The sequence below is a fragment of the Phyllostomus discolor genome, chromosome 11, assembly GCF_004126475.2.
Source record: "Phyllostomus discolor isolate MPI-MPIP mPhyDis1 chromosome 11, mPhyDis1.pri.v3, whole genome shotgun sequence".
In the NCBI taxonomy this organism is placed as follows: domain Eukaryota; kingdom Metazoa; phylum Chordata; class Mammalia; order Chiroptera; family Phyllostomidae; genus Phyllostomus; species Phyllostomus discolor.
In genome coordinates, this window is record NC_040913.2 from 34,173,755 (window position 1) to 34,462,112 (window position 288,358).

General features: G+C 37.2%; 1 protein-coding gene, 1 long non-coding RNA gene and 1 pseudogene across 2 annotated transcripts; 1 reads left to right on the forward strand and 2 right to left on the reverse strand.

Annotated features, from left to right (window-relative positions):
• Positions 1–66,010: 66,010 nt before the first annotated feature.
• Positions 66,011–229,500, reverse strand: TDRD3 (tudor domain containing 3). The gene is given in 16 exon segments (XM_028526378.2): positions 66,011–66,254; positions 70,373–70,498; positions 100,571–100,696; positions 106,923–107,773; positions 125,468–125,593; positions 128,533–128,559; positions 128,562–128,688; positions 132,780–132,920; positions 138,814–138,947; positions 138,950–138,962; positions 141,155–141,226; positions 147,873–148,014; positions 153,015–153,175; positions 169,231–169,296; positions 174,510–174,594; positions 229,331–229,500. Coding segments are annotated over 15 exon segments (2,229 nt in total). The 5' UTR covers positions 229,372–229,500; the 3' UTR covers positions 66,011–66,254; positions 70,373–70,381.
• LOC114509052 lies at positions 94,919–94,997 on the reverse strand (annotated as a pseudogene).
• Positions 229,501–229,809: 309 nt separating the features above from the next.
• LOC118497341 lies at positions 229,810–231,988 on the forward strand. Its single transcript, XR_004899867.1, has 2 exons — positions 229,810–229,940; positions 230,081–231,988. It is a non-coding gene; the product is annotated as an uncharacterized LOC118497341 (long non-coding RNA).
• Positions 231,989–288,358: the final 56,370 nt, after the last annotated feature.

The window sequence follows — 288,358 nt, forward strand, 5'->3', positions numbered from 1 at the left end:
GTCTGCTAAAAGCCATCAACCCAAATGCTCACAGGTTCCCTTACCACCTCAGGTGCCATCTTGAGTCAATGTCCCACATGCCTCAATATCAGCAGGACCCTGATTGCTGGTTTGTTGAGTTAAAAAGTGTGTAGAGGCTGATTCCAGTTGGCATGCAAGGCCATCACCTAGCTCCTCCTTACCTTCATCTCTCATCTGCAGCCCCCAGGAACCTTAGGGCTTCCCTGGTCCATTAGCTTCCTTACCCTTGTTTTCCCACCCATGGGTACAGAGTTAGGCACAAATCACTGCAGTATATACAGAGGTGCACAAATAAGACACACACACACACACACACAAAATATTTGTTTTGTAAGTAATACTTATATGGCATAAGAGATACCTATAAACATCTAAATATGTGTTCATCTAAAAGTACGTTTTAGTACTTTATTTATATGTGCATAATTATTTATAATAGCTTGAGTTTTTAAAAGCAGCTAATACTAGTCCTGTCCTTTTTCAGATGTCAGGCGTTAACGAAGTCAAGCAGTTTTGCAAACATGCTGTTTCTGCTCTTAGTCTCTTGGCTACTTTAACCTGTAAAATAGTTCCTGGTGTATAGGGACAGTTCAACAAACCCAGAATAAAAAAAAATGGCATAGCACCTGAAAGTAATATAATATCATAAGTGAGCCATAATTAAAATATAAATTTTTAAAAAATTAAAAATAAATTTAATTTTTTTAAAGAAATGGAATAGAGAAAACACTGAACTTGAAAATAGAATGTCCAGATTCAAGTTTGGGATAATTTACTTTAAGTTTTCCTTAGCTACAAGAAAGGGAATAATATCTTTTGTTTGCCCTGTCTTCCTCAGAGAGAGATTGATCACAGAAATAATAGCCGTTTTAGTGGCAGTAATACTGTCAGTAGAATTGGCTTCAGTAGCAGGAACGGTGGTAATAATAAGATAGAAATTACATTTACAAAATGGTATATTAAAATGAATTAATTGATTCATTCATTCAATTGTACCAAGAACCATCTATTGGCTAGATACACAGAGGAAACAGAAAGTTCTTATCCCAGGGGTTTGCCATCTAGCTGGGGGACCAAATAGGACATGACAGGGGAACAAATGCTTATACACATAGATTCACATGGATGTTTCTCTGCTTGCTTGTCAGAGTGAAATGCTCTGGCATAATTCTTAGGGAAAGATAACTAGCCACTTCAATGTATTTCTTTTTTCTGTTATTTAAATTTGAAGAAGTTCTTTATCTTAGATAACTTTTGGCTCCTCTCTTATTCACCTAGCTTCTGTTTTAACAAACCATTGATTGATTCATCTGCTAAGTACTAGGCATTTTGCTATATCCTGTATTTCAAAAAAAACAAAAACAACAACAAAACAGAATCTCTCCTGTCAAGTATTTTCTTCATGGCCCAGAAGACAATCATGGCAACTGTAGTAGCATAATGAATAAAATAAAGTTAGAAACAAAATAAAAAGTATAAAAGCAGTCTGGCAGTATGAATATGAGAAGTTATTAAGCTTTCCAGGCCTCAGTTTTCTCATCTCTAAGTGAAGGTAGCCATTGTATATCTAGGATGGGTTGTTATAAGCATTACATTAGATAGCACATGTAAAGCACTTAGCAAAGCCCTGATAAGTATTAGCCACTATAATTTTATTTTAAAATAATATTTCTGTGAAATAGTGTAGTAGTTAAAACACAGAGGCCAGGAACTTGCCATGACAAACTAGATGTCCAGAGAGTCATTCTAGTACAACTACCTAAATATATTTCTTAAAATCTTTATCCAGTATGTTAACCACATGGCTGAGCTAATAGGGAAATGTAAAGAAAATATAATTAAGGGAAATCTTCAGATGTCAGAAAAAGAAATAGAAAATGTGTCTTCAGAGAGGTGAACAAGCTGTGAGTGCATATGCCAATCTCTTGTGGTTTTGATCCTGAGTTTTAATGAGTTCCTGAATATGGGGGGCAGAAGGCAAAGCCTGGAGCTTGAAAAGGACACAAGTTTATATCAGAGATAATCAAATGAAGCTAGGGCTCTCGTAAGACAACAACATCAGAAAGTGATCTAGAGAAAAGTCCTTTTGAGTGAAGTAAGATGGGAAAGATACTTGTTTAACTCCAAACAGAGCCCACATTCACATGCATTTAGAACTAGAACCAAGCTAAAGCTTACTTGAAAATGGACTCAGGCTGGTAGTATCTCCTGGTGCTGGGCAGAAGCAAACATTATCCTAAATAAGAGAAGGTATTTTAAGCCACACTTCAGAGAATACCTACAAGTAAGAATTGATGGAACATGAATTCACAGTCAAAATTCATGAAACACATGGGGACCACGGCATCATGAACAAAAGCCAACCGAAACAACAAACTACAGAATCAGATTCACAAAGTTATGTGTTTTAAAATAAATGTAATTAAGTTAAAAGACAGAAGTTATTAAAATGTGTGAGAAAGGAACAAGATGCTTCAGAAGTGCCAAGGCACCAATTCTGACCTCTAGAAGTAAAGACCTAAAATGAATTTAAAGATTTAATTATTGATGAAATAGCAGAGAGGATAGAGCAGGAAAATGATTTAATGAACTGAAACATGGAGCTTAAGAAATAACCCAGAATTTAATAAAGATAGTCAAAAAGGTAGAGAGTATGTGAAGAATACAAAGAATAGAAGAAAATTCAAAGAGAAAATGACCAAAAATTGTCCAGAATTGGTAAAACTAGTCCTTAGATTCATAAACAACATAACTTAGAAAAAGGAAGTAAAGTTTTATTATATTATAACTGCAGAAGAGCAGATACAAAGAGACTATCCAAAGAAAAGTGAAATTATATATTAAAAACGCTAAATAAAATAAATAATAAAAAATGGTAAATACAAGAAATATTTTTGTATTTCAAAAATATCACAAGAGGAAAAAAGTGAGTGTTGAGTGATAGCAAAAACAAAGGAGAAACACTAGAAAGAAAAAAATTATCTCACAGGGAAAGTCTAAGGTGCAAGAAAAAATTGTGAGCCTAGAAAATGATAAACTTTGGGTACATATAAACAATAATTAAGAATATAACATGATAATCAGATAATTAACGTGTAACTTTTCTAAAAAACAAAGTAAAGCTAAAATGCAGAAATAGCATACCAGTTGCAGGTTATTAACATGAATGCTTTTTAGGGGATAAGTAATGGTATTAACTTTAGACTTGGTTAAGTTAAAGACAAAAACTAAAATTTTTAGTACAACTACTAAAGTAAGAGAGATGCAATATATGACTTCCTTACTTCATGGAGTTTTTAAATTTCTTGGAAAAAAACTCTACCATTAAAAGACAAATACTTTTAAACTGGATTAAATAAAAACCAAACACAGCACATGCATTTTAACATCATACTGGAGGGTCTAATAATATTTAACTTTTTTTATTGTTCTTCAAGTACAGTTGTCTCCATTTTCTCCCCACTGCTCCCTTCCCACCCCAGCCATCCCCACTCCCCACTCTCGATCCTACTCCACCTTGGCTTTGTCCATGTGTCCCTTATAGATGTTCCTGAAATCCCTCTCCCTTTTACCCCCCATTATACCCTCCCACCTCCCCTTTGGTTACTGTCAGTTTGTTCTCAATATCAGTGTCTCTGGTTATATTTTGCTTGCTTGTTTTGTTGATTAGGTTCCACTTATACATGAGATCATACGGTATTCGTCTATCACCACATGGGTTATTTCACTCAGTATAATGCCCTCCAGACCCATCCATCTTGTCATGAAGGGTAGAAACTCCTTCTTTCTTTCTGCTGTGTAGTATTCATTCCACTGTGTAAATGTACCAGTTTTTGATCCATTCATTTATCGATGGACACTTAGGTTGCTTCCATCACTTGACTATTGTAAATTGTGCTGCTATGAACATTGGGGTGCATTAATATTTATTGGACATTACCATGTACCAGCATTGTTTTAAGCACTTTAAATGAGTTAACTTTTTTAATTCGCACAACATCCTGTGATGTGGGTATACTGTTATCTATTTTTTTGCAAATGCCAAAACTTAGGTTATATGGCAGGTGAGGAGCAGTGGTGGGTTGACCTAGTCTGACTTCAAAACCTGTGCCTTTAACCACCACACTATATTCTGCTAGCAAACTAAATATAAACAAAGACGTTTAAAACCAAGGATTGTAAAGGAAGAAACAAAACTTTTGGTCTCGGATAAAGTTTATGTAGTAAACCCCCATGAATCTACAGATAATGAACTGGAAGTATTAAGAGAGTTTTGCAAGGTGGATAGATATAAAATTAATATATAAAATGCTATTGTATTTCAGTAAATCAGTAAAAGTTAGAAAAATATAAGTTTAAAGCAATGCAATTTAAAATAACAGAAAGTAAGATGCTTCATGGTAAATCTAAAAGTTGTTCAAGACTTTTATTTAGAAAATTGTAAACACACTTGAAAAATATTAAAGACCTAAAGAGAGAGATAAACCACAATCACAGACAGAAATAAATAATATTGCAAATATATCAATCTTTCCAAAATGTTCCATAGATTCAATAGAATTGCAATAAAAATACTAACAGTATATTTTGTGAGAATTGCCAACCTACTTTTGAAATTTATATTGAACAATGACCCAAGAAAAAATAAAATGCCCCCTGAAGAATTTTAAAAAATAATATTAGTGGTACTTGTCCTCCTGGACATTCACTTACTGTGAAGCTAGAGTAACTTAAGCAACATGCTGGCACAGGGACAGACAACTAAACCAATGAACTGGGGGAAAGCCCAGAAATAGACTGTACATATCTGTGAACATAACGTAAGGCAGAGCTACATCTACAGCTGATCAGGCAAAAAGGGACTGAAAAGTAAGGCTGTAACAATTGCTACTCATCTGGGGGAAAATGGATTCACATGCCCAGGTCACCACTCACAAAAATCAGCTCCAGGTGGCTCCTGGTCTTATGTAAGAAAGATACAACTTTTATGGGAATGTCAGGGAATAACTTTATGGCTTCAGTGTAGGGAAGAATTTCTTTTATACAACTACAAAATCAAACTATAAATAAAAAGTAAATGATTTCAACCACACTTAAAATAAGAGTTGTTATTTAGGAAAACTCTCTCACACACACACATGCACATATGCATGCACACATGCACATACATGCACATGCACACACACACGCACACACATGTGCACACACACACGAATGAAAGAGGAGCGACATTCTGCAAGAACATATTGGCAACATCCACACCTGTTGAAAAGTTAGTATCCAAATTATGTAAGGAAATCCTGCAAGACAATAAGAAAAAGACAATCTTTTATTAAAATGATCACAATACATTAACAGACATTTCACAGAAAAGGAAACACAAGTGGCCATTACACATATGGAAAGCTATTCAGATTTATTATTAAACAAAAGAAAGCAAAATAAAACCACAGCAATATACCACTTTATTCTCCTGAGATTGATAAAAATCTAAAAATACAAAGGATGTAAAACAAAAGAAATTCTGAGACATTATTAGTGAGTTTAAACTGATGCAATTTGAAAAATAATTACACATTATCTTGTAAAGTTGAATATATGCAACTCTATAACTCTCAATTTTTATTTGAGTATAAATCTTAGAAAAATTCATACATATGTCTACAAAAAATATGTCTAAAAATGTTCATAATAGTATTATTTGTAATATCAAAAAACTGAAAGTGATCTAATTGTCCCTGTTGAGGAAAATGGAAAAAGAAACCATGTATTACAGTCATGCAGCAGAATACTGTACAGGGGTAAAAATAAATACACCATATTTACATTCATCAATATAGAAGAATCTCAAGACTTGCATTAAGTTATAAAGAATCCTTACAATTTAAAAATAGAACTAGCATGTGATCCAGGAATTCTCCTTCTAGCAGTAAATATACACAAATGGAATGAAAACACTGGCAGGAAAAGGTACCTGCATTCCAATGTTCATAGCAGCATTAGGTACAATAGCCAAGACCTGGAAACAATTTCAGTGTCCATTGATAAATGGAGCTGGAATTAACCAGAAAAAAGAGGGGAAGACTCGAGGCCAAGGGAAGCGCACCTACCAAGGCCTGGAGAAGAGTTCATGGCCTCTAAGAACTGAGGAGCTGAATGATACAATGTTGAAAACGTCAAAAGTGGAATCGAGCCCTGGTCAGTGTGGCTCAGTTGGTCAGAGTGTCATCCCACAGACCAAAAGGTCACAGGGCATATCCCTGTTCAGGGATATACCCAGGTTACAGGTTCAATCCCTGGTCAGGGTGCATACGAGAAGGTAACCAATCAATGAATTGATTTATTCTCTCTCTCTCTCTCCCCCTCTCTCCCACTCTTTCTTTAAAAGTAATGAAAATATATCCCTGGGTGAAAATTTTAAAAAAGTGGGATTGGAAAAGTAGTCTGGAACCAGATCATGCAAGGCCGTGAAGACCATGCCAAGGTCTGATTCTTTCCTTGAAGGTTAATAGGGAAAAGTGCAAAGTGCTTAAGTGTAGAAGCCACATGATTCAATTTGTGCTTAAAAAAGTTACTTCGGCCCTGGCTGGCGTAGCTCAGTGGATTGAGCACGGGCTGGGAACCAAAGTGTCCCAGGTGTGATTCCCAGCCAGGGTACATTCCTGGGTTGCAGGCCATAACCCCCAGCAACCGCACATTGACGCCTCTCTCTCTCTCTCTCTCTCTCTCTCTCTCTCTCTCTCTCTCTCTCTCTCTCTCTCCCTTCCCTCCCTAGAAATAAATAAATAAAATCTTAAAAAAAAAAGTTACTTCGACTGCTATTTGCTGAATAGTAGAAACAGAGGGACAATTACTGTAGTAATTGTAAAAGAAGTGGAGGGTAGACCTAGGGTTGTAGCTGTGTGAGCAGAAATAAAGGGAATAGATCCAAGGTATGTGCATATTTCAAAGACAGAATTAATAAGATGTGTTGATGAGTTAGATGTAGAGAAAATTATATAAAATAATATGTCAAAAATGTATATAGTTCTCATTATGTAAGGTTGCTTTACTTATTTCAACTGATTTCTCTCCTGCTTTATAAACTTCCGCAAAATTAACAAAATTAAAATAAAAACCTCACTACCCATGCTGCTCTCTAAAATACACACCTTCTTCCCGGGAGGGGGTTGCGGGTGGGCAGGGGAGAATAGGGGCCCACCAGTAACATTGCAGAGCATTGCAACACTTTCAGTCATCCATAGAAGCTGTGAAACATGTCATTATTTTACTTATTCTCCCAACCTGAAATTTTCATAAGGATAGAAAGTTAAAGTTCCTCACTACCACAGCCAACTAATTCATGCCCTATTTCCAAACACACTTGCTATATTCTGACCCTGCTTCCTAGAATAGTTTTAAGTTGATTCTTACTGAGTGCCTACCAGCACTGTTCATAACACTTGTAAATATTAACAGGTTTAACCTTCACTTTATCCATGGAAGATAGTAAGCTCCTGTTGTTATTTTTATTTACTACATGTTAACGCAAACATATGTCTCGTTTTTCACATTTTACAAGGATGTTGAAGACACACACTGGCACCAAACACTGTGTCGATCTCCCCAGGTTACACCTGATGAATCACAAGTCTCCTTGCTGATTGTGTTGAAAATAGATAATCAAAATTGACAACCATTTAGGAAATATACAAATATGAAGAAAATGAGTCCACCTTTCCCCCAGCACAGATTGAGAAGTGTTTTCTCTTTCGCCAGGAGATAAAGAGGAACTAGAAATGTAAGCAAATCTCTAAGGAAATGAGCTCATTATTACTAAGTATTCCAAATGTTACAGAGTATTTAAAATGAAACCAGCTAAAATCCAAAAATCTCACATAAAACTGGAAAGGAAAAAAAAGAATATAACATCTGGATACATAAAACTTAGCTTGTATTTCGGTTTTATTTTGTTTTTTTCTCACCTGCCACATTCTTAAACAGGTGAAACCTAAAACTTTCTCAGGAGCCACAAACCCATGTGCATGAGTGTGCTGGCAGCCAGAGGAGCCCCAGCCTTTGGGGCAGAAGTCTCTCACTTGCACTTAAGTACCAAGCCTGTGATGAATGGTTTCTGGTGGTATTAAGTCTGTAATACAGAGATTATGGTAGTTCTCAGGCTTGGCTCCACCTGAGAATCTCCTGGGATGCTCTCTGAAAATCCCTTTCCACCTCAGACATTCTTTTGAACTGTTCTCAGGTGGGCCATGGGAACCAGTAGTTTTTACAAATCCCTAGGAGATTCCAGTGTGGAGCCAAAGTTTGACCTAAGTCTGTGGGGGTTCTCACAGCCATGTTCTTGAGTTTATCAGTGCCTTTAAAAGTCAGAAAATCAGCAAGAAGCTGACGCCATCTTTAGAATTCTTACAGACACTATGAGTACTGTGGCTGAATCTCTCGCTGCCCATCCTGAGCTCCCAGTTAGAGAAACTGCTTACAAGTAAACACCCTCTGGGAAACTTAGTTGTCTGCCAGTCTAGCCACTGCTGACAACTTCTTTTAGATTTATTTGCTTCAGTATAATACGTTAACACTCTCTAGGAGTCAACGAACAGTGGAGCTTTCTTCATTGTAACTATGAATTAGGTAGTAAGTATGAATTCGGCAAGGAGAATACACCAAGTGGAGATATTGAGTGCCTAATATTACACATTTTATTTATTTACCTTTAATCCTTACAACAACACTAGAGGAAGGTATTATTTATTTTAGTCCTCTCATGAGAAGCAGGCTCGGGGGGTTATAAGTGATTTCTCAAAGTCCTGGGCTACAGAGACGCACGCTAAGGAGACCCAGTCTGATTTTTACTGTACCACACTGCCCCCTCCGGCCGCAGGAGTGGATGGCAAGTCCTGGAAGTTGCCTTGAAATACCAGAAGGCAGTGATTTTGAAACCTTCCCTGGTGGGCCTAATCGGCCCTGATAGCCCTTTTCCTCTGAACACTTCAAGCCCTTTCCGTTGGTTACCCCTGGCTTGGCACTTAACTCTCACCACCTTAGGTTAATTGCCAGTTCACGTGCTTTCCGCTCATTGTCATTACTAGCAAGCTCAGGCAGAGCAGAGACAATTCTTACGATTTTTAATCCACCTGAGAACCTAAAATTGCCTTAGAGCAGTGCTTCTCAAAATGTAATGTACTTATGAATTGCTTATGAAGCTTGTTATAACACAGACTCTACCCCAGAAGTTCTGAGTGGCCCTGAGACCAGGGTTTCTAACAGGCTGCCAGGGATGCCAACGCAGCTCGGGCAAGAACCATGCACTGAGTAGCCAGAAATTCATTATTCCAAGAGAGTGGGGTTTTTAAACTGTACTTTGGGGTGAAGCACCTGTGGGTATGGTTTGGTAAATTATATTTCATCATTTATTTTATTTCCAAAATTAAAAATAAAGGTGTCTCATTGTCCTAACAACTGTCTATAGTCATTCCATTCCTAACGAACCTTTGTAGATTGATCTGTTGATAGGTAAGTAAGACATCTCAACACAAAAAGAAAGCACCTAGAAAACACAGCTGAATTTCTTATGACTAACACAATGAAACATTAACTAGTTAATCAGTGGTTTAAAAACATGTGAGAAAGGCAGTGCACCCCTCTTTACCATTGTTCCTGTTAGAATTGGAACCCGCAGTGCAGGGCTGTGATGTCGTTGGGGGTGCCAGTGTGACTGGGGCACTTCTGAGGCAGCCCATGGGGAGCCCTGGACTCATGTTCTGGGCAAAGCACAGTCACTAAGAGCATCAGCCTCAGGGACGGCAGATCTGAGTTGCAGTCCTTGAGAACATTTTACCTCTCAAAGCTTCATTTCTTGTGTGGTACCACCCTGAAGCAAGACTGATAACTTGGGCCAATCTCCAATTGTCCAAACTCCAAACCATCAACAAGAAATACATACATAGAGACCATCGAATATCTGTTTTCATTCAAACTGAGATGTTGCACTATTGATTTTGTGATCAAACACAAAAGAGAGTTTCTGTTGTAGTTGATACAATAAAATGTTATAAATTCTCCTTAAATGTATCTTACTGTGGTTTGGAGGAGGAAACCTCTTTCAAATGTTCACCTTTGTGCCCCTCTCACAAACACACTCATACACGTCCTGCTAGGATGGCAGAGTGCTTGACCCAGATATGACTGTATCCCCCGAACAGCCTCAGATACCTCAGCTAGAAGAGGGGCTAATGGCACCTACCATAGGGGTTTCCATGAATACGAAACACATGTCCCCTCCAAAGTCCCCAGCAACCTCAACCAGCACATCTCCTCCCTAGACCATCTCCCCCCTATGCATCCCTCCAACCTCTGTCTTACTGGCCTCATCCATACCTCCATCTTTCTATTTTCTTTTCAGGATGAAATGCCTGTCTCTTGGCTTTTCCAGTTGGGGTCCAACCTCTTTAGATGACAGCAAAGAGAAATAGCAAACAACCACAGACACACACACACACACAGTCATTTCTCTTTAAATATTTACTAAATGAATAGATAGTCAATTCTCCTGTAATGCAACTCCAGTGAACCCTCCATATAGTGTTCAGAGATCTCTACTATTTAAAAACTTATGTTTGGAAAAGTTAAGAAGTAGCAGCTATCCATAAAACATCACTCTTGACTGGGATTCCTCTAGCCCCTTTTCACAAAGAGAACAAGTCAAAGATACCAACAATATTTAGATGAAATTTCAGAAATAGTATAGCAGCATGGACATCAGAAAGTTAAAAGTGCTATTTGATACTGCTTAAAGCTCTCACGTCCCTATGACGGTCTTAAAAATCTATATAAAAACATGCAGGAAATGCCAACCCCATGAAAATTGTGTGGTTCACTTGATCCACATTTCAGCTGTCTTGTGAGTGAATTGAGGATATTACAACTTCAAATATGTATTTGTTATAAAGAGTAAAAAAATGGCAATGTGTTTTTTCTCTTGGCAGTTAATGTTTAGTGAATATTCAGCGAATGTTCCATTCAAGCGTATCTGGGTAGCCATTTCCATCCCAGAGGTGTGGGGAAGAGGACAGCCAGTGCTCGGTCAGTGTCTTCGCTTATTGAACTTATAAAAAAGAAAGCTCTGATCATGGCAAACATTTTATATGTTAGGCAATCTTAGCTCTGGTAGCCTTCCAAAATCTTACGAAAGGAGGTGTCAAGTTCTAAAAAGTATAGTTGTCCATGAACGATCAAATTGCCCTCTGTGGCAGCGAAAGAGGGAATGATAAAAACAAAGTGATGGAACAAAGTCTTATCGCTGCAAAAAATTTCATAAAAGATCAATTGTAGCACCAGGTAACAGGCAGTCTAGCAGATAGATAGTGACATTAAATAAAACTGTAACAGGAAATGGAAGGAAAACCTTACCCAAGGAAAAAGTGAGAAACAGAAACAATGATTAGTAATTAAATAAATTATAGCCTATAAAATTTAAGATAGGCAAACAACATACCTTTATCAGAAAGAAATTTTTATTAAAATTAGTCATGTGTAGATTGTCCAGTTGAGTAAGAGGGATTACTTGCCAACAAAATCTATAGCAAGGTGTCAGAGCTAAATGATTCTATAGCAAACCAAAACAAATAAAACAAGAAAAATCCAAAACAAAAGAATGCAAGATATTTTATATATTTACTTAGCAATGAAATCACCTTTTCTGTTTTTCAGCTAACAGTTGCCCTTAATGGACTAGCTGCAAACTATTCAATATTCTGTTAATCACGGCACACACAATAAAATCTAGGGGCTACAGCAAATACATGAGAAGTGGATGTGCTCAGTACAAAATCCTGCTACATGCAACTACATTTCTAAGGCCAGAAAGCAAGCCCACAGGAGTCGAGGAGTCCAGGCTTACACACCTGTGGAAGATGTCACACGAGCTCCTCCCCTGAAGGTTTCTAACAATTGTATTTTATCCCACTTGAAGCCTACAGCATGCCAGAACTTCTCAGACAATGCGGACTCTGACTTTTCCTCTCTACATTGGACATGCTGCCCTACAAACATACAGAAATGATTATGCTTAGGTGTGTCCTGTCTTTTTTTTTTATTTACATGCCCATCTTCCTATTACCTTACTAATAATGTAACTTTGATGGGCCACCAACATCTAGTCTAGGGACTGTGAGGTCCATTAGAAAACATTCTCAATCTTGAGCAGAGAAAGAGAAGCACTAGCTAAACATCATTAAGGACTGTTGTTTCAAAAAGGTAATCAGGTACCCATTGTAGCTTATTTAGCACATTAATTCATGTTTTCTACTAAAAAATGAAACTTTTCAAAAGCAAATGTTAGTACTAGTAATGCAAGTACTCTGTCTAAGTGAAACCAGTGCAACAACTACAGATATTTGTTAAACCCAGTTTCTGAAGAAGCATGGGGAATCCTGCCCTTGACTTCAGCACAGATCTCACGCACCCCAGAAGTTATTCACCTACATGGTAAATTCAAAGATTCCAGAAAATCATCCCTGCCCCAACTACATGACATGCTCACATCTACCGAAAATATATTTTCACTACCGTCTGAATGGTGGTTGGAATTATTTTTATTATCGTTCGAGCTTCTTCCCTTGGCTCCCAGTTGTACTACACTTGGATTCAGTTAGTCTTAGAAAGGTCCTGCTTTGGGGGTCAGGCACTCAAGTGCTCAAAGTTACCTGTCCCTTTACCAAGAACTGCACTGATGGGAAGATTGAATGAAAAGCGTGCAAGGTCACAGATGTCTGGGAGGAGAGCCAAAGCAGGAAGTGAGTACTGAGGACTCTGGAGTCAGTTCCACAATTGTACCTAAGGCTTCAGTGAGGCAAACAGTTGTGTAAATGACATCATAATTAGAGAAAAATCATTTAAAGGAGATAAAGCCAGAGCTGCTCGGGATGATATTACCATCGGAGCCCAAAACTCTGCCCACTGTTATCCTTCCATTGCTGAGGCAGCTTGGAAGGACCTAGGGCTACAGGAAAGACATTTTGAAAGCCACTAGCCTACTAGAAGTTGACATAGTTAATGAGGCCTTTGCTGCTATAAAAGCCATTTCTTCTCTTAAACCTATGATTTAAGAATCTAGAAATCAAGAATCTATAATCAAGAATCTATGATTTCAGGATTTAATTTCTAATAAATAGTTGGGAGAAAGAATGCAGGAAAGAAAGGCATGATAGATTGTTTCTCAGCCAGGTCCTTTGTGCTATGAACATCTCTGTTTTCCAATCATGTGGGGCTACCTGCTTAGGCAAAAGTAAAACAGGGTGAAAAAGTCTCACGGATCCACAGACAAAGATACCCCTCATGCTTAGATGCTAAAGAGCTATACAAATCCATTCCATACCCTGTTGCTGCTTTCCTCTGGCTGCACATGAGTTTATCTATTCTAAGTCCTTGTGAAGGAAAGACCCACTGAAGCTAACTCCTGATTGACATCTCTGTTCATGAAACTAGCCAGCCAAAATTCAAATCCAAGCATTCTAGAAAATTCTTTGCTCTAGAAAGTACCAGCTTGAGTCGAGTGCTCCACGTCCCATCAGAATAATCCACCTGACAGCTCTGCAGTGAGTAGGACAGGTTTTGGAGAGCCAGGTGCTGGCCAAACTAAGGAGAGCTGTCCAGCAGGTGCTTTCTGGAAGCCTAGACCCCTTGACAGCAAGCACGGACCAGCTTGCACCAGTCTGCAAGAGCCGGTTCCATCCAACACTACCAACTTCAAGTTCAATGATGTCATATTGGTAGCTTGAAATCAACCATGGTAAAAGTATTTATATTGTAAAAATTGACAATGCTGTAAATCAGAGATTCTTTTCTCAGAGAGTCAGTATACCAGGACACCATTGTCACATAAGTCTCTGCGATTTGTGATGTTGGACACGGCCATATTAATGTCTACTCACACATTGTGAAGTTCTGCAAAGTAACCTTAGTATCCTTTTCCTCACAAGTATAGTCCTCTAGAGCAGGCAGCTCGTTAGGAGCCATGCTACACAGCAGATGGAAGTTTCCCTTGCATTACCACCTGAGCTCTGCCTCCTGTGTCCTGCCTACCACTCACTCCCCTGCCATCCATGGAAAAAAAAAATTGTCTTCCACAAAACCAGTGCCTGGTGCCAGAAAGGTTGGGGACCATGGCTCTAGAGAGACCAGTAGGCCTATTCACCCAGGTATGTTCATATATTTAAGAAAAAAGTAAAGCAAGACATGTCTATCACCACCAGTGAACTGCATCACATCTCTGATTTCTACCCAGGGCCTTTGTCTACTATGCTTTTTACAGGGTTACATATAGGTTAGAAAAATCTTGAAATATAACCATATTCTTGATAAAAACAGAAAAAAATAACAACTGGAAAAATCTAGTGCAGTTCATGTGAAGAAATGATAGAAAGACAGCACTTACTGGCATATAGTAAGAGCTCAATAAATGTTTGAAAAAAGATGAAGAGAAGAAAGGGAGTGGAAAGCAGGGGAGAAGGTACTGGGAAGGAGGGATGGAGGAGGCCAGACAACCTAAAGGGAAATAATGAGACATCAATCAAAGGAGACACCACAAAAAATATAGTAAAAAACAAATATGAAAGTTTTCATTTATTCAACAAATTGCATCAAGTCCTGAACACACAATGGCAGGGGCTAGGTATACAACAGTAAGTAAGACATGGCCCCTGCCTCAGGCACTGCACAGTTCAGTGGAGGAGACACCTGAGTAAACTGTCATTGCAATATTAGTAAGTGCTGTGATTAACACAACCTCAGGGTGCCATGGGAAGCCATCGAAAGGCTTCTGCTCCAAATGTGGAAGTCAGAAAAGACCAGAACAGAGAACATCTAAACCTAGCCCTGAAGGACACAAAAACTCCACAGGTGACTAGGATAAGGCGAAGAGTGGTTCAGACGAAGGGGAAGCGTATAAAAAGGTGTGATAGTGAATAGAAATAGGCAATCGTGGGTCTGCAGGATGCTTGGACCAGCTGAGTATTGTGCAAGAGGAGAAACTGCAGATATACACACTTAGAATTGGGACTTTAAGGACAAAGGGAAACTACAGCGGGGCTTAAAGAAAATAACACTTTAGAAAAATCACCAAATCCTGTTTCCCTTTGAATAGCTCTCAAGTTAGGCCACTCCTCTTCCTCACCACACATCTCCTTTCTCTCAACGGGACTGACAGTACATCCTCTCGCTGGTCTCCCTGCCTGTCCCACCTCTAAACTTTTCTGCAGGGGAAGTAGGGAGACCAGCTGCTGGTGACAGCATCAATCCTGCTGAGAGAATAGGACTATAGTGGAGAAGAGGGAGATGGAGCAGTCGGGGAGATGAAGCAAGCAGGGTTTGATGATTTACAGGCATCAGGTGATAAAGGAGGCAGGAGACTCCCAGGTCCTGACATGGGCAACTGGCTACATGGCAACACTATTGAATATAAGAAAGAGATGAAAGAAAGACAGGAATAGTGGGGCTTATGAGGAGTTTAAATTTGACCTTGAGGTGCTGTGGAGCATCCTGACAGAGATGTATAGTAGGAGGTTGATTAGAAAAACATAAGAGAGATTATCATGACTTATAATTTTTTATATGTTGGGTTTTGAGGGGTTGATAGGATTGTTCTTCCCCATCTAAGCTGGTCATAGAGTGAAACATGGGCATGAATCACCTTGGATTGTACAACAGATACATGCTGTGTTTGTGTGAAAGAATTTCAATCAAAAATGGAACGAGAGGATGTGAAACAGAATTTCACATGATGCCCACAGAACAGAACCTAGGAACCAAGAAACTGATTTCCATCAAAGGTGTGATTCACAGAAGACAGACTAATCTCCTAATCAATGAACATCTGCCAAGAATCTCTCCCATCCTCAAGCCAATGAACTTCCTGCTTGGATTCTGGCTGGACTTACACCTCTTTGTACTCCTTGCCCATGAATATAGGCAGCCCCAAATCCTGAATGAACTCATTTGTACCTTGCATGTGTTGTCTGAATTCCGATTCTTCTCTTACTCCCAAAATAGACTCAATTTCTGGTCATTTGAGCTTGCCTCAGTTTACTTCTTTATTTACACTGACCTTCAGGAGACTTGCATTGCTAGTGTTTCATTCCTGATTTACAGAGAATTTCATACTTAGCCTCCAAGATGGCCCCTGTTGGCCCCTGCCACCACTTATCCATGTCCTTGGGTAGCCCTCTCCCACACTGAACAGGGCTAACTCGCACGACCCATAGGATACTGTGAAAATGACAAATGTGATTCATGAGGCTAGGTTAAAAAAGACATTACAATTTCTATCTTGTTCTTTTTGGAATCTCTCACTCTAGAAGAAGCCAGCTGCCATATCCTGCAGCCTTACAGAGAGACTCACAGAATGAGGAACTGAGGTCCCCTGCTGACAGCCATGGGAGTGAGCCATCTGGGGAGCAGACCCTCCTCGTTGGGCCCCCAGATGACTAGAGCCCCAACCAAAACCTTGACTGTGACTGCATGAGGAATCCTGAGCCAGAACCACCCCGATAAGCTGCTTCTGAATTCTTGGCCCACAGAACTATGAGATAATAAATATGCATCATTTTAAGCCACTAAATTTTGGGGGTAATTTGTTATGGAGCAACAGATAAATAATACAGAAACTTACCAGGTCTTAGAACATATGCTGGAGAACTGTAGGCCTCACCAAGGGGACCATTTCCTGTAAAACTTAAGACAGTGGTTCCCAAACTTTAGCTTGAAACACGATCACCCAAAGGGTTTATTAAAATACAGATTACTGGGCCATACCCAAGAGTTTTTGATTCAGGAGCTGTGAAACAGGGCCTGAAAATTTGCCATTCTGCAGTGAGTTCCAGGATATTGGGAGCTTACCAAAGAAAACGATATGACTAGGAGATGGCAGTAACACATAGCAAGCTTTGTTGGGGTGACACTTAGGCATGTTTGCATGGGGGTAGAAGTCTCTCACAGCATGAGACTGTCCAGAGGCCACCTCACAGAAAAGAAGAAGGCAAGGGATCTCCCAAGGTGGGTGGAGAGGGAAGGGGTACTGTGCCTAAGAGAAGTCACTCCGGCCTGTAGGGCAGTCTCAGGGTCGGAGAGCGTGGAAGCAGCATGGTGTCTTACTTACAGCCCCAGGGTGGTCTTGTTTCATCTCCTCTGTGGTCAACAGGTGGTGGGTACAATTTCATGGGATATGCAAAGCAGGCAGGATCTCTATGGCTAAAAACCTGCTTACTAGGACTGTGTTTTTTAAAAATAGATGTGTACAAATTGTTAGGTGTGTCGGGCATTGAACTAACGATGCCTGACTGCTGTGGAGATGGAAACAACACAGGGTCGTCACAAAAAGGCACCAGGATACCCTGACGCCGCTGGCTGAAGAATATACTTTAAGAACCACTGACCCAGAGGAACAAATAATGTAGGCTTCTTGTGGACAGGATGGCTCTGGAAAAGATGGTGAGGTTGTTTTCTTGTCCCAAACTGATATACCAAATAGTCTATTATCCTGGAGAGAAAAGAAAGGGAAGGGGAGGGAGATTACTCTAACAGAAGTTCAATGCACATGAAATGAAACGTTAGGACTGAAGAATCACTGTTTTTCCCCATAAACATACCCTCCAAGATAATGATTCTATATCCTAAAAAAAAACCCACAACGTATTTTTTGCTGAGACTTTTTTTCATTGCTGAGAAGGAGCTCCAATGAGAACTGCCTTATTTTCTATAAACAGACTCAGTTTCATTACCCTGACAAATAACAGTACTTTGCCAGAGGGTGGTAAAAGCTGTTTACATATCTTTACCTTAATTAAGTAATCTCTTACTAAAAATGGTTGTCTCCTAAGTGTTCTCAACAGACTTTCTTTAAAATATTCCAAGAAGTACCTCTACTTCCAGTGGTATAAAAGGTATGTAAATTGAGATCCACTGTTGAAGCTGTTTCCTTTCATTGTTTTTAGCTTCCTCATTTCTCTTTTACATTCATGTCCCTATATTTGTTCAATCATTAATTTAGGTAGTTTTTTAAAAAATGTTTTTATTTATTTTTTTAGACAGAGAGGAAGGTAGACAGACAAACACTAATTTGTTTTGCCACTTGTTTATGCATTCATTGGTTGCCTCTTGTATGTGTTCTGACTGGAAATTAAACTCACAACCTTGGTATATGAGGACAACACTCTAACCAACTAAGCTATCTGGCCAGGGCTGTATTTATCTAGTTTTAGTATGTTCTGTGCATGAAGAAATGCCCTGTGTGCTTTGAGATGATAAATGTTGAATTAGAGCTAGGAATAAAGATTAAAACCCACAATTTTTTTTAATTTTGTTATTAGTGAGAAACTATATATATGTCTCTGTGTGTATTTATGTAAGCTGGTCTCAATTATTTTTTTTCCTTCTTCCTCCTCTCTCTCCATTCACATTTAGGGTAATTCACAGTAAACTAGAATGAAAAATTCAAGGGGTAAAACAATAGAATCACCATCTTAACAAAATAACAACAAAAAACCCTCTACCTTGACATTTAATGAACAGAAATACATGGTAGTTTTCACGTCAGATGCTGGCCCTTTGGTAGGTCTTGTGCTTCTTCCTCCTGGCAGAAATTTCCTGCTGTCCCAAAGAAGCTCCAGCATCTTGGCTCTGTCTGTGTTGATACCATTTGAATAAGTGCCTGTCATTATCCCTTATCAAATGCCTCCTTTCCAACCTTGAACATTTCTTTTTGATTCATTGTAATTAAAGAGCTAATGTAGCCATTCAAATTCACATTGTCAATGACCATGTAATCATCTTCCCTAGTGGCCGAAATTCCTTTCTTTTTATGAGGTTACAATTAAATTCCTTCCAGCCATAAGGTCAAAAAAATCTGGAACACTTAGCCTTCCCAGTGACTAATGTCACACCTGTGACTCTGATACATATAAAATAAGACCTCTTAAATGCAAGGTGTTGAATTAAGAAATAATATACATTTGACTACACCTCAACTGAAGTCAATTAGATGTAAAAATTAAAGACTGGATTCTTTTCCTGTTACTGGAAGTGATGCTTGATGCTGCACTTACCAATTTAAGACACATCTGTGTCTCTTAAAAATGTTGAAGTAATTTGTAAGTTGGAAGGTAATTAAAATGGCCCAAAACCTTGGAAAAATACCAGCCAAGAGATTAAGATAATGTGCTCATATCTGTTCCATATAATAACTTGTCTGTCACTTAATATTTTTCTCTTCTCAAGATTAGCTTAAGGACTTCTAAAATGGATTCTGTTGCTTTTCTTGCTACTGAGGCTTGCTATGTTTTTTAAAGGATTCTGATTATTAAATTACTATGCATGGTTAAATGCCATGAGCAGGTTTAGATTCTAGCTTCCCAAATGTAATGCTGACCAGCAAAGTCTTTTCTTTTCCCTGTAATCTTAAAAACTATTGTGGACCCTTCTCTTCACCTACAGCATTTGGCGAATCTCAGTTTTCCTTCTCTACACACTGGCATCCCCAAATTCTCTATGCCTTTATCCCTATTTCTTTTTTATGACAGAAGCTGTTTAGCAGTGAGGCCATTTACTGGAAGACTTGAAGGTCTAATTTCAATCAAGAGTTACTGTCAAGTCTCCATCGGTTTATCTCAGAGTGACTCCCAAAATGAAGCTGCCCACAGTACCCAAGGTGCGCCTAACTCCACCTTGGGAGGTCCCAGCTTGGGAGTTCAAAGGGGCTCTTGGAAAGTGAGGAATGCAACCCACAACCAGTAACCTCCAAATTCTATGAGTTCAACTAATGTGATTCCAGGAAACCAGAGTCAGTATGTCATTAGGAACAAAGGCAGGGGATGACTCCACACCCTGAAGAGCAAAAGAGATGTTGGGAACCCCCCTGACTGGTATCAGAAGCTGAAACCCCCACCTACGCGAAGGCTAAGGGAACGCCCTTGGAACCGTAAGCCAGCAAGGAGACAAAAGCTTATCTCCCTGGCAGGAATGCTGCTTCTGCTGCTTTATTCATAACTGAACCCCAAAAAGCTTGGTCAGTTAGCCAAAGACAGGTAAGATTCCCCACGGGGGGAACGACCTCAGCCAGGCACGATCACTTTGGGGGGCCCCCCAAAAGAAGGATTTCGGGGGCTGCAGCAAAAGGGGGTGATGGTCCCTCGTTCCTCGGCTTTGACATAGCCTGAGTTCTCATCGTCTGGGAGAAAATCTCCTTATTGCCTTAGTTCCCATGCTAAGCCTGAAACAATGACAGGGTGGTGCAGCTCTGTGCTGAAAAGGGCGGATTCCCCGGGTGATCAGGCCTAAGAAAGAACATGTAAATTACTGTGAAACCTTCTTTGTTTAGAATGCTCTCAGTTGAATGAGAGGGGTCCAAGGAGGAAGTTGGTTCCTCAAAGTCTTACAGTTCTTTGATGCCCACTCAATAGACCAGCAGAGTTCCTTGTTTTCTATAGTTCCTTACTTCCCCCTGATAAGTACTGTACTTTACCTGAATTATTATGCAAAATGAGCCCAATAAAAGCATGTATGGACGGTAAATCGGCGCGCTCCCCACTAGGGGGGGTGGCCATTTCGTCCCTACTTCCCCACAGAAACTAGTCTTGTCTCTGTGCATATTTTTTTCTCGCGTGTTTTTCGGCGAGCCATCCACAGCGTTCCATGGTCACTGCTGGCCGGTGACCCACGCGCAACAAAGAGATCCTACTCTGCACCTCCTGAAGTGGCTGTTGGCACCTCTTGGTCTCATGAAAGAAATACAGCAACTACTGTTACCTTTTGTGGAAGATACCTGCTATGACTGTCACCCAGAACCCATTCACTCTTCTTTGACAACTTCACTTTGACTTCTCTCATCTACCCCACTTTCAGCCCATGTGCTTTTGTTACAGAACAAACGAGGGGGGGCCTGGGACGATATACTATTATTGAAAGAAGGCCCCGGGTCCGTTATGTCCGCCGCCAGAGGAAAGACGTCTCTCAATGCCAGAGATTCGTGAAAAGGAAAGGAAATGTTTATTTAATGCTATACAGACTTAAAGTAGCGACCTAATGTCTTTACCAAAATCCCAAAGTCCCTTAAAACACCCACAAACAGACAGTCCTTCCTTCCTTCCCCCTTTGCCCAGTCCAGAGTACCGTATCTCAGGAAAGGAAATAGAAGTCCATGGCTTAGGTAGTCCTCTGGTTCTTCCCAGTTAGTACTCAATCTTGACTGGGAGACCTCCCTAGGTTCTGGCACCCTCGGCTGAGTCACTGGTATCTCTGCTAAAACCAGGTGGTGGTTCCCCTTTCTAAAGCTGTGGGGGTCCCCACTCTGCCAGGCCGCGTGGTTCTCTCCTCCAGGGCTGCCGCGTGGTTCTCCCTCTCTCAGGGCTGCAGGAGTCTCCACTCCATCAAGGCCGCATAGTTTCTCCTCCTCAGGGCTGTGTGTGGTTCTCCTTCCTAAAGCAGCATGGTTCTCCTCTCAATGGCCGCCAAATCTGGGTTTTCAATCCCCGCGGCCAATCTCCCTCTGCAGCCTCATTTCCGACTCCTCCCACACTCGGCTTCACATGCCAGAACTCCTATCCTTCCAGCTTTAGTAGGCTGCCATCATGAGTCTGGGCAGGCGTGGCCCCATGTCCTGGAGCCAATCCTCTCTGAGCTCCCACACAGGTGCTGTAACGCAGGGGCCCTGCCCCCACAGTTACATCTAGGTGGGGAAGTTACTTCTGGGTGGGAAAGCTACTTCCATTCCCCTGGCTTAGAGCTGATCACAGCTACTTAACCTATCTATGCAACCAGCCAAAGGCTATAGATATGTTAAATGACCAACCCAGAGGTTAGCTGCGAGGCTGTTGCTATGCAAAACATCTCTCAATGGCCCTGCTTCATTTGTCCCTTCCCCCAACCCACACCCTGGGGTTGGGGATGGAGACATCTTAAAATCTCCTGGACACCTTAAGTTCTGGACCCCATTTCAAATGCCTATTTGGGGCCCCCCTCTTGGCTGCACCCTGTAACACTTTAGATCATATTTTGCATGTTGTGTAGTGCATGTGGAGACAATGGACTGAGCAACACAAGGTCTCATTCTATTTCTCTAGCACAACAAGAGAGAGGTCTAAGAATAAAGCCAAAACAAAGGAAAGAGAGTCTAAAAACATGGAGATAAAAAAGCACAGGTTCTGGTGACACTGAGTTCCTTTGTCAATACAAACCTGAAACTAAGCCTTCTTGCAATGGCTTGCAGTAATGAATGAATAGACTTCATTCATTCATTGAAAAACATTTTTGAGCCCTTCTATGTGCTTGCCTTCTGCTAGGGCTGGGGATGTATTGCTGTCCTTGCTCTCAAAAGCTTCACTGACAAGTCAAACGGCAATGACCATTCAGGTGATCAATGTTGAGGCGTGACAGAGCTACACAGGATGCTCCTAGAACAGCAACCTGACACAAATGAAATCAACTGTGTCCTAGAGGGAGAAGAGTTTGAGATGCTTGGTTGAATTTTTCATGTAGACTCTCCAATTATTCTAAATAACACCAATGGCCTTTGGGTGAGCCATTCAGCCTCTACCTGACCTGTCAGTTCTTTGAGTTATTCCTGAATAGTGTCTTCCTCCTACAGTCCGTCCTCTCCCATAGCATACCATTAGCTTAGATTTTGTCTGGAGCTCTGTAGCTTTGATATTAAAAGTCATATATACACTTTCTGAGCATAAAATCAGTTTTCTTAATTCTTTCACTCAAAACCCCTCCAGATTATAGATCCCTCTAGTTTTTATCACCATGCTCTATCATCATGCCTTTCTAGCAACAATTGTTAGATCCTGACTTTAACCCTTACCTCATTTTCCTTCAGCTTCACCAGGCTAACATATCACTTACAACCCATTATTCTAATTGTCTTCTTGTCTCCCCTGGGAAAGTATAGTCTAAGAGAAACAGAGATGCCTTGATAACCATTATCATCACAGTGCTGGACAAATAACAGTTAGTTAATAAATTCATTCACCCAAAACATAATTCTTATAAACCTAATAGGGACAGAGACTGTTGTTCTAAGAGCTTAGAATCTGATGATCAGAAAATAAAAACTCAGCCCCACACTCTACTGGGTGTAAGAACAAGGTGACGGCGGAAGTGCACCAAGCAGGCTGTAATTGCACAAATCCAGGTAGTGACCCAATGTCCAACAGTGGTGCTCACTGTAGAGGACTGACACAGGAACTTGCAATTCAGACAATTAGCTACCAAGGAAACAACTCACAAGTACATGATACATACTCAATATCTTTTCCAAGTGTATTGAGGAAGCTGTTACTTGAAACTGGAGGCTTTGATACTTGTTACGCATGTACTGAGTTGGACAAATCACAAGAAGAAATAAGGCTTGACATGTTTCCTTGACAAGAGGTCTAAGGAAACAACAGAAAGGAAGGAAGTGGTGACTCTTGTTAAAACTGTTTTACTAATCGGGGATCATTTTCGACAGTCCTATTGAACACATGCTTTATGTCTTCCCTTGGGATTTTTCTGGCCGTGAGCCTCTCAAAGATCCATAAGCACTGAACATGAATAATGAAAAATGAGCATATAATACAAGTGATGAAACTTTTAGATGATAATAAACTGGGAAAATATGCAAAGATCTCAGATAGACAGAAGGAAAATGGCAAGCATATGGATCTAAATAATAAAATAACATCCAAATCACATGCATATGAATGAATATATTCTCCCAGAAAAAAAAAAAAATAGTAAAATGAGAACAGCACCATAACAAAGAACAAATTTGATACAAATTTTAAATATAAAAGGGTATAATATAAATTTAAAGTAGCCTAATGGTTATTAGGCTACTTTAAATCTCAGGGATGCTCCCCCCCCCCCCCAAGAAATATTGAAAAGGGCCCTGTGAACCAAACAATATATTGGCAGGGTCTCTTGAATGTGAGTCTCAGTAGAATATGCAGTGCAGTGATCAAACAAAATTAAAATACAGTTGTTATGTATACCAATAAAAAAATCAAGAGAGATCCAAAATGGCAGTGGAATAGGTAGAAGCTACATTAAACTGCTCCAGAACCAAACTGGAATTACAACTAAATTACAGAAGAAGCATCCTGAATAACCAACTAAACACTAGCTGGAGAGAAGCCTTATAACCAAGGACTAATGAAAGAAACCACACCACAGCAACAAGTATGGCAGGAAGTACAGAGGTTCAAGAGGGCTGACTGGGCTCCCATGGACAGCACCTGAAGTTCCAGAGGGATATTTCACAGGCTGGGGGTGGGGAGGAGTCCCCTTAGCACTGTGGGGTCTAAGCCCAAGCTGGGCTTCCTGGCCTAGAGCACCAGAACTGGGAAAGGAACCCAAATAACATCTGGCTGTGAAAAGCAGAGGGGTTTCTGTATGCCAACGAGAGACTGCTAGAGAGGCAGAGAACCTCTTAAAGGGCCAATGCACAAAATTTTATTTGCAATGTTTACCCTGAGCTCTAGCAGAGGGAGGGCAGAGCAGACTGGGGTTGGTGGCTCTGTGGAGGGAGCTAAAGGTTAAGCCACCAAGATCCCTATGCTGAGTCATTCTCCATACTGCAGAAGACATCTCTCATGCGCAGAGCACTCCCCTCCAAGTGACATCAGCCTGAGGAGAAGCAATAGCCATACCCAGAAGATCCTTCTCAGCCTACCCTATGGAGCTAAAGCCAGGATGCTAAGGATTATCCTGGCTTATTTCAGTCACTGAAGCCTATTTCAGTAATTAAGCCTAAGAGAGAGCCTGCAGGTGAAGGTGGATCTCTGGGATGTGAAATTTTAACTGACTCTTGCCCAAGCCCAGTGCTGGTAAAAGCCAACCTTGGTGCAGTTTGCTTTTTTCTGCACACATCCAGGCACAGCAGAGGGAGTCACAAGCTGTGGGTTGCTGATGGCTCCATATAGGTTGCCAAGAGCCAGTCACAGACAGCATCTAACATAAGACTGCACCAGAGTCTTTACAGATCTACCTAGTACATATAAACAAATAATAAGAGGCAACCAAGATGGGAAGACAAAAAAGCATGCCACAAAGAAAGAATGAGAGAATTCTCCAGGAGAAAAACTAAATGAAATGGAGGCAAGCGATTCATCAAATATAGAGATTAGAGTAATGATTTTAAGGATTCACAACAGTATGAAAAATGACATGAAAACCATAAAAAAGGACCAGTGAGAAATAAAGAATGCAATATTTGAAATAAATAATATACTGGAAGGAATAAACAGTAGGTTAGGTAAAACAAAGGATCAAACCAGTGATTTGGAAGACAAGGTAGAAAAAAACACCCATGCAGGGCATCAAAAAGAAAAAAGAACTTAAAAATGAGAGTTAAAGAAAACTTTGGGACTACATGAAGTATAACAGCATTTGCATCATGGGGGGATACCGGAGGACAAGACAATAAGCAAAGGATGGAGAACCTATTTGAAGAAATAATGACTGAAAACTTCCCTACCCTAATGAAGGAAAAAGACATTTAAGTCCAAGAAGCACAGAGAGTCCCAAACAAGATGGACCTGAAAAAGCCCACACCAAGACACATCGTGATTAAAGTGACAAAGTTTAAAGACAGGAGAGAATCTTAAAAGCCACAAGGATAAAGTAGTTACATACCGACAAGGGAGCTCTCATTACACTGTCATCTGGTTTCTCAACAGAAATACTTTAGGCCAGAAGAGACTGTCATGAAATATTTATTCTAGGTAATGAAATGCAAGAACCTACAAGGAAGGCTACTTTACCCAGCAAGGCTATCATTTAAAATAGAAAAAGAAATACAGACATTCCCAGACAAGAAAAAGCTAAAGGTGTTTGTTAACACCAAGCTAGTATGGTAGCAAATGTTAAAATGCTTGCTATAGGAAGAAGAAAAAGAAGGTGGAGGAGGAGGAGAATAAGGAGAAGTAGAAGGATAAGAAAGGGGGGGAGAGGAGGAGAAGGCAGAGGAAGAGGAGGAGAAGACCAGAGAAAAATAGTTAAAAAATAAAATGGCAATAAATACATATCTATCAATAATCACTTTAAATGTGAATGGCCTAAATGTCCCAATCAAAAGACTGAATGGATAAGAAAAGATCCATATATACACTGTGTCAAAACACCCACCTCAGAACAAATGATACACAGAGACTAAAAGTAAAGGGATGGAAAAAGATATTTCATGCAAATAAACGAAAGAAAGCTGGTGGGGTAATACTTACATCCAACAAAATAGACTTTAAAACCAATGCTATAGTAAAAGACAAGGAAGAATATAAAGGGGATAATCCAACAAGAGGATATAACCCTAGTAAACATTTATACACCCAACATAGGAACACTAAAATATGTGAAGCAAATCTTCATGGACAAAGAGGGAGAAACTGACAGAAGTACAGTCAAAGGAGGGAATTTTAACACCCTATTTACTTCAATGAATAAATCTTCCAGATGGAAATCAACAAAGATACAGTTTTCTTAAATGACACACTAGATCAAGTGAATGTAATTGATATCTTACGAGCATTTCACCCCAAAGCAGCAGAATTATACATTCTTTTCAAGTGTACATGGAGTGTTCTCTTAAGATAGACCAGCTATTAGGACAAAACAAGGCTCAATAAACTTAAGAAGACTGAGATCATACCAAGCAGCTTCTCTGACCATACTGCTATGAAATCAGAAATCAATCACAAAAACAAAATTGAAAAATACACTAAGACTTGGAAGCTAAATAACATGTTATTGAAAATGAATGGGTCAACAATGAGATCAAGGAAGAACCAAAGGATACCTAGAAATAAATGAAAATGAGGACACAACAACACGAAATCTGTGGGACACAGGAAAACAAACCTAAGAGGGAAATTCATAGCATTACAGGCCTATCTCAAGAAACAAGAAAAAGCCCAAATAAACGGTCTAACTTTACACTTAAAGAAAGTTGTAAAAGAACAGCAAACAAAGCCCAAAGTGAGTAGAAGGAAGGAAATAATAAAAATCAGAGCAGGAATAAATGACATATAGTCTAAAAAATGACACAAAAGATCAGCTAACCCAAGAGCTGATTCTTTGAAAAGATAAACAAGATTGACACACATTTAACCAGACTCATCAAGAAAAAACTAGAGAGAACTCAAAAAATACAAAATCAGAATGAAAGAGGAGAAATAACAACTGACACCAAAGAAATACACAGAATATAAATAAATAAATAAATAAATAAATAAATAAATAAAATATATGCTAACAATTGGATAACCTGGATAAAATGGATAAATTTCTACAAACATGCAATCTTCTAAAACTAAATCAGAAAGAATCAAAGAATCTGAATAGACAAATTATACTTAGTGAAAATGAAGCAGTAATCAAAACACTCACAAACTAAAAGCCCTGGATGGGATTGCTTCACAGGTAAATTTTTTTTAATATTTGTAAACATTTATTCTCTTGAACTGAAAAAGGCTTATATCAGCACACATTGTACAGCCTTTCAAATTACACAGAAATTGAACAAAAGGTTCCTCGTTCATAAGTGCAATGAATCTTTGATGTCCAGTGATCTGCTGCAAACAATGAAAACAAACTTTGAACTGCCTAAGAAGTTCCCAGCACTCATCAAATGCATTTACTTAGGTGACAAAACAGCCACAAGGAGGAAAATGCAAACAAGTGGTATTTAGTTATTGGAAGGACATTTAAAAAATGTGGAAGTACTTTCCTGCCTAGAATGATTCCTATTCCCCTTTGAGTCTAAGTGGTTTGATTAAGAGGCCTTAAAGGTAACAATTTAATTTACACTAAATGGTCATACTGCTTAAACAAATGAGGAAAGAACCCAATAAAGGAATTTTGTATTTTCTGGAAGTTGTTTCCGTGTTCAGAGACACAGGGGAAGAGTAACCTATTTGTAGGCTCTCCTTGGTCACCCTTCAGCCCCTTGAAAAGACAGCACATGGTTCTGACTTGGTTATTCTACTCCTGTATTCTTTTTCCCCAAAATTTTATGTTGGATCACGCTGTGCTGGCTGCAAAAAAAAGAAATACAGGTTGCAACTGATTATAATAATTTTAAAGAAGAATTTGCTGTACAATAGAGCTTTGGATCTGATACAAGAATTCAGAAATATAAAACAAAATAACTATAAAAGTTAGGAGGCATTTAAAAAGCATTTCCTCAGAAAAAGCTGCTAACTCTGTATCATTCTGATGTGTATTCCTACAGTCACTTGGGGTGAGTGTGTATTTTCCTCCCTTTGCTGGAACATTGGTCTGTCTTTAAAAGCTGTCAATGCCATGACCACACATCCTAGGAATCTCTATCATATTAACAGAAGCTCCAAGTACCAAGCCAATTAAAGATGGGAGAGGACAGGGGAATCATAAAGGCCAAGGGTCCAAGGTGGCTCTGTTACTGAGAACTTGCCCTTTCCAAAACATGAAAGTCATAGTGCTTCTTGCTTGTTCTCAGTTTAAATTTGTTAACCAAGTTAATTTGTTTCTTCAAAGCATTCTGAGCAGCCGAAATGGAAGGGAATGTGGCTAAGACAGTGTATGTGGAGGCCAAGTCACTGGGTTTAGAAAGTTCAGAATTGACAGTGATGTCAATCTGTCATGGTGATGTCACGGTGATGACATGGCTGGGACTGGGACTGGGGGTCCCACAGCCACCGTAACTTGGCGCCAATTATAAAGAGTTCCCCAAAAAGCTTCTCAGCTTCCATACAAGTTATTCCATCTGGTAGTTCAGTAATTTCCAAGACTTTCTCTACAACTGCTTCTCCTGCACCGAAGTCAGTGGGTGCAGCTTTTTTTAGCTTGTTTCTTTCCTCAGTTTCCATGCCTGTTGCCAGACTGACCATGTTGACTTGGAATGTGTCCATGCAGAACAGCAGGAGTATCAGCCAAGTGGTTGGCCAAGTAATGGATACATCTCCTTGCCCAGGGATAAAAGGTCTAGAAATCTGGGGTATGATGGAAAGTGGTGGTCCAGAACGATGAACAGTTTTCAGGGTGAATAGCTGAGCTGGTGCTGGCAACTGAGCTAGTGAAATAATGGGACTACTGAGTTGAGGGCTATGAGGTCTGGAGGAATGTTTCTTCTTTAACTCCTTGGTTGTTGGACTTCCACACAGTTCAATTTTCTGTCAGTACTGGGGTTTTTTTGTTTTTAAATTGTCCTTATTTTGGTTGTGCAAGGAGGCACAGTGTGTCTACCTATGCCTCCATCTTGGCTGGAAGTCACACAGGTGAATTTTACCAAACATTCCAAGAACTAACACCTCTTCTTCTCAAACTATTCCAAAAATTGAGGAGGGAAACCTCCCAAACTCATTTTATCAAGCCAGCATGATCCTAATTCCAAAACCAGATAAAAACACTACAAAAAAAAAAGAAAAGAAAATTATAGGCCAAAATCCCTGATGGACATAGATGCCAAAATCTTCAACAGATATTAGCAAATCAAATCCAGCAGTATATTAAAAAGATCATACACCATGATCAAGTAGATTTATTCTGGGAATGCAAGGTTGATACAACATTCACAAATCAATATATGTCATATACCACATGAACAAAATAAAAGATAAAACCACGTGGTCATATCAATAGAAGCAGAAAAATATTGGTAAAATACAGCATTCATTTATGATAAAAACTCTCAGCAAAGTGGGAATGGAGGGAATATAACTAAACATAATAAAGGCCATGTGTGACAAACCCACTGCCAGCATCATAATCAAAGGGCAAAAACTACAAGTGTTCCCCTTAAGATCAGGAACAAGACAGGGATTTTTGCTTTCACCTCTCTTATTCATCATAGTATTGGATGTTCTAGCCATGGCAATCAACAAGAAAAAGAAATGAAGGGTGCCCAAATTGAAAAGGAAGAAGTAAAATTATTTATTTGCAGAAGACATGATATTGTTCATAGAGAACCTTAAAGATTCTGAGAAACTAATAGAACTGATAAATGAATTTAGTAAGTAGCAGGATACAAAATTAATATATAGAAATCAGCTGCATTTTTGATGCTCATAACTAACCATCAGAAAGGGAAGTTAAGAAAACAATCCCATTCACAATTGCTTGAAGAAGAATAAAATACCTAGGAAACAATCTAACCAAGGACATAAAACACCTGTACTCAGGAAATTATAACACACTGAAGAAAGAAATTTAAGAAGCTACAAATAAGTAGAAGCATGTAATGCATTCATGGACAGAAAGAATTAACATTATTAAAATATCTATACTATCCAAAGCATCTATAGATTCAATGCAATTTTATCAAGATACCAGTGACATATTTCACAGAACTAGAACAAATATTTCAAAAATTTATATGGAACCACAAAGGGCCCCAAATAGCAACAGAGATCTTGAGAAAAAAGAACAAAGTTGGAGGAATCATGCTACCTAGTTTGAACTATACTATAAGGCTATGGTAAACAAAAGAACATTACACTGGCATTAAAATAGACACAGAGATAAATGAAACAGAATAGAGAGTTCGGAAATAAATCTACACCTTTATAGTCAATGAATATTTGACAGAGGAAGTAAGCACATACAATGGGCTAAAATATGTATAGTTTATTCAATAAATGGTGTTGGATAAATTGGGAAGATATGAGCAGAAAAAAATGAAAGTAGACTACCTTTTGGTACCACACACAAGAACAAATTCAAAATATATTAAAGACTTAAATGTTAGACCTGAAACTATAAATATCCTAGAAAAAAAAATATGCATAGTAAAAATCTCAAACATTGCTCATAGCAGTATTTTAGCCGATATATCTCCTCAGGCAAGGGAAAGAAAAGAAAAATAAAGGGGACTATATTAAACTAAAAAGTTTTTGCACAGCAAAGGAAATCATCAACAAAATAAAAAAAATACCCTGAATGAAAGAACATATTCACCAATACATCTGATATGGGATTAATATCCAAAATTTATAAATACAGTGATCCCTCACCTATTGAGGGAGTTATGCTCCAGAGAACCCCGTGATAGATGAAAATCCGCGAAGCAGTGGTGTTATGTTTACTTTATTATTTATATATCTTTTAAAGTTTTATAAACCCTTCCCACACTCCTATAAACCTTTCCCACACTCTTATAAACACTTCATATGCTCTTAAACACTTTCTACACTCTCAAACCTACGTAATTTTAACAACATATAAAATTTTATATGGGTACTCACCAGTGCCAGTGAGTACCCAGTGAAGTATACAGTCATCCCTCGCCATATCACGGTTCACTTATTGCGGCTTCACTGTATTGCGGGGTTTTTTAAACCCGCAACAAGTGAACCAAGATATAGTGAGGGATGACTGTAACTTATAAATCTCAACACCAAAAAAACAAACAATCCAATTAAAAAATGGACAAAGGACCTGAATAGACACTTCCCCAAGAGGACATACAGATGGCCAATAAACATAAGAAAAGATGCTTAATGTCACTAATCATCAGAGAGATGCAAATTAAAACCACAATGAGATATTGTCACACCTGTCAGAATGGCCATCATCAATAAAGCAACAAACAAGTGCTGATGAGGATGGGTGAAAGTGAACCCTTTTGCATTGTTGATGGGAGTGCACATTGGTGCAGCCACTGTGGAAAGCAGTATGCAGTTATCTCAGAGAATTAAAACTGAAACTGCTTTATGACCTAGTGATTCCACTTCTGGTAATTTACCTAAAGAAACCCAAAATACTAACTTGCAAGAATATATGCACCCCTATATTTGTTGCAGAATTGCTTGGAAGCAGCCCAAGTTTCCATCAGTAGATGAATAGATAAAACTATGGTTCATTTACACAATGGAATACTACTTGACAGTAAAAAGGAAGAAAATTTTACCCATTGCAATAGCATGGATAGACCTGGAGAACATTATTCTAAATGAAATATGCCAGTCAAAGGAAGACAAATACCTATGATTTTATTCATATGTGTAATCTAATGAATGAACTGAACTAACAAGCAAAATAGAGACAGACTCATAGATAGAGAGCAGGATCACAGTCCTGGGGGCATGGTTGGGGGGTAGAGGGACTGAGCAACAAGGAAAAAGGACTCATGGACATTGACAACAGTGTGGTGATTGCAGGTGGGAAGGGTTATAAGGGGAATAAATGGTAACAGGAAAAATACAATAAAAATGTTTTTAAAAATAAAACAATAAATAAATAATTTTTAAAAAATCAATAAGGAAGGGCCCAGAGAGTTTCTCAGAGATTCTAGGGAAAGCCAGAATTCCTTGTACCAACTGGTAGTTCAGCACAGATAAAAGTGGGCAAACCTACATAACACAAGAGAAATGATTAAATAAAGATGAAGGAATTAAAAGAGATAAATATTCATGGTCTAATCAGGATTCACATCAATTTGGAAAGCTTGACTTTGAATAATACAGGAAAAGACTCAGACATTTAAAAAAAGGGAGGGGGAGTGAAAGAGAGAGAGAGAGGGAGGGAGGGAGAGAGAGAGTTAGAGAGAGAGGGAGGGAGACAGAGAGAGAAATGTATTATAGGAATTGGCTGCTATACTTCTGGAAGCTAGGAAGCCTCAGTATCTGTCATCTGCAAGCTGTTGAACCAGGCTGTGTGTAATTTTGTATAAAGCCCCTAGGATCAGTTGGGGCTCAGGGAGGTGGGCAGGGATGGAGGGGGTTGTCTAATAGTCTAAGTCCTGGTCTGAGTCTGAAAGCCCAATAACCGTCAGTGTTTTATCCAAGGGCAGGAGAAAATGAATATTTCACCTCAATCAGAAAGAAGTTTCTCTGCCTTAAATTCTATTCAGTACCTCAGTGGATTAGGGGATGCCCACGGATCCAACTGCTAATTTCTTCTGGAGACACTCTCATTGACAGACTCAGAAATAATGTTATACCAGTTACTTGGGTATTCCTTGATTCAGTCAAGCTGACACATAAAATTAACCAACCCAACTGTTACCTTCCTTCCACTTTCTCCCCTTCTTTTTTAAAAAATATATTTTATTGATTATGCTATTACAGTTGTCCTATTTTTTCTCCCCTTTATTCCTCTCTGCCCTGTACACCCTTCCTACTGTCATACCCAACCCTTAGTTCACGTTCATACATCATACATATAAGTTCTTTGGCTTCTCCATTTCCCATACTATTCTTAACCTCTCCCTGTACATTTTGTACCTACCATTTATGCTTCTTATTCCCTGTACCTTTTCCCCCATTCTCCCGCCTCCCCATCCCCACTAATAACCCTCCACATGATCTCCATTTCTGTGATTCTGTTCCTGTTCTAATTGTTTACTTAGTTCATTTTTTTTTAGATTCAGTTGTTGATAGTTGTGAGTTCGCTGTCATTTCACTGTTAGTATTTTTTATCTTCTTTTTCTCAAGTAAATCCCCTTAACATTTCATATAGTAATAAGGGCTTGGTGATGATGAACTCCTTTAACCTTATCTGAGAAGCACTTTATCTGCCCTTCCATTCTAAATGATACCCTTGATGGATAGAGTAATCTTGGATGTAAGTCCTTGCCTTTAATGACTTTGAATACTTCTTTCCAGCCCCTTCTTGCCTGTGAGGTTTCTTTTGAGAAATCAGCTGCTAGTCTTATGGAAACTCCTTTGTGAGTAACTGTCTCCTTTTCTATTGTTGCTTTTAAGATTCTCTCCTCTTGAATCTTCGGTAATGTGATTATGATGTGCTTTGGTAGGTGCTTTCTGGGGTCCAACTTCTTTGAGACTCTCTGAGCTTCCTGGGCTTCTTAGAAGTCTATTTCCTCTGCTAGATTGGGGAAGTTCTCCTTCATTATTTTTTTCAAATAAACTTTCAATTCCTTGCTCTTCCTCTTCTCCTTTTGGCACCCTTATGATTCAGATGTTGGAACGTTTAAAGTTGTCCCAGAGGTTCCTGAGCCTCTCCTCATTTTTTTGAATTCTTGTTTCTTCATTAAGTTCTGGCAAAATGTTTATTTCTTCCTTCTGCTTGAAACCATTGATTTGAGTCCCAGTTTCCTTCTCTTCATTGTGCGTTCTCTTTATTTCACTTTTCATAGCCTTCACTTTTTCCTCTATTTTTCAACCATATTCAACCATTTCTATAAGCATCCTGATTACCAGTGTTTGGAACTCTGCATCTGATAAGTTGGCTATCTCTTCATCATTTATTGTATTTTTTTTGGAGCTTTGATCTGTTCTTTCATTTGAACCATATTTTTCTGTGTCAGCATGCCTGTTATGTAGTGTGGAACAAAGTCTTAGGTATTTGCCAGGGTGGGGCTACCCAGGTTGCTGCATTTTGGCACTGTATGTGGAGGAGGGGTCCAAAAGGGAACAATGCCACTTGCTCAGCTCTCGTCCACCAGCTTTCAGTCACTTCCTCTGCTACCAAGAAGCAAATTGGGCCCTTCTGATGCTGATTCCCAGGTGGGTGGTTTTGTGCATGTTTTAGGACTCTGTGGGTCTCTCCAGCAGGGAGAAACTCCCAAACTCCTGTGAGGCTGGGAGTTTCTCCTGCCACCTCAACTCCCACAGATTTTTTCAGGCAGAGGCTTTGAGGCTTTATTGCACCCTGGTCTCAAACCCTGGGTTACTTGGTCTCTCTTGCTCCCCAGTTGTTCCTCTCAGTGTATCTGCAAGCAAATGTGGGACCACCTGGTCCTCCAGCCATGGCCTTGCCACAAGTCCTCTGTGCCCCAGCTGCCCATCTCCACCCTTCCTACTGGTCTGGATGAATATTTCTTCTTTAACTCTTTGGTTGTCCAAGTTCCAAACAGTCCTATTTTCTGGCAGTTTTGGGGTTTTTTTGTTTTTAAATTTGTTGTTGTTCTTCTATTGGCTGTGTGAGTAGGCAAAGTGTATGTACCTACACCCCACCTTAGCCGGAAGTCTCAGTTTCCTCCCCCTCTTTTCACATACTTCTGTTTGAGGAGGACCCTTCCATTCTCACATACATTGTGGTAGGGTCATGAAAAAAGATAAAAAGGAAGAGGGCTAGCACCCCTCAGCATGTTCAAGGTGAAAGACCATGACCTGTGTGGTCAGGCCCATGAGAGGTGCAAACACATCTCTCTTCTATTACTAGTGTGTGATCTTAGGTGAATCACTCAGCTGTTCATATAGATGAGGATATGAATTTCAACTTTACTGGACTGTTATATTATTTAAATTATAGTCCTTAGCATGTAACAGTTGCTCAACACATGTTTGTTCTATTTCCTCCTTTAATCCATAGACTAAATCAAATAATAGAAAAATGCATTCATGACAATACTACAAGGGGAGAGTCTAGAATTTATCTCTATATAGCTGATTTACTAAAGTTCTCTTTGTGATTATCACACTCAGCCAAAAAAAGAATGAGACTCACATTTCTTATATTTTTATTATTATGCTTTGGATTATTGTAATGAATTAGAAAGCATTTTAGACTAGTTAACATGACCTGGTCATAACAATGTTTTGATTCCCAGGTAAGAGAGTATAATTGAGCCAATTATAAAGTCTGTGTTTCTGGGTCTTAGGAGAAACTAATTTAATAAGAGCAAAACTATCACATCAGAAGCCATACCCTGCTCTGATGGAGAGAAGCATAGTTTACATTATATGCAGACCTGGCCCCAGGCAGCACTGCTTGCCACGAGCACACTTTGGGTCCCTACTTGATCACTGGGACTTCCACTGCCCCATACAAGCTCTGGAAAATGGGCACCCCAGGTGGTCAATTACATGACATTGGCAGTGAGCCACATCCATCCAGAGGAAAGTGTTTTCTGACAGACTGGCAGAATTTCCTCTCTTGGAACCAGGTGTAGAGGAGAAAATTAGAATTATTGAGGAAGAAGTCAAGAGCAGGAGACCCATGCCATTATTTTCTTTCTGATTTCTTTTTTGCTGACTATACTCATACTCAGTAAGTGCAAGTTTCTCAAAGTATTCAAAGCTACCAAAACACGTAAGTGAGAATTCATGATAGGCTATCTTAAATTCTTTGCTCTTACTCAGAATGCTATGACTCTTTAAAGGAAATGGAACTGCAGCCTGTCCAGCACATCCCATAAACACACAGGGAGCTAAATGGTGGGCAACTGAAGTGAGCAAGAACAGCTGGGGTGCAGAGCTCTCTCAGCATGGGAATTGCTGGAGTTATCCACCTGTTACTGGTGAAAGACAAGTTCCCCTGTCATCATGAAGAAAAGAATTTCCTGATGCACACACAGGAAGATAAGGTTCCATGATAAATTTTATTGATGATGTAAAATTAAGGGAGTTCCTCTCCTGATTTCCCAGTGTCCCATCTCCATCCGTCTCACTATGGAAAAGGTGCAATCATACCTTCAGTAGGGCCAGGATGAAGCCCACTGCCCAGAGTTTCTGTTCCACATTAAAACACAGTGAGTCCAGGATCCACCTACCTTAATGTGTTCCCCGCAGCAGTCCATTGCTGTGCTGTGGTATTCAGGCTCCCTCCTGGAGCCTGAGTGTGGAGTCTAAGGCCACATGGCTATGGGGAGAGGGTATGTGAGTTCATAGGACAAGAGCAGGTCACAAGTGACGAAAAGAGAGAGAGAGAGATCTTTGTTCCTCTGGGATTGCGTTAGCTTGGACTAGGATGAACAAGATTCTTTTTCAAAATCACCAATTTACCAGGCTTTTGAGAGCTTTGGTGGGGTCCACATCCCCTAGTCAGATTGACAGGCCTTTATTTTCCAGCACCTCCCCGCACGTGCCCCCAACAATCTGGTACTGGAAGAGGGAAGAGAAGAGTGTTAATCCCTTCGTGGAGCAATACTATAATCCCCTGGGGTGTGAGGCTGTAACTTCCTGGCTAAGCAAGCAGGTTAATACTCCCCATTTTATTAAACTCAATGTCTAAGTCCCTTTGCTTTCTTTCTCACCAGTAATTAGCTAAATACCGATGGTAACAAAACCATCCAGGGCTGCCCAGTTGCCCAGATTCAACAGAGAGCTGAGCAGTGCCCACCTTGAGCTTGGGTTTCTGATATCAGTCTCTCCAGTTGTTGAAGAGCATTTGTCCATCTAGTATGAACAGCTTATATAAGTCTTCAGCCACGAGGTTTCACATGGACCCCTGGACAGAAACAGCCTGGCTGACTAACCTCCTGCTTTCCTGGGGCCTTTGCTTGACTGAATATCCTGTGTCCTGAGAGGACCCTGGGTCCCGGGCAAACTTGGATGGTTGTTCATACTACACAACATAGTGTGTTCAAGGACCTCTCCTTAGGCAGAATCCTGATAAAGTAGGATCCCTGGGGCCACATGCTTTTGGAAGTGAGAGGAGATCAGATTTTCTCAGCCACTGAATATCATCATTCACATTCTTGCCTCCTTGTTAATGCAGCAAAGCCTGGAATGGAAGAAGCATTGCCTCATAAAAGGCTTGCTGAGCTGGTGAGGACATGCTGTTTCTCCTTCTGGGATCTGGTTTTGAATAGGATTATGGAATAAAAGAAGAAGAGAGGGAAAGAATTGGTTCAGATCCTCACCATTAATTAGACAATCATACCAATTTAATTTTGCAATGAAACAGATATTTTCTGCAACTGAAAGACAAGTGATGAAGCAAAGCATCTGCTTAATGATAAAAAGCTGTAAGTCTGACTTTACTATGTAAGACCAAAGGCAGCCACATAGCCATGGAGTATAATTTATTAGCAATAAACCAGCCAGATTCCATTACCATGAACTTCTACTGACACAGAAGCAAGATGGGCATTAGCTAAGCCTTGTTAATCATTTAGGTGTGTGGAGAATTTCAACATGAATGCATCCATTGCTGTAGGATCCAACTGGTCCTAATTACACCCGACATTCAAGTGACACTGATGCATTGTTGATTTGTTTCTGGATGCCAAAGGTGTAGATGCCAGGATTGAAGATTCTTTACCTGATAGGTATATTTGTATAAGACAATAAAATAAAACCAGTGGAGAAAGTAGACTCATACAAACGAATATTTTAAGAATACTGAAATATCTAGATTCCAATTGTGTTACTTGCTTACAGTTGTGTTTATCAGAATAAAGTTCAATCAAAACAAAAGATTAAGTTAGGCCTGACATCACACGCTGGCAGTATACAAGATAAGGAGCCCAGATTGTATTTGTTCTGGTTTGCTTGTTTCAATTTCAATTAGGGTTAAACATGGCAGACTGAACACATGTGTATGCCCCAACACCCTCATGAAATGTCACTAAAGTGAGTAATAAAAATAGTATCCCTTCCCACAATGAAGAGGAAAAGAAAGGTGGTAAAGTACAGGTGATGCAAATAAAATTTGGGAAGACAGAAAGGGAATTAAGTAGTGGTAACTAATTAGGAAAGAAAAACTGAAATTCAAGAGCCTTCAGAGGGAAACAGTAATGTGGAGGTTCGGAGCTAGTCACCACAGGATGTACTTCTGTGGTATGTGGATTGTTTTGAGGTAAGGGCAATTTAGGTTTAAGAGAAACTTCTGTCTCTCCCTCTTTGAATACCCAGGAGAACTTGAATTAGTGGCCTTGGCCATAATAAGTCTATCAGGTATAATCTCCTTCTGACCCACCTTTAGAAGAGAGCAAACTTTTATTTACTAAACATTTGCTCTCCCAATCACCCTGTGATGACCCCCTGAAGCCCCCAAGGTGCATTTCCTCATGCCTAGTTCAGAATGTCACACAAACGAAAAAGTTTTTGCACAGCAAGGGAAACAATCCACAAAATAAAAAAGACAACCCACAGAAAGGGAGAATGTATTTATCAATGATGCATCTCATAAAGGGTTAATATCCAAAATTTATAAACAACTTACAAAACTAAACACCAAAAAAGAAAGTCCAATTTAAAAAAATGGGCAAAGGACCTGAATACACACTTCTTCAAAGGGATATACAGATGGACAATAGACATATGAAGAGATGCTCAACATCACTGATCATCAGAGAAATGCAGATTAAAACCACAGTGAGATACCATTTCATATCTTCAGAATGGCTGTCATCAACAAATCAGTAAACAAGTGCTGGTGAGGATGTAGAGAAAGGGGAACCCTTTTGCACTGTTGGTGGGAATGCAGATTGGTGCTGCCACTGTGGAAAGCAGTATGTAGTTATCTCAAAAAATTAAAACTGGAAAAGCTTTATGATCCAGTGATTCCACTTCTGGGAATTTATCTGAAGAAACCCCAAACACTAATTCAAAAGAATATATGCACACCTATATTTAGTATAGCATTATTTACAATAGCCAAGATTTGGAAGCATCCAAAGTGTCCATGTGTTGATAAGTGGATAAAACAACTATGGGACATTTATACAATGGAATACTACTCGATGGTAAAAAAAGAAGAAAATTTTACCCATTGCAACAGCATGGATGGACCTGGAGAACATATACTAAGTGAAATAAGCCAATCAGAAGGACAAATACCATATGATTTCACTCATATGTGGAATCTAATGAACAAATTGAACTAACAAGCAAAATACAGACAGACTGATAGAGAACAGACTTACAGCTCTGGCATGGGGGTGTAGGTTGCAGGGTGGAGGGATCAAGCAAAAAAAGAGGTCATGGACATGGACAACAGTATGGTGATTTCAGGGAAGAGGAGGGTGGGAAGAGGTAGAAGAGGGTATAAGGGGGATAAACAATAATGGAAAAATACAATAAAAATAAACTATTAAAAATATCGTATACCTCAACCTCTCATTCTATCTCTGAACCTCTTACGCATGTGTGGTCTCTGACTCTCCCCATATGTATGCGGGGTTCCCACACATACGTATGTATTAAATTTGGTTATTTTCTTTTGCCTTATGTCTATTGGATTATTAGACCAGCCAAAGAAACCTTGAGGATACAGGAAGGTCATTTTGTTCCTCCCCCACAGTAACAAGAAGCTATGCAATCTGCCCTCTGGAACCCTAGAGAGACTCAGAACTACGAAGCGACACAGAATCCAGAGTGCAACTTGAAGGCTAAATACTGGGATGGGTGGAAAGATTCTTTAGATGCACTTGGATTCTGAAGTCCCCCTTACCAGTCTGTGTGGTTAGCTAGTTACCCTTATGCTCACCCCCAAAGAGACCAAACGTTTACTCTTTTGAGGAACTGAATCTGAGCCACCCCAGATTTTTTAGAAGCTAGTGGCAGCTAGGCAGATGATGCACCTAGACAAAGGAAGAAATAGCACCTGGGACAAAGGGGTTCAAACCAGGATGGTGTCAAGGGCAGCCCTAGAACCACAGCATATAACCCATGTGTTGTAAATGATCCATTCCAGGAACTTGAACTCAGGAGTGGGAGGGGTGGGGCAAGACATTTGTCTATTTTATTATAGATTTTGTATGTTATGTGATTTTCTTAATCAGTAGGTGCCACTTGGATTTAAAAAATAAATATTTTTAGAAATTTTTGTATTATGTAAAAATTTAATTTTATACTTAAAAATTAATTAGTTGTAATATGTAAAATTTAGATTTCACACAAAAATCAAGATGCATGGTTTGTATCGCTCAAGATGGACTAGTTTTAGACACAAATTGATAGAGAACTCCACTTTAAAAACAACAAGAAGGACCTTTGTTCCTTACTCAAGCATTAAGTCCTTAGTGGTAAGCTGAAAATACCTCTTCTTATCATCTCTCTCAAGGAAACTGACAGAAGCTCTAGCCCCAAACAAGTTCTCATGGTCTGAACAGAGAGAAGAGAACATACAGAACCATGAACTACTCCTTAGAGTTTCTGCCTGAAGTGGCTCACGTCAGATGCCTGAGTTGATGAGAATAAGGTTGTGTAAGCCATTTACAGGAGGGAATACCACTGGGCCCGTGTTTATTTTTAGCAGGACTCTGCAGGAGCTAAGTAGCAATTATTCCTTTAAATACACATGCACACTCAACTTTGCTAGATTCTTCACACACCCTAATGTCTCCCTGACATGGGGACAAGTATTATTTGCCACTCATTGTTGCACTTGCAATATTTTATAGTATAATATTTTAATGGCAATAGAAATATAATAAAATATTGTCCTGTACCCGTGGAAGGAAGAAAAGTAGATCAAAAGAATTTATTGTTTCAAGATACATGGAATAAATTATATTTCATCATAGAAGTGAAGAACATGTCTCTGAATTTTAGTCTACAAAGCTCTCTCTCTTGTACACTCGTCTGCTTTACCTTTCTGATTTGGTTTGAATTGTACCCCCACCCCGCCCTCTCCTCTCAAAAAAATAGGTATGTGTTGAAGTCTTAACCCTAAGTACCACAGAATGTGACCTTATTTGGAAACAGGGTCTTTGCAGGTGTAATTAATTAAGATGAGATCATCTGGAGTAGGGTAGGCCCTTAATCCAATATGATTGGTCCTTACAGAAGATAAAAAAGAGACACTGGGAGATATTGCCTTTTGATCTTGTAGGCAGAGATTGCATTCATGTCCCTCAAGCCAGTAAATGCCTAGGGCCACCAGAAGCTGGAGGGGTAGAGAGTAATTGCCCCCTAGAGGCCTCAGATAGAGCCAATCCCTGCCCACACCTTGATTTGGACTTTGAGTCCCTAGAACTGAGAGGGAATAAATTCCTGTTGGTAAAAAGCCACTCAGATTGTGGCACTTTGTTTCGGCAACCCTAGGAAACAAATACATGTCCAGACCCCTGTAGGACCAGACCCTCTACCTCCAGTTCAGAGCATTTGTGAACCACAGCACTGGGAGAGGACACCACAAAACTCCTTACTCATGGTCTGCATCATCTCTGGATGAAGATGTTCTTCTTTCATTGCATTTTTCACAGTGACACAGTAGACTGCAGAAATCGTCCCGATCCTGACAATGTCAGTCAGCAAGTCATGAGCAATTCATTAGCAACTGATGCATGTGGGCACAGGACAGCAGACTTTCTAAGTTAAGTGCTATATAAGTCCCAATCCCATTAGAAAATTGGCTTCTCCAAGGAGAGGCATGTGAACACTACAAATTGCTAGGGCAAGCTAAGTTCAGAGTTAAGAGTCCTGAGCAGCTGGGACAGAGCAAATGACAGCTAAGCCAGCTAGGGTTAAAAGCCAAACTTTAGGGGTATGGGCCAAGACATCATTCAGAAAGCAAGGATGGGAGTGTAGTCTCAGGCTCAGAACAAAGTAAATCCACAGAAGGAGCACCATCGGTGATGACAATTTATTCTAGGACGACAGAGATCAGCTGCCCTCTTCAGGGATGGAGCTATTAGGTCTCAGCTGAGAGTAGAGATGGCTTGACAAGACCTCTGGGGAGGCAGGGAGCACAGCCCCAGGGGGTCTTTTGGCACTTGCTGCCATCCTGCAAGCTACCTCAAAAGAAGTTCATACCCATCGAAGTGAAATGAGCACATCTGGGTCTGCACCTAAACCACGGCCAGAGATCCACTACCATCAGTGATGCTGTATTGTCAGCAGCAAGAAATAGCATATTTTGCCTGTAGATGCCATGCTGTTTGGGAAGATGATGTTTTAATTGCCTGCTGGCTGTCTAGCCTTGCTTTTTATCTTATAATTCACACATAATGTCTTCTCATTTATGTTATGTAAAAACTGCCCACATTACATTGTGTTTGTTATGCTTTCTCTATTTTTCACAGATCACATACTTTTTCATTAGGCTATTTACTTGTATCTTGATTTTCCATCATGTGTAAACAGTACAGGTTTTCTAAGTCATTTCTTCTTCTCTATATACAAGGCTTGTCAATACTAAAGAACTAATTAATTTGGACTTTCATCTTGTGTTGCTGCCCTGTCCCTTTTAGTAAAATGGCCAGAGCACATCATTTGTGAGTTACTTTTGTAATAAGCACCAATTTTCACTCATAAATAGTTGACCTAAAGAGCCAACTACAGAAAAATCATTAAGAAAACTAAACAATTGCCACATAATCAAAGATGAGGTGCCACTAATTGGGTTGCTTATAAATAATGTTTTCCTAGTTTGAGGAGTTACTTCCAATCTTAGTGAAAATACAAGCCACCTTCCCGGTAGAACACTGGCTGCCCTGCTGGTCAGTCCATGGTGTCCGTGCCCACGGACATGCAGGCAGTTTGAATGGAACAGTGAGTCTGAATATATTGTACGATGATAGTACTGTTGTAATTATGTAGCATTTTTGGTTCATCCTTTCTGTTCTTTTCAAAATTTCAATAAGAAGCATGAATTATTTTTAGTATCAAAAAGAGATAAACTAAAAAATTTGGAACATGAACAGTATTAACATTATCCAATTTTACAGTACTACCTTAAAAGAATTCATGTTCACATTTGAAATCATTAAATGACTTTTCCCAATTAAAAAGAATAAAAAAGAAATAAATTCTTACACTTGTACTTGGGTCACAACATTCATGTTTGGCATGTGGTCTAACACTGGAACCCAAGAAAGGAGACTTCAAACTAATTTTTAAAGGACCAAACACCAGATGCCTTAGGCTTTGCAGGCCATTCAGTCTTAGTCACGACTACTCAGCTCTGTTGTAGCACCGAGACAGCCATAGGCAGTGTGTTAACAAATGGACAGGGCCAGGTTCCAATAAAACTTTATCTACAAAAACAGATGGCAGTTTGGAAACCTCTGCTCTAGAGCAGTACAGCTCAAACATTACAGCACATGGGAATCACCTGGGGATTTTGCTGAAAGGGAGATCGGTATTCACTAGCTATACTCTGGGGCCTGAGCATCTGCATTTTTACAAGTAATTGGGTGATACCATTGCTGTTGGTCTGTGGATAACACTTTGAATAGCAAGGAAAAACACTTACTTTATTAGCCACATAATATGGAGATGAAAGACTCATGGGAGGCTTCATGAGGCTTCATCGAGAGACAAAAAATACATTATGTTTACTCACAACACATTTAAATTATAGTGATAACATTTTGATAATTTTTCATGATATACCTTGTTTTATTGGAACTAATTAAGGATATTAAGTTGGAGACATATGGCTTTAAATATTTAAAATAGTTTACTTAGGCAAAACAATTATTTGACTTCTATGTTGACAAAAATTCATTTATTTATTCACTCAATAAGCATTTATTGCCTCTCGATACCATGTTGCCAAGTGTTTAGAACACTGGGATAAAGAAAGCACAGTCCCTGCCTTCAGGGAGTTCATAATCAACGGGAGAGGCAAGCACACAGAAATTATTACTTTTATTAAAAGAAGAACATGGATCCAAAAAAGTTTTTCCTGGAAACACTAAATCTTTTTACAAAGTTTTTAGATTGTAGAGAGAGATGCCATTGCCCAGTACTGAAAATCCAGCCACTTAACAAATTCTTATCATGAGTATGCCCAACTTCTAACAAGTCACAATGGCCACTTCTGCAAATACCCCTTCAAAATGTGCTACTTTAGAGGCATGTGGTGAACGTAACCCAGATTTCCTCAGGACTCATCACTCGAGATCTCAGGGTTCCACACCAACTGAAATCATTTAAGTCTTGACATCTCCACTTGAATGACCAACACACATGCCAAACTCAATACGGACAAACCAAAGTCCTGAACCCCCGAGTCTGCATAGCTGCTCTCTTGATGGAGATCAACATATTACCTTACTCCATTCTTCCTGTTACTCAAGTCAGCCATGCTGGGTACCTCCTTCTCACCAACACGGCAAACCTTGTTATCTTGATTTAAAAAATGTATTCAAAGTCCAACCACTTCTTACCCCTTCCACTGCCGCCATCTGGTCCACGCTTTGGTCTACATTACTGCAATATTATCTCAGTTTGCCTTCAAAATTCCACACTATCTGCAACACAACAGCCCGAGAGACCCTTCTAAATTTAGAAGTGGTCATGTCATTTTCTACTTAAGACCTCACTGTTTCTCCTCGTTCACTTGGAGCAGAGTAAGTCATTATGAAGGCCTCTCCAAGGTCCTTGAGATCTTCCCCAGGTCATCTTCTGACCTCATGCTTGTTTCTCCCCCTGGTTTTTTCCCCTGGGCCACACTGGCTTCGTTGGGGTTGCTACAGTATGCCAACCACATTTCCATCATAGGACCATTGCTCTCACTATGATGTCCTTTTTATGAACACATTTCCTTCAGGACCTGCTTGGCTAATTCCCTCACCTCCTTCAATTCTTTGTTTACATATTACCTTCTTAATGAGTCCTAATCTGGCCATCTTCCTTCACCACACTTACACTCCCAATGTCACTTATTCTGCTTTTCTTTAAAAAAAATTATAACATGTATCACTTCCCAACATACTAGGCAATTAATTTTCTTATGCATTATTTATTGCAGGAGTATCAAATTCATTTTCACCCGGGGCCTCATCAGCCTGGTGGTTGCCTTCAAAGGGCTGAATGTAATTTTAGGACTGTATAAATGTAACTACCCTTAACTAGGGGCAAAGAGCTCAGTGCTGCTGCTGGGTAGAAACAAGGTGCTGGGCTGGATAAAACAAGGTGGAGGGCCGGATTCATCCCACAGGCCTTGTGTTTGCCACCTGTGGTTTCGAGTATGAATCAATTCAAACTGCTATAACAAAAGGTACCATAGGCTGGGTGACTTAAACAACAGAAATCTACTTCACAGAGTTCTGGAGGCTGGGAAGTCTAAGATCAAGGTCCCAGCCAATTTAATTCCCTGGTGAGGGTCCTCTTCCTGGTGTGTAGACCGCTGCCTCCCACTGTGTCCTCACATGGTAGAGAGAAAGACAGCAGTCTCTCTAGGGTCTCTCCTTAAAGGCACTAATACAACACTGAGGGCCACGCCCTCATGACCTCATCAAAACCTAATCACCTCTCAAAGGCTCTACCTCCAAATATCATCACAATGGGGGCTGGGGCTTCAATACCTAAGGACACTATTCAGCCCATAGCCTTTATTACCCCCTCTTCTCACTTGGTGTATGTCCACAAGAACAGGAATCTTTGTTATGCCCACTGCTGTATCTCCATCCTCAAGAAGAATACCTGGCACAGGTTTGTTTATGGTCGAGTTCTATGCCACAACACGAATACAGGATCTTCTATACCCCCTCAAAGGTTTGCCCTGTACTTTGGGGAGTCTCCAGGACTACAGTCTCTGATGAGTTCAAGAATAACCCTCTCAGATCTTTGTCCTGCTGATGGCTACAGTTCATGGTGGTTTTTGAGGACATCCCCCACCAGCCTCCGCTGCCAGCCCCACAGCCACTACAACCTCCCCCTGCCTGTGCGGAGGACGAGGCCTCCTGAAGCCCCACAGCAGCGAAGCTATACGGCATCCCTTAGAGCCCCACTGAGTCGGACACTGCGTTCGTGAAACAGTGGGGAGAGGGCTCACCTTTTGCTGTTGAGGCCATGCGGTCACTGGGGTAGCACAACGGGCCTGCATATAACAGCTTGTCAGGTACTGGCCCTACGGTTTCCTCCCAAAGCCCAGAAATGTTTGAATTTCACTAACAGGTACAATTTCAAGTTCACCATTCCTCACTTCCAAGGTGATGCTTCCAAGTTGTGCTGAGGGGTGGGTTGAATGACGTAAACCTACTACTTTGTCATGATGTTGTCTCTCAGGTTATTGAGTGCTATTCCCATGGGCTCAGAACAGCACTCTGGTTTCCCAAATGTTAAGTTTAAGTGGAAAAGCACATTCTCAACAAGGCATACCTGACCCGAATGGTCCAGCATACTGCAGTTCCTTGGAAGAAAGGTACCAAATGGATAAAGGAAACCTCTCTTGTTATATATTATTCAAAGGCAATTTGAATATACATCCTGCCATACATTATTCAAGTAAACTTTTCACAATAACAAATAAATACTCTAAAATGCCTCATTGTCAAAGGATATATCAATATTAGATGAAGTTCATTCAGAATATTTTATTTAGAAACAATTTAAAAGTCAAAGGCTTTTATTACTTTTATAAATGTACATTTGGTAGCTTTCTTTCCTCTGTTGAATTACATTCAAATCCTCCCATCCTCAAACCTGCCTGACTGCAGTGTTTCTGTTCTCATCAAGGACAGTGTAAGTGCATGCGGGCAGGAATCAAGAGTCCCGGCTCTGGTAAGTGTGGGCGATGCAACAGGGGCACAGTGGCTCTGTCTCGATTTCCCTGCCAATGAAATACAGTCGTCCCTCGCTACATCACAATGAGTGGGCCGCAATATAGAGAGGGAAAACTGTATACTTCACTGGAGAGTACCCGTATAGAATTTTATATGCTAAAATTACGTAGGTTTAAGAGTGTAGAAAGTGTTTAAGAGCATACGAAGTGTTCATAAGAGTGTGGAAAAGGTTTATAAAACCTTAAAATATATATAAATAATAAAATAAATATAACGCCACTGCTTCACAGATTTTTACCTATCACGGGCATCTGTGGAACGTAACTCCCACGATAGGTGAGGGATCACTGTAAATGGTTGAATCGGATAATCTCTAATACCTTTTCCAGGAATACATTTTCATGATTCCATGTTTTAAAAAGAAACAACCCAATTTTAAGGGTTAGAAATGGTTCATTATTAGTGGACATTCAAACTCAACATCAACTAATAAATTGCAATTTCAATTCATCTTGAAGAGTTACAACATAATTACATATATATAATTCTAAATTTATACATATATTATTAGAGAATAACTTCTTGAGGTCTACTAAGTTAACATAATTATTCCAACTTTAAAGATTAATTCATTGGGTCATTTTTTGACCACCCACTATGTGCCAGGTATTATGTTAGGTTCTAAGTATACAGTTACTTTGCCACACTGTGTGGTAGAAGGGGACAAGAAAACTAGGCTGGGAATGGCTGTAAGTAGCCAACTACCAGTATTTGTGATGTACTGTTATACTTTCTCGCTAGACTACATGCTCCCTGCAAGCAGGGCTCAGGTTCGTGCCTCTCACCAACATAAGCCATTACTAGACCAATGCCTGAGGTGGGCGTGGAGTCTCCTGAAATCTCTGCTGGCCCATCCTTTGTCTCAGAACCCCAATTTTCCTTTAGAGAATGTCCTGTCTCCGATTGTGGTAAGACTGTCTGTCAGTTGAGGGGTCCTATCCTTCCAGCCAAGGTGTAAGAAGTAAACCAAGTCAGTCACTTTCCCTTCTCTCCTGGTAAGTTAAATCTTCACAGGTGAAAAGGCTGGACACCTGGAACCTGGGAAACCTCTCTTCAGCTCCAGCCATTAGACCCTTGGAGCTTCCACGGTTCAGCTTTGCCTTCTACTCTCTTAGCTACCTTTTACCCTGAACATAAATTCTCTTTATCGTTTCTTTTCTTTTTTTTTTTTTTTTTTTGGCTGCATCAGAGAAGCCTAACTAACAAAAATAGCATTTAATTACTTGTTGAATGACTTTTTTTATTAAGTAGAAACATATATTTATCTCCACCCAAGGGCATTTTTTCATTGCTTCTAGAGAGAGGAAGGAGTGGCAAGAGAGAGAAAAAAAGAGAGCCAGGGAGAGAAACATCAACCGGTCTCCTTCTCGTATGCAATTAGAATGGGGATTGAGCTTGAACCCTGTGTATGTGTCCTGACTGGGAATCAAACTCACGACCTTTAGGACCATGGGACAATGCTCCAACCAAATGAGCCACACCAGCTAGGGCTGAATGACTATTGTCTTAACTAAAGGTAAACCAAAAACCAGAGGATCCTGAAACCAAAATGAAATAAACTAAGATCCCAATTTTTCATTCTAGGCCAGACTTCTTGGTTTGCAGTAAGTTTTACTTTTGAGGCTGTCATGTTCCTCTTTGTCAATCTCTTCACTGTAAACGCCAATGACTGTGGGTTTTTTTCTATCTGACTTACTCTCCCATGGTGTTTCTATCTTAATTTCCACACTCTGCCGAGCACCTGCCCTCTTCATCCTCTCACCACGTTCCCTTAAAAGGTGTCAGTTATCTCCAGACAAGCAGCCGTCAGAGGACTCGCTTCCTCACACATCTGTGAGCTGTCAGAATGACAGTCTCTCAGGACATTAGATCACCAGCTCTAATGCTACACAGTACAGTTTCTTTTCCTTCAGGTTTGGCTCCTGGATTTAGTTTTCGTTTTTTTGTTTTTGTTTTTTCAATTTACTTTTAGAGAGGGGGGAAAGAAGGGGGAAAGAGAGAGAGAAAAACGATATTATGTGAGAGGTACATTGATGGGTTGTCTGTCGCATGCCCCCAAATGGGGACCTGACCCCCAACTCAGGCATGAATCAAACCAGCAACCTTTCAGTCCACGGCCAGCACTCAACCCACTGAGCCACACCAGCCAGGTCTAGATTTACAGTTGTGAGGTCCTCTTTAGACATTTTTGCTCACAGAGAAGTGGTCGCCTGGTGGAAGGACAGAGGAAGAGGAGTGAGGCCTGGCAGGGGAGGGGTGCTCTAACTGTTCCACAGTCGCACATTCAACTCCTAGCACAGCCTGCGTGAGCCCCAGGTCTGCAACTCCCAGACCATCCTTGTCTCCACCTGTCTATTACAGTTTCCTTGGCTTTGTATTTGTTCCTTCTCCTCTAGAGCTCCACTATATTTAAGATATTAACATGCTTCCTCCTAAATTCTCTGCCTTTATTCCCTAATTCTTTTTTGTAATCAGCTCAACAGTGCTACAGATAGGGTTCTCCAAGAGGCAGACTCAGGTGGAATTTAGTGTACAGAGCATTCATTCGGCAGTGAGTAGCGTTGGGGCAAACACTGGTGGAAGAAAAGGTGAGAACAGGAGAGGACAGAGAGAAAAGTTGAGTGGCTCCACAGGCCCCGGAGAGCTTGGCCAAGGCCACGGAGCAGTGCTGGAGCCAGAGCAGCCCTTCAGAGCTGCCCTGGGACACATCATGATGGCCATCCTTGGTCATTGGAGATGGTCCCCTCCCAGAAAGGTCACTGGAGATGGTGCCCTCCCAGAAAGGCATCATGACCTTGGTCAAGGCTGCGGCCATTGCTGATGGGCTGAGAGCTGAAGGCTGTTGACTGACAGCACTTCAGGAAGCAGGGTAGCATGGCCTCTTCTGAAGGGGAGCATGTCTGTCAGACCCTATAACCCTCCCACCTTCCTGTCCTAGACACTTGTCATGACTCCTGCCCCCAAGGAGCTTAGTCTGGTGGGGGAGACAGTTAATAAACCATGATCACATGAGGCATAAATTCACCCACATAAAGATCACCAGACTCACAGGGAGCAGGTGGCTGTCTCAGGAGAGAGAGGACCCAGGGAGACCAAGAGCAGAGGGTTTCCTGAGTAGCCTCTGCTGCCCTTGGCAAGAGGACTCTGCTCCTGCTGACATGGTTGAGTCTTCATTTCTGCCTTCCTTTCAATGACTCTCTTCCCCCCCCCCCCAATATCTTTCCTATGAATATAATCTTAATTTCATTTCATGCATCTTCCTATTTTTCTAATGTCTAGGGAGCCATTTTTCTCTACCTAAAATGCTAGTCCCTCAGCCTGTTTTAAGTTTTAAAAACTGAACATTTTAGTGCATTCAGTGTGATTGCCCACCTGGCAAAGAGCATTTGCAAGGGATCTATAGCCTTAATGGGTTCAGGTATACAATTAAAGTTCTGATCTTAATAAAAGATATTATAGACTGGATGCTAAGTAAAAATAAAGCCTGAACAGGCAAGGGAGTCGGTTAACAAGTATTTGCTTGTCAGAAAATTTCCTAACAGGTTATCCTGACAGATCTGAAAGGTGGCTACGAATTTTACAAAGGCAATCGATCAGAAAATACAAAATTGAAACTTAAAATTCTATGGCCTAAGAAAGAAAAAATGAAAAGAAAAACAACCTGCCACATTCAGATGTGAGAACAGAAAACACGCAACACACTGAAGCGCATTTGAAAATAATTGGCAAGTTAGGAGCCTCCTCAGAGAGAGAGCCTGGCCGCTCTCCATTTGCCGCTAGGGCTGGCTTCAGACACGGCGGAAGATCTTTGATAAGGCTGCCGTGCCAAGCTGCCACCTCATTTCCCAGGGGAACTTCCCACACACGACGAGTGCGAGCGAGGGCAAACCTCAAACCCACAGAACATCTCGCTGGAACGCTTTCAAGCCACGCACTTAGACTGCACATTGGCTGTAATGCAGCTTTTTGGCAAGTGACAAATGGAAAGCGCCCTGGAGCTTTTGCTGTCCGTGCCAAGACAAGCTTGTGCAGCCAGGGACCCACCTGGGCCTTGCACACAGAGGGTTTGGGGGCAGGAGGAGGGTGTCCCAGAGTCAAGTCCCCCCTCTCCTTCGAGGGTGGAGTCAAGCCCGACCTGCACCAGTGGCCTGTAAGAATGTGTAATACTCTTGACCACAATTTGGGAAAATGGAGGTGAAATGGTATTTGGGTTGCTCAGCGCCACCTGCAGGGCTGGCGGATGCCCCGGGACACAATCACTCATCGATGCCAAGGCAGCTTCTGAGTGGTTTGACCTTTTACATTTGGAATCCTTTTGCTCTGAGATGAATTACAGCCTAAAGGTGTGACAGGTAGGTTGAGCTAAAGCCATGAATTCCGTGTGTTCTTGAGAGGAGGAAGCAGACAATTATGCAGGAGTTAAGGCTTTGGCATCTTCCCTATTGCCTCTGAGCTCCGAGAGTCACTCTGCAATCCCGAAGCCCACTGTGTGACGTCCAGAACTGATGCCAAACCCCCGACAGGAGCCCCAGGTGCTGTTAGGGTAACAGAGAACAAGCGTGTGTGTGTGTTTGTGCCCACGTCTGGATTACTGGGAATACGAAAACAAAGCTTTGAAATCACATACCCATCTGGAACCAAAGGCTGAAATGTTTGCACTTAAGTAATTCAACTTAATAAGTCATTAAAGATTTTCTGGGCAAATTATTCCTGAACATGACTTCAGTACAGGTTGTGTTCATTATATGTAATTTTGTTTTTAAATTTAACCATTATTTGGGAACATTTTTCATGTATCATGCACAGTGTTACATGAGTATAAAATATAACCAAACTTAAACTTGAAAGAGATCCTGGGAAACTGTTGTGTTCAGAATGGTCGTAATTAAACTGGAGTGAAAAAAATTATTTCCTTCAAAGAGGCACTTTCACAGAGATTGCTTCTGTGTTTAGGGCATCCCTGAGTATGACCAGTCTCCCATGTCATCATGGGGTCCCTGTCTTTGTGCATGTGAAGTCACTGTGAGAGGCCAGCAGGGCTTTCCTGCCAATACAGCTGACACACCCTCCACAACGACACCGTGTAAGCAAGAGGGTGACCAGGTGACGGAGAGTTCCTGCATCAGAGGATTGAATGGGCCTTTTCATTTCCGCCATTATAATGGGACCCGATTTTTTTAAAAGAAAAACACCTATTCCAATATCTGAAAACCTTCTTAGACAAGTAATAGTAACAGCTAATACTGAATATTTAACATTTGCCAACTACAGAGTTCAGTGATTTACATAAATATTTTTCTCATTTAAGAGTCAATGAGGGAGGTGCAATTGTTATTCTTATAATAAATGTTGAAAGAGGTGAAATCACCTGCCTAAGGGTGACACAGTTAGCAAAGGATGTGACACAGCTGTGGATTCAGGCATTTGGATTGTGCAATTCTACCTCCTCCTGTTGTCAAACATTTGGGTTTCCTTTCCACTTTTCATTAGATTTTTTAAAAAGAATTGCTAGGACTACATGGTTGAAAAAAGTCTCCATTTAGACCCATTTGTGGAGTGCCAGTTGCCAAGGCAACCACAAATCTGTACCATGCCTCCCACTTCTGCATCCCACCTTCTAGGGCAGGAGCAGCGCCGTGTATAATAGAAGAGAACCATTCTGTTCTTCTCTTCTCCTTGACTGTATTGATTTATTTATTGACCTCTCTCTTCTAATAAATGGTTATACCCAGCAGGGATTTTGAATTACTCATTCTTGAATCTCCAGAACCTATCACAGTGCTAGGCTTATTGTATGTATTCAATGAATGTTTAAATGACTGAATAAATGAATTAATCCAGAGACTTGGATATTTAAAAATACATCAGGACTAAAATCAGATAGATGGGGTGAAACTGGAATTTATTGATACCTACTATATGCAAAGTACTATGATTTACTTATTTTAATTCAATTAATACTCAGAACAAAATAAACAAGCAAAAATTCCCATTTTATAGACAAGGTAATTAAAGCTTGGAAGCTTTAAGCAGTTTTTCCTGGGTCACACAGCTTGTAAACAGCAGCACCAGAATTAACATAGGTCTTCTGGTTTCAAAGCCCATACTTAAAAAAAAAATCTGTCTTTCTATCATGATTAAAGATAATCTCTACCTTTCCAAATGCTCCAAGTTAAAAAAAATTGTTGTTCTTCACTTGCATCAGACCTCATCTCTCTTAAACTTCATAAAGACAGTCCATAATGTTAATACTTTTAAAATCTAGCAGAGTCTCAAAAATAGGTGATGTTAAGTTTTGATTTGTGACTGAGTGATTTAAATGATAAATGGATGATAGATTTACTAACAACTCATCCTTACTAAGTGTGAAAACTAAGGATTAAATAGTCAGCTATAGAGAAGAATTTTGGTCTCTATTGTGCACAAGTGTAATACCTGCAAGAGTTTCATTAGGATTTTTGAGTTTCTTTAATTAATTTTACAGTGAACATGGCAGTTAAAATTTACTTTGCCTACTTTTTGAAATGTAATTAAAGAGTTTATATGAAATTTAAGTTGCTCGTTCAACCACTTTAAAATAGCACATTTAATACATGACCATTTTAATTGAAATTGCAACTGAATTTAAATCATAAAAACCAAATTTTTTCATATATTAGAAAGTGCCATGTTAAAGAAATTCTCAAAAGACAGTAAATTGTTATTTAGTACTCAAAAAATCTGGCAACTTCTGCTCTGCCATTCATTAAATTGTACTTTAGGATATACAATATACTTTGGTTTATAAAGCAGTGTTAAGATTTTTCTCCTGAAGTTTGTTTGGTAGATTTTATTAGGTTCCCCCTCCAGCCCTTCCTAGGGAGAAGATAAAGACCACTCAGTGGGTAAAGACACAAAGTGGGAATTGACATTGACAATGGACAACAAGTTGATCATTTAAAGAGAAAAGTGCTGGGAGTAAGTGCAAATGTGATTTCTTGGAGCATCAAGTATTATCAATGGTGGTGTTAAGAGGAAACAGTGAAGCCTGCAGTCCTTGAGCATGGAATAGTTGTCACACAGTGGCAAAGGACCACTGATAATGGACATGTGACAGGATCCACTAGAGTCAGGAATGCCAGGCACCGACCATATGATCTCACTTAAATGTAGAATGTAAAAGAAACAACAACAACCCCCCTCTCCCGCCCAAAACCAAGTTCCTGGATATAGTGAACAGCTTGGTGGCTGCCAGAAGTGGGAGTTGAAGCATGGACAAAATAGGTGAATAGGGACAGAAGGTACAATTTCCAGTTAACAGATAAATAAATTCTGGGGATGTAACGTGCAGCATGGTGACTGTGGTTAATAATACTGTGTTGTATGTTTGAAAGTTGTTAAGAGGGTAAATCTTAAAAGTTCTCATCACAAGAAAAGAATTTTAACTGTGTATGGTGACGGATGTTACTGGAATAATTGTGGCAATCATTTCACAATAAATATAAATATAAATCATTCTGTTCTATTCTTGAAACTACTCTAATGTTAGATGTCAGTTATACCTCAATTAAGGAAAAAAAAAAGAATGCCAGCTACTGAATGGTTAGTCTGGGTTCTTGCATGAGCTGCTGCCATCTGATACGCATCTATCCCCTCTAAGCCTCACGACCCCCTCTAAGATGGGTATGATTATTACTACGCTCTGTGAAGTGAGTCTCACAGAGGTTAAGTATCATGACCGAACTCTCCTGAGGGAGTGGCAGATGTGAAATTCAAACCTCCCAATGTCATCCCCAAAGCTGTGCTTTACCACAAAGATTAATTCTACAAAGTGCCACTATAGCCAGTTCCTCTCTACCATAAAGTGTCTCCTACAAGGATACACTCTACTACTGAGACATACAAGTGCACTGGGCTTTCTTCTAGGTTGTCTAGATAGTTTACAGAGATGGGAATGGAGTTAAAACAAAAGGCTCTGGGGTGAAACCCTATTCAAGAATATACATTGCACATTTGTTCTACCATTTTAGTGCTTGTTCTTTAAAACTTAGGTACAGCAGTTATGGCAGGGGGGTCATGAATCCTGAAACATTTGATGGGCAATGATCTGTATCTCATGTGACAACAGAGCGTGTAATAAAAACTGCTCCTAGTGCTTCCCAAAATTGTAGGAAAAATATTTACACTCATTTACAAAAGGATACACACACAAATGTTACCTTACAAATTAGATTAAATTGTTTTTTCATACAAGAATAACTGTGAAGTAATATATGTCCACAATACTTTATCTAAAACACATGGGTCAGATGTATTTCAAATTTTAAACAATTTGGCTTTTAGTAAAATGATACAGTGCTATACTGCATGACACCCTCAGGTGACATGTGATGGAGCACCTGTAATTAAATATTAGTATTTCTGCCATAAGATCTGAATATTGACACTAAGAGGGATATATAACCTCTATGTAAAGTTTCATGTCATTCCATGGTGAGTTTGTCACAAATTCACCAACGAAGTTTTCAGATATTTTTAAATTTCACAATTGCAGATAAGAGTTTTAGACTGGTATTTTCTTGAAAACCCCTATTTCATATATATCATTAACACTGGACTTTGTCAGCAAATGTCCACATTGGGGAGGAAAAAATTTTTCTTCTATCCTTCCAGGGTCTTTGGATGGTCTGATCAAACAAACATAAGACATTGAACCACAGGGCGAAAAAAATTCTATACGTACAAGGGCTCCCCAAAAATATGAGGCCCAGAGACGATCAGGCAGCTGAGGCTTGTACGCCGCCCAGAGCTAAGGAGAAGCAGGTGGAAGTCTGGGACAGGAAAGGGGAAGAAGGCAATTCACATGGATACAGAAAAGCAGCTGTTTGGTAAACAAGTGTTTGCCTGGCCCTGCAGAGACCATGGACAATGAGAAGACACTCGTCTCTTGGCCCTACTTGCTTCCCCCAGCCTGCCACACCTGGCTCACAGTCTCTATAGTTATCTCCGGTACTCTCCTCCTGGACTTGGTCTTCTAGCAAAATTCTTTTTTAGTGGCTAAGGAGGAGGCAAAAAGAAAAACTTCCTGAGTATTTTGTTTCTTAAAAATAATCAGCTAAAACAATCCTCATGCCAAAAAGACATTATTTTGGGGTAGCGAAATCCTGCTTCCACCACATCCACATCTCAAATTGTAATTTATAGCAAGTAAATATACATTCATTCATCTATTAGTTCTTAATTCAACACACGTGACAACCTACAGAAAGTAAGCTAGTTAGTTCTTCTGAAGCAGCATTTGTGACTTAGGGCTGGTAAAATTACACAGCTAGAGAAGTGCTTCTTCCATAATTCTTTCTCTGTATCTCTTCTCCATTCTCAGGCAAATTTCCACCTGATGCTGTCCCCGGGTTTCCTGGTCCAGTGCCCACTTCCCAAACAGCTCCCTCAGGGTCCTGTTCTTTGCCTATGGAGAAGTAAGTTCATATTGTCTGGTCTGAACCTTTGCAATATGCTAATTATTCACCAAGCACCAATTAAGGCCTTATAAGAAGCAAGATGAGTAACTTTTCTCCACTTTAGAGATGATAAAAATAAAGTCAAACATTTAAGTAAAACACCCTGGCTGGGTGGCTCAGTTGGTTGGAACATCATCCTATACACCAAAAAGGCTGGGGGGTCAATCCCGGTCAGGGCACTTACCTCGGCTGGGGTTCAATTCCTAACCGATGTGCAAACCAGAGACAACTGATTGATGTTTCTGTCTCACACTGATGTCTCTCTCTTTTTCCCACTTCCTCTCTCCCTAAAATCGATAACCACATCCTTGGGTGAGGATTAAAAAATAACTGAAGTAAAACAACTTGCCACAGCTGCCAAATAGCTTAGCTTAGATCAGAACCTGCTTTCTCCCTTTTTTCACACAACCTTTAAATGGCTAGTTTTTCTGACAATCCTCTGTGTGTTCAAAGGCAAATGGCTTAATGTGCTGTTGTTCCAGAACACTGAATTTAGAGCTTTGGTGGTGGGGATTGGGGTAGGGTGGATCTCCTCCAGCACTCCTCAAATCATATTGTATGGATGCCACCACCCACCAACACCCATGCCCCACGCTGTTTACCAGGGAATCACTGAGCCAGGAAGGAAAAGTGGAGCCCACAGCTGAGGAGCAGGCAAACACACGTGAGGAAAAGAGTTTAAAACGTGGTAAGGCTTTTTCTAGCTTTTAATGTACACTGAGAGATTTTAAAACATGTCAGCTAAACAAGGCAAAAACAAGGTGTGAAGAGGGGAAATAACACAAATATCAGAGAAAAGAGTCGTCCTTTCTAAGGAGTGTTTGTGCTAGCAGCATTTTTCTGACAAGTCATTTCTTCACAGCCCAAATTTCAGAGCCGCCAACAAAGCAGGTCCTGAAGCAATGAGGAAGCTGCTCACTGAACAGCAGAACTGGGCTGAGTTCTGGAAGTTCTGGGCCCAGTGAGGCTGAGAAGTGCTAGTCGGAGCAGACTCTGGGAGGCAGCTGCAAGGAAAAGGCATCTGTTGGAGGCCAGTGTTAGCCAGGCGTTTGCTGACTGGTGCCCTGATGCCTGGACAGTGCGGCCAGGGTCAGTATGGGTGGGTCAGAGGATCTGTCATTGTGGACCAAGCAGAACCCTCCCAGGCCGGCCTCATGGGCCTGTAGGTAGTGGAACTAAGCTTTCTCATAGTTGAGTTACACCCTAGGGTTAGGCTCACTACTTACCCTGGGGAACCTGTGATAACAACCATTTGTACCCATTAGGTGAGGGGAAGCAGAGTTTGCCACCCCAAAATATGCTTTTTAGAATATTCATTATTTTAAGCTGGTTACTTTTAAGAAAAGGAAGGCTCAGGAGAATCATCTGACTTTCCCCCTAAACGTCTAAAAGAATTTAAATAGAGGGCCTGCTCCAGGAAGGAAGCTATCATCACAGGTAACTACAGTCAATACGAACCAGTGTGTGGCAGGCAGAGAAGAACTTAGCTAGGCTCCTTTGATCAAAGACTTTTGTAGTAAGCAGTTAGACAGACTTGAGCAGAGTGGTCATGATAAGCCAGGTAGGAAAGAACAGGGCAGAAAGCCCCGGGTGCCTAGCAACAGACAGTTGTAAGGTGGGGCCTCACCCCCAGGGTAACCTTTCTACCTTAGCATATCACTTGCGGGTCCTGAGGTTTAGACCCTCTGACCTTTCATGTTGCTGGTCACACAGTTTGGACCCTCCCCTGATCTTTCTTCCCCTGGTATGTTGTCAGTCATGTGGTAGACACCCTTAGAGAAGGAACAAGGGGGCCAGCGAATAACGTAATATGACTCCCATACAAGCTCTTGTGCAACCACCCCCATAAGCATTAAGCCCTAGAGAAAACATTTAGGCCTCAGCTGTGTTTTAGCTCCAGGTCTGGAAAAAGCATCAAGGCCAGATGGGCATCACCAAGTCTGACAGGAGGACCAGCTGCAGTGACTAATGATCCCTGCCCTGAGGAGACATACCTGGAAAGCTGATTCTATTGCGGTCCTGCCCTGAGACCTCCAGATAAAACCCCAAGACAAAGGACTCAGAGTTCGTTCTCCCTCTCTCTCTTCACACCCCCCCAGCTTCCTCCCCTTCTCCTCAAGCATACCTGTGCCTTTTTCAACCCCCTTCTTTCCCCAGGGCATGCCCTCTCAAACCCCCTCTCCTTTCCCCAGGTGCCTTCATCTTTGCTTTCTTTCTCCTAAGTTCCAAGACCCCTTGCCCCCCCACTCTTTTTTTTGCCTAACTTGTTTCCTGAGCCCACACAGCCCAACTGGCTCATTTTTTCCATCTATGTGATTTTCTAAATAAACTTCTTATAATTTGAGTTCTTGGCTCTGAATTCTTTCCTAGCCAAACTCAACAACCAAGGTTGCTGAACCAAGGTCCAATTCTGCTGGTTAACTTCTGGTGCCATTTCACTGCTAACATTTTCTGTGTCCCATTGTTAAGATGGCCCAACAAACATTAATTTACTAAACATTCACTTTTCCATCTCCATGTGAATTGCCCTCATGTCTTTTGAAGTCCCAAACCACAACCCCCTTCTCCTTAGCTCAAGATGACATATAAGCCCCAACAACCCAATTGGTTTTGGGGCCCTATGTCCTTGTGGAATCCCTGTATGTACATATGTAATAATTTCATCATTTTCTCCTCTTAATCTGTCTCATGTTAATTTGATTATTAGTCCAGCCAATATTTAGGAGAAAAATTAATGTTTTCTCTCCTACATGGGGTGAGAGCATTAAATACAAAATCTCCCTCCAACCAGAAAACTTCTCTGCTAAGCTAGTAGAGATAAGCAAATTTTCTTTGCTAGTGACTACACATTGATCCAGAATGTGGTATGTATCACAGGTCATCTGCTGAAAGATTGCAAAAACAGAAAGAAATCTCACCCTTTATGTGGTCAAGCAGATAGAACCCATTACATGCATTCTCAAGATAAAACAGTAACTAGCCCCTAACTAAGAGAACACTCGACAGCACCATTTGTGATGCACACAGTTCACCGTCGACTCACACTGGAAATAGAGTGACTGTCTCTGTTAGCTTAGTTTCATCTAGCTGAGAAACCAACTCATCTTTATGACAGGAGATAATTTTGCAATTTGCATCCAGGCACCTACCATCCCACAAAAACTAGGTGTTGGGGTGCTATTTTCCTTGATGTTTACATCAAGGTCCTTGAGAAAGGCATTCATGGGTCATCAAACTTACAAAAGACCTACTGAGTTTTCAAAAGGATTTATATACATTTCAAAGAGAGAAGAAACTACTTACATGTTTTCTGATGTAAGAGATCTAAGAAAACAGAGAGGATCTCAATAGGTAGAATGAAGCCTCCTATTTTTCATTTTTCTTTGTCCTTACACACCCTACCCCATGCATTCTGACTCTGTAGGTCTTCTGATTCCGATGCCTTGATCTGCCATTTTCAGGCTCTGCAGGAGATCCTGCTGGTCGGTTCAGAACAGTGTATGAGGGCGACAGACAGCCGTGAGCAACACAATCACCTGAGGAGACTGATGAAAATGCACATTCCCAGAACCTGAACAGAGCAGCACTAAATCAGAAGCTCAGAGGTGGGGCTGGCAGTGGCAGTTAAAGAAGCCCTCGAGAGAGCTCTGATGCTCTCTGCAGACCGGGAATCACTGCCTTAGACTACAGCATCAATTTTCACAAGGGGATACCTGGACCCCTGGGGAGAAGGGCCATTTTCCATAGGCCACACAGACTTAAGTAGTTTGAGGATTTATCTTTTAGATCTTCAAATTTTAGTTTTTACTCTTAAACATAGCATATTTTTGAGAGTATTGCCTGTGGTCACCTCTGCTACCTCTTCCTCCCATCTATTCATAGCCATGTTTCTCCCTCTTTTAACAAAGGAAAGGCATGAGGAGGAGGGCCGTGTGTTCATAATTGTCCCATACCCCCACCCCAACCCAATAAGCTTTCAATGAAAATATGTGCTGCTAAAAACAGAATTCCATCAAATAAACTCAAAGATCCCATGGGCTTATTAAACCATTCATGAATTGGGCAGCAAGGTGCTGTAAGGGGCTGTGGACTATGGAAGGTTTTCATAAGCAGGAGGGTGGGGCAAGAAGTATTAGCCGAAGAAAAGAACGTATTTTTTCAGGCCAGGTTATCGTATTTGTGGGGGATGGGGGAAGACCAGCAGGTTTTTATCATACAGATCACCCAACTAGTGCTAATCAGAAAATTTCAGATTGACTTTTTAAAGGTGACATTTCTGAGAAAGATTAAAACTGCAGTTGACTCTTGGTGTGCTGTTATAGGGATAAATGACTCCATTTGTGGCCTGTTGACAAGGCAAACCTCTTAAAAACCACGCATCTTAAAGTGACATCTTCCTGGTTGTATGGGGAGAAGGGGCTGCGGTAAAGACAATTCAAGAAGATGTAGCTTCTGCAGGAGAGCCCTGGAGCAACTCAGGCATTAGAGCTTGGCCAAGAAGTACTGAAGTCATCTTCTTTCATTGTGAAAAATGCACTGTAGATTCCATCTATTTCAGAATTTAGAAGATGAAGGTTTTTTAAAAAAGGTGCTATTGATAGATAGATCTGGCCAGCCCTGGCCAGACTGAAGAGCAGAAGAGGGCTGAGAAAAGGAACTGCCTTGAGGTGTTGGCAGCACTGTTTTCTAGAGCTTTGTGCCTGTGCTGCCCTAAATGTGGTGCTGGGTGACAGATTACGTGGTGCAGGAGGAAGTCATTGCTGAGTCTATGTCAGGCTAGAGAGCGTAAGTGACAAAGGGAAAACCCCTCCTACTTCCTTCTGGTCCCAGGAGACACAGTCACACATGTACTACATAGATCAACATGGCAGCAGGGGAGGCCTGTCAGTCTAGCCTGGAAAAAGGATGGGATTGGCGGGGGGAGATGAACCCCTCTGGAGTGCACGGAAGTTTGGGCTGGGAGATTTAAACGGGGCAAGGGAGAAACGCTCTCTCTTCCTCTCTGGGACTCACGGCATGGACGTGCAAGCTGGAGATTTGCAAGACTGGTGGGTGATGAGCCCATGGCTGGCAGGACGGAACCCCCACAGAGGCTGGCAGCAGCGGTTGGCAGCGGCCTAGGGTGCTGGGTGGCATGGTGGTGCTACCCACACGCAGACTCCAGAAAGGAGCCTGAGGCCTGACAGTGGGGGAAGAAGCTGAGCTGCTTGGATGATCATGCGGCAGCCACCTGCAGTTCCCAAAGGCTGGTATTTTTAAATGGGAGAAGGAACTGTGGGCCCAGACTTGGACTGGTCTGGTAGAGGGTGGCAGGGTTTTTCCTTCTGGAGGGGATGGGCTCTGAGGCAGAAGCCTGCCATTCTTCCAAGTTGTGCAGTTTTTGAATGAAAGACCTGGGTCCTTTTTCAGAAAACCTCTGCCTCTGGAATTTGCCTCTGGGTGGCAGCAGCAGCAGCCGAACCCCACTTTCTGTTCATTAACATTATCATGTTTGATTCGGGGGAGAAAAATAAAGTTAGATGTTTTCGGACAAAAAAAAAATCCCATGCTTTCCTTTGGCTGGTCTAACATGAGCACTGACTTTGGCTAACCTATGGAAAATGGACAACATTGTCCAAAGACTTAATGAATTAAATATGAATCTCCAAGGTTTTGAAGAAAATACAGTCATGTGTTGCCTAACAATAGGGATACATTCTGAGAAGTGCATCTTGAAGCAATTTCATCACTTTGCGGATATCGTAGGGTGCACTGCACAAACCTAGATGGTATAGCCTACTATACACGTCAAAGCTACATTCAATAGCTGGTTACTCCTAGGCTATGAACCTGTTACAGCATGTTACTGTACTGAATACTGTAGAAAACTGTAAGACAATGGTATTTATGTATTTAAACATCTAAACATAGAAAAGATACAGTATAAATATAGTATAAAAAATTAAAACTGGTGCACCCGTGCAGGGCACTTACCACAAATGGAGTCTGCAGGACTGGGAGCTGCTGTGTGAGTCAGTGAGTGAGTGGTGAGGTAATGTGGAGGTTTGGACATTACTGTCCACTACTTCAGACTGTACATACTGTAAATGTCCACCATGCTAAATTTGTAAAAAATAGTTTTCTTTCTTCAGTAATAAATTAACCTTAGCTTACTGTCATTTTTTAACTTTATAAACTTTTAAGATTTTTTTATTTTTTAAATAATGTATTTTACTGATTATGCTATTACAGTTGTCTCATTTTCCCCCCTTTATTCCCCTCTGCCCTGCACAGCCCTTCCCACCCACATTGCCCCCCCGCCCCCGCTTTAGTTCATGTCCATGGGTCATATATGTAAGTTCTTTGCCTTTACATTTCCTATACTATTCTTAACCTCTCCCTATCTTCTACCTACCATTTATGCTACTTATTCTCTGTACCTGTTCCCCCTCTCTCCCCCTCCCACTCCCCTGCTGATAACCCTCCATGTGATCTCCATTTCTGTGGTTCTGTTTCTGTCCTAGTTGTTTGCTTAGTTTGTTTTAGGTGTGGTTGTTAATAACTGTAAGTTTGCTGACATTTTACTGTTGATATTTTTCTCTTTTTTTCTTAGATAAATCCTTTAACATTTCATATAATAAGGGCTTGGTGATGATGAACTCCTTTAACTTGATCTTATCCGAGAAGCACTTTATCTGCCTTTCCATTCTAAATGAAAGCTTTGCTGGATAGAGTAGTCTTGGATGAAGGTTCTTGCCTTTCATGACTTGAATACTTCTTTCCAGCCCATTCTTGCCTGCAAGGTCTCTTTTGAGAAATCAGCTGACAGTCTTATGGGAACTCCTTTGTAGGTAACTCTCTCCTCTCTTGCTGCTTTTAAGATTCTCTCCTTATCTTTAATCTTGGCTAATGTAATTATGATGTGCCTTGGTGTGTTCCTCCTTGGATCCAATTTCTTTCGGACTCTCTGAAATTCCCAGACTTCCTGGAAGTCTCTTTCCTTTGCAAGATTGGGAAAGTTCTCCTTCATTATTTGTTCAAGTAAGTTTTCAATTTCTTGCTCTTCCTCTTCTTCTGGTACCCCTATTATTCAGATGTTGGAATGTTTAAAGATGTCCTAGAGGTTCCTAAGCCTCTCCTCAATTTTCTGAATTCTTATTTCTTCATTCTTTTCTGGTTGGATGTTCCTTTCTTCCTTCTGGTCCACTCTGTTGATCTGAGTTCCAGTTTCCTTCCCATCACTGTTGGATCCCTGTGCATTTTCCTTCATTTCACTTAGCAGAGCCTTCATTTTTTTCATCTAATTTGTGACCAAATTCAACCAATTCTGTGAGCATCCTGATCACCAGTGCTTTGAACTGTGCATCTGATAGGTTGGCTATCTCTTTGTCGCTTAGTTGTATTTGTTCTAGAGCTTTGATCTGTTCTTCCATTTAGGCCTTTTTTTTTTTTTTTTTTTTTTTTGTCTTGGCACACCTGAGCCATGAAAGGTCAAGTGTCTAAGGCAGGTTCTGCTGAAAGGACTGATGCACCTGAACTCACTTAGAATGTGCAGGTAAAAATGCTGGAGTAACTTGTCCCAGTGTAAAAAGTCTACCTGCATCCACACAACTGCAGTTCCTTAGAAGAAAATACATTCTCCGTGGAAGGGATGGATCATAGCTCTTTTCTTTCCAAGTTTTCTGCCTGCCACATTCCTTCCAACTTTAATATTTTTAAAAAAACTTTCTAATTTGTAATAACATTTAGCTTAAAACATATTGTACAACTGCACAAAAATAGTTTCCTCCTTTATATCTATACTCTGTAAGCATTTTTCTATTTAAAAAATTTTTAATTCTTTTAACTTTTTAAACTTTTGTGTTAAAACTAAGATGCAAACACATACATTAACTGAGGCCTCAGTTTAAGTTTTCCTGTGTCTTCCTTTGCTGTCTTATTAACTGTCAAATTCATCAAAATTACATGGCTCTTCTCCTGGTTCTCAACCCAAGACACACATTAGAATTACATGGAGATCTTTAAAAAGAACTCCTGTGATATACAGCAATGATAAAACACAACAACAACCACAACAACAACAAAATCCAACACTGTAAGCCATGCCTTTTCATTTGTTAAGATATTGTAGAAATAATCAAGTGCGGGCTAATAAAGAAACCTTAAGAGTTCATAGGCCTTGAGAAAAAGCCTTAGGCCCTCTCCTTTAAAGCAAAGTACTAAATCTGGTCACTTACTTTGGCGGTAGGATTCCATTTTCTCCCTCCTCCCTTCCTCCTTTCACACCTCCCTCCCTCCTCATTTCACTTCCCCCCTAACTGTTCATAGGACAGAGACTATGGTATGGGGAAGACTATCTCTGTCCTATTAAATGAAGAGTCTGTAGTTCAGACATACTGGTTCTCTGCAATGGACAGCCTGGGTTGCTTCTCCAACACCTCCACCTTCTCCTTTTGGCAAGTCTCCTGACTTTCAGATGCATATTCTCTGCCTCAAATCAAATATGTTTCCAGGAAGCAGACCACCCCTACTTGTAAGTCTGGGGCACCTGGATCAGGCCCAAACTAATTCACCAATCTTTGGGGAAATTACTGGTTGACAAGCACAAAAGTAGCACAATATAGGTGAATAAGGCCTGAGGAGAGAAGCTTCTTTCCCCTTCTTAGTGCACTTCTAGTTAGAAGTGACCCCAAACTCATCCTTGCACGTAATAGCCCTGGGAACTGTGTCCATCTTGTGACCACATGGGGAAGCTTGCTGTAAATGAAGCTGATGACATAGCAAGCAGAACCAAGTGATGGAAAGAATTAGGGTGTTTCATGATAAGTCTGAGTCACTGAAATAAACCAAATGAAGCCTAATGAGCTTCTGGTAGTGCAGTGAGCCAGTAAATGCTCTTTAGGATTTAAGCTAAACAGGAAAGCGGTCTGAGTTGGGTTTTCTGTTATTTGCAACTTAGGTGCATTCTGAAAGATCCACTGCACACATTACAAGGACAGAATGTCTGTTTTATAATTGAATTGCATTTTTGTCTTGTTTTTTTTTATTGTTGTTCAAGTACAGCTGTATAATTGAATTGCATTTGAAAAAGCTAATAGAGTGCTAAAAACAACATATTTGACTTTTGAATACTTTTTGCTGTTGTACTTAGCAGTTAAGTGCTTTCTGTACTAAGAACTGCTATTTGGCTTCAGATTGTTTTTGCAAGAAATGTGGCAAGCTGTGTAAATCAGTTTATTCTGTAATTATTAGGGGAGTCTCCAATACGCAGCCATTGCTCCTCTATCTATAGAAGACAATTAGTACATTGTTAATACCAGGTGAAGAAGAAAGATAATATTCAGCAAATAAAACATACTGTAAAACAATGTATGTAATAGCACATTGGTTTTATTGATAGCAGAAGAAAAATTCTTTTGCTTGTAAAATGTATTTGTTTTACTGAGCTCAGTGTTTTTCCCCATTCTCTGTGTGGGACAAACTTCCCCCCCTAAAATCTGCCTTTTCTTTCTCCAAATAATAATATCCTCCATGACTACAAAGGAAAGTGGGAAGGTCTACCAACAGGTTTCACCAGGATGTTTCTCCCATGGGCTCCTTTCTTCACCGAGACTCTATTTAAAAGAGAAAGGAAGAAAGTGAAATTGGATCCACAAATTGACTTTTCCATATTAAACATATGCTTCTACTGAAACTTAGCTATAAATGTTAAGTGCTTTTATAAATATCAATAGATCTCAAGTAGAATGAAATGGACACTGCTGTCTAATTTATAAACATAATTTATATAAAGCAATATGTAAACCCAAAAGCAAAATCTTTCAAAATATTTTCTTTACGTGGGGGAGGTGGTGTGGGCAGGGAGGGGATGGAGGTGGGAGAGGGTATGGGGGATAACTGGTAATGAAAAAATATAGTAAAAGGTGAACTATTAAAAATAAATAAATAAAAGGAGTTAGGAGGAAAAAGAGTAATTTTTTCTTTTAAATTCTCATAGTATATCTCTGTCACCCTTAGATCCTTTATTGTTAGCAAGTTGATTTCAGGAATTTCCAGTAACCAAATAGTTTTTTTTAATTATTTTTTTAAAGATTTTATTTATTTATTTTTAGAGAGGGAAGGGAGGGAGAAAGAGAGAGAGAGAGAAAGAAACATCAATGTGCAGTTGCTGGGGGCCATGGCCTGCAACCCAGGCATGTGCCCTGACTGGGAATCAAACCTGTGACACTAACCAAATAGTTTTTAACAGAGAATGACTTAAAAAAGAAACAGCCTGCCAGTGAACCACTTCTACCTCCATCCTTCCACCTCCATTTCCCCTTTGAACACCTCTGAACTACTGTATTTTGCCATGTATGTGCATTTTTTACACAGATTTTTGAGGAAAAACTAAGGATGCACATTATACATGGGTATTATGATTATATACCATAGGTGTAATAATCCTATGAATAATGTGCACAAAAATGTGGGTGTGCCTTATACACTGAAAAATATGGTAGTTTAGTCCAATAAGTCATTTATTTCAGTCTGTCACCTCCCTTGCCCTCTCTTTACCTTTATAGGTACCAGACTAGTTGAAACACTTTGGGTGGTGACAACAGAAAAAGCTGAGAGAAAGTGGAGAGAGAAGCCTTGTTTGCTCTGGTTCTATTTGAGTTTCATGCATAAAAGAATGCTTGGGCAGGGACAGGCAGAGTTCCCATGGCTGCACACAAATAGCTCATAAGGCTCCCGAAGTAAAGAGTCTCCTGCCTAGAAAGTACAGAGCTTTGGGTACTATTATCCTCACACGAAGCCCAGCCTCTGGCATCACAGGGCTCCACAACAGCTATTTCTACAGTGTTCATGTCCCTGACCTTGATTTGAAAAATTTCACCAGACCAGATTGTCAAACAAATTTTTCACATTTAAAAACGTATCTTTAACAAGCCCTGGCCAGGTGGCTCAGTTGGCTGGAGCATCATCCTGTACACCAATAGGCTGTAGGTTTGATTTCCGGTCAGGGCACACACACAGGTTGTGGGTTCGATACCCCGTTGGGGTATGTACAGCAGGCAACTGATCAATGTTTCTCTCTCACATTGATGTCTCTCTCTTGCTCAAATCAATAAACAGGCTTGGGTGAAGATTTAATTAATTAATTAATTAATTAATCAAAAGTAGCTATTTTACCAGTTCAAACCAGTGTTAAAGCCTTAGAAAATGAACAAAGTCATGGTATTTATGTAGCAGTCTATGATTAGCTGTAGTTTTCAACGTTTGCGGTTAATATGGGGAACTGAAAAGATGATTCTTCCATCAAACAAATAAACTAGAAATGAAAGTTCGAAGTCAGTCAACATTTATTAAACTGCTTCCCATGCTGAGCCTTAACCTCCACTGCACCAGGGAACCCCACACTGACGGGTCTGCCAAACCCTTCCCCACAGGTCCGCCATTTCTCCTTTCACAGCAGGACATGAAACTCTAACCCCTCTTGACTGGACTATTACATTAGCCTCTTAGACGCTTTCCCTCCTTTAATCCATCGACATCCAACAGCAATACTTCTTAAGCACAATTTTGATCATATCACTCTTATTCGAAAGTTCATGATAACACCAAACAATTCAAACTCTGAATGTGTCTAAAGCCATAATACCCTTCAGCCACCACCAATAAATACTGTTAACACCCAATGTTTTGGTTTATGTACTCTGCTGGAGCCACTGGAGGTTGCTTCCTGGGGACTACACTTCTTCCCCTCTTTAATCTTTCCTTGGCTTGTAGAATCTCTTTAGAGGACTCTGCTCTATGAAGAAAATGAAGCTTAAAATTAATTTCTAAAGTCTACCTTTACTACTGCAGCCTGGTTCCTATGACTGCAATGTCAGAAACCTTGCCAAATGCACATAATTTTGGTCAGTTTCATCGATTAATTTCTCTATCTATATCTGTTCCTATTTCTAAGATGTCTATAATAGTTACGAAAAGTCCATAAACTGAAAGTTTGATGTTTTGGGTCTTATCTTCCCTCAAAGCTTTGACCTGACTTGCTACCACTTTTTCTCATATGTGGGCCTACTTCCCCACATTGCTCCCTGAGACCCCTCTCTCTCATCTAGCCCTGACCCCTCCATATCAACCGCTTTTGTAGTTGCTGACGTCCTCAGTACTGGGCTCAAGTAGAGCACAGTCCCTCCCCACATTCAGGGAAGCATATGTGTATGTGAGGGTGGCGGTGGTAGGGACCTTTGGCCTTATTTTAAAACCTGTTTTAAACAATTTAAAAGACCTCAGAAAGCTAAGAGGAAACTCTCAGTTTTCATTCACCTTAAGAAAGATTTAACTGTAAGTATACTAAACTTATTTTAAGTGTTTTATCACTTTTTTATTTAGGCGTTTTATATCTGTTTACTAAATGTCCTTGAATTAAACACAAAGAAAAGCCAATGATAAATGGAGAAAGCTGTTACACATGAGCTTGCTCAGGCAAATCAGAAGTCATACTTCCTCTCCAGGCCAACTACCACATGAGGAGGTAAGAGCTAGGACATGAAAGCTGTCTTCACTTAGACATGACAATTCTAATTTGTAACCAATGAAGGAGCCATAGGGAAGCTGAGGAAGATGCAAGACTCTGGACCAGTGCTGTCCAGCAGAAACAGAATGTGAGACATGTATCATTTTTAATTTTCTAGTAGCCACGTTAAAAAAAATAAAATAAAGAGGTAAAATTAATTTTAATAGCACATTTTATTTAACCCAATCTATCTAAAATGTTTCAATATGATAGCAAAAATTATTAAGATATTATTGAGATATTTTACTTTTTAAAACTAACTCTTTAAAATTTGGTTTGCATTTTTTTCACTGTCAGCACATCTCAATTCAGGTTGGCTGCGTTTCCAGTTCTGAACAGGCACAGCTAGTCTGAAAACTGGAGCGTCGCCTTGTAGGGGGAAAATACAATGTGGAAAACAGCCTTAGCAAAATAAATAGCTGAAAGGAAGAATTAAGAACAATTTCTTTAAAATTCTCAGTGGTCTTGTTACTGAGGAGAGACTGAGAAAAACAGATATAATTAAGTCTAAAATTCTCTTTCAGGTGATAGATAACAAAAGCTGGAGTGGGAAAACTCTGATTGTTAAAAAAATATTCCCTTCCAAAAATATATTAATAAATAAGGTCTTTGTTCATCAAAATGAGATGTTTTAAATTAGTCCTACAATTTCCTAACATTTTTTGTCTTATTTCTCTTCCTTTCTATGGGAGGTGATTTTCAAAGTTTCTGGATCAATAGCCTGAGGCCCCCAAATTACATCTCAATAAGCAAGCATGTTGTCTTCACCCAATTCCTAAAGATATACTATAAAACATTTAGTCTTTCTTAAAGAGAATGGAGATTAATTTAGAAAACTAAAAAATATACTCCATTATCCAAGTTAGTCCTTTGCTTTCTTTCATCTTCCTGTCCTCAAACTTATGGCCACTTTGCGGACTGTCTACCTCCATTAGACGAGTATGTAGAGAGAAAAAAGGGGGCTAGGGATAGCATTTGTGGGCAAAGGCTTGGGGCAGAGTAGTTTACAACTATGGCTTACCCATAAGTATTTTATCATTGGGAAGTTTTTAAAAACACCAGTATTTTCTATTACATTATTATGAAATATTTATAATTGGTCTTCCTTATTTCACATAAATGGCATCTTTTTTTAATACGGAAACCACCTTACAATGTCAACTTTACCTTCTCCTGTCAGTTCCGAGCCCGGGGAGGTTGGTAAAACTGCTGGGTTGGCCGAGTGGATCGCCGTGGCTGGCCATCACCTCCTCTGCGGAACTCAAGGGTCTGGTCGTAGGTTCCTTCTTCCTCCTGTTTGCAAAAAGTAGGGATGAAACACGTTCAAAATAACTCCAAGTTTCCTAAGTTAAATACATTTTATGGTCTCATCTCAATACACCCTCTTAAGCTGCCTATGACTCATATCTGTCAACTTTTATAACAGAGGGAGGCAAGGAGAAGGAAAAAACCTCTTTTGGTCCTAGGTAACAGAAGAATAAACATTTATAGTGGTAATATTAGAATCAAACTTAATTCTAGAAAAGGAAACCATTTCCATATAACAGCATGATTCTCTCTTCAAATAACATGACACACTAGTGTGAAAACACAGAAATCCAAGCATTATGATAAAAATTTTCTTAAATATTTGGGCTTCTAAATATTTCTACGTGTTTATCACGGAAAGAGGTTTGGTAAGATATGGAAAAGGATTGGAAGAGCCTCAGAACGTTCACCAGTCTCTGTCCTCATCTGACGAAATCTCCAACATCATTAAGAACCTTACATCTAGAGACAGGAAAAAATAATGGATTGGAATGAGGAGGGAAACATAATTTACATATACAGAAGGCTTCATGCAAGACATAGCAATCACCACAGTAAGAAACAAACTAATTTCTTCTCATTTTCTTTCTTACTGAGGGAGTAGATCAGCCAGCTTAAAGAATAGCATGGGAAAATTAGGACAAGCAGAAAGACTGTAGTTAATCATAACATTTGGAAAGCACTTAGAAGCAACAGAAATGTAGCCAAAAGCCACACTGGTTTCTTACTGAGTGCTGCCACCCTGTTATTTTAGTGTTTTTCAGTTAATGTGGCTATGAAGTATGTTCCCCTTTAGAGACAGAAGAAAACTGGCTCTCAGTTTTGTTTATGGAAAGAAGCAGGGTTATGGCAAAAGTTGTTTCAGTTCCAACTACATTATCAGAGCACAATACTTTGCATGATTTCAGAAATTCATCCTACTCCTTTCTCCTCCTCACTTTATCTCTGAATCTCTTTCCCAAAATATAATTTTCCTTTGACCCTATTAATAACATAGGAAGTTAACATAAAAGACTGAGTTCTACTCTTTACATTTTACCCATCTAACTATTCCAATTTTACCTGATGGGAACAGAAAGAGAAAGATGCTAAGACAATGTGATCAAATCCTAGTATTTAGAAATAATGTTTAATATTTGGCATGAACATAAACCTCATTAGGCATCCTGCATGGTATTCTTAAGAAAGAACTATTATTTCCATTTTATGCTAAGGACACTGAGCCTAGGAAACTTTAGGGCTTTGCCCTAACACTTAAGGCAAATCTGAGTTTATATTCAAAGACTGCTGCTAAGCCTTTAAAATCTTAGTTTGTATGTAAAAGAAGTAAACCAACAGCCAAAAATTAATGATCATTCTGAAAGGGATTTCATCACCTAAGTAAGACAATGGAGGAAGCTGACAATATATTTGATATAAATCAAAAACTACATTTTATTTTATTTTTGAAATTCCAACATGCATCTTGGTTGTTTTATTGTCCTTCTGTTAAAGAAAATTGCCAAAATTCACAGCAGATTTGGCAAACATGATCAGATGTTTTACAAAAGATACAGAAACAGCAAATACACATCTGAGAAAAACTTTCTATAAATCCTTGGGGAAATGCAATCAAACAATAGTGAGGCAGTACAACAAAGTTACTTTTAAAAGTTTGGATAAAAACAATTGACCAAACCAAGTGTTTTAGACACAAATTCCAGATTAGGTCTCCTTTTTCTGTGCCCCTTTCATTAACAATCAATCTCAAAATGGTTGGAAGTGTCAAATGTTTATAATTTAGTAAAGCAATTAAATTGCAGGAAGAAAATTAAGAAGTGTACAGGAAAGAAATGAATTAGTCTTATTATTCTGGTCACTGTTCTGATAGATGATTATCACATATTATAGCTAAATATGAAAAGGAACTATTTAATTGTATAAACTCCAACAGCATTTGAAGCTTTGCATGTTAACTGAGAACAAAAAAAAACAAACATTATTTGGTAATGTAGAAGATGAAGTAATCATTTCAGGAATTAGAACGGAATGTTATTTTTCTCCACACCCAGCTTTAGAACTGGCCAGGAACATATAAAATCTACACTTATACCAATAAAATACATTGTTAAGGACAGGACACCACATCTGCTGAGTGAGTGAGCTGCATTACATAATAAATGTGCCATTGCTATTTGAAAAGCTGTCTCTACTGCGTTTAAAAGATTCAGTCTATACCAGCCAGAGCTAATTAAATGGTTATAAAGATGACAGACCTTGAGATTTCTTTTACATTATTTGATGTTTTTGCTATCTTTTTATACAAAATGCAAGCAAAAAATAAAAATGATACTGACAGCCTGGTTTTCAGTTATTATCAAAGACACAATCTTGCTTTTTAAACTTTTAAAGTATTCTTCCCGCAGAGTAGTTGAGGGCAAACCTGATTAGCCAGGAAAACCACTGGCTAATGTACTTCCCTGTAGTACATAGTAATTTTTAGCACTAAAAACTTTAGAATGAGTACCTCTTCCCATTTGTGTGATGCAGCTCAATTTAACACATCAGTTTATTTGGACTCATCTTTAAGTGATATTTATACCTTGTTCTTCTAGCCTATCTTCTTATTTTAGGTTGCACTACTCCGTAACAGATTTAAAACTCAAAAAAAATTATTTCATAGTTTATGAACATATTTAAAAAATTTAACTCTGTGTTTGAGTTGGCACAGTCCTGGCATGCCATCTAGTCCATCCCCCCCATCTGACAGATGAGGCATCTCTAAACCCAGAGAGGTGAAGTGATTTCCCCAAGTCACAGAGCTCATTCCAGGAAACAGCCAGACCAGGGCCACTTGTTTCTGACTCTCAGGCAGCATTCTTTCAAAGACTTGCAATAGATTTGATAAAATGGAAACAACCGATGTCATCTTCGCCTAAGCTTTTGAGATTTAGAACCATTTTATTGAACTCACATTTTTCTCACTAAATAACTAGTATTCAAAATGTGCCTTCTTTTCATGCCAATATGTACTAATTTATTGTTCCTTTTAGTGAAAAGATACAAAATGCAATAATCATTGTGACATCAAGCATAAATGAATTGGTATTTTGAAAAAAATTCACAGTGCCAATGCAAAAAGGAGAGGTACAATTTCATGTATTATATAAAACATGTTCCGCGGGACACACTATATCTTTCCTGAATATCCTCTCCAGCCTTCCATTACTGCATATCTGTGACTAAGATCATAGGCAAATATATAACCCCTCATCTGTAAATGAGCTGTGTTAGAGAAGTTCATTGTAAATCAGTCACTTGGCCCATTGAACATGCTTCAGTGGGAGGTGTGAAACACATTTAGAGGTCAGGTTCTCTGTCCCACAAACGGTGAGGTGCAGCAGAGTGCAAACCAGTACCCTAAGGAAGATGTTGGATCAATGCTTCCCAACAGGGAGTGATTTTGCACCCCAGAAAGCATTGGCCAATATCCAGATATTTTTGATTGTCGCATCTGAGGGTGCTATTGGCATCTATGAGTGGGTCGGGAGACATTTCTGGTTTTTACAAACTAAAGAGGTAGGGTTGGGGGAGGTTGTTACCCCATCTAATGGTTGGAGTAACATTGGCTGGAGGTCGAGGATGCTGCTAAACATCTATAGTGCACAGGACAGCCCACACGACAAAGAACTACCCAGTCCGAACGCCAGCACTGCTGAGGCTGAGAAACCCCGGGCTAGGCGGATGAAGGAGGAGGAAACTTCCTGCTCTTGTGTGCCCGGAAGTTTGGGTTTGCCACTTTCCCTTTTTCATTTTGGACATTTCTTCTTTTGCCTCTGCCCCTAATGCTGACCCAACCCTCTGTGGAACTTTCGTGGGGAGCTCCACTTGCCAACAATACTGTCTTCCTCTGCTCCAGCTACATGTTCATAGTTACTTAACTTGCTGAGTTGCCTTACCTTAATTTACCATTCTTTCAGCATTTTCCCACAGCCACAACTTTGTGAGAAGAAAGGAGAGATTATTTGGTTGGTGGAACTGGAGATTGGGGATGGTAATTCTCTTCACAAAAACACTTTGTAATTCTCTTTACAAAAACTTATTTTGTGCTGTCACCTATGCTTGAATAGATGAGAGTATTTTGTGTGCAATTTAACAGTTTCTTCTAGTCAGTTTCTTGTCACAGAAACATCATAGTCACAAACACAAGCCAGCATATAAAATGTATGCCATGTACCCTCAGCAATAATCCTTGAACTTCAGGACATTTTGAACAATGAAGTACAACTGAGTACATATTTCCTTAGTGATTCCATATGTAAAAGGCTTAAATGGCTTACTCTATGCATTCCCCCGGCCACCTCCTGCCTGCCTTGTTAGCTTTGTACTCAGTTTATGGAAAATACAAACTAATTTTAATATAAAACCTAAGCAAACAATCATTTGAAAAATGAACCTGCTTTTCCAAAATGTCAAGTAATAAAAGCAAAACTATGGGTACAGTGAAGAGATTAGTGGTTGCCAAGGGATGAGGGAAACAAAAGGATGAATAGGCAGATTTTTTAGGGCTGTGAAACTATTTTGTGTGATACCATTATGTCACTATACTTTTTTCCCGGCCCCACAGAATGCACACCACCGAGACTGAGCCCCAGCGTACGTCACCTGTGGTGTGTGTCAGTGCAGGCTCATCAATGGTAATAATGCACCACTCGGTGGGGACGTGAGATGACGGGGGAGGCTGTGCCTGTGTGAGGGCCGTGAGCACGGGGAAAATCTCTGTGTCTTCCTCTCAGTATTTCGTGAATCTAAAACTGTTTTTAAAAATAAAGTCTTTTTAAAAACAGGCCACATCAGTGGGATACTTTGTGCCTCATATAGTACTGATGATATAGCAGGTCCTTCGTAAGTGATGAAATATTTGCTGACCTGCCCAATCCATTCGGATTCTTCCTGTGTTTATCAGTGATACCATGATATCATAACAGACTATGAGAGCTAAATTTCTCTCCTCCATGGGATGCCATTAATTAATTAATATGTGAAAACCTCTTTGAAGATTATTGAGCTGTCTGAACTGGCTCTAGGTTGTGCTTAATTTTGATTATACCCTGGATGTTAGTAGCATTTCCTCTTGGTTTCCCACTGGAAAACTCTGACCTTTCAGTGTGTCAGTCAGAATTAAGAAATAAAGTATCTCTGTCTCATTCAAAAACAAACAAAAAAAATAATGTAATGGGCTCCAAAAGTAGAATTTAAAATATTTTAAATGATCTATTTTAGCTCAAATATTCTATTATATTAAAGTAACTGAAATTTGAAAGTAAAAGCTGAATCAGTCTTTATTGTTTGTGAATATTATGGATCATACTTGTGCCCACTAGAGTCATGTATCAACACTGAATGTTAGGTTTACACTTATCCTTGTTTAAGAAGTATGTTCTAATTCAATATTTATAGCTCCATCACAAAATAAACTGGGCTGTGGTAGCCTGGAACCACCACTATAAAAGAGGAAGTTTCTGTCAATAACAGTCCAAATGACTACTGAGCTATTATTTGCCCAAATAACAAGCACCATCACTTGAGCTAGAACACAGGTCTTCTGTCTGCCCTTCACTATGCTTCTGAGTAATAAGGGTTAGAAACCATGAATTTCAGAACTGGAAGGGGAATTGGAGATAACCTAACTGAGCACAGATCAACTTTTTAAAAAATCATTATTCACTTTTTGGGGGTAAATGTAGTACTCATCTTTCAAATGAAATTTTGCATGTAGAATTCTAACATAAAATAGATTGGTTCAGGTTAAAGTGCACGTTTACATACATGTATGTTAGTAATATACCCTTGCTTTTCTCTTCCTTAGTCCCTCTAATCTCTGTAACCCCTAAACCACAAAAATTAAAAACCCAACTTAGTTCAACCTCCGCTGAACACTGTGAACAAGCTGGGCTGAGTGACTCATTAAAATATAAGAAAGTGAACTAGTGGAAGGATGGGAACTGGAATACAGGCCTCTAGCTCTGAATTCAGAGACTATTTGCCTTTGCCTTCTATTGTAGAGAAAATCTAAACTCTACTTTTGACTTCTATAAATGAAATGTCTCATTTTATAGTAAAAATTCACCTATACCCAAATGGGAAAAAAATCAGGTTTTAGTAACATAGGAGGTTACTACATGTAACTAAAATAAGTAAATTTTATGATAATAGACTATCCTATTTTTTAAAAGTCTGAACAAAATATCATTTTAAAATAAAATCCAATGGGGAATCATACTCTCCCTTCTCCTCAAAGCAGCTCTAAGAACAACCTTATAATGTGTACCATGTCCAGTAATATTTTATTTAAACTAGCTATGACAGAAGAGAAATGAAAAACAACACTAATTCTAAAAAAAATCTGATAAAAAATCTCATCACTAAACAAGTGTTCCAAAACGCCAGCTGAGAAAACATAATGTGCTCATTCCTGTGTCGGGCTGAATTTCAAGAACTAGGAGACACTTCACTGTGGTTGTGATCTTCTCTTTTTAGAAAACAGTATGTTTTCTAAAGTTATATAAAAATGGAAATTGGTGATGATTCTGTAAGATATTAGGAAATCATCTGAATTCCTAGCTCAAGGGTTTTATTCTACACTTTGCCAACTAAAGCACAACCTAAATAAGACAACTAAACTTTAACATGAAAGAAACTGTATGTTTAGAGGACACTAAAAGCAAATGCAGTACTATCCATCACTGTCCTTCCTCTAACACCATTAAGGTCCACCCTTTAATTCAAAGTAAACAAGCTGGTTTTGGTAGGAAAGTACTCAAGAAAACGCAACTAAATATCAAAGGACTGCATCCATATGTTAACTAAGAGAATACAATATAAAAGAGACTAGCAGACATGTCACCCTTACCAAATTTCAAATGATAAAAATACACTCTTCTACTCAAAATACACCTAAGTTTATTTACCACTTGGTACAGAAAAAAAGAAAATGAATGTTTATTCCACTGTGTGCGCCTGGCATTTTTGTATTTATCTCATTTAATACTTTGACTGACTTAATCTCACCATTCTGCAGATGAAGCAACTAAGGCTCAGAGCAACTCCCCCAAAGCTGTGAGAGTGACCACACTTCAATGAGAACCCTGGGCTGTCTGCTCTGAAGTTCTTTCCAATGCGCTGTGCATGTAGTGTGCACTTATATTTCTTGCTTCAGACGGTTATGATTAATTTCTTCTAATACCTGGCTTAGGATCAATTTTAAATAAATGAATGGCTACTGCCCTGAGCCTAGTATAAGTATCATTTAACAGCTGTCATCTTTGTTGAAATACCATAGTGAAGCCCAAAGAATAAATAATTTGTAAAATGTGTAGCTCTCTCATTGCCTGTTTTAGCTGAAGGTTAAACAGATTTCAAAAGCCTTGTCCAGAAGTCAGATTACGGAACATATTCCTGCTTGAAAAGATCCCAGTCTACTCAAAGAGTCCCTTGAGAGATACTTTATCATGGCATTGCTATTTAAAATCTCAGTCTCTGAAGTCAGATCTGAATCTGAGTTTCAACTCCACCGCTTTCTCTGCATGTTATTCAACTTCTCCATGCCTGTTTTCTCACATAGAAAACAGGCAGGAACTCATAGTTTTACAAGGAAAATTATATAAATTAATGCCTATAAAGAGTTTAGCAAATAAGCCATCTACGTTGTCCATTATTCTGAATTAAGTAACCATTTAAAAATGAAATATACATCCCTACTTCAATTAAACTATCTAAACTCACAGACTTTGCTAAAAATCAGGAAGTTTGTTGTGGGACTCCCTCGAGCTGTTCTGGGCAGGTAAGGAAAGTAGGAAAGCCATCAAAGAAACTGAAAGAGCCAATGCAAGAAGAAAGATTCTTACTACCGGCTCTCCTTTTATTTTCTTTAGAAATTACAAAAAAAATCCACAAAAACTAATCACATTATAAATAATTCTACTGTTACCACTGTTTTTTGTTTCTTTTGAAAGGAGGTCCTTCTTCTTCCTTTTAATTATAGAGAAAATAGGCAAACAGAAAAAGAGGGAAGCAAAGAAGCGCTACTGAAAACAATCGAAAGTTACAAACCCTATCTGCATAATATCTGAATATTTTAAAAGGCAAAAATATATTAACATGATTAACCTGTTTGAAAATCCTGCCTTTAGACCATACCCTTAAAATTTTAGTAAATGCCATGAAGAGAAACCAGTTAGAAACACTATTTGAAAAGTGGGAGTAAAGCAATGACGATTAACAATGGAAAATGCCTGTTGATATGTTTTCAGGTCAATGCCTATAACTTTATCTTTGCAAAAGCCAACACTTTCCCAAGTATGTTAATTGGGAAAATAAGTTTTAGAATGTTTTATGGTTAATACATATGAGCTGTAATCACAAGTTGTTAATCATCTGATTATCATTAAGTTATAACATTCTTACATCTTAAATTGGCAGGCAAATATCATATACCATGGTTTAACCAATTCTGTCTCTGAAAGTAATAATTACTAGACTATAATGCCAGACTGCTTTTCACTCTAAAGCAGTCATCCTAATGTATTTTCTATAGCTGACCACCTGAGACAAACAGTCATGGTATGCTACAGTGACCTGAAATACAGATTCAAGGAACGGAATTAGAAAAAAAACCTTCATATCGAATTAATAAAATACAGAACTGATCTTTGCCATTTTCACATTTAAATCCCACTCATACCAACAACTCATGCTGACAATTATCTGCATAATGAACTAAAATTATTTCTCTGTGGTTAAACATAAAGGTAACAGATGTTTAAAAACCCTTATCAACTACCAGGCTTGTTGATAAAGCCACAGTTTTAGAAACATACAGCACTCTGGGAGCCAGTGATCTGACCTGTGTGGTATGAAATTCACCACCACCTCGCACAGGTGGTGTGGTGGTTCTGCCGCCTTCAAGGGACTCTGGTGTAGGGAGCGCAGGCTTCCTCAGGTGGCCAGCTGCACTGCTCTGTCGCGGTTCCCAGAAAGTACAAATCTGCATTTCTGGAACTTCTACCTACGTTCTCTAGTTGAGCCTGTTTTCTCTGTCATATAAAATATTTTAAATTATTTTAAAACAAGTATTATACCTTTCCTTATTCTTCCATTTTCTAGACTTAAGACTCGGTTCCTGGAATCATTTGTCAAACATCATTATTTCCTGAATTATCCATCATCTTGATTATCTTTTCCTTTATATATTTTAAAGTTTACTATTCTGTATATCCTAGCATTCAGAATATTTCCAGTGTGGTCTGCTTGGAAATGGAATACTATTATTACCCACAATAAACAAACTCTGTATCAGTCTGTTAGTGCAATCTCACCTTGCTTCAACAATATTAGCAGCTGCTCGACCACGGCATGCTCCTATCGTGCTTGTCATCAAACAAATCCCTCCTACTCCCAGGTCTAGTATTTCATCCTATATTTAAGGAGAATTATTTTCTCCTTAAATTAAAGATATCATTTTGCATTACTGAAAGATATTATTTTGGAACAGTATTACATTAGTGTATTCTGAATAACTAGATGACATTAAGTCAGTTTTCTGACAGGTTATTTTGGTGATTTATTAACTTTTTTTTTGCACAGTAGAAATTAGAGGACAACCATCTAAAAGGAAAATATCTAAACAGATGACTAAAATGTAGTTTAATCTTGAAAGTAGGTTCCAGTGAAATTTAGAAGGTGAAAAGAGAGTCTCAGTATAAAATTAAACTCTTTTAGCAACAGAATAGTAGGTTAAAAAAATAGCTTGTTTTTTTTCTACCCAATGTAAAACACCTTCTAGCTCCTCGAAAAATATTAGCTGATACCTCTACTCACATACATCATCAGCTCTCTATATAAAATTCTCTAAATTCCTGGGAACAAAGATTGAATGAATTAGTGGTTGGAAGATACTTTACCGAACCGAAACAGTGTATCACATATTGAATATAAGCTTACTGCTAGGCTGACCATTTTTATATACATCATTTCATTAACCAACCACCCTGCTACCCCCACCCCTCCCCCCGCCACACACACATAAAATCCTCAAGTAGGTTCGTTTTACTTATCTCCATTTACAGGAAAAGTGTCAGATCATGCACTATGGTGCCAGGAAGTTCGAAACCTACATATCAACTCTACAACTTACTGGCTCAATGATTTCAAGCAAGTTATTTAACATCTCTGAACCTGTATTTGTAGTTTTCCTTGTATGTAAAGTGGGAATACTAATAATTATTTCATAGGGTTCTTGTAGATATAAGTTATGCAGGTCAAGAGCTACACATGCTGCCTGGTACATGTGTGCCAGTTATAATCAGCTTTTAAACAGAAGGAACTGCAATCTTCACATTCTCAACCATTTAGTCCACTTTATCTTAGTAAGTCAGTAGACATATAACTTATAATCTTGGATGCTAAATATAAATTACTCTTAGGATGCTTAAATTTATGAAATGTTTCTCTCATGTTGAGGTTTCAAAATGTTCAGTATATGAGGATTTAGCTCTTTTATTTTTAATTACTCTCTTTCCAAGGTTAGGAGAACTTCTTAATGGTTAAAGAAAAAGGTATCACAAAGATTTTCTTGAAGTGTAATAGGGGAGACAAACTTATTTCCATCAACTTAGGTAAAGGAAAATTGCACAATATATACCACTTGATTTAATTAAGGCTATTAACGTGGTACATTTTGTGGTAATATTATTTCTAAGTTTACCAAAATTCAGGAGCAATGCTTTAGTCACTGGTAATTCCACACTTGAAACATTTGAGATGTCGACAGAGACTAGGGGAACTGAAAGTGTACTTTTTTGAAGAGTAATCTGCTCACCATTTTAGACAAAGGAAGAACATAACAAATGTTTATTCCTATTAAATATGTGTTATATTCTTCTTGTTCAAGAATGAAGCTATTTCTCCTCCAGTCTGCTAAGGCTGGAACAACGACAGCAAGCATGAATTAGGAAGGTAGGAAGTCTCTCTACCACAGAGTCAAAAGGTTTTCTCCAGTTTTTCCAAATACTTACTATGTACCTTTCTGAAAGGTATTAAGGTAAAACATTTTTTTTAATTCTAAATTTATCCATAAGATTATTTAAAGTGTATTCCTTTATGCAACTTAAAACTCCTCCTTCCTCCATTTCCACCAACATAAGCTACTTATTAAAATAAAGCGTATGATAAATAGAGCCTCTGAACTAGAAGGAAGGGATAGTAAACAGTGATGGTATCTATACTGTACAGGAATTTATAAATCTCAGGATGACTAATTAACTTAATGAGAATTAATAAGAGCAGAAAAGTTTATGGTTCTCTCCAGAATATAAAATGTATGATACACAGCCAAATTTCACTTTAATCATCTATGAACAAGGGCATGACAGTCTTTTAAAAGCTGAATTGCAATGAGGTGGCAAAGCCTGTCCAGGGTTAAAATACTAATTTATGCAAAATCCTGGGTTTGACAAGAATCTTATCAATGTCAAGCAGCAGGTACACTGACAGCAGGACTGGCTGAAAAGCTCTGTGTCAGAGCTGGGACGGAAGTCACCAATTTGTGAAGGCTGTTACGAACCAAAGGAATTCAAAAGTGTGAAGGAAAATGATTTTTCATGAAGAAAATGATGCATATTTTTATAACTTTGCAGGCAATACCATTAGCTTAAAAGAACATGGTACTTCCATTTTGTGAGAAAAATTAGTTTTAAAAGATTTGTGAATTTTTATGTTAGGGCTACATTTTAGAGTCCTAAAATAGAAGTTCATTATACTAGTAACATTCAAATAGAAAATTCTAACAGGAAATGTGAAAGGGGAAGGAATTAGTTTAAAGAAAAAGATGGTACAAAGAAGCAGTTTGGGTTTCCTTCTAAAAGGGATAATTTGGAATGGGGACCCAACCTCCTGACTGGGCAGTGTAGGCCAGTGGTGACTGCTGCCACCCGGGGGAACAACACGGGAGGCTGCTGGCGCGGAAGTCTTGCAGGAACACCAGAGAGACGGAACCAACAGTAACTGAGAACTGGTGTGCCAGGCGTTTCAATCACCCAATGACTGAACAAAATGTTTACTGAGTACCTACTATGTTCTGTTCAACAACCCTTTGAGTTGCATATTTTTATTGCTATTTCAATGCAATTTTTATTTTATTTTTTAGAGGTAACACAGTAAGTATCATGTTTACTGTAAATTACACTGATAGGCAGTTTAAGAGAAAGAAGTCATTGATAATCGTATTACCTAGAAATAACTATTTATGGCTGTTTTTAAGGAGAACACAACTGAGCTTGGCAAAGACTGTATGTCTTGTGCAGGTTACACTGCACTCTAAAGTCCACGCTCTTGCCACACATCCCAGCAGATGCAGAGGCTAGTGGGCAGAATTCGACCGACCATGTTCAACTCTGATGAGGATTACATAAACAGATCAAAATCAAGGGCTTTCCATGTCATTTACATGATAAATACACCATGAAATTAATAATACAAAGTGGATATATCAGGTAGATGTCATAGTTCTTACTGAAAAACACAAATTATCCACAATGCTGTCTACCCTGAGATCGCACACTCCTTGGTTGAGAGAATGAAGTTCCCTAAAATAGTTACACTATCAATAAGCAGCTACTCTTACTTTAAATGAATTAATGTTAAGTAAAAGCTTAGATTAAAGTTAAGTGTTCAATAAAGTGAGGTATTATTACTACTTCACAAGTACAAAGTTCTATTCTTTGTAATGCCACATACAATATATAATAGTTTTTCTTTTATATTATCCCAGTGAGTTACAGAGGTTGAGAACCTAGCATACGATGCTAAGCAAGCCTTTGTGTGGCACTTTACAAAGTGATTTCACAATTATTGGTGTTAATAACCAATGTAATACAAGAGGGAGGCTGAGAATCTTGTCAATTAGCAACATGTTCATTTTTCTTACACTGAAGAAAGGAACCCAGAGGCAGTCGTCTTTACTGAGACAAATCTTATAAAATTCATTTGAGTTATTGTTCCCTCCCCTTCCTATCTACAGGCATGGAGTGTTAACTCCCCTGAGAACATGACTACTGGGAAGCAAAGTGTAATAAAGTGGTAACATTCACCAATACAAATATTTTCACAGCAGATTTTTCACATTAACTATTACATGTTCTATGACATGTATCCTCAAACTTAGATGAATACAAATAATTGTTTTGTATAGTTAATTGGCAAGGTCCTAAATTTACCTAAGAACTTATATTTTAAATAAGGGATGTTTATTAATTTCATAATTTGATAAACCTCATAGTATTTGTATCTGTTTAATGAGTGTTGTCACATTCAGTGCCAAGAACTTTGAGACTGAAAGTTGTTGAGGCTCTTTTTAGACCCTTATCAATATTTAGACATGGTAACAATTAGAAAGGGAACAAGTGTCAGTGATGGGCCATCCCCTTCAGTGACAGAACAAGAATATTCTATGGTAGCTTCTAAATGAACCCTATGATTGTAAAAGAGCCTATGTTTTTAACAGGATTACTTGGTTTCTTATTTGGATTTTGTTTTTTTAATTCCATTGCTGGTGAGTGGTGGACGACTTTTTATAATTGTCATACAACAATTAGGAGCATTTAAAATTGTTTTCCTCTTTTAAAGCTGTGTCCATGGTAGGATAATCTCTATGAATGGGTTAGTTAATAGATGAAGTCAAGTGACATAGGTTAAATCTTATGAGATTAAACAGTAGTTTTACATTTTTCCTTATTTACTGTATCACTACCAGACATGAAGATTAGCTTAAGAAGGCCGAAATTTTGTCAACTTAACATCCCTAGGATTGTATTAATGTTACTAGCAAAAGCCTAAAACCATCTTCACAGGGCATTTTCCAATATTGAATTTGCTGAGGTTTTAGGGCAATACTGGTAATAAGGTTCATTATGACTATTTGGACTTTCAAATATGCAGTTCCTAATGAGAATCTCTACTGAAAACTGGCTGAGTGGTTACCTGCTAACTTCCGAATAAACATAGAATGTTCTTTTCACCTGTCTATCCACTGACATTTTTCTTGTAGCTACTAAAAGACTAAAAACTGGAGAGAGGAAAAAAAAAAAGACTAGAAACTGAGAATGAACTATATCATTGACTGCTTTGTACATTTTACTAAGGGTTGAAAACTCTGCTGTGAAAATACATTCTTGGTCAGCAACCTCTCCCACTCTGCTGAGCAGTTTCTAAATCTTTACATACCTCTTGAAAAATCCTCTCATACTCCTGACCTTACTACTTTCAACAGATTACCTGCTTTCCGCAGAGAAGAGTTCAGTAAGTACTAAGGAATTACTCAACTTCCTTCCCTGAAACCAACAACTTACCCTTACCTACACCTATATTTACTTATTTCCTCTCCTCTCTCTAGTGTCCTTCAGCATACCCAAAGTCACAGGTGATTTTATTCCACTTTCTGTGGACTGTTTTTTTTAATCCTTACTCGTACTTTTATAAGCTCTACTCTCTTTTGCTTGCCTATGCCTTTGATGTCAACATGAGTGGGCTTGTAACCTGAGCCCCTTTAGTCTTTATTTATATCCTCTGTATCTTCACAACCAAGACCTTAAAAATAGTCTACATTCGTTTTCTTATCTCCCACTAACTCTCAAAAACTACAAGTCATATTGCATGTCCACCATTTCCCTGAAGGCGCCTTTTACTGTTACCCGCTGCCTATTGATTGCCAGACCACTATTCAATTCTTATCTTCTGTAACCTCTCCAACATTTTATTTTTTTATCTTCACCCGACAACCTTTTTTTTTATTGCTTTCAGAGACACACACACAGAGAAAGAAGCATTAATGTGAGAGAGAAACATCAATTGGTTGCCTCCTCATATGCGCCCCGACCAGAGATTGAACCCACAACCCAGGTATATGTGCCCTGACTGGGAATCAAACCCACAATCTTTCAGCCTATGGAACAATGTTCCAACTAATGAGAAAACAGGCCAGGGCTCCAACATTTTATATTACAGATTCAGCACCCTCCCCCACTGCCAAACCCCTCACCTGCCCAGGCAAAACCATAATGACCCTTCCACCCTTCAACCCTGAAATTCCCGATTAAGTCTACTAACCCCAGCCCTATCTTATGTCTCTTTTCAGTTTTTCCTGGCAATCTCACCCATGCTCTTAGCCTAGATTCCGATGGCTCTGCTCTCTACTTTCACTGAAACCCATTTTCTACGCTATAGGCAATAATTTCTTAAAGCACAGGTCACATGATGACACTCCCCTGCCTAAAATCCTTCATTGTTCCTAGTCTGAGGGATAAAATAATCTGCCTGACTTTTCACTCTTTGACCTCACCTTCCTTTTCAGCCTCATCTACAGGAATTCGCTAGACCTAAATTATACTGCTACCAAAATACCTTACCCTACTACCATGCCCTCCTACACTTTTCTTGTCTTTTTCTGTTCTCTCATTTTCCTCCTTTTTTTCCCCAAGTTAAGTCCTAACTGCTCTTCAAGACTTTCAAGACTCATAGTAAGTCTCAGTTGTATTCAACAAATATTTATTGAAAGCACCTTCTATTTCAGATGCTGATCTGAAGGCTGAAGTACTAGCTGAGACAAAGTCCCTGTTCTAACATCAGTTTCGCTGAGGGACTGGAGACAGGAACAGGATATGCAGAAAACAAAGCAGGGCAAGGTGTAGACAGAGTTTGTGTGAGGCGCACTGATGTTCGGTAATGGAATATTCAGGGAGGCCCTTGCTTCTGCTGAGTCTGTTCCTAACTGAGTGAGGTGCTCTCCGAAAGTGGTCTGTTCACGAAGAACAGATGCTACATTACTCGCTGGGCTCCTCTGATAGTCTGTGATTCCTTGAGGGTAGAAACTTTCATCCGGGCATTCCCATTTTCTAGCACATAATCATTCTAAGGAAATGTGCTGTGCCAACACTGTGCAGGGTGGAAAGAAAAAGCCACATAAGTGCTCAAAAAATTTTTTTAAATAAATATGTATTTGAAATTATAAATTAATAGAAAAACTTCAAATGTAAAAATTTAACTTCATAATAGCTTGATACTACATCAAATACTAAAACAGGGATAAAGAATCTGACAAAATATCATAACTACACAGTAACATATTCTTGAATTATGAATGGTAGGTAAGTATAGATTAAATAAATATTTCATATGAGATGTAATTTGCTTTGCATTTGAAAACACTTTTGGGAGAATGAATTAGGAAGGCATGTAAGCGTTGTGGAGACAGTATCAATAAGAGAATTTTGCAAGGAATTGGAAAGTAGCATGGGCAGAGTGCAAACACATGGTACAGCTTTGTAGACGTAAGTCTACTGGTTTATTTGTACAGGTATTTCATTTATTACTTAAAGACAGAAACAAGTTAAAGAATCATGGTATTTTATCATGAAAAACCATAATCATGTTGCTGTTAACCTCAATGGAGGCACAAAGGCAAAATTAGAAATTAAGAAGTAAAGTTTTTATCTTTTTAAATGACCATATTTTCAGGTCCTTTTTGCACAGTTTAGGGATTTAAATAAAAAATACACTACAATTCCCTAACCCTGATCCATTTTCTTCTTGCTATTTTTTCTTGTTTTTACTTTTTCAAATAAATGGTATAAAATTACAGAAAGTTTATAAAATTGAAAAATATATGTACATACACATAGAGATTATACATAACTCTACTACCCTAAAGCTACCACTACCATGAGTATAATCTTGTTCAAATTGCTTTTATTCACTTATTATAAATATTTCTCAAAGATATTACAGCCTTCATAATGATCTTTTGATCATAGCTGTATAATATTTCACCTCACAGATGGATAATAATTTATTTTACCATTCTCTTATTGTTGGGCACTTAGGTAGCTCCTAGTTTTTAACTATTACAAGCTGCATTAATCATCTCCCAGCAATTCACATTTCCTTTGCTCTTTCTGTAGGAGAGATGAACAGCTATGGGATTACTGGCTTAAAAGGTATGTACACTTTTATGGCTGGGAAAAAATTGGAAGCATCATGCTAATTTACAATGCTATTAGCAATGTAGAAGAATACTCACACTACTGCATCTTTGCCAGCATAAGCATTATCATTTAATTTTTCCCATTAACTGACAAATTTAACACTGTGCTTAACTGTTTCAATTTGCATTTGATTGCTACCCGAGTTCAAAATTTCTAATTTTTAATTAGAAAGATGACACTGCTACTTCAGCAAGAAACCATATTGAGCATAAGTCAATGGTTCAAGGCTGTAAAAATAAAATAAAAAATAAAATATTTAAGAAAGTTAATCAATCATCACATGAGTAACCACTATTGTGCTCCATGATAATTAGGCATTAATGGCAAGCAGTTCACGTGAGTGTCCATTATTACTATTATTTACACATAGTCAAATAAAGCATTCTTAGATTATGGGGGAAGCTTGGACCAAGCAGAGCTATAAACTCTTCTTATGTCCTCATAAAGGTCTCTTAATCTGAAACCAGATGTGACCCAGAAGACAGGTTTTGTTTTTGTTTTTTTTTTCCTGTCTTAGCTCCATGCATCCTCTCTAAATTGAGCACCCAGTAAAGATAATAGGTATTGTACATTTAGTTTGGCTGAAGGTGGCCTAACACTTACTGAGAATCAAAGACAAGATCAAGTCAGGTATTGGTCCAAGAAATGGCCACCAAACCCCTGGCCTCTTCTATGACTACTCCTCAAGTGAAGGATGTAGGTTTTCAGTGAGACTGCTGAAGAGCTTTGAACTATTGCCATGTCCTCTTCTGCAGAGGATACGAAAGGGCTTGAGGCACAATCCTTTCCCCATTTTCCCAGTCAACCTTCCTAACTAACAGAGGAGTGATCTGGGTAACTGGATTTAAGACACTGTCCTCTGCCAAACATCTTTTTCCCAACAGTGTCCAAGTTTCCACGAATTAAAGATGCTTTGATGTTTCTAGGTATGTAATTCTAAGATTAAAGAAGAAAGAAAGGTGAGAGTGTGAAAACCCACACTCTACAGTGATGATTAATTTACCAGCCTGGTTTTATATTCTTAGAATATTTAACTCTAGAGCATGCAGAGAATAGAAATAAGAATTCCAATATGGAGAGGGCATAGGGAGAAGCAAAAAGAGTTAAGTCATTTTGGGTTGCTTTAAAAATGCATAGCTGAGGACACTACACTACGGAAGAATAGGCATGAAAAAGGTTAATATTATGACAATAAAAGTTTATGTTTTTATAGACCTTGGGAGTTTACAAAGCACATTTTCACCAATCATATTACTTAATGCTCACAACAACCCTGTACTGAAACTGAGACCCAGAGATATTAAGTAACTTACCCAAAGTCACATAGGTAGTAAGTGGCAGAGCCAGGACTCGACCCAGGTCTTCTGATTCCTCCTGTGCATTTCCAGCTCCCCTGGAGCTGAAGCAGGGGCAAAAAGGGAGGTGGAAGTAATTTGCCCAAGACCAGCCTTGCCCTTTCCCCTTCATTCAAAGGCCAAGCAGAGCAGACATTTAATTCTCAGTGACCCCTTTCATCAAATTCTTTCAGGATAAAGCAATCTGAAAATGTTTCTCGGCCTCAGGCCCAAGAATAGCAATAAATAGCAAACAATGTTGGAACTATTTTTGGCTACACTTTGTTATTTATGTGAAATTTATTGGAACCTCAAGACATAGTAATTCTCATTTCATAAAGTAAAACTTATTTTTATAGTTGATATTATTTAAAGCAGTTTGTTTAAAACTTTTGTTTTGCAGTTTCAGGCAAACCTTTTAAATTACATCATTTAAAAAATCATCTTGAGAAATGCTTAAGAATAAAAATACCAAATCTACTTTTAACATAGTCTATGGTCTTTTCTTTTTTGTCTTAACTATCTTCCGCCTGATTCTTTTCCTTTTTTATCCTCACCTGAGAACACTTTTTCGTTGCTTTTACAGAGAGAGGAAAAGAGAGAGTGAGAGACAGAGAGAACAAGAGAGAGAGAGAGAAACAAAGATGTGAGAGGGAAACATCAATTGGCTGCCTTCTCATACACGCCCCAACCAGAACTGAAGCCACAACCTAGGTGTGTGCCCTGACCAGGAATCAAACCTGTAAACTTATGGTCTATGGGATGACATTCTAACCAACTAAGTCATACTAGCCAGGGCTCAGTGATTATTTTCATTAAAGCAATTATGAATGGACAGAATAATCAGTCTTTTCATAGCCAATTTTAAATATTTTCAGCAAATTAAAAAAAAACGTGTGCTTCCTGAGATGTCTTTTTTGAGATGTAAATCATATACTCCTTTCTAAGATATATCTAAAATGCTTTTAATGTAGCCATTTATAATTAATTTTCTATAACAAAATTTAGAATTTCCAGTCCTAGTTTTTTAAATAGTTCCATAATTTTTCTCAGGAAATTACATATTTTAATTTCTCATCTTAACTAAGTTTTTAACATATTCAATGAGAATTTTTTCTTTTTTCTTTGCCTATTTCATAAGAATTGAAGATATAATTTAAGTGGACTGAGCATAGGACCAATTTTTTATCATTTCTGGATGGTTTTATAATCAGCTCCAATACATCTCAGTCTCCAATAGTCTTTCCATTTATGAGAACTACTACCCATAGGGCCAGGTGCTAAGGAAGCATTAACCCTTATCAGAGCATATGAAGGATACCAGGAATATCATTTAGTTCTTCCAAAATGTTTTAGAGGCTCTGTTTAACCAGAATTCACTTGAGCATCAGTCCTATCTGAGATGAGACATATCCAACTTAAGAGTTAAAAGTCACTTGTTACTTTTAAGATTAAAAAAAAAAGGCAAATTGACATAAAAAAATTAAATGAAAGAAGAAAAGGAGAAAGAGGAGGAGCCTCTTTTGTATAAAGATAAAGAAGAGCAGAAGGGAAGGGGAATACAAAAAAAAGAGAAAAAGGGTTTACCTAGAACAGAAAAAAAATCCAAATAAGTACTAATACTCACCAGCTTTTGATATGTCTCCTTTTTCCCTTTAAGTTATCAATTCTGTATTTTAAAAATCTAATTAAATCTAACATTCTTTGGGTACTGATGTTCAAATTCAGGGGTTCTTAAAAATAAGGTTTATATTATCTGATCACCTTATGAAGAAAAAATATATTAGTGTACTTTTCCCTACATTATTTAAGCCTTATTTACTTGTCTTTTCAAGATAAAATGCTCTTTATATTCTCTCTTTTTTTTTTAAGATTATTTATTTATTTTTAGACAGAGGGGAAGGTAGGGAGAAAGAGAGGGAGAGAAACATCAATGTGTGGTTGCTTCTCACAGGCTCCCTACTGGGGACCTGGCCCACAACCCAGGCGTGTGACCTGACTGGGAATCGAAGTGGTGACCCTTTAGTTCACAGGCTGGCACTCAATCTGCTAAGCCACACCAACCAGGGCTCTTTATATTCTCTTAAATCATTTGTTACATGGTACCAAAAATGGTTACCAACATTAAAAAAAATCAGAAGTCCAAAAATTTTAGAATTTGAACCACACAGAAACAGAATTAAACTGACTTTAAATATCTTACTTTGTATAATAAGCTCTTTGTTAAGCATGCCCAAGAGGGTTGACCCTAATTTCCCAATCAGATGATCTGGAGGAAAAAATAAGCATTCTTTAGGCAAGACAAAAATGCCGATAAAAGGTAGTTAACATTACTACTAGTTCTGAAAAGTCAATGCTGGCTTTTCCACTTACGTTCCTCACTCTATCCCATTCATTTAACATGCATAACAAAATTCTGTCAGGAACCATGCCAACAACAGTTCCCAGAACATAACCACCCCAGTTTGATGGAGGCCTTATTAATATGTATTAGGTGGCTTCTGAAAGGAGGAAAATATATCTTCTACTTCTTCTATATCATTTTACTTCCTTGGGTATATAGGTCAACCTATTTTCCAAAGCAGCTTTGTTACAAAAAACGCTGAAAAAATTTGTTGAAAAACTATCATATTAAACTGTCATACTAGAGTTTGATGTCTGAAGAGCTCATCAGTACTAAAGGTTACCAACTGGACTACGTGAATCATTCAACAAACAATTACTGACCTCCTTCTACTGTTTCTGCTACCAAACCAGTTCATGTGCTCACTTAAAATTCTGATTCTCTCAAGCACTAAAAGAGATGGTACTTATAGCATTTATGTACTGCTTATTTAGACAGTTTCTTTGCACTTATACTAGCTATTATCCAATCATAAACTCTGCCCTTGTTTATAATTATAAGTGCTTGGAGAGGGCATGTTTCTTAAAATGAGTCTTTTCCCCTCCAGAACTCTCAAGTAGACCTTGGAATTAGATGCAAGATTATCAAGTCTGTTATTTTACTAGGAAAATAAGAACAGGAGATCTAGAACAGTTGAGTATAAGAGTTTGTTCTCTAGAAGGCCTTTAATAAATTAAAACAATACCATTGAAAGGCTTCAGAATATACTGGCCTAGCAGAAAAAGAGCTAATGATGACATAAAACAGAGTTTTTGGTCTTTTTGGACTACTCTTCTTTATTTAAGAATGCCCACATACCCAGTGGAATTAACTTGCTTTGACACTTTTTGATTTAGTAGCCAATGCTAGCTTAACAAAAAAAAAGGGTGGGGGGATTTCAGATTTTGCCTTAGACTAGACTATTGGAGAAGAATCAATACGAAACCACAAATGATGAAAATGCATTACTGCTGGAACATGTAAATAATACCGCATGGGCATGAGGTGAGAATTACAGAAAAGGGCAGCAATATTCTAAAAGCTATGATGGGAGTCTTCACAAAAGCCAATTTCTAAAAGTTAATACATAAACTGTTTCCAGAATTAGAGTTAAAATTAAAGGACTAGTGAGTTGTATATATTTACATGTAAAATAAAATTTTCATTTTATTTTTATGTAATAAAACACTGACTAATGGCAAAAGTTCTCAGAAGGGACATAAAATTTCAGGAATATATTTTGTCCTCTATTCACAGAAAGGTAAAGACTCTTGGGACATATCTGAGGAGAAATGAACTTTTATATACTTCTTATAAAATAAAAATATCTGATTATATTATTAATAAAAAGTTTGGAATATCTAAAACTATACATTCTAAAGATAAATCTTCACCCTATTTTAAGATGGGACATTTGAAAACTAGGAAGAAGGAGAGCGCTAAACCAAAAGCATCTTCTAAAGACTTTCTACATAACAAGTTCTACATGGAAAAAGAAAAAAAAAAGAGTTCCCTGAACAAATAGTCTGTGAAACAATACCCACTATATATCTCTCTCAGAGATTTAAAATACATATTAATCTATTTCTGACTTAAAGAAGTCCTGTGATCAAGAAGTGTACTTAATTTTTTTAACCCAGCATTTTTCAAATTTATTTAACCATGAAGCATAACTAATGTTCTCAGAACATTTTAGAAAGCCCTGAGCTGGATGGACTAGGCATGAAAAAGTATGTCCAAAAAAAAAATAATGATTCTTATGATAGTCAAATCTGCTTAACTGGAACCTCTTCATTACGTTAACTCTTAATAAACTGTATTGTTTTAAGGCAAATAAAATGTACTCACTGTTGTAGTACTTCCTTTCCCTTCTGAATGGAGCTCTCAGCCAATGACAGGCAACTAAGTCAGTTATTTCAAGCCAAGGTGTAAAACTCTTCCCAATAATTTCCAAGTTTAATGGAACTGGACGTTTTGTAACATCGGAGTATTTCTCACAAGGAGACAAACCAACTCCATTCTTTTCCTAGAAGTGATAGTGAAGCCTACCGCACATGACTCTGGAACAAATGGCACAGGTCCAATAAAGTTCAGAGAATTAGGATCAGTAGGAAAGGTAGTTCATATAAATCAAAAGATGCCTTCTACACATGTGTGTTTAACCTTTTGGCATTTCTGGGCCATGGTGGAAGAAGAAAAGTTATCTTGGCCACAAAATAAATACAAAAAACACTAAAGAAAACTGATAAGCCAAAAAAAAAAGGTTTTAAGTGAATTTACGATTTTGTATTGTGCCACATTTATAGTCATCCTGGGCCATGTGCAGCCTGTGGTAGGTTGGTCACCCCTAGGCTAGAGATAAAAAGAAAATGAAGCCAAAGAAAAAAATACAATGATGCTCAGGAAGTAAAATGAAAACACAGAGAGATAACTAGTAAGTAAGATAGCAAAAGAATATAGAAAAATAGTATCAAGTAGAAATACACAGGTGACCATGTAAGATTAAAAAAGAAAACGGTCAACTGATGACTCACTGTGGTATGCAATCAAGTATGTACCATCAATTCCCTTTCAGCCCACCACCATCAGGGTTCACAATCACTGACCCTAAAAAAGGGCAGATGCACTGTGGGCATGCCACCTGAAAGGGGATAAAGTCTATGGTGCAATGAGCAACACTGTTTTTCTGCTTTGTCAGGTGCAGATGCAAGACGCTCAGAAATTCACTAGAAACTAAGACAGAAATCCATGTGTATTTTTTTTAATTGAAGAAGTCTGCTTCTTCAGATTTATAAAAACCTTTAAAATATACTGACATGAGTATCTAGTCAAGGCACATACTCAATATATGATTAACTTCTTTGGGAACAAAGAAATAAAATAAAATGAAAATATTCCTCAGATTTGTTTTACTACTTTATTTCCTGTACAATGAGTATATTAGCAAGTCTATTGCATACATACACAAAAGAATGGTAAAATACAGCATAGTTTGAAATTATAGTTTTAAAAGTCCTGGTAAGTAAAGTAAATTTACACTTAGAAAAGAACAAACCTTGTGTGTAATGAATCAAGACGTCAAAGGGAAGTACAAGCTCACCTGACAATCCCAGCCCCCTTTAGCTCTAGATCTCATCCAGACCTCCTTAAAACTACTTTGAAAGAAAAATCAAAAGCATCATGAATTTAGTTCTTAATTAATCAACACCATAATTTAGGAGTCCATACTATAAGCTGCCATTAGTAAAAGGGTGGCTTAGAAGATAAAAGATTAACATGATGTCTACTGGCATTATTCACGTCTACAAAACAAGAATGCTGTGATTTTTTCAGTCACGCTAACTTGGAACTTCATATTTAAATAATTTAAGGCTTAAATTGTTTTTATAAACTATAATTAAAGTTAGAAACAAAACTGAGTCATCATTAAAATAACTTTAAAAGAAAGCACATTTAGGTAATACCCTGCTGTTATTTCACTTTGGGAGTTATTTCACCTTCAAAAAAAGGGAAGATGAAATACTAATCTAATCTGTACTTTCACTGTTCAATAAAGGAAAACTCAGATTACCCAGAAATCTTTCAAAGATATTTCTATCAGGTCAAAGCTAGATCTCAAGATGTTGGTAATTATAACTAAATTATAACATTTAGTAACGAACTATAGAAATGATCCCTGAAAGTATAGTCTTACTAAATTATAACATTTAGTTATAGCAAACTAAATTTGGGCTTCGGGAGGTGGATGTGGACAGAATTTAAGGGGACACCTCTTTGTACATGGTGTGCATTTATGAACTACCATTTCTCCCTGTGTGTCAGCAGCTTTCCTACCACCAGGAAGCCTTATTGTATAATCCACAACCTGCTGTGGGGATTGGGAAAGCCCGGGAATAGATGAAGAAATAAATAAACCACATCGAATACAACCAAACTTTATTTAAACAAAGCTAAAAGATACTGCATAGAAGCCCCCAAATTCCACTGCTCATGATTTGAAAATTATGTTTTAAATGGGGCTTAACTAGCTGCACAGTTTCATTCTGATTTACTCTGTTTAAGCTGCAAAACAAAATCAACAGTGTCCATGTGGCCATCTTGGAAAAGGAAGTTTCCCCAAATATGTATGGTAGAAGAAATGTATTTTAGTGACCTTAATCACATTATATTTTCAATGAAGAAATGTAAGTATGGTAAATTATGCCCACTAATTAATTTGTTAATGAGAATTAATCAGCAAGAATGAAAATCCTTCTGAAGTAGGTACCTGGACTTTTTATAGGGTACTAATTGGCAGAACCTCACTGTTACATAATTCTAATTTTCCTATGAAGTTATGGTTCCTAAAACAATTGTCCTTTTTTTAATATCTATTACTTTCTTTGATATCAAATACAAATAAAGACACTCCAATGTTATCACTATGTGATTAAAATACTAATACAACTAGTATGGTTGTAATACATCTAGGATGCATTTTAACTCATTAATTTCTGTCTCACAACTCTCAGTGTCCTTCCTCAGTAAATAGGCTATGGCTTATTTTGATTACACGTTTCTTTTTAAATATTTTATTAGTGGTAGAATAGTTTATGGATTTTTATTAACCATGATTGAATTTGAAAAGGTAACTTCCAAATGTGCTTACCAGGATATCCTTAAAAAATAAATTTTGTGTAAATTTTTCAAAAGTAAAATTCAAGATTGGTATTTCTTTTCTTAAAGTATGCCAAAATTGAAATATACATATTAGAATTCTTTTTTAAAAAACAGAATCTAAAACATCCTAAAAATAAATTTTATTATTTAAATAAATAGTTAAGAACTTCTTAAGTAGATAAAATTCATTAAATCACACCTTTTTCTTTCATATTAATTTTATCTTTAAACTGTGGTGGAAAGACCTAAATGCTATTTAAATTAAAATTTCAGTAAACAAGATTTTCACCACTTCTATTTTGTTTTAAATCTTCAAAAAGTATGAATAAAGACTCCAGTAAGATATTTAAGTTTGTTTCACATAACTGGAACTGGAACTTTCTTCAAACTTTCTGCAGTGGGAGGAAATTTTGGGTTTTCTCTACAAACATGTATCCCTGACCTAGAATGGGGCTTGACCCCTAACAGATGTGAAATGAGTACTTGTTGAATAAATAAATACTTTACAGAAAAACAGTTAAAACAGGACAATCATCTGGATAATAACAATCATCTGTTACTTTCCAGAATTACTGTTCATAATGTGTATGTTAAGGTCTTAGAACTCTCATTATCTATACAATAATATTTTTTTCTAGTTGAAACAACAGCAAATGATGATCATTTCCTGATACCAAGAAGCAAATACCATGAAATTTTTAAAACGACATTTAGAAACTAGCATGTTCTACAATGTTTCTCAGAGCATAAAAGTCTCAATGGAATTCAACTCATAAATATACTTGGAGAATCAGGACTTGACAGTGTTTTTTTCAGGTTCAGAAAAGCAATTCAGAAGCAACACCATGCTAAAACACAAAAGGTTTGTCTGAACAGCAGCACCAGCGGATTTCACAGTAATTCCAAACTGCCCACGGCATCTTTTTACTGGATTTCTGGTATAGGTTTTAGAGTTAAAAGGAACCAATTTGGAAGGGGACTACAGGGAACACAAATAGCAGGTTTTCTCAGCTCCTAATGTTTTCTCATACAGTAGTCAGAAATACAAAGTAATACACAGTATGGTTTTCTCCCTATATAATTTTACAGAGACCCCTAATGCTTCAGCTACTTTAATAAAATAAGGAAAATTCTACAATGTTTAAAGACCTTTGAAAAACAATTAGAGCATTTATCCAGTTCAGAATGAGCTGTGAAACTCACATGTGATAGAGAGTTCACTATAATAAAGACACTAAATTTAAGACAGAATATTTTATGATAGCTAAAAGAGCCAGGTGAAATCTAGGTAGAAAAAAATAAAAAGTAACTTACCACAAAGTTTAGTAAATCATTTTAGAGGAAATAAAGTATTTAATCAGAATCAGAACATAAATTTTTGCCATCTAAAATATCATCACTGAGTGAGCATGTCTAGAAATAAAAGGGTACATCCAGATGGAAAAGGAAAATAGATATTTGGTATCTATTTTGGTATCTAGGCAGAATTAAGGCAAATAATTCCTAAACTTCATGGAAAATATTAATACTCAGACTTAAACTGTTAACTAAATTTTTATTTTAATTTTCCGTACAAGAGACTATTATCTTAGTCATTGAGTCTCTTAATATTTCATGCTTTTTATTTAATGATTTATCCTTACACCTTTAAGACACAAAACAGGCAACTGATTTCTATAAAGGCTTTTGGCTTATATACAGGATTTTTGGTTTTCCCCACAAACTATTAAAAAAGTCTTCAATACCTGATCATCGCTACATTTAGGAAAACAAGAGGTTTTCCAAAATCTTGTGCCAATAACAAATATAATCCTTAATAAAATATACAATATCATTTCAAAATTAAAAATCATAATGCATATATATAGTGCAGGAGTTAAAATGAAAAAAATTATACAATCTATAGTGTGAATGAATAATTGTCCTAAGGCTTCTAACAAGTTCACTGCACCTTTACAGCCCTTTAATTTTTCTAGTATAACTTACCAATTGGAGTTACCTCCTTATTGGTATAGTAAATGTTTTATTTTTGACTAACTTCAAATTTGTTACAGTTACCCAGTTACACAAAGAAGAATGCTCACACACCCAAACATTAACACTCTCAAAGGCTAAGAGAACTCTACACTAACTCTACATTAAATATACTGACAGCCGCATAGACTTTTCCTTAGGGGCTTTTTAGGTATTTTTTTAATGGAGCTGGGTGAAGCTACGTTAAGTTAAACTGGTGGCTTCTATATATCAAGAAGAAAATGCTTCTACAACTAAGTCAGTTATTCATGCAGATAAAGAATAAAGGACAATCTTTTCCTCAATAATGATGCTCATGATCCAACAAATTTGTTATTTTAATTTACGCAAAATTATAAAACATCAGCAATCACTTGATTATTTGTAAGTAGGAGAAAAGAATACCAGAATCTCCAAAAATTAGTGATTCTATCCTGCATCTATCTTCCTGAAAAATATTTCAAGCATCTAATAAGATTTTTAAAAGATTAAAAAAAATTTAGAAGATTTTTAAGCTGACTGTAGAAAAAGTAAATACGTAAAAAAATAGCACAATGCACATGTGAGTATTCACAAAGGGGTAGGAAGAATATGAATATATTGCGGTGGTTGAGAACAAATTGCTACATGGGCTATGGCATCTGATAAAGTTATTGTCCCGCTGAGTTTATGTACATCTAAAATCAATGGAAAAGCAGTAAGGATTATGAGGATGGGGTGAAGGACAGAGAGGAAAAGTCACTGACTGTGGAAAGAAAATCGCCACTTCAGTACCAAACACTTTTTGAATGGAAGAGTTACAGTGAGGAACTACAAATGTGCTCCTCACTTACGGCCACCCTGGAACAGAAAAAGGAAGTAGAGAAGAAATGAAGTAAGAAAACAAATTTCTCTTTAAGGAGAAAAAATATAATTAATCTCTTATTAAATCTCTAAATAATAAAGAGAAAACTAAACATGAAAATTCTGTTTTAACCTCTGATGGGAATGGCTAAAAACATTTGGAAGCACATGAGAAGGAGGAAACCAGGACTGAACTCCTAGAAATACAGACTCAATAAATAATTACTTTTACTATAAAAACAGATTAAGATGTAAGTATTAATAGAAAAAAAGAATGCAAATAGCCATCATATGGGAATCTAAAGGCAAAAATTTGGGTACAACAAGTTCCTCAAAAGACATAAGTTAGATATTGATGATATTTCTTCAGGCTTTTAGGAAAAAAGTAGCTAACTTTTAAAGAATCATTAGTAATATTAGTGATACAGTGGTCAATTATCCAGGAAATAATAGCTTTTCTAGAATAAAATATATAGAATCAAGATCCATGGTCCAAAATGTTATTACAGCTACAAGGTTTTTTGTTGTTTATCTTTTGGGGGTGGGGGGCATGACAGTGAGGTCATGACAGAAAAATGAAAAAAAATCAAAATTAAAATAAACTAAAAGCAGTTCATGAGAAAACAACGTATGCTTCAGTGATGAAATTACTGTCTAAGTGATACAATTTTCTAGTACATTTTGATATTTTATGGAAATAGCTACAAATTAGGCTCCTAATGACAAGTGTATTAACAGTTACCTACAGATTGGAAAAAGAACATTTTAACAGTTATCAAACTTTTTTTTTCAGAGAAAGGGGAAGGGAAGGACAAAGAAAGGGAGACAAACATTGATGTGAAAGAGAAACATCCATTTGTTGCCTCTCACACACAACCCATCTGGGGACCAAACCTGCAACCTAGGCATGTGCCCTGACTGGAAATGGAACCAGGGACCTTTTGCTTTGGGAAACGATGCTTGACCAACTGATCCACACAGGTCAGGGCTTCATTCTCTTTCTTTTTTTTTTTTTTTTTAAAGAGAGTAGGGGAGGGAGGGAGAAAGGGAGAGAAACATTGATTGATCAAACTAATTTTAATATGCCTTGTCTTCCTATTTTGGATGAAATGTAGTTGAGAATCTATCTATTATCAAGTTACATAAATCCTGAATAAAATGGACTCCATGAAACCAGTACAGTCTAAATTATATCATCAAAATGGTCACATAGCTTCAACATAACATTTGGCATCAAAAATAATCAAATAATTATTAAACAGTTACTTATAGTTAATCAGTACATATACATATATAAATATGTGTGTAGTACATGCAGTGTGAATTCATATACACTTTGAAGTGTTTTTCTTAACTTTACATGTAACTGAAATAAAGAAAATACATGTATCCAACAGAGATTTAAATTTGACAACTGCTGGACAGAATCCAGTCAAATTTAAAGTAACAAAATATGCATAAAAACTAATTTTACACATACAAATTTTTGGCAAACATATAAATAAGGGCACCTATTTCCAAAGCATAATATAACAAAAGCATTATACAGGAAAAGTAATTCCGATGCTTTCATTTTTATTGTAGTCCAATGTAATTATTAAATTAAAATCTTACTTTAAGGATGACCAGTTTTAAGCAAATTTAAAATACTTTTCCACTGGAAAACTTTGTATTACTATGACTAATCTTTCAGAGCTATGTATTTTCTTCAAAATAGCTTATGCCTATGTACAGAATTTGGATCACGTACCCATGCCTCTGTTTGAATGGGCTTGATGTTGCTTAGTAGCACCTCTTCATAATTTCCATAATCGGTGAATTTAACTACTGCTGTCATCCCTGAAGAATGGAGAGCTTCAACTTCTGCTCGGTAAAACTGAGGAGACAAAAAGGAGTTTTAAATAGGACAATCAACATTGCCTACTACAAAGGGGAATATTTGATGGAAATGTAAGTAATTGAAGTGTTAGAATGTGTCATTTTTTAAAAGCTTAGTTCTTTTTTAAAAATTAATTAGCATTTGAGATAAAACTGACAGAACATTATATTAGTTTTAGATGTACAACATAGTGATTTGATATGTAAATGTGTAAAACGATCACAATAACTTTAAAGTTCATCACCATAAAGAATTTTTTTCCTGTGATAAAAATTTTAAGATTTATTCTCTTAACAACAATCACATACGCAATATTTTAAAGAAAAAAAAAATTAAGAGAATAATATATTTAAGAAAGAAAGCTTACCTTTAATAATCATAAATTAGCTTAAAAAAGATAAATTATCTTATCCATGAGTTCTGACACACACTGAGCAGTAGAAGTAATTCAGGACAGAGCCCGATGCTTAGTGAAGAAGAATATTCGCATGCTAGTGGATGTATAAAGGACTAGTGTTGTTTTGTTGTTAGCCACTGAAGTCCTCTGACTAACCCTGATAAGACAATTCTCATGTACTAATCAGAATATATAATTAAGGAGCAATTCATTTAAAAAACAGAAATATATAGCAAAAATAAATACAAAGAAAAAGGCTCTTTGCCACTCTCGCCACAGGCAGTTGAGGTGCAGTAGAGATGTCAGGTACAGAATAAGCACATTATTAATATCTAGGAGTTAGTGGATTTGAGACTCTGTAAGACTGGACATTTTTATTGTATCAGTTTACCCAGTTTTACTTGGCCCTGTTAATGTTCATTAACAAACCCACAAGGAACTGCTTTACATAACAAGTACAATTTTAAAACTTATTTGTTAAAGTAACCAGGAGTAGATCAACTAATTGGAGAACAGCTCCACTATGGGCCAACCCATTCAGGACCTAAACTGTAGGTCAGAATGTTGCTTAGTGAACACAAAATAGAAATAAAAAACTAGATCCTCTTAAGGAATAATTTCTTTAAACTATGTTAGTTGGAGACTCTAACACTATCTACTCTAACAGTATCTCTTAATAGGCTCATTGAATCAGAAAATGCTAAGGCAACAATAAGTCTTACTCACCATATCCCTCTAAAATATGAGTTACCCTGGATGTACCAGGAAAAAAAATCTGTTTTTACTGATTAACTGGTATACTTCTTACTACAAAGGTTATTAAGTTAATCCATGGTGCTTCCTTCCCAGGTATATGAATGCTAGGAAGTCTAGAGACATCATCGCAAAATTTTCCAAATCGTAGAGTTCTTGATATATATTCATTCTCATCTCTCCATCCCTCCTTTATTTCTTTAACCTCACACTTCTGTGTTTTGTGAATCGATGCATTTTTGGACCTATGCTTTAATTGTAAACTTCTCAGATAATTATGTCAGTTTAGATAAGTTCAATACACAATGAGTCATAATATATCCTAGGAAAACAAATAAGCTGACATCTTTTTAGAACTTACTTTTATAAAGACAATTCATGTTAAAAATGACTTCTAGCCCTGGCTGGTGTGCCTCAGTGAATTGAGTGGCGGCCTACAAACCGAAGGGTCACCAGTTCGATTCCCAGTCAGGGCACATGCCTGGGTTGCAGGCCTGGTCCCCAGTAGGGGGCATGTAAGAGGCAACCACACACTGATGTTTCTATCCCTCTCTTTTTTCCTCCCTTCCTCTTTCTCTAAAAAAAAATGGTTTCTATATAATGTGGAAAGCACTGTAATAAGATGCTATATAGTGATAAGGCATATGATAAGGTTGAAGTATTTGGGAAAAGCTTCCTGGGGCAGATGACAATCAGTATATAGTCTTTAAGCGTGAAGAGACTTTAGCCAAGTAAAGAACTGAAAAGGGAGTTTGTTCCAGGGAATGTTATAGAGACGTAAACATGAAGATGAGTGCAGGAAACTATAAAGAATTTAAAATTAATTATGGCATGACGTGAGACTGTCAACCAGCAGAAAATTAGACAGGACAAGAAGGTTACAGCCAACTGACTGAGGCTCTTCATGCATGTTAAAATCTGTATTTACTGTACAGGTACAAGATTTTACCTAGGAAAAATGACATGGTCTAAGTCCAGGAGCACAGTGGTGGCAGTTTTAAGGACAAGTTTAAAAGGAATAAGGTTTAAGGCAAGGAGACCGGTTTGGAGGTTGTTAGAGCATTACAGTTGAGTGGGCAGAAAGAGCTGAACTAATTATGGCAGTCTAGAGGAAGAATTGTTCCAAGTTCTCAAATCCTTCAATGGAAATAAAGCCTGGGAGAAGGCAAGATACTGGGAAGATTCTTTTAAATGACAGATTATACTAATTAATTAATCAGCTCCAAAACATCACTACAATGCAATTAAGATTATGATTTCTTAATGACAGTTATAGCCAATGCTTTTTCTTAAATCTTCAAACCCTGGTCTCTTGACTAGAAAATTAGAAAGTTGCCTATTCTTTTTTTAAAAAGATTTTATTTATTTATTTTTAGACAGAGGAGAAGGAAGAGAGAGAGGGAGAGAAACATCAATGTGTGATTGCCTCTTATGCACCCCTACTGGCGACCTGGCCCACAATCCAGGCATGTGCCCTGACTGAAAATTGAACTGGGGACCCTTTGGTTTGCATGTCAGCACCCAACCCACTGAGCCACACTAGCCAGGCCAAAAAGTTGCCTATTCTTGACAAGACATTTAAAAGCTATTTCTTAAATTAGGTGGTTTCAGAAGATAACTAATCTCATCTCTTTCAGGGGGTGAATACTGTTTATCTTATTTGTTTAACTATATAATCTATATAGTGTCCATAGTCCCTCACTCTAAACTAAAAATATAAATGCAATTAAAATCAAAGTAGTCACTTTAGAAGATCATCCAATCATTCTAATAATACTCTTAAAAGCTCAAAACATTTTAGTAATTATTAGAAACTGTCTTTCAGAAGGTATATGACATTATTTTGAATATATTCAGTAGCAGCAATGGATGAATTCAGTATTATTGAATTTTTTGAGACAATTACAATTAAAAGCAAAGTTTTATTAATAATCTCATTAGGTGTTTGAAGGTATATGGGCAATAACACAGCCCAAACTACCTGATCAATCCCAAACATTTAGTCAGTTAGCAGCTACTCAGTCATGGTTTATTGTATTCTCAATATTTGTTGAAGAACTTGTCTGCTAAGTCTAATATTTCAATATTTGTAGGTCTTTTATTTTTCTGTTGTTTTTTTGTTTCTGTTCAATCATATTCTTTCTCTCTTAAACCATGCCTCATAATTTTTTATAGGATGCCAGACACTGCAGATAAAATATTGGAAAGGTTCTAGAAAATGTATTTTTTTCCCTAAAAGAGGATTACATTTACTTTGGGCAGGCAGAGTACAAACAGATATCCTTGATCTTGTAAAGGTTTGTCTTAGGGTTTGTAATGCCTTGTTTGTAGTTCGCACTTACTACTAGAGCATGATCTTTATGAGATTTTAAAGGAGTCTCAGTGGTTGACCAAGCTTTTCAAACATTGTCTGATCTGAACTCCAATCACTTACCTCCTCTGCTTGTCGAAGTCACCAACAATCCCACACTGTCCAATATGGAAAAAATATCTTTTCGTTTTCATCCTAATCAACTTTTCACAGAAGCATCTGACACAAAGTCCACTCTAAGGTAGACACTTAGATCTACAAACCATGACTGAGAAACAGGAAAACATAAATAATCCCTTACTAACCAAATTGAATAGTTCTTGTTTTTTTGAAAGTGAGTAGTTCGAGTTGAAAGAGTAATAGTCTGACCAGTACTTGCTTTCCAAGCCTTCGTATTAGCCAGGAAGTAGCCATGTAAAATAGTTCCAACTAATGAGATTACCTATTGATATTTCTGGCAAGACTTTGCTTTTCTGGAAAATAAAGGAAAAGTACAACTAGTGCTATCTCTGCCCCTCCTTTTAGCCTTGAATAAAAACTTGGCAGTAGATGCTGCTACTAGACAAGTATTATCCCCCATGTATAGAAATGCCTCAAGACTACGGCACCTAGTTATACCATCTGTATCCTCCTTGCTGATACCATCAGGTAACACACCTAACATTCAGCTGATGCCTCATTATCCACTGAACATTATGGGGCCTGGTTCCTGATCCCAAGGCCTACAGCATCTCTTTAGAAGATCCACCCACATTTCCTAGCCTGAATTTCAGTTCCTTGAAATTTTCAGTTAACTTTGCTTCCACCACTTCTTTTAGTCACACACACACACACTCTTTTGGACACATTCTTACTTTATCAATTGAAACTACTTTACTTATGAAATATTCACCTCAAATATTCTTTCTTTTACCTGATCTTCACATCTATCTAGGTCTCTGTCACTATAACTCCCTTACCTCTGTTTTTATTAACTTGCTGGTATCTCCAGTCCCCTAACCACTCTACTTTTTTCTTATATAAGTGCTCCCTCAAAATTAACTAATTAACAGGGTCCAAAATTATTGTTAAGTCCCTACACTGTGGGAAAAGAAGGGCAGCAGATGAAAACTGAACAGACATAATCCTGTCTTTAATAAACTTAAAAGTATGGTAGGGGAAAGCTATCAATCCAGGAATCAAAATAAAAAATACTTTGCATCTCTCTGATAGCTAGTAATGCCAAGCATCTTTTCATATGTCTCTGGGCTCCCTGTATGTCCTCCTTGGAGAAGTGTCTGTTCAGGTCCTTTTCCCACTTTTTAATTGGTTTTTAGTCTTCCTGGAGTGGAGTCCTGTGAGTTCTTTACATATTTTGGAGGTCAAACCTTTGTCTGAGTTATCATTGGAAAATATATTTTCCCATAGGGTTGGCTCCCTTTTCATTTTAATGCTGATTTCTTCAGCCGTGCAGAAGCTTTTTATTTTGATGATATCCCATTTGTTTATTCTTTCCTTTATGTCCCTTGTTCTAGGGGACATATCGGTGAAAATATTGCTGCATGGACTATCTGAGATTTTCCTGCCTATGCTTTCCTCTAACTGAATGAAGAAGCAGAAAGCCTGAACAGACCAATAACAGCTGACAAAATCGAAGCAGTAATCAAAAAACTCCTGGCACACAAAAGCCCTGGCCCAGACAGTTTCACAGGAGAATTTTACAAAACATTTAAGGAAGAGCTAACCCTTCACAGACTATTCCTTCACAGACTATTCCAAAAAATCCAAGAAGACAGAAGACTCCCAAACTCTTTTTATGAAGCCAGCATCATCCTAATCCCAAAACCAGATAAAGACACAATAAAGAAAGAAAACTATAAGCCAATATAGCTTATTAACACAGACTCTAAAATCCTCAACAGCCCTGGCTGGCGTAGCTCAGTGGATTGAGCACAGGCTGCAAACCGAAGTGTCGCAGGTTCGATTCCCAGTCAGGGCACATGCCTGGGTTGCAGGCCAGGACCCCCAGCAACCGCACATTGATGTGTCTCTGTCTCTCTCTCTGTCTCTCTGTCTCTCTCTCTCTCTCTCTCCCCCCCCCTTTCCCTCTCTAAAAATAAATAAATAAAATCTTAAAAAAAAAAATCCTCAACAAAATATTGGCAAACTGCATCCAACAATACATTAAGAAGATCATACACCATGATCAAGTGGGATTCATCCCAGGGATATAAGGACAGTTTACATGTTAACTGTCCTTACAGTTAATGTTTACAAATTAATAAATGTAAAACATCACATAAACAAAAAGAAAGAAAAAAATCACATGACCATATTGACAGATGGGGAAAAAGCATTTGATAAGGTACGGCACCCATTTATGATAAAAACACTCAGCAAAGTGGGATCAGAGGGAGCATTCCTCAACATAATAAAGGCCATACACAAGAGAAAAGCAAACATTAATAATTCAGTGGATGATAAGTGAAATCACTTACCAACTTCACTTAACCAGTTTTATAATACTATTCTGATGCACAAGCTAAAATCAAACCTAACCTAACCAAATCTTATGGGACTGATTCTCCCTAATCATCCTTAAAAAAACAGGAAGTATTTTGTTTTCCCTTTTATAAATTACATATTTATAAATCTGTTTAAAGACTTTAAACAGGTACAAATGTTGAACAAAATTCACAGTCCCAAAGCAACAGCTTTCTGCAGTCTCACTAGAATGTTACATTTAGTAACATCACTATGTAATACCACTATAGCATGCCTACCTTATTGTCTTCCCAATAAAGTGCAAAACATTCATCTCCAGGTTTCCACAGTTTTGCATACTCCATAGGAATAGATGATTCTAGTACTTTTTCTGGCTTAATTGGGCCAGATCTTCTTTTGGGCCCACTATTGTAAAATATTTTATCATCATAGGGTGCAGCTGTGATGGGTCCTGCTGGCTTAATGGGTCCTACTCGCCTTCCCTTCAGTGGTACTTCTGTCTCTCCATTTGGAATACCAATGAAACTATTAGTTCGGGCAGGATTCTGGTAATCAGTATTTACATTAAAATGTTTTTCAATTTTTATACCACTGAAAGCTTCATTATTTAGTGTTCGTGGTTTCCTGTCATAAAAATAATCAGGATTTGCTGTTTGGTTTTCTCTCTTCCCACGTTTTTGATTATTATAATCTATGGATTCTTGAGGAAGTGGACTTTCTTTTGCCTCTGCATAGGATGGACCTCTTCCTGATCTGCTTTGCATAGAGTTATCCCTTTTTTTAAAAGCACCATCGTTGTGCTGAGAACTTAGAGGGTATGAAATGTCTTTAGTTCTATCATATCTAGAATATGGTCTATCACATCTGATTCTCTCTTCAGCCCATACTTCAGGTCCTGAAGAACTACTTGGTCTTTCAGTACCTCTATTTCTAGGTAATCCACTGCCTTCTAAAACTGACTTTGAATTTTGGGTATCTCTTTGAAAACGAGGAGGTTTTTCATTTCTTGGCTGTCTGATATCACTTCGAGGAAGATATCTTGATTGATTATTATCTTTTATTCCATTCTGCTCAGTATTCAACAATCGGTGTTGTCCCTGATGAAGCTGCTGCGGTTGTGATTTAGGTTCTGAAAAGTAAATCATATGCATATTAAAATGATGACTCTCAATACTTATTTTAAAATGGCTCACAATTAGTATATTAATACAAAATTATCAAACTCCTATTTTAATATCTTTTACTGTCTTCCTTCCTCGTTCTCTTCATTCCTCTCTGCTTCCTCAGCCATAGATTTCTAATGTACAGTTTCCCAAGTCAGCTACATTAGTGAAGTAAAGCAATGATATGTATGAACCATGAAAAACTTGTGGATAATTTAAAAGCAATTTGTCTTTGTCATTGAATGTTTGCATTCTTATAGCTACCTATATATTCAACCTCGGTAATTCATTTTCCAAGACATTACTGAAATAGAACTGCAAACTGCTAACTGTGAAGCTGCGATAAACCTACACAAGTTTATAACCATTGCTCAACTTTTTTCTGAATCCCACTCCAATTTAGGAAAGTATAGCTATTATTGTCAGTCAAATTCTAGCCTTTGCAAAAATGTTATTTCTCAAATCTTTCTAGATCTGGAACTGCTAAGTGTTTGGGTTACAAACAGATATCCCACTATAGAAAAGAGTTAATAAACTGTACTTGAACAATGATTAAAATAAAAAAATTAAAAAAAAAGAGTTAATAGTTTTCTTAACATATCAAAGTAATTAAAGGCAGATACTACTTGGAAATACAGAAAACTGTCAAAAATATGACTAAGCACAATAGTGCAAATAATATCCAGCTAGATACTAAAACCAGTAACATGGTAAATATATACTGACAGATAACCAAATGACTGTATTTCACAGAGTGATTTTTAGTCTATTCAATTTGTACTATGTCATTTATACTTTTCTTCCTCCATTATTTCACACAACAGGACTATTAACATTATTATGAAACATACTGATTGGTCTTTGGTACACGTCTTATTTCTCTTGTCATGCCCCATAATCAATATGCAGGTCAGAATTATTCTTATATTTCCCAAGGATTACAATACTTCTCAACAAAGGCACTACTGACATTTTGGGCGAGACTGTTTCTTGCATTGCAAGAAAATTAACATCTTTGACCTTTAGGCACTAATTGCCAAAGTACACTCTCCCAGAATTCCTACTATCTCCATACATTTCCAAACACCCACTGGAGTCAGAAAGGTATCACCTAAAATATTCAAATTGACAGGGAGAAAGAGAAGACCTTTAAAAGCTCCTGAGTGACAAAACAAAAGCATGGACTAAATACCAAGACCCAAAATGGGAAAACAAATAGACAAATAAAAAACAAAACAAAACAAAACAAAACTTCTCAACAGAACCACTGGAAGTTGGAAGCCAATCTAACTGATTTTAAATCTTTGAAAATAAAGGAAAACTCTTTTCTAAGTATAATTCTATATCCAACCAACCCACCCATTAATTGTGACAAAGAATTAAGACTTTTAAATACACAAGATATCAAATACTAGCCAAGACCATTTACAGAGATATTTTTCTAAAAATTACTTTTTCCCAAGATTTGCTTTATAAATATAACACAAATATCTTATTTTTAACAACTGTACTCAACATTAAGTTTTCCTTAGAAAGAATAAAAATAGTCACTTTTAGTTTCTGCTGGCATTTTTTTTTAACCCACAAATCACCATTCAGGGAAGCAAGAACAGTAGTGAATATAAGCAGTACACAAATGAGCACTTTCAGCAGAAAGCATATATTGGCATTTGTCATTCATTATTAGAAAATAAAAATAGCAGTCACCTCTTTCCATCTGCAGTGTGTTAGATGCCCCACACCTGTACTTCATTATCAAATATTCCCACTACAGTCTTGAGCTACAGATGTTATACCATTTTGTGTAATAAATAAAAAGTAAAGTCCCTTGTGTAACAAATTAAAGAAATTTTTCAGCTTCTAAAGTCAAATATTAAGATATTTTACTTGTCATCAGTCAGTTTGAATAGATATTTGAGATGTAAGCATTTTAGGGTGGTTGTGTTTAGGGACTGATTTGTCTTATTGTTGCAGTTAGGGCCACTGATATCTATGATGGTCAGAAAGTACAAATATATTAGGTCATCACAAGAGTAACTAAGTATCCTGGACTGTAGACTGGGTTCTAGATAACCATGTATACAGCATGAAGGCTTCAACTAGGCTTGGTAGGCATGGGAGAATTTGATTTCAGCTCTTCTAAAACAAAAAAAAAAGTAAAAACTTCCTAATTTATTTAATTGATGATATTAATTAGATTAGAATAAACAAGTGATTTTACTAATTATGAGCATATTTCATTTCCAAGACTGTGCTAACATAATATAGTGAGAGAAGAATCTACAAACAATTAATTTTTAAATAAGAATTTTAAAAAATTTAAATTCAATGACGAAGAGGATAAAATTATGCTTTTAAGAGAACAGTTTTCATATATACCCATTTCATTTCAAAATAAAATAACACTAAACCAAGACAGGAAAGTCCTTAAATGTTTCATCATCCTCAGATTTCCTTAAACCCAGTATATTTTGTCTTAGACAGATAAGTAATGAAGTCAGATGTAAAGTAAATATTTTGAAATTGAGACAATCTATTAAAAATAACAGAAAGAACTCAATTACTAAACTATGAAAAGGTAAATTAAGAAATAAACCCGCAGATCAAATAGAAAGCTCCTCAGTGTTCCAGTCAAAATCTTGCTCTCAGCCACCCTCCTTGAAGAGGTATGATGATTCCAAATCACCCAAAATGCCAATCAGCACCACAGGTCAGGTATACAATGACTCTAATAAAAAAAGTATCGGTTATTTTTCTGTAAACAACAGAATAAAATGCATCAACTTTTTAAAAATGACCTTTGCAGGGATAATTCTAACTAAAAATATAACTGGCAGTAATTATTTATTTCAAAGAGAAAAAGGTCATACATACCAATATCCCAAAATAGATGTTTATTATAATAAGTAAAAATAAAGACACCAAATCCCAGAAAAAATGGACACAAGAATTTACATTAAATTTTTTTCATTAGTTACTCAAAGACATACAAAGATATAAACAGAAATCAGTAACATTTAATAGTATATAGGAGAAAAAAGAGAAGATAAGCAAAAGTGATAAAAAATTCATCACAAAATAACTAAAACTGAAAACATCTAAAAGATCAAAGTGAAAAAAACCCATATCAAAAAAACTGATCAAAGAATGCTGTATGAGTTTAGTTTGACTTGTGATAAAATGTTGCTGTTACACCAGGTCAGGATTTTTACAATGTTTACAAGGTAAGAGATGATAATAGTTTTTACATCACCATGATTTGAAATGTAAGAATGAAGAATAAATTTATTGAGAATATTCATTCTCCAGTCACAGTTCTGCCTGCATTTCATAGTATAAAAAGGTACATTTTGTTCCTTCATTTTTATTTTGGGAGACCTACTTGAACAAGTAACTTAAAATTTACAAAGATTTTACTATGTGCCTGACTCCATTTCACAGGTATTTTGCCTACATTATTTCATGTAATTCTCATAGCCACCCAAAAGGGCCATAATGTTATCCTTATTTTGAAAGTGAAGAAACAATGCAAAACTAGCAGCTAGAAAAAGTTGAAGCCCAAATTTAAACTCAAATCCAACTGAAGCTAAAGGACACAATTTTTCCACAATGCCAAGCTGCCTACCCAGAGAGAATAAAATAAAACGCAACCAACAGCATTTTAGCTACAAGTTTATCACCTACATCTGCTCATTTCTGGGGATATGCAGAAATCACAAAAGCTCTTTAACAATCCCTGATGGACTGAAAAAAATTAAATTGTATACTAGGATTGCCAGAATACTGACATAAAATTAATAATCTTTATATTAAAGCAGAAAAACTAAAACCCCTGTTAACAGTTCAACAGCTATTTACAAGTTCAACAACTGGCACTTAGAGATAGTATAGCATGTAGGGTACAGTCTTTGGAGAGAAACTTCAAGTTACATCACAGCTCTGCCACTTAGTAGTTCTACAATCTTAGACAAGTTACTTAAATTTTGTGAGCCTCATCTTTAAGATAGATATAATATTAGCACCTACCTCATAGGATTAACTAAGTACTGAGAACAATAACTGGCTTTAAAAGGATTCAATAAATGTTAGCTCTCATTGTTACTATATGTATTAGCATTTATAATTATGCAAGTAAAGATAATTAATTGCATCAAGAAAAAACAATACTTGGACTGAAAGAATTCTTTAGTGAAAACTTGTTTGTTGTCCAATTATCAAATTTAAATTATAGAGAAAATTTAGATACATTAGAAAATAAAAATCATATCCTAATTCAATGTATCATTTAAAATATAAATAAAATTTCATCTATATACCCTTTAAATTTTTCTATATTAAAAATGCTAAGAAATGCCCTGGCTGGTGTAGCTCAGTGGATTGAGCGTGGACTGCAAACCAAAGTATCACAGGTTCGATTCCCAGTCAGGGCACATGCCTGAGTTGCAGGCCATGACCCCCAGCAACAGCACATTGATGTTTCTCTCTCTCTCTCTCTTTCTCCCTCCCTTCCCTCTCTAAATATAAATAAATAAAATCTTTAAAAAATGCTAAGAAATGTTTTAAAAAGTAAAAATTACAATCTTATATGGAGTGAAAGTTCTATCCTACGATTGTTTAATCCTACCTACCTCTAGGGAGAGCCACTGTTAATAATTTCAGAGGTTATTTTTTCTTTTTAATTTTTTGAGAGACAGAGGAAGGGGGAGAGAAAGAAAGAGACAGAGACAGCAATTTCTTGTTCCACTTATTATCCTTTCACTGGTTGCTTATGTGTCCTGACCAGGTATCAAACTCACAACCTTGGATATTGGAACCAACTGACCTACCTGGCCAGTCAGAGGTTATTCTTTCTTTTTATGTGATTCATACAGACATCTCTACTTGCCTATTTATTTATTTATTTATTTTTAAAAAATGAACTCATGCACATCACACAAACTGCAGGATATTTTTTAAAATTAACTGTATACTATGGGCATGTTTCCAAGTCAATGCATAGAGGTTATCTCATTCATTTCAATATTGCATGTTTTTTTTAAAAGAGGATACTTTAAATATTACTACATATTAACCAACTTGAGAGTAGGGTTGGTCTAAGTCTTACTCTGCATTGCTTTCTCCAGTGCCTAGTAAAACAGAATCAGGCAAACAGATGGCATTCAGTAAATATTTGCTGAAAGGTACAATTACTAAAAACAATGGAATGAAACAAGCCTCCAAGCTGAAAATTCCCTGTTTAAGTCTGTCACATGACCTCAGCTAAAGGTGCAACCTGAAATAGAAAATCTAGTCTTCTATTTTGCTTTCTGTAAGAAAGGTGGCCAGCAAAGCACATTGGGCTTTGCACATTGAAGCTCAGCAGGCTGAATTCAAATGATCACAGAAAAAGATTACACAACACAAACGCTATGCTGACAACCAAACAGATTCATTCTCCTTCTTCCCAGTGATACAGCTCTGACAAAGTCAGAAAGAGCCCTAGTTCCTTCATCAGTAATGTGTGGATGATGACACTTATCACAGGATTATAGTGAAGATTCAATTAGAAAATATAGGTGAAATTGCTCTTCTCATGGATCCATCTTACATCCTAGCCCTACCACCGAGCAACTGTGACCTTATTCACCTCGTTTCTTCGCTCAGTTGCTCTGTACGACAGTCACTACATACCCGCTACAGACATACCCGCTTCCTGCCGTAGTCACCACACAGGAAGAAAAAGGAAGAACTATAACCTCTCCATCCTGTGGGACCTTAGGTGCAATGGAAAGAGGCAGGAAAAAAAATAAGTAAACAAATGGTATAGCTTAGAACTGTGAAAAAGCCTAAAAAGATAATCTATAGACCATTGTGATAAAACTGGTAGTGGGTGGCAAACTACTTTAGTTCTCTGAAGAAGCAGTGCTTCAGTTGACCCCTAAAAACTAAGAAGTGCAATGACAGCACGGAAGGGCGGTCTGAGACAGAACAGCAGCACAGGAGTCCTGGGCCTGACCCTTCCTTCAGGAGGGAATGTGGTCCCCTCACGAAACCTTTGCAAGGATAAATCTGAATAAAAATATAATCATCAGTAATTTCGTATTTCAAAGAGAAAAAGGTTGCACATACCAATATTCCAAAATTGATGTCCACTATAAACAAAGAAATTAATTAAAGATATAAAACCCCAGAAAAAAAACACACACAAGAATAAACAGTAGTTATAATCAGACATGGCATTTTTTCTTTCATTCATTATTCAAATATATAAAGTTGTTTTCCTGTTCTTATTAAATTCTTTCATAACTATGATACATACTAAATTTAAGGCTAAGCTCACAAAGTATTTATGATATTCAGTGTTTAAAGAATTAACCTTTTAGTGCCCCAAATCCCCTTAATAAAAAAGAGAGAAAAAGTTAGGGGTATAAAGCCCAAGATCATCACTGCTATAAATGTACAAACCATGAAAACTCTGAGAAACAGAAACACACATCAAGAAGTTCCTTTCCAGGCATGTTTAAAAGGCATGAAAAATCTAAGCTGGTCCTTACAATTGCCAAAAAAAAAAGTTTACTTCAGTGAGTACATAAAATTCTTCATATGTTGGAAGACCAAATAAATGAGCTTATCTCAGGGCACAACCATAACATTCCCATTTCACAGATGAGGAAGCTGAACAAGCTCAACCAAGGTCACACAACTAGCTGGGATGAAGCAGGCAGGGTGCAGGCCTCACGATAACTTTCCTACTATCTCTCGTGCATAAAGCTACTGTTATGATGCTAACATTAAATCATTGCTAGCCATTAGTTATTTTCCGTATTTCCTTATGGCAATCCTAGGTTGGGATTAGCACTAAAAATTTTTTTTGCCAGGACTAAAAAAAAAATTACATATACAAATATCAATTTGATATATTAAATGAGAATACATCTATATAACTTATCTGATTTTCCTTTTTTTTCTATATAAACAAATTTTAGGGTTATGATTGTATCACATATCTCATACCTAAAATATGGCATTGGATTAATTTTGCTTCCTCTTCCACCTCTAAAATCTTCTGTAATGACCTCTTCAGATGGCTTTTCTAGCAGTTTCACCTTTTTTTCTATCAGTTACTGACAGTCACTCTAAAACACAGCCTTGTTTTCTGGTGAGAGGTTAAGTCTTGTACTGAGCATTTTTAGTGTCTTATGATCACACATGCATCCATGCCTGCACATGCCTGCACATGCCTGAATGTGTCCCAGGTGTCTTCCTTGTAGCTTCCTTAAGGCCTCAGCGTGGACTGCTCTTCTTCTGGGACGTCACTCCTCCCCACTCCTGCAGGGACTGGGCCAGGCACCCCCATCTGTGCCAGGTAACATGCACAACAGTAGCACAGGCAGAACTGCCTGAATCTCCTTCCCCTGCTAGACTTTCAGGTCCCTGAACTACGTTCTGTTTACCAATACACCCCTTTCTAACACAGTTCCTGGCACACGGTAAGCTCCGTTAATACTTTAGACTGAATAAATGATCACTCAGTATTTTCCAGACTGAATATACATTGCTTTTATGAAGAAAAATCTGTTTTAGAAATAAAGCTTATTTGTAATTACTGTCTACTCATATCATCTTCGTAGCAAAATCTCTTATAATCCTAATCTCTGTGTTTTCCTAACAACTTCAAGAGGAAAAATATTAGGTTTTTTTGGATATGTTTTTTTTCTCCAATTAACGAAAATTAAAACAGGAGATGAGGATACTGGGTATGGTGACATTGCTTTCTAGAGCCTATCATGTTCCCTTTGGCTGCTATGTTTTATCTGGGTCATCTGACTCTTAATCCTAACATTCTAAAACTCTAAACTATGTAGGGCCACTCCTTTCCTTCTTCCCAATCAAACTCATATATCAATAAGCACTGATGGTCATACTTCTGAGGCACACTTCTTATACAACTCCTATAAAATTAGATTATTTTCATCTTCCTAGATATCTGGACATAAAATAACACAAAAATTGTTGAATCAGATGTAACAGTGCGGTCTCACTGTCATTCCCACACTACCCACTGCCACAGATGCCTGAAGTTCAACTGTACATTGGTGACTATAGGTAAGTCAAGTAAAGCTCTCCTGTTGATAAGCTGGGCATTTATACATAAGGCACTAAATTTGTGGGCCAAATCCATTTAGACATAAAGAGTTCATGTTATTTCTGCTTCAACTCAAATATTGTTTATTGAAGAAAATATACTGGAAATATCAACTAAATACACAGTACTGTAATATATTATCAAACCTGTAAAAACTGCAAGGATAATATTCCAGAACTAGTGAAACTGTCAAACAGGAAGCATCAGTCAGGTACAAAAAGCTAAATTTAACTTGTGTGATCTTTTCTTCCAATCTGATTAATATTTTTCAGACTCATAATCATAATCATCTTAAACACATTATCTTTGCAACTATGTTCCTGAACACAAAACTATAGCAAAATAAAAGTGAGAATTCTTATAATTTGAGGCCAAAATATATGGTGAAATTTAAAGCCAATTTATTTTAAGGGGCAGAAAAGTGAAAATAAATAGGATTTTTTAAAAGAAAAGCCAACGAAATGTCCATTTCTGGACTGGAGTACTATTTTTTAAAAGTCACAATGTTACTGGTAGACAGTATATCTGAAGCCCAAGGACTCTCCCATTGACCAAGAGGGTCGTAGGAGGAGCTTCCTTAGAATGGTGTGTGGAAAGCTAGGAATATCAATGGGCATGGCCTGAGCATGTGAAAAGCTAATAAGATAACTGGATAGGAAAAGCCACCTCCTACTTCCAGTACCATATTGGGGGTGCGACCAAGGGAAGGTAGGCACATGCACCATACCAAGTCAAAATGACACAGGGGGAGGTGCTGACTAAAGAGGTCTGTCAGTTAGCCTGGGGAAAAAAGGGACTGGTTGGGAAGAGGAGTCACCTGAAGTACACAAACATGCCTGGTCCATACCACACCTGAACTAACATAATCCCAGAGGAACAAAGGCCCACCCAGTGATTTACTCTCGCTTGTGATCTGGATTCACACAGTGCATGGGTCTGTTTTCTCCATGTGCCACGGGGCCCTTGGCTTCCAGGAGAGAGCCTGATTTGCTCTTTTGCCCACCTGGTGATGCACTAACACCCTGTGTGTTCATATACTCTCCACCCTGGGAGTACACGACCTTGTGGCTCTAACAACCAGGTGACCCATGGTCTTGCTGAGTAGATGGACTTTAAGACAGGTGTTTGCCATTCTACCAGTTCATGAATAAATGCAGCACTTGAATAAAACTTCTTTCCTTTCACACCAGCATCTGCCTCACAAGTCTGGCTTTTGTTGTGAGAAGCAGCTAAATGTTTTTATTTGTGTGTTTGTTTGGTTCGGTTTGGGTTTCTTGTTTTGTTTTGCTCAATGACAATAGTACCACGGTACAACAGGTTACCTATTGCTGCATGAACTGATCCAAGTAGAATAGCTGAGATTGCTGCTGAGTGATGCTTCAACAAATAAAGCCAAACAAAAAACAAATCACTAAAGATATTTGTTACAAAATGGTAGTACTGACTGATTAATATACAAATTCATATAGTAATAGAAGCATAACACTTTGTAATATTCCTATGTTTGTATTTAAGCCAATTTATACATGTTCTTTACCTCAAAACTCTTGACTAATATTTTCAATTGTACAAATCAGGGATTTTTGTGTAAAATACCTTTAGATATTGTGTACATTCTGTAATAATCACCAAGTTCTTTGGCTTTAAAAATTTGCCTATTGGCTCAAAATTTATGTATTTTATGTCTTCTATATAAATTATTTCCCTCTATAAATATATTCTGTAGGAATCCTGACTTATATTACAAAGTGTAAAACTGGAGAGTTATGTCTCATTCCTATCAGGTACATATAAACACACATGGTTAATGTATGATGATAATGTTTTTTATATATTATAAAAATAAAATGCAACCTTTTAAAAATATGAATAGGCAGGAAGAGAAATCACCCGTTACTCCAAGTCTACAGCAAAACTTTTTCAAGCTATATTAATATGTTATTTCTTAGCATTCTCTTCAAAATAATCTTTCTAATGTTTGTCTAACATTTACCAACTAGATATCCTTCAGATTGTCTTCTAACCCCACTACTTCACCAGAACTATTTTTGTCAAGGTCTCCAACCAGTGGTATTCTGGAGCCAGCTTGAACATTGTACAAAAGCTGATTATTCAATTTTCAGAAAATCTACAAGCTGGATGTTAAACAGCTGATAATTGGAAATCAGCCATAGTGAAAACATTTACACCACAGAAACCAACAAAAGCTAAAAATCAGGGCATTCCTCCCTTGCCCCACCCCCTCTTCTCCCAGAACCTGTTGTTACATGTTCACCAGCACACTGCTGATGTTATGTGAACCTAATAAACACTTCTCATCCTTCTCTCTCAGCATTTCTCATACTCTTCCAACTTCTTTGGCAGCTGCATTCTCCATGTCTTTGCCTGGCTTTTCCACCTCTACTTGATCATCAAATACCTGCTTGATATCTCTCCTTCATTTTTAAAACTTAATGTATCTTAATAAACTCTTCACTGTTCTTCCCCATCAGAAAGCTAACAGGTGCTTGGAAATGCATCATGATATATAAAAAAGAAAAAGTTCAGAGTTGGGAAGCGCACAGGCAAGGGTCTAAATCCTAGCTCTTTATTTCTTATGAGTAAGATGTTTTATCTCTTCAAATCTATTTACTTATCTGTCAAATGGAAATAACAACATATGTTTTGCATTTGTAGATGATTATATAATAGTATACAAAGCACCCAGCACCATTCCTAGCAAATAGTAGATACTCAATAAATGCCAATTATGATTTTATTTTAAGGTCAATAAATGTTTAAATGAATGGACCATTAAGGAGAAGGGAAATAACAGAATGGCAAAAATAAAAAAGAGAGTGGTGTTCTAGTTTTCTGAGAAAAGCTATATCTATATTCTATATACCTAAAAAACAAAGAAAAATATTTATATCATAACTGATAGCATGGCTAACAAATCTTAAAAATATGAATGGCAGGTAATTTAACTTCCATACATATCTAAAAAAATCATCTGTAGGTAAATAATTTCTCTAAAAACTATTTTGAAGGTTGTTATAGCAAAATTTGGAAACAACTTTCAAATCACTAAAATAAATGGAATTATAATGGACTATTTAGCCTTAAAAATTATGCTAAGAAAAATATATAATTACATGGAAATATGTTATATTGTTAGGACAAAAAGCAGATCACATAAATATGATCTCATAAATCAGAATGAAAACAGAATATAGTGATGAGATTACAGGCTGTTTCTTTTTCTTTTATTTGTTATCTGTATTTCTAATTTTTCCAAATTTATCAAGTAACATGTATGCAATACACAAAAACTACACTTCTATAGTATTTCATCAAAAAATAAATTAACCCCATTCTGTTTTTATCTTTAAAATGCCTTTTTTGTTGTAAACATGCTTTAAAAATTATTTCAAATTTATAAGCTACTTTTAACCAACTTTCTATTGTGACCTTTAAAATTTTTCATTAAAGTTATTCCTACATCTATATAAAATTTTCTCTATGTAATTAGTAAATCCCAGTAACTACTAAACTTACATCCATAATTAGAACATTACATGTGCAGCATACAGCGTATCTTCCCTCCCCACCTGGTGTTTTGTCTAATGTTTTTAAACGACTCTGCCTCACTGCCCTGGGAAGTAAACTGTCAGGTGCTGTGTTGTCAGAATGCTTGCAAGTCATGAGGCCGCAATGTAACAACATAGACCAGGAATTTCAAATGAACTCTAATAAAGGGCCAGGTTTTTTGTTGTACTTGTTGGTTCTGATTTCAATTTCCAAACAGCTGTGGACTGTTTATAAAAATGCAGCAGCAAATGCTGAGGCACTGTCAAATTGCTAAAAGAGTTTCTGAATATTTACTCTAGATTTCAGTACTAAATTGTACCTATTTGTGACACAGTATCACTTGGCACAGACTACTCACTGTTAAAGTAACAGATGCCAAGAATTGGAAATAATTCAAGTTAAGCTTAAAGCACTAACTAGGAATTTGGGGAAATTTTGCACTTTAAAAAATGGAATGATAAAAAGAAGTCAGTCCTATTTAAAAAAAAAAGGCAAGGACAGGGAAGGCCATAGGAACAGGGAGGTATAGAAAGTGACAAGTAGTGTGTAGATAGCTACATATTCTCTCTGTTGTGCTTACAGGTTATGACTACTCACACAGCTACCATTAATCCCTGGCTTCTGAAAAGGCACTCCAACATCATTCATCATTCAATCAATCAGATGCACAAGGAAATGAGGAGTAATGCTGTTTGATGCAATTAGATGTAAATACACAATAGTCAATAATGGATGATCCTTTTTTAAGGAGACCCTTCACAAGAATAGCTAGCTTAACACATATATATTCTCTCTCCTCCTGATCAGTTTCCTGCCTTTCCAATTAAGCTATTACCATTATATGACATTTCCTTCCTGCAGTCTCTGTTCTTCAGTCTTCAAAATTCCAGCCATAAGTCCATAAGCCAAACTATTTAAACTGGCTTAAAATTTGATTAAAATAAAACAAAAACAAAACAACACCTACCAACTATCAAAAGCCTGCAACTTCATGTGAATTATCCAGCAATCATTACTATTTTAACTCCTAACATCTAAATATATTATTTACATCTGAATATTATGCAGAATTTGGAATTAGGGGTACTGTTAACCAAATGCTACTTTTCACAAAATCCACAGGAAATAGTGTAATGCCACCCCATAAAAACAGTATATATAATATATAGACTGAATTTTATTCTGCCAATGAGAAGAGTCAATGAATTATTCTGAGCAAGGGGATAGTAGGATCAAATTGATATTTTGAAACATCACTGACTGCAATATGGAGGATGAAATGATAAAGTTCTGCAAAGCATCAGTGGAGGGCTGAGGACCTGGAGTGGGGCTAGTGGGGATGAAGATGACAAGTGGAGGATGCTGCTGCCACTGCTGCTGTTCTTGCTAATCATGATGATGATGATGGTGATGGTGGTGGTGGCAGGAACTACCATTTTTATATGGAGGCCTATGTGTCAAGCACTGTGCTTAGCACTTTATATGCATAACCTAATTTGATCTTAACAACAACCCTATAACTTAGGTGTTATTACTATTTTTCCATTTCCCAATGGAGAAATTAAAATTTAAGAGATTATTATCATACCCAAAGACATACAACTAGTAAATACAAGAACTGTGAGTTAAGTTAGTGGTAGAATCCATTGTATTTGTCTGCCCCAGTACCCTGCTCAATTCTCCCCTTCTTTTGATAATAGAGCCCTATTTTCAGGGGACAGGCAGTGGGGGGAATTTTACCTTCCTCTTTGTAAATAACACTGATGGAATCAACGAAGACGTCCTGTGCTTCCTGAATAAGGATGGGATAGATACAGATATAAGGAAATGGAAAGTCTTTTTCCATCTGATCTCCTAGGTATACAGACCATTTAACTGTTCCTGAAAAATATTTTTTATTACTTTTTATCCCATATTATGATGGAGATTTGATACCAAGTGGCAGTGTGCTCTTTCCCCGAGTCTCTTTGGACTTCTATTCCAGCCACTCCAAACACCTCAAAGGAGCAGCCCCAGTGGGACTCAGCTGAGATTGGGGAATCAGTAATTTTATGATGAAAGGTGTTTTACTTTTTCCCAGAAAAAGAATGTGCTTGCAAAATTGAGATACGTCTTTTTACCCACATATCTTTATATGTCATTATGCCATCTTCTATGTTGGCCTCATGCTATGCCTAGAGCTACCTGGGCAATCTTTGCTACCACATGAAGACAGTCTGTCAACAGAAAAAAGCAGAATTCAGAGCTAGAGAAAGACTTTCCAGCTATATGAACCAATAAATTCCCTTCTTGCTTTCTTGAATTTCTGTGGCTTACATCTTAAAGCAACCTAATTTAGAAATTGGTGCCAGGAAGTAGGGTGATAAAGTGACAAAACCTACGATGTAAAACCAGTGTAGTAAAGGAAGGGGGCAGGGTGGTGAAAGTCTGCTCATCTCCTAATAGTATGCTGGCACTTACTGCATAGTTAAACCCGCTGTCATAAAACTGAGACCTCCTAACCAAAGTGGCCAATGCTATAGAGAACTTGGTATGAAAGTGTCAGGATGATGGAAAGTGTTGGTTACTTCTTACTGCCTTTAGGAGTCCTACAAGAGACAAGTTGGCAAGTTTGAAAGTGGAAAGGTCACAGATACAACTGGCAAAGAGGTGCTCTTCTCAACTATTACCAACGAGCCAAACAGACTGAGGATCAGGTAAGTATGCTTCTTGAGGGAGCACAGAATTCCGTGAACTAAGGAATAAAAGAAGGAAAGTGGGAAACAAGGCTGGGTCCTGGAAAGGAGAAACCTGACCATCTGTGATCATGTCCAGCACTTATGAGTGTTAGGTAAGTTCTTATTTCCAATATTTATTTAACTTAAAATACATAAATGGCAAAAAGCACCGAACTTATAAAATAAGCTACACAAACAAGGGGATAGCAGAGGGTTCCTCTGCGCACCTTTCTCACGGTGTCCTTGGTCCTCATTCAGAACCAATTAAGGCTGCTACCCTGGTTTCATTTAGACGTAGAAAGTCAGAGCAGTAAAGTTACTACCTCAAGGCATCCCTTTCTCCCTCTCTGGCCAACCTGGATTTCCTCCATGATAGTGAAAAGAATCAAACCCACTTCTTCCGTCCCAAACTGAAACTTAAGTATGTATTCCCAGTGGGCATTGTTTTAAATGGTAGCTATGTATTACTAAAGTGACATATTGATAAACTTAGGTTATAACATAAAAATTGACCTTTTGGAGTTGGCATGATAATCTAGCCAGCAACCATAATAATCAAAATATAAAACTAAATTTAAAAAGAATCCCTATATAAGAGCCTTTTAGAACACAACCCCATCACAAAATGAGCAACTGAACAGTCCCAAGTTGGCATCAAGTTGTTACGCATCACATGAAACACTTTAATTAGTGGTTATTCTCATAAACCAATGTAATCCAAACTGACTTTTTTCAGAAAATCTATAAAAATGTCAATTACGATTATATTAGGTTCCAATTTAAAAATATAATTTTAAAAATTTAATGCTAGAAAAATCTCTAAGAAAAGTACATGTGATGATCAGTTATCTATAATAAAAGATTTAAAAAATCAAAAAAATAAATGATCGCACCCTTTGTCCTACTACATTTACAGAATAAATGATTCCTCAAAACACGTGTGATTGTAGACTCACTTAAAAAATCCCATTTTCTACATTGCAGACAGAAGAAAAAAATTTGTTTTCTGAAGACACCAAACAAACCTCATTGCTCTCATGCCCAAAACCTTTTAATGGCTTTGCAAAGCCATCTGGATAAAATAAAATCTCCTTAGGACAAAATTTTCTTGATCTGGTTCCAGCCTGCCACTTTTACCCCTGGCCTTCCATCTCTACCTCCACCGTGCCCTCACAGCACAGGTAGTGGTGCTCTGATGCCTCCAGGCCTGGACACCCACAGCTCCCTCTACCTCGATGGCCCTTCGCCCCAAACTCCTCATACCTGTCACCTCCTCTGCAAAGCCTTCTCCTCATCTCCTGTCTTGGTCAGCGGGCCCTCCCACATAGTACTTTTAGAAAGAATAACATTTGCTTCTCTGAGAAAAATGGTCATCAAGTAGGACAGTAAACTGTAACGTAAATTGGAGGGGAAGGTAATTTCTGGGGTTAGGATGATTATAAGAACGTGTGGATTTGTATAAAATTTAAGAGCCTGTACAAATATCAGAAATCTATTTAATTTCTTGAATTTGGGAATTTGGGAAGATCACAGGCTATATTCCCTGGGAAAATCAAGGGTCTAGAATACTATTTCAATACCCCTATCTTGCTCACATTCTTGCTGACTCTGTGTCACGCTGATAACAGTAACATGAATACAACACATTCTACTCAACAATATCCACTATTAACAAAGTATTCATAATTTCTGTCCTCTAAGAAGTAAATTTCTCTAACACAGAGGTTCAGTTTTGAATGTACCGTTCTTACCATGTATCTTAATTAACTTTGATACCTTTTTCAAGCAGAATGCTAATATTAGTTCATTTTATTGGTTTAAGATGCATTCTGTGAGAAATGAAGCATCGTAGGCCCAGAGTTCTCAGTGGAGTCACTTTCCTCAATCCCAACCTCATTATGACTAAGGAGATACCTCAGGAGTCAAAAACAAATGTAGGGAGGCAGACAGGTAAAAGGAAATCAAAGGAGCCCTGATTAGGATAGTATAAAGGAAGGTTGGCACAAAAGTGTCAGCAAGTCAGAGGAACTGAAAGCAGCAGCTGAGATTCTCCTGCTGGCTTTGCAGAAGCAAACAAACAAGTGAACTGCCTGTGGAGTGGGTCCTGCAGCTAGGTCCTGAAGGCCATTAGCGGCTGAAAGCACTCCCCAGTAACAACACGGGTTGTTAGCAGCACAAGGACCTGAGTGCTGCTAACAACCCGTGAACTTGTAAGAGGACTTCAAGCCTCAGACAACATCATAAACCAACTGCAATCTCAATTCTAGTACAAGAGACTTAGCAGAAGCCCCAAATGAGGCCTGGATTCCTGACTCACAAGTAATATTTTTGCAATTTTTTTAGCCACTGATTTTTGTGATCATTGGTTAAATGACAATGGAAAACCAATACATTATGATTTATAATCAAGAAAATATTGCTCTTACATGTTTGCTTATAAATATTCTCCACATCAAATATTTGTTTTCTCAATTACATTACCTTTCCTATATAATCTAGCAACAAATAAGATTCCATTTTCATGAATACTTTAAATTTGGATACAATCTGGATACAATCTAGATTTGGATACAATCTGGATACTTTAAATTTGTTATAAAGTATTGCATCTCTGAGCTTTAATAGACTCAAAATATATATAAAAGTGAGAAATGAATTTAACAGTATTATTTTCCTAAATTTTTGAAATCATATTTTGAAAACTTACTATTTTAGAAAATATTTACCATGCTCCACGCTAAGAGAAAAGATACACATTTAACATACTTATTTCTCTTTTCAGCATTTATGTTAACTGATGGAATATATCATATTGCAAAGTACACAACATTGAGGGAGCATATTTACTCATTGTGTGAATATTTTGATGTGATATATAATATATGGGAAAAAAGAGACAGACCAACTTTACAATAAAAATAAATCATATAAAATTATATAATTATAACTTTCCCAACATAACGATGTGTTTCCATAGCTAAATCTGCCACCCAGTAAAGTTGGGGAAAAAGAGTTTGGCATTACTACCCAGTGTACAGTAAGAGAACAAAATAGGCTGCCATCTAACATTTCAAACTATAACAACTACAATTTTCTTGTGTGTTTTTATCAAACAGGCAATTTATAATTAAAGAAATTTATAAACACCCAGAGCAGAGGTTCATACTGTTAGTTGCACTAGTAAACCTTTTTGTACAATTACAAATGAAGTTTGGTCTTTAAAAAAAAATCTACATTGAGTTAGCTACCTTCCACACTCAAAGTCCCCATTTTGGACTCCAAGAAATCAAATAAGGTGCTTGGTGCTGATGGCCTGGCGTTTCCCAGTTCTTCCTCATCTTCAGATCTTATTCGCCCCCTGCCTTTTCCTTTACCTTAAGAAGACATATATATTGTACATGTAAAAACAAAGGACAAAATACACTAAATTATAATTAGCAGACATCTTAAGTAGGATTTTGTATATATTCTTTTCATATTTTTCTGTATATTCTACATCATTTATAATAAAAAATTTTATTTTTGTTTTTGTAAGTATATTATTATGCTCTACATTTGTCCCATTTTTTTCTCCTCTTTACTCCACTCTACCCTCCCACACACACCAGCATTACTGCACCTTAGTTCATGTCCATGGGTCATAAGTTCTCTGGCTTCTCCATTTTCTATACTATTCTTAGCCTCCCCCTGATACTTTGTACCTACCAATTACTCTTCTTCTTTTCTGTACCTTTTCCCCCATTCTCCCCATTCCACCTCCCAACTGATAACCTTCCATGTGATCTCCATTTCTGTGATTATGTATCAATTCTAGTTGCTTCTTAGTTTGCTTTTGTTTTTAGGTTCAGTTGTTGATAGTCATGAGTCTGTTGTCATTTTACTGTTCATAGTTTTGATCTTCTTTTTCTTACATAAGTCCCTTTAACATTTCATATAATAAGGGCTTGGTGATGATGAACTCCTTTAACTTGACGTTATCTGGGAAACACTTGATCTGCCCTTCCATTCTAAATGATAGCTTTGCTGGAGAGAGTAATCTTAGATGTAGGTCCTTGGCTTTCATGACTTGGAATACTTCTTTCTAGCCCCTTCCTGCCTGTGAGGTTTCTTTTGAGAAATCAGCTGCTGGTCTCATGGAACTCCTCTGTAAGTAACTGTCTCCTTTTCTCTTTCTGCTTTTAAGATTCTCTCCTTATCTTTAATCTTGGGCAATGTAATTATAATATGCTTTGGTGTGTGCTTCCTTGGGTCCAACTTCTTTGGGACTCTCTGAGCTTCCTGGACTTCCTAGAAGTCTATTTCCTTTGCCAGATCAGAAAAGTTCTCCTTCATTATTTGTTCAAATAAGTTTTCAATTTCTTGCTCTTCCTCTTCTCATTCTGGCACCCCCTAGGATTCAGATGTTGGAACATTTAAAGTTGTCTAGAGATTACCAAGCCTCCTCATTTTTTTGAATTCTTGTTTCTTCATTCTGTTCTAGTTGAATGTTTATTTCTTCCTTCTGATCCAAACCGTTATATATGATATGAGTCCCAGTTTCCTTCCCTTCACTGTTGGTTCCCTGTATATTTTTCTTTATTTTGCTTTGCATAGCCTTTACTTTTCCCTTTATTTTGCCACCATACTCGACCATTTCTGTGAGCATCCTGATTACCAGTGTTTTTGTTGCGGAAATGTCACTCACACTTGGGGAAGGTGATGAAGCACAAACTTTATTACGTGCGCAGGCTCAAGGGGGGGGTTAATTCCCAAATCCTGAGCCGAAAAAGGCTTGGTTAGGGGTCCTTTTTATATACCAGTTACACAAGCAGAAAGGGAGGGGGAACCAGCTGCTGAAAGCAAGCATTCAGAAGCAGGAGCAAGGTCAGTGGCCTTGAGATAACCAGCCGTTGCCTTGGTGATGACTGGTCAGCTCCTACAGTCCTGTGTGAAATTTTGCAAGTGTTACAGTTACAGAGGAACTTTTGGAGTTTTTCTTTTCCTGCTACATTTTGAACTCTGCATCTGATAGGCTGGCTATCTGTTCATTGCTTGGTTCTATTTTAGGAACTTGATCTTTCTTTCATTTGGGCCAATTTCTTGTCTCAGCACACCTATTATGTAGTAAGGGGCTGAGCCTAAGGTATTCACCAGGTCAAGGCAACTTAAGTACCTGAGTTGTGGTCCTATATGTGGGGGAGTGGTCAGAGAGGGAACAATGGTGCTTGCTTGGCTCTCAGCTGGCTTTCAGTCACTTCCCTCTGCTACCCACAAGCAAATTGGGCCCCCCTGGTGCTGATTCTTGAGTAGATGGGTTTGTCTATGTTCCAGGACCCTGTGGGTCTCTCCAACAAGCTCTCCTTTGAGGCTGGGTATCTCTCCCACCACCACAACCCCCACAAGTTTTTATAGACAGAGGTTTTTTAGGCTTTCTTTTTCACCTGCTGGGACCCTGGGTTGCACTAGTCTATCTCCCTCCCTGGTTTTGCTCCCAGTTATCCAAATGCAAATGTGGGACCATCAGCCCCCATCTTGACTGCCCACTTCTCCAGCTGCTGCCTTGCCACACATCCTCTCCACTCGGCTGCCTATCTCCACCCCGTCTGAATGAATGTTTCTTCTTTAATTTCTCGGTCATTGGATTTCTATACAGTTTGATTTTCTGGCTGATCTGGTCATTTTTTGTTTTTAAATAGTTGCTGTCCTTCTTTTGGTTGTGTGAGGAGGCAAAGTACATCTACCTATACTTCATCTTAGCCGGAAGTCAATAAAATTTTTTTAATGACTGTATTAATTAGTACTTTCAATCACCCAAATGATCTATCTAAAACTTAATTTTGTTCACAAAATTATCTTCTAAGGGAAAAATAATTTTCATTAAATTTTCTTTACCCACTACTTTTTAAAAGAATATAGGATTAGGACTTTAAAAATCACATAATATATATGACTATGCAATTAAAAAATCATATAATACATTCAACTATGCAATTAAAGAATAACACTAAACTGTCATGCTCTTGTAATTTAAAACGTTTGCATATTCTTCAGTCATTTATACAAGTGACATAATTATTAGAACTAGTCACTTTATATTTTCTGTGTTACATCCACCCCTGTTAAATAAGGTACTATTAGACCTATTTTATATAAAGATGAAAAAAATAACATGCAGAGGAACCTGCAAAAATCTCTTTAGTTGCAGAACTGGAAGCACTTACCACAATGGTAAATATCGTTCTAGATCTCAGAGCAACAAAACCCAGCCTCTGTCAGCAACATATACTCCTCCAAAAAGCAAACACTATCTGGCACATTTCTTAATGAGTTATACCTCTCAGAGGTGGACCTGTAACAGGTTCTGTTTATTGCTGTTAAGAAGAACATTCAGTGCTGCTTCTAAGTTGTTGCCATTATCCATAAGAGCTTGCCTTGATGCTTCCTTACTAAAGCCCATTTCTGTTATGTGCTTCAGAGCCTTCTCATCAACCTGTAAGGAATGAAGAGAAAATGTATGCTGGTAGACAATAAATAAAGCAAGGTGTAAGTTTTTAACTACATACTATTTTATTAAACAAAAATTGTATCATATACTTATGGAAAAATGTCAAATAAAGAAACATTCACTTGCTGTGTTTTTTTATACCAATAGCCAAGGAAGAATCAACATGATATGCAGGGCTATGCCTTGAGTACCCTCTGACTTTACAAGTACCATACCAATGCAAAACAAAAACAATTTATGATATGCTAGAATAAGGCTTTTGAAAATAGTAGACAGGAAAATGACCCTAATTAAAAATTGCTATAGTTAATACTCCATTCTAGAAAGAAATATAATTTATATAGCACCTGTCCTAAATGTAAAATAAAATGAAGCTAACAAAATGATAGCATCATTTTTCTTGTTTTTTTCTCTCTCCATTGCTGCACATACTGCTATATATTTATTAGCCATATATTCTATCTATGATGCTTTGACAATCTGTATGCTGACTGAGTAGGAAAATCTACTTTACAAATGCCAGAACCCAAATCTCCTTGACAAATCTAGACCCAAATTCCAGAGCTGTTTAAGCAATATAAACATATCTCATGAAGGAATTCCTTCAGTCATGGCCTGCTGTGAAATACATAACTAACTTTACTACATTTAAGAATTCAGATGGATAGGTTTTCAAATATACATGACACGCATGTTGCAGGCAGTCACTGATACCCATGCAGACATTGATAAAAGCGCAGTATTCTTCCCAAACTCTGACTGTATCTTCTTAAACAAAGAATCCTTTTAAGCACAGTAGCTACATCAATGGATCAGAGTGAACATAAGAGAAAATATACATCCATGCTCTAGCTATGCTAAAGTAAATGTGAAGAGGACTGGACATTAAAACTATAATTCCTCTTTCTTTTTGAAAACTTACCTGAATGTAAAAAATAATCAAACCTTCCAAAACGTTCTCTCTCTTAACTATCTTCCAAGTAAATATCTAATTAAAAAACTGTCCCACACATAGAATTTAACTTAAAACACACACACACACACCCCTTTTAATAATGAATTAATCCCCAACCTTGGTACACCTTATTCTAACTTTCTTGTTGACCTGATTTGCATTAACCAAATCTCATTCAAGGTGTTAGCAGGGCCACACTCTCTCTGACATCTCTAGGGCAGAACTTCCTTCCTTTTTCCAGCATCTGTTGTTTCTAGCCATCCCTGGCATTCCTTGGCTTTCAGATGCATCACTCCAGTCACATGACCATCCTTTCACCATGAGTCTTCAGGTCATTTTCTCTCTATATGTGGCTCCACCTGTGTCTAAATTTTCCCTCTTTATAAAAAGGTTGAATTAGGGTTATAGTGAATTACAGCATACTCTACTGCCCTCTTTTTAATTTGATACCACTGTAAAGACCCTATGTCCAAATAAAGTCACACTTTAAGATACTGGTGGTTAGGACTTCAATAAGTCTTTAGAGAAAGATACAATTCAACCTATAATATCATCTATTACAAAAAAATTATTTTAAGGAGCTATCAGCTGATCCCCCCAATCAAGCCTTGATCAACTGTTGAAAAACAGAATTGAAAACCATCCAACTTACAAAAGCATTTTATACCTAATTATTAGAATAATTCATGTACACTCAAATTTATACCAGTATTTTTAGTTATTCTTTTAATGGTCCTTTTCATTTTTGAATAACAATTCTCCTGGATATACAATTCTTGGTTAACAGTTTTTCCTTTCATTAGTTTCAATATATCACCCCATTGCTTTTTTGCTTCCATAGTTTCTAATGAGAAATTAGCTATTTATCTTATGAATCTTTCCTGTTCTTGATGAGTTGTTTTTCTTTCACTGATTTTAAGACTTCTCTGTTTCAGCTTTCAACAACTTGATTATAATGTGTCTTGTGTGTCTCTTCTTTGACTTTATCCTCCTAGAGTTTGTTAAGTTTCTGGATTTGTAGATTCATGATATCATCACATTTGGGGGTATTATTTCTTCATATATTCTTTCCATCCTTCCTCTCTCCTCCTATTGGGACTCCCACAGTGTATATGTTAGTATATTTGACTGTACCCTACAAGTCCCTTCGGCTCTATTTTCCTCCATTCTTTTCTCTTTTTGCCTGTTACTCTGGGTCACGTTAATTGCCATATACTAAAAACTCACTGAGTCTTTCTTCTGCCTGTTCTAGTCTAATGTTTAATCTGACTAATAATTTCTTTTGAATTTCAGCTAATGTATTTTTGAGCTCCAGAAATGCTGTTGGGTTTCTTTTTTATCCTTTCTACCCATTCGAAAAACAATATTTCTTCATTGGTATTCCCTACTGGTTCAAATATTATCCTCATGATTTCTTTATTTCATTGTCAATGGTCCACTTCAGTCCCTCTGAACATATTTAAGACAGTTAAGTCTTAGTTTAGTAAGTCTAATGCCTGGGTTTCTTTAAAAATAATGTCTGTCCATTTCTTTTTTCTATGACTGAGTCATATTTTCCTGGGTTGTTATTGTTTTTGTTTGTTTGTTTATTTGTTTTTGGTGTGCCTTGTAATTTTTTTGAGAACTGGACATTTTGAATACTACAATGGTGATAATTTTGGAAATCAGATTCTCCCTCCTCCTCAGGAACTGATGGTGTTACTTGATAAAACTGCAGTTTTAAATTTGTTTAGGTACTTTCAAAATTTCCTTTGCAAAAATTATATTCCTTGTTTATGTGTTCACTGAAGTATTTGTTCTATTACCTCTATGGTTGGCATCTCCATCAATCACTACTCTGCATACTGAAGAGTCTGACTAGGCTCCATGGTGATAAAACAGTTACTTCAGACAGTGCTTGTCAACTCAATAATTACTTCAGTGAATAGGCCAATTCCTAGAAATTTTTATATTGCCATCTTTGTGATATCACTGCCTTCATATGTTTTTAATATTTGCAATTACCCCAAAGTGCAAGCCTCTGGTATTCTATGCCAAAACATTCCTATAGAAGTGTTCTCAATTTACTAATGTTTAAGAGCCTCTTAAGTTAGGGATCATGTATTTTTGAGTTTGCTATATTGACTTTGTCCTTAAAACCATGATTTTTTTTCCCCAAGAATTAAATGGGCATATGTACAAGGAAAAGAAAGCCTGGTCCATAATTATAAAACCATTTTATAATTATGGTTTTACAATTGGCCAGTGTTTAATTAATTTATGAGGCATGTGACCTATTTTTAGTACATGAGACACAAATGAAAGTTGCAGAAGATTCCAAAAATATTTTATCTGATAAAACAGACCCATTCCCAGGGAATGAACTCCTTTCCTTCCTGATTCTGAATTTTTTCAATGGCGATTTAATGTATACAGAATCCTGTAACAATAAATCACAAAGATGCTCACCAGAGTCCCAACATTGTTAAATTTATCAATTTGTGTAACCATCTATCTCTGAATTTCTTGTTATATGAGATAATAAACCCACATTATTTAAGCTAGTCTTATTAATCTGTATCCTACAGATAACATCATCCAAAGTAATTCAACCTTTAAAGACAGAGGAAAATGAATTCTTGTCAGTTCTGTTACATCTAAGGATATTGCAGCATATTAGAAATATGTTTGGCTCTTCTTATTTATCTTAAAATTCCCAGTATATATTACAATTGAGTCTGTAATATATGTGGACTTATTTCAATATGTTTTTTTCAAAGACAAAACAAAACAGAGACAAATTTGAGAAAAAATGTGGGAAGGGCAGATAACTGCATTTTGATGCATCAACTTTTAGAATATAATTTCCATTGAGAACCTTCTACATAATTTTATGAATCCATTTCAAATGATGTATTCAGACATTATACATTTAAATAAAATGGAAGTTTTAAGTAAATTATTTTTCAAACAATCCAAATTTTCCATGAATCAACTGTAAATCTTAATGAAAGCCTTTTTAGAGTTGTAACATCCATCCATAATACACTGGAGGCCAATGGTGGTTCCAAGAAAAAATAAAAAATCATCAAGGCTATTAAAGAAAGAACACATTAACTTTGTGTTGGTTCTTCAGTCTTACCAGTTCTCTGTAGACACCCTCATGTTTCCCCTCTGATTTGGTGGACCTTTCTTTCTGTAAAATTTCCCTATTTCGGTTACCAGCAGCACTCATGTTGAGATTACTTCTAGCACCACCACCACCTCCTCCAAATGTCTTGGTCTTTAGATAAGAGAAAGGAAAAGAGATGTAAATAAATAGCATTTAAAAATAATTCTAAAGGCTAAGCTACAACTAAAAATATCTAACAAAATTGAAGTAGTTAAAAGTTCCTTAATTATAATGTACATGAAAAAATAAATTGTTAGCTAATTTTTTAACAAATATTTATTAGCCATAATCTTTTTTCCCCCACAAGTCTAGGCAGAGCAATAAAATAATTACATAACTATAATCTCTAAGTGTACGAGGCAAGTCATCATAATAAATTTAAGTAGACAATAATATAGAAGAAAATTACATAATACTAGCACTATGGGGAATGGGTGTCAAAAATAATTCTGGGGTAGACATACTTGACTAATATCATGATCCTTGGGTTACAAATCCAGCTACATGGCAAGGCTATCATCAGTAAGGCATTAAACATATCTGAGAGTCAGTTACATCATGTCCGCAATCTAGTAATATAAATCTATAATCTTAGAAGGCAAACAAATAATATAAATTTCATAATAGATTAAAACTTTTATTACTAATTTATTATTCATATTAATTACATATGCTATGATTTACCAACCATATAGGAAAATTTTAAAGTCCATATTTCTTATTTTGCCTAACTTATTTGAATAATTACATGTATAATCAAATTTAAAAATTTTATTTGATTTCAGTTATGTTTTATCAAAGCTATTCTGAAAAGACTATAGCATAAAGAACATTGGTTTGGAAAAATACAAATTTATGATTTAAAAGCATCTCACAGCCCTGGATGGTGTGGCTCAGTGGATTGAGTGCTGGCCTGAGAACCGAAAGGTCGCTGGTTTGATTATCCAGTCAGGGCACATGCCTGGGTTGCAGGTCAAGTCCCCAGCTGGGGCATGCAAGAGGCAACCAATCAATGCTTTTTCTCCCTCTCTTTGTCCTTCCCTTCCCCTCTCTCTTAAAAAAAAAAAAAATAAAAGCATCTTACAGTTGTTACTTGTATAATATTAAATTAAGCACTATATAATATCTTTACAACCTAATAGATCTAATAAAAGAGGAGGAAGTCAAGACTTGATTTTATTAACGATAGTGATCAATATTTTAAAATAGGTTTTAAAATGATTACAGTAAGAAAACATCTTAGATATAAATTTATATAGTATTGGGGAATGATTTGGATCAGATGAAATATAAAGAAATAAAACCTGTAAAACAGAAAAATGATGTTAGATAAGCATTTATGGACAACATAGTAAATATCTCTACTAGGTAGTTGATACATTACAACATATGAATTTAATTCAAACCAAAAGTAAAAATCATCTTCAAAAACCAAAGATGTATAACTGAATTCATGTAATTTTTGGTTTATGCAATCCCAGCAAAAAAAAACAGATTTGGAATGTCTTGACAGTTATTAGTTGTACAACCACAAAAAAAAAATGTGAGTTCATATTAATGAGATACAAAGTTCATTAGGCTGAGAGGCATTGGAGTACAGTTAAGAACACAGGTGGGACTAATTCCCTGGCTCAGCCACACTCTGGAGCCCCTGCCCTGAGACAAGTCATTTAACCTTCTCCTTCCGTAGGCCTCCAATTTTTCATGCTTAAAACAGAGAGGAGAAAATTCACTTGCCAGGAATATTTTGAGAATCAAATGACATCACTGACATGAGTGATAAATTCAGTAACTGGTACACGGTAAACACTCAACAGATGGCAATAATATTATTGTTTTGTTTAATATATTCAAACATAGTTACCTGAAAAGTCTGGAGCCTGACCTGTTCCAAATTAAATATATTCCTGGAATTTAAATTCTGTAACTCCAAAAGTATTTTTTCTTTTGGTGCCAGTGAAATAATCTCATCTTCTGGTTACATTTCCTTATTATTTCTTTCCATTTTATGGATTAAGAAATAGGATAAATAGTATTTTCAGTATTGCTTTTCAGTACTTTAAAGCAGTTGTTACTCACTAAACATATAAATATCTAGAAACATTACAACTTAAACATTATCCATAAGACAAGTGATGTCCTTTATGAGCCACACCATCTTGTGCATACTATGTGAATTAAGCATATGTGAGATCACCATGACCATGAAACTCAAGTGGGCCTTCAATGCTGCCTAGTAATCTTCCTACATTTCCCCAGCCCATCCAACCTCCCAATCTTCTAGACCAGTCAGTGTTTACCTGTTCTCCTCACTACTCAAGCCTCCAGCATCTCATCTTCTTCCCCACTGTCATGGCTGGCCTTACCTACTCCCTCACTGAAATAACTAAAATAATCACTGAAGAACTTGAACAATTTTCACCACACCAACCCACCACTGGTATCTGTACACTTATACTTTATCTTAACACCACCTCTATGAATGTTAAGAATAATGTGGAGTGAATGAATGACTTCCCCAATTCTACATTAGTTCTCAGGCCACGTTTTACATGATTTTTTCAACAGTCTTTGATAAGTTCAACACTCCTTCTTCCATGATACAATTTCTGCATTGTCTTGTTTTCATCCTATCTTACCAGTGATACCTTGGCTGGTTCAACCTCATCCAACCTGTAAGGCTGAAATGCTACCGCGTTCATTCCTTACACTTTCTCTTCCTTATCAGCCCTAATTCCTTTGGTGATCTCATTTAACTCATGATTTTAAATATCAACCATATGACTACAACTCTCAAATCCATATATCTATTCTGAAGTTCACCCTTCAACTACACTCTTCTGTCTCACTGCCTATCAAATATTGCCACAAGGATATCTGTTAGGTACTTCAACATTAATAGGTTCAAAACAAAACACCAAATATTTCTCCTTCCAACTTGTTCTATCCCAGTCCTCTCTAATTCAAGATAAGCAACTCTACCCTGCTAATTTCTCAAGACAAAGCCCTTGGAGTTATTCCTGACATTGATTCTTCTTTCATGTGCCACATTCAATCTGTCAGAAATCTTGATAACTCTACTTTCAAAATTCCAGATCTGACCACTTTGCACCACCTGCACTGCTGGCATCTTCATTCAAACTACCACCATTTTTCTCCACCTGGATTGCATCAATAATTTCCTAACTTGTCTGATTCCAATCCTTCTGCTCTACAATCTGTTCTGACCACAACAGCCAGAATTAGACTTTTCAAATGCAGGTAGCTCAGTTAGTTAGCATGCCATGTCATCCCAATACGCCAAAGTTGTGGGTTCAATCCCTAATCAGGGCACATACGAGAAACAGCCAAAACTGCATAAATAAGTGTACCAAATCAGTTTCTTTCTCCTTCTTTCTCTCTCTTTCTCACTTTCTCCATTCCTCTGTCTCTAAAATATATATTAAAAAATGTAGGTCAGCTGATGTTACTGCTGAAAATCCTCCGGAAGCTCCTCATTTCTCTCTGAATAAAGGCCAATGTCTTTAAGATGGCTTACAGGAGCCTATACAGGCAGAACCCTGTTATCACTCAACTTTACATTCTACTACTTGTCCCTTTGCTCTTTCTGCTTCCACTAGTCACTTTGCTATTCCCCTGAAAATATACTCCTACTTTTGATCCTTTGCAACAGCTTTCCCTTCTCCTTACAATAAACCTCTCAGATAACCACATAATTAATTTCTTATCTTTCCAGTCTTGCTCAAATCTCATTATGATGAGGCCTAATCAAACTACCACATTTAAAACTAAAATCTATAATTTACTCATTTAGTACGTTTACATACTAAATTTACTGTCTTTACTAGTATGTAAACTACACAAGAATTGCAAAGAATTCTCTATTTTTGAGCATCCTCTTTTAAATTGTATCCCCGCCGCACAAATGGCACTCCAAACTCTCTAACTTAGTCTACTTTTCCTTTGTTCTCCATTGCACTTACCAACTTCTAACCTACATAAACTTATATACTTATTATGTATTAGTCTGTCACCCACTATTATATAAGCTTGATAAGGGTAGGGATCATTTGTCTATTTGTTCACTGATTTAACCTAAGCATTTAAAATGCCTGCATACAGCAGGTTCTCAAAAAAATAGTTGCTCAACAAAGGAATAAAGGAAAAAAAAAGAATGAAAATCATCACTTAGTCATTTGTAGATTTCACCAAATCAATATAAGTATTTTGATGAAAGATCCTAAAACATCCTTTTAGAACAATTACATTGTTACATGATTTTGATGTTCAGAAAGATTAAACATAAATATGTGTGTACAGCTATCAATATATAGAGATATACAAATACAGACATAATCTTCTACTGTAATACACATAGGTTTAGTCCCAGAATTGTCACTGGGTAAACTCAGGTAACTTCTCAGCCTCCATCAACTCCATCATATATAAATTGAGAAGTTAAGTGTTCTTCAGATAACTATGACTTTTTACTTATCAAATACTTATGGGAAAATGTAACATGATCAATTATGACTTTAAAAAATGAAACGTATTACAGTATGTTAACTATGTTCCAGTAAATAGATAGTAGTAACCACATCAGCCAAATTTTGAGAGAAAAGTTGAAGAAAAGTATAAATCAAAAGAACTTTCCTAAAGTTATTAAGAATTTAATATATCCTCAATATCCTCTTCTGAACTCCAAGATTTTAATAGCTTTTTGGGAAAAAGAAATATATTTCATGTAAACTGTGTAAAATATATTAATTTCAGAATTATTAAAAATCATTTTTTAAAATGTGCTTTACAATAGAGAAAATACTAAAAAATGTCAAGTCGTGTTTATCAAGCGCTTTTTAGCAAAGGAATATGATGATCTGTGGCATGTGGCATTCTAAATATTTTCAAGATTATCAATTTTAATTCTCACCATAACTACATGAAGTAGGTACCATTATTATCTTTTTTTATAAAGAAAAACAGGTTACAAAATGTAATAACATATCCAAGCTTGTCAGCAGGATATGCTTCCAGATTGCTTCATCCCAGAGTCTGTGCTCTTGGCCTCTACACTAGACTGATGATGATAGGAAGACATGCTGCAGAAGAACAACCAAAATGCAAGAAGTCTCCTCCTTCAACTTTGTATATCAATAGAAGAGCAGTTAACTCAGATTCATTACTGGTGTTGATAAAGAAAACTATTTCAATCTTACTGGTTAAGAAAAGCCTGTCTAAACTACTAATTCCTGGAAGTATTCAAACTATTATTAAAGTCTGGAAATCAAAATATAACTAGAGAAAACACATATTTCAAGTAAGAACGAATTTAAAAATAATTTTTAAAACATTTGGATATTAATAGTACATATACATAATAAGGGGATGTGCACATGCATAAATATATACGTGATCTTAAGAAAAAATATTTTTTACTATATATTAAATAGATTTAAGAATGAAAACTGACAGGTATTAAGTCTGAGCTACTACTGATTATCCTCTGATTTTTGCCTGCATTCTCAGAAGTCCGAGAGGAAAATTACAGGAGAAAATTATCTTCAAAAAGTGTTATCAAGCTCGACCAATGATAGGAAACCCTCTACTGAAAATAAAAAGCATTGGTTCAGCTGTTACAATGTTAAAAGAAAAGAAAGGAGGAAGAAGCGAAAGAAGCAGAAAGAAAAGAAGAAAGGGAAAAGGAAACAGAAAAAGAAGAAGAGAAAGAAGAAGAAAGAAAGAAAGGAAAGAAAAAGAAAAGAAAAGAAGTGTGGTTGCTAGAAAGAGTAACTTAATAGGATTGTCGAGAGGATTTGGAAAAGAACATTGGACCCAGTGTGTAAGCTTGAGACTCCATATGTACCAGGGGATTTTCTGCTGATACCTGGAGAATGTCAAAGTTTGTTGTATTAGTTACCATATGTGAAAAAACAATAATTATAAGTAATCTAAATAGAACATAATGATAAGAAATAAGAAAAATTATTACAATTTAGTTTCTTACTTCTTTGCTCTTTGCAACTTCTGCAATAGCAGCAGTCCTTTGCTTTTCAAATTCATCATTATCATTTACAGGTTTGACAGGCATTGTAACTTGCAATGTCTTCCTTCGATCAAGTTCTCTGCTATCCATTTGGCATGAGATACACACTTCTGGTAATAATAAATAAAAATCAGTCATTTCAGTAGTTCCCAAGGAGATTCAAGGTCTTCATAATACAGTATTATTTCTTCAATAAAGTTTGCATCACAACAGCTGAGAGCCCAAAAATATAATTCTTTCACATACACTTAAAATAAAAGTAGAAAACTGATCAAAGTAACTTTTATATAAGTGTAATCGGTAAATACAATGGAAAGCTTCAAAACTGCCCGCCTAAAACAGGGCCCATATTTACAAACACATGAAAGCAGGAGATCTCAAATTTCATTTCAGGAAAATGATGTAAAATAATTTAAATTTCAAACTATCTGTACTATTACACAAGAAAAAATAAATTGAGTTTTTTTAAGAGCTTGATTTATACATTATGCCTCAATATCCTTATGAGGTTAAGTGGTTGAGTTATTTTAACATATAAAAGATGTATCTGAACTTATAAACCAAAAGCTAAAAACAAACCCTGTCCCTCGATCTGGATAAAATTTTTGATTTTTAGTCTCATAAATAAATTGAGAAAGTCATCATTGCTGAAAAATAAGCCCTGAATTCTAGTTCTTCCTTCTACTTGTAGCAGTGAAAATCCTATACAATAAACCTTTTCTCAACTCATTGATAAAACAAAGAAAGCATGCTTTCAAACAAATGTCTTATACAAATACAGATTTTGAGCAACATAAATATATCCTGTACATAGCAATAGACAGCCAGCATTATCTGCCTTTAACCCATATACAGGCTAAGATAAGATGAAAATAATTTTTCAGAATGGACTTCATAAACAAATAATATTATTGATACTATAACTTTTATTATCCTTCCTAAGGCAAAAAAATTGTAAAACACACTTCAGATTTTAATAAATAATTAAATAATAAGTCTGAGCAATTTATAAAAGAAACATTATCACCAAAATGTTTAAGGGAAAAGCATATTCTTACAAACATATCAATTATCACTTTCAAATACAAATTACTGGAATATTTACACTCTGTTTTTATTCTGGGGTTTTTCTTACACTAGTAGAAGTGAGGGCATCACCAGCACAGAGCCCACCACAGAGCATCGTGCCTCCTTTTATCTTCACTGTGTCATGTTGCAAAGCCCAATAAAAATGGACATATTTTTTAAATTCTTTCAAAATAGACATGATGCTAGAATTACTTTTATTTAATTTTGACTAGACTCTACAAAAAGGTTTTTGAAGAGGCTACCATCTGATCCTGCCCATTTATCTTCTGATCACCCTTTTGACATAAAATCTTTTTTAAGCTGTTACAGATACACAGGTCTCTGTTTCCTACCTGTTGGGTCTCTAACTCACCTTCAGTACTCTCATCTGAGCCCATAGTCTCAATGAAAAATAAAGAACAAACACAAGGTGGAATACAAATAGCTAAATCTGGTGGCATTGTGTGGCAAAGAGCAAGCCGTCATAGGGATTATTCTCAGACTGCTCAGGGATACAGCAGGGACAGGCTAGAGAAGATGGCCCTGAATGCAGTCTGCTGCTGAGCACAACCAGGAAGTCGCAAGACACCAGCCCGATGAGCAGCTACCCCAAGGTAACATGTTGCAGTAACCTTTAGCTTATGTCAGAGGAGGATCAGTGTAGCTGTGATTGAAAAAAAAAAATCCCTCTGAAAACAAAACTATGTCCCTGCATAACATGGGCATTTGGATCAAGGAAGACAAAGAGAACCTTGAAAGGGGCGCCCAGGACTGCAGGCTCTCTGAAAGTGCAACTATGCCCTTCCCTGCCCCCTGTCTTCTCATGTCTTGTCTCCTTCTGTTGACACTTTTGTTTTCTTGTTCCCTCTTTTCTTTTGATTTCTCATTTTGATAAACAAAATGAGAAATTATAGCATATTTTTATCTTCTTTTGCATTCCTCTCAAAAAAAATGCTCCACTACCATCTTATCTTAGTTAGTTATTAACTGCTCTTCAGGTGGGCCTCTTAATTTCTTCAATCTTTGGGTTAACAGCTCTTGAGAAAAGCACTTACACCAATGATTTAATTGCAGTAAAGAAAAAAACAATTATTAAATTCCTTTACTGAGTATATTTCCATATAACTCTCTGACCTCTGAATGAATAGTTCGGCACAAAACTAAAAACAGCTTGACACAAATGAAAAATACCTTTTGTTGATTAAATTACATCTGCCAATATGAATGTCATTACCTGTCCAAAAGGCACAAAAGGAGGTGGTCCACCTTCAGTTCCAATGTTGCTTCTATTATGTTTTGACAAGCTCTGTGAAGAAAGTGAGTCACAAAACAAAAAATATACGTTAAAAAGTTTACATTTACAATGCACCAGGAATCTACTTATTTTAGTATGTTTTTATTTAAAAAAGGAAAAAGGCTTCCATAAATTATTTCAAACTAGACAAAATATTTTATTCCTAACTTCAATAGTTAGGCAGAGGCTCTCCCCTAATCTTCCCATACAAAACACACATTCACAACCTTTTTCTAAGATGTTCCCATAAGAACAAAACACAGCCCTGGCTGGTGTGGCTTGGTTGGAGCACTGTCCCATAAACCAAAAGGCTGTGTGTTTGATTCCCAGTCAGGGCATGTGCCTAGGTGGCAGGTTCCATGCCTGGTCCAGGAGCATACAAGTGGTGACCAATTGATGTTTCTTTCTGACATCAATGTTTCTCTCCCTCTCTCTCTTCCTCCCTTCACTTTTATTACTAAAATAAGTGTGTCCTCAAGTGAGGATTAAAAAGAAAAGAACAAAACACAGTAAAAATCTCCTCAACAAGTAGTAAATTCAAATATTACATACTTCGGTAACAAAAATTTTACTTTAAACCATATTAAAATATTTGTCTGATACAATATAAGAAATCACCTTTAAAATAAAATTGTTGAGGCAGAAAATCTATTAGCAAACAACATACTTGTTATATTGCAGTATAATGAAATACATATTAGTCTTTATCCCCAGTTCTTGGAACAGGGTTCAAAAGTGTTTTGACTAGAAACAGTATAAGCAACCTATCTGCATGGCATGGCAAATGTAGCCCAGCCCCTGATTCAGAAAACTGATGGGGAGCGAGCGAGTTGGCACACAGGAGCTGAGCCCACAGATCAGTTTTCCTGTGGGGAATCAGGCGTGCATTGTACCTAGGCTGCTTTGAGGCTTGCTTTTTGCTAAAACTCCCTCACTCTGGATTGAGGCAGCAGTGTTTACTGTGTATCTTTAAAATAGCTTCCTAGAGTCTGTGTTAAACCTCCCAAATATGGATGTAACCAGTGACCACCCTTCCCCTTGCATTTGCAAATATCCTTTTTCTTTGAGGTAATTAGCAACATTCTTTCCTTTGTTATCTGTAATAGGTAATCAATCACCTAAAGTGAACCTGTGCAGAGTAAATGAGGACCATCCTCCATGTAATGTACCTAGAAAAGCAATAAAAGCCTGTCCGGCAGGGGTTGGGGCCCCCTCTCTCACTTAGAGAGCGGCCATGCCGTCCCTTTTTCTCCACAGGACTTCTGTAGTCCGTGTGAATTTGTTCATTGCAGCCACAACACATGGACCCCGCTGGTCGAGTCCGCATCAAAACTGTTTATAGGTATACTGATAACAGTGATTTTAATTATTTAAAAAGATCAAATTGTTACAGTTTATGATATAGTGATTACTTTTTTTTTTATTTCAATCATTGTTCAAGTACAGTTTTCTCCCCCTACTCCCGTTCCAGCCCCTCCACCCAACCCTCCCCCTTCCCCCCATTAGTGATTACTTTTAGTTAGAATAAAATTTCCTTTGTGATAACTTGTTTTAATCAGAACACTTTCTTGTGCCAGATATTATGGAATGAATTAAAGATTTGATGATTCAAATAATAAGACAAATAAAAAACAAACAAAAAAGACTTTTGAAAATCAACTTACATTTGAAGTATTCAACCAACAATTGATTAATATAATCTCCCATCCCTCTACTAATTTTGTTTTTCCCTCTAACTCTCATATTTAAAATTAAAGAGTTAACAATGTATTATGAATATGGAAAAAATATTCTCCTTGCAAAAGCAATTTATCACATTATAAATTCCTTTGAAATGTTACTAAGAACCTTCAGAAGATGTTTTCATTTGTCTATTCCTCCTATTTGTTTCATTTTTGAGATGTTAACATATATTGTTAAGCACTTCTTGTCATTTTTTCCCAATTGGTACTGACCTGACTGGAAATTGAACCCACTACCTTTCAATCTATGGAATGATGCTCTAACCAATTAAGCCACACTGTCCAGGGTGCTAGTGTCATTTAATATAAACTCCTAACTTTAAACATTTCTGTATACTTTTAATATAATCATTACAAAAGAGTTTACCTGTGTTCTTATACCATATACAAAAATTATTTCAAAATGAATCAAAAACCTAATTAAGACTAAACCCATAAAACTTCTAGAAGAAAAGAGAGGGAGAAGGCTTCATGACATTGGATTGGTAATGATTTTGTGGATATGATGCCAAAAGTACAAGTAACAAAAGAAAACAAAAAGATAAAATTGAACTTCATCAAACTAAAACTTTTGTGCATCAAAGGACACTATCAACAGAGTAAGAAGGAAATCCATGAAATATAAAAAACATTTGTAAAATTGTAACTGAGAAGGAATTTATATTCAGAATATATTCAGAAATCAAACAGAAAAAAAAACCAATTAAAAAAAATTGGCAAAGACTTAAATACCCATAAATCTCCAAAGAAGATATACAAATGGACAATAAGCATATGAAAAAAATGCCAACATCACTAATCATTTGGGAAATACAAATCAGATCCACAATAAGATTCCACTTCACACCTAATAGGATAGTTAATATTAACAAAATAAAGAACATAAAATAACAAGTTGGCAAAGATGTAGAAAAACTGGATCCCTTGTGTATTGCTGATTGGAATGTAAAATGGTACAGTCACTGTGGAAAACCAAATGACAGTTATTTTAAAAAGTTAAACTATAACCACATGATCCCTGAATCTACTTCTAACTATATACCCAAAAGAACTAAAAGCTGAATCTTGAACAGATATTTATACACCCATGCTCATAACAGCATTATTCACAATAGCCAAAAAAGTTAAAAACAATGCTAAATGTCTATCAGTGATGAATGAACAAAATGTGATACAGATACACACACACCTAGAATATTATTAGCCTAAAGTTAAGAAATTGTGACACATGCTGCAATATGAATGAAACTTAAAGACATTATGTTAAGGGAACTAAGCCAGACACAAAAGAACAAATATTGTGTGATTCCACTTGCCGAAGGTCCCTAAAGTAGTCAAATTCACAGAGACACAAAGTACTGTAGAATCATGGTTGCTAGAGATTGGGAGGAGGAGGGAAATGGAAATTGATGATTAATGGTACAGATAAATACATTTCTTCTTTTTGGGAAGATAAACACATTTCTTCTTTTCTTCCACCCCCCCACCACGCCCTGAGTATATAATCAGCTTGCTACAGCTACAACACCACATATAGTTTAAATACTCTCTTCCCCTATTTATTTTATAATAATATTTAGGGTCTTTTTAATTCCCAAATTAACTCCATGGTTTATGATTCCTATGTGTACTACCTGCCAGGTGCTCAAGTAATTGAACTCTCCATGGTTTCTACATCACTATGGTTACCAAATCAAAAAACATATAAAACCAAAGAGAACTATAATTATATTAAGATGTTTTTAAACTCTTTTTAATGTAAATTTTTATTGCTGCCTTACAAGGAATACTAATAGGCTTTCAGAAAACAAAGTGCAAAGATATACACTAAAGCATTACAAGGACAACTATCAAACTACTACTAATCTGCGTGCATGTGTCTGCATGCAGGTGTGTGGGGAACAAGGAAGTTCCTAGAGTGATAACTGACTTTTCAGTCAGTGAAGTAGTAATAATTCTGGCTTGGTTGGGAAAATTATGTAAGATGTTGGTCTGACTTTAGAACATCTTATTACATTTTTTAAAAACTCTAATTATAATACAAACTATAAAATACCAACTTGTAAAAGAAAGGACCACATAAAATGAGTGGGATTTCGCTGGGAAATTCAAAGTTCACAAACTTGGCTCTTTATGTAAAGAGCCTTGCTTTTGTAACATTTTCAACTAAACAACAAAGTTATGAAGCATTATCTTATACTACATAGTATAGCAGTCTAAAAGGTAGCTTATTATTATCATAAAGAATGAGTACTATGAAATAAAAACTGTGCTTAATTCTCATTATCCATTTACCCCCAATAGGTACACTTTCCATCTAAGAAAACAGAAAAAAGTAATATATCATAAAATACCAAAGCTTGAAATACTGCTAGGCCACTTGGCTCACTTAGGCAAGATTTGAGAATGGCACAACATCAATTTGAGCTTAAGGAGTAGTTAGCTTTATATGTTTTGTGATTCTTTCATTTCACAATTATTTGTTATAATATTTATTACATGTAAGACTCAGAGCTACCAGGTGGAAATATAGGAATGCTCAGATCATCACCTGTTAGCAGTCTAATGGTTACCTTAGTATTTAGCTAGCAAAGGGGAGCTAAGGCACTTAGACATTGAGCTTCATAAAATGGGATGCATGAGCCTGTGTGATCCACCAGGAAGCTACAGCTTCACACTCCAGGGGACCACAGCATTGTGCTCTGCCAAGAGGATTAACACCCCTCCTTCTGCCCTGTGATGGATTGTTGGGGGTTATAGGAGGAGGTGCTGGACGATAAAGGCCTGTCAGTTTAACTAAGAGGTGTAAACCTATGGAAGCCCACAAAAGCATGGAAAGTTGATTGGCTCTTTTGAAATAGCACCTGGTCCATCTCAAGCCAAGCTCCTAGTTATAATCCCAGAGAAACAGAGAAGTGTTGTCACTCATTCACCTGGCAACGTGTTTGCCCCATGCGCTCTCATGTTCTCTCTCCATAGCCATGTGGCCTTAGCAGCCACATGGCCAGCAGCCATGTGGATTCTGCCACCAAAGCAGCTGGAAACACAAACTAAGTTACCTAGATAGGGACTGACACCACTTATCATTAAACACCTGCAGGCTCCAAAAAACTAAGCTCTCTCTCCCTTTCTCTCCCAATGACCCTCACTTGAGTGGTACACTATCTTCTTTACTCCGTGGCCATGTTGCCTGAGCAGCCACATGACCCATGGCTGTGGGGACTCCAGACTCGGGCTCCAGGGGGGAGCTGAATACCGCGGCACAACAATGGACTGCTGCTGCAAACACACCCTAAGCTAGCTGGACGCTGGAGTGGACCTGACTTTAAAATGGAGTAGAAACTTTGCGCAGTGGCTTTTGTCTTGGCCTTACTGAGGACAATGCCGGACATTTTCCTTGGTGAGACGGATAGAGATGGGACATTGGGAAGTTGGGAGGGGAACCCCCTTAATTACACATCATTAATAAACCATACCACAGAGCCCCATCCTCCCGTGCCGGTTCAGGAAATTTATTTCCTCATGACACCATAAGGACTCATTTTCTACCAATAACATAATCATAAAGCAAGTTAGCTAACAGGTCTTAAAGTCCATTTTCCGATCTATATGGACATAAAACCCCCCTCACAAGACTATTCGAAGGATTGCATGATATATAGATGCAAAAACTCAGAACAATACCTACACACTGTTCAACAAATATTCGTAGAACTAAACAAAAATGACACAAAAAAAACAGACCTTAAGATGCCTATTATCTATTAAAGGAGATAAGAAATAAACATAATTTTAGTGCCAGGTAAAAAGTAATACACTTCTTAACATGGCTAAAGTGTCCCAAGAATTCAATAAAAGAGCCACAGTTTCACTTTGTGAAGAAACAAGCACCTGATCTGAGTCTAAAAGCACAAGGACAATTTGGCCAGGCAGGGATTTGGAAGGAGAACCCAAGATGAATGGTGTATAGTGGTACACTCTTTTTTTTTAGTTAAATGTATAATTGAGGAAAGCACAGAGAATCAAAGATAAAGTAGTTCCACTTGGCTGAAACAAAATCTATGAAAAAAAATTTAGAGAGTTGAAAAGGCAAACTGGAACTAGGGCTAGGTTATAAATGGAACTGAATCCTAAACTAAGGCATTTGAAATAAAAGCAGGGTGTGATCTGTTCTGAGTTATGCTTAAGGAAGATAATATGGCAGAAGTGCATAAACTAGATTAGAAGACAGAGAAAGAATATATTAGAGATCAGTTAAAAGTTTACTGCAGCAGTCCAGGCAAGAGATACTAAGACTTAAACTATCGTAACAGCAATCCATCTGGGGAGCAAGGGACAGACATGAGATCTGACTGCAGTGGATCCAGAGAACTGGTTAACGGAAGCAAAGTGGAGAAACAATTACTCGACAGACTAGATGACTACAAGGGTGAAGATACTGTTAACACACATGGGGGAAACATCATCTAAGGTGACCAGGAAGCACCTAGTCACAAGAACCCCTTCAATGCAGTGAAATTCTAACTTGTACTCGTATGTATGTATGTATGTATGCATGCATGTAGATGAGAGAAAGATGTATTATTGTGTGTATATATATGCACAAACACTTGTTTTTGCAGAAACAATTATATACATATACACAAGGTATAACTTGTTTGAAAACTAGTCAGTAAAACATGAATTTTCAAAAATAAGTGAAAAAATACTGAAAAATGGCATCTGCATTAGAGGAACAATGTACTTAAGCAAAGGAAGATACTCTCTATAAAGACCCCTGTACTTCATTCTATTCAACTCTGACACAAGGAATAATGTTACTATTCATTATGGGAAGGTATCCTTAAAACACAGAATGCAACAAAAAGAGTGTAGTGTTTTAAAAGTTGAAGACATTCTTCTTAGTTCACACTTACTCTCTGTAACTCCCATTTCTCAATAAGGTGTTCCACTTCACCACCAAGAACTGTGGTATTAGAGTCATTCAAGAGCAGGAATCCATTTTTTACATCCACAGTGCCTGAGAGCTTAACTTTAGTTCCAGGTGGTGTGTTCAGGCTAAAGCAAAGAAAAAAGCAAAGTTCAGACAAGTTGAAGCTCCTTCTCAAAACTGTGAGTCAGTCTCAGATTATGACTTTGTCAAGTTCTTCAAAATCAGCTAACATAAAAACTATTTTTTAGGAATAAAAAAAAATCCAGACAATAAAATTCATACCTCATAAATGCATGGTAAAGATAAATATAATAAAAGCTATGAAAGTTATTTTCTCAATAATGCCATGCTGCACAAATATGATTTGCTATTTTTTTCTCTGAGCTTTGGCTATACATTGCAAAGATATACTATATTACAAAATTAAATTTTATTACAGGAAAAGATATCTGACCAGTAATATTCCTAGAAATTTTACATCTATATGAGCTACCATAATGAACAAAAAATAATCTTTAAAAAAATATTTTACTTATTTAATGTTTAGGGAGAGAGAAAAGAGGGAGACACAGAGGAAGAGAAACATTAATGTGAGAGATAAACATCAATCGATTACCTGCACTCTGAACAGGGACCAAATCTGCAACAACAGGCATGTGCCTTCAATGGGACTCAAAGCAGCAATCTTGCACTTTGTGGGGCAACGCCCAACCAACTGAGCCACACCGGTCAGAGGAAAACAACGCTCTTTCTTGTTAACCATGCAGTTAAAGACGAAATGAGTGGTTTACTCTAAAACAGTGATTTTTCAAACAGTGTGGCACAGGAATTTTTAAAACATGCAATACCTGACTATTTAGTCAAAGGCACTGGCCTCTTTCCCTCAGATTGCCAAATTTAAAAAAGACCACAGCCCACACTCCAATAGTCATCCATTGTGCATGAATCAAAACTCTACTTGTACCTTCTTTTTGTCAGATCGGCAAAATATTTAATGTTTTCTGATGTGCCACAGAGTTTTAGTAATTAGTTCATTTCTACCATGAGATGAAAGAGGTTGAAAATTGCTGCTCTAAAACATACTACCTTTTTTGAAACAGCATGGCTGGACCTGGAGATTATTATGCTAAGTGAAATAAGCCAGTCAGAGAAAGACAAATACCATATGATCTCATTTACATGTAGAACTAATAGACTGATAAATAAAAACATACTTAACATTGAAAGAATTTTTCTGTAATAGACTAATATTTTCAGTTTGGGAACAAACATTACACCATAACCCCTTTTACAGAAACTGGAGACAAGATGTTTATCCTGCTAGCAATCTTTGGGTAAAAGAATCAATGGAAGAAATCCATGAAATACATTTTGTCACATTGGTTTATTCTAAACTTAAAGCACATATACCCAGTTCCACTGCATCCACCTCTTTGCACATTTGACAAGGGACAAAGCACTTCAAATAGGAGTAAAAACTGTCCTAAAACACTTAGAATGAATTAGAAAACCATGCTGAAATGGCTTTACATTGTTCACATTTTAAAAGCTCATGAAATTCACCAAGTATTGATATATGCAATAGTAAATCAGTGAAAGCACTGGTCTATTAAAAAAAGTTGATAAAAGTTATTAACAAGAAATAGAATATTCCTGTTTTTAAAGCTTCAAAGATTGCAAGACATTGTGTGTAACAGGCCACTGAGTCAGCTCCAACTCCTGGCAACCCTGTGAATGAGTGACGTCCACGGTGTCCTGTCCACTACAGCCCTGCTCAGCTCCTGTAGGCCCAGGCCCTGTGGCTTCTTTTCCGAAGTCCATCTATCTCCAAACCATCCACTTCGTCTTCCTCTTTTCCTGCTGTCTTTTATTTTTCCCAGCATCACTGTCTTTTCCTGCATCCTTATGATGTGCCCAAAGGAGGATAGCTTCAATTTTGTCTTTTTTTTTATCTCTAGTGATATTTCAGGCTTAATTGGCTCTAGAACTCGCTTGTTCATCTCTCTGATGGTCCAGGGTATTTGTACGACTCTCCTCCAACACCATTTTCAAAGACATTATCTGATAAAAATTATTCTGAGGACCCCAACATTAATCATTCTTAGTCATCACATGTAACTTACAAAATAAAGGGTCATAAACAGCCTTGCCTACCCCTGAAGTATAGTTCTGTTATGTTACATATAGTAAACTTAGGACAGTATCGATCACACTTGAAGATCAGCAACAGCTGAATACAGTCATACTAAGTGAAGACGTTCTTCCCAACTCCAGGCAATCAGCAGATCCAAATTTTCATAACTCTATAGTCATTGTTTAGGGGTAAATAAAATAAACACCAAGGATACCAGGATGCTGTACTCTTTATCTCTAAAGAAATTACTAATAAACTTATATATTATTTACATAAAACCCATGTGTATTCTTCAAAACCATCTTTTTAGCCAATAATTTTTACAAACTGGTAAAACTGAAAAATGTAGAATTATTAAAATGAACATATAAAAAACTACATAAGATCTTTAAAAATAGGATGCAAATTACTGGTGCATTAAAATTGTGATACTATAACTTTAAAACTTAAGAGAAAAAAATTCAAATTATTTGAAGATGGACCTAAATACAGCTGTAACACATCTCTGTAACACTTCTGTTAAAAGTGTTTTTGGAAAAGATGAACTGTAAACTAATATGTAACCCATAGACAAACAGCATATTTGTGAAAGAGTTCCAGGAACCAACTTCAAAGGGAGCTGATGCCAGCAACTGGATATTATGGCTCCAGGAGACTTGCTGACTCTCAGCCATTAAACAATGACGACGACAACAACAACAACAACAACAAAAACACACCTTTTCTTGACCAGATTCAAGATAATCATCAAAACAGACTATGCTGATTTACATGTAGAAAAATCTCAAACCCCTCCCCCAATCTCCTTGTTCTGACTTCTCTCCCCCCCCAATAAAATCCTCTGCCTACACTGAGATGCTGAGGTGGTCTGTGGGACAGGAGCCTGCCATCGTCTCGGGCTGCTGCACTTGAGTAAACTGCCTTTCCTTACATCAGCACCATCTCTACAGTATTGGCTTTCAAGTGCAGGCAGCTGGACCTGAGTTTGGGTATCACAATTTCATTATGATAACTGACAAAGATTTGTACTCAACAGATTAAATTATAGCCCTACTCCCAGAAAAGGATAAGTAGGTGCTAAAATTTTAAAATAATGTTTACTTGCATCACTTTCAGGGCCATAACTAACTCTAATTCAGAGAACATATTTTGGTTTAATTACTATCTTTATTGGCACCCAGAGTACCTTTACTCTCTCTGTATTGCTGTTTTAAGCAAAACAGAAAAACAAGAAAATAGGGAGAAGTAAGGTAAGACACAGGATGAAAGAGTGGAAAGAAGCACCCCAGAAAAATGCAATGCCCACTGTAGGCAACACATTCTGTACCAGCTCTTTGTTTATCCTCCCTAGTCAGTTCTACCTTCCAAGATAACTACTAACCAAATGCATTTTGAAAATAGTCTCCCAAATTGTTCATGTTAGAACAGTTCTGAAGTGATGCTTTTACAGCAACAAAGTAGGCATGCTATTTCAATGAGGGAATGAGCAAGAAGCAATGATTTTTTTCAATTCTCAAACTGTAATAAATTCAAAGAAGGAGGCAGTGGATAGCATAAGAGACCCTCCTCTCTGGGCTAATCTTGTTTTCATTTACCTCAGAGATACACTCAGCCATAAAATCAGAGAATGAGCCATTATGTGGTCAGTCTACCATCTGAGTCATCTGTGAACTCCCTTGTAGGGGGTCTCACTGAATTTGTCAAAGGAAAGGCTGTATTTCTCACAAAAGCAGGAATCCTCCTACTCCTCAAGAAGAAAACAACATAATCACAAAGTCAATAACCCCCCTTTGTATATGAAATCAACATTTTAAACAAACATATATCTTCTAAGGAAGCAGGTACCCTTACTAGAGAGACAGATGCTGGTTGAAGGAAAAAGAACAAAGAGGGGGAATCACTCAGCATGGTATATTCAAGGTCTCAACCTTCCACACTTTCTCCCACATACCACCCAAGCTCCTCCAGAGGAAACTTTTCTTCACCTGTTGTCAGAACACTATGTCTTTGCATGTGCTATTCCTCTCTCATCTCTGTCAAAGCATCTATTCATATTTTAAGTCCCATCCTTGGCTCCTCCAAGTAAAGGTAATTTTTCTAGACTCCTAGTCCTTTCAGTTATATGTTTATTATCATTTATAAGCCTATGTGCCTCTCTCATTAGCATATGAGCTATCTAGTGGCAAAATCTAGACCTTGTTTACCTTTGTACCCCCAGCTCCAGGTAAGGAACTGAAACACAATAGATGCTACATACTTGTCAAATGCTTACTCAGGAGTATATACTCAAGAGTATAGTCTCAAAATTTACATTAAACAGTATGTTCAAAGCAGCAAACATAAACATATAAAATGACTAAGAAGACAAAAAAGGGGGGTTACAAATGTCTAATGAAAATTTCCACCTCAGAAAAAAGAGACTCTCCCACTCCTACCCCCACCCCCCATTGCCTTTCTCCATTCGAACAGGCCTGACTCTAAAAGCCTCTCATGAAAATAGCCAAAAGAAGGATTTGGAAAATGTTTCTATTATGGAGTTCCAGTAGGGTGGCATACAAACCTCCCTAGTGTTAGTCATTTCCTTAGAAAACTCATTAGCCTATGAACCTTTCTATAACACTAAATAGTGTGGTGATGGACATAGCTCATTGTCCAAGACTACACTGTAATGTAGTTAAAAAAAAATTCTGTTTGTACTAGGAAATTTTTGAATGACCTCAAACTTACTGAAAAAAATTAAAAAGGTTATTTTTCATGCAAGAACACCTTAAATTTGTTTTTATAATTAACACTGAAACAAGGAGTAACTAACACCTTTCTTAACTATTTTTCTATACAGATAAAATAGAAAGACAAACTTTTAATTTTTTCTGAAAAATTGTAATATGCACTTAAGAGTTCATTCCTTCTTTTCAAAGTTCCTAAAATAAAATCCATCTTGAACAGCACATAAAACACTGTAACAAATATATAAAATAAAGTGCCAATCACCTTATTTTTGACATATAACTATATTCTACTGCTGTGCAGCTTATGTGACCATCAGTCATCTGCAAACGCAGCATTCTTGGTGCAGCCTGAGATTCCTCGTTATCCTTTGGTGCAGCAACATTGCGAATTTTTTGAATTTGCAAAACGCATGGACCTTCAAGCTGTGGAAACACAAAGAATAAATTATCACTTTCTAGCCATAGACTTGTTTTCATTTATGATCTCTTTTCTTTAACGGTCATGCATTATGATTATAATAATAATTTCAATTAAATAAGGTCAAAATTGAAATGATACAACATATACTGGGGCTGTCTTTTGTATTTAAAGATAAAACTTCAAACAGTCTCCTAGAGAATATAAAAAAAATTCTGAATTCATTTCCAGAAAGTGACATGAAAACTTTAGGAGAACAAAACTATGTTTCTGGCTAAAAGGTGTATTAATAGATGTTTTTAGTCTTATGTGCTCTAAATCATTCTTACAGATCTCCCTTCTCCTCCCATGTACATTAAAGAACATTCTGGAATTAAAGAGTTTGTAATATTTTTGAGAAATATCAACTTTACAGCAGTTGTTAAAAGGAATGCTCTTTTGCTCAAAAACCTCAAATTTAAAGTACACCCTCTCCTGGCATAAATGAAGACTACAATACTCTAAAACTTAAACTACATAAAGTTTAAGAAATATGAACTATATTTACTTTCACATTTCCTTTTTAAATGAGTTTAAATCTAACACTATATTATAGGCATTATCAATGAGAAAAAAAAATGTTCTCTCTGGCCACAATCAATCAAAGACAAAAATATAACTTATGAACTGGCTATTAGGTTAAACACGTTATGAAATGACACAATTATGGCATGATTGGGAAATAACAAAATCTGTTTATGGTTGAAAAATAAATTTAACATAAAGTATACTTTCACATTATTAAATATTATACCTTTAAATGGTATATCTACAATGAAAAAATATTTTCTGTTATAGTCTTTTAATAAAAACTTTCTGTGTATACTGGTTTTAACTTTCACAAAGAGAAATGTGAAATGATTGGCATTTACAGTTAATTTCTCATGTAAACATGTCCCCAAGTTGACAAATTTCTACTCCGTATTTACCAGTACCAGTATTTACCAGCCTGCAAAGGAATAATTTTGTTAAAGGCCTAGATAATATAGTTAGAGAAAAGAGACTAAAATGCCATCTAATTTTTAGTCATTAACAAAATCCAAGTTCAAACAAAACCTTCAGTAAGTGCAGATAAGTTGGCTAATTCAGGATGAACTTCCTTTTGTTTTGTTAATGTCATTAGAATAAAGACATTCCCTGTATTTTACTACTCCCAATATTTATTGCCTAGGGGTGTCCAACCTGCAGCCCAGGGTGGCTGTGAATGCAGCCCAACACAAATCGTAATTTACTTAAAAGAGTATGAGATTTTTGTGTGTGTGATTACGTGTCACAATGTATTTAAAGTATAGCCCAAAACAACTCTTCCTCCAGTATGGTTCAGAGATGCCAAAAGGTTGGACACCTTTGGCTAGACACCAACAAATATCTAGCCTGCACTGTCTAATACAGTCCACCAAGCACATGTCTATTAAAAAAATAAAAATAAAAATTCAATTCTTCAGTCTCATTAACCACATTCAAGTGTTCTATACCTGGACAAAACTGATAAAGACTGTCTAAATCACTGCAAAAAGTTCTGTTAGACAATCAATAATGATCTAGACCTAAGTGTTCCGAAGTGGGATTCGTGCATCCTAGGAAGTGCACGTCCATTTAGGTGAGGAAGGGAAACACTTGTTTCTTTTAATTATTAGTAAGAAAGAAATTAAACTTTCATAATATTTCATATACTGAGCAACAAAGAAACCCTCATTCAGTCCGTGTGACATACAGCTCACAAGGCATCTTCGTGGAATTTTGGAAGTTACACATCCCAAGGGTGTTGACATGGCACCCTCACTGGTTGTTTGCTTTCAACGTATTGTAATTAGCTGCCTTTTATTTGTGCACAGTTAAGTGGATATATATTTTACCTAGTTTTAACCATTAATACTCGCAAAATGTACCAATGGCTTTAAAAGATTCTATCAAAGGTCATGCCAATGACACAAATACAGGGTAGGAAGGGGCCCATTTTTGCTGATCTCTTACCTCTGTTTGACCATAAGAACAAAAAGCCATGGAATGCTAGGAAGGAACACCTGCCCCCAACTCTTGATATTTCCTAGCAAGCAGCAAGTTTAGTTATTTACTCTAACTCCTGGCCTCTCCATCCTTTTCAGTGGATTAAATAGTGGTCTCTTAAAATAATACATTCACATGGAACTGTAAACATATCCTTACTTGGAAAAAGGGACTTTGCATACATAGTTAAGATCAGTATCCAGAGAAGAAATGAACCTGGATTGGAGTAGATCTAAAATCCAATGGTGACTTGTCATTATAAAAGAGAAGGAAAATAAACATGAAGACACAGGGAATAAAGCATGTGAAGATGGACACAGAAATTGGCATTACACATCTACAGGCCAAGGAACAACAAAGATTACCCATAGCTACCAGAAGCTAGGAGAAAGGCATGAAACAGATTCTCCCTCAAAGACTCCAAAGGGAACCAACCCTGATGATACCTTAATTTTAGATTTCTGGCCTATGGAATGGTAAAAGAACAAATTTCTGTTATTTTATACCACAAAAATTGCAGTAATGTGCTACAGCAGCCTCGGGAAACTAACATTCCCCCTTATGGACTGATTGGGAAGAATATACTGTATGTATTGGGCTAATCTTCCCTCTTCTTTGTTGAGAGGATCTGCATAGGGACTCGGAGGAAGTAGCTCAGCCTTCTCACTGCATTGGCACTGCCATGAAAGTACAAGTCTGCCCAGTTTCTGGTTTGGTTAATGGATCCATTTAGCTTCCCACTAATCTACATCTTTCAAATTAATTTTTATCAATAGTAAAGTTGATATTTTTCACCCACATCTGCCACTCATTTCTCAACTGATTCAAAGCCAAAGATGAAAAGGAGGTATTCTTTATTAGGCCTGCCTTAGAAATTATGAAATTATACATAATCATTTGATAGTCATTTCTCAATTTGAATTATTAAGCCCTAAAATTAGCGACTCCACAATTCAGAAATATTCTATAAGCAAACCAGCAGATATGCTAAATTCTGTCATTATTATGTTTATAATATTCAGTTTATTATACTCTGCAGTAAAAAAATAGAGAACTGAAGCTAAATAAAATTCAGAGAGTAGGGAAAAAATGCTATGAATCTAAGATCCTAAATCCTAACTTAAACCCTGAATCTAAAATTATCTAAAAACAGTCACAAAACTGGATGACAGTTAACTTCAAAACTTTTGTTCATCTAATATGAAGGGCAACCCAAAACCAAAAAAAAAAAAAAAAAGATATTAATTATAAACAAAAACAATGAAAGGCAAAGACCAACCTATGACTACAAATTTCTTTACTGTCTGACTTTCCTCTTTTGCATAAATAATAAGGAATAAGTAAAATAAATTACTGTAAAAAATTTTAAGTAGGTAAAAATAACTTACCATTTTGTCTCCAGGTAAAGATCTCTAGTTCTAACAAGGGATACCAAATATCTGCCAGAAATATTCTCTGAAGCAAAAAAAAATCATCCAGGCTTCATTCCTTCCTCTCCTTAGATAGATAGACACCTCTGTCATTTGAATTCCTAACTAGTCATACTGATACAGGCATGGTGCCCCAAGTGAGGGAAAGGCTACAGGAAATGCCCAAGGTGGCGCAGGTGAAGCCACGCTGCTAGTGCGGCACTAGAAGAAGTCATTGTGCTGTCTGCACAAGACCAGCGAGAGCGATTGGCAAAGGGAAAAGCCCTCCTACCTTCTTCTGGTCCCGAACTGAAGGTGGAACCAGACATGTAGCCACACATGTACCATAAAGGTCAACATTGCTGCAGGGGGAGGTGCTGACCTGTCACTCTAACCAGAAAAAAGGATGGGATTGGCTGGGTAGGGCGGGGTGACGGGGTACCTTTCTGAGCATGTGGAAGTTTGGGCTGGTATATTTAAACAAAGGGAAGGGATACACACACTCTTCTTCCTCTGGGACCCACCAGCGTGGAGGTGCAGGCCAGAGGATTTATGGGATCAGCTAGGTCCTGGAAGCTGAATGGTGATGGCAGTGCCAGTCCCACAAGCAGACCCCAGGAATGAGCCTGAACCCAGAAAGCCATCCATTTAACAGCCTCAGGCTCTAAAGACAGACAGATAAGGATGGAGCAGGATTTGGGGGCATGGTTTTGGGTTTTAGTCTTTTCAGGAACAGATGGGTTTTGCCTGAGTTTTCCAGAAGAGATGAGCGTGGAGCTGGGGAGTCCTCAACCCTCCCAAACTGCAACCTTTTAATAAAGATCTGTTTCCTACCCCACCAAACTCTGTCTTTGGAATTTGCCTGTCAGTGACAACAGGCTGCTTAACCCCACTTTTGTTCAGTAATGATACCAACTGATATGAAATATGAGATTTAAATGGCTTAGTTATTGATCATGTTAAATAAAACTCTTATTTATAATCTGTTTCCCCAAAGTTTAGATGAAAAGAAATCAGTTATATATAGTCTGATCATACATAGATAAAGGTTAAAACTGAGATTTCTTCAGGATTCTAAAAACCATCTAAATATAGATATTCTATCATATTATGAAATATCTGCCAGCCATTTCTTTTTTAAATCTTATCAATTTATATTAGAAAAAAATTCTCAATCTATACGTAACAATGTAAGCATCACATTCCCCATTAACCCTAGAAACAGGGTGATATGCTCAGAAGGAATATATGAGTATGATTAAGTTCTGATCAATTTTCCATTATAAGTATGCATAAAGTGGGTCAAAATTAAGAGAATCAAAAAGTTTTATCCTCCACAGTCCTTTTAATACTTCAAACCACAATTCATTTCTTTCTTTGCTCTATCACTACTTCCAAAAGCATTTTCAGTCACTTCAGTAGAGACTTCCTAGAGCTCATTTTTTCATGCATTCATTTATATCAAGAGAAGTTTTGAGCCCTGGCTGGCGTAGCTCAGTGGATTGAGCGCGGGGCGGGCTGGGAACCAAAGTGTCCCAGGTTCGATTCCCAGCCAGGGTACATGACTGGGTTGTAGGCCAGAATCCCCAGCAACTGCACACTGATGTTTCTCTCTCTCTCTCTCTCTCTCTCTCTCTCTCTCTCTCTCTCTCTCCCCTCCCTCTCTACAAATAAATAAATAAAATCTTTAAAAAAAAAAAAAGAGAAGTTTTAATTATTTAAAAACATATTTTTAGCAGCAATAAAAAAAAAAAGCTATGCATAACTACTTAGATGTCCAAACTGGCAAATGAAAAGAAAAATGTGGTATATCCATACACTGGAATAATACTTCTTTCAGTAATAAGTAGGACTAAACTACTGACACATACTACATCATGGATTAACCTCAATAAACTACACCAAGTGAATGAAGTCAGATACAAAAAAGGATATTTTATGTGATTCCATTAATGTGAAATGTCCACAAAAGGCAAATTTATAGAGAAAATATAAAGGAATATACAGACATGTTCTTAAGAATAATAAGTACAAGTTAGCATAATTTAAGGTCATTCTGCAATTACCAGTTGCCTTTCTACGTACCTATAACAGAGACAGAAATTAACAATTTTTCAAGAACACCATTTACACCAGCAATATAAACTTCCAGGAATACAGCTTATAAAACATACACACCTATATACTTTCAGGAAACTATAAAATTTTATGAAAAAATTAAATAAATGAAGAGATACATCCAGGACTGTGCTGGAGCCAGCTCCTACCAGATCACCAGAGCCTGTTCTGCTCATTTCATCCTAGTCCCAGCTTCAGTGGTTTCAGACAGTAGCTCGTAATCAGTCACAATAAGAATGTTTTATCCAGTGAGAAGTGGCAAATGCTATATGTCAGGGTGTTTCTTTTTTTCTTCAGAGAGGCAGTTTACCAGAGTTTCACTGGTAATATTATATAAAGATGTCAATTATTTTTAAGCTGATTTGCAGATTTGATGCAGTTTCAATTAAAATTCCAAAGTATTTTAAGAAACATCATCACTTGATACTAAAATATACATGGAAGGAAGGGGAAGAGAACAGACTGAGGGAAAATAACATATTTTACAACTACAAAATCAAAACATTCTGATAAGTTCAAGTATTCATAGGATATGTATTCATAGGATCTAGCAGTATACACTACCAAAGGTAATATAAATTGGTACCACCACTTTGAAAAATAACCTGACATAATCTCATAAAGTTGAACACTGGCTTAACTCTAGCATACAGTAATTAAATTCCTGGTTGTATTCCCTAGAGAAACTTTTACACATGTGCATTAGGAAAAATACACATGTTGTTTTCTAGAAGTAGTGCACCTATTATAACAACAAAATAAAATGCATCTAAATATCCATCAGCAGGAGGATGAATAAGTAAACTGAGGTATATTTACACAATCTCATATTATACAAAAGAGGAAATGAATAATAGGTATATGTAACATGGACATATGTTAGAGCCGTAACACTAAATGATAAAAGCAAGCTACAGCATTCAATATTTTTCCTCTATTTTGCAACCATACTCAATCATTTCTGTGAGCATCTTGATTACCAGTGCTTTGAACTCTGCATCTGATAGGTTGGCCATCTCTTAATCATTTAGTTCTATTTTTGGAGCTTGGATCTGTTCTTTCATTTGGGCCATATTTTTTTTGTCTCAGCATGCCTGTTATATTGTAAGGGGCGGAGCCTTAGGTATTCACTAAGGCAGGGCAACCCACATCACTGGGTTCTGGCGTTGTATGTGGGGAGGGGTCAGAGAGGGAACAATGCCGCTTTCTTGGTTTTGGGTGGCTTTCAGTCACTTCCCCTGCTACCCACAAGCAAAGTGTGACCTTCTGATGCTGATGCCCAGGTGTGTGTGCTTGTATACATTCTAGGACCCTGTGGATCCCTCCAACCAACTCTCCTGTGAGGCTGTTAGTCTCTCCTGCTGCCTCAACCCCCCAAGTTTTTATAGTCAGAGATTTTGAGGCTTTATTTTCCCACTCTGGAACCCTGGGTTGCGTGGTCTGTCTCATTCCCCAATTGTTCCTCCCAGTTTATCCGCACACAGATGTGGGACCACCCAGTCCGCCAGCCACCATCTTGCCATATGCCATCTCTGCCATAGCTGCCCACCTCCGCCCCTCCTACCAGTCTGAATGAATATTTCTTCTTTAACTCCTTGGTTACTGGACTTCCCATACAGTTAAATTTTCTGGCAGTTCCGGTTATTTTTTGTTTTTAAATTTGTTGTCCTTCTTTTGGTAGTGCAAGGAGGCAAAGTATATCTACCTATGCCTCCATCTTGGCCAGAAATCTGCTTTGGTTTTTATTTTCCAAATACAAATAATGATACCATATATGGGGTGTGTGCACATATATATGGTTGACCCTTGAACAGCATGGCTGCATGGTCCACTTATATGCAGATTTTGAAATAAATACTATAAAGGTATTTTCTTTTCCTATTCTTTGGTTACTTTTTTATAAGAATATAGTATGTGTACATATAATATACAAAATGTGTTAACTAACTTTTTATGTTATCAGTAAGGCTTCTAGTCAACAGCAGGCTATTAGTAAGTATTTGGGGAGTCAAAATTGTTATATGCAGATTTTCAACTGTGCAGGCATGGGAGTTGACACCCCTAACCCCCTCATTGTCCAAGGATCAACTTTATACCTATAACAGGGTACAGAGCAACGGTTCCCTGATAACAGGAAAACACCTGAAGGCAGGATTGGGGGCCAAGGAACAGTGGCAGGTACAGCATTGAAGACACATTGTATGACAAAGGCAAATTAACAGCTGTGCCCTCCTGGAGGAGAGATGGCTGCTGCCCAGGGTGAATTGTGTACATGACTATGAGAACATGCAGTGACTGTGACATAGCCAGGAGGGTAGATGCCCTCCTCATGCCTGTGTGTCCCTGGAAACTCTTCCCCTGACTAAAGATGGTAGCCAGAAAAGGGTCAAAGACACTGGAGAGCTTATAAAAATGGAAGAGGACAGGAGATCACATAGGAAGTTCCAAGCCAACCATTTAAATTAGAGCAGGCCAAAGGTCGGTAAGTGAGCCACAAGGTCTGTCTGCCTAGGAGGTTTGCCTGGAGAAGACAGTGACAGAGCTCATGGAGCTGCAGGGACCTGCCAGGACACCTACCCAGATATGTGAGAGGTGCTTGGAGCTGAACTGTGACCAGGAATGCTGAACTGCAAACTTCTGCCCCTCTGAAGGATGTACGGAGAAGGTACTCTCTTGGTATGTGGATTTCTGGTATGGGACTTCAGAGCTTTGTGCAAGCCCTCTCCCCCTGGGGTTTTGGCATTTGAACATTCTTGGCCTCTGGCCCTGCTCCCTACACAGACAGGAGCCCTTATGGGATCAGGAGATGCAGGGCCCACCAGGGGCTTAGGCCCCACAGAGGATGGCAGCCCACTCCTGGAGGCAGGGTCCCATGCTGGGATAGTGAACACGGCACATGGTTTCCTGAACTGCTGCATGGAGGCTGAGGACAGTGCACACCAGATCCTGAACCAGAGAGCTGCTGCGGGAGGATGGTAACTCTGAAACCCACAAGTGCACATTCCAGAGCATAGACATCTGTTTCCATGATCAGTTGATGGACAGATAAGGATATGGAAAACTTCTAGGCATGGTTTTAGCTTGTAGCCTTTTGGGAAGCAAGGGAAGTCCTGGGTTTCATGGAAGAGGAGGGCCCTGAACAGGAGTGCTCTCAGCAACCACCCCACAAGGTTGTAACCCTGTTAATAAAAACCTGTTTCCTAGCCCTGGCTGGCGTAGCTCAGTGGATTGAGCGCAGGATGGGAACCAAAGTGTCCCAGGTTCGATTCCCAGCCAGGGTACATTCCTGGGTTGCAGGCCATAACCTCCAGCAACTGCACATTGATGTTTCTCTCTCTCTCTCTCTCTCTCTCTCTCTCTCTCTCTCTCTCTCTCTCTCTGTCTCTCTCTCTCTCTCCCTCCCTCCCTCCCTCTCTCTCTCTCTCTCCCTCTCTCTCTCTCTCTTCCTCCCTCCCTTCCCTCCCTAAAAATAAATAAATAAAATATTTAAAAAAAAACACCTGTTTCCTTCAATACTCATTGTTTACTCATGTACACTGATGGCACCAAGTGGTCAAGCCCAGGTTTGCACAGTTATATACCTATACACACATACATACCTTCCTATCCTAAGATTTTAAACATGCCCCCAAATAGGGATCTGCTCACTGTTCCTTCACTGAGAATTAAATCACCAAAAACTAACAGTCTAGCAAGAAAAGCAACCTCCCCTGCCTCACCGAACTGAGAGAGCTGCCCCTTCATTGTACGTAGTTCTGACCTAACAGTTGTTTCACTATATTGACAGTGTTGGCTTCTCAATCTGTCATTAGGCAGAGCTGTCCTGTTATCTCTGCATCCTTTGAATTTAGCACAAATATACGCTCAAAACCTGCTCAATAAAGTATTCCCTTGTATGTTTGCTATACTTTATTCAGCACTTAACAGATATGCTAAAAATGTGGTAGGATCTTTATGTAAGTTATTTAGTTTATTTCCAGAACTATAATGTTAGGATCATTTGTGTATCTCAAGTGATAAAATAGAGGGCAGAGGATAAAACACTTTGCCAGAGGTCACTCACCTAGAAAGGCAAAATTAGAATTCAAATTCTGTCTCACAGTGAAGTCTATCTTCTTTCTATTACACATTCTAAAATTATTCTAATTTTTTTACATACTAAGAGCAGATGTAAGTATAAAGGGCAATGCGAATATTAACTGTTAAAAGTTAAATCTTCTCAAAAAAAGGTCAAGAAAATTAGAAGAGAAGTGGCATTTGAGCTGGAATTTGAAGAATAAATAGTAGTCTGCCTGGCAGCTGAGAGAAAGGCATTCCATTCACATGGGAATTATCAAGGTGCTGCGGCAATAGAAGACTGAGTTTAAGGAAGCTCCTGTTCCCCCATCACTAAAGTAAAACGGTGGTGATAATGATTCCTATTTTCAGTGCTGTTCTGAAGACTACATAGATAATTCATATAAATTACTTAACATGGGACCTGGCACAGAGTAGGTTGTCAATGAAAATGAGGAGAATAGTTTACTGGAAACCAGGGTTCTCCTAAATAAGTTAGGTGCTTATAACAAAATGATCAAGAGCGAAGCAGGTCAGTCCCATCAGGGACACTGAAAAAAAAAAGGCTTTGGAAAAGGACTCCCAAATTCTGATCTCAAATTGTTCAAATGATATTCATATACAGCAAGAGAGTTTAAATGTTAAAAAAAAACAATAAACAATAATAAATGAGAAATTTCTGAATCATGGATATGTTTACCGAAAGAATTTCTGAAAGCCTCACTCAGAAAATTTTAAAAGAAGTTTATCATATATGCTTGTTAATTTAGAAACAGACAACATAATCATGACTAGCTTTTCCCAAACTTAAAATCCCTGTAAAAGCATCAATTTATAGATCAAAGTAACAGCACAGCACACAATTTCTTTTACTCAATGATTCAGAGTAATCACAGCAAGTGAAATACAAGGAAAACACTATGGGATTCCCCATCAAAAGCAACACTTCTCCCTGTGTGTCATCTGCCTATTTCCACACCTCTATCCTTTACTTCTTCAGCTTTTTGTTCTCTGGGAGAATTAAAAAAAAAAAAAAAGTATGGTGAACAGTTTGCTTTTAATTATCAGAAGCATATCTGCCCAATATATATTGTTTTTTTTTCAGTCATTTTCAAAATCCACATAAGTCCTATTAATAATGACCAATAAGCACTTACACAAAAAGCATGGTAAAAATCAGTCTTTCAGTTAATCCACTGTTCCGAAAGGCATATGTTTAATTTTAATAGCTCACTAAAAGGAATAATAGTAAATTCTATTATTTAGCACAGAATAAACTAATATATATGAAATAATACCATTTTATTTAAGTTAAAACTTAATTTTTTTTCAATTTAAAAAAAAAAAAAAACTGATCTCCAGACTGTCAATTTTAAGGCAGTGAAGCCATCTTGTGGTTGATGTTGGGATTGCCTAAACTTTGAGCCAGTCACTTCCATTTGGGAAAATTAAGTCTTTAATCAGTTTCACATTTAAAAAGGCATATACAACCTGTTAGTCCTAGAACTTATGTGAAAAAAATAAAACACAGAACTGAAAGCCTTTCTTGTTATGGCTCCACAGTAACACATAAGGTCATCACATATCTGGGCTGGGTAACAAATTTTTTATGTTAACCTATATTTTATAATTGATTTCTACACACTGGTTGGAAGATTAAAATTGAAAATAACTAGAGAAAAATATTAATCTTAGAGAAGAGTATGAAAAATATTAAACATTTAAAAAGAATTATAGTTTTATTTCTTTTGTGTCATGACTTTTCCATGACTTTTAGCTTATAAGTTACCATGTTTCAGGGCTTTGTAGTATCAGAGAAATGCAAAGCCTGCCCTGAAAAACTCAGAAAATAAGATGCAAAATGTGGCTTCCCCACCGCATATCCCTCCACTCTCAAAATCTTTATGGCCTAAAAACTAATCATAAACTGCCTATGGGGAAATCTCTCAGGCTTGGAAGCCCAGAGAAAATGTCATCTTCCTATTCTTGCCACTTTTTAAATTTGTCTGAAAACTCTGGATCAAGGTTATGGAGAAAATACAAGAACTGAAAAATAATGTTGAGGAGTGAATGGAACGAAAGAGAAAAGTACCTGAGCAAAACCATATTAATGATAAAGTTACTTGATCTTTTTGCCCTTCTACTTTCTCCCAAATTAATCAGTTATAATTAATAGAAATTATTAAGACCAGTTTCAAACTCCAAATGACCATGACCTACTGAAGGCCCGAGATGTGCCTTTGAACAGGAGAGAGGTAATTCAGTGTGTCCAGGGTTAACTGTCTTCTCCTAGCTACAGGCCCACAACCTTCCTTACCTCCTCACAGACCTACCAGTTCTCCGTTCTTCTTTTCCACCGTCACATTCCCCAATGTTGAGAATGGTGTGAACTAAGTCTTACTAATTATAATAAAAAAATACACACTACATGAGCATTTATTTTTGGCCACGCAGGAGAGGAAGTTTAAAGAAAGTGTAGAATCCTCTCCACACTCCTTTAATCTTCCTCCAAAGAGAATTATTCTCTGTCCTGGAGATTCTCCAGAACATTATATGACCCTGAGGCCCAATGAATAAGCTTCCAAAGGGCATGGAAGACACATGGCTGAGGCCCTTTCGAAGGGACCACACAGACTAAGTAAGGTTGCTCCTAACACTGCTTGCTTGCTTCTTAACTATTTACTTCTTAAATATTGGGGCAAATGTTCTCCAACCCTCACACTGTCCTTGAGTTTTCTTTCTTAAAAATTGTAATATCACTGGCAGGCTTGGAACTTGGTAGACATAGTCAGAGTATGGCTTCTGTCCTGCTTTCATTCTATTACCATCAGAACTTATAATAGCTCAATTAATAGAGTTCTGCATTAGGGTGGGGGTCAAAACCCAGTTAATAATGAAATGTCCAGTTGTCCCTGGATATCTCTCAGTAACAAGATACCCAAACAAGATAATAAGGATTCATGTGTTCTTAGGTCTCTAGGTAAAAAACACTGCCCTAAATTACTCCCAGTCCTCAATCCCTGCCATATGTAGTGCACGAGATTTAGCACGTCACTCTTCAATGTCATAAGGGAGATAATTTTTGAATAATAAGGGACTAAAATCTAGCAAGATTAAAAAACTTGCCAGCAGTCACAAAAACTAATAAGCAAGAGAATCAAGATTTAAGTCTAGCCCAATGATCTAAAATATGTATCTTTCCAATACATTGCCAGTCCCTATCATTTATCCTCCCTCTCCACACACTATCTGAAACACATGACAGCCATGCGTCTGCTTCCTGAGACAGCTAGCCTATCTTACATTTTAACTTTTCTGTCTACATTAGTTTTTGGAAAGTTAAATTCCAGTATGATCTATTTGGAAATCATTAGGTAACCCAGTTCATTCATTCATTCATTCATTCTTAATATAAAAAGAAAACTAGAAAATAGTATTTTTTATACCCAAATCTGACATGTTCAAAAGAACAGACAGATTACTTATTCAAATACTGTGCTTACTTAACATTGTCCTACATCTTATGCACAAATTAAAACAAATTTATTTAATATTTTTATTTAAAATTTATTTTAAATAAGAACTACAATATACATAATTTTGTGACTGGAGCCATGTCTTTAAAATGATTCATTCAGCATTAACATAGCAAAATACTGGTTAATAAACCTTCCAATGAAGACACTAAAAAGTGGCTTTTACTGCATTTGTCTTATTTTACAAAGAAGCACAAATAGTTCAACTCACATCAAAAATATATTCCTTAAACCACAGGTGGCAAGCACAAGGCCCACCAGCCAAATCTGGCCCTCCACCTTGTTTTATCTGCCTGGCACCTTGTTTCTACCCAGTGGCTGTGCGGCAGTGCCGAGCTCCCGCTTAACTGCTAAGGAGTAGGTACATTTACTTAGTCCTAAAGTTACATTCAGCCCTTTGAAAGCAAACACAAGGCTGATGTGGCCCCTGGTGAAAATGAGTTTGACACCCCTGCCTTAAACATTTACTGTGGCCTAAAACAGTTACATTTTTATATAGTGTATGGAGTTTTAGCTAAAGGCAAATAAAATGAGCAATCTCTGTGGAACAGATTCTAAAATTTCTATTAGATTATTTGTCAAAACATTGTCACTAATATTATAAAGGGAAGTATATTTCCTATTAGAAGTAGGTAGTGAAAAGACAGAGTTAAGAGTCAAAGAGGAAGAGCAGGAGGTCATCCAACTCAATTCGTTCCATCTAAAAAGGGATTTATTTTTCATACCTTATCATTTTACATATAAGCTAAAGTCACTTAACATTAAGAAAATTTTAAAGCCCTGGCTGGCGTAGCTCAGTGGATTGAGCACGGGCTGGGAACCAGGTTTGATTCCCAGCCAGGGTACATGCCTGGGTTGCTGGCCATAACCCCCAGCAACCGCACATTGATGTTTCTCTCTCTCTCTCTCTCTCTCTCTCTCTCTCTCTCTCTCTCTCTCTCTCTCGCTGTCTCTCTCTCTCCCCCCTCCCTTCCCTCTCTAAAAATAAATAAATAAAATATTTTTAAAAAAAGAAGTGAAAGTATTTAAAAAAAATTTAAAGGATAAAATTTAGCACAAAAATTTCTACATTCAAAGATTTTTAAGTTGTTTTTTAGTATTGTTCGCTAAACTCAAAGGAAGTCCTGAAAAGACCATGGTATAAAAGACTTTAAAGGAAAAACTGTTCTGAGAAAGTGGAGGGTGCAGAGTAAAGTCTTATCTTCACCATCCCCATAAGTTCAGAACAGAGGTGAGTTCTCAGAATCCCTAAAGACACATAAAGAGACAATGGAAAACAAAATATCCAGAAACCTTCAAATTTGTCTTACATAAACTAGTGTAACAGTGCGCAGACACTGCTTTGATATTAGTTACTTTTCATGTAAAAAATTTCTGCACTCATAAAACTTGTCCAAGATTGCTGCCTCATCTGCGGCCCTATGACTCAGCAATTTTCTAAGTATGCTTCCTGGACAAGCAGAATTAACATCTCACAGAAACCTGACCAAAAATACAAAGTCTCCTGCTCTCTCCCAGTTTAATTAAATCAGAAAGCAGGGGTGGGGGTGAAGGTGGGGGTGGGAGTGGGCTGTTTTAGCCAAGCCTCAGAGTGATCCCAGTGTACAATGAAGTGTGAGAACTACTACCACAACTAAAAAACAAAAAAAGAAATAGAAACTGGAAAGAACTCTGAGAACAATGAATTTGAACAAAAAACTTGACACTGAGGATAAACAAAGGAACCAAGGTAAATGGCTTTAGCAAAAATGAAAGCTTAGGCAGTGACATTTACAAGTCTTTAAGTATAGGAAGAATTATTCCCAAGGGAAGGTAACCAGATGTTCTCCATTTCCATGAGGGAAGATAAAGACATTACAGGCTTTAAGTTGTAGCATAAGAAATTTAGATTAAAATATAATCAAAGGTTGCTGACGCAGTGCTGTTAAACAATAAAATTAACTGCTGAGGAGTCTATAACCTCTTCTCTGAGTATCTGTCTCAAAAAACTAGTGTGGATTAGAAACTCTTATGGTTCTAAACAAATACCATCTATAGCATGAATGAATTAATATTAACAACATGAAAAATGTTGTAACATAATAGACCTTTTAAATTATCTAAAATTTAAAATATCTGTGGTGCAATAACTATATTTTAAATATATGAGTATTAAAATAAAAATAGTTATTCAAACATAAAACATACACATTGAAAGTATTTATTTAAATTAGGGTTAATGATGTTTCTTAATCATTCAAAAAAATAACCAACAGCACACAGACCAACAGCATGTGACCAAAAACACATAAAAAATTCTTGGCTCACACAATTTATAGGCATTTTCAAATAAAAAGAAGAAATTAAATAGGAATGAGTAAGAAGTTAAAGAGTGATTAGTTGTTATCTGAACATTGTGTCCTTGAATTTTAGAAGAAACACTGAAAAATTATAACATAAATATATATTTTTACACATTGGTAAATGAAAATTGATAGAAATAACTAAATTCATGGCTTTGTCAAATTACTCCTAATATCTCTTACAATCATAATTTAACATTAGTAAGTTCAGTAAATAAACATAACAGGCAACTAAAATTAAAAAGTATGAAAAGGTCCTTATCCTGAGTTCTGATAACAGCTGGTAAGTCTCGTACATAAACATGCCATACTTATAATTCTTAAAACAAAAATCTTTAAAAAATGTTTAGAAGTCATCAGAAGTTTAAAAGTTTAAGTCCTAATAATTTTCCATGTGTATAGGAAATCACTGTAATAATGACTCTGTGTCCTGTTTGCTTCCAAAATATTTTGCAGTTGCACTTTCTATTGACAAAAAATAATTCCAGTAATTTAGTGTATATTCATATTTGTTGCAGTTAGCATAATTTAAGAAGTTAACATTTTTCTTTACCTTTTCTACTTTTCCTCCATTGATGTCACTGGGGAGAAATTTCTTGCCAATTGTTCTCAAGTCTGTCTAAAATAAAAAACATTATTATTAAAATATAATTATAAAGAAAAGTTCATCTAAATTTAATCCCAGTCACAAACAAAAGATAAAATTACTTAAAGTTTATGGAGCAAAATTTAAATAAATGTCTTTTAGCTGATTATGAGATCTACATACACAATCAATCTTTTCAAATAACACAGACCCACACATGTGTTACTTAAAGTGTACCAGCAGGTTGAACATTAATACACAGATAGCCTTATTTCTGGTCATACCTCTTTAGGTAACCTTTTAACTTACTAAATATTCTCAACTGAATTCTGAAACTTTATTTTATGTAAACTATAACCTTACTACAAAAGTAATGTCACAATCCAAAACCAAATTAATTCATAAAATATACACATTTTATATACATCCTAAATAAGCTTGATATGCAAAGACATGAAAACACATTATTCTATAGGCTATAATACCCATAACATAACAAAGCTATATAACATGCAAATATCCCAGGGAAGAATTCCACTGCAACAACAAGTAATTATACTGAGAGTTACCCTTAATAAACATGTATTTAATCTGCTTAAACAAATTATAAAAACTGAAGTTGGTAAACAAATAACTAACCATATAAAAATGCAGAAATACATGTTACTCAGAAAACTAAAAAGCAAAATACAAAAAGGGAAAACTTAAGGAAGGCCTAATATAGAGTTATCACATTTCTGGCATAAAACCAGAACTTCAATTCCACAGTCTTCATATAAAGCAGAATTTTCAGGGTTTTTGTATTCTTTGGGAAGTAAAAAGTAAAAGAATGGTAAGAAATTTGTTCATAGGAAAACTGTCAGTACTCATGAAAAAGGCCTAATAATTTAAGCTAAGACATTATCTTGAAAACTGAGGGTGTGAGGTTCGATTAATAAATTTGTATTATTTTGTTATTCCTTAACATATACCAAACAGTAGCTCTTCACTGCCTTAAGAGCAATGCCTTAAGAGAAACAGATTAAAGGTACTTAGAGTAGAGTGCCTTTAATCACATAGGGAGAAATTTATGTTAGACTTAAGGAGAAAACACTAGATGATTAAAATTATTGTAATATAAAAGGAATACATATAGAGAAGTAGGAGAGTCTTAACTATCTATTAGTGAACATCTATAATAATAGGATATTATTTTATTTGAAATATCCATATGTGGTCAGTTTAAGAAGGAAGTCTATGTCATAAAATCCCCACAGATCTTTCCAGTCTTTTACTACCATGATTCATAATTTATTTCTGAACATAATGCAAGAATCACTCCTCAACCAAAACCCACCAAATGAACTGCCAGGCAAACTAAGCCCCAAATCCACACATTTGTGTAACAATGCTTTGGGCTTACCCTTTTTGCAGCCTCCATCCAATAACAGAGTGAACGAATTATAAACCATACTTCAAATCATAGCCTTTTCACTTTGAAATACTGAGTGACATATGGGGACAAAATACTTTCTTATACTACTCTTCCCTGTATTAGGATTGTTTTGAAGATTAAATGTTAATACATGAGAAGTACTTGGCATAATGGCTTGCAAACAACAAGCATTTAATTCATGTTAGCTATGTTTATTTTAGTGAATATAAAACATGTACAGTTTATCATCTGAAAAGTCAATAATATAACTAACAGTTCATAAAGCCATAGGCATTATTTTGAAGTCACTCAAATGCTGCAACATTAAATATATGTGAGAAACAGAATACATACAAATTTTATGATATACCATTGTCCCTCATTTCTGGTTTTTATCAATAATTATGAACTAAACTAAATGAAAATGAGGCGTTGAAATAAAAGTAGAAATGAGCGTTAGACTAAAATTTGATTCACTGCAAACTGTCATTAACTAATATGATCTTGGATACTGTCAAAAATTTTCTAAATCAGCCCTGACTGGTGTGACTGAGTGGACTGATAGCTGGTCTGTGAAGCAAAGAGTCACCTATTTGATTCCCAGTCAGGGCACATGCCTGGGTTGCATGCCAGGTCCCCAGTAGGGGGTGCACGAGAGGCAACCACACATTGACATTTCTCTCCCTCTCTTTCTCTCTTCCTTACCCTCTCTCTAAAAATAAATTAAATGTTTAAAAAAAATTTTTTTTCTAAATCCAGTTAATCTATTCCTCCATGAAATGGGAGACTGGAGGGAGGAGTCACCAACCCTATCTCACAAAGTTGTTGTCAGGCTCAAAACAGACAACATACTTCAAGTTTAAATAATTTTTTAAAATGTTATACATACATATAGTTAATGTTATTTCATTGCTCTTTTAGCAAAATGAAAATGAACTACCAAATCTTTAAACATACTAAGTTCAAAGTCAATTTATAGTACTAGAAGACAATTTTATGATTCTGATGCCATTACACCAAGATCACTAGTACACATAGATCCAAAAATACACTTACAATGAACATAAAAAAATTATGTCAGAGAAAAATTTAGCTTTTAAATACATATGCATATGTACACACATAAAAGATTCCTATTTATTCAAGTTAAGTTCAACAAAATGTTTATCTGGCAAGTCATTTTATATGATACAGAATCTTTAAAAAATCTGTTTTTAAAGTTTTACTAATACATACTATTCATAGTAAGACTGGGCTAGCACTTTAAATTTTTTTTCTGAATTATTCATGTATCTGGAACTAAAACTACATGTTGGATTTCTTAATATTCTTACTCCATGTTCTACAATATAAAAAATAAAGAACCTTCTTTTTCAACATGAAAATCTGCACAGAAAATAATCACTAGCAGCTCGGAGGCTACTCTCTTCATAAGGGCTTGCTTTTGCAAGGTTGGCACTAGACTGACATCTGGGAACTTTGCATTTGAACTATTTCCTAACTAAAAATGTGGTTCACTGCCTAGACTATCTATAAACAATATGATTTATGGTGAACACATGTTTTTTTGGAGTGCAGGGGGAGTCTAGAATTTTGTTTCATGTAGGCAGCGAGTACCTTCCTGAGCAGTCCAAAGAAAGCCTTTGCTACCAGACTCTAATGGAATTCCCTGGGCAGAAACACTGTTTACATCTTTCTGCATTATTCATCGCTGGTGAAAGGAACCAGCTCAGTGTGTCCCCGACAAGAGAAAGGGAACATAAGAAAGGTTGTGCATAGGTTATTATTCACATATGTAATAAATTGTATTCATTAAGAGCCAGTAATGCATGTCTTTCTTAACTAGTGATCAGTAATCATTCAAAGGTTTAAAAAAAAATTCAACAGAAATACTATAAATCAGGGGTCTTTAACCTTGCTCCTCACTCTCCATGAACACCATGCCGTTGCCGCCTGAGCTCCCCCTCCTGTCTTCCCAGGCCCTGACTCCAGTTCACGGAAAAATTGTCTTCCACGAAACTGGTCCCTGGTGCCAAAAAGGTTGGGGACCGCTGCTATTAAGTGTCTAATTTTTTTAAAGGTGATAAACTTGAAAAGTAAGTACATTATTTGCTGTTGACTTAATTTTGGTTAAAAAGGTTTTTTTCCCTCTTATATGGTAACTTAGGTTGGAGTATTCAACTATATATTTCAGGGACAATTATAAAGACTACCTAATCATGAAAATTATGGTCATCATCCACTTCTCATGTGCACAGGGCAAATACTTCATCTTGATCTATTTTATTTAAATTTCACACCCAATTATAAATAATTCATTGCTATTTACCTAAGTAAATAAGAAAAATAAAGAAGAGCAGGATATTGTCACAAAACCCTTTATCATGTTTAGGATTTTTTAAAATACACAAAAATAGAGTTCTTTACAACATTTTTGAAAGTAGAATTCACTAACTTGAGTGCAAGTTGAAGAAAATAAAAGTGACTAGGGAGTATTTCCATTCATAGTCATAGATAGCCTGCATACTTTCTAACGAATGCTTACTTAAAAGAAATTATAGTGTTGTATTAAAAAGTTAGCTCAGAAATACACCAACAAAAAAAGGCCTTGTTAGTCTTATTGATAAAATTCAAAGAAGCTGATAAATGAGATTTCAAAGCACACTGTATCTGTTTAAATTCATTTCATTATATAAGTATATATTTAAGTAATTTGAAAAGAAAAAGTTATATGCAGTTATATACATATTTATTTATATTTTAAATGTTATCAGTGGCTGCCATTTCTGCTTTATGTTATACCTATTTTACAGTAATATGATGATTATGTCAGACAGTAATTCTCTTATGAACTTAATTATGTGTCATAACATCTAAGTTTGGCTGATTGTTATTGTAAAGGCAACATGAAAATCCCCACTGATGTAACTACAAGATTATAAAAAGAATATTTGTGCCCTGGCCAGGTGGCTTGGTTGGTTGGGGACTCCTCACAGACACCAACAGGTTGCAGGTTCAATTCCTAATCAGTGCATGTATCTAGGTTGCTGTTTCTATCTCCCACAGGGCGCATATGGGAAGCAACCAGTTAATGCTTCTCTCTCACATCAATGTTCTCTCTCTCTTTCTCTCCCTTCCTCTCTCTAAAATCAGTAAATATACTCTTAAGTAATGATTAAAAAAATAAAAAGAAAAAACAATATTCATTTACTTATATGTATATTTTAAATAATTTTTATAACTCTTCAAAAAAATCCAAAAGCCAATCCCAATAATTGAAATGATGTAGCTATTCAAATGGGTAGAGGGAGAAAGATTTGAAAGAAATGCATATCAAAACATTAACAGTAATTATAAGTATCTTAAATTTTTTATTTTCTGTTTTATGAAGTATTCTTTAACATGTTACTTTTATCAACAGAAAATATTATTTTGCAATAATAAATACAATTGTCAAAAAGCTATAACTTGAGTTCCTATGTTAATTTAGTTGCAATTTGTTTTAATAAATATGATCAGTTTTTACTGCTATTATACAGATAATGTAAATGCTATGAAATTATATAACTGATCACTGGGTTAAAAAAATAAGTTTTAATTACATGTTTCCCCTTTTCATTGGATGCCAGGTAACAGATATTAAAAGAAATATATATTTCTAATAATTTGCTGCTATGAGATTAGCAATTTCAATAAACATCACTGTAAACTTAAAATGGACACTAAAAAAAGTATTTATTATTCCATATTACTCATAAAATCCAGTTTATTCAATAAAACATTTCTCATGAATATAGCTTCCAGATTAAAAATGTTAATAAATAAAACCTACATTGAGAGCAATCAGGATGATGTCATCTACATTGCCTTTGTCAGGAGAACTTGTGCAAGCTTCAACACCTTCATCTGAAAGATACCTGTTGAAATAAAATAAATGGCTTAATATTTTCTAAAACCAAAATTAACCAAAATTGTTTAAGTCAACATGCAATTTTGTTCTCTACCATGAAATGCTTCTACAAACACTAGGGAAAGAGTCCTGGATATTCCCTGATTACTTACTATATCTGATAGAACAGAATAGAAAGTGTACTATTTTTCCTCTTTTGTATCCTTAAAAAGATATTTTGTTAATACAATTAAAACATCAGTACACTTCTTAAGGACTGTATTAGCTACTTTTTACTGTTACGCAAGTATAATCTCTGACTTAAACATTTGGTAATACAGTAAACTCTTGGAGATTGAGATGCACTGTAAAAACAGAGCTAAGACAACATAATTTTAAACTTAGTCCAAAAGAAATTTCCTCTGTGCTACTTTCTCACATTATCTTCTCAAGTCCCCTTTTTAAACACAAAGTTCCCCCAAATCCTTCAACTGACTGCAAGTAGCACAAAGATAGGCAACTCTTTACCTTATCTCTTTTACTCTTCCTGTATCTTTTCAGTTTCTTCATCATCTTATTGCCCTTTATTCTTTTAAACAGTCCAAACTAACCATACATTTGTCACAGGCAATAATTAATTCAAGATTACTGAATCTGAGGGAGGGGGATCATCTCTAACCCATTCATTTATGCACAACACAGCCATTTTGAAATTGTTTGACAAATTTCTACAATTCAAGTTTCATCCCCCCAAAAGTTCATCTATAAAAATGCCCATTAGCATCTGACATGTTTTGTAATAAGTATCAACTCCTTTAACCAAAGGGCTAGTGCTAGCTGGCACTGCCACCACCAGCATTCTCCCATTAGACAAACAGAGGAGTACCAGGCTGACCGCCAGCCCAAGCTCATTCCTGAGGGCCAGCAGTTCCACTGTCAACCCCCAACAGTGGTCAACCCCCAACATTAGGCCGATTCTAAGATACTCGTTAACTAAACCCTACTTGGAGACAGCAACCAAAGGGCTTGTGCCTTAGGAAACAGAATGAATGAGTTCTCTCAAGTAAAAAGAGCAAGAGAAAAGAAATGTAAATTGAAGAGTGTAAAAGAATACCAGTAGATTAAAGTTGATAAGCCTATGAACAAAATCAAGGAGATAAAGTCAGGAAAGTATACATATAAATCAAAGAAAGAATGTGTTTAACAAAATTAGATACTATTAAAAGTTTAAGACCACAGAAGGCTAAAGTATAGTGATGAATGAAAGCAAGTGGGTTACAGAGAAAAAAACATATACAAGTGTTAGTATGTAGATGAGTCTGTAAGAACAAATGAATGGGAGGCAGTTATGATAGAACATAAAGGACCATGCAATACAAATGTTTGCAGTCAGCACAGATTGTTAAAACATACTTTAATTCAAAATTGCTAAGTAAATTTCCTTATTATCCTGTTAATTGTTAATTTTACACTGTTCATAGCCATTGACTGTATCTTTCATTAATTATATATTCAGTTCTACAAATACTAATAAAGTCCTTTTTATGTGAAAAATACTATGATTCAGTAATAAATTAGTAAAATGATGAAAATGAAGCACCTGTCTTTAAGGAGTTCACAGTCTCATATATAGCTTAACACAATACATAAACAACTATCATATAAAGCCAAAATAATTATGAACAAAATGTTAAAGCCCTGGCCAAGTGGCTTAGATGGTTGGAGCGCCGTCCCATACACCAAAAAGGTCTCAGATTCAATCCCTGGTCAGAGCACATACCTAGATTGTGTGTTTGATACCTGGCTGGGGTGTGTATGGGAGGCAACCAATCACTATTTCTCTCTCACTTCCATGTTTCTCTCTCTCTCCCCTCTCTCACCGCCCTCCCCCTGCTCTCTCCCTCAAATCAATAAATATATTCTTGGGTGAGAATTTAAAAAAATGTTATAGGGGCTCAAAGTGGCTGTGAGTGGATGGGAAAAGCTACATAAAAGGGAATGGTATGAACAAAAATATGGAAGTAAAAAAGTGTGAAGCACTTTCTAGAAGTAATAAGCTGGAACATTCTGACTGGGAAATGGGGGAGAAATGAGAGATAAGTATAGGTTGAGGCTGATTTCAGAAATCGTCAGTACACAACAGAATATAAGTGATATATTAAATACTAATTGAGTTATTACAAAAATGCAACTTTCAAAATTCCTACACAATGGGGAAATAACATAGAATCACTAACAAAATACTTTACTTTCTAGAAAGGCAACTCTTTAGCATTAAAAGATTACAGGATGTCAGATGAACTGGAAGAGATCATTAAAATAATCAAAGTTCACCTCTTCTCTTTTACAGCTATATAAAAGGTCCAAAGTTGTTCATTAAACTTGCCCCAAAATACAAACTTAAGTGACACGAAGTAAAAACAAGAATGCTTTCTGACTTTCAGTTCGGTAGTTTTTTTTATTACAACACACCACTTTTAAATTTATTTTTATTGTTGTTATTTTTTATTTTGTATTGCTTCCACTATTACAGATTCCCGTTTCCCCTCCCCTCCCCTCACCTCCCCTTCCCTGTGGCCATCCTCCCAGTTTTTATTTACAACACACCATTTTTATTTATCAATAACTAATGCTAATATTAGAAATGTGAGCTTCTCATAAACATAAGCCAATATCTGTACAAATCAGTTTCTCAATCAACTAGATACTCCACCAACACATACAAAAAAGCTACAACTAGGCAACTTCACAGTAAGCACCTAAATATATTTTTAAAAAATAGGTATAGTTTCATAGTAAAAGATCAGGGAACTAATACTAAAAATTAGAAATACAAAAATTGTTATAACAATAAAAATACCAATCTCTATAGGATATAAAAAGGGAAAATCTAAAAATATTGTCAAGGCAGCATCCATAAGGGGGTAGAAGGAAATTTGACCCTCCATGTACCTCAGTCTCAATCTGCAAGTTTTACAAGTCTCCCTTACTCATCCTTCATGTTTTGAAAACTCAAAGGACTTGAGCATATAGCTCTACTCCATCAGCATCAAGAATCAGGAGAACCACTCACACATCTCCCACTAATACTGGTGATCCTCCTGTATCTACTGCACCATTTTCACAGAAGGACTCAACCTAAATTAACCATAACTTAGATTTACAAAAAAATCATTTTGTTTTTGTAAACATTTAAAACTCCAACATTATCAATGAGTAAAACAAGTGATAAAAGTCAAATGTCCAAATTGACTTCAAAATGCACCACAGTAGCACAGTAACTGAAAGAACAAAACAACACAACATTCACCAGCCTTAATGAGGTCACTGAGAAAGAAAGGAATGGGAACTGGAGCTGGCATGAGATCTGACCCCATGTGCCATCTTTGAACCTACAAAACTCAAGGGCATGGACTCTAAAGAAGAAACGAACCCCAGAGGGCTCTTGCTTACTAAAACAGCCAGTAAAGCACACTGGATTTTCCCTCTCTAGTGGAGACTTCGAAAAATTAACATTATAAAACCACTCACTACCATTATGAACTAAAAATACATCAGAATACAATTTATTGACAAGAAGGACATGAAAGGGTTGAATTTCTGTATGATACAGAATAGATTAACATTTCTCACTAATTTTACCTTCAAATAATGGCGTTTAAAATCACAATTTAGTAAGTACTCAAGTTTTTAAAATACGATTTTAGAAAGTACTTCCTTTTTCATAGAAGTTAAAATTCTGTCTTACTCAAAATCACTAAATTCGTAATCCTAAGCAACTCTTTTTACTTCTGAAGTAAAAGCTTGGAATTAATTACTATCCACCAATTCGGGGGAGAGGAGGTTTCCTATTACAGATAATGAATACATATTCCATAAGAAGGATCCCATAGCCTCAGTGCCACTACCACAACTCCTGTTCAGAAGTCACATGGGCATGTAAAGCAGACATGTCCAAACTATAGTTCAATAATCTCAACTGACACAAAACTGTGATAGAAACAAATTCTATCATTTGAATCTCATTTATTTGATCCAGATAGTGGATCATCATTACCACCTTTTACTATCATCAGTAAGAGAAAAGAGAGACAATTTTCCTTTTATCCACCCCTCTAAGAGCAGGTAAAATCCTGAGTCTTACATAATGAGGAGGATCCTCCTCATCTAATGAGGATCCTCATTAGATGAGCCACAAAGAGTTCGTGGCTCATCTAAAGACAGCAGCCACAACTCAGCTCCAGTTGACTATAGGACAGGTAAAGCAGCTATTGTCAGATCTTTTTACTTTTTTTAGGTGTTGTTTGTTTGGGGTTTCTTTTGTTTGGTTTTTTTTTGGGGGGGTGGGGGGTTGGTAAAGTGATGTACAAGCCTGGATGTGGCACACACACTTTGTACTTACTAATCATATTTGTTTATTGAATGTATCTGATTGTTTGCTCTGGTATATTTCCAAGTTGTGTTTGACACCAGGGTTGTGCCATTAAGTATCTCTCAAATGATATACTATTTGTAGCTGACCTTCTTTGCAAGCAAAAGAGGAAAAGAACTATGTCTTCAGGTCACTCTGTATGATTCTTGGAGAGCAGTGAACATAATTGTGCATGTAAAAAATGTTCTTACCAAAGTCATCTACATCAGACTAAAAGGTGCCAAATCATTTAGTTTGGTCTAAATATTTTATGAACTAGAAATATATAGATTTCACCCTTTTCTCAGACTTCTAAATATAAATAGATGAGAGAGAGAGATTGTTCTAATTGACTACAAACACTAAAAAGCAGGCACAAAAGTTTTATGCTCTTCCCACCTCCACCACCCAAGCATTGGTATCCATTCACGTCTGCACTGAGATCTGAATCCCTAAAGTAATCAAAGACAGAAAATGAAATCTATTAATGCATATACAAATTAGGCTGAAGACAACTAAGAATTCTTTAAAATGCCAAAGGAAAAAAAAAAAGAGTGAAAACATTCTTCCCAAATGGACGCAATCAAAAAACGAAAGAGGTATCTGGACAACAACTGGTATGTGGTAATCCTAATGACATCTGAATAAAACACAGACCAAATGGTCTCCTGGTTTTGGGATCTCTGATCTATACATGGTTATTTGCACCACCTTGAGATTACTGGCCCACATATATTATCCAAATGTCAATATGAGAATTTAATAAATGAATTCCTCCTTAAACACAAAGAAAATAAAGATAACTAACTTTCAATTACCCAAATTGATATGGGGACAAGAGAGAACAAAACATAACAGACAATCAAAAAACTGCTTATATCAAAAGGTATCTTTAATCTTAGCAAATATGAAAGTTGGCAACCTATTGCAAATTCCCAAGACATCAAAAAAATTTTTAATTACCTGAATAATTCACTCTCCCTATCCTGTTCCCATCCCCACAGTGTAAATGGACTGTAATAAACCTGCCCCCAAAATCAGTTTTGCTATTATTCTTATACCTAGGCACAGATACTGAAATAACTTGCTAATTTCCTCCTCTAGGGGAAAAGAAAGTGGCTTATAAATTTCTATTGATGAATACAACTTGGAGAAATACAGTATTAAGCTGTTTTAACAAGATTAGTAAAGTAAAAAGGCTACTAAGATTTGGACAAAAAATCTGCTTCTAATAACTTAGTACAGATGAAATCAATATATGCATTACAGTTTATAGATATATTAGAGGTCAAAGAAATCACCAAGAAGAATATAAATTGGTATACCAGCAGTAAGTTGAATGAATCCATTGAATTCCATGCCTACATCTCTATTAAGCACAGAAAATAGGAGGATAGGAATTCTACTAAAAGTAATTTAGGAGTGGGAGGACTATGACACACAAATGGTAAAATATGAAAAAAGACGTCTTTAATTCATTTCCCTTAACAACTAAGTACCTCTCCTATCAGTACCATCTTCTTTCCTTCTTTAGGCAAAGTAGCCACCTACACAATACCAAAATGAATACCACAACCTTTATTCCAACAATTACAATAGAGATCTGAATAAACTCTAGCTTAAAATTTAATTTTCTCCATGACTTATATATGAATGAGTCATATGAATAAAACTATGTATTATTTAAAGTATCACTAAGTAAAACCACATTTAGTGTCAATCTTAAACTGTTTTCAATAAGTAATTTATTCAAAACTAAATCTTCTAAAGTGCATTATTCAGTTTTTATTTTTTATAATTCCTTTGCATGTACAAATGCATATTATTTTTGCTACTTAGCTAACCCGTATTAAATTTTCCCACACACATACTTACACACGCACCATAAAATTTATTTACATTTCTTCTACACTAAATTTTCACATTATTATATTAAAAAAATAAGGAAACACCAAAGGCAAAGAAATCATGAAAATCTTACATTTTAGAAGCAAATGTTTCACAAAATTAATATGCACAAAAACTAAAAGGATGAATATGCAACAAAGTAAAAGAAGTTTTTACTTAGTATTACAGGAACATTATTTTCTCTAAATAAGCAGCTTCTAGAGATGTGAAGACTTATGAAATGCCTTGGTACACGTCATGATTAACATTCACAGTACTCAAACGTCAACATTTCAGTGGCCAGTCAAAATCTTTTTGGCCTAACATTAATGATTGAAAGATGGACATGAGAAAAAGTACTAGGGAAAACTCTTTGTAAAGTTATATAAAATTTAAAATATTTTAAAGTGTTTAAATTCCAAAAAATTGAAACCTATATTTCTTTTGTTTAGTTAGCACTTCCTTTAAAATGCTGATTTATTAACCAATTCCAAAGGATGTACTACTTGAAAACACCACTAGATGACAACCTTGCTTCACAAGTAAAATATCATCACTGCTATTGGAAGCTGAGACTTCAAAGATGTACTAAGCTAGCTTTAAAATAAAGGTTTCTGACATTTATTGTTTGTTGTTGTTGTTGGGAAGTAGAGACAGCAAAGAAAATAAAATAGGCTATTTTAGTTTTAGAATTTGTTTTTGCTATAAAGATCACTCAGTGTTTAAAGAAACTCAGTAAGTATTCAAGACATATCTCCGCACAAGAAAAAAAAATTTGAAGTATATCAAAAGACAACTTTCTCTCCTATTTCTCCTACATTCATTCTTTGGAAATAGAGACTTATAAAAGTACATATAACTTATTAGAGACTAATGTTTATTTGCAGTGAAATAGCTACAAAGAGTATTTTCAACATTATTCATTAGTTGTTTTCTCTGATGTCAACATAAATAAGCATGACAACTTACAATAATAACTGTAAGAAGATAGGTGGCAATAAATTACAACTTCTATTTATGATTCATTTTCAGATACTAAAAATTTTTTCTGACATAAACCAACCCATGGAGACATTCATTATCCCTAGATTATTTATTTGGTAAAAAAATTGTAACCAAAGAGCAAATATTTATAAATTCTTTGAAATTCCATAATTGAGATATTACAAAGTACAGTGGTAATGGGTACCTATCTATGTTATTATTCATTTTCGTAAGCCATGCCTTCAGATAAACTTGAAAGTATAAAAGTATGAAATCCTAGATATTTTTACTTTCATTGAAGGTTATAATTTATGTCCTAGTCTAATTCAACATTTTCATAGCTTATTACAGAGCTATGACCAGCTCTGGGGTCATAGCCAACAGAGCTGGGGTTATTTTTTAATAACTCAAACTGCAAAATGTAAGCTTATTTGGTATCTCGGTCATCTTTCCTGCATGCAGCACAAAGGTGATGGCTGTAAAACCACACAGCAGGTGGAGAGGCTCACTCAGGCCTGATGCCCTTCACACTGACCACTGCAGCACAGCCCAGTACCTGCAGAGTCCATGCCGAAGACTCCCAGGGTCAACCCCAGGGGACCCCATACTCAGAAGTTTACTTAAGAAATGCTATTTAAAACTGTAAATAGCATAACAAAAATTAGAATGTATTTTTATAAATAACTTGAAGAGACTGCCATCTGATCTACACTCTTAAGAATAAATGAAATAGCTGAAGTACTTACTTACAGCACATATCTGGTAAAAAGTAGATGCTAAATAAATACTAGTTTTATTCCTTCTTACACATTGGTGTTTATTCTGCAAAATACTGCCAAAACATAATGATACTCAAAGATGTCTTCTAGGTTCTAAAAAGAAAGCAAAAGAATGAAATTTGCTTGACAATAAAACGTATTTCCTTAAAGACTACAGCTAATAGTCGAAAGTGTGCATGCATCATTACAAAAAAACTGAACTGCTTATTTCTTACCCACTAATAATAATCACCTGAAATTCACTGAGAACTGAAGTAAATATTCCAACAAGATTTAAAAAATGTTATTACTTAATTCGGTCAAATTGTCCAATTTTACAATGATGGATGAATATACATAGTTTTTAACAATAAGAAAATAAATTATTCCATGAGAATACACAACTGTTTCTGCCCCAAACAGAATTTCCAATGGAAAACACGTTGTCATCATTTTTGGCTAGTCTACCATTTATGTCAACATTTAAGATAATGTTAAGAAACAGCTGGTAGTAATAATTTTTAAATTCTGCAGCACAGAGAATTATAATTGCAACATTTAATTTTTAAATTAGATGTTCTATATTTGATTCTAATTTAACCTAATGTCATTCATTCAAAACTTTAAAAAAGAAAATCTACTTCAATTATCATAGTCAATTATATAAATGCTTATTTGTTTCTAGTGTAATCATATATTGTAGCATCTAATAATATAACAATTCTCCATAAATTAAAGAGAAGTGGTCTAAATGAGGTCTAAACATCAAAAAGAGTAGTCATTTAAATATGGTACTAAATTAAATAAATATTAAAGAAATAAATGTTTTGCCAAGAGTGAATAGTCTCATATATACCTTAGACAAAAAATATGAATACTTCTAATTTTCATTTCTTTAAAATGCATCTTAAATACAAAATGCTTGGAATTAATTACATTTTTGAAACTGAAATGCTCTAAATAAATTTTAAGGTTTCAATTTTTTTAGCTTAGAACACCTAATTTAAACATATACCCATACTGCTACCAGTGGACTGTCAGAGCCCAGGATGTCTCCACCCATTGGCAAGATAGCGGCAGGAGGAGGCTCTTAAACTGAGCTGACAAGAAGCCCTTCTCCCTTAACCCCTCCAGTAGAAGACTGGGCTAGGACTAGGGGGAGGCAGGTACATGACCTACAGAGGTCAAAACGGCACAGGGAGAGCTGCTGGACATAAAAAGCCTGTCTGTTGGTCTAGCCTGAGGAAAGAAGGGATTGGTTGGGAGGTGGACCCACCCAAAGTACATGGACATTTGGAAGACTGATTTGTCATTTTGAGAAAGCACCTGGTCTGTCCTGAAGGAACCAAGAAATGCTCTCTTGCTCTGTGTTCTGGCTCAGGGACTGCACTCGAAAGGTGTTTCACCCATTCTCTCCACCGGTCATGTGGCCTTATAAGCCACAAGGCCCTTGGCCTCCAGGAAGGAGTGTCTCTCTCTCTCTCTGTCTCTCTCTCTCCCCCCCCCACCACCCTCCTGCTATCCCTACTCTTGCCCACCTGCAGCTGTCTCCTGGTAGTGCATGACCATGCAGCCTTAGCAGCCCCATTCCCATAGCCTTTAGGAAGGAGCCTGAAATGGGCAGCAGCTAGAAACAAGCTAAGCTATCTGGATAATGACTTAGCGGTGGCCTGCTGGCTCCAAAGAATGATACTTTAAAATGAAGCAGGAACTCTGGGCACTGGCTTTTGTTTCGGTCTTGCTGAGGACAGTTGGACTGTGTCTGGGTTTTGCAGAAGAGATGAGCTTTGAGACAGGGAGTCTGCCATTCTCCCAGATTGTGCGGTATCTGAATAAAACCTCTTTCCTTTTTCACCACCAACTACCTCAGGAGTTTGGCTTTCGTGGCAGCAGGCAGACAAACCCCCTTTGTTTGGTAATGATACCTCTCTGTAGTGGTACTCAAATGTCATAATCTCTGGAACCTGTGCATGTTACTTTATTTGGAAAAATGGTCTTAACATACTAAATTAAGTTAAGAATCCAGCTAGGCCCTAAATCCAATAACAAGTGTCCTTATAAGAGAGAGGCACACAGAGATAGTCCATGTAAAGATGAAGGCAGATATTAGGGTAATGAGATCTCAAACCAAGGAATGCCAGAAACCGCCAGAAGTTGTAAGAGGCAAGCAACTGATTCTCCCTTGGCCCTTCTGGCAGAAGCACAACTCTGCACAACCTTCACCTCAGACTTCTGGCCTCCAGAGCTGAGAGAGCACATTTCTGTTGTTTTAAGCCACCCAGTTTGTGGTAATTTGTGACAGCAGCCAGAGAAAATAAACATACCTATTATGAATTTAAGTAATTATAAAGTACTGATTCATTTCAATAAAAAACAATTTTTGAAAGGTCATGTTTAGATTAGAATCTACAAACAAGAATACTTTCTATTAAATTTAAATGCCTTGATTCATTAACTCTTCCTGAATGAATCCTCCCAGAATTTGTTTGGTGTGTTTAGGCTATAAATAATAAAACACAAACTGTTCAGATGTATAATTAAAATTTGATAGTGGTCCTTCCCCAATTCTTCTTCCAAAAAATAACAGTAGTAGCAATCTTAGGTGTACCCTTGTAATATATACATACACATAGGTAGGAATGGAATTTGGAAGGAAATATATTTATAAAAATAGACTCATTTTATACGTAAGTATTTAGGGGTAAAAGAGGCATGATATAAGCAAGTTATTCTCAAATGGTTCAGAAAAAAAAAATTACAACTGTACAGAGAGAGGACAAAAAGGGAGGGGGAGGAAAAAAGGGTAAGAATAAAAAAGCAAATCTGGTAAAATGTTAACAATTGGTGAATTAAGATGAAAGGTATATACAGAAGTTCTTTGTACTATTCTTGCGATTTTCTTTAAGTTTGAAATTATTTCAGAATGTTACAAAAAAGTAAAAAATAGACTCATTTGATACAAAATATTCTGCAATATATGTTTTCATTTAAGAATCTATCATGGCCAACTTCTATGTAAAATATATATACCGGGTGGGGCAAAAGTAGATTTATAGTTGTTTCTATGGAAAATATAATAATTAATAAAATAATACAAGAATAAACTGTTTCATGTAATCACAATGTAACCTACTTTTGTGCCACCCTGTATATGTTAGAATGGGGAAAAAGAACTTTAAAGTTATAAATTACTTTGTGCTTTTGGATAATTTAAATGTTTTAATGAAATGATTATTTTAAAGTAATGTCTTATTTTAAGAAATTTTAATTGATAAACAAATATCCCTAAAGAGCTTTACAATTAACAAAACACTTTCAATAACTGATTAAGATTACAGATAAATGGCACCATCCTTTCCTACCCTGAGTCATGTGTTGAAGTTTACTTGTCTGACTCCTGTGATTTCCATACCTATTAGATGTGTGTGTATGTTATTATCCCCATTTAAAAAGAGAGGAATAAATATGCGATCCCTAAAATACCAGTTCTAAGTATGATGAAGACCCTAATGGATACATTACAACACCCTTAAACTGTCCATCCCACCTCCTGCTTCAGAAAATAACTAAACCTCAGGACAAAATGCAAAAAGCCACTAAAGCTACTGGAGAATGCGCAGAACACACTGGTGGGGAATACATGCTCTCTCAGATAAGACAGAGAGCTACAAGTAACTTCTAGTCCCTGGGGCTTTTTGCCTAGGAAAAAGTACAGTTCAAATGGTGGACATAGCAGCAAGCTACAGAAGGATATAGCCACAATCTTTCTGATTTGTGGAAAAGGGAAGTGGAGAAACCAGCAGCACTGAAGTGCATGGGGGAATCCTATAAAGAAAGGACCCTCAAAGAGGATCCCTGAACTGTCTACACACAAGGTATATGCCTGGGTTGGTTCATTACCAGGTCAGAATTGTGTGCAAGAGGCAACCAAGTGCTAGTTCTCTCTCTCTCTTTGGTGTTTCTCTCCCTCTCTTTCTCCCTCTCTTGTCCTCTCTTTCAAAATAAACACAATCTTAAAAAAATATAATGTACTACTTCATATAAAATGTACTATTTCATGTAAAATAAATCTTTCTATTCTGTGTTTATCCCATGCTGTCAATTCTATTTTGTTTTATTTTCTTAAAGATTTCATTTATTTACTTTTAGACAGAGGGGAAGGGAGGGAGAAAGAAAGGGAGAGAAACAACAATGTGTGGTTGCCTCTTTCACTCCCCCTACTTGGGGACCTGGCCTGCAACCCAGGCATGTGCCCTGACTGGGAATCAAATCAGCAACCCTTTGGTTCGCAGGCCTGCACTCAATCCACTGAGCTACATCAGTCAGGGCTGTGCAGGTGGTTTTAAATAAGGACTCAAATCTTCTTACTTTATCTTTATTTGAAGTGTCAAAAAATCTGACACTTCATTGCCAATGGATGTAGATACAATATACAGATATAGATTCTAGTGTTTGTAACAGCAATCATGTATCAATTAGGTTACAAAAATTGGGCCTTTCACAGGGCAAAAATATAAACAAAAAAATTTCTTTAAGTCTCCTTAAAGGTAATTAGGTCTCATGAATTTTTTTCTCCTCCTTTCAGCAAAATTATATTTGGGAAATTATTTGACACAAGATAATGTGAAGTTGGAAGTTCAGACCCACCTTTAAGAAATCAAAGGCCCAGTGAACTGGAAGACATGAAAATAAGAAGCTAGAATGAAAAGATGCAAAACTGTTCTAATGTACCCTGTGTAAATAAGGCAAAGTAGGCAATTAAGTCTGCAGAGGAAGCCCAGAGCAGACCCTTAAGAGGAAATGGTATGATGGGCTGAGGTTTGAAAGAACACAACCCCTGCAACTAGGACACCAACGTATAATCCTGTTTTCCTTCTTACTGGCAACGGAACTATCAGTCATTTCTGTGAATGACAAACCTTGCAAGATTATAAAAAGCTCAGAGCTGTGAAATACATATGCAAGTTGTAGTAGTCAAAGGCATATTCTATGTCCAAACTGTAGCATCAGTAATATATTCTATAACTGCAATGTTAAGCTGGTATATAGAATTATAAAGTCTGTAAAAGTACGAAAGGTATCATTTATCAATTTTATACCTTTCTCAACTGGAAGTTTTCCTCTTTGACACTTACAGAATTTCTTATAACTTTTGCCTTACTAAAGGAATAACTCACTTATTAATACAAGTCTAAGGCACATGATTATTATTTTACAAATTTTAGTAGATTTCCATTTGCCAAAACAACCAGTCTCAAGACCAAGTAAGCTTGACCATATATCATATTGCTCTTTAAGAAAGTTACAAGACAAGCTAAAATAAGACAAGAAGAATGCTCTAAGGAGTCCTACAATAAACAATGTGTTTTCTATTTTTTTAAATAGAGTTGATTAGACAAGGGAGCCAGCCTACTTTCCCACTTAATACACACAGAATATATTTCATATTAATATTTTAGTATTTGAGGATTTAACACTATTTTTAAGTAGCCTAAAAAGCCTCAAAAGAGTGATGTTAAATCACAAATTTGAAAAACATCTGCTGAATGGCTGCTTTGTGGGAGTGAGTCACAGAAGAGCTTATCCAACACCAGATATTCAAATCCCAATGCAGCTTTTCAGTACTCCACTGTAGCCTTCACAAAGGAGTCAAGCCATATCCTTCACCAATATCAGATTTCTAATCGTGATTTTCAACCTTTTCATCTCATGGCACACATAAACTAATTACTAAAATTCTGTGGCACACCAAAAAATATATTTTTTTGCAGATCTGACAAAAACCAGGTATAATTTTGATTCATGCACACTGGATGGTTATTGTTGTGTTAGCTGTTGTCATTTTTTAAATTTGATAATCTGAGGGAAATGAGGTCAGTGCCCTTGACTAAACAGATATTGCATGTTTTAAGAATTCTTACAGCACATCACTTGAAAATCATTGGCATAATCTAACCCTATAATACATGATGAATAAGCTGTAAGCACTATGGCTATTTCCCTGTATTGTAAAATGCCAGAATTAAGTAACATTTTATATAAATTAGGACACACACAGGACTGAACTCAGGATATCTTAGAATAATAATACGAGCAGCTAATGTTCCTTACTATGTGCCAGGCACTAGTCTAAGTACTTCCTGTATATTAACTTACAACTTTATGAGTTAGGTACTATTATTATGCATTTTACAGATAAGGCACCTCAGGCACAAAGTACTTAATTAACTTGCTCAGGGACACAGCTTGCAAATGACAGAGCTGGCATGCTAACTTCAGGGGTCTATTTCCAGTTTATACTCTCAGTAACCACATTTAAACACAGAGTAAAAAGATGCTCAGAATCTGAAACCTGGATTTTGTCCTAAAAGTATGACCTGAGATGATTAAAAAAAAAACTTCACACTTCTGTGTTTCAGGTTCAAATACAAAATTTGCCCTGTAAGAGATGCTCTTTAATGTCCCATCTGAATCTGAGTCACTAAAGACTTCTAAAGCCATAATATGCACCTGTTACCTTTCCAGGCTTGCTGGTCCTTTTTCTCAGTTTCTTCAGCCATTTCCTTGAAAGCATCTCACCATACCACTGTGAAACTTGAATTTGAACACTCAAGATGATATTGAGAGAAGCTTTGTTTTTACAGAATAACCCTTTGCTTGGACCTCTTTCTTTACTGTAACCACCATGTGGATCAACCAGGGAAGTTTTGGCCTGCATACAACAGAAAACCAGACAGGAAGGATGCAATGTTGGAAGCTGAGAAACTGATTAGGAGGCTACTACATCAATCCAAATCAGAGATGACGATGGCCTGTATTGAGGCAATGAGAAGAGTATAAATAAGCAGAAGCAAGCAAGAGGCATTGAGAGATAAAAATCTATAGTATCTGGTGACTCAAGGACAATGAAGGCAAGTGGGGATGGATGGTGAGACATTGGGGAGGGGCAGTTTGAGGGGAAAATGGTAAATTCAGACTAGGGCCAGCCTGATGTGCTATGTCTGCAAGACTACCAAGTGAAGATGTCCTGCAGGCAGCTGATGTTCAGGAGACTTGTATGTTAGTCACCACTGTGCCCTCACAAACAAGTGACCTTAAATCACACTTAATTTATCACCTACTCCAAAACCATGCATTCACCTTTACACTTTCTTTCACTTTTCCCTTCCTTCACCTGACCTTCCTCAAAAAACTCCTATTCATTGCTCAAGATGCAACTCAAAAGTCTCCTCCTCTGTTGCCTTTCTTCACCCAGAATTAGGCTTCAACTGAACATTTTTCTCAGTCACTATCACTATATTTAGTTCCTTGTATAAATGACCTGTCCTGCCCATTTCAGAGTTCCTCTAGGTAAGAACAAACTGAATAAATTTTGTGAAAGGACATATGTAATGAAATAATTTTCAAATGAACTAGTCGATTTCTCTGGACCTCTGTTTATTATTTGCAAATTTAAGATAGCAATGCCTTCTTCAATGAGTTAAGGTTGAACTATAAATATCATAACATATATAAAGTATTTATTCCAATGCCTGACACACAGAGGGGACCTGAGAAGAATTTAATAAATAAGCACTGAAAAATAAATAAAATTAAGCCTGCAAGAAAGTCTGGGAAAGTATCTTTCATGCAGCTTGCCTCTCTTTGTGGGCAAAATCAGAAATGTTAGGGCCTGCCCTAGCACACGTCCATCACTAATCCCTTTATCCAGCGTGGAACTCAGACACCCTCGACACTTCTGTGCTTCACTCATGTGACAGTCTGGGAGACTTTCAGTCTTACGGAAATTCAGCTTGGGGCTTTCGATGTCACTGGGGTAAAATTTTTTGAAAATATTTTTATTTATTTATTTTGTAGAGAGAGAGAAGGAAAGGAGAGAAGGGAGAGAAACATCACATGAGAGAAACATTGATCAGTTGCCTCTGTACATGCCCAGACTTTCTGCAGGCAGCTGATGTTCGGCTGGGACCAAAAACCCATGACCCAGGCACATGCCCTGACAAAAAATGAACCCACAACCTTTTGGTTTATGGGAGGACGTTCCAACCAACTGACCTGCCAGAGCAAAACTTTTCAAATGTCTATTTTTAGTGGAGTGGAGTATGGAGAGAGGGTGGGATTATATATGAAACCAAAGAGGAGTAAGGAAGAGGAGTAAGAAGAGGAAAGAGGCAAAGAAAAAAATGGTCAACATTCTCTCAGCCTCCACTGGTCAAGGACATACACTCAAACTCTGGCAACAAGGTATTTGCCCACATTTTAAAAAAAGAGAGAAGAAGAAAAAGGAGGAAGAAGAGGAGGGGGGAGGGGCAAGAGGCTGGAAGAGTAGGATTTAAAGAAAAATAGGGTTTTGCTTTAGAGAAACCAAGTGATCTTTTTGTTTAGAACCAAGATAGCAATTATTTTCACTGGGTACCAGAGAAAATAAGCCCCTCTAATTCCAGCACTTAACAGACCCTAGAGTGAGTTGTTAAATAATCCACTTGGTCACTCCAGAGCAAAGCCTTTCAGTTTAGAAATCCCTCCCTGGGAGAGTGATTTTCTCCTGGCTAATTCTAAAATGTGAATTAATAACCAAATACCATGGATAACTGGGGAAATGGTTACAATGTGAAACAGAGACCAAGAATAATAAACAAAAAAATAAAAACAGCACTATAGGGAACAAATAATTCAGAAGGGGAGAAGTCTCAATAAATTCCCTGAGAGAGAATCAAGAGATCAAAGAAAAACATAGTACCATGAATAATATTAAAGTATCTATAAAAGAGCAGGATATTATGAAAAACATTACTAATAAAGAAAAAAGGGTTCCTAGAAATTAAAAATAATAACTAAAATTAAAAACCCAATACTAAATATGGAAAATGTCAAGAAATTTCTCTCAGGAAAAAAAAAAAGAAAATAAGAATACATATATATGTATGTATTTACACATACATAATATGAGGTACATATACTTTATATTTTTTTAAGATTTTATTATTTTTATTATTAGAGGGAGGGGAAAGGAGGAAGAAAGAGAAGGAGAGAAAGAGAAGGAGAGAAACATCGATTGGTTGCCTCTCACGTGCCCCCAACCAGGGACCTGGCCGGAAACCTAGGCATGCACCCTGACTGGGAATCGAACCTTTGACCTTTCAGTTTGCTGTATAACACCCAACTCACTGAACCACAATAGTCAGGGCTCCAACTTGTTCACTTTATTTAAAATGTTGATTTTATCCTATGTAAATTTTACTTCAATAAATTATTTTAAGGGGGAATAACTAAGATGGTTTAAAGATCAAATGTTAACTCTTTCAAACATAAGGCATGAAAAGGTTCGGTGGCTGTAGATTATCATTTTTAAAAAGTTGATAATAAGCTAAAACTATTGCCCAGGAGGCAAAGCACTCAAATGAAGAAAAAATATGGAGAGAACTTTTAAAACCAGGAAACTTTGAAGAGCTATTTGTTTGTATCAAGATAAATTTTAAAGTTTTTTTCTTACCAGCAGCTCCAATTCTAGATAAGCATTTCAGATAAAAATCTCAAACACAAGTACAGGGAGATAAATGTATGCATGTTTCACAAGGCTGTATTAAAAAGCATGGAAATTATAAACAACCTAAATATCCATCTGCAAGAAAATTATTAAATAAAATGTGATGTAATATATATATACAGTTGACTAGTACACAGCAGTTACAGATAAACTACCCATATTTTTCAGACCATAAGACACAAGTAGGTTTTAGAGGAAAAGAGGGAAAAAAAATTTGAAGCAAAAAATGTGGTAAAATATTTAATAACATAAATAACACAATATTTCACCAATGTAAATGTAAACAGAACTCAACAGCCGCATTACCATTATTCCTCTCAAATTAGGGGAATCGGTGCGTCTTACAGTCCAAAAAATACAGTATATTAATTCACTTGAGAAATATAGCCCTGTCAGGGTAGCTTGGTTGGTTAGAGTTTGTCTAGATACACAAAGTTTTGGGTTCAATCCCCAATGAGGGCACATACAAGAATCAACCAATGAATGTGTAAATAAATAGAACAACAAATTGATGTTTCTCACTCTCTTCATTCCTTTTACTCTCTAAAAATCAATAAATAAAAAAAATTTTAAGAGATATACATTGAGTGCCTAGCATATGCCAGACACTGTTCTGGATGCTAGTGATTCCATAATAAGCAAGACAAAGCCCTGTGCTTGGCGATCTTACAAATAAATCTACATATACACCAGCATGGAGAGAAGGCAGAAATAGTCAGCTATGAAATAATGACTATGTAAATTCTCAAATTATATATGAAGCAATCCTATGTATTATTTATGTACACATATAGGTAAATGTATCCTTTAATGATGTTCAAGAATATGTTACTGTAAAACAGTCAGAGTGCTGGGGAGTCTCCCTGATCGGCCAAGATGGCAGCAGGGCAAGGTTCTTATACTGAGACTGACAAAAGCTAGAAAGATTAATGGATATGGCCCCAAGTATGACAAAGGTTAGCAAGATAAATGGATAGGAAAAAATCCCCCTCCCCAATACCAGATTGGGGGTGGGACCAGGAGAAGTCAGGCACACATACCATAGGAATCAAAATGGCACAAAAGGAAAGGTGAAAGGGGCCTGTCAGTGAAGCCTGGGGAAAGAAGATAGTGGTTGAGAGGTGGACCCACCCAAAGCAAGCAAAAGTTTGGGAAGTTGATTGGTCATTTTGAGAAAGTACCTGGTCCATCTCAAGCCCAAGCTAATATAATCCTGGGGAAACAAAGAAGCTCTCCCTGGCCCATCTGGTGATGCTCTCACTTATACATTCACATGCTCTCTCCTGTGAGCATGCAACCATGTGACCCTGGCAGCTGCATGGCCCATGGCTGTGTGGGCTCCACACACAGGCTCCTGGAGGGAGCCTGAAATGGGCAGCAGCTAGCAACTAACTAAGCTACCTGGATGGGGACTAAGACTGCTTAGCAGCTGCCTGTGGGCTCCAAAGGTCTGTACTTTAAAATGGAGCAAGAACTCAGGACACTGGCTTTTGTCTTGATGTTGCCAAGGACCCAGTTGGACTTTTTCCACGGCAAAAAGATGAGATGGTCTTTAAGATGGGAGTCTGCCATTCTCACAGGTTGCAAAGCACCTAAATAAAACCTCTTTCCTTTTGTACCATCATCTGCCTCATGAGTTTGGCTTTTGGGGCGACAGCAGCCAAACTTCTGTTTTTGTTTGGTTATAAATATACTATATGCAAAAACCACAATGAAGTTTTTCTGAAATGGGAAAGAAGGGGATGTATGTCAAAAGCGAACTTGTACCTGAAACTTCTTTTTTTTTTTTTTTTTTTTAAAGATTTTATTTATTTATTCTTAGAGACGGAAGCGGGGGAGAAAGAGAGAGAGAGAAAAACATCAATGTGTGGTTGCTGGGGGCCATGGCCTGCAACCTAGGCATGTGCCCTGACTGGGAATCGAACCTGCAATGCTTTGGTTTGCAGCCCGTGCTCAATCCACTGAGCTATGCCAGCCAGGGCACTTCTTTTTTTTATTAGAAAAAAAAAAGAAAGTCAATGTACCAATTACCAATGTCAACTCTGGGTATTTGAAACACTGGTATTTATTATATTAATCTCTTTACTTTATTTCTTACCAAAAAAAGTAAGGGAACCTAAAAAATAATCCAGAGGGTCCTATAACTATCTAATAAACCAACAAAATAGTATACGGGAAATTAGCAAAATAAAAGGGAATTTTCCAAAGATGAAGTAGGACATACATACACTGAAAGATCACAGTGAAAAAGGAAAGCTCCCAATGCAATAAATGTGGGGGGGTAGGGGTGGCACGGAATACTCAAGATGTATAATTGTGAATTCTCATAGAACTTACAGACAGAAAATAACAAGGAAAAAGAAAGAAAAAATCAGAATGAGGCTGTTACTTTATTCCAAGAAAATGGAATAAACTAAGAAAATGGAATCAGAAAATGGATCCAACTGGAGTGTGATAAATTAAAATTCCAAAAGAGAGATGCACTCCAGGACTAAAGAATAATCACATCAGAATAGAAAAAGGGAGAACTTCAGGAGGGAGGTACCCTTGCAGAAACATGTCAAAAGAAGTGGGAATTCCACATGTGTAATAATTTTTTTCTCAACCTTACCATATTAATATATTGATTTTCAGCAGTATTCCTGCACTCTATACACTAGATTCCAGTAGCAATCTCCTAGTTATGAGAACCAAAAATGTCTCCAGATATTACCAAATGTCCTAGGTGGTGGTAAGGGAGGGGGTTGTGGGTAAAATGGAGAAATTGTCATTAACTGGGAATCACTGCCTTAAAAGAACAGAAGGGTATGATAAAAATAAAGCAATTAACATAAAAAGTAATGCAATTAAAAACTCCAGGAAATACATAAAGCTGTGTAAGAAAGAAAGAAAATAAAAATCAGAGATTATTTAAATGACTATAAAGAAAATTTAGTCACAATTGAAACACTGTAAGTTTAATTGTGGATATAGTGTCAACCAGTAGAAAGTATATGAAAGATTTAATTATAGTTACATGACAAAACCTGCATACCATTTACACTGTCAATATACAGATAAGAAGTGAAGTAATAAGCTCTTAAAAATAATAATTTATTAGGGAGGATAAATAATAGAATAAGGCTACATACTCATCTATCATGTAAATCAACGGATTAAGAATAAAATCAAAATAATAAAGTCAAAACAGCTTGATAAAGCATATTATTTTGAAAGAAGAAGAAAACCATCAGGAATATTTAAGTGTTAAAGTAGGACTGGGGTGTGAGGGAAAGATAGATAGAACAGGAACTAATGTTTTTCATTTAAGTCCACCAGAATCCTTTCATTTTTAAATAACTATTACTCTGAGAAAAAATTAAATAATATTTTAAAAATCAATGAGTATCTCTTAAAGAAGAAATATTTGTAATTCCAAATACTTGTAAATACTTACAATTACTCAATATTTACATAAGTGAAAACAGAACTGTATCATCAACCATTGATATACTGCAATTTCACTTTAACTTTTTATCCTCACACAAGGACATTTTTCATTGTTTTTTTATTTTTTTTTAAAGATTTTATTTATTTATTTTCAGACAGAGGGGAAAAGAGTGGGAAAGAGAGGAAGAGAAACATCAATGTGTGGTTGCCTCTCATACACCCCCCCCCCCCCCCCCCCCCGGTACCTGGCCTGCAACCCATGTATGTGCGAATTGAACTGGGAATTGAACTGGCAACCCTTTGGTTCACAGGGTGGCACTCAACCACTAAGCCACACTGGCCAATGCATTCCTTGTTTTTTAAAGAGAGAGGAAGAGAGAGAGAAACACTGATGCGAGAGAGAAACATCCATTGGCTGCCTCCCCTACACACTCAGACAGGGGATTGTGTGCACCCTAATGTGTATTGAACTCGCAACCTCGGTATGTATGTGCCCTGACTAGGAATCAAACTGGTAGCCTTTCTGTTTTGCAGCAACACTCCAACCAACTGAGCCACACTAGCCAGGGCCTGTAATCTAACTTTTGTAAGTGCTATGACAGAGCCATTGATTCAAGAAGTATTTAGTAAAAACCTACTACAAATTGTGAACAAGCAAAATGAAGCAAGCAAGTACAGGATCAATGTAAGGTTTGACCCTATAAGCAATAGAGAGATTCTGGAAAGTGCAGTGTCCTGATTAAAAGTTCTATTTTATGTAGAAGAGCCTTAAAAGTGTAAATAAACCAGATGAATGGGGCAGAAACTGAAGTTAGAAGTATCAGTTAGGAGGTTACTACACAAGTTTAAATACAAAGTAATAAGATGTATACAGAAAATGATGGTAATTATCACAACAGTCAAAAGGGAATGAGGATGGGGTAAGGATGATGATGATAACAACTATCATGACAATGATAAGAGCAAATATTTACTGCACTTTTAAGTGCCAGTTATCATGCAATACATTTGATATGTATTGTCATTCAACCCTGTGAAGAAAATATTATTTTATACCCACTTAAATGTAAGAAAGTTCAGATTAACTAATGTGCCCAAAGTTATACAGTTAGTAAACTGTGGAGAGGTATCTGAGAAAAAGGGCAAACTTGGTAAAACAGTAGTTGGAGAAGTACTGATCACTCTTCTATTAACCTGCCTTTAGGAACAATACAGCTCATACTTACTAACCCTAATCATACTCCACTTCTTACCATAAATGATTCACGGCAAAAACAAATAAAGCAGAGATTTAACTGAAGGCAGAAGTCAACTGGAAGGTAATTAAAATTCCATAACCATAATTGTGACAAATACAAGAGCAAAAATCCTGAAATACTGCAATGTTCTTTGTAAAAAGTATCGGAGACTCTAGTTATCTAAGGTCACTTATAACTGGGTACACATTTCTTGGAAAAGAGTGAAGGAAAAAGACTTACTGGGCCTGTATGTTATTAAAATAAAGAAGTATGTTTATTTTATATAAATAACATTTAGCTTTTAATTACAAATACGTGTTTACTGAAAGACCTCCTCTATTTTAATCCCATGAATTTAGAATCTTACCAGTTTAGAAAAATTTGGTCCCTCTGGCAACCTAAAAATCTTTCTGCTCTTTTCTGCTCTCCAAACATTTATACAAATAGCAAACAAAGCTTTTATTGGCAACTATTCCTAGAAAATGGTAATTTATATTTTTGTCTTTCTCTGACTAAACATACAGCCATTCATTCCTTATTACTTGTTACAAATCTTATTTTTATATTTAAAAGAAATTAAAGTTATTTGTATTGATATCCGATATCTCAAAAATTAATATCAAAGTCCAATTTTTATTAAAAAGTATATTCTACATAAAACAATTTACAGGGAAACATTATTTATGACTACTAATCTATACTTTAATTTAGAAGCTACTGTATTCACAATATTATCAATAGCTGTAGTTAATGACAGTGTAACACATTAAATCCAGTGTAACACATTTATATGTATAACCCCATTTACATAATATGAGAACCAAATACAAATAATTAGAAGCCCAGAGAAATAATGTCTTTCTAAACATTTAAAAATTCTAATTAAGGTCTAAAAATGTATGATAACCACCACAGACTAAAAATTACAAAGTGGCAATCTAAAGCATAAAAACACTGTGCTAAAAGACAAATCTAAGTGCATTGGGTACAGATATCAAGAAAGCACACTCAACCTCGTTAGGACAAGCTGGAGCGTACAGACACTTTCCCATGGGTAAAACACAGGGGATAGACTACATAGCCATGAAGCTTCCCATTTAGACACTCCATGTCATGACTATCCAGAGATACATTTTGATATAACAAAATAAGCTTTCTTGGCTCAGTGATATTCTAGGACAGCAATTTTCAACCTGTGTGCCACAAGAATTTTTAAAACATGCAATAGCTGACTAATTAGTCAGGGACATGACCTCTTTTCCCTTAGATTGTCAAATAAAAAATGACAACAGCAAACACAACGACAGCAAACACAACAAAAGCCATCTGGTGTGAATGAATAAAAATTATACTTATTTTTTATCAGATTGGCAAAAAACATATTTTGGTATGCTGCAGAATTTTAGTAATCAGTTAATGTGCACCATGAGATGAAAAAGGTTGAAAATTGCTGTTCTAGGGCAATGAGGTAGCTTTTGTTATTTCAAATTAAGAGTAGACATAGTCAATAGTCTACCTTAAGTATATAATACTTGTAATATTTAAGCACATAGGCTAATTTAAAAATCAAGTTGTAAGGACAATTTTAAAAATCAAAAGAAGGATGATTCATTGGTTATTATTCATGTTTTTCCCACTACTAAGAAAAAAGTTCTATCAAATTAGAAATATCAAGAGAAATATGGAGTTCCACAAAGCAGCAAGAGACTAACACTCACAATTGAACCGCCAAAACAAACTAGGTAAACTACAAATACATAGGTTTTTAACCCCATCAGGGAGCTGAGACCACAAATCAACTTACATGAACTAAACTCCTGCAGTTGACAAGTCCTTCATAGAAAAAAAGCGACCCACAGTTGTTCCATCCTTGCTGAAGGAAGAAGGATTCACCACACTTAGGGTGGGAAGAAGTCCACCAGACTTTCAACAAACTTTTTAGAGTCACATATCAGGCTTTACAGATTAGAATCCCAAGAATTTCCAGACACAACCAAGTTTGCAACTACTTGACAACTTTCACACAGGTCTTCACCAGGAACTCAGGTGTTATATGCCAAATGCTGGGATTGAGGGGGGGAAAAGAGAAGTCCATCAGAAGCACTCCGGGCTTTTAGCTACAGAAGACTGAGTCCAGAGCAGAGGCACTGTACGAACACATCAGATTTTCAGTTACCAGTGACTATTGGCAGGGCAGAAAAGGAAAAAACACTTTCTCGTCTCCCCTGCACCTTCCCCACTCCTGAATCTCCAAACACTCAAAGCTTTCATCTACAGGGAGTGAGAGAGCAGAGCTGAAAGCAACCACTCCGAGACACTCCAGGCAACAGGGCTGAAAGAGCCATAGAAAGCACAACACGAATCAGGAATCGGATAGCTGGGCAGAAAAACAAAGAAAAACAGATCTGGCAGTGTTTCAAAGCTGGCAGCTCAGCTGTGAAGGAAGAGCAGATCTCTGGAATAAGCCAATGCTCAGATCCCAGGTCCAGTGGAAGAGAAAGTTGTGATCACACCCTCAAAGGACCTGACCCAGTGGTGACCTGACTCAAACTAAAACAGAAAAATAGTCATAATAAAAACAAATCTGATGAACTCAGACTTCCCCATCAAAGCCCACCACCCAGATCTAGAAGAAGGTCATGAAAATGAATATCATTATTTGTTTCATTTTCTACAGTTCTTTAAAGTTTAGCATGCAAAAAAATTTTTCATGGCATACCATAAAGCAAATATATATGTATTTATAGATTATATGTGTGTTATGTGTACATATGTATATTTTTATATATATTTATATGTATATGTGTATATTTATATGGGCATACATATATACATGTATACATGTGTGTGTGTTCTTATATGTGTGTTCATATATGCATACATATCTACACACACATACATACAATCAAAAGATGAAATAGTAGAAACAGCAGAGATGAGTCAATGTTGAAACTCATAGGCACTTAAAACAAGTTATGATATAAATTAAATATCTCATTTAACAAACTAGACAGTATGTAGGAAAAGATGAGGAATTTCAAAGGATATGTAAACTGTAAAAAATATAAATGTTAAAAATAAAAAATACAAGATCAGAAATAAAGAATTCAATAGATAGGTTTTATAGCAGACATGACAAAAGGAAGAAAGGATTAGTGAACTTAAACATAAGCAAAATGGAAGTAGCTAATTAAGAAAAGTATAAGTAGGCAATTAACAAAATGGAAACTCCAAGGTAATAGGGTCCAGAAAGAAACAGAAGTAAAAATGAGGCAGAAGAAAAACATGAAAAGATAATACCTGCGTAGTTTCCAAAATTGATGAGAGATAACAAACTAAAGATACAAAACCTCAACAAATCACACAGTGAAAAAATACAAAGAAAATCACAGTAAGGCACATCACAGTCAAACTGCTGGTGATAAAATAAAATTATACTGTTGTAAATTCTCATGTGGTTCATGAAGTATTATTATTTGAAAGTAAACTGTGATAACTTAAAAGATTCATGCTGTAATCACCAGAAGAGAAGTTACTTAAAAGATGGCACTGAAAAGTATAACTGAAAGTCAGTGCAGGAGACAAAACAGTATACAATTGTCCTTCGGTGTCCATGGGTGTTTGGTTCCAGGACCCCAACTCCCCCAAGAACATCAAAATCCATGTTCAAGTCCTTGGTTGGCCTTCCATATCTGTGGGTACCATATTCAAGGATTGAACCAGCCTCAAAAATTTTGATCCATGTTCGTTGAATCCACAGATGAGGAACCCATGGATACAGTGTCAGGGTTGACTGTCCTAGAAAATACATGCTACACCAAAAAGAAAGTAGAAAAGGAAGTACAAAAGAACAATTGTGATAAACAGGAAATAAATAATTAAATGAGAAACTAAAATCAGCCATATCTATAATTGTGTTAAATAATGAATTAAACATTCTAGGCACTTAACCACTAAAAACAGGAAGTGGGGCAAAAGAATTGAGAGAAGTCCCTTGATGATCAAGCCATTCAGCTACCAAAGATCTTAAGACTTAGAAGAACCAGAAGTATTCCAATGTATTCCAGGCCTTCAAAGCAGATTAGAGAGAGGAATCAGGGCCACATATTCCTCTATCGCACCACTGTAATTACAGAGGATTTACAATTTGTTTGGTAGGGCTAGTCCTCCCACCCTTGTGTAGGATTTTTACTTTTTTTTCCCAGGATTTTCCTTGATATCCTTGCATAGTTTTCTTTTTCATATGAATTTTAGTATCACCTTGACTGATTCCATAAAGTTAGTTGTTGGTATTTTTGTTAAATTTATAAATCAACTTAGAGCTGACATCCTTATAATGTAGAGTTGTCCCAGTCAAGTACAAGGATATTTTTCCATTTTTACTTTTGTGTCCTTAATGAATGTTTAAAATTTTTCTTCATATAGGCTTTATACATTTGTTAATTTTATTCCTAAATATTTAATCTTCTTTATTCCTATGAGGAACATATTCTATCATTTTACCCAGTTTATTATTGCAAAGAAATTAATTTTTATATGTTAATTTCATATTGTTAGATTTCATTTTATCATTGATTCTCTGGGGTTTCAAGGTATATTATATTACATGCAGATTGAGACAGTTTACAACTTTTTTACCATGATTTATTTTGTATAATACACTGGCTAATAACACTGGTATAATATTGACTAGTAAGAGTACTGGGCATCCTTGCCTTATTAGGATTTTTTTGTGAGTTTCTCCCTTAAGATACTGCTTATAGTTGGATTTTGTTATATAAGCCAATTTTTTAAAAAATTTAATTAGTGAGGCCCATTCATTGTTATAAGTAATATGTTTGGTCTCAATTTTATCATATTTTACAAATATTTATTTTTATCTTTAGCATGTTTGTCTACCAGATGTGTATTCTTTGCTATTTTGTTTTTAAAAAATGGCCTTTAAAGTGTCTGTATTGTTATTTAGTGGTGTCTTTGTACTTTATCTTTTTTAAATTGGCTAGAGTCCCTTGTTTTCTCATGCCTTATTGGGTGCTTTGGTATTCAATACCTACTGCCTGTTTTGTTCTTTCCCTTTCACTTGTGGTCCTATTTTCTAGTTGCATTATTTCTAATGTTTTGACATATACATTTTTATTAGTATTCCGTCCTCATCCCCATCTTTTAGTCTTATATGTACGAGATATTTACATATGTTTAATGCTCACCATCAATCCTGTTGAAGTTCTCTCCATCATTTGTTCAGATGAAGCTCATCTAGATTTTTCAAAAATGACTGAGGAATACAGATTCCCTAAATTCTGAAATGTTGAAAACCATTTTTATCTTCAGTGTATATAAAATCCTGAAATCATGCTTTCAATGACTTTTTTTAAAAATGCTTGCCTCCTTGCCTGTGTGGCTCAGTTGGTTAGAGCATCATCCTGTGCACAAAAGACTTGAGGGCTTGATCACTGGTCAGGGCACTTACCTAGGTTGCATAGTTCAATCCCTGGTTGGGGCACATATGGGAGGACCACCATTGATGCTTCTTTCTCACATTGATGTTTCTTTTTCTCTCTCCCTTCCTCTCTCTCTTAAATCAATAAACACATCATAGGGTGAGGATTAAAAAAAATATTTGCCCATTTTTGCCTAGCTTTCCATATTGGTTTTGAAAAGTCGACTGTATGATTCTTTTGCCTTTCTAAGATATTTGATTTTTTTTTTTTTGCATGAAGGCTTTAAGGATTTTACCGTTATCTATGAAAACTAATAAGTTTACCAGGATACATATTGGAGTTAATTATTGTGGATTAATTTTTCCAAATACTTGATAGACTTTCAATGTGTAGATTTAGGTCTTTTCCTATCTGGAAAGTTTTCTTGAATTATACTTTTAAATATTAGTTCTTTCAATTGTTTTGTTTTTCTTCAGATATTCCATTAAAATATATTATTCATTCCTTCACTAAGTCTCCAATTTCCACTACTTTTTCTCTGACATTCCATACTTCTTACTTTTTTTTAATTTTCATGGTTATTTTTCTGCCTCTCTAACATACTCTTTATTAAAATTTCATTTTAGTCTATTTTCCCTTAGGTATCTTGTAATATAGTCTTCATTTCTGAGATGAAGACTATATTGTGACACTGTCTTTGATTTCTTTCTTGAACTTCTTCATTAAGTCTTTTATCATTATTTTTCATTTCTCCCAGTTTATTGTCCATTTCTGTTTTCAGTTTTTAAATTTCTGACTCGAGTGATTGTTATACTCTCAAATGGTTGTTGTAGTACAGATAATTCTATTCGGAGTACAAACTCACAGGTTTCTGATATATCATGGTTTTTTAAAGGGGAAGTTTTCTCTATTTATGTACAAACTAGTTTTCTGATTTAGAATCCTTTCCTGTTATTTTCTTTTACAGCTTTGTGCGATACACCTGTTTTACAGTGTTTCTAGTCTAATGTTCCCCTTTCCCATCATTGTCGGGTAGTTTAATGGAATAGATGGTTACTTTGTTTTTGGGGGTGGGGTGTGTGTATGTGTAGGGGTGGGTGCTGGAGGCAGGAAGGGGTGAATCCTCCAATTTTCTACTACACTAGTGTCTTATAAGAGCTTAACTTTATTCTTTTCTCTTCTTTTCACTACCCAATTGCCAGAGGAAATATTTTTCTTCCTTTTTGCCTTATTTTTTCCTTCCAGAAGAAATGTACAAAAAAGATCATCTCTTTAAATAATGCCTATTCTTCTAACTCAGTCTTAATCTTTTAAAAAGAGTACATTTAAATCACATACCTGTCCCTTTTTATATCTGTCTTTTTAAGCTACATACCTGGCCCTTTATTTGGAACCTGTCCATCCTTTTAACATAATGTACACTTGGAAATACCTTGATATGCTAAATTACTTAAGAAAATTCCATCTTTGGCATTTTAATTATGATGAGTCCTGGTGTGGTCCTCTTTGCGTCCATCTTGTCTGGGACTCTCTGTGCTTCCTGCATATCGTGTATATCTATTTCCTTCACCAAATTAGGGAAGTTTTCTCTTTCATTATTTCTTCAAATAAGTTTTCAATGTCTTGTTCTTCCTCTTCTCCTTCTGACACCCCTATGATTTGACCATTGGTACATTTGAAGTTGCCCCAGAGGCTCCTTAGCCTATCCTTTTTTATTCTTTTTTCTTCTTGCTGTTCAGATTGAATTTTTTTTTCCTTTCTTATGTTCCAAATTATTGATATGATTCTTGGCTTCATCCACTCCACTGGTGGTTCCCTATAAATTTTCCTTTATTTCATTCAGTGTAACCTTCATTTCTGCCTGGGTCTTTTTCATGCTGTTGAAGTACCCAATAAATCCTTGATCATCCCAATAACCAGTGTTTTAAACTCTGCACCTGAAAGATCACTTATTTCCATTTTGTTTAGTTCTTTTTCTGGAGTTTTGTTCTGTTCTTTCATTTGGGCCATATTTTTTTTTGTTTCCTCATTTTGGCACCCCCCCCCACCCTGTGTTTGTTTCTATCTATTAGGTAGAGCTGCTTTGACTCCCTGTCTTAGTAGCATGGCCTATGGTAGAAAAGTGCACCAGTAAGTTGGATGGGACAGAGTCTTAGGTAATCATCATGGGAGGGCAACCCGAGTGACCCAGGTTGATGGAATCTCCAATATGGTGTCACTGTTCTGTGGTACTGTGTGGGGGAGGGCTCAGAAAGGGTACAGTGCTACCGCCTGGTCTCTGGCATTCTGTCTTGGAGAATGCTGTCCCCTAGCACTCACCCTGACGCCAGACACTTCAATTTCTACCCATATGCCACTCATGCCAATCCTGCTGCTATCCCAGTATTGAAGCCCAGAAGGAGTAAGTGTGCATAACTCCTAAGTCCGTTGTGGGTGCTTTTAGACGAGACTCCTGAAAACCCCATACTTTCTTCTGCCACCCCAACCTCCACTGGTTTTTACAGCCAGAAGTTAAGGGGACTTATCTTCCAGCATGGGAACCTTAGGCTAGGTGCTCTGGTGTGGGACTGGGATCCTTCGCACCTGGGATATCCCTCCTGATTTTTATCCACTACACATGGGTGCGGGATCACCCATTCAGAATCTCTGCACATCTCTCCATGTCACTGCATCTCCATCCTTCCTACCGGTCTGGATGAATGTGACTTCTTTAATCCTTGGTTGTCAGACTTCCATAAGCTCAGTTTTCTGATGATTCTGGGTGATATTTGTTTTGTAGTCTAGTTGTAATTTTTGCTATGGTGGTGTTTAGAAGCAAGCCATGTTTACCTATAGCTCCATCTTGACCAAAAGTCTACCTTCCTATATTTTTTCAATGTCTGCCTTACATAAGTCAACAAAGCCCCAAAGCAGGACAAGGTTGGAGTAGAGTGTGTGAAACCATGATGCTGGTGCTTAACCCTTTCTACCCTCAGCTATTTGATAGTCAGGATTCTCTGTCTTTACATAATGTTGAGAATGTGAATTTTACACAGAATTTTCATAAATGTGAACTTATCTGAATAGTTTGGGAAGGAGATTTTGAGAGATCATTTACTATACTACTACAACCATCTTCTAGCTATCTGAAGTCCCAGCAGACTTTGTTCAATAAGTAGATAAGCTGTTTCTAAAATTCATATGGAAATGCAAAGAATCAAGAATAGGCAAATTATAATGAAAGAAAAAATGAGGGCTTACATTAATTGATATGAATACTATTATAAAGGTTCATTAATCAAAACAGTACAAAACTGGCATGCAGTTAATCAAATAGAACAATAAAACAGAATAATGTCTAAATATAAACCCACAGAATATGATCAGCAGATCTTCAACCAATGCCAAGTCAATACAATAGGGAAACAAAAATCTTTTAAACAAATATTACTGAAGCAACTGAATATCAATATAAAAACAATAAAACAGCCTCTCTCCTATTCCACACACCAAAATTAATTTGGTAATATGCTGAAACAGAACTCTAAGGTCTGGAAGCAATCATTAGAAGAGTAGTTTCACAAACTTTAGGTAGGCAACAATTTTGGACTGGACATAAATACTCATAAAAGAAAAACCCTGATAAAATTGATCTTTACGAAAATCAAACAATTCCAAAATAATAAGATGCCACTAATAAATTGAAAAACCATAGATTGAAAAAATATTTACAGCACATCTGTCAAAATATTTGTATCTAAAACATAACTCTGACAAATCAACATTTAAAAATATAACAATTCAGTTTTAAAAAAATTGGGAAAAGACTCAAATAGATGCTTCCTGAGAGAATATATATCAATGGCCAATAAGCACATGAAAGGATGCTCAACATCTTTAGTCATCAAAAAATGCATATTAAAACCACGATGAGATGCCTTTCCATACCATCAAGAATGGCTAAAATTAAAAAGACCAAAAACACTGAGTACTGGTGAGGAAGTGGAGAAACCAGATCTCACAATATTGTTGATTAGAACATAAAATGTCACAGCCACTCTGAAATAAAGGTTTGGCTATTTCTTATAAAGTGAAACATAAATCAGTCCTACGGCCCATCAATGTCATTTCTACTTATCCAAAATAAATTAAAACACATACTACAAAAACACTTGTACAAAATTGTTCATGGTCTTAATCCTAATTACCAGAAACTAGAAAAAAACAAAATGTCTACCAAAAAAAAATGACTAACAAATTATGGCATACTCAAACATATAATACTATTCAACAATTTAAAAAAAGAATGAATTACTGGTACAGGCAAGGTCATAGATGAATCTTAAAACCATATTAAGCTTCTAAGAAATCAGATAAAAATGATATCATTTTTATGATTTCCATTTATAGGAAAAATTAATTCATGATGACAGATGTTAGAAAAAATTGACCTCTGGGCAATGGCCCAGTGGAAGGGACAGAACCTGAGCAAACTTACTTGGGCAATGGAAACATTTGTATCTTGTTGAAGATGGTGGTTACAAAGTGTATAAAACTATCAAAACCAAGTGAACCAAACACTTAAGAGCTACACATGTTGATGTATGTTAATTTTGCCACATATATATTATTTTTAGAAAAAGGCCTATCACTTTATTCAGTAAACATTTGTTCAGTTCCTGCTCTGAGACAAACATTGTGCTAGTCTTGGGAATTCAAGATGAAAGAACATGCTCATTGACCTAAAATAAGTTCAGTACCAGTGAAGTTTTATTAACTTGAGGAGGAAGACATAAATAATCAAAGCACAGTAAGCCAGAAATAGAATGTTAGGGAGAACAGAGAAAGTGTACTCATTTCCTATCAGAGAAGAATTCCTTTAACTGGTGATGGCTGTTTTAAAATGAAAAGCAAGCCCTGGCTGGGTGGCTCAGTTGATTGGGGCACTGTCCCAACACCAAAAGGCTATAGGTTCTATTCCCAGTCAGGGCACATACTTAGGTTGTGAGTTTGATCCCCAGTCGGGTGCACAGAGGAGGCAACCGATCGAAGTTTCTCTCTCACATTGATGTCTCTCCCTCTCCTTCTCCTTCTCTCTCTCTCCCCCTGCCCCACCTTTCTCTCTCTAAAATCAATAAACATATCCTCACGTGAGGATAAGTAAGAGGCTTCTGGTCAAGACAGAGGCAACAGGTAAATGTGGTACTCACATCCTCCCAGTCACATCAAAAATAAAACGAAACTATAGAACCACCATCATTCGGAATCACCTAAAATCTAGATGAACAGAAATCCTAGCACTCAGGATATTAAGAAAAAGCTACATCCACACTGGTAGGAAGGATAGACATGCAGAAGAGGCTTGTCCCATACCCATATGTAGTAGATAAAAATCAGGAGGGCTTGACTCTGGAGGTCCCCCCTGAGGAGCAACAGGTCATCACACGTCACTGATCCAGTGCCCAGAAGAGAAGTCCCCATAAACTTCTGGTTGTGAAAACCAGTGGGGATTATAGCTGAGCGAGACAGAGAGCTACTAGAATCTCAAGCAGTTCCTTTTTAAAGGGCCCACAAACAAACTTACTCAGACAGCCCTCTGAGGTCCAGCTATGGAGCAGTAGCTTGAAAGGCACCAGGGACATATGGAGAAGAGCTGAAGTGTCTAGCATCAGGGCGAGAGCTAGAGGGGCAGCTTTCTCCCAGACAGCACTGCTGGCAGATGCTATTATTCCTTTGATGAGACCTCCCTTGACAGAGCTAGCAAACAGTTGCCATAACTGAGTCTCCATCGACCTGGCTAACACTGTTCATCCTGCCCTGATGATTCCCTGAGGCTCTGCCCCCAACCAACTTTCAGGCCCACCCAAAATGTTTCCAGTGGCTTTTCCATACAAGTGGCCTGTCTTGGTTCATGCTTCCAACTTTCCTAGAATCTCTCAAAAAAGCAGCATCTGGCCTCAGGATGCCCTGTACCTCTTAATAAGTGGCCCCAGCCCCAGCAGTAGTGGCAGCCAGCCTTTGTTCAGAGCTTGGCCTCTCCTGGGCATCTCCAAGCCCAGCACAAAAAGCAGCCATATGAAGAATGCTTTGTAGCTCATGCTAGGTGGCCCTTGGGAAGAACACAAGTGATAGATGACTTTGACCCTGCAAGGTCTCAGAGCCAGTGTACCTGGTGGACAGCTTCAGACCATGTCGAAGCACCACCGGCCACCTACAAAAGTAACACACTCAAGGGGAAGGTTCAGTGGACAGAAGAGCCCCGCTGAAGTAAAGTCCTACACTGTGGGGTGGGCCTCTGCACAGCTGATCTTCCATGGTGATTGCAACCAGTCCCTATAGTTGATCAGCCTGGCAGTAAATCCCTCCCACCGACATGTCAAGAGTAATCAAGGCTCAACACAACAGGAGAGCATAAACACCTCACATGAGGGGAGTGGGGGAGGAAGGCTGACAAAGTGAGGAGACAAAGAAACATGTCCCCAAGGAAAAAAACAGAACAAAATTGCAGAAATAAAAAAAACTATGCAAAATAGAGACAAGCAATCTACTAGATGCATAGTTTAAAACACTGGTTATAAAGATGCTCAATGAACTTAGGAAAAGAGTAGGGAGAACTTAGAATTTGAACAGCATAAAAAAGAACCTGGAAACTATAAAAAAGAATCAGTCAGAAAAGAAGGATATGCTAACAGAAAAGAAGAAAAATTTGCAGGAATCAACTGTAGAGAAGATGAAGCCAAAATCAAAACAGTAGTTTAGAATACAAGGAAGCAACAAGAAAAAAATTCAAAAAAGTGAGAGACAATGTAAGGAGCTCTGGGATAACTTTAAGTGTACCAACATTTGCATCAGGTGGTGCCAGTGGAAGAGAAAGAGCAAGAAATTGAAAGCCTATTTTAAAAAATGATGAACTTCCCTAACCTGGTGAAAGAAATAGAATTACAACTCCAGAAAGCACAGTCCCAAGCAAGATGAGTCCAAGGAGGCCCACAACAAGACACATCAACATCAAAATTAAAAAAATAACAACAAAGAAAGAATCTTAAAAGCAGCAAGAGAAGAGCAGTTACTTACCTACAAGGGTGTTCCCATAAGACTATCAGCAGGTTTCTCAAAAGAAACTTTGCAGGCCAGAAGGGATCAGCAAGAAATATTTAAAGTGAGCAAAAGCAAGGACCTACAACCAATATTACTCCACCCAGCAAAGCTGTCATTCAGAATCAAAAGACATGAAGATCTTCCCAGACAAGAAAATGCTAAAGGAGTTAATCACTATCAAATGAGTATTACATAAAATGTTATAGGGTGGAGGGGGAAGAGGAGGAGGAACAGGTCAATATATGAACAATAAAATGGCAATAAATACATATATATCAACAACTGAATCTAAAAAACAACATAAATGAACATGCAGAACAGAAACAGACTCATAAATGCAGAGAACATTTTGATGGTTGCCATGTAGGAGGAGGCTGGGGGGTTGGATGAAAAAGGTGAAGGGATTAAGAAATACAAATTGGTAGTTACGAAATTGTCAGGGATGTAAAATATAGCATAGGGAATATAGTAAAAATATTCTAATAACTATGTATGGTGTCAGGAATTAATCAACTTTGATGGCAATAATCATTACAGACAGAAAGAACAAAGTGAGAAATGATACAATGGCAAGGCATAACATACCATGTACATAAGAAACCCACAAGCAGGTTGATGTTGTGAGATAAACTACAGGGAGGTAGGAGCCAGGAAGGAGGCCAGAGAGAACAAAAAGAGGCCATACAAACTTTGATAAGGAGCAGAGACTTCATCCTTTAGTTGATAAGAGATGTAAAAGTTACACAACGTTTTTAGATAACACATTCTCACAGCCATGTAAAGGATGGACTGGGGAACAGTAACAAGAAAATCTACCAGGGAGGCTATCAATGTGCTCCCAAGAATGAAGGCCTGAAATGGAAAAATATTTACCAGGTAAAACTGGCAGGACTTCTTAATTTAAATATAAGAGAATGGTAAAAGTCAAAAATGGCTCTTATATGACTGGTGAGAGGAGTGGACCACAAACCAAGACAGAGCATAATGAGAAGAATTTGGGAGACTGGGGAAGACAAGCACAGTTAGAAGTATGGGAAGTTTCAGGTGCCTCTGTGATAACTAAAATTCAAATTGTACACCAAGTGTTTCATACACAAGGTTGCATTTTGAAATGCAAGCATAGGTAGATTTAAGAATCATCAGCATAAAGAAACAAAATCAAATAAGATCAACCAGTTAAAGTAAGAAGAATGAGAAGGTGGAACAAAAACAGATCTTTGGTAGTACCAACAGGAAAGGTGAGAAAAGGCAGGGAAGGGTGGGATAACAATACCATAAGAAGACAGAAAACAGATCACCAGAAATAGATGAAGAGAACAAGAATTCTGCAGTGTCCGAGGAAACAAAGAAGAGTGAATTTCAAGAAGCAGACTGACCAATACCATCCAATGTAGCAAAGAGGTCAGTAAGAAAAAGCCTGAAATGTGTCTCACTGGGAAGACAGTGGTGGTAAATTCAGCAAAAGCATCTCAGTAGTGTGGAAGAAGCACAAGCCACACTGCAGGGGGAATTGTAGGTATAGATGAGGAGGCAGAAATTACAGGGTGGGGCACGACAAGGTTTACAATTGTTCATATGGAAAATAATAGAATAATGAACAAGTAATAATATAAGAATAGACTCTGTTTTGTGTACTTACACTCTAAACCTACTTTTGCCCCACCCTATAATATAAAGACTGGTGCAAAGAATTCTACATTTAAACATAATCGTACATGTGCTCAACATTAAAACTACAAGTTTCAAACAAAAGAAAAATACCAGAAAAGGCACACAAAATATTTTCCTAAAAAGGAAACTCAGATCTTGGAGAAAAATGTCTTGCTTAATAAATATCTAGTTATTCAATAAATGCTTTATATATAGCTTCATTCACATCCTGGTTTAGAAATAGAACTAAAATAAGAATGAAATTCATAGTTGTTCATATCAATCCAATCACGGGAAAAGTGAAAGCAAGTGTTCCCATCTGACAGTAATCACTGCTTTTTTGTAAATATGTTCTTAAATGTTCATTAGTTAAAAAAAAATAATGTCCCTGCTACTCTTCAGACATCTGGAATCTAAAACTATTTTATGAAGACTTCCTCATCTTACTTTAAAAATCCTTACACTTAAAGATGCCTTATTTAAGGGAGTCAGCGAAATAGAATAGCTCATTTTTGCTCTAATTTCATATCAAGCATGTTAAATTTTAAGTCACCATTTACTTTATTGACTTACAAAGCACAATCTTTGAAGCATCCAGCAATCTTATGAGCTCTTAAGCAAACAACATCAAGAAATCACCAGCACTAATAGATTAAACACTATTAACCGCTTTTATTTTTAAATGGGGTGGGGAGGATAAGTAAAGGTCATTGAGGGCATATCAAAGTTCTCCTTTTCTTTAATTTCCCTTTTAAAAAATATAACTTATTGATATTTGCCTCTAAAGAATGTTTTTCTTTTTGTTTATCCTTACCCAAGGACATGCTTATTGATTTTAGAGAGGGGAAGGGGGGAACAGACAAAGAGGGAGAGAAACATTGATGGGAGAGAGAAATATTGATCAGTAGCCCCTTGCATGTGTCCCAACCAGGGTAGGTGAAACCTAGGCATGTGCCCTGACCAGGAATTGAACCATGACCCTTCAGTTTACAGATGATGCTCCAACCAAATGAGCCACTCTGGCCAGGGCTAAGAATATCTTTCTTTAAATTGTCCCTACCTGGGTATTGATCTCTTAAACTATCCTTGAAATAAAAGCCAGAGTGGTCTTTGTAAACTCAACAAGTTTGATCATTTCATGTCCCTGATTTAAAACTGTCAGTAGATCTCGGTGGGGGGTGTCATGGTCCATCCAGTTACCCATAAAAAGTTTGGCCGTTTTGGGGTGAAAAAACGAAGTGTTATTTGTATACATCTAACAATTTCATATATTCAATAAATCATAACTTTCACGGAAAAACTAATGTACCCTTCATTATTACTGTATTTTTTCAATGTATGGATGAGCTATAAAAATTGCATTAATCTGTTTAATTTAGCTAAAATTCAGGGCCTGATTTTTCTCAATAATGGCATTTGCCTTACTATTGCTTACATTTGTTAAATAGAAGTTTCCTTGTTATCGCTGTTAGTTGTAGCCCCAGTACACCAAAGTGGTTAGATGACGTGTGAAAGTTCTGATGAAACAGTAATGCCAAGTTCTATAATCAGAATGTCAAAAGTAAAAAGCATGCACTGGATCCCAGGGAATATGAATCTCCACATGGTAAGACTGGTAACTCTACAAATCTGAGGACACGTATCTAAAAAGGAAAAATATGAATGGGTGTGGCAACACATACTGAAACACTGGAGTTTTTTTAGCCTACTAACCTGAACACTGTTACAAAACTTCTTCAGCCTTTGTCAAACCAAGGCATGCAGTTATATTTTACATGAATTCAATTTCTAATCCAAAATCAGCTTGTTACAGATAAATTGGGTTAATTAAAATATGATTGGTGCTATGTTATCTAAAGACAAACTTCTATATTTTACTCAGAATTGGTATGTTTTAACAGGTTTTTCAACCTCACATCTACTTTGTTGCCTTCCCTTAAGCAGTACTGATTTGATTTAAAAAATAAAAGGAAACTATCTGTGGTCTAGCTTTTCTATAAAATTCAAAAGTTGTCCAGGTATGATAGAAATTCTCAGTTGAAAGCAATGAAGGATTTCTATCTGCTCTAGGACATAATGGAAAAGTTCTATTAAAATCAGTAGACCATTTCAAAAACACCTGACAATTCTGTATTTGATAGAAAGCCCCATTGCAAGTACTGGCACATTCCTATCAAATAGTTAGGATTTACTAATCTGTGAGGCAGCTCCATTCAAACTAATCATTATGAATAAGTATAAGAACAATGATTATAGTGGGTTTGAAAATTATTTTTGACAAATACTGGACAAGTAGTATGGAGTACTCATTTCAACCTCAGTGTATTCCAAGTGATAATGAACTAATAAATGTATTTCACTAATTACTTAAGGCAGAAATCAGCAAACATTTTCTGGAAAGGGCCAAATAGTAAAAATTGTAGGTTTTTCCATCCACAGGATGTCTATCACAACTACTCAACTCTGCCCCATGCACAAAACATGGATTGGCTGAGTTCCCATAAAACTTTATTCACAAAAACAAGGAGGGGTCCAGATTTGGCCCATTGGCCATAGTTTGATGATACCTTACTTAAGGTAAAGCTATATATAATCTTTCCTTCTTTAAAAACTTACCAAAAAAAATACCTCTCTCAAAAATTTTATATAGTGTCCCATAAATTTACATATTACATAATCAGCTCCAAATATTTAATTTTTGAGGAGGATTACCCCATACTCCTTAAGCAAAATTTTTATTTACCAAAAATAAAGTCAGATACTTAATAACAATGAAACACTTCAACAAGACTGAAATTACCAGCCTTCTGCTTCTGAGACTTACTAAATTCACTTCCATAAGAGACTGAATAGTAACAGTTTCCTCTCCCAAATGGTTTTTTTAATTCCAAATGAAATAATTAATATTATATGAAATAAATATTCTATCGGTATCATTTATCTTTACCTTGAGACGTTAATAAGATTACCAAATGGTACGATATACTTTATTACAAGATTTGAAATTCATATGATATAAAGATTTTGTCTTTATCAAAGTAACCCTTTTAGAGACATTATGTATGAGGTATTCTAAAATAGAACAAGTGACAACAACTTTTTCCAAAAGTGACACATCAGAAATCCATATATATGTAAATCACATGAATTTATTGATCGGCAACAATAAATTATGAAAGTCCAGTCTTAACATACAACAGGAAGAACTGCTAGTTTTTACTGGGCACTCAGATGACAAGCAGTGTTCTAAGCACTTTGTCTGTATTAACCCATTAATCCTCACAATTATAATATGGGTTAGGTGTTACAACCAGCACCATTTAACAAATGAATAAACTGAGGCAGTGAACAGTTAATATTCTGAAGTGACCCTGGCTCAAGAAAATTGGACTTCTGAGCCCATTCTTTTAACCACCTACCATATTGCTTCTTAAGAAGCAAGTAAAAATTTAACTAGAATTCAGGATACGTAGTGGGGTTTTCATAAATATTTTCATTTTATCACTAATTCTTCATGATAATACAATTTTGTGATGTAGTTCTAATTAACTAATAATTCTAATATAAAATTTTAACTTCAAAATCACATAATTTATTAACTACAGTTTCAAATACAAATTGATTCAAGCTTGCAAGCCTGCTCTTTGGCAATACTTTCACAATGCCAACCTGTTACTTCGTATACTGGGAACTTAGGCAAAAAAAAAGAATTGGTGTTGTGGGTTAATATCAGGCAGACCAAAACAACACCACACATGTTGAATACAACAACAAAAAAAATCAGTCAGCCCTAGCTGTTGTGGCTCAGTGGACTGAGCACCAGCCTGGGAACCAGATTCCCAGTCAGGGCACACGCCTGGGTTGCAGGCCAGGTCAGGCCCCCAGTAGGGGATGCCCAAAAGGCAATCGCACACACATTGATGTTTCTCTCTCTCTCTTTCTCCTCCCCTTCCCCTCTCTCTAGAAATAAATAAAATGTTTTTTTAATCAGTCAAATATTAGCCTATTTTTCCACTTTGAAAGTATATGTTTTAGATACACAGAAATCTATGGTCATACATTTTTAAAATACCTTTTGCTTAAAGCATTACCAGTAACTATCAACAATTCAATTTATACATGAAAATTATTGTGATAAAACATTTTAAAAGAGCAAGCACAGTCCAATTCAATTTTGCCTTCCATGAAAATATGTTGAGACAGGAATATTGTGAATCATGTCAAGCAATGTTTTCCAGCATGGTAATGGCACAGATAAGTCTCATAAAACCAACTGTAAACTAATATTAGTTCACAACTGAAAGTATGATCTTATAGAAAGTATGACCATTCATTGATGTGCCATACTAAGTTATCACTGACATGATTACCTGACACAAGCAAATATAATAAACTCATATATACTACTTATTATTATGGAATAACATATAATTAGGGGAAGAAGGCTTTCTGAGCTTTCTTTCCTTAATTATATGTTAGAGAAAGAGAAGAATAAAAGAGAAGTCTTTTACAGACATAAGATTATCACTAAATATCATTTTTAAAGTAGAATATTAAAAGCAAATTATATAAAAAATTACGAAAAGCCAAAAATAAAAAAGTGCCTCATTCGTTCTTACCAATTCATGCAACTCTACCATAATTTGAACAGTATCACCAAGTAGAAATTTCAGAGTGTGTCCAGGGAGAACAGAACTACCTCAAGTGCTATCTGTGGATCAATCCCTGCCAATCCTCAAACTCTGTTATTGCTCCATGATGCAATAAGCACCGAAACTAAGGTAAGCATTTAGAAACATTTAGAGCAATCTGACATTACTGTAAGATTTTACAGTTTACAAAAGTTTTCATCTGTGAAAAATTAGAAATTTTAAAAACTGACACTTTAAGAATCACTGAGCTGGAAAAGATTTTTCGGTTTCCTTTTCAGGTAGATGTGAGGCTAACTTCTTGGAAACCAAGGACATGAGGCCTGCCCCTTGAGAACTGACTCTGTGGTTCTCTCTTGTCCTTCCTTTGCCTACTAGCTAAAATCCAAATGAGGTGGCTACCCTACTACAATTGTGAAGACAATGGCAATGCCCCAGAGTAGTGCTTTCTGAACTTTAATGTGCAAAGAAATCACTGGGAGGAGCTTGTTAAAATAAAGATGTGGATTTTGTAGGCCTATGGTGAAGATTGAGACTCTATACTACTAACAAACTACCAGGATGCTCATGCTGCTGGTCTGAGGACCATGGTTAGAGTGGCAGGGGTTAAGTACAACAAAGCAGTAAGAGGGAAGGAACTAGGTCCCTAAATGACAGCACAACATAGAATTCACCACCACTCTGGGTTGTTTTGTGACAGGCGGAAAAGAAGCCTATGTTTTTTTTTTAGATCACTGTGATGCTGGGTCTCTGTTACGTATGTCAGCCTAGCTGGCCTTCAACCTAACTAACACAGAGTAGTTTTTTAAATATTAGAAGAATTTATGTTGGGTCAGTTCTTGCATTTTAGTTAAAATAATATCAACTTAAATGCCTGATCACATATGCATAAACTGGTAAAACTTTAAGACCCAATTGCCATTTAAAGATAATCAGACTTCAGTATGCACACAATGATTTCTGTCACGTATCATTTAAATGTTAAGTCCTTTCTCATTACCCTGTACCCATTCAAGTCTATACCACAATACTGGACTATGTTTTTTATGATGTTATATCAAAATTACTTTTTAAATTTTCAATTAGTTAAGAAACTACATCTAATTATATGTAGATTTCTTCCAATTGTGAACTATTTTTGCAAAAGAAATTTTATCTTTTAATTGGTTAAAAAAATTAATGAGTACAATGGTAGGTGTCTTTGTGTAGCAAAGAGCAGTCAGATATGTTTACCAACAAATAAATGTTATTGTGGGTGGTCAGTTTGCATCAACAGTGATGTAAACACAGACATGAAATGGGCACTGGAATTTCACAGTATTGCTACAGTAATCATGTTTTTAATATATGTATAAAAATACTTTCATTATTTATCAATTTTAATTGTCAAAGAAACACCTAGTTAATACATGCTTATAATGATGTGTGATGGATATGTAACTAATTAGATGAACAATAAAAAAATAATAAAAACAAAGAAAATAAGCACAACCACAAAAGGCAGTCAAAAAGTTTATCAGCAGCAATAAAATAAGAAAAAAGTACAGCCTAATCCTGTAAAATTTCAAAACACAGCAATCAAATAAGACTCTGTTGGGGTCTGGGTACAAACCATGAAGCACAGCTGAGGAAAGAAGTCAACACAATCTGGGAGAAATATCACTATAACTCACAAATTAAGAGTGGGACAGACAGAGGGAATCAACAGGCAGCCTGGACAAAAAAGTTGATGGCAAACCCCTAGGAGTAGAAGCCCCTGCATATCAACTTACATTCTTAGCTCAAGCAGAAAGGATTGCTAATACCTGCCATTCCAATCAAGGTGAACTAAGGAAGGACACTGAGGAGGAGCCTATTTCACTTGCTTTTTGTCTTAACTAGTAACACACATGGTCTTTTTTGATGTTCGTAACTGAAAGTTAACAAAAAAGCAACCTGTGCTTGGCAGGGTCCTCAGGTAACCCCAGTGGACCGAAACCCTATCTACGCTTACTAGACTGCAAAGAGCCTAATGATCTGCTTTCTTTGCCTCATCAAAGATCTTAGAATGAATTACAATGGCATCATCTTAATGCCTTCATAACCAGGGACTCTGAGAAAACAAGCGATTCTGAAGTATCAAAGAGAAAAGTAAAAATTTTAGCATAGTTTAAAATATCAACTGTGTAAAAAAATAATTAGGAAACAGAACACACTAATTTAACAAACTTTTGAAAATAGTTTCTATTAACATAGCTTTTAGAGAACATTTCAAGTCCTTACATAAATAGTTGTTACAAGCAAAGAAATTTTATGAAAATTTACATCTAAAAAAAAAAGAAAATTTACATCTAACTAAATACAAATATATACTTATGAGTGCATGCATTTGTATTCTGTTAGAAGTTAACATCAATAAACAGAGAAAGCTTTGTATAACAGGTTATTTCCTACATATCTATACAGATTCTATCTTTTATAAAAATTTTTATTAACTTCACAAAATTCATTGCAGAAATAAATTTCTACTCTATAGAAAGCTTGAACAAGTTTCATGTTCCTTGAGAATATAAAAACAATAAAATGAAAGATGCTGATTAAGATGACACTAATATTCATTCCACAAACATTGAGTGTCTGCTGTGTACCTCATACCCAGATAAATGCCAGGAATACTATAAAAATGAAAAAACTTGATCTTTGCCTTAGAGAAACTTAAAAAGTAATAAGGTATCAATCAAACTATTTTAACTAACCAGAAAAAACACATATTCATTTATTTCTGGATCAAAAATTAGGACACATTTATGGCAAAAGGACGACAGATGTTACTAACTTTTCATGATTACCTACCAACTTTTTGGACATTTAAACTTGCACACACCCCTATTTCTCTCTCAAAACAAAAGTTAAACTGAATCAACTTCAATCCATTATCAAATGTTAGCTTTATTTAGCAAGTTTTCCATCAATATCTATGTTTAATGTTTCATATTAGGTATTTTATTGTGCAATATCTACCTTTATTAATTTTCAAACTTTTCAAGGTTCTGTTTAGAATTTAGTAAAATAAAAAGGGTCTCCACTAACATATCCATAAAAGAGTGTCTTCTGAAAAGATACTAATGCATGTTATATTTAGAGGAGTTTGGGGGGAATTCGGAGGAATTAAAACAATGAATCTTCAGTCATCTAAATTTATGAAAAATGCTGGACTTCCAACAAGATGTAGGAATAGGTGAACGCACCGTACCTCCTCGCACAGCCAAGATTAGAACAATAATTTACAACAATAATTCACAGACAGAATAACACTCAGAACTGACAGAGGATTTATCTGAATGGAAGTCGGACAGCCAAGAAGTTGAAGTAGACCCGTACATCCGGACTGGTAGGAGACGACGAGCCGGGCGGGCGTGGGGCTGGCACGGGTCGGCAGCGTGCGGAGGTCGGGGAAAATTTGGCACGAAATAGGCGTGACAGCCATCCAGAGCGCAAGAACGCAGCGGTGTAGCGGTGATCCCTGAGTACGCAAGCTGCGGCTGGCGGACCCAGTGAGGCAGCGATTGTGGACCAGGGCAGAGCTCGCAGCCCAGGGTCCCAGAGAAGGGTCTGAGCCCAGGAGAACGGAACTACCACCATTGTTCCCTCCCGTCCCCGCCCCCGCCCCCACATATAACATCACAATCTAGCGACCGGGGTGCCCAGCCCCGGTGAACACCTAAGGCTCCTCCCCCCCACCGTAACAAGAGCGACCAGACTGGGGAAAACAAAAAAAAGGAGAGACAGGGAAAGACATAAGACATGTTTCCAACAGAACAGATCAGTCCCCCAGGACTCATCCTTTTGAGCGACCAAGAAATAGCCAATCTATCAGATGCACAGTTCAAAACACTGGTGATCAGAAAGCTCACAGAACTGATTGATTTTGGGCGCAATTTAGATGAAAGGATGCAGGTTACCATAAAAGAGATGCAGGAAGATATACGGAGGAGAGCCAATAGTGAAAGGAAGGAATCTGAGTCTCAAAACAATACAGTGGACCAGAAGGAAGATAGAATCAACCAAGCAGGAAAGCATGATGAAATAAGAATTCAAAAAATCGAGGAAAAGCTTATGAGCATCCAGGACACCTTTAAAGGTTCCAACATCCAAATTATAGGAGTACCAGAAGGGGAGGAGCAACAAGTGGAAAAGTTATTTGAACAAATAATAAAGGAGAACTTCCCCAATCTGGCAAAGGGAACAGTCTTCCAAGAAATCCAAGAAGCTCAGAGAGCCCCAAAGAAGTTGGACCCAAGAAAAAACACACCAAGGCACATCATAATTACATTAGCCAAGGTAAAAACGAAGGAGAGAATCCTACAAGCAGCAAGAAATAAGGGGACAGTAACCTACAAAGGAGTTCTTGTCAGACTGCCTGCTGATTTCTCCAAAGAGAACTTACAGGCAAGAAGGGGCTGGAAAGAAATATTCCAAGTCATGAAAGACAAGGACCTACATCCCAGATTGCTCTATCCAGCAAAGCTCTCATTTAGAATGGAAGGGAAGATAAAGTGCTTTTCAGATAAGGTCAAATTAAAGGAGTTCATCATCACCAAGCCCTTATTTTATGAAATGCTAAAGGGACTTATCTAAGAAAAGAAGATAAAGAAAAGACATGTATAGTAAAAGGACAGCAAACTCACAATTATTAACAACCACACCTAAAGCAAAACCAAAAGAAACTAAGTAAACAACTAGAACAGGAACAGAACCACAGAAATGGAGGGCACATGGAGGGCTAGCAGCAGGGGGGTGGGAGGAGGAGAGAGGGGGAAAAGGTATAGAGAATAAGTAACATAGAATGTAGGTTGAAAATAGATAGGGGGAGGGCAAGAATAGTACGGGAAATGTAGAAGCTAAAGAACTCATAAGTATGACACATGGACATGAACTAAAGGGGGGGAACATGGGTGGGAGAGGGGGTACGGGGTGGAGGGGAGAGAAGGGGGGATATGGGACAACTGTAATAGCATAATCAATAAAATATATTTTTAAAATGCTTAAAAATTGCTCTGAATCTCTAACATCAGCAAATCAACAAACTAACACTGACCGAATCAAATAATCTCATCATGGAATTCTTTAAGGTATGTCCATTTTAGAAAAATTTTCATGTTTTTCATAAAGCTTCTTTCCCCTCTCTAGCAGCTCCTTAAAAATGCTGAAATTCCTAGAGCTTGAACCTAGCTTATTCTTACCCAAAGCTTGGTCACAGACCCAAATCATAGGTCAATATTGTCTAACAGAAACATAATACAAGCCACATATATTATAAGTTTTGTAGTAGCCAGATTTTAAAGTGGTAAAGTGGTAAAATTAATTTAATAATATATTTGACTACAATATATTGAAAGCATTATTTCAATCTGTAACAGTATAAAAATTAATGAGAGATATTTACATTCCCTTTTGTACTAAGTCTTCCAAACTCAGTGCATATTTCACACTTCATGGCACATCTAAATTTGGACTGGATACATTTCCAGTGTTCACATATGCCTAACGTCTAACAAACAGTACATCCTTAACTGATCTCATCCATGCATTGCTTCAACCATCAGCTATATTCAGATGACTCTGTATTTATATCTCCAGTCTTCTCTTCTGAGTGCAAGATTAGTATTTCCTAATGCCTAACTGGATCTTATTTTAGGTGACTCAAAGGCACTTCATGGTCAATGTTCAACTTGAATTCACGATCCATCCCTCAAAAATGTGGCCCTCTTCTAATAGTCCCTATCTAACCCATTCAGTAATACAAGCCAAAAACCCAGAAACCAGCCCCGTGACACTTCCTTTTCTCTCATTCCCATATCCACTCCAGCAACACGTATTGTCTATTTACCTCCTAAATATCTCAGTTAAACCTACTGCTCTCCATCACAACCATCACCCACACCATCTGTCTACTCATGCCTGCCTCCAATCCATTTTCTTCAATGCAAGTATACCTCAAAAGTTAACTATGATGTCAACCCAGCTTCAACTCTCCCATTCCCTGAAAAGACTTTTCAACTATTTCTATTACCTCCAGAATAAAACAAAATTTGCAATGGTATTCAAAGCCCAAGGTACATGATCTAGCTCCTGAGTATCTCCCAACCCATCTCATTATACTGCTTTTTTGTCCTGCCCTCCTCCCATCCTGGCCCTTCAGATCTTTGTATGACCTTTACATGATGCTTGTATGTGCTGCTTTCCCCTTACTTAGGTTATTTAGTTCCTACTCATCCTTCAGATCTCAGGGAAGCATTCTCTGACTATTATGAAGTCATCAAATTTTCCTTTTTATAAGTTCTTAAAGAATAATGTCTCTTCTCCTCTCTAGTATATTTTACAGATGCAATATGTATGTTTAAATATATAATTAATGGCTTCCCCCTCCCATAAGGCTACATCCAGTTGTACTAAAGAAACTGCCTGCTGGAACAAGATATTCAGTAATTATTTGTTGAATGATTGCACCAATACGTCTATCTTGTTTTTTCCCCCCAAAGACCAGATACCATATAATGAGATGGCATATTCAACATACTCTGCTTACATATCATCACCTTTGGAAAGCCTTCCAGACTTCCCAAGTCTGAGTCAACTGCTTTCAACAACACTACAAATGTAAAATACCAGTGTATGACATGTTTAAATTCTTCCTGTCTTGTGTATCATCCCAACACAGTGTTTGTTGTAAGGGAAATATATACTTACTACATGTACTTTAGTAGACATTATTCTATTGGATACATAGAATCCAATAGAATAATGGTTACATATTCCTCTGCATTATAATCAACTATTGTTATAAAGATTATTATACTTTCAGTAGCACTATACTAAAGAAACTGCCTGTTGCAACAAGGCATTTTGCTAGGTAGCTATGATGTACCCAACAAGATGAAGGATAAGGGCAACTATTTGTCTCTAAAAGCTGTAAAACTGGAATAAATGTGGGAAGTGCTCCCATGTGCTCAGACTCACACCCACTGAGTGGGTGTCACAGGGTTACAATACCAAGGTACATTTTTTTATAAAGCTCTGTCCAGCCCTGGAGTAAAACATATTTCTTTCCTTGTTCTCTACATTATCAAAGTGCTTCTTTTCTGCCATCGTTATCTTTGATTTGACATCTTTGTCAATACTTTAGAGTATCACAACACATTTTTGCCCCCTTCTCTGCTTTTCTTTGTCATTCTCTGACTTCACAAATGTTTCTCAATTTGATATAAAAATGTTTGTGTTGCTGGGAATGCAGTCTGCTTCTTCTAAAAATTATCTGGAGGTAAAGTATTCTTCAGCTCCTTCTAAATCCCACACCTTTCAAAAAGTCAGAATTTCTAGAGAGATGGGACTTAACTATAACATGGTAAGTCAAAATGCCCTATTCTATTTTCAAAAGGAGAAAACATAAGCCAAAAAAGTAATTTAGTTGTATTTTTATGATTCCTGAAATGTGACTATGCAATTTTTACTTGATTTAGCAAATGCTGCTGTGTGAGAGGAGATTACTTTAAAGTTGCTGAGGTAGCAATTTTCTTTTTATACCCCCTTATGCTGCAGGCAGTCAAGTCTCTAGGAAGTTGAACTAGATTTATAGGTTATTCACCAAAAAAATAAAATCACTGCAAATGGCACCTTAAAATCTGAAAACTTGCACAGTTTAACAGACTATCCAATCATTTTTAGATGTTTATAATATCTATAGAAGCAGTCAGGCAATATATAACATATTTTGAGATAGAAGGTCAAAAAGGCTTTTTACCTTTGAAAATTATAATTTCACAAACAATATAAACCAAAGAGATAATTACAAATGCTCATAAAAAAAACAAGAAATATTTCAAAATAGAAAGATGTCTCCAATGACCTCCCTTGAAAACCAGCAACTGGTTTCATTTAGTGTTCTTCAGCATGATCTATTATTTGGTTTCACCCAAAAAGTGTTTTAATGGTTCTGATCGTTTCCAAAAGAGTGTTCCAAGGGTACATTTCTATCAAAGTGGTAATGATAAAGTATTTTATAATTCTAGATAATAAAAAGTTCTGTCCTCAATATATACAACCCTGTAAGAACAACCAACATTACAAATATACCTATGCTTCAGAGTTACACTGAAATACCTTTTGCATAAACTCTTATTGTATAACTGTTACCAAGAGTGTATTATCTGAAGGTATAGTAATTAATGATGCTGCAAAGGTTGTTTCTTATTTGAAGGTTGAGATCATTCACTAGCAGTCTCCAGGGGAATAGGTGTGTCTCTCAGAAAACTGAAACTAAACAAACAAAAAAGACACAGGATAGAATGCAGAACAGGAATCTGATTTGGGTTTTTTTTTTTTTTTTTGGTCTTGATCATTGATGTGTTTGGAAGGAAGCTTCTAGGTGATGGGATGAGACAAGAAATTCCCCTTCTGTGTACCGGTCAAAAGCCAGGAATCAGAAATTCCAACAAAATGTCCTGAAGATTTCCACTTCTTTGGAGTAGCTATCTCAAGGCAACATGAAGAAAAACAGGGCAGGCCCCTCAAAACAAGAGAACAATGATCATTTTTTAATCCATACTGCCACTGTGCTTCTTATTTTATCTATCCCACAGTTGTTCTCCTCTAGCACTAATTTTTTGATAAAGACTCCTCTAAGTGGTAGCCTTTTTTAGTGGTTCAAAGATGAAGCAAAGGGAGTACATACTTGGGCCGGAGGACATCAGTGTGGTGGTAGCACAAGTGATCCAAGAGAGACCACCCAAAAGAGAAGGTGAAACTTAAAGGGAGCAAGGTAAGGAGAAGACCTTTGTGTTCATCCTCTCTTTCCCCTGAGATCCCACCTACTCCACCAAAAACAAAAACAAAACAAACACCCCTGAGCACAATCTGGTTAAACCTTGGATGTTAGAAACCTATAGTTTCTAAGGAAATACACTCTCTTTCAGAATAAAATGGAAACAGCCTATTTCTAAAGCTACCTTTGGTGTCTTCAACTCAAAACTACTGGATAAGGCAGAAATACACAATATAGTGTGTTACATTTTCAGATATTCTTGGACTTCAAAAAATTAACAAGATTTTCAAATGAACTTAATCAACAAGTAGGTGAGCCACTAAAAGGTAAAGGATCCCCTGAGCCCAATAACCTCACTCCACAGAATAAGACCTTAGCTTTCCCAAATAAGAAAGTAAATTTACATATCACAAAATGCTTCAAAATCCAGTTTTCAGTTTTAAAATGTGCTGTTTTTTTATCAATAATTTAAATTAGAAGTGGTCGCCACAACTTGGTGAAAATGAGTACTGAATGTTTATTCTGGACCTTTAGGTTCTATTCTTGGTTCTGCCACTTATAACTCTGAGCAAATTGTCAGTACACTGTATGCTTCAGTTTCCTCATCTGCACATTAAGGGAGTTAGCTGTGTAATCATTATTTCTACAGAAAATATCTTTTCAAAAACACAAACACAGCTGATTACATTCCCTTAATATCGTTTGTTAAAAAGAAACAGACCCTGAATGCAGTCAATGTGATAAGCCCCACCAAGGCTTGCTACCTATTCTAATTGCAGTTTCAGTCTCTGTCTCCTGAGAGCACGTTTCTCTTTATTAGATGGGATGCTGTCTGATTCATTAATCATTCAAGAGAACCAATTAGATCTTTAAATTAACTTGGTTAAATTTTTGTTCTTCAATGGTTTCTATTTTTTTTAAAGTTTCAAAGGTTGATATTTATAAAAACTAAAATTTTAAAGACTCAAAAGGTTAGTATAAATATACAATTCCCTCTTAAGGGAAATCTCCAAAGAGAAAAAAAACAAGAAAAGCAGCAAGTGAAGTAAACCTGTTATCTAGACAAACAAGACAAATCAGTGAAGTTATTCCACACATATAATTAGGCATTGGTTGCAAAATTGGTTACAAAGACCAATATACCATTTAGTGCATTATTTAAACATAACCACCATACCGTAGAAGTACCTAGGACCTTCAAGTTCAAATCAGCAAAACTAATGCCATATATATAATTTATATATATTTTGTAAGTGGCCAGTAGCACAGAAAGTATTAGGTTTTGCTGATTAAACTTAAAGGGTGTGTGTGTGGGGGGGGGGGGGGGGGGGGGGGTCTGGAAAAAATCCAGCCATTGTTAATATAATGAGAATGGTTGCAAAACATAGATGAAACCTGGCAGCCAAGGAAAGTGGACTGGAATGCACATGCATGAACAATGACAACTTCACAGTACTAATCAGGGGGCAGTTGATGCCATTGAGTGGGCATGTGTACTGTGTGGCCGTCACATTCAAAGTGACTGAGCAAGTAGAGCAAACAAATCTGCATCAAATTTTGCTTTAAGCTTGAACATTCCTCTGAAATGATTTAGAAGGCTACACCTATGGGTGATTGGCAGCTTCATCACCACAACCCACCCGCTCATGCACCACCTTTCATGCAGAGTTTTTTGGCAAAACACCCAGGTAACTCAGCCCCCTACAGCCCAGATTTGGTGCCTTGCAACTTCTGGCTTTTCCCAAAACTAAAATCACCTTTGAAAAGGAAGAGATCCAACCCTTGAAGAGAGATTCAGGAAAATACAATAAGGCAGCTGATGGCGACTGGAAGAAATCTGTGAGGTCCCAAGGTATCTAATTTGAAGGGAACTGAGGCATCACTGTCCTGTGTACAATGTTTCTTGTATCTTGTATCGTCTTCGATAAATGCCTTTATTTTTCATATTACATGGATGGATACTTTCTGGACAGACCTCATATATCTGATGTCTGCCAAGGTAGCTACTATTGGAGTTTTTTTTTAATATTGATTTTTGTAGGGTTCTAACGAAGATTAAAGACTTAAGGGGGAAAATGTACTCAAAGATAACAACTTGGAATAATAGATTGGTCTATATACATCACCTCTACTCCCTGAAGATCACACTTTCTGAAACAAGCTTTCAGCACTAAGTACTTCCCTAACCTACTATTTTAGATGAAACCTATCAAAGTCTTAATAATAGTTTAGGTGCTTTAGCACCTATTTCTTTTCAGGTCCTATAAGAAATGAAGTGAGTAGATAGAACAAAGAGAAATGGTTTTGTCAATGACAATAATAGAGAATTTCAAGAGTTAGAGGAAACTCAGAATGTCAGAACTGGAGTGAGTTGGTCCCAGCTACTCTATGGTCAGAAATTCTCCTTCCAGTTCTCTTCCCTGCCTAAACCTTTAAGATTCTCTATTTTATTGTAGTAAGTCTCTACTTAAATATAAGATCTACTACAATACAGGCCACCCAAAAGCCTAGGGGTTCCTCCTCTTCTTTGGTACAAGTCTAGTCTGTTCAAGACCCATCAGAAGGTACATGACACTCTCCAACTCCTAGAAAGATAGTTTTGTCAGACCCAAAGAATACTCCTCTTTATGAGTCAAAGTCACATAAAAGCAAGACAGTTTGACGAAAGTAAAACATGTAAAGAGATAATTTGTAATACATAGTGACACAAGTTACAATGTAACAGTGCTGAGGATTTATAACAAAATAACAATGGGAGGAACTCTACCTAGGCTTGGTCAGGGACCTTGGCTACAGCATGATTGACAGGGATATTCCAAGATCAACTGAATCACACTTTACTGAAAAACTACAATGTACTGTGCTCTCTGGCACTATAGATAAACAGAAAAATAAGATGTATTTCCCCATTCTTAAGGTATCCAAAGAGAACAATTTACCTGTATTATGCCATGTATAATGCACACTTGCTTGCCCAAATTTTTGAGGGAAAAATAAGGGTTCACATTATACATAGGTAGTGCTAATTCCATATCTATATAAATGGTTTTAATTATTTTACTTATACTTATGTGTTAAAAGTGTAACTCTAGAAAGCAATAACGATATCCATATGCAAAATAATACCCTGGAATATGATAATCAGTTTTGCTTCTAAATATAACTAAATGAATAATTGAATTAAAAAATTTAAACAAAAGATTTTTTTCCTGAAAATTTGGGCCAAAATGTGGGTGTGCATTATACTTGGCAAAATACGGTAGTATGTGTTTGGAACCAATATAATGAGATTAGCCTTTCTAAAGGAGGTGAGGTCCTGCTGGGAAGCAGCAAAAGACTAAGTTTGTAAATAAAATTATAAAACTAGTTTGAAAATGGGGAACAATTCAAATGGAAGAGTGACCCAAGATTCTCCAAGACAACTCTGTAAGGTAAAACTAAAGGAAGAGATTCCAGTTAAAAGAACAAAAATAAAACTGAACAAGGTGATTTTTTAACTTTACAGTTTTTCATGCTAATAGTGTTCTACACAAAAAAAATGTAGGAACAATAACACATAATAGCTAAAAGCACCAGATTTGGAAGTGGCCCTCCTGTGATCACCATTCAGCTCCACCACTTTCTAGCAGTATCATTTTTGGAAAATTACTCAACAGCCCTGTATCTCAGTCTCCACCTGGAAAAACGGCTGCCTGTACAGCCAGGAGCAGCTTCTTCCAAACACAGATGTTACTAATATCACTCTAATCAAAAACTTTATTCACAATATCAAATTCACATCTTTTAGGTACTTGCAGACTTCAAACTTTCTGGGGTCTGCCCCAAACTTTCTGGTCTTAATCTTCATTGGACACCCTACCACTTCCACGAAGCATGTGGATCTCCTGTCAGTTCTGCAAATCCATAAGCATTTCCTACTTCCGTGCCTCATCCCACTTCCCTAGGAAATTAACTCTCCTTCCCTCCAATTTCATTGCACATCTGTCTGCTCCTCAGTGCAATTTACCACTATTTTCCCTGTTTTTGTACTTGAACTTTTTAATGTCTCCCTCTTCTCTTTTCGCGAAGATTATGAACTTCTACAGAGCAGGCATATCATCTGCCTTCCCAGCCTTCATCTCAGACTGCCTGTGCAGGCCTGGAAAAGCGTTACTTGAATGAAACTGGATGTTTACAACTGTAATGGCCGCAGTTCCAGAAACTGCTTAATTTCGATTAATGTTGTACTGCTTTCAGATCCTAAAAATCTTGTGTCTTGAAATAGCTGAACATCTCCGTCCCTTCCAGAAAAGTTCTACAGAGCACCCACACGCGTTGACAGGATGATCAGTCTTAGCTTCCGAAGTTGTGTGTATGCCTCGGAGCTCAGCTCCACGCCCGTCAGTACAGTACTTAGAAATAAGCGCCACCCCGGCAGCAACAAGGGCTGAGCTCTCCACCGCCCTCAACTTCCTGCGGGCCCACGGGCTCCGGCCACGATCTTCCTTCTCCACCGCACAAGATTCTCCAGCCCTCGCCGCCCCTCGTCCCGCCACAGTAACTCCCCCACCCGGTAGAGGCGCGAACGGCGCTGCTGGTCCTTCCGGGCGGGCCGGCTGAGGCCTGGGCCTGAGCGGCCCTGCCCGTGGCCCCCCGGCTTCACCCGATCCGTCAGCCACCCCGGGCGCAAGTCACCCGGGGACCAGGCCGCGCCGCCGCCTAGAGAGGAGCTGGGGACACGGTGGGCTCCGCGTGGCGCCGGGGGCGGAGCCGGGCCGGAGGGCCTGGGGCGAGGCCGGGGACCGGCGGCGGCCTCCGCCCACCCAGACGCGTACCCCACCGCCCCCAACCCCAACCCGCCTCGGGGTCCAGGTCCGCGCCGGCGGCCGGCGGCCGGCCGGACTCACTACTTACCAACCCGCCTGGGACAACGCCGCGCCGAACACCTCGGCCATGGCAGCTGCTTTGGCCGGGGATGGTGGGGGGCTGGGGTGGGGGTGGGGGGGCGGCTTCCTACTTTAGACCAAAAAAAAAAAAAAAAAGGAAGGAAGAAAGGAAGAAAAATAAAGAAAAGAAAGAAAAAGAAAAAAAAAAACTCCTCTGGTCGACACTACAACTGGGCATGCTCAGTGCGGCCGGTGCTTCCGCGTGCGGGTTCCGCACGCCGAGTTTTCCGAGCGGCCGAAGGGGCTGGCCTGGTGTGGGTCTAGGTGACTGCGGCGCGCCGAGGCGGTAATCAACCGGGGACAGGATGAGGCCGGGAGATTGGAGGCCAGTTTGTTATCAAAGACCACGATATTTTTGCCTCTCTGCCAAAGGCTGGTTGTTTCTTGTTCTGGGTCACTTTTCTGAGTTGCACACCTTGGGAACTAGTTGGGGAGGTTCTGTGTAGAGCAAAGTAACATCCGCGATTCCTGCGCTAACAGATAGATGGTCGGCTCAGAGAGAGCAGAGTAACGCTAGCACCGAGATGGACACGAGGTACACCTTGCAGTACCGCGCTTATAAGGCCATATTTCATGCGGTAAGACTCAAAGGAAAGCTGTTCCCAAACTCATTCTGCGTAGGAAAAAAAGTTTACTTATAAGGGCTCATTCCATTCATCCTGCTTTTCTGTCTGCCTGGACGCAGAGAATGCAGTCGACCTTTTTCCTGTCCCCACAGGCAAATAAGATAGTCCAGGGCAGTCACCACAATGAAAGTGAATGATCAACCCAACAAAACCAGCACTTAAGAAATGTGGGAAAACCGGGCAGTTGAGTCAGTGCTCTTTTTTTTTCTTCTCGCTGTCCCACTGGGCTCAGCCCCGTCCCAGTGCGGCCCTCTGACGTTGACACTGGGACACCAGAACTGGCTCCCACCGACCACTTGCAGTAACCTTAGGCTCTTGGGCGGGCTGAAGCACAGGGGCGGGTCCTCGAGTGGGCATGCGCCGCGGCGGCCCGGAGCGGCACACTCTAGTATGATTGGGCAGCTGAGACTCACGTTAGCCAATCAGGAAGCACGCGGCTCTGGGAGCCTCTCCCTAAAATTTGCTCCGCCCTCCACGGTCTTACAGCGGCGCCCTAGAAAGAGACTCGGGTGTCCACCCTGGCTTCGGCTGCCAAGTCCCAGGTTGAGACTGTTAAGAACTTGAAATCCTACCACCGCGATGGTTTTATTCGAAGCCATCATCTTAAACAGATTTAAAACGGACTGCGGAACTGCGCAGAGCCACTCCTAGGACTAGGGTGGATATAATTGACTGTTACAGAAGGAAAGGAGATAATTGTCCAGGGTGGAGCTAAAATTACTTAATACAGATTTTTGTGATTTTAGGTGGGTTGTGCCGTTCGGTCTTCCCAAAAGTCATAGTTCTAAAATCGCGATGTTTTCCATACTTCTAATGCTATTGTAATACGTCCCAAACACCTTTAGAAACAGGAGTAACCCCATCGTATTCCCTGCAATTTGCAGTTGCATACAATATATGTAAAAGGCTATATATATGCTACAGGTATATTTCAGTTTATGGGTACCATTCATAATATCCAGAAGTCAGGAAATGATTTACCATTCTAAAGTAAATAGATAACTCAATTAAATTGCTAATAATTTTTATTGGATGTGGAATAGAATCTTCTCTTACCAATTATTTACATTCCAAGATTAACATGTTAACTATGAAAATGATAGATTGTTGTAAGCATCAGAAATCTCTGATTAAATGTGAAGTCCACATATTTATTCACATGTGCAATATGTGTATACAATAAGAAATTTCCATTGTGGGGATACTTAAAATGCCCCACAAAACACTAAATTCCCTTGCTTAATTTAAGATATCCTTTAAAGAATGTGTTGAGGGTTTCCACTGGAGAAATTTGGGACAATATGAGCATCAAGAAGAATAATTACAATAATTAATTGAATAAAAAAATTGGATAAAGAAAGTGCATGAGTATAGAGTGCCAGTAAAATCAGAGGAAGAATGAAAATTTTTCTTTCACAAGAATACTAGAGATTAAGTGTAGAACAACTAATAGAAAAATCACTATTTTCCAAATCAATCACAAACAACTCAGGCAAAGTTCATCAGAGAATGCTGAAAGCCACTAAGTGAAAAATTGTAGGAATAGGGGATCTCTACTTGTTCTCAAGGTATCAAACCATAACTTATAAAATAAAAGATGTACTATTACTTTAAAAAAGTCACTGCTTCTACAAGTGACCAAAGTTAGAATTGCTAATAATGAGACCATCTGATATTATGTGCTTTCCAATGTTACGCAATTAGAAATACATGTCATCTAAGAATTATTCTTGCCAAAATTGTTTAACTTGATTTTAATCAGGATTCTAGCCTGTGGTTCCCAACCAGGGGGTAGATCCCCACCTTGGTCCTCTATGTTCCTCTACCCTCCTGGGCATGACAATGTCTGGAGACATTTTTGTTTGTCCTAATGGAGAGGGGGCAGGTAGGGAGGTGGGGGTGGAGAGGGTTGTTACTGCATCTAATGGGTAGAGGCTGGGGATGCTGCTAAACATCAGAAAATGCACAGGACAACCTCTCCATAACAAAGAATTATTTGGCCCAAAATGTCAATCGTGCCAAGACTAAGAAGCCCTGGTCTAGAATTTAAAGGATATAGGGGACATTAGAACAAATTAAATGTGAGGAGATAAATCCAGAGTGTGATGGTATATTGTACAAGAAACTTGGTCTGGACTGTTCAGATGAGCCATTATAATTTTTTTTTTAAGAAAAGTAGAATTCTTCCAGATCGAAGAGACCCAAGAGCTATGACAACAAAATGCAATCCTTGATCTTAAAGAGACATGGTATTGTCCTTAATCTTGAAAATTTTATGCCAGAACATTTGTGGCTGAAGAGTTGTGGTATCTGCAACTTATTTTCAAATGATTCAGAATGTATCTGTGGATATGTATATCCATATAGGTAGATATATTTACATAGATAAATATACATGTATATACAGGTTAGGCAAAAGGTTTAAAGTTGTATGAAAAACAATATAATAACTAATAATAATACAAGAATTAACTTTGTTAAATATACACCTGTAAAGCTACTTCAGCCCTATCCTGTATGTATGTATATGTATATGTATAAAAGAGGGAAAAAAGGCAAATGTGGCAAAATGTTAAAAGTGGGTGAATTTCACAGGAGGATCCAAGTGGTCCTCATATATATTTTTCCCTAAGTTTGAATTTTTTAAAAATAAAAACATAAAGGAAGATGTATGGATTATACTAATTTCTTTCATATCAAAAAGTTTTTATTGGAATTACAAGGCCTGTCCAGAAAGTATCCAGCCATGTGATGTGAAAACAGAGACACTTATTAAAGAAGATACAAGACACATTGTACACAGGACAATGATGTCTCAGTCCCCTTCAAATTAGACACTTTGGGACCTCACACAATTCTCCCAATCGCCATCAGCTGCCCCATCATATTTTCCTGAATCTCATTGACAGTCTGAAATCTCTTCCCTTTCAAAGGTGATTTTAGTTTTGGGAAAAGTCCGAAGTTCTAGGGCACCAAATCTGGGCTATAGGGGTGCTGAGTCACCTGGATGTTTTGCCAAAAAATTGCATGCGAGGTGGCACATGAGCAGGCAGGTTGTGGTAATGAAGCTGCCAATCACCAGTTGCCCATAGCTGTGGCCTTTTGAATCATCCAAATAGTTTGCATAGAGGAATGTTCAAGCTTACACAAAATTTCATGCAGATTCATTGCTCTACTCGTTCATTTTGAATGTGACATCCACACAGTATATGTGCTCACTCAACGATGTCTACTGCCCCGACTAACTAATACAGTGAAGTTGTCATTGTTCGCACATGTACATTCTAGTCCACTGCCCTTGGCTGCCTGGTTACATTAGTGTTGCACAAACCATTCTCATTATATTAACAATGGACCTTTCCCAGACAGAGCTCCTTTGTTCTGTATAGATAAGATAGTGCGTTTGAAAAATGGTAACGGCAGACTAGATGAAAAAGTGGATCTCCATTTTCAATAAGATGAATTATTGATTTACACAAAATGTAAAGCTGAAAGTTGGGAGAACTACTAAAATGACAAAAATGCCTTAGATACAAGAGGGCAAAAAGGCAGAGTTCAATTTATTTGTAGTCAATGGTATAAATTAACATGAGAGACTGAGAATCCTCAGTCTCTGAATTCTTTCACTTAAATGAAAGAAAAGCTTCTCGGACTAAAGAAGGATAAAAGAATATAAGTAAGAATAGAAAATGCAGCAAAATATGACATTTTTAAAAAGTACTTAGCTTCTCTGAGGCACAATAAATTGTTTTTCTTTAGGCAATTTACATCCCAGAGAATACAAAATAACCTGCAAATGACTTAGATAAGCCAATACTAGGGAACCAGAAAGAACTGGGCTCATCAGGAAATGTGCTGGAAGCCTAAAACATTTTCTGTTTTAAGAAAAGAAAAAGAGCCCTGGCTCATGTGGCTCAGTGCATAGAGTACCAGCCTGTGAACCAAAAGGTTGTCAGTTCAGTTCCCGATCAGGGCACACACCTGGGTTGTGGGTCAGGTTCCCCAGTTGAGGGTGTATGAGAGGCAACAGATTGATGTTTCACACATTGATTATTCTCTCCCTCTCTTTATGCCTCCCTTCCCCTCCCTCTAAAAATAAAAATAAAATCTTTTAATAAAAAGAAAGCAAAAATAGTTTTTTCAACAAATGTTACCGGGACAACTGGTATTCACATACAAAAGAATACAGTTGGAGTACTTTATCACGTCATATACAAAATACTCAAAATTGATTATATATTTAAATGTAAGCTAAAAATATAATATACCTGGATGAAAATGTATAAGTAAATCATGACACGGGGTCAGGCAGTAGATACGACATTCAAGCACAATCAAAAAAAATTTTTTAATGAAAAGATATACTGGGCTATCAAAATATAAAATTTTTGTGCTTCAAAGGACACCATTAAAACAGTGAAAAGACAACTTACTGAATGGATGAAGGTAGAGGTTGTATTGAGAATACCTATCAAAAACTCTTACAACTCAATAATAAAAAAACAACCCAGTTAATAAATGAGTAAAACATTTGAACAGCTATTTTTCCAAAGAAGATATACAGATAGCCAATAAGTAAATGAAAAAGGTGCTCAAGCCTCCTTGTGCTCAAGGAGGTGCTCAACCTCCTTGATCATTAAGGAAATGTGAATCAAAAGCACAATGTGATATTTCATACCCACTAGAATTGATATAGTTAAAAAGATGGGCAATAACAAGTGTTGGTGAGGATGTGGAGAAATGAGAACCTTCACAATAGCCAAAGAGGATATAAAGTCATGCAACTACTTTGGAAATAGTTTGGTAGTTCTTCAAAAAGTTCAAGTTACCATAGGACTCAATTCTAGTCCTAACTCTAATGCCCAAGACAAATGGAAACATGTTCACACAAAAACACATGGATGATCATAGCAACATGATTCATATTTACCAAATAGTGAAAACAATCCAAATGTTCATTAACTGATAAACAGATAAGAGGGGTTCCACAAACAAGGCCAGGGAATTTACTCTTAACCCTTTAGCCATGATTCTAGAACTTGTGATTTAGGAGATAAATATTTAATAAGAAGTAGAATTGAAATAGCTGTCTTCTAAAGGTTGTTTGACTCCTATAATTCTGATTCTAAATCATATCACCTGAGCCTCATTTCCTTTTAAAAAAGTGTACTAAGTACAAGAAATGGGGTGCGGCCATTAGGATAGACTAGGTTATGTTATGGCAATAAACAATGACAATATATTAGTGGTTTTTAATAACAAATGTTTTTCTTCCATGTCATATGTGCAGCGAGAATGTTGGGGGAGTGGAAGAAAGCCTGTGATCATAGTGGTCGCCCTCACTCCACACCTTGACAGCACTAACCATCTGAAACCTGGCTAATGGAGCAGCAGATAGAAAGGAGGCTCTGGACAATCTACTGACTGAGATATATTAGATATGTATGTGGAGTAATGGAACAAAAGCAAGTTTTAATATGGTAAACTACTAAACCAATTAAGAAAAGGCAAAACTCCCAGTAGAAAAATGGGCAGAGTATATGAATAGACTATGCAAAAATAAAATGTAAATAGTCAGTGAATATGTGACAGTGTTTAACCATATCAATAATCAAAAAAACAATGAGGTATCAATAAAATTCCATTTTTACCTAACCCCAATGGCAAAAATTAATATGCAATATCAAATATTGGCAAAAGTATGGGAAAGTTTATTTTTTAATACACTATTCATAGGAGTGAAGTCAATATAACTACTTTGGAGAGTATTTTGGCAATATCTAGAAATACTGAAAATGTATGTACGTTATAATAGAACATTTCCATTTTTAGATATTTGGTCTAGAGAAAGATGTTCACTGAAGCATTATTTCTAACAGAAAAAAAAAAATGCAACTCCAATGTCCAGTTAGGGAGAAATAGGAAGGAAATAATGTGGTGTATTTATAAAATAGAATGTCCTGTGCCAGTTTAAAGAAATACACTGAATGTCTCCATATATCAATTGAGTGCAACCCAACAGTGAAATGCCACGTTAAAGCACATACATACACACACTACAATCATTGAAACATCCAACGGAGCTCTCTGCAATGATGAGAATGTTCTATATCTGCACTGCGCACTGTACTAGCCACTAACCACATTTGGCTACCGAGCACTTGGAATGTGCCTAGTGCAATGAAGGAACTGATTTTTAAATTTTTATTTTAATTAATTTAAATTTAAATAACAACACTGGTTAGCGGCTACATACTTACTGGACAGCTCGAGTATATGGACAGAGCTGTAGTAGTGGGCAAAGAGAAGGGTCAGCAAGCTGGACCCCAACGCCCACTCAAAGCATATCAGCACTTCTTTTATCTACTTTACTCACTGCATTATGATAAAAGATTTAATTTGAATAAAGGATTCAACAAACCAAAAGTTTTAAAAAACATGAGACTAGATGAATAAACCAGTCTTTTGTTCAACAAGGCTTTATTAAGTCCATACTATGAGCCAATCATGTTGCCAGGCAATGCAAGTGAAATCAACAGTCATGATCCATGCCTTTGAAGTTTATAGTCTGTCTGATGATAAAAGCATTAAATTGCTTTAAATTGCTTGTACATAGTTGATTGTAAGTGCTATGAAGATATCCAACCAAACCTCTGGGTTCTTATGAGTGACACTGTGAATCTATATTTTCATGTCAAAACGACTGTTTTTTTTAACCCAGTGGTGTGATGGGACCATATCCTACCCATTTCTGAAAGCCAAACACATCTCCAAAACACAGTGTTCACATCATGTTGTTAGTGTGAAATTAGCCACAGTGTATGTATACCACAGTAATTGGCAAGTGCTATGAATCAGGTCTGTTCATTTTATGTTTTTCTGCAGAGCCAGTCATTAAACACTTAATAGTACACTACTAGGTATACCTCCAAGACTGAGAGAATTTCAAGATTAGAAGACATGGTTTAGATAACGTGAGCAAATACACAAATTATCTGAGTTCAAGAACTGAATTCTATAGAGATAGATGCTTTTAAAGTGAAAAGAGTCACGGTGCCTTCAGTTTGTATACTGTAAGAAAGTGACTTTTTTACCCAGATAAGGAAAGGCCTAAATCATTTAAATTGGAGCCAGTACTACCTCAGAACAGATGAAAATCACTCTCCCAGCTGTAAAACAATTGTTTGCTTCGTAAAATGACAAATGTTTAATTAACTTGAGTTTGTGCTATATATTTAATGTGTTCCTGAATGATATTGTTGTCTATTTATTTGAATACCATATTAACAAAATTTTATTTACTAAGTCCTGGGCAAGGGAAATAGCAGTGAATAACAACAATGGGGTTCTCTGCCATTATATAGATTTTATCCTTATCACTTAGGAAAGAAATCATATGTTTTATTTAGTAAATTCAATATTAGGTGATCTCTGTTAACATGAAAAAAGCCTCTTTTTCAGGCTCTCCTTGCCAAAGCTAGCTGGACCAAATAAAGTATGACTGATTCTTGTTTTATGAGCTTCTTATCCTTAGGACTAGGAAATCACTTGAAGCGCCCTCTGCTGGAACTTATGGACAGGACATGCCAAGCTGCAATGACTGCACCCTGCGCTCACAGATAACAATGAAACAGGACCAAAGGAAACATCGGAAACATCGTGCTCTACAGCCACCCCAAACACGTAATTAAAGCTGAAAGCCCCCACCCCTCAGGGCTGGTGTATCTCTCCACACCAAGCCTCTCTCCACTCTTGGAAAGTGAATAAAAACTTTACTCTCTACACTTTCTTTCTTTTTTTTTTTTTTTAATTCTTTCACAGCTCACTTCACTGACCACCCTAAGATTTTGGTGGCCCATACAGGTACCTTCTCTAATTCTCCCTCTCCCCCACCTCCTGAGACGTGTGACTATAGGGCAGTGGGCAGTGGATGCTCGACCCAGGCTAACCCCTGAACCTTGTGTCTGTGAGGCTTGGAGAGAGGATTCTAACACTTTTCTGTCTCTCTGGACTCTGCAGATAGCCCCCTCCTTACCCCGTACATGGCCAATGATTGGTAAGACTCTCTGAATCTCGGGAGAAAGACATTAGCTTTGTCAAAAGTGATAGCTTCCCACTCTCCACCCCCACTGCCATCTTGTTGTCATAAACCTCAGTACTGAGTCTATCACTTTCCCAGGGTTTTGGCTGTGAGGTATACCTCAGACCATTGTCCTGCTGGGTTTGGTCTGCTCTCAGACTCAGGGACACCTGGCTCTGGACAGATCTTTGGGGTTCAGTCTGCTCTCCAGCTCAGGGATGCCTGGCTCTAAGGCAGATTTTTGTGACCAGTCTGCCCTCAGACTTGAGGACTCTGGACTCTGGTGGCAGATTTCCAGGTCACTTGAGTCAGGGATGCTCTTGAACCTTCTTCTTCCTCCATTTGTTCTCATCTCTGAGGTATTCTTCCCTTTTACCATGGGCAATACTCAACTGACCCCACCCAAGGATTCCCCATTGGATGTCTACATAAGAATTTGAGGCTCTGGGACTTACCAACCTCAAGCCCAAGTGTTTGATTTTCTATTACAACATGGCCTGCCCCAATACACACTGGGTAACCAGGAGGTTTGGCCCATGGACAGATCTCTTAACTATAATACTATCCTCCAACTCGACCTTTACTGTCATGGTCTCAATCCCCTACTTAGGTTTAGTTCCCAAGAGGAGTCAAGAGTTTAACCTTCAGTGTGGATTCCAGGAATTCCAGGCCTCTCTCCTAACTATGCCTTTTTGTTCAAAATTGCCTCACAAGTTTTTTTTTCCCTCCTATCTCTGACCATTCTATTACATCTCTACCACCACCACCTCCCCCAAGACTGTAAAACACTCTAAATTCTCCTCCTGGAGACCTGGGAGCTGCTAAATTCTGGGAAAAAATAGGACAATTAATGCTATTCAGACTCATTGTGGGTTGCAAAAGCAGCAGGGTGCCTGCCTCTCAATGCAAAGAAAAATGTGACATTTATAAACTCAAGCCACTTATCTACCTCTTTGCCTATCTCTGTTAACACCCCCTCCATCTCTTCTGCCCACTTTTTCTCCATAGACCTATCCTTCTTTCCCCCCTTCAGATTGGGGTTGTCCCAACCATTCCTGTTCCAGTCAAGCCAGCCATCTCTTTCAGGAACCCTCTAGACCTGTGACCCTGTAACCTATGACCCATGGACCCCCCCCAAAGAGGGATTTATAATGGGGTCCAGAACTCAGGGTGTCCAGGAAATATTAAAAATACAGGATGTCCTCCCCCCTCCCCCCAAGTTTGAACACATGGAGCAGGGCCATTGAGAGTTAGTTTGCATATCAACAGTTTTACAAATAACCTCAAGGATGATCATTTAACAGATCTATAACTTTTGACTGGTTTCACAGATATGTTAAGTAGCTGTGGCCATGCTTTGAGCCAGGGAGACCAGAGTGACTTCAACCCAGGATATAACTGGCAGGCAAATCCCCCTGGTTACAGCGCCTGTGTGAAAGCTTGGAGATGGTTGGTTCCATGCCACAGGGCCACACCTGCCCGGACTTACCATGGCAGCCCAGAAAAGCTGGAAAAATACAGGGATGCTGGCAGGTGTAGCCAATAGTAGAAGGAGCCGGAAATGGGGCTGCAGAGGAAAATTGGTGCTGGGATTTAAGCCCAGGCGTGGTAGCCATGACAAAAAGAACCACGCAGCTTTGGATATCCCTTTACTACGCAGCTTAGGAAGCCAGAAAGCAACATGTAACAGTGATGCAGAGCTCTCTCTTCAAGTTTTGGAAGAATGCAGGAGAGACATTGCAGGAAGGAAAGGAGCGAAAGGACTCTTGCTGGTGGGCCATGAGAAGGTGCCATTCGGTTTTGAATTAAGAACTGGAGATCATGGTGACACAGCTGATGGTGTTGGGAACCTTGGGAGGCCTGCCAGCTGAGTGCAGATTACTGGGACAAACTAGAAACTACCTCAGCCACAGACTTCTATTTCTTTTCCTGAGATACAGTACCCCTGACTGGGCAAAGGGGAGAAGGAAGGACTGTGTGTATGGGTGTTTTAAGGGACTTTAGGATTTTAACAAAGATATTGTCATTACTCTAAGTCTGTGTAACTTTTGAATACATAGTTCTGTTCCTTTTTACCCATCTCTGGCATTGAGAGCCATAATTTCCTGGCAGCAGGCAAAGTGAACCTAGTACAGGGGGACTCCAGGAAAGGGGGGTCCATTAGGTAAAAATATCCTATCCCCCTCCCTGGGTCCATTCTGTAACAACCCAACTTCCTCCCCATGAGGTTGCTGGATCAGAGGGCATTATTTGGGTCCAGGCTCCTTTTCAATATCAGACTATAGTTGGGTATAGAGCATGGTTCCCTGAAAGTAAGCCCCTAAACCCCAAAACCCCTAAATCCTGCAAAGATACAGAGGCAGCGAGGAATGCCCACACAGTGAAGAGTACAGCATTTAAGGTGCATCGCACAATAGCATATTAACAGCCTGTGCTTTCCTGAAGGAAGGAGATGTGGAAGCTGCCACAGGAAATTATACACATGACTGTGAGAACATGCTTGGCAGAGTGGTTTGGCAGCAACACATGGCATAGGCCGGGGGAGAAGCTCATACAGCGCCTGTGTGAGCTGCAGGGGTCAATGCCCACCCTGGATGCCTCTGCATGGCTGGGAACTCTTGCCCTAACTAATGATGGCAGCCAAAAGAGGGCCAAAGACACTGAGGAGACGACGAAAATGGCAGATAATGATGCACCATAGGAAGAGCTGGGTGTTCAGCTGCTCAGGAAGTTCTAAGCTGAGCATTTAAAATTGGAGTGGGCTGAATAACATGCAGTGTGCCACAGGGCCAGGAGGTCTGCCTGAAAGTCTGCATGTTGGTTGGTCTGAAGGCCCATGGGAAACATCCTCAGCACCCCTTCCTGCACAGGAGATGGCAGCAGAGCTGGTGGAGCTGGGGGGACCTGCCTGGTGGAGCACACAGACTCCTGAGAGATGCTTGGAGCTGAACTGTGATGGGGAATGCTGAGCCGCAGACTTCTACATGTCTGAACAATGGTACTTTAAGAGCATATTCTGAAATTGGTCTGGCTTGGCTTGGCAGAGGAAGGCAGGACTATTTGTTTTTCGGTGATTTAAAGGGAGTAGGGCTTAACAGCAAAAATTACCCGTTATTCTAAATCTGTATAACTTTTAAATAAATAACCTCTTTCTTTTTTTTTACCATACTGTTGCCCTGGGACTCATGCTTCTTAGCAGTGGGCAATCAAACCCCATAGCTGTTCTAGAACACCATTGGCTGGTTTCTGTAACAAGACCTCACCCAAATTGCAGTCAGACTCAGCAGTTTAAGTCAGAACCTTTTTTCTTCTGGCTAGGAAATGTTATGGGGCAACATATATTCTTACCAATCAAATCTGTTCTGATTCACCTGGTAGGGTAAGACTTTCTTAAAACCAGTAATACCGAAATATCTTTTTCCAGAATGTATTATAACTAAGTAAACTGGATACTGGACCAAATGGGAAAAATAATGATTTTAAAGGACCTTCCCAAGAGGAAACTAATCTTAACACTGATTAATGTTTGCTGACTGTCTTTTATTCATTATTACCTTCCATGAGAGCCTCAGGGACAGCTTAACAGGGTACCTGCTCCACTCACAATGGCCCAAAACAGCCCAGAGACTTACAGGGAGGTTTCAAATTCTTTGCTTTCTATATATCTGTCTCTCCATAGACGGGGAACCGGTCCACAGTTCGAGTCCCCATTTGGGGTACATACTCACCATTTGGGAGAAATTTGACCCTGATTCCCTCAAGAAAAAGGCCAATCTTCTTTTATATCATTGCCTGCTCCTAATATAAAGTAGGCAATGGAAAGGTTTGGCTAGTCAATGAAATCCTTAATTTGAATGTTATCTTGCAACAGGACCTGTTTTGCTATTCCCAGGGGAAATAGACAGAGGTTCCATATGTTTTGGCCTTTATGGCTCTCAGAAATGACTAAACTATATGCTGTCAAGAAACTAAAGAAATATACCCAGATGGAAAAAACATTTCAAATATGGATAAATGGATTTGTTGGTCCTTCACAAACATTCGAGTGGCTACCCAGCTGTTGAGGTATTAAAAATAACTGCCTTTGTTTTATGAATAAAGTCTTTACAGGGCAAGAAGTGTGGGCCACTAAATTCTTTTGCCTTTCCAAACTATCTTCTATTCACCTTTTAAAAGAAACCTTATGGGTAATTGGCTTTAAGAAACCAAAGTCCTTCTAGGAGAAGCTTACTTTTCTTTTCCTACATTTTTGAAATGCAGTTACTTGGTCTTCTTCAAGAACTCTTGTCTAAGCTATCTAAAATACAAATTTTGGAGAGATAATTCTTATGAAATGGGGAAATCTGAGCTATATTTGAGCAAATCACTTTAATTTATTTCAGCTATTCCTTTCTAAATTAGTAAATTTTGATAAGTTATTGAATGTCTAGGTATTTTGAAATTACATGAAATACTGAAACATTGATTGTTAGACAAGTCTTAAGTTCACCTGCTTTTGGCTTTTTATTACAAAGAGGCTGTGGAGTGGATTTGGAATTGTAGATAAATGCCTGGTGCTTTGTTGGAGGTGTGTTTCTTGACAATGGCATGTGCTTGCCAATAGAGGAACTGATGTTTCTAAAGATCATGAAATGTGTTCATAAAAGTCAGTCTAGGGAATGCCAGTTGCTTACCTTTTATCATTGGAAATTGAGGTTTCTAAAAGTTAAAAGTTCAAATATGTTGGAAAGAAAATTGCATAGTTTTAGTAATAGAAGGCTTAAGGCATGAAGATGCAATTTTGAAGAACAAGGATTAAAAGTGAATTTTTCTAAAGATAGCTATTTCTGTATAGATAAAAAGTTTGTGAAAGTTACAAAAAGGTTTGTGAACATTTTAAATTTGTAAAGTAAAAACCTTAGTCAGGTTCTAGTATCCCTTGTTCCACCTAATTTCTCTCTGGTGACATATTTTGACTCTGGTGGGACCTGGAGTTGTTTTTATCACTATAACTCCTGGTCCTCTATCTGGAACATTTATCTTCTGTCACCAGGTTTCTGAGTTTTGGTGGGGCCAAGGCAGCCCCACCCAGGCTATTCCCTGCTGCTTAATTCCTTGGATTGAAGCTAAGACTTTATTTCCACCACTCATTTGCTGTTCTTGAAGCTGTCATTGAGAGTCTCAACAGGTGTTCTTGCTTGGTATTTAGGACCTTCTATCCCCTTTCCCAGTCTTCTTAAAAGTTGTCAAAAGCAAATGAGAAAAATATTGTGCTTTCTCTACAAAAATTAGTAATTCAAATTATTGTATGGTCTTTATGCAATCTGTCTTCAGGTGTGTGCTCTTTATGTAATAGGTGTTTGTCTGCATATTGCATGTGATATGTTTTCTGCCTCCAGATGGCATAACTAGGGTAAATTATATTGGCCTAAAAAATTAAATACTGATAAAAATTAAGCAGGATCCTGTGGTTTGGGCAAATTATTTTATATCAAAACCATGTTTAAATTTCATTAATGTTTTTTAAAAGTCATTACTATATATTTCAAAACATATGTATTTGTTTTACAACAATGTTATGTTATAATCTTTTCACCAGACAAGCCAAGGATGATGGTTCCCTGTAGGGACATTAAGCAGTGGTACTCTGGGTACTTATACCAAAAGTGGGAATTTATTAATTGTTTCCAATGCTCAGTTCACACTTCCCTTAAGTCCTATACAATGTTTTAAAATCTTGCATACTGTTTGGTCTTTATATACATTGAGATTATATGTTAAATCTAAAAATATGAGCTTTATATTATTCCTTTCTGCCATTTCATAGTAATTATTACTTACCAAGAAATTGTTACGTTGGAAGGTTATGTCTTACAAAGAAGAAAAGTTCTCTATCAATTGCATTATAATAAAATCTATAACCATGTCATTTTAAATTTTATCATTTATAAATAGTCATTGTTTTACTCTAACACATTTGCAAATGTATCTTTGGTAAGGTTCATACAAATAACTCTGACTTACTTTAAATTACAGATATCTAAGGAGATCATGTCTTTGAAGTAAATGACGATTTATGGAACGCTAAGGAATAACTGTATTCATGGAAATGCAAGCAAATAATCAAGACGAACAAAAATTGATTGAAAATATTGCTAATTTTAAAACTTTTTATTTTCCAGATATAAGGAAACATGTTTTTCTCCTTGAACAGTTTGTAAGTTATACTTGCATAAGCAATACTGAAGCATTTGTATTTTTCTCCATACCTAATCCCTCCAGAATTCAGCATCTTTTAATGAGTGAGCATTATTTTCATGGGTATATGTTTGTTTGCATAAATCCTGTAAGAATCTATTCTGCTTATAGTAGCACCAGTTTCCAAATGTGGTTTTGTTATCCAAGTCTTTGTCTGAAATGCTATGATCAAAAGAGTCATGCCTGGGCTTTGGATGTTACCAGAAAGTCTCAAGAGTTAAGATTGACTTTTGAAGCCAATAAGAGCCCCTTGGAAAATGACCTGGTTCCTTGCTTAGTCACATGGTTCATGGTGGTCTTTCTAGGTGATGAACAAAGATTGCTTTCCTGAAAGATGGCAAGGAAAGAAACTCAGGACATTTTGGGGATGTCAAGAACTTGAAGAATCCACCCAAACCTATAGGTATTGCAGGCAAAGCCATATGGCAACTGTGTGGTTTGGTTTCTGTGCCCTGAAGGGCTGACTAAAGCTCAGTCTGAAGGTTGCTTATGAAATTCCAGCAAAGCAGATTTTAAAGAACCTATATGATCAATTACTATTCTTGTGTTCATGCAAATAATCAGGCCAAATTGAAACTAGACTTAATGCATTCTCTTGAATAAAAATGAGGGTAATTTTAGGGAGAAAAGTTGTGTTTCAATGGAAATCACAATGTTCAATTGTCACCGACAAACTGAATTAAATCCTAATTTTTCTAGTTTTCTTTCAAGCTAATGTTTCATTTTTTCTTTCATCCCTTGACTTGGAATTATGGAGAGCTGCTGATCCAATGTCAGCCATACAGAATTTACCTACTCCACCTCTCCCTTTTCTGGGACTTTAAGACCAATATCTAGTCCTGGTTTTTCCTGGCTAACTCCCTTCCTAGGACCTATAGTAACCTTTTCTATTCTCACTTTTTGGCCATGTCTCCTCAAATATCTCACATACTTCATTCAATGGAGTGTTGAGGATCTGTGAGATTCCCTTCACAAACAGCCTCTGGCCACAACCCTCACCTTTCAGTCTTCCCAGTTCTATCCTCTCCCTCTTAACGACCCATACCCAGATCCACAGGCAGGGACAACTCTATGTCCACAACCCACCTGAAGCAGTTCCAGAAGAAGAGAACTTTGCCCCTACTGCTCAGGGTCAGGTCGTTAAAAATGAATCCATCTCAAGAAACAGAAGGGTGACAAAATAGGACAAAAGCCCCCTTTTTAGGCCTCCTTGCCAGAGCTAGCTGGGCCCCATAAAGCAAGACTGACTCTTGTTTTATGAGCTTCTATCCTCAGGACTAGGAAATTACTCAAAACACCCTGAAGGTGCAGAGGTTCCTGGAACTTATGAAACAGGACATGCTAGACTGCAAAAACCAGACCCTACACCCAAACATAACATTAAAACAAGCTACAGCCTGTACAAGACTAACTGAAACATCCTGCTCTATAGCTACCCCAAACACCTAATTAAAGCTCAAAGTCCCTACCCCTCATGACTGGTGTATCTCTCCACACCAAAGCCCTCTTTACTATTGGAGAGTAAATTAAAAACTTTATTCTTTGCACTTTCTTTTCTTTGTAAATTCTTTCACAGCCCACATCACCAACCACCCTAACAACTGTGGTTTTTGTCAACTGCTACAAAATATAAGAGATTATGAGTATAATTGGACATAAATACTGCAAAATGAGTTACAAATAAAGAAAAAGACTGAGAAAACATATGCCTAAATTAGTATTGCTTTTCTTATGTCCTTTAAATGAATGTGTGTTTTCTAAAATTAGCATGTATTACTCTTGTAAAAATACATACAGAACCAGCAAGAATATGACAGAGTAAATTTATGTGGCTTCTTTTATTCTATGAAATCTTGGAGTTTCACATATATGTGCAATAATGTTGGTAGCTATATAAATTTGAAGATTCTTCTACACTTGTTAAGGATTTTATTGTCTAATTACTGCAACATTTCTCATGATATATATTTTATATTTTGGTTTATGTTATTTCTCTTTGTTATTTGTCATAAATTGTTTATATTTTTGAAATACTGTTTCTTCAGTTTAATACTTTACATGACCTAGGTATCCTGCATATCTTTTTCACTTAATCATTTCTTATAAGTCAATGAGCACTTCAAATATCCTTTACATTTCACTGAACATTTCCAAATCTATATTAAGTAGTTTTGATATATCACTGAAATGCAACTGATGTTGCCTTAGGGCTCTTTGTTTTCAACAGCATCTAACTTAAGCAAAAAGAAATAGAATGTATAAAGATACAATGGGTCATATAGAACCCAAGAGCAGAAAAGTAGTGGACCTTAAGAAGGAGGGAAGCAATAACCAAAAGCCACTGGACTCCCACACAAAATGCTGCTCCTTGCATGCCTTTCTACTCTTTACTTCCCAATTTGCATGACAGTATGCAAGGTAAGGAAGTATTGCTTCACCTCCTGAGTTTATATATTATAGTTCCAGCCCTTGGAAAGACTCTCACTCTTGACTCCTAAGGGAAACATCAGAAGTGCTCTGGCATGGCATGGGTAAGAAGCCCACCACAGGGTTCAGTCAACATGGTCAGAGGGTGCGGACACATTTTACACAGGCAGTTAATGGGGCATTTACTTGAGCAGACATGCTAAAAGATATCTGTCACAGCTGTATTCCCTCTAAATACATACAAATTGAAATTTTATTATGTAACATTTTAAATCACCTGAAGTCCCTATAATGTAAAACAATGATTGTGGCACCTACTTAAAAGATGAATCATCGAAATTTAATGTATCTTTTGGATACATTTTAATTTTCACATATTCACTTTTATTTAAATAAAAATCACTGGCAATCACTTTCCAACAACCTAACATGCACAAGTTTCATAAGTATGCACAAGAGGAAATGACCTGTTTTGCTTTCACATCACAAAATTAAGCTGCATTTATTTTACTCATTTCCTTTAATTCACTTAAAGCACTAAATCTTACCATATTCCTTAGAGCAACTGAACTTAACTGTTGAGCTATTTAGGACAGAGAACATGTATTTTATGTTCATATCATGTTCTGATACAGTGCACAGGATGATGTGTTTTTAAGGAAGTGAAGAATGGTCCCCCCAAAATCTTTGTAGACTCTTGGTGTAATTTTTATACTTACTAAAATTTGCTGAGGCCACTTCTGATATTTCCTCACTTTCCTCACAATTACTGTAGCCTAAGTATATTAGAAAAAATATTAGAAAAAATGTATCCTCTTCAACACTTGCTGCTAACACCCAGCCTAACATGCAGCCCCTCTTCAGACCTTCCTCAGAACTCAGTCACTGCTATTTGTTCCTGCTCTTTGGTGTTTAGCACTTTTCAGCTCACTGACAATACTTAACTAATTTGAATTAATTTTAGAACGAATGTTTTGCAAGGAAGTACATGAAAGAAAATGTACTTTATTATTCACCTTTTAAATACTGATGTTAATGCCTTTCTTTAGAGTGACCAGATAAGTGAGAAAAAATTCAACATAAAAAGTATATTAGCAGCCCTGGCTGATGTAGCTCAGTGGATTGAGCGTGGGCTGCGAACCAAAGCATCGCAGGTTCGATTCCCAGTCAGGGCACACACCTTGGTTGCAGGCCATGTCCCCATTGGGGGTCATGTGAGAGGCAACCACACAGTGATGTTTCTCTCTCTCTCTTTCTCCCTCCCTTCCCCTCTCTAAAAATAAATAAATAAAATCTTTAAAAAAAAGTATATTAGCTACATTTCTTTCAGTAAGTTAGCTACATTTCATTATAGAATATTTCTTCCTTTACTTCTCTTGAAGTATTAGAAACATTATATATAAATATAAAATAAATATATACATAGCCTGTCCAGAAAACAGTCCAACCCTTTTAATGTAATGAGAATGGTTTGCACAACATCAATGTAACCTGGCAGCCAAGGAGAGTGGACTGGAATGCACATGTGTGATCAATGATGACTTCACTGTACTTGTCAGTGGAGGTGGTAGATGCCATTGAGTGAGCATGTGTACTGTGTGGTTGTCACATTCAAAATGACCAAGTAAGTAGAGCAATGTATCTGCATCAAACTTTGAGTTAAGCTTGGACATTCCTCCATGGAAACTATATGAATGATTCAGAAGGCCACAGCTATGGGTACCTGGTGATTGGCAACTTCATCACCACAACACACCCACTCATGCATTACATCTCGTTCAGAGATTTTTAGCAAAACATCAAATCACCCAGGTGACTCAGGCCCTCTGTAGCCCAAATTTGGCTCCCTGGGACTTCTGGCTTTATCCAATGCTAAAATCACCCTTGAAAGGGAAGAGATTTCAGACCATCCGTGAGATTCAGGAAAATATGATGGGACAGCTGATGGTGATTGGGAGAGTTGTGTGAGGTCCCAGGGTACCTACTTTGAAGGGGACTGAGGCATCTTTGTCATATATTCAATGTTTCTTGTATCTTCTTCAAGCAATGTCACTATTTTTCCTAGTACATGGCTGAATGCTTTCTGGACAGACCTCACATTCCTATTAACATAATCATCACAATAAAGTTTACTAAATGTGCTAAAGATAATCTTAAATAAAAATGAGGAAATGGGGTTATAGCTGTCTTTTCAAGACAGCTGTGACATTAAGTGACAAAGCTATGACTATCTATTCAAACCACCCTCTTAACCAATATGCCAATCCCAGCATATGGTACAGGTAGAGATGTGTGAGAGGCTGGTCTGCATGGCATGGACCCAGCTCCCACTGGGAGATGCACAGGACCCACTCCCACAGATAGGTTTTCCCGTGGGGAATCAGGCCTGCAATGTACCTAGGCCTCTATGAGTCTTGCTTTTTGCTAAAACTCCCTCACCCTGAATTGAGGACATTTACTGCAGACCAACTTCCTAAAAACCATGTTAAGCCTTCCAAGGATGAGCGTAACCGGTCCAAATACTTTTGCTTTTTCATTTGCAAACATCCCTCCTCTGTGATGTGATTAGCAGCATTGGCTCCTTTGTTTTCTGTAAAAGGTAACCACCTAAAGCAAGCTTATGCATAGTTAATGAGGACCTTCTTGTAAGGTGCCCAGTAAGACAATAAAAGCTCACTGGAGTGAGGGTCAAGGTTTTTGCTCCCCTTGAGAGAAAAGCCATGCTGTCCCTTTTCCTCCACCAGATTCCATAGTCCATGTGAATGTCTCATTTTCATCCATAATGATGTGGACCCCATGAGCCGGGGTCTGCATCAGAGATGGAGATCATTTCTAGAGTTATATTGTTAAATTTATATTATTTCTATCATAAACATTTATATTATGTTTGTGGACATGGTATTAAAAAACATTGACTTAATATATATTTATTGAATCAATCTCACAGTGAGAAAGTTACCTCCCTTTCCAAATCTCTTTCAGTTTTTCTCAAGGCCCCAAAGAGGAGGTATCAATTTGGGGCAAGTGTGTCTAACATCTCTCTAATACCTGCCAACCTCCACTTTTAACAAAAAATACAGCAGACCCGCCTTAAGGTCAAAATCTTATGTAGATAACAGTATCTAACTATACTTTAATAACATGGCTTTGTTTTCTCTTTATTTTTATAGTTACTTCCTATTTGTGCAAAAGTATTTTGCTGTTCCATTTATAGTAGTGAATAAAGTTTCCTGTCTAAATATATGTGATTTTTTAAAATGGTTCTGTTTAAAAAAATGAAGCAAACAATAATACAGGAAGTATGTGAATTTGGCAAAATTGCAAGGGTGGCTTGTGAATGACTAAATTTAGGGAAAACTGCATTATGTTAAACATATTCTCCTTTCTGTAAAATCCTTAACCATAACTTGGTGCCAGGGATCAGTTATTTATTTTTCCTCCATCCATTTCTGTCACTCTTGCTGTAGCACTGATCCAAGCAATGCCTTCCATGTTATTTTCCCATTCATATGGTAACTTTTCTTTCTTTTTAAAATCACTACTCACCAGCTATAGGAGCAGTAGCTGACATTTTGCACATTGATGGGATGTTAGTGGGCCAAAGAAGTTGAGCCGGGCTTTCAGAGTTTGTTCTCACAGTCCAAATACCCTCTGGCTTTCCAGGGCTAAATTACTAGCCAGAAATTACTTTCTAATAAGTTTTGCTATAAATGACTTAGAAGTGGAATTTTCTAAGCCCAGGGCATATAAAGCTTGTTTGCATTCACTTTTATACCTAAAATGCCTCAATAATAAATAAAAGATTGGTTATTATTTTTCAAAGCTTTGTTTTTGTTTATTTGTTTTTGTTTATTTTACCCCTCTGATTATTCAAAACTATTCAACTAACATCCTTGCTCTACTTCTGGAGAAAGGCTTTGAGACACAGATCAGCTCACACAGAAAATGTTGGGTGGGTGGGCTCTATCTAGTTTGTGCTATTTTTTGAAAAATCTTGGCTCAAACTCTTCTGACCTAGGTTCTTAAAGTGTGCCTCATACCTTTCTTTGTATTAGCTCACTTAATCATAACAACAGGCCTATTAGGCATAGTGTGTGTGTGTGTGTGTGTGTGTGTGTGTGTGTGTGTGTCCCTATTTTGCAGATGAAGACACTCAGGCCCAAATTTGCATAGTTGGTTATTGGCAGAGCCAGGTGGTGACCTACACTTCTGATAAGTTATCTATCTTCCACTACCTACTCAGTCCCACTCCACTTGCACACACCATTGCAACTGCATTTTTGTGATTTCTGTAAACTAAAGCTGCTTTGGATTAGGGGTAGAAAAAGAAGTCTTGGAAGTGAGAAAAGAGAGGTTAGGATTCTGGGACCAGCAAAGAATAAAATATAAACAGGACAGCAGATTGAAAAGGTTGTGGATTTCTAAATTTCAGCAACAAAAACCCTACAACAATGTTTTCAAGTGGTTAGATGCTTCAGTGATGTTTTTTTAAAATGGTGATGAATAATTTTATAATGCTTCTGCATGACTCAGAATGAAGGGGAGAAAGGGTAACAGTTCAGTTTTAGATATAAGTTATCCAAATCATTCATGCAAATACCCTTCAAATTTCTAAGTCAAATAAAATCATTGCTAATTCAATGTTAATTACAGATAGTTTATTACTGTGATCCAAATTTTCACAGACCTTATCTGTCTATCGTTCAAATGAGGCTGCATTAGTATTTATATGCCAATTTTACTGTCACTCTTCACAACATAACTATAGAACTTAATCATTATTTCAGTATCCCCCATCCTACCTCACCCTATCCTGCCTAATTAATCCTAGTTTTGCAAGGATTTCTCAGGAGCTGCATGACACATGAACAGTAATAGTCCTCAACAGTGTCTGCTCTGCTCTCTTGTTTCTATCCACTGACTTAAAACCCACTGGAGGAAAGTACTTGGATATTATAATTGCCCCATAACCTCTCTAAACATGCTGTTTCTCCGTCTAGGTGATTGTTTATTAATAACCCCAAACCTGCAACACCTCAGTCTGCCAAACACCAGTGTGTTCCCTCCATTGTGTCCTGTGCATAAAGCAGGGATTGCCCCTCTCCCAATCCTGATTGTACTTGGAGGCACCTGGAACCCAAAGCATGTCTGCTTACTCTGTGAGCCTCACACATTCCTTCTGAAACAGCTTTTGTGTCAGCTCTTAGATTCCCTCAAGCTCAAACAAGAAAGTATAGGAACCAGCGTTGGAGAACAGACATTCTGTCCTCTCCTTTCTTTTGTCTTGCTAAAACTGCCCCATACTTCTAGATCACGCAAGTACATATCAGGGAGGTCACAGGCCAGCCTGTTTACCAGACAATCCTATACATTTTTAACTATAGCTAGGAAACATCCTTCCCCAAGATTAGTTTCAATAATTCAGCTTCCGTATATGTAAAATGTTTTTAACACTGTTGTTTTAAATACTTCAAGCCCTTCTTCTAATCAATGAACAAACTCAGACACATTTTATGGAATATCATTACAGCAAATTACTATAGAATTGAGATTTAGCAAACATGAGTTTAACTCCTGACACTAGAATAACCAGCTGAATGGCCCCACTCAGATTATTCACTTTTCTGGGCCTCTTGTTTTTTTCTTCAGAGGGTTGGATCTCTGGGTGGGTGGGGGTCCACCCACAGAGTGCCCCCATCTGCCATGGATGAGAATAAGTCTACCAAGACAAGATCTGCTTGGGGAGAAAATGTGTCTAATCTCTTAATGGAGAAGGCCTTGATTCTGTTCCTCAGTGGGCTTTTATTGGGTTCATTTTGCACAGGAATACAGGTAAAGTTCATCAGTCATTGTCAGGCAGTAAGGTTCAAACACTAGATAACATACAAAGAACTATGAGGGCTTATTCTGAGTCAGGGTCAGTTAGCTAAAGGGCTATAAAACTGGAAAACAAACTCATTTCATGCTTAGACCCTTATCAGAAAATTGAGGGCATTCTTAGTAAAGCAGGCTTCACAGGATTTTATGCATTCTTTCTCAGGCCTAGTCATCCCGGGGAACCACCTGTTCCTGCCCAGGAATGCACTGCCCTCCAGCATTGTTTCAGACCTAAGTCCAGCCGGGGAAGTAAGGCAGCCAAAAGATTAGGAGACTTCTTGAAGACAGAATGAGGACTCAGACTATGTCAAAGCTAAGGGGCAAGGGTCCATCAGCCCCTTTCTCTATAGACCCCCAAGTCCTTTCCTGGGGCCCCCTTCACAACTGTGCCTGTCTTAGGTTGTCCCTCCCCTGAGTAATCTTACCCATCATTGGCTAACCAGTCATCTGCCTAGGCCAATCAGGGTAAAGTAAAGGGGACAGTAAAGCGCGGCATCCAAGCTCGGAAGATAAGCTTTGTCTCTTTAGTAGCTTATGGTCCCCAGGTCCTTTAGTCAGCTGTAGCCATGGTGGGTTACAGCTTCTAAAACCAGGCAGGACAGTTCCCAACAGATCTCCAAATAATTACATTATAAAGTCACTTGGACCCTCCTAATTTCTGATTTCAAATGTAACTTTATTATTTCAAATTATTGGTGGGTTGGTAAATTATATTTTTAAACATGGCTGCACTGATTTATACCATATCCCACATGCTCTTCTTACAGTATGCCATTACATGCCTCCACTGAGGAGAGGTTGATATCCTACCTTTGGATCTCTGGTAGCTGACCATTGAAATGTGACAGAAGTAAGGCTGCTTGATTTCTCAAGTTAGGGATCACAAAGGCACAACAAACTTCGTGTAATACTTATGTTCTCTTCCTCTTTTCTCATCATCACTATCCCGCTCAGATGCGGCGTATTCCTCTTGTTCTATATCTAGCTATATTCTTATCTTCTATTCTCTCTTTCTTTTCTCCATTCCCTTCCCTTCCTTCCCTTTCTCCCCTTTCCCTTCCTCTCTTCTCTGCTCTTCTCTTCTCTCTCTTCTCTCTCTCTTTCTCTCTCTTCTCATCTATCTTATGCTTGTCCTTGGACCCTAGCTACCATGTTGTAAGGAAACTCAAGCCATACAGAGACACCATGTGTAGATGTTCCAGCCAACAGCCTTAGTTAGGCTCCCAACTGATAACTACCTGCAGGCACAAGACATGTGGGTGAATGAGCCTTCAGATGATTCCACTGACTCACAACCCACTGGAGGAAAGTACTTCAGTCTTTATCTCTTCCAGTGGAGGCCTCAGACATCATGGAGCAGAGAGCACTTGAGTCTGCGGTGTCCTGTCTGATTTCTGGTTTCTGACCCATAGGAACCATGAGAGAGCATAAGTGATTATGATGATTTTAAGCATTAAGTTATGGGGTAATGTGTTTGGCAGCCAAAGTAATGAGAATCTTGGCTTTGAGAAACTAACAGGTACAGATTGCCGATGTGCACAGTTGCCAGGCACTGTGCTAGGCACCTGATTTGCATTATTTCTGTTAGGCTGTTCTGTGACTCATTGTTTACTTTTACATGGCATTAGTGGACATATCTGTGATTTGTTTTATGTTGAATTTTTGGTCAATAATGCAACCCCCAAATGTAACATTGTTTCTTGGGAAAAATAACTAATACTGTAAGATGTCCCATTTCCTAGAACTATTCCCCAGAAATGCCCTATGCTGCATTACTTACTATAAGGTAATTAAAACCCATTTTAGGTTGATGTTTTTGATGTTTACAGTTTTAAAAATATTTTTTAAATGATTAAAATTGAATTCTAAATTACTTTCCATCTCTACAGTTTAATTCTATAAAATTATCAATATATTTATTTTTCAAATGCTTTCTAAAAAGAAGAATTTAAAAATATTTATTTACCTCTTCTCTCATAATAAGTAATATTCATTTTTCTTAACCTTTGCTGAAGGTATGTATAGTTAAAAAAGAGGTATTCTCTCATAATCTGTGAAAAATATTTTATACCAGGCCCTAATTTTTTACGGAAATGTAGCTAGGGCTTACAACTAGTATTTGAAGAAGACACTTATTCCCCCAAGTGAGTCTATTATGCAAAAATAAAATTAGTAAATATAGTAATATAGTATAGATATATATGTTAATTTCATACGTCCCTTATGATTTATACTAATTAGTATCAGAATAAATATTATTTGTTATAAACATTTTAAAAATTTATTGCAAAATTATTATTAATATTATTACTATTATTGAAATACTTTGGGCAGAAATTCAACCCATACTGAGTTCAAAGCAGCAACTCAAACTGTTTTATCAGTCATCAACAAATGGAGCAGATGCAGTGTTTTGTTGACAGATACTGTTCAGCGGTATATTGGGTCTTGAGCTAGAAACACTGGTGAATATTAAAGTCATAAATAATTCAATCCTTTGTAGTGTCACTGTATAACCTCAAAATAACCCTGTTCAATCTGAAGCCACTGGTAATGGCCCAAAGTTCGGCAAGGCCAAATCATACCCTGCCATATATAGTAACACTCTGTAATACAGATTTTCAACAAAGAAAATACAGTTAGCATAATAATGAGGCATTAGCTGAAATGCACACAGAGTTGTTGACCTGAGACAAAATATCTACAGAAAGAATGTGTTCTGAAGGATGCTGACAAAGTGATTAAAATAACTAGAGAAACAGACCTAGCTTAAAACTTAGCAAGCTGCAAGTCCTGTCTTAGTCACTTAACCTCTTACTTATGCTCCCTGATCCTTCCAGGCTATTTTAATATTCAGTTACTCAACAGAGTAAATCCAGAGCACTGCCATATTGAATTCCTGTGCTCTTGCCATAAGCACCTCTACTCCAATACTGAACACTGCAGGATGTCCACAATGGCCTAGTGTCTTTTCCTCCTTGGTGTCTTTTTACTTAGTGTGCTCTTAGACTCAAATGCCTCTCTTTTACTTTGTGCCTGAGATTTTGCTTCCGTGGACCTTCACCTGATTCACTCAGGCACAACTGCTGCCTTCTGCCTCTGTGTTCACATGTCATTTTGTATATCCATTTTCTACGGTTCTCACTATACCACATTGATATCAATTCCATATTTATCCATCCATCTCTCCTTCGCATTGTGGGTTGTTTAAAGGCAGGAACCATTGTTTCATTCTTTCACTACCCAGCATGGCCACAGATCTTGGTGGTCAACAGTATGGACTTGGAAGGTAGACACACAGGTTTGGTTCAGGTTCCACCTCCTATTATCAGTGTAATGCTGGATTAACTACTTAGCTTCTGACCCACATTATCTTCTATGGGACCTCCCTAACAGGATTGCTTGGAAGCATAAGTGAGATAAAATATACTCCAGTACCTGTTACACAGCAAATACTCAATAAACATTGGTTACTGAATGTAACATTTGCTGTCATCGGATTAATTTGAAATGGTTATTCTAGGTGAGATCAACCTGAAATTAGTGTAGTGAAGCTATTTGTTTTTTCTGGATTAAAAGCTCTTTGTGCACTTTATGAATGTTTTCCAACAAGTCTTCATTGTGCCACAGGCAATAATAAAAAGAATCCATAGAGATATTATTTGACTCAATATTGCCACCTGTTCTAGGACATCCTCAAAAGCCACAAAATGATCACTATTACCATAGTAGTTTTCCACTTATACCAAATTCCCTTTCCATAATTTTTTCTATTAATATGGGAGTTCATTTAAATTAATCTGCTAAAATTTAAATATTAAAATGAAGACATTATTACCATTGTAGACAAAATTAACCCTTCTTATTATACATAAAATATTCAAAATAAATCAAGTATTTAAGTCTTTAGAAATAGTGACTACTGGTAAAGAAATAGAAATCATAGAGGAATATTTTTCTATTGTCTTGTTCTTATATAATAGCCCTGGCATTATGCTTAGCCCTGTACTAAATAATGTCCAAGTCAATATTCCACAATATGCACCTACAGGCTCACATGAAACATAATCAGACAGGAAAGGCCCCAGTGAGGAATGTGACCTGTTCAGTGTGCTGGAGGATAAGTGAACTCGATGTAGAATCTGATTATGCTCCTGTGACAGGGTGAGGAGCCTGAAGCATTTTGTATTTTTCAGTATCAAACTCATGCTGAGGATGAATTTAATCTGGAAAATTGACTGGATATAAATTTACCTTATTCATGACCCTGGACAGAAGTAATAATGAGCTGCCACCTGCTTGAAGCTACAACCCGAAACACAGGACAGTGGACGAGTGGAGTGGAAGTGTACGTGCAGAGCAGAGAAGTCAGACGTCCTTCTCAGGGGAACTGGGGAGTGATTCTGAAATAGAGTGACATGAACCCTGCCTCTCCCATCATGCCAACCTCTTTGTCCTATAAGGAATAAAGATACTTTCCTCCCCTCCACATGAAAATGCAAAGTAACACTAAGGACAGTTCCTACTACTAAAAACAGCATACAGAAGTAGGAGGTAAGAGCTGAATAATAATACTGCTCAATGTTTCCTTCCATTATCACTGCTCTTCATTTCTTCTTGTACTTAAGCTCTTTTCAGAAATGTCAAGCAAATAGCCAGTATGGTATTACTTTGAAATGCACACTCTATCTACAAATAGAAGAGGGGGGTTTGATCCTTATTATATATAAACTGTAAGGGTTTTAAAATTCAAGGCTCTTAGTAAAGCCTAAGTGAATCCATTCATTCTCAAATTTAGACCTTCTGGCAGACAATAGCTTAAAAATTGGTTATTCTGACTTTAACAAAGTAAAATAAGATTTTCCACGAAGAGTTAATAAGTAGAATTAAATGTAACAGATAAAAATGTAAATATATTAGTAATGCCTTGAATTTATGTCATACTTCTTCATTAGGCCTTAAACTATTTATTAAGTATATTTTTGTTCTTGCTGCTGCATTGTATAGGTATTCTTTTCATCTTCATTTTAGTAATGAAAAAAATTTATATACAGTTTATTTTACACATATATTTATGTATACATGTTATATATTATATACACATATTATGTATATTATATACAAATACACACACACATACATACATATACTGGTATATCGGAAGTTAAGTAACTTTCTTCTGGTAATTTTCATGGTGAATGAGTTAAAAGAGAATTCAGGGATTCTGTACAACTCACATCAGTAAACATACTAGTTGTCACAAATTCTCAACCAATAGCTATAGTTAAAACCCTCATTACACTATTGACTAACTGAAGAGAGTGGACTTTTTTTAAAACTGAATCTGTTGTATGTATAGGTGCCATCAGGTGGTAATAAGTTAGAGTGCACTAGAGTAGTTACAGGAATGTGACTAACCCAGGAGAGAATTACCTGTCTTATTAAAGGAAATATATTCAGGGACATGCTGTCAAAAACTACAGGGGTAAAAATAATTTTCAAAGCTCTTTTTTTGTAGCAAAACTTCACCAAACAGTTTCTGCAATTTCTCTGATTCCTTTGTCACCTAAACCCACTCCATGTTGCCCCCATCATTCTATTAAAACTGCTCTGGTCACGGTGCTCACAGACCTTCATATTGCCAGGTGCAGTGCTCAATCTTTCCTTCTCATTCCTTCTAGCATATCAGCGTTGACATTTAGCATATTGATTTATCAGCCTTGACAATGAACATAGCTGAGCACTTCTTCCTCCCTGATGCACATGCTTCACTTGATTTTTCTCCTACAAGAAAGACAAAAACTTCATGGAAATTGACCCATTGGAAAGATGTATTTAAATGTATCTATGCTCAGAGAGGCACTCTTTTGCTAACGTGCTATAATCCAAAATGTCTGAGGGCCCAGTGATCTGAAGATTTGCAATATTATAAAAACAAAATTCCTCTTCACCAAACTAGAGAAATGCAAACAAAGCAGGAGGTAGGAAACCTAGCATCAGATGAAACCGACACATTAAAAGTCTGATGCTTAGGTTCCTACCCAGTATCTCCTGCTACGAATTCTCTACCTGCGAAAGGGATAAATATTCTAATTACAAATATTCAGTGGGCTTGCATCCTGGGGGCTAAAAGCTATTTAGCTATTGCCTCTTTACGTGCAGACCATATGTTTATTGTGCTGTGAAACAAAGGACAAGATAGAGGCCTTGACACTTGGGTCTCGGCAAATAAAGAAGCAGCTGAAGGTAGTTGCTAAGAATACAAATCCCCTGCCCAGATTGTACATTGAAAGACTCCAATTTAACAAGATAAACAGATTGGTGATTAACCCATGGACTTGCAGACTCAACTAAATCCTTAAATTGCTTTGCCACTGATATTTCAAATTTAGTAAACAAAAATTTAGTAAACAAAAGTTGGTGATTGCTCAGCCCCTAAGTCCTAAGCAATTTCTAGATCTCCTTTCAAGGGTGTCCTGATAAATGGCAAAACTGGCTGTAGGGAGGACTTTGATTCATGGCGTTTATTGATTTTTGTGGCATAACTACTCCCATCCTGGCCATTTCAGGCTGCCATGTATGCCACTGAATACAGAGTTGGGAAGAGGTATACACAGTTGGCTCTTACACCCTTGCCTTCTTTGCATCTTTTGGAAATGTGCTGCTAAAAATGCACATCCGTCAGAGGGAGACTCCTCCTTGAGGTTCATCATCTGTGGAGGATACTAGGCTAGGGAGGCCATTTCAGAGAGAGGACCACAGGCCACCAGAGTGTCAGCCTAAGGATGTTCTATTGTTTCTTATTTGCAGGATATAATACACACTATTGAATCAGTGACCACTCTCAGTTGTTTCAAAGAAAAAAATATTTTATCCTCTTTTTTCCACTCTATCCTCTTTTCTATATGAGTTCTAATATTTATTTTTAGAAAGGAGGGATGGGAGGAAGAACAATAAGGAGAGAAACACCAATGTGAGAGAGAAACATCAATTGGTTTGCCTCTCGCACATCCACAACCAGGATCATGGCTGCCAACCCAGGTATGTGCTCTGACCAGGAATAGAACCAGTGACTTTTTGATTTGCAGAATGATGCCCAACCCACTGAGCCACACCAGCCAGAGCTTAAGTTAGCTTATTTCAATCTACAATTGCATTTTGAGTATATTAGAAGTGATTAGGTTTTGCGTTTCTCCATGGGTTCTCAGATCATGAGCATTATATCCAGACCTATTTAAAAACATGCATCATCCAGGTATCTTAAATTTAGAGTCAGGTGCAGTAACTGGACCAGGCACTGAGGTGTCGCCCTCTGGGAAGGGCAGGAGTGCACATGGAAGTTGGGGTCATTATGAGCCCAGCTGAGGCATGTGAGGGAGTTTATGTATGTGAAGAAAGATGTGTATTGATGTTGAGTTACCGAAGAGTAGACTCCACTTATTTTCTCTAACAGTCATTCTTCCTTTGCTAACAGTGTTGTATTTGGATTTCTTTTGGGTCCCCTTTCTCTCCCACTGCCATCCATGCTGTGAGGTACACTTTCCCCTTTTGTTCCAGGAAGAAGTATGTGAATCAGGCTTGGCCAGTCACACTACCCCTTTCTTCTAGAGAATAATTCAATCTAAACTGGGCATGTGACCCCACTTAGTCCAGGAAGGTTAAAATCTAGGGCTTTTGCTGGAGTTACTGGCAAGAGATCTCTTCTCTACCAGACTTAAACCTAAGAACATATAAGCCTGGAGAAGCAGAAGCCACCTTCTGGGGCCTTAAAATGAAGCCTCACAATGGATAGCATGGCTGAAAGAAATAAATTAATTTACTTGAGCCTCTAGATCAAGCCAAACATAAATAAATTAAGTTATATGAGCCATTACATTCTTTAGCCAGTTTGGATTGGATTTTTTACCTCTTAAAACCATTTCAAGTACCACTCTTAGTTTATTTCAAACTAAAGAGAAAAAAATTACACTGAATTATAGAAGTTTTGTCTTATAATACTTAAGCTTCCTCAGATTCCATTAGTCACAATCTACTTTTTTAATTAAATAAAATGCTACCATTAAAAAAAACCCAAATCACATTTAGAAAAGATAGCATACTGATTACTTCATTCCCTAACTACTAACTTTTCAAAAACTCTAAAAAATTAATGCATAAAATAAATACTTGCATATTTTGTGCTTACTAAATTACATTGAAAAATTAAGATTTCCACAGTGACTGGTTCCTGTGACACTGCCCAGCCCTGTGATCTATGGTCAAAAATTTGCTGCCCTCAGGGTCCCATCACAGCTGTGTTCCATTCAACTTCATTGACCCTCAACTTGTCAGATTTCTTGTCTCTACAGAAATCAAGATGATAAATAGCTCATATAATTAAATAATTTACATTATCATAATAGGAGAAGGACATGCTTTAGTAAGATATCCCTTCTGCCATGGCATATAGAAATATTTTGGAACAAGCTGACCTTTGATGTCCTTCAAATCAAAATTTTACTAGAAACTCCCACTTTGCCAAGTTACTGCAACAATCCTAATGCCTTATTTTTAAAGCAGAAATCAAGCTGTGTATTGAGAAAGCATGGAGTATTGATTATGACAAAGCTTTGCTTATATAAGGCAATTAAATATCATCTAATATAAATTGTAATCCATACTTAAACTAATCTGGGTTTTTTTACATTTAATTATTTATAACATAAAATAACAAATTTGATTTTTATTGAACAAGCATGTTATGCTTTATTTTTCTCAAACAACATATTTCTTTAACATTTCATATCTTCCCTTTCTTACATTCTTAAGGAATGCTTTGTTCCCCCTGCTAAATGAGGGTCAGATGAATTTCCAGGTTGTTTCAATCATAGTTCATTTGGTGGTCTCTGAAAGAATATAGTTTGAGCAGAGATTAGTCACCAAATTTATATCTTAAGAAATACATGTAGGTACTGAATGGGATACAGAAATTCTGGGAATATTTATCCTAAATTTGCTGTGCTGGGGATAGACCACTATTCAGAGCTCAGTGGGCACTCCTCAGAGAACAGATATAATTAAGTAAAATGCTCCATCTAGTTCTTCTCCTTGACATGTAAATGGACTTATTGTCACTATTTTGTAAAATTCTCAGAAGAATAGTATTTTAATCATGGTCAGTTAAAACTACTGTCTCCTTCTACTCTGCTCTGGAACTCTACCCTGCAGGCATCTTGGGGATTTACAGGAGGAAACTGAATTGGGGGTACAGTTTTATTTATGTAATTTGGGCACTTTCCTATATAGCGGTTGTCGCTAGCTGTCCCACTGTACAAGTGACTGCCAGGAATCTTCTTTCACTCTGTGGTGCAGACCCAGCTGTCATCATGATACAAGGACATCAATGGCAAATTGGTTAATGTGTACTGTCAGATCATTCACTGACTGAGGGATCTCGAAATGTCCTAAAATCCAATAGCTCATGTATAAGAGAAATTTGATAGAGGATTTCCCAAGCTTAGCCATAATATTAAAATTGTACATGGACTTCATCAACAAGGAATTGTGAAAGCTAAAAAATTTCTAAACTTTCAGTAAGAATAAAGAAGTTTTAATTAGATAAGTTTTTATTAACAAATGAAAGGCTGAATTATCTTTCTATTCTTTGGATAAAATTTATATTCTGAAATTACTGTCATGTGAAGAGACAATTATTGAGCATGCAGCCAAAAACTATCAGGAAACGAATGCCACAGAGATGTACCAGGAAGCTCGTCCATTGAAAGAACTTAGTTAATTTTCTGGATTTTGTGATCTTTGTGTGATTATAGGCTTTTGAGATTTGTAATTTCTCGTGATTTCTACTAATTTTCTTACTAAATTTTATATTCATAATTTTGTATTATTTTCATTAAAAAAGCTCTTCTCTCCAAATTATACAAGCTCCAGGACACAAAGACCTAGATCCACACATGCCTTAAAAATAACTATCAATACAATTCTATTTAAATACAAAGTAAAACATTCTGTTTATTCTCCAGAAGTTTCCAAATATCTGTATGATATGCCAAATTTTTAAAAATCTCCCTCCAAAACAACTATCTCATCAGCTAGTCATAACCAATGAATGACATTCCAAGAGAAAACACCTTAGATCTGATTTACAGCCTCTGCCAATTACCCAGGCAATAAAATTTCATTTGTTTGAAGGTTCAGCCCCACTAAAAATGTAAAAAGTTTTAATGTACTCTAATTACCATGGAAAATCATGTTCTGGAGCTTGGCCTCCTTATCATATGGTTCTTGTCATCTAAACATGCAACTTCTTCTTTTACTTTTTTTTCAATGTCTTTTGGCCAAGCGCAAAACAGTCACTATCGATTGCTCACCGGTTCCTAAACATTTCTAAACTGAAATTATTTTAGATTAGTTATGCACTGGGGCTTGTATGTTGAAATGAAAAAGCAATGAATACCAATTTTATTATAAGCTTTGAAGTAAAGGGATGTGGCATCAAAAAAAAACTTGACTGGTCTGCAGGTGTTATTTACTTGTTTTATTTTGAAATACTGCAGCACAGCAACTTTTAAACCACTGAAAAACCCAGCTGGTGATGTTCTGAAATACATTCCCCATCCGCAGTCAGGGAAGCCTCACTTGCCTGGGTGTTTGCACAGAATTCACTAAGAAGAACATGCGTGCATTAGTTCACGGCGTGGCAGCGACTTCATTTATAACATTAATGCACTTTCCTTCTTGTAATGGATGCTCTCAGTTAACGATCCTGTTCCATAGCAGGCTGGATATTTTCCCTTGTGGATATCAAAATAGTGAGTCTAACAAATGGTCCTCAAAACCCTGAGGACAGTTCAAAAATCAAAGTTTGCAGATTTAATGGGCCAAAAGCCTAAGGTTTTAAAGCCATGCATATACAAGCAATGTGATGTGAAGAACAGTCAGCAACTGACACTCGGCAACTTTAATAGCCTGAAGTGCTTCTAACTTCCTTGGAAAACCAGAGCTCTGCCCTAACCCCATTCATTCCAACTAGTGAAGACTCAAGGGCAAAATGGAGATCTTGATATCAAGAGCAGAACATTTAGTGGAAATTGCAAAGATATAGTTTAGAGAATTCAAATGAGATTTATCACTCTCCCTTCTTAGGCCACTGGGCCAGCTCCTTCATTTTCTTTCTCTCACTGTGACTACTATGTCAAAGTAGAGCTGAGAATATTTTCTCTATGGGAACCTCACTCCACCCCAATTTAAACATTGTATTCCTTAGGGTACTTGGATGTCCAAGAGCAAACAGGAGGCTGTTTGCCAGCAGAATCCTCACTGAGGATGCCTTAACTTTGGAAGGTATAGCGGAGGTCAGGAAGAGAAGACATACAAGCTCTTCTCTGGATATTTAAGACAGGGCTCTCTTTTTCTTCGCCAAGCTTCATAGGTGAAGTCTAGAGGTGGGTGCTGTGGTCAGTCGTTGAGAACCACCCTGCCTAGTTTCAGAAGCTGTAACCTTCCCCCCTCCCCCACCGCCCACCATGGCTAAGGCTGAGTAAGAGAGCTTGGGACCATAAGCCACTAAGGACACAAAGCTTATCTCCCTGGCAGAGGCACCACCTCTGCCCCCTTTTATTTCATCCTGCTTGGCCCTGGGCAGATGACTGGTTAGCCAATGACGGGTAAGATTCCTCAAAGGAGAGATGACCTAACACAGGCATGGTCGAGAAGGGGCCCTCAAGGAAGGACTTGGGGGACTATAGAAAAAGGGGCTGATGGACCCTCCCCCCTTAGCTTTGAGATAGCCTGAGTCTTCATTCTGACTGCAAGAAGTCTCCTAATCTTTTGATCTTTTGACTATCTTACTTCCCCTACCTGATTTAAGCCTGAAACAATGCTGGAGGTGGGCACTTCCCTGTGCTGGAAAGGGCGGGTTCCCTAGGGCTATCAAGCCTAAGAAAGAATGCATAAAATCCTGTGAAACCTGCTTTGTTAATACCCTCAATTTAAATGATAAAGGTCCAAGCATAAAAGGAGTTTGTTTCTTCAAAGTTTTATGGCCCTTTAGCTATCTGTCCCTGACTCAGAATAATCCCTCATAGTTCTTTGTATGTTATCTATTGTTTGATCATGACTGCCTGACAAGAACTGATTATCTTTACCTGTATTCCTGTGCAAATTGAACCTAATAAAAGCCCATTGAGGAGCAGGCTCCTGGTTCTTCACCTTTGAGAGATTGGCCACCCTTCCTCCCCAAGCAGATCCTGTTTTAGTAGACTTATTCTCATCCATGGTGGAAGTAGGGGTGGGGCTCTGTGTGTGGAGCCCTCCCACAGTCAGTGGTGTGGCCAATCAAAGATGAGCAAGGAGCAGACCCCAGCCTGTCTTGGCATTGGCATAATATGAAGGAATTCTCATTGATCTCATGTCCAACTACTGCACCAAGCAGGTGGCCAGATAAGGGCTTGCATATCACAGTGCCTATGGGCATCAGGCAGGCAGCCTGACCTTAAGAAAACAACAGCATGCATGCCATGATAGATGAGCAATGCTGCTCATGTTCAAGGTCAGGCTGACAGGAATAAGTGGTGCAGCAGTGGCAAACTGGAGTGCCTGCCCTGTCTGAAGTGAACAGCTGACCCTCTACTCCACCTAATTGCTACCAGGCATCCTAATTTTTCAAGGAACATTGGAAATCTAGATTTTTATGTGAAATATCCTGATTTTTAAAGTTTTCTGTATTAATTGAAACTAAAAAAAAAACACCTGTTTTGACTGATTCCATGTAGGTCAAGTGAAAGACAAGTGGGAACTGGATGTGGTTTACAGGCCGCTCATTTGTAGTCTCTGCCAGGTGGGGAGCATGAGTTATGTGATCTTGATGTCCTGGTGACTGCATGGCAGGAAGTTGTTGTTTACAGAATCAAGAGATCTGAGGTTCCTACCTCTTTGTATCAGGTGATGGAACTAACATTACCTATTTAATAAATAATAGATTCTAAAAACAAAATGGAGAGATTAGCATTCAAAGTAATTATTATAATACATTAAATTGCAAGTGAACATAATAATTTTGCTTTCACCTTTATCTCAAAAGCTGAGTAGAAAGAGAAAAAGCAAAGGGATATATACGTAACAAGGGAGATCTGGCCAAATTCCTGGGCACAGGGGAGGGAACCCAAGGTGGGATGGAAGGCTGAACTCTTCAAAGTGTGGGAAGGTTTGCAGGAAACCAGAGGGCGGAGGATTGAAGCTGCAGAGGGGGCATGACAGAATTTCGAGTGAGTGTAAACAAACCAGTGTGTGACTCCCTGCCCTGGGCAGAGGGGCTGCTACCTTGTGCTCAGTTAGAAACCCTCCTACCCTCTTCCACATCATGGTGGCAGGAGGAGGGGCAGAGACACTGCACAGGCTGACATCACAACTCTAGCGTTGGTTGCTTCCTCAGAGTGCAGGGTTTTGGGGTGGAAGATTTAAACAGAGGTCATGTGGAAACTCATCCTATTTTCTTCCCCTTGCTCACATGTAGGAGGTGTAGGGCCCAAGCATTCCAGGCTGGTGGATGCTGGAGACTGTGTGGCCAGGCGACAAGCCCTGCACTCCTCCCCGTGTGAGGAGCAGTGGCAGCGCTGGCGACTGGTGCTGCGCTGCATGGTCCCACCTAGTCAGGAGCATGGATGTGCCAGTAAGCCAACAGCTGGAGAGACAGGGCATAGCATGCAGTGGCCAGGGGAAAGGGCAGCATGCAGTGAATAGGACACCGGTGTGCACAGACTCCAAAAGATACCTGGACCTGGACTGTGACCAAGAACCTGCTAAGCTGCCTGGATGATCCTGCTACAGCCACCAGCATGTCCCAAAGGATGATATTTTTAAATGAGAAAAGGAATTCCAGGTGTAGCCTCAGACCAATCTGGCAAAAGATGGAGGGGTTATTTGTCTTTGGGTATTTTAAAGGGAATGAGCTTTAAGGCAGAAACCCACTATTCTTCCAAAATTGGATAGCCATTAAATAAAAGACTCCTTTCCTTTTTCACCAAACCTCTGCCTCTGGAATTTATGGGTGCTGGCCAGCAGAACCCCACATGGCTGTTCCATAACATAAAGGCTAAGCTGCAAATTATAGAGAACTCAGAAAAGTAGAAGTGCTATAACACTTAGGTTGACAATACCTGATGTGGATATTTTGAGGATAAATTTTTATGTAGGATAAATTATTCAATGCTCTGATTTTTAGAATAGGCAAAGTTAGCACCCAGGAAAAAATAATATTAGATATGGAAGTAAGAATAGGAATTTCTATCTATAGAAAGTCTGAAAGTGTAGCATTATTGAAAGAGTTATCATAATGTGACTTAACTCAGGAGAAAAGCCTAAAAACTATAGCATATATGTTTCATTTTAGAAATTTAATAAAATACATGCATTTATTAGGAGGAAAATCATGGATTAATTCTTAAAAATTAGCCACAGATTCTCTCCAGATAATTTAAAAATAAGTTAGCAGAAACTCAAAAAAAATGTATGGCATGAATTAAAAAGAGCAGATTTCTGAAAGAAAAATGTTCTTTATGATTGATTGCAATCTTTAAAATAATGCAATGTTAAAGACTATCACAGAAAAAATAGAACATTTCTTTTAAAAATATAAAGATTACTCAAGGGGGAGATAAGCTGAAAATAAAATTATCTGAGGGAAAAATGTACCGGGCTAATCTTGATTTAATATCTGAGTGATGTATAGAAACACACACACACATACAAGTACCAGTAAAACAAATCTGAATAAGTTAATGGATTGCTCAGTGTTAATGTGTTAATGTCCTTGTGATATTGCACTATTGTTTTCAAGATGGTAGCATAGGGAAAATTGGGTAAAGAATATATGGGATCTTGGCCCTGGCTGGCATAGCTCAGTGGATTGAGTGTGGGCTGCGAACCAAAGTGTCTCAGGTTCGATTCCCAGTCAGGGTACATGCCTGGGTTGCAGGCCATGACCCCCAGCAAACGCACATTGATGTTTCTCTATCTCTCTGTCTCTCTCCCTTCCTTCTCTAAAAATAAATAAATAACATCTTTTTTTTAAGAAAGGAATATATGGGATCTCTATATATTACTTCTTACAACTGTATGTGAATCTACAACTATCTCAAAATAAAATTGAAAGTTGAAAATATCAGTATGTTTTCAAAATATTGAAAGCTAAGAATTTTGCTAGATATGCCCTTATTAATAGCAGTATAAAACATGTACAGGAAGAATAGACAGAGATTAATGAGTTGTTTGCTGCAGTCCATAGTGCCCTTTGGGAGCTGGCACCCCATCGGATATTGGCAACTACATGTTGTAGTTATTAGTCGTTAAGTTACGGTAGTTCAGAATCTGTAACTTGTTGCTCTTAGCCACTGTGAGCCTGAGGGTAGGCCTACTGCCTTATTACCTGTAACATAATAGACATTCAGCAAATTCTTCTGTATTTTTCTGTATGTAAAAAAAAGAAAGAATGAGAAACTAGTCAGATGCCAGGGTAAACACTGTCTTCAGGAGTGAGTATAACTCAGTAATCAAGTGAATGGGTGGTGAACTTAGATTGCCCAGGTTCAAATCATGACTCTTGTCTCTAACTAGCTGGGCATTTTATTCAAATTCACTAATCCTTAAATCCTCACCCTTGAAATGAGGATGGTGACAAATAACACAGCCTATTTCACAGGTGTTTACAAGCTCAAAAAAGTTAATTCAACAAGAGCACATTAACACAACCTAGCACACAATAAATGCTCAATGAACATTTGTTGCTATATCCATAAGGAAGATCATAATGCTAACTCTGAGAATTATAGGACAGTGAGTTTTCTTTCATATTGGGTAAATCAGTTCAAAGTAGAATAACAGTAATTACTAGTTTATTAACTACTTAGTAAATGACAGATGCCTTATGAAGTACTTAACTTACCTCTAATAATAACCCCATGAGATAAGTAATATTATTATGTCCAGTTTACACAGGAAGAAGACAAAACAAAGAGGTCGAATAGTTAGTCAATCAACAAAATGAATGACAGCAACAATGACTTTGTAAACACTAAATCATTATTTTTGAATGAAAACTATTAAAATTAAATTTGATTAAACAAATATTTATTGACCTAAGCCAGGTTCCAATCAAGGTCTGAGGCCCAAGTGAGTTGATCCAGGTCTATAGAGCCAAGCAAAGAGCAAGAACAGAATGTAAATTAATGGATCTGCCATGGCGCCCTGAAGGATGAGGGAATATTTGTGGAGGCAGGGTATGGAGAGTGGCCACCATGAAATCACATACACAGTGGTGGGAACCTGTGAGTAAACAGAAGCTTGCACTTGCATCTGTGGGTAAGGACAGAGTCGTGAGATTTTTTCCAAACAACTAGGAAGATTATGGTTATTTGCCCAATTTGTGATTTTTATCTCTCAGCTATGACTCAATCATCTACAGAAGGTAAGTAGACTTTTCCCATTTAGATCTACAGTATAAGAATAACTTCCACACAATGACTCTATGTCAGTATAACACTCAGTATTTGGGAAATCACAACTCTTGTTCCATCACGTGGCTTCATGTCCCTTCATTCCTACCTTCCTCCCACTGTCACTTAGTTATTGAGCCCAATAGATGGTGGGCGAAAAATTTTAAGAATCTATGTGACACATCTGTTTTAACTTTCTTTACTGTGAGTTTTTATGAATATAAGCAGTAAGTGTTTCAAACACTGTATTCTGCTTAAAACAATTTACTAGTAATCATTTAAATATGTCTTCTCTTAGAAGTTGCTAATGGAATGAGGTGAGTGTTGCTAAGTAGGATTATGATTCATCAGTAAAACAGAATTAACATTTATAAGGTACAGACATAAGAGTTACATTTTGTATAGATTGGCTAATACAACCATTTTTATTTCACTAAGTTAACTTTTCTAACAAAGCTATCTAACTTTAAAACAAAATAAATAAAAAAAGTTCGTGATCTTAACTCACTTAAAGCAGGTTAAATGTGTAATGATTAAATCAGTTAAGTGTATAATTTAGGATAAAATTTAGAGAAATACTTGTATTCCCCATAGGACTGTTAAAACTTGTACTTATTTTATTCAAATTAATCACCCTATTGTCTTGATTTTATAATTCACTACACTTAAAGTGATTTAAGTGTATCACCCCAAAATAAGAATTGCATATGCTTGTGATATAATTAGTAAATCAAATTAAGTTGACTTAGATTAAAAATAATGGGAGAAAACCATTCCTACAAAGAGAGGATGAATCAAAAATGTTAAGTACTTAGTATTTTCTGTGTTGTCATTTATAACACATTTGTACCCTACAATGTGGGGGAGCTTTGTCCAGCAGACCTCCCCCAGGCTGCCGCAGATGAGGATAAGTCTACCAAGACATGATCTGCTTGGGGAGGAAAGGTGGCCAGTCTCTCAGAGTAGAAGGGCCTTGAGCCTGTTTCTCAATGGGCTTTTATTGGGCTTAGTTTGCGTAGGAATACAGGGCATATATGTAAAGCTCATCAATCATTGTCGGGCCGTAACAATCAAGGAATAGATAACATTCAAAGAACTATAAGGGCTTATTCTGAGGGTCAGATGGATAGAGTGATGTCAAAGGGCCATTAAACTTTGGGAAACATACTCATTTTATCTTGGAACCTGTATCATTTAAATTAAGGGTATTCTTAGCAAAGCAGGTTTCACAGGATTTTATGTGTTCTTCCTTAGGCCTGATTGCCCCCACCGATTCTGGCACAAGGCTACACCAACCTCCAGCATTGTTTCAGGCCTGAATCAGGTGGGGGATTCAGGCAGCCAAGAGATTAGGAGACCTTTTACAGATAGAAGAGGACTCGGGCTATGACAAAACTGAGGGGTGAAGGACTATTATCCCTTTTCTATAGTCCTCCAAGTCCTTCCCTGAGGGCCCCTTCATGACTGTGCCTGTCTTAGGTTGTCCCTCCCTTGAGGAATCTTACCCGTCATTGTGTATCCCTCCATCCTCCAGGGGCCAAGCAGGGTGAAGTAAAGTGGTCAGAGTGTGCACCCCTGCCGAGAGGATACGTTTTGTCTCCTTAGTGGCTTATGGTCCCAAGGTCTTTTTACTCAGCCTTAGCCATGGGGGGTTACAGATTCTGAAAGCAGGCAGGGTGGTTCCCAACACTACAAGATTGAGGCTGAGCCTTAACCTTGGCTGTAGTTATATAATTCCCAAACATGTGCTCCTCCTAACTTGTTTTTTAAGTAGAGAAATGTTTGTACACCTTTGTGTGTTGGGGTGCAGGAAGGTATCTTACTGTGGACTCCTGCTTAGTGGAAATGACTTCCAGGACATAGTGTTGGATCCAGGCATGAGCACTCAACCTAAGGTGGGTATTTATGCCACCTCACCTTCCTGTTACATTGATTACAGGAGATGGGCAAGTTCCTCTTGATAAGTCCATCAAAACCTTCCTCAGGAGCTGAGGTTTCCTTCCTTCATGATGAAACTGAGAGGAAATGAACTCCAGGTTGTTCTTCTGCTCCCCCCACTGCCTTGAAACTGCCCTTGTCAAGAGCATCAATAACTTCTTGTTGCTAAAGCTAATTGTCACTTTTCTATTCTTCTCATACTTGACCCCTCAGCAACATTCAAAACAGTCAAGCACTTTGTCTGCCAGTTGACAACTTTATCTTCTTTGGAATTTTTCTCTTGACTTCTACAACACCACACTCTTCTGATTTTCCCATACTCTACCAGCCATTTCTTCTAAGGCTTCATGATGGCTCTTCTCAACTGCTCTAAATGTTGAGTCCTCTGGGTTTCTTTCCTGGGCACCCTTCTCCTTTCTATCTACATTCTTGCTCTAGAGGTTCTTACCTAGACCCTAGGACTAAATACCACCTATATGATAATGGAACCCAAATCTCTGTATCTCTGAGTCCATCCTCTCACTTTTGCCTATTTGACATCTCTCTTAGATTTCTTTGGAATCAGGCCTACCATGCTGGAGCTAATTTGTGATTTTCACATTCTATCTATCCCCTAAATTGAGCTATCTACTTCCCAGACAGTTGTTTTCATCTGAGTAAATAATACCACATGATTAAACCAGATCTAGTTGGCAGCATGAAAAATATAGGCCTACTTCCTAATTCTGCTCATTACCTTGGCTTCCAAATCAACAAGAATTATCAATGCACCTCCAAGACATACTCTATGTCCACTCACTATCTCCATTACGACTCTAGCCCAAGACACCATCATCTCTTATCTAGATCACTGCAGTACCTTCCTAGGTGGTCAGTCCACTGTGTTCTCTCTGCCCAATCACTTCTTGCCACAGCATCATCTTGCTTCTTGTCATTCAGATTTAGTTTAAGTTTCACCTCCTCAGAGGAGTTTTCCATGACCTGTCGTCATCAGCTTACCTAGTTCTAATTTTTAGCAGATTCATTCTCTCTCCCCCTCCCTCCCTTCCTCCCTCCATCCTTAATTTATTTTCCCACGATTGGAACTTATGTTCTATTTGTTGTTTACCATGTGCTCTTAGCACCTTTTAAAGACTACAGACTATTTAGTGATTACTAGAAAGAATAATTCCACTCCATGGATCTTCTCTGAATAATTTGAAAACCCCTTAAATGCCCTGCAACCTATGCATCTCTGTGTGTTTTACCACAGCTCTCCATTCTTCCACACCAAGTCACCAACCAACCTTGCTCCCATCCTAAATGGATTGAGTTGTTTCTAAGAAGCACCTAAGTTTACAAAACTGAGGTATTTTATCTTTTGTGTGTTGATTTGAAATCTCTTTTTACATTAAGATATTACCTTTTGTCTGTTATGTTGTTATTTATACTTTAAATTTGTTAATGAGCTCTAATGCTATTTATTTATATAATATCGTATAAAAATTTAAAATTTAAGGTTACTGACTTTAGTTATGCTTAGAAATATTTTTCCTTCCCAAAGATTATATGAATATTGATTGTTCTCTGGCACTTTTTCATTGGCAAATTGTTTTTATTTAATTCCTCTGAAACTTACTTCACTGTCATGTGGGAAGTAAGGATTCAACTTCACTCTCTTTCAAATGATAAGCCAATTGTCCCAATTCATAAGTCCACTCTTTCACCAGCAATGTGAACTTGAAATGGTGTATGTGGTGATTAAAAGGATGGTCTTGAGTACAGACAGAATGGGTTAAAACCAGGCTATCTTATTTACATGTCATCTAATATTTCTAAAGCTTATGTTCTTCCTCCACAAAACTGAGATAATAGTAGTATCTGCCTCAAAGAGTTGTGGCAAGAATGAGATGAGATAATGGTAAAATACTCAACATGATTCCTGGCATGTGCTAAACTTCATTACCATTTCTACTAATGTTAGTATTACTGTCTTTATATGTATCTATTAAATATCTGGTTGGGAAAATCCTCATGACCATATTTTCTATTTTTTTTAATTAATTAATCTAGCTTTCCAACTTCAAATGGAATTTTGCTCAAAATTGTATAAATTTAATTATAGAATTGCCACATTTATAACATGCAGTTTTCCTATTCAGGAGCACGATATATCTCTCATTTTTCAAGTCATTTTTAAAAAGCTGTGCTTTCTTTTTATTTCTGTGCATTCTTATTAAACTTATTCCTAGGTCATATATACATAATAACTATTCATTGCTCTTTGATATATAATAAATAATTTTTGAATGGGCTCTCTTTTCTCATTTTGGTATCTAATTGGATAGTTGTATTTAGAATTTTATCATCATCATTTATTTATTGCATTTTTTCCATTACTATTAAGTGCCCTTATACCCACCTCTCCTCTGCTGTCACCACACTGTTGTCCATGCCCATGAGTCCTTTTTCCTTTTTGCTCAGTCCCTCCACCTTAGCTGTCATCCTGCTCTCTATCTATGAATCTCTGTTTTGTTTGTTAGTTCAGTTTGTTCGTTAGATTCCACATAATAGCAAAATCATATGGTATTTGTCTTTCTCTGATTGGATTATTTCACTTACATATGAAGTTGTCCAGGTCCATCCATGCTATTACAAAGGGAAATTCTACTGTTAAAGATTTTTTTTCTGTATATAGTCAAAGCTTCTTTGTGAATATCATGTAGTCCACTTCTCTATCTCTTTTCACTGGTTAGACTTGTAGAATATTTGCCTACCTCACTGGCTCTTTAAAGATCTTACATATCAATTCTATTTTCATTTTGCCTATTTATTGTTGCTGTTTTTAATTTATTTTCCTTATGGATTTATTCATTCTTTCTACTTTCTTATAACATATATATTAGTTGTTTAAAAAAACTTTTTAGTTTTGTACATTATTTATTTAAAATATTGCTCTGGTGATATTCCAGAGAATTTTTTTAAATTATATTTTATTGATTATGGTATTACATTTGTGCTGATTTTTCCCTCCACAGATTTTTTTACCTTGGAGTTTTCTCATTGCTAATTTCCTTGTCAGCACTTTCATTTTTGGTAATTCTAGGCTAGAAAATTCAAGAGCAAGAACCTCTTTAAAATGTTATTGACTAAATTATTGGCAGCTTCACATATTAATATGTCCTACTTAATAGTTTGTTATTACACATAATTCTCTCATCCTCCTAGAATTTAGGTTTTGAAGTGTGTATTTGTTATCTCTTGCTGTCTCACAAGTCAGTAGCTTGATACAACATATATTTATCTCACAATTTCCATGGATCAGGAGGCCATGCATGCCTTCACTGAGCCCCCTGCTCAGGGTCTCACAAGGCTGAAATTAAGTATCAGCCAGGCTGTAATCCCTCCTAGGATTTGGATTGTTTTCCAAGAATTCATGGTTGTTGGTAGAATTCACTTTCTTCCTATGCTGAGGGTCACTGTCAGCTCTGAGAGGCATCTTCAGTTCTTGCTACGTGGCCTCCTTAGAGGCCCTCTCACAACAGGGAGGTTTGCTTCTTCTAGGCCAGCAGAAGACACTGTGGCATCAAACCCTCAATTAAAGTGCTCGCCTGATTATGTCAGGCCCACCCAGGACAATGTTCTCTTTGATTAAAGTCAGCTGAGTAGAGATTTAATTATATCTGCAAAATCTATTTTTTTAATTTAGTCTAATCTAACTACAGCAGTGACACTCATCATACTTACAGGTCTTGTTCATAATCAAGTGGTGAGGACTATGCCGAGTGTGTCCATAACAGTGGGAAATTGCAACAGTGGGAAATTGTAACCCATGCACCATTCTTTTGACATCATTTCTGTAAGTGCTGACTCTGACTAACACATAGCTTTTAGATGAACAGCATGTTTGTATAAAAATCCTAGGAACTAACTTAAAAAGATACAGACTTTGACCTTCAACCATCCCAGTTCCAGGAGATTTCCTGATCCTCAGCCATGGACCCAGGATGACACAAAGCCAGGATGACTAAACCAGGATGACATGCACAGGACCATCACTTGCCTTATCAGAATGCACTGTGCTCATCTACACACAGAGAACTTTTCAATCTCCTTCCTTGATCTCTTTGTTCAGTTCCCCTCTCCTTCCTTATAAAAACCTTTACCTTCACTAAGAGGTAGAGATGGGCTTTGAGACATGAGTCCCCCATTTTCCAGGTGGCCAGCATCTGCAAATAAGCCATTTTCCTTTACAGCAGCACCTGCCTCTCCAGTACTGGCTTTTGTAACAGCAGGTAGCTGGACCGGCTTCCGGTTACATGCACGTGGTGGGGGTCAGGAATCTTTAATATCTGGTAGGGCCACTTCTACATAATTTTTTTTCTTTTTAAAAAATTTTTGTTTTATTCTTTCTTTAAATTTTTTTCCACTTAAAAGTTAGAGACAGCTTGCCTAGGTAAAAATAAATCTGTTGTATTTTATTGAGGCCACAATAGGTTAGCAAATTAGCGGAAACTGATTTGAATCCTAATTAAGCATAGAATACGTGTTTTTATTTATTTATTCACATGTTATATACATGTCCTTCTTTGTGCTTGAATGTTTTCTTCATATAGACATTGCACATTTACTTAAAAAGTAGTTTGGAACTTTAATTTGTTGAAACATTTCCAATAACATTAAAGTTATCTTTTTAAAAAGGTTTTCCTGTTAAGATTACCTGGGCATGGTAATGCTTTTAGAAGATCACACTTTGACAACTACTGTGTATTCTTGAAAATTGGTCTGTTCACATATTTTATCTTTCTTATAGTAATTTATTCATTTCATATAAGTTTTTCAATTTTTGGCATAATGTTGAGCCAAGTAATTTCAGAATTCTTTGAATGTCCCTTCTTGGGTTACTTTTATATTGTCATTTACTAATTTATGTAGGTATACTTTCTGTATATTTTTCTTTGATTAATTTAACTACTTTATGTACTCTTATTTTATTCCTCAAAGATTCAGGTTTTAAATTTTTCAGTTCCCTTTTTCTATTATTAAAATTTATTAACTCTGCTCCCATATTTATTAATACTTTGTTCTAAAATCTTTTATTTATTTTTTTAAACCTTTTAAGTTGATTGACTACATATTTTTAATTCCTCTTTTTAAAATAATATAAATATTTAGGGCTTCAACCATTTTTGAACACTGTTTTATAGTGTTTTCATTATTGTTATCATTATCATTTTATTTTATTTTTTAAAATTTATTTATTTTTTAATTATCTTATTACAATTGTCCAAACTTTTCCCCTTTGCCCCCCTCAGCCTGGCACCTCCTACTCTCTATAGCAATCCCCCTCTTTTGTTCATGTCCTTGGGTCATGCACATAAGTTCTTTGGCAACTCCACGTTCTATACTTGCTCTTATCATCCCCCTGCCTATTCAGTACCTACCAATTTGTACTTCTTAACCCCTTCACCTTTTCCCCCATCCCCTCAGACCACCACCCCCCCACTGGCCACCATCCCAATATTCTCCATATCTATGATTCTATTTTTGTTCTGCTTGTTTGCTTAGTTTGTTTTTTAGATTCAATTGTTGATAGTTATGTATTTATTACCATTTCAATGTTCATAGTTTTTATCTTCTTTTTCTTAAATAAGTCCCTTTAACATTTCATATAATAATGGCTTGGTGATGATGAATTCCTTAGCTTTTTCTTATCTGGGAAGCTCTTTATCTGCCCCTCAATTCTAAATGATAGCTTTGCTGGATACAGTAATCTAGGTTGTAGGTCCTTGCTTTTCATCATTTTGAATACTTCTTGCCAATTCCTTCTAGCTGGCAAAGTTTTTTTTGAGAAGTCAGTTGACAGTGTTATGGTAACTAACTCTTGTAGGTAACTAATTGTTTTTCTCTTGCTACTTTTAAGATTCTCTCTTTATCTTTAACCTTTTGCATTTTAATTATGATGTGTCCTGATGTGGGCCTCTGTGGGTTCTTCTTGTTTGGGACTCTGTGTTTCTGGACTTGTATGTCTATTTCCTTCACTAAATTAGGGACTTTTCTGTCATTATTTTTTCAAATAAGTTTCCAATTTCTTCTCTTTCTCTTCTCCTTCTGGTACCCCTATGATACAAATGTTGGAATGTTTGAAGTTGTTCCAGAGGCTCCTTACGCTAGCTTCAGTTGTTTGGATTCTTTTTTCCTCTTGCTGTATTGATTGAAAGTCTTTTTCTTTATTATGTTCCAAATCATTGATTTGATTCTTGGCTTCATCCATTCTGTTGTTGGTTCCCTATAAATTGTTCTTTTTTCAGTTAGTATATCCTTCATTTCTGCCTGGGTCTTTTTATGCTGTTGAAGTACCCACTGAGCTCCTGGAACATTCTTCTAAACAGTGTTTTGAACTCTGCATCTGATAGATAGCTTATCTCCATTTTGTTTAGTTCTTTTTCTGGAGTTTTGTTCTGTTTTTTTTTTTTTCATTTGGGCCATATTTCTTTGTCACCTATTTTTATAGCCTCCCTGTGTTTGTTTCTATGTATTAGGTAGAGTTGCTTTGACTCCATGTCGTAGTAGTGTGAGCTAATGCAACAGGTGTCCTGTAGGGTCCAGTGGCACAGCCTCCCCTTTCTCCCAAGCTGAGTAATTCCTCCTCTTGTAGATGAGTCTTGATTGCTGCCAGCAGGTCATTGGAAGGGATTACCCAGTCCAAAGAACTGGTAGGACTAGCTATGACCCCTAGACAGCAACCACCTTCCTCTGTGGCTTGTAGAAGTGGTTGGGCGGTGCTCCAGTAACTGTCTGCTGGGTGTGCAGGCTCTGGGGTTTCCCACGTGGTGCAAGCCAAGGTCATTTTCCTCCTGTGTTCTATCTGGGGCCCACTGGCATAAGCTATGAAGTGATCTGAAGATGACTGATGCCAGTGTTGGGACTGGGCAACTCAGAGAGAGGTGTGGGAACTTGGCTCAGTTGTTGCTTGTTTGAGTGGGTTTAGGAAGGTCTGAAGCCTGCACCTAGCCCAGCCCTTCATATGGAAAAGCCACTGTTACCAGGATGAAAGGGTTGCTTGGGTGGGCCTGTAAATTGGATGGGGCAGACCTTTAGGTAATCATCAGCAGGGGGCTTACCTTGTGAACCAGGTCGATGGAGATTAGATACAGTGTTGCCACATGTGGCTCTGTATGGGGGAGGGCTCAAAAAAGGTAAAATGGCCACTGTCTACTGTTCTGTCTGGGAGGATTCTGTACCCCAGCTCTCTTCCTGATCCCAGACACTTCATTTCCTCCCTGTATACCATTGGTGCCCTTCAGGCTGCTTCCCTGGTGCTGGGGCCTAGGGGGAGTGAGTCAGAATAAGTGCTTGTGCAGTGCAAGATCCTTTAAGGGTAGAGGCCTAGGAATCCCACAGTGCTTTCCACCCACCCAACCCCCACAGGTTTTTACAGCTAGAAGTTATGGGGACTTATCTTCCTGGCACTGGAATCCTGGGCTGGTTGGTCTGGTGCTGGGGTGGGATGGAATTCCTCCCTCCCAAGATATCCCTCCATTTTATATCTACATTGGATTTGGGACCAGCCCATTCCAGTCTCCACATCTCTGCCCCTCCTCCTGCCTAAAGCATCTATCTGGATGGATGTTGTTTCTTTAATTCCTTAGTCATCAGACTTCCATACAGCTCAATTTTCTAATGGTTCTGAGTGATGGTTGTTCTATATGTTAGTCATAATTTTTCTGTGTGAGGAGGCAAGCCACATTTACCTATGCCTCCATCTTAACCATAAGTCAAATCATTTATTTTTAAAAAACACTACAATTGATTGAGGATTTCTCTATAGTCTAATTGTAATCAATTTTTGTGACTGTTCCATGGGTATTTGAAAACAGAGTATAGTTAATATTTTTAAGAACAGAGTCCAACATGCATCAATTGAATTTTTTGCAATAATGTCATTCAGGTTTTTTGAGACCTTAGTCTCCTAAATTTGTGTTTTTCTGTTCATTTTTCCTTGTAATTTATATCATTTTTGCTTTATGAATGTTATTGATATTTTTATTGGTGGATAGACTTTCATAACTTTTATTCTTTTACTGTCAAATGTCCCCTTTGACATAACAAAGGACATTTGTTACATAACACATTTTGTTTTGAATTCTTCTTGATCTGATATCAACCTCTCAAAACCTACTTTCATTTTAACTCTTCCAAGTTTTGTCTTCTGCATGGAGAACAAAATTAAGTTTTGCTCTGGTCTCGAACCTGAAAATATTTTTTATTTTAATGAGTAAGTTAAACTCATTTACATTTATCAATATGGTATATATGGTTGGTCTTAGCCCTGTCACATTGTTCTGTGTTATGTTATCTAATGAGAGTTATTTTTAAGGCTTTTCAGTGTAACTTGTTTGCTTTTATGTGTATGCAGTATTTTTGATATTTAAGAAGGCCTATATATTTTTTTATTTATCTTTATTTCTTGAGACACTATTAGCTCCTTAAGAGGATTAACAATAATTTTAGAATATTTTCTCCTCTCCTTGTTTCTTTTTTTAACTTTATTTTTATTGTTGACACTATTACAAATGTCCTCATTTCCACCCCACAAACTTTTTGCCCACCTCCACCCAGCCCCCGCACCCCTTTCCCTCTGGCCATCACCACACTGTTGCCTGTGTCTACCGGTTATACATGTATGTTCTCTGGCTACTCCCTTCACTTTCGTTGATACAGTCCCTCGTCCCATTCTCCTCTGTCAGCTGTCAGTCTGTTCCATGTGCCCAGGCCTCTGACTATATTTTGTTCATCACTTTATTTTGTTCATTACATTCCATATATAAATGAGCTCATATGGTATTTATCTGTCTTTGACTGGTTTAATTAGCATAATAATTTCTAGGTCCATTCATGCTGTAGCAAAAGGTAAAAGTTCCATTTTTATGGCTGCATAGTGCTCCATTGTTTTCTTTTGTCCCTCTGTGCCCCATTATGAGTCAATAAAATTATATTTCTTAGTATTTGTTAACTTTTATTTTACTTCCAGTATTTTATTATCAACTTGAAATAATATCATTGACTTCCAAATATTATCAATGGGACAATTTCCCTTTTTCTCCCCTGTCTTTCCTTATTAAAGTAACTACTTTATTTCTAAATTGTAAAGACATACAATGTTTATTTCTGTTACCCTAGTCTTCTCACTTGCTTCAGTTTTAGTTCTACAGTTAAAATATTTAAATCTCACTGCAAGTTCTTTTGCTATTCCTTCCCTACTCATTCTTGGTTGATGAAGTTTATCCTCCAATAATTTCCTGAATAAGGGCTCATGGCCTTTCTTATTCCTTGAGTTCTTACATGTTTTCCAAAGCCTTGTAGGACAATTTTGGGGATGTAAAATTGTTAGCTTTGTAACTTTTAGCTCAGTAACATGCGATGGTACTGACCATTTTAGGTCAATTTTCATGAAACAGTACAAACCCTTTAAACAGACTGATTCAAAACTTTATTTAACCTTAGGAATTTTAAAAAAATGCCACTGATCTGGTCTCTGTTAAGGACCTCAATTATGAATACACAGAATCTTCCTTGTCTGAATTTCTATTGTTTTTTCTCTAATTATTTTTAACTCCTGAAAGGAAATTCAAATTTTTCCAATTTCTGTTCTCGCTATCTCTTCTATCCCCATGAACTTTCCAGTGTTTGTTATCCTTTGTTCTCTTTCAGTTCATTTTTATCTCTGTAATGGCTACATCTTTTTTCTTTTCCAAGTGCTGCTATCTCATATTTTACTCATTTCTGTTACTTCAAAATTCTCATATGCAGTGCTTCTTTGTGTTTTTTTTATCACATGAATAATTGCTTCTTCTACCATTTTAAAAACATCAACTGAAAGTGTTTAATACCAAATATCAACTATTCCATGGCATCATTTTATGGAGAGTGTTCAATTTTTTATTTATATTGCTCCTCAGTTTTATCTTTTCTCTAAGTATCTTATCAATGCTGTGTCAATTTCTTTTCCTGACAAATGATTTTTAATGAGTACTATTTTCCTGTACTTGTTATTTGCAGTTGTTTCCTGGGGAAAGATTCATAACATTTCTATTAAAATCAGTGCAACTACACTATCCAAAATACCTTACTACACAATTGACAAAGCACCTTGGACATATGCTCTTACTTTTTATTTTCATCCCATCAATATTCTGTGAACTACATAGGGTAATTATTATACCCATTTTTCAGATGAGGAGGTTTGGGATCAAACACATTATAAAACTTTCTGAGTAGTAGGAGATTAGCACCTGGTTCCCAAGTCTAGACTTCACTACAAGTATATTGACACTAATGCCTTTCTTTGCATAGATGTCTTTTCTTTTACTGTTTCTAGCCCATCTTAAGATTGGTAATGAGACACAAGTTTTGTTACTGTTATGAAATGACTAGATGAAAGAGTATGTTTATTGTTCGTTTCCTTATTGAACTTCAGGTAGAGGTCCAGATAATCTTAAGAAAATATTTTATCTATTTCTTATTCAACAGGTAATCACCTGGTTATTTAACTTCAAGAGTCTCAGCTTCTTTTACCTTTAAAGTGCCTAGACTTAAACCCAAGTATCTAAAACTAATATTTAAAGAGACTCTCAATATCTACTAAGCTGAGACAAAACCATGACATCTTGAATCAAACACAGGATTGAATAACAAGTTGGTCTTTTCACAACCCTACCTTCCTGCAGAAAATGTAAATACAGCTTCCTTATGGGAGGAGACAGCAAGGGGAAGACAATAACAGGGGTGTCAAACTTATTTTCACCAGGGGCCACATCAGCCTCATGGTTGCTTTCAAAGGGCTGAATGTAATTTTAGGATTGTATAAATGTAACTACTCCTTAATAGTTAAGCAAGAGCTCAGCACTGCTGCAGGGTAGAAACAAGGTGCCAGGCTGGATACAATAAGGTGGAGGGCTGGATTTGGCCTGTGAGCCTTGTGTTTGCCACCTGTGCAGTAGGGCATCCTACGGACCCCCTAACTGGTCATTGTCAGCCATAGTTCTCCTTGCACAGCAGTTCAGTTTTACCCAGCATCTCACAGAAAGGCAAACTAACACTAGTATCCAAAGTCATTCCATGGTACAAAGAATTGAAAAGGCTCTCCTTCCTCCCTTCTTTCCTACATTATAGACCCATCTCTATGTCTCTTCTGTCATTGCCTTTCTTTGATGTAACATTGACTGTCGTATTTCTTTAACACAAAATATAGGTTGTGCCTACCACGTGCCAACATGGTAGGTTGTCCTGAATTGGACTGAACAAGTCCTGAAATTAGCACTTAAGAAATAACTTTTATTGAAAATTATAAAATTTTGATCTATTCTGAGGGAGAAAAACTATGGAAATTTAATCAATAAAGTAGGAAGGCTGTCACACTATAGCTTATTGTTATCTCCAATCTGGAAATGTAACAACAAACAGACTTTGTAGTTAGCACAGTTTTTATTTATTACATATCATTTTCTCCTTCAGCCAGATTTGTGGCTTATAAAAATAACCAAATATTTGCTCACAAATTGTTATAATGAAAATCTGTAGCCTGCTGCAGTAAGATTCATGGTCATGATAACCTTGAAAGCATTTGTTTGCATTTGGAGTGTGGGGGAATAATTTAAATTTAAAATTTTTGCATAAATTATTTATATGTTGTGTCCAAGATGCAGTGCAATTATGACAACATTTTTTACAAGTGAGGCAGAAGTTTAAATTTATAAATACCTCTTCACATTTTGGTGGGGCTAGATATAGCTTTCTAGAAAGCTGTATTTTTTGTTGTTTGAATAGCAGTTAGCTGTTTTCATGCTCTCTAACAGATGGAACCAAAGCATTGTGAACATTTTTATTAAAACACCAAATGAAGCTATGAAAGAAGTGTCACATTGCCAAGTATTCATCTTGCAAATTAAATTCTATAACTTAGCAGGTGGTTTAAGTTCCCTTTAGAAATTTAAAATCAGCTGATTTCATTTCTCTGTGGTTTAACAGAGACACACGTTCACTGCTGCATTCACTTCCACAGAACCTGTTTGCATGTTTCTTAGAATTGACAGTTGGGAAAATATTTGCCAACTCTTACTCAAAACAGCTCCTGATTGCCACATTCAGACGGTTGAGTCTTCAATTTCCTTCACTATTAAAAACTTCTATTTTCCCCTGGAATCTATTTGCAAGGTCCTAATGGATCCAAAAATTTAAAGCCCAAATTTAGTACATTTTTTACCATTTTGATATATATTATCACTTGGTGTACTGGCACTGTACCATCCATTATAGAAAACTCCAATGTTAGATGATGATTGCTGTGGACTGAAAGTTCGTGTTCCTCCAAATCCTTATGTTGATTAGTAATCCCCATTGTGATGTTGTTTGGAGACAGGGTTTATTGGAGGTGTTCTGTCCCCAAAGGGATTAGTACCCTTATAAAAAAAGACTCCAGAGAATGTTTTTCTCCACTTCTGCCATATGAGGACACATTGAGAATATGTCATCCAGGAACCAAGAAGCAGGTCCTCACCAGCTACTTAATCTTCTGGCACCTTTATATCAGACTTCCCAGCCTTTAGGACTGTGAGAAATAAATTTCTGTTGTTTATAAGCCACCCAGTTTATGGTGTTCTCTTACCACAGCTTGAACTGCTACTCATTTCAGGCAGTGAAGTAATTGGCACTTCCACATCACTACAGTGCTGTACTGATAAACTGTTGTAAATCTGATACATTCAAGTCACCTTTACAGGTCATTTCAGAGGTGACGAAGAACTACTGTTACTGCTTCTAGTGTCATGCCATAAGATTAATTTCACAAAAACATCATTATTCCTCAAAAAAAGTTTTCAATGGTTTTCCACTACCCACAGAACAAAACTTAGACTCATCATTCATATATGTCTTCAATTTTGCCCCAAACTATTTTTGCAACTACTTCTCAATATATCTTCCTGTTCCAGGTAAACTGGCCTATTTATTTATTTATTGTCTCCCAAGCAAGTTAGTAAGTACTGTTTGGCCTTCCCCTTTGTATGCCTGTACCACTGTACCTTTCTTTTACTCTTTGTTTAAATCCTTCTTTTCCCTGCAGTTACAACTTAAATCACAACATAGTGAAACCCTCCTAACTATCTTAAGTCACCCTTATTTCTCCTCTTTTAAGCCTCTCTAGCACCACTATCACATGGGAGCTTGTATTGTTCTTTATTTTCCATGTACGCATTTCATCTCCCCAATTGGAAGGTAAGGTCCTGAGGGTAGTGATGCCATTTCACACACTGAATTCCTAGCACCCCAGTACCCAGGACATGATAATCAGCAATATGATGTTGATAAACAACACCATTAGGGCTAGCTCATAACCTTTGGGGTTTTAATTACAGCTAAAGTTTTGTTCTCCCAACATGCTTTCTCATTTCCCTTCCTCTGGCTTTTTGGGGATTCCACCTTCATTCCATGCGAATTGTGAATTTTCATGCTCAACTTGTCATAACAGCCTAGTAAACAGCCTCGGGATATTAGTAAGTCCAAACAAAAATTGAATTCTCACTCACACTATGTTCAGTGTGCTTTGGTCCAAAGCTCTTCCCCATGTTAATGTTATCCTTATTCTAGAACCCAGTATTTGACTCCAGCCCCCATCTCAAATATTGTCAAGGAAGAAGCAGACAAATAAAGTGTGGCCAACCATGCACTACCTTGGAAAACTTTTACATAGAAGGGACAAACATGTACTGCTGGAAGGCTAAACATATATAAGTCAATGAAACAAGCCCTGGCTGGTGTAGCTCAGTGGATTGAGCATGGGCTGTGAACCAAAGTGTCGCAGGTTTGATTCCCAGTCAGGGCACATGCCTGGGTTGCAGGCCACGGCCTCCAGCAACCGCACATTGATGTTTCTCTCTCTCTCTCTCTCTCTCTCTCTCTCTCTCTCTCTCTCTTTCTCTCTCTCTCTCCCCCCCTCCCTTCCCTCTCTAAAAATAAATAAATAAAATCTTTAAAAAAAAGAAACAGAACTGAGAACCCAGAATTAAATCTTTACATTTATGATCAATTAATATTTTGCAAAGATGTTGAGAAAATACAATGGGAAAAAGAATAGCCTTTCCAACAAATGGTGTTTGGATAATTAGATATCCACATAAGAAATAACTAAGGTGAGCCACTACTTCACACCATACAGAAAAATTATTCAAAATGGGTCAGAGACCTATATGTAAATAGTAATTGTAAAATATAAGTGTAAGATGTAAATGTAAAATATTCATGTTAAATGTAAAAGCTTAAATCATAATTTTTTGCCTTTTTAGTGAATTTGTTGGGTTGACACTGGTTAACAAAATTATACAGGTTTCAGATGCACAATCCTACAATACATCATCTGTACACTGTATTGTGTGCTCACTACCCCAAGTCAAGTCTCTGCCCATCACCATTTACCCCACCATACCCTCCTCCACCTCCTCCTACCCCCCCTTTTCCTGGCCAACATTATACTGTTGTCCATGTCCATGAGTCTTTTCTTTTTAAATTCTTAACAGAACTAAATCTTCATGACCTCATGTTTCTTGTATATGACACACACACAAAAAAAAACACAAGAAAAACAGGTAAATTGGACCTCCTTAAAAATGAAAAACTTTAAGCATCAAAGGATGCTGTCAAGAAAGTGAAAAGACAGCTCTGGCCATGTATCTCAGTTGGTTAGAGCATCATCCCGATATGCCAAGTTTGGGGGTTTGATACCCCACCAGGGCACATACAAAAAGCAACCAATGAATGTATAAATGAGTGGAACAATAAATTGATGTTCTTTCCCTCTGTCTCTGTCTCTCTCTCCCCCCTTCTTTTCTCTCTCTAAAATCAATAAATAAAAAATTCGATTTAAAGAAAATGAAAAGACACAACATGGAACAGTAGAACATATTTGTAAATCATATACCTGAAAACAGACATGTATCTGGAATATTTAAAGAACTGTTACAATTCAACAATAAAAAGACAACCCAATGGGAAAAAAATGGGCAAAGGATTTGAATAGATATTTCTCAGAAGAAGATATACAACTGACCAAAAAGCACTTGAAAAGATGCTCAACATCTTTAGTCATTAGGGAATTGGAAACCAAAGTCATAATGAGGTGCCCACAAAAAGTTAAATTTAAAGAACAGAAAATAAGAAGTGTTGGTGGAGAAATTGAAACCATTGTACATTGCTGGGTAGGAATGTAAAATGGTACAGCTGCCTTGGAAAATAGTTCAGTCAGTAATTTCTCAAAAACATAAACAGGGTTACCATGTGATCCAGCAGTCCCACTCCTAGGTGTACACACAAAACAAATGAAAACATATGCCCCCACAAACACCTGTAAGTAAATGTTCATGGCAGCATTTTTCACAATAGCTAAAAAGTGGGTACAACTGAAATGTCCATCAATGGATGAATGGATAGACAAAATGTGGTAAATCTATACAATGCAGTACCATTCAGCCATAAAGAGTGAAGTACTGATTCATGCCACAACTTGGATGAACCTTGAAAACATCATGCTAAGTGAAAGAAGCCAGTCACAGAGGCTGAATATTATATAAAAAATCCCAAATGAGCAAATCCATAGAGGCAGAAAATAGATTTGCAATGAGCAGGGTATGGAGGAAGAGAGAAATAAGGAGTGACTGCTAATGGACCTGGGTTCCTGTTTGGAGTAATGAAAATGTTCTGGAATTAGTGGTGATAATTATATAACTCTGCAAGTACACTAAAAATCACTGAATTGTACAATTTAAGAGATGAATTTTATGTCTTGAATTATATTTCAATAAAGCTATTTTTTAAAACTAACACCCATCACTTTGCTCACTTATTCATCAAAGAAAGTCACATGTCCATAACTTCCTCCAATGGGACAGGGAAGTGCAATTGCACCATATAGCCAGAAGGAAAGTGGAAATATTTTGGCTTTGTTAATGACAAAAGGTGCTCTCAGTTTCTAGATACACAGGTAGGCATGACTTTCAGGGTAGGCCAGTTGTGATACTACACCCTCCTGGATACAACTATTGGTCCAATTGGACCTGTAATGTAAGCAGGGCCAGTAAGTCCTTTTATCGAGTTCATTACAAGCAGAAAAATCAGGATAACTAAATAGCAGGATGGAGGGTTTGGAACTATCAGACACCACATTATAATTTATAGGCCTTATGGAGAAAGCCTGACTCCAGGTGTGACTTTCAACCTCTAAATTTTCAAGGCGCAGAAAAATTCTGATAAGTCATTAATAGCAAAATGGAATTTTAATCTTATAATTCTTTGCTTGGCAGATCTCTCACGTATTTCCTGATAGATTCTGACAGTATTTCTTCTTTGCCACCTTCTGAAATTAGCTGCCTCCCCCACACTGCTTCCAATGCCTGCATGGAAGGGTTCTTCTGCCCTGGCTTTCTTGCCCCCCTTACCTACAACCTAAGGGAGGTTGTAAAACAAAGAATAGGCTTAAGTATTCTTTTTATGTAAGCAAGTAATGGTTCTACAATAAGCATCTGATCGGTGACTGCTTCTTTCAATCATCTGATGGCCCACCAGTCTCTACCATATAATACCCCAGGTATTTAGGATTCCTCCTCCTGCTATCCCCCATCATCCATCCTCACACCCATGCTGCATTCCTTAGCATTCCTTAGACTTGCTAGGATTTCTCAGCCTCATGAATCTGGCATATTGTTTTCTCTGCTGAGAATACCCATTTTGATGTTTCCTCATGCTTCAAAATGTAGGTCATACAGCATTCTTAGAATCTCAAGGGAGGTCAGGGCCCCTCTCCATCCTGTCCTCCCTCCACAACTCTCCCCCAAGGTAGAGCAATATTCTTAAGATTGGTCAATTTTATTGGTCACTGTAAGAAGAAAAGAGCTTTTCCCTGGTCTGAGCAAAGGGCCAAAAGTTAAGTCCGAGTAAAGCAGTCTTTGTGGTTTCCTGAGGTGCTGCTGAAGAGAAGTGCAATGCCGAGGAGACTGCTCCTGCCTCCTCAGCCTGATGCGGCCTGAGGAGGTGGGAGACAGGTGAAGGGCAGGACAGAAGGAGGCACAGAAGGATTTTGGGGTTATTTCCATTACAGGCCACTTGGCTGGCATAATCTCCATGGTCTGTCCAAAATCATTCACTTCAACTGATTTATGGCCAAAGCTGGCCATTAGTTCCTTGCATATATTTCTTTGTGAAATTTGAAAGAAGATACTGCTGGTTTAAAAAGATTTGGCAATAAATTCAGGACCCTTGTCCCAGCTATCCAGCTCTCTATATAAATGTATACTGAC